At 43.3% G+C, this 288358-nt stretch overlaps 5 protein-coding genes, 1 long non-coding RNA gene and 1 pseudogene across 11 annotated transcripts; 2 read left to right on the top strand and 5 right to left on the bottom strand.

Annotated features, from left to right (window-relative positions):
- The first annotated feature begins 6994 nt into the window (after positions 1–6994).
- On the top strand, positions 6995–44059 carry NUB1 (negative regulator of ubiquitin like proteins 1). 3 transcript variants are annotated; one of them, XM_064275057.1, is made up of 16 exons: positions 9802–9946; positions 10909–11026; positions 13059–13226; positions 14846–14904; positions 15825–15895; positions 23483–23665; positions 23847–23938; positions 25289–25395; positions 30571–30757; positions 31377–31484; positions 32146–32298; positions 37570–37716; positions 40220–40315; positions 41012–41189; positions 41367–41562; positions 43623–44059. In XM_064275057.1, the coding sequence occupies exons 2-15, from the start codon at positions 10910–10912 to the stop codon at positions 41543–41545; spliced, it is 1845 nt and encodes a 614-aa protein (XP_064131127.1). In that variant the 5' UTR covers positions 9802–9946; position 10909; the 3' UTR covers positions 41546–41562; positions 43623–44059. The 3 variants fall into 3 exon arrangements, with proteins under 3 accessions (XP_064131128.1, XP_064131127.1, XP_064131126.1); XM_064275058.1 differs by lacking the exon at positions 9802–9946 and adding an exon at positions 6995–7096 and having other exon boundaries at positions 41367–44059; XM_064275056.1 differs by having other exon boundaries at positions 41367–44059.
- A 5360-nt stretch (positions 44060–49419) lies between these two features.
- Positions 49420–81073, bottom strand: WDR86 (WD repeat domain 86). The gene is made up of 6 exons (XM_023548080.2): positions 80911–81073; positions 65703–65844; positions 61744–62167; positions 52998–53133; positions 50053–50156; positions 49420–49645 (listed from the first exon to the last, which is right to left on the bottom strand). Exons 1-6 carry the CDS (start codon positions 81071–81073, stop codon positions 49469–49471), a joined length of 1146 nt encoding a protein of 381 aa, XP_023403848.2. The 3' UTR covers positions 49420–49468.
- A 28684-nt stretch (positions 81074–109757) lies between these two features.
- Positions 109758–127212, bottom strand: LOC100674324 (gamma-crystallin N). Of its 2 annotated transcripts, none has more exons than XM_023548050.2 (2): positions 126690–127212; positions 109758–110075 (listed from the first exon to the last, which is right to left on the bottom strand). In XM_023548050.2, exons 1-2 carry the CDS (start codon positions 126896–126898, stop codon positions 109940–109942), a joined length of 345 nt encoding a protein of 114 aa, XP_023403818.2. In that variant the 5' UTR covers positions 126899–127212; the 3' UTR covers positions 109758–109939. The 2 variants fall into 2 exon arrangements, 1 of the variants encoding a protein (XP_023403818.2); XR_010319072.1 differs by lacking the exon at positions 126690–127212 and adding an exon at positions 126082–126145 and having other exon boundaries at positions 110011–110075.
- On the top strand, positions 110499–125283 carry LOC104845899 (uncharacterized). Its single transcript, XR_010319071.1, has 4 exons — positions 110499–111914; positions 112024–112170; positions 112806–112883; positions 124555–125283. It is a non-coding gene; the product is annotated as an uncharacterized LOC104845899 (long non-coding RNA).
- LOC104845903 (large ribosomal subunit protein uL16-like) lies at positions 120536–123462 on the bottom strand (annotated as a pseudogene).
- A 1370-nt stretch (positions 127213–128582) lies between the features above and the next one.
- LOC135228455 (gamma-crystallin N-like) lies at positions 128583–129304 on the bottom strand. The gene has a single exon (XM_064274262.1). The coding sequence runs from the start codon at positions 129012–129014 to the stop codon at positions 128583–128585; it is 432 nt and encodes a 143-aa protein (XP_064130332.1). The 5' UTR covers positions 129015–129304.
- A 34523-nt stretch (positions 129305–163827) lies between these two features.
- Positions 163828–235342, bottom strand: RHEB (Ras homolog, mTORC1 binding). Of its 3 annotated transcripts, none has more exons than XM_010590084.2 (8): positions 235198–235342; positions 197835–197906; positions 182647–182714; positions 177395–177477; positions 173483–173539; positions 173320–173367; positions 172466–172547; positions 163828–164337 (listed from the first exon to the last, which is right to left on the bottom strand). In XM_010590084.2, the coding sequence occupies exons 1-8, from the start codon at positions 235247–235249 to the stop codon at positions 164245–164247; spliced, it is 555 nt and encodes a 184-aa protein (XP_010588386.1). In that variant the 5' UTR covers positions 235250–235342; the 3' UTR covers positions 163828–164244. The 3 variants fall into 3 exon arrangements, with proteins under 3 accessions (XP_010588386.1, XP_064131129.1, XP_023403819.1); XM_064275059.1 differs by lacking the exon at positions 235198–235342 and adding an exon at positions 222969–223017; XM_023548051.2 differs by lacking the exons at positions 197835–197906; positions 235198–235342 and adding an exon at positions 183391–189511.
- Between the last annotated feature and the right edge of the window lie 53016 nt (positions 235343–288358).

Here is a 288358-nt window from a genome sequence, read left to right on the forward strand (position 1 = left end):
ACATGTAATTAGCTTCGCAGTGGGGCAGAAACAGTATTTAAAGAGAAAATAGTCAAGAGTTTTCCAAAATGGATGAAAGACACCAAATCACAGATTAAAGCTCTATGACTTCTAAGTAGAATAAATATGTCTTAGTTATCTACTGCTTCTATAACAAAAATACTACAAGTGTATGGCTTCAACAAAGAGAAGTTTCTTCTTCACAGTCTAGGAGGCTAGAGGTCCAAATTCAGGATGCTGGCTCCAGGGGAGGGCTTTCTCTCTCCGTTGGCTCTGGGGGAAGGTCCTTGTAACCAATCTTCCCCTGGTCTAAGAGCTTCTCGGTGCAGGGACCCTTATCACGGATTGAATTGTGTCCCCCCAAAATATCTGTCAGCTTGTCTAGGTCATGATTTTGTCATCTTATGTGATTTCCCTGTGTTGTAAATCCTATCAGTATGATGTAACGACATGGATTAGTGGCAGTTATATTGATGAGATTTACAAGATTAAATAGTGTCTTAAGCCAATCTCTTTTGAGATATAAAAGACGGAAGTGAGCAGAGTGACACGGGAACCTCATGCCACCAAGAAGGCAGTGCCGGGAGCACAGCGTGTCCTTTGGACCTGAGGTTGCTGCGAGGAGAGGCTCCTAGGCCAAGGGAAGATTGATGAGAGGGACCTTCCTCCAAAGCCAACAGAGAAAGCCTTCCCCTGGAGCTGACGGCCTGAATTTGGACTCGTAGTCTACTAGACTGTGAGAGAATAAACTTCTTTTTGTTAAAGCCATCCACTTGTGGTATTTCTGTTACAGCAGCACTAAGTGACTAAGACAGACCCCAAGTCCCAAGACTGTGGGTCAGGATAGAGGCTTTTCCTGATTCACACAGCCACAAGGGCTGGCGAACCCAAGATCAGCAGGTCAGAGGGCAGGGCTGTTGCTCACAGGCTGCGAAGATCAATGAATCCTGAGATCGGCAGGCAGGACAGCAGGTAAGCTGCTAGCTCAAGTCCCAGGAACCAGAGGTCAGACGAACAGAGCTGCAGGACCCAGAGCGAGTAAAAGCCCTCGAGCCTTGACAGAATGTCCACTTATATTCGGTGCAGGCCACATATGCCCAAGGAAACTCCCTTTCAACTGACTGGTTACTCACAGCAGATCCCATCATGGGGGTGATCACATATCGAATCTCAACAGGGAAGTGATCACATTATACAACTGCGAGTTGACTCAGGATACAACCTAATTTTGTAGATTGAGTCTTGCCTCATTAACATAACTGCCGCTAATCCCACCTCATTAATATCACAGAGATAGGATTTAGAACACATAGGAAAATCACATCAGATGACAAATACTGGGAATCATGGTCTAGCCAAGTTGACAGATATTTTTGGGGGACACGATTCAATCCATGACAACATACAAAATCAACAACACTTAGCACATAACAGTAGGATTGCTGAAAGCCAAAGACAAGATAATATTTCATGTTAAAAATGGGTTAAACAATAAAACATGGATTTTCCTGAACTTAATTCAAAAGTACTAATACCATGGTTAATTTACTTCTATCATCTTTGTCCTTATTACTTTATCTTTTCAGTTAGTACATCTCTCACCCAACTACTGGAGACAGATGAACTGAGGTAACAGTTAAAAGTTTGGGACCAGTATATGTAAGAGATTCAAAACCAGGGCATGTAATTTGAGGACTAGATGTTTTCAGAACTATCCTGAGTCACAAATGAGCATGTTGAGCTCTTCCTGATAGTCACTATGGCAATGACAGCTCGTGCCCTTTCCTTGAGATTCAGTCTTCCACTCACATTTTCTGAGAATCAGAATAACCCCTTACCTAATCATTTCAAAACTTCTTTCTAATTCCTTCACCTGCTATTATTGGCAACGTGATGTGAAACAGAATAAAGTGACTATGTCTCCAAATAGGGTTATTAGTAAAACTAATTAGACTGAAAGTGTGAGTCATCATTCAAATTCCCCCCAAATTCCAGTTTATAACCACTCCCCAGAAATTCCCGTTTAAAAATAGGAAAGGAGAGAATGAACTTTTCTTTTTAAAATTCATTCCTCATCTATAAAAAATTAGCTTACCACACAACTTAACTCAATGTACTTATACTGCTCTAATTAAAGAAGCTATAAATAAAAGACTTGCCAAAGCCACCCGCTACTTTGACTTGGCTAGTAAGAATTGCTAAAGTTCAGCATTAAATTTCACTGTCATGCAGGGATGTTTAAGGATTTTCTGATTTTACTCTGGCACTGTTATGCAGAGCTTCCTCGATTCTTTCTAACCACAAAACCCATAGCAACAAAAACGCAAGCGCAAATTAGGGAGAATTCGTCACCTCAAGAAATTCAAAGAAGCCACTAAATTTCAGTGTTAGAGATAACAGAAAGGAGGCAGGTCAATGCAATAGGGTAACAATAAAATATAACAAGAGTAAAAAAAGTTGAATTATCGGGTGAAAGAGAATACGCATTGTAATTCTGCCAGATACTGCCACATTGTTCTCCTAGGAATTATACCAATTTAACACTCCGTAAAGGAACCCTGGTGGCATAGTGGTTAAGTACTATGGCTGCTAACCAAGAGGTCGGCAGTTAGAATCCGCCAGGTGCTTCTTGGAAACTCTATGGGGTGGTTCTACTCTGTCCTATAGGGTCGCTATGAGTCGGAATCGACTCGATGGCACTGGGTTTGGTTTTGGTTTTTTGAAGTAATGTATGAGAGTGCCTATTTCCTCACAGCTTTGCCATCACAGTGTATTACCAATTTTTCTACTATGATAGGTAAAAAGCAATATCTTGGTCTAGTTTCAATTTGTATTTATTTCATTATAAATGAGATTAGGCAATTTTTCATATATTCATGAACAATTTATATTTCTTTTCTAGTTAACCATATTTTTATAGTCTTTGACTATTTTTCTATTTTGGTCTTCCTTTTGAATTGTAAGAGCTCTTTTTATGTTAAAGAAATTTGACTTAAATGTGAATTGATAATATTTTCTCCCATTTTGCTGCTTGCTTTTTGCCTTTGCTTATGATTTAAAAAAAAAATTTGCTTATGATTTTTAAATGCAGATCTTAAAAAATGTAGTACAATTTATCTATTTTTAGTTTGCTTGTTTTATGGCTTCTGAATATTGTCTTAGCTGAGAAAGGCTTCCTTCTCTCTCACTTTTTTTCTGGAACTTTTCTGGTTTCATTTTCTATGTCATAATCTTTGATCCATTTAGAATTCACCGTGGTGTACTGTGTGAGGTATGGATCAAGCTTAATTTTTACTTCCAGGTAGTAATCCAGTGGTCCCAATGCTATTTATTGAACAGACTATCTTCTACATAGATTTGAGATGCCGTCCTTGTCGTATACTGAACATCTTGTGAGTATTAGAACCCCTTTCTGGACTTTGTTTTTCTCCATTGCTTTATTTATTCATGAGCCAGTAAAACATTCTTGAGTTAAATGTTAAGGGAATGTAATGAACTAAGTTTGTAATGAGCACATATAATTTAAGGGAGTTTATTCAACTTAGGTTAATTAAACTTTAATCAAGGAATGGTTACAAGAAATTATTTTTATACAAAAAGTCTAGATTTATAAATAGAATGTCAAAATTTGTAAGTTGAACTTACAGGCTTAAGAGAATCTATATTCAAAAAATTTCACCTATGATAAATTCAGTATTATTTAAAAACTTAGGTAACTACAGAGTCTCCCTATGCTTCCTCCACGAAGGTAGCCACTGCCATGTCCCCTTCCCTGGCTTGCTTGCACAGATGGTACCATGGTGGCCTTTAGCAAGTACCTGATGGTGCAAAACTCTTTGCTGATGGGGGTCTTGATCCTGCCGCACTGCCTGCCTCACCGCGGCCTGCAGGAATTAACTGTAAGAGTCACCGGATGCCCAAGTCAAACTTGATATCCTGACTCTACGATACCTAACATCCAAATTTTACCACTTAATTAAGTAATCTGTATGCTTACTTATTTTCCGTTCAGCTTAAAATAAAAAAACAGATATTCTATTAAAAAAACTGAAGTATTTTTAAAAAATAAAATCTTGTGTTAATTCAAAAGAAAACAATATTTGACTGCTCTGTGATTTAAGAAATAATCTACCAATTGGGGCAATGTTTATTTCGTACAAGAGGAAACCACTTCCAGAGAATGGAGAATTCATGGAGACTTCAATGATTTTTGTTTAATGAATACAAGTTTCCACGGTGATGAAGTACTTAATGGTTTACTCAGCACTAAAAAGTTAACTCCTAAAGATTTAGCCCTCCATCCACCTGTAGCCATGAAACAAAACAAAACAAACTCATTGCCTCAAGTTGATTCTGACTCATAGCCACCCTGGAGGGTAGAGCAGAACTGCCCCATACAGCTTCCAAGGGGCGCCTGGTAGATCTGAACTGCCGACCTCTTGGTTAGCAGATGTAGCTATTAACCACTACACCACCAGGTTTTCCCTGTAGCCAGTAGAACCCATTGCCATTGAGTGGATTCCGACTCATAGCGACCCTATATTAAAAAAATTAGACCTCTCCAAATTTAAAGAGGTCCCAAGTCTTTTTCATTGAATCACAAGGTAACAGTTTTATTACCGTTCTCTGCAAGCAGGAAAACAAACAAGTGTAGCCATGCTGCAAAGTTGATTAACAACTTTTGGTGGAGAAAAATAAAAAACAGGCCAGGGAAGCCTTAGGCAAGATCAATTTTGGGTCAGGAATATTCAGGTTTGTGGGTAAGAAAATCTTGAAATAAAATATCTAATTTAAAAAATTTTTATTTTGTTGTTAATTAAAAAAAAAAAACCCGCTGCCGTCGAGTTAATACACACAGCAAAACATACACCAATTCAACTGTTCCTACATGTCCAACTGGATGACGTTGGTTACGTTCTTCTGTGCCGCCTTTCTCACCCTCCTTTTCTGAGTTGTTCATCCCTCATTCACATAAACTGACTGCTCCCTAAGATTCCAATCTAATCTTTCAAGTTGCTGCTGTCACTTGATCCCATAGAGATAGCTCTTAAGAGAGCATAATGCTAAAGGCAGGCGTATTTTACTAGTTAAGGTAAACTTTTTTTATTACCTGGTTTTAAGAAGAGTTCAGTGAATACGTTTGGTTTAGAGTATCCCAGGGCGATAGTTTCAGGGGGTCATCTAGCCCTGTGGGGCTTCAAAAAGACTGGAGTCCATGAAAATTGGAAATTCCGTTCTGCATCTTTCCCCTTTTGATCAGGATTCATCTACAGACTCTTACCATCCAGTCCTTCTGGTCTCATGGCAAAGGAGGCAATCCTTCATGGAAGCAATTAGCCACACATTCCATATCCTCCTCCTATCCCTGACTCTCTTTCTTCCTCTGTTGCTCCAGGTGAATAGAAACCAATTGCTGTGACTTGGATGGATACTTGCAAGCTTTTAAGTCCCTGGGTACTATGCAACACGTAGGAGGTAGCACAGAAGCACTAAACACACTATTAGGCCCATTAACTGTAAAATACCTATTTTTAATTAAAAAAATTATTCCATACTATATAGAGTCCTTTACATGAACAAAATGATCCTCTTGTATATTAAAAAAATTTTACACAGACAAGATTAAAGTTAGAAACATAAAACATCAAACATCAAACTATAATTTTATAGAAACAAAATATAGAATATTAGTAGAAAGTACATGATAATGGAAATATAGGAGAATATTTTAATAATCCTGGGGTAGCATTTTTTTTTTTTTTTTTTTAGCATAGGCTTTTGTAACCAAAATGCAAAAACCAGAAGCCACAACGGAGAAGACTGGTAGTGTTCACTATGTAAACTCCAGCATGGTGAAACACATCAACAAAGGTAAATGATAGGAAACATGTAGCTGTGAGTAAAAGGAAAACGAATGCAAATAGCCAAAACAAAACAAACATGGAGAGATGGTCAGCTTCACTAATGATAAGGAAAAGGTAATTCAAATTAATGGAATGTCATTTTTCCTTCCCATCAGATAGGTAAAAATTTTGATAGTTCTTTGATTGGGAAAAAGTTCAATAATGTCCAGTTGTGATGAAGTTGTAGGGAGATGGGCTCTTTGTACACAGTGTATGGGTCGTAAATCCGTACAGCTTTTTGGGAAGCAATTTGGCAGTAGTTTTTCCATTTCTGGGAATCTATTCTGAGAAATACCTGTACTTGCAATGATACATGCGTATCTTTACAGCATTGTTTGTAATAGCTAATAATTACGAATAGACTGTTAATCAACAGAGACATAACTAAATACGTGTTATGCTATTCATTTATTAGAATCAGGAAAATCTATACGTAGTGACATACAAAGATGGAAAGCAGACTATGTAATTAAATGAGAAAAAAAGGTGGCGGAACAATGTGTATAAAATTCCACTTACGTACCAAGGCCAATGTGTGCTTTCTGATGGAGGGGACAGTGGGATGGTAGGGTCAGGGAGCAGTGTGGGTTTATGCTCCCATAGGGTAACTCTTCCCTCTGTGGGTCTCTTTTTAGGGTGAGAAGTGGCCTCATCAGTGGATGAATTCAGGGGCTTCCTGGCTCCAGTCAGTCTGCATTTGGGGTGCCAGATATTTACAGGAGCTGTCTGGGAAGATCAGCTGCCCAGCACCTGGGGTCTTGGGGCCTGTGGGAGAAACTGGGAGCTGTGGGTGCGGAGCGCTTTGGAAGCAGGCAGCTCTCAGCAGACACCGTCGCTAATCACGGCGATGGGTACGTAGGTAGGGCGTTTAGCCTGGCAAACGCTGGGGCGGCCAGTTGGGGGGAAGCTCTTAATCCCACCCTGAGGGCGCACGGGCCGTGGGGTCCCGGCCCCACTCCGGGGGAGACGGCTCTCCTTGCGGCGTACCCCGTTCTCTCCTAAAGCTGTTGGAGAGGCCAGGCCCGGCGGCCCAGGCGGCAGGCCCAGGCCCAGGCCCGAGCTCCGCCCCCCGCCTCGGCGGCCTTCCGGACGGCGCGCGGGCGGCGCGGCGGGGCCGGTCTCACCCGGAATGAAAACGAACGGCCGGGCCGCATCCGGGCACTCGGCGGGCGGCGGGCGCGGCGGTGGCGCAGGTGAGGGCGGCGGGCAGGCGGGCTCCCGGCCCCGCGTCCCCGAGCCTCGCCGGCTGTGGCGGCGGCGGCGGGCCGGCCGGGTCTGGGCGGGATGGGGCGGCGGCGGGGGCATTAAAACAAATTCAGTTGTGTTGCCTTTTGGAGAAAGAGAAATGAGTGTATTTGCGCGGCGTGTGTGCGTGTCGCGGGCGAAGGACGTGGCGGTCCGCTTCGTGAGGCTCGCAGCCTGGAAACCCTGCGGGGCAGCTCGGCTCTGGCCCTCGGGGACCTAGGACTCGGAGCCGACTCCGCCGCGACGGGTTTGGGGTTTTTTGGTTTTATGGAACGAGACAAGCAGAAAGCTTGAATCGTAGCGGTATTATTCCAGATATGACTTTTGGGATTTATTTGCAATCAAAGCCAGAGATTCTTGGCTGTTTAATGAATAAATAGTGAATTTTTTCAAACCTTGACCATCTGAGTCTGTATTTCTCCTTCCTTTTCTGTTCTTTTCCAGTACAATTATCTTTCAGGACTCCTCTTAAAAGGTAAGAAGAAAATTGGATACAATTGAAAAGCTTTGGATAAAGGTAGCCTCGATCAGTTCCTAGGAAAGTGGAAGAAACTTTCAAAGGAGTGGTTTAAACGTTTCACTTTCACTTCGGGGCAGTTAATGTGTCAGCTTTTTTGGTTGAATTTTGTACGCAGGCCTGAAACCGGCTTTCTCGGTTATCCACTTAACGTGGAAAACCGACCTATTAAATTGTGTTCCTTTTTCGTTTATTTACAATTTATGTCGTGGCTCTCTCTGTTATCTGTAACTGAGGTTTTGTAAGTTTCAGAGAGTGGAGTAATTTTTTTACAAAGGTCTCGCGCAGCGTAGACCCTGAGTTGTTGCTTTGCGCCGCGTGTGTGGACCAGCTGGGTTTGTGAAGCCCGTTTGCCCTCTGGCCAGGTGGTGGCCTGGATGGGGTCTGGGAGGGCTGTGCGTTCACCTTCACATGGCCTGGCTCCACGGAGAAGCCCATGAGGTTATTCCCCTCACTGGGGTTGCTGTGATATTTTATTCAGAATCTGAAGATTTAGGGGTCAGGAGTATAACTGTGTAGTGGTCGAGGGGTTTGCACTTGACAAGGCGAGGTGCCTAAGTACTGCTGGGCTTTTCTGTGCGAAAAGGTGTGTTAGTGCTTGAAAACCTGGGGTTCTTTCATGGGTCATACAGGATGCACACACCTTCCTTGGCTGTGTTTATTCCTTCTTCCCTTTGCGCCTGCCTATCCTGATGACCGTATTTCTCACCCCCAAACTGACATAAAATAGGTTTTGATTTTCTTAAAAAAAAATTTGTTTATTACATACGTTTAAGTTACTAGACCTGATTTAAAAATCAGGTGAATTGGGTTTTGAGGGTGTGGAATATAGTGACCTTCAATGGAAAAAAGAAAGTTACTTATAATTAAAGAAAAAAATCATTTTATTGTAATAACATAGATGACAAAAAGTTTCCCATTTTAACCATTCTTAAATGTCCATTTCGGTGACATTCATTACATTCACCATGTTGTGCAGCCATCATCAATGTATTTCCGAAATTTTTCATCGCCACAAACTGAAACTCAGTGCCCCTTAGGCAATAACCCCATTCTCTCTTCCTCTCAGCCAGGAGCTAGTAACTTTTCACTTTTCTTACTGCTTGTCTGATCTTGAAACCCGTTGCGTCAAGTCGATTGCAACTCATAGTGAATCTATAGGACAGGGTAGAACTGCCCCATGGGGTTTCCAAGGAGCAGCTGGTGGATTTGAACTGGCAACCTTTTGATCAGTAGCTGTATCTCTTAACCACTGTGCCACGGGACACGCTTGTCAGATGTCTCCTCATTAGCAGCCTCACCCACACCACTGAATGGCTGCTTTAGAGTGAGATGAATGGACACTTCCACTGTGGGCTGTGGCTTTTCAGGAGAGTGGCATTACCAACAGAGAACAGAAAAGCAGCAGGCGGTTGCCTTTCAAAATGCAGAGTCCAGTATCGTAGGCAGAGGTTCCAGAGCTGGTTATGACTCTGCCTAATGCTGTGACCTTGGCCAAGTCATTTTCCAAACCTAGGACCTCAGTTTTCTTGGCTGTAAAATGATGACCCAAAAAGTGTTGTAACTGAATAGCTTATGTGTTTAGTGTGCTGTTACCACAAAATATTATGAAAAATTTTGCTAGTGTTATAAAACTTTTTTAATTAAAAAATTCAGTATAGAGAATATTTACTGTTGGTAGTTCACGGTTCAAGATAGCTTTTCTTTAACTACCAGAGTGGTTGACCTATTGTTTTGTATTAAATTATAAAAGAATGTACAAGCTCTGTGTTGATTTGCTTATAAAAGTTCATTGTCACAAGTCATCGTATGATATAATGCTTAATAGTTAAGTTTCATTTTTCTCCTAGGAGAATAATATATTAAGAAATAGAAAAGTGTAGTAAACCTTGCTGCATATTAGTAATTTTGAAATAGTACATCTGTGTGTGTGTTTGTATTTTTTATAATTTTTATTGTGCTTTAAGTGAAAGTTTACAAATCAAGTCAGTCTCTCACATAAAAACGTATATACACCTTGCTACACCCTCGCAATTACTCTCCCCCTAATGAGACAGCCCGCTCTCTCCCTCCACTCTCTTTTCATGTCCATTTCTCTAGCTTCTAACCGCCTCCACCCTCTCATCTCCCCTCCAGGCAGGAGATGCCAACATAGTCTCAAGTGCCCACCTGATCCAAGAAGCTCACTCCTCACCAGCATCCCTCTCCAACCCATTGTCCAGTCCAATCCATGTCTGAAGAGTTGGCTTCGGGAATGGTTCCTGTCCTGGGCCAACAGAAGGTCTGGGGGCCATGACCACCGGGGTCCTTCTTGTCTCAGTCAGAGCATTAAGTCTGGTCTTTTTATGAGAATTTGGGGTCTGCATCCCACTGCTCTCCTGCTCCCTCAGGGGTTCTCTGTTGTGTTCTCTGTCAGGGCAGTCATCGGTTGTAGCTGGGCACCATCTAGTTCTTCTGGTCTCAGGCTGATGTAGTCTTTGGTTCATGTGGCCCTTTTTGTCTCTTGGGCTCGTAATTACCTTGCGTCCTTGGTGTTCTTCATTCTCCTTTGATCCAGGTGGGTTGAGACCAATTGATGCATCTTAGATGGCTGCTTGCTAGTGTTTAAGACTGCAGACGCCACTCTTTAAAGTGGGATGCAGAATGTTCTCTTAATAGATTTTATTATGCCAGTTGACTTAGATGTCCCCTGAATTCATGGTCCCCAAACCCCTGCCCCTGCTATACTGGCCTTCGAAGCATTCAGTTTATTCAGGAAATTTTTTGCTTTTGGTTTAGTCCAGTTGTGCTGACCTCCCCTGTATTGTGTGTTGTCTTTCCCTTCACCTAAAGTAGTTCTTATCTACCACATGTTTATATTTTTAAAGAGAAGTTTGGGGCTGGTTAAAACCTTAGTAATTTAGATTAAAGGAGGCCCTGGTGGTGCAGCAGCAAAGCGCTTGGCTGTTAACTGAAGAACTGAAAGTTCAAATCCGGCAGCTGCTCCAGGGGAGAAAGATGTGGCGGTCTGCTTCCATAAAGACTACAGCCTTGGAGACCCTATAGGGCAGTTGTATTCTGTTCTGCAGGGCCACTGTGAGTCAGAATTGACTCAATGGTACTGGGTAATTGAGTTTAAACTGCAGAGGGAGGAATGGGAAGGACGTCTGCTTGTCTTACAAAACACCTCAACATATTAGGTCGGTTATAAAACAGTTTGAAATGTGCTGTGGAATTTTATTGTTATATTGTTTTGCTTTCAAGGATGGCACAAAAGAAATATCTTCAAGCAAAATTAACCCAGTTTTTAAGGGAAGACCGAATCCAACTTTGGAAACCTCCGTATACAAATGAAAATAAAGAAGTTGGCTTGGCATTGAAGGTATTTTTCTTCTAAGACATAAATAACTACCAGTGGTATAAATCTCCTTGGTAAATCAGGTTCTGAAATCTCCGGAAATTGTCAGGCACAGCCATATAAACTTTTGGCATAACCAGAAGCATCAGTGACAAGCAAGTACCTACTTTGACTAGGAGTTTACAAGCTTATTTTTGTTTAATAAGATTTTGTTTAGATGACATTGTCATCTAATTTCTCAGGTGTGTTAATCTAGAAACTAATTTTGCCTGGACAGCTCAGCCGTTCCAGTGGAAGTTATTGGTTATGTTTTTAGGGTAATAGTATCTTGGTTGATTCTCAATTCTCCTTGCCGTCTTGGTCTGTAAAACGATTCTCCCCCCCTCACTTTTTTACACTATGGCTGTCAGTGTTCATTTTCCCAAAACATATTTTTCTAGAAGTTAGGCCTCAAATTTTCGATGGCGTCATCAGAGATGGCTTTATTTTACATGAGTGAAATTTCTAGAAGCTGACATTTGCCTGCTTTTCAAAGCAGGGAAGCAGTAATCATTTTTGATAGAACCCTGTTATATGAGAAAATCCTATCATGTACTCATCTGCTTTTTCAGTTGGAGAATCCTGAATATGAGGAGGGGGTTATCGTGAGGGCAGCAGAGTGGCCTGCACTGTGACACAGTGATGCACTCAGAAGATGACTTAGAGTTGTCTCTTCTGTCCCTGATAGGTCTCACTTTTAATTTTTGCAACCCACCGGTGACCTTGCTTCTGAATTTGCTTGTTATAATCTTGACTCAGAAACTAAGAAATTTAGATTTTCCAGAGAATTACAGGAAGTTAAAAAAAGTCTTAGGTGTTTTCTGGTGCTAAAAATAATATATACTCTTGGGTTTAAAAATGTATGTATATAATTAAAAATTTAAATAATACATTTAAAAAATAATTAAACATATCATCATTAGTGGTATATTGTTTCATGGTTTTCCTATGTGAATATTAAAATATATGTGTATTACAAAGGGGTTTATGTTATTTTTAAAATACAATACTCTCCTCCTGTTATGTAGCTTTATAGATATCACGAACATCCCTCCCTATCATAAGTCTTTGCTGCATAGTATCCTTATTAGAAATCTGGACAAAACCTGGGACTTGAGTGTCTTTCAGCTGTTACTGTTTTATGGAGTGTGATGCCTCTATGAGCCTTTAAACCCCAAATGCAAAGCTTCTTTGGGAGGGAACATAATGACTTCACTTTAAGTAATAACTGGTTCAGGTTCATTTTTGAGGCCCCTTAAATCTTCCAAATTCTTTTTCCCAAACCTAAAGTTCTCCCTGGCAAATGATTTCACAACCAGTACAAGTGACTCAGAATTTTAAGAGTGGTATTTAAATCTAACCGGACTTGTTCTCACTTTAGTTAGAACGTTTTCTCCATTTCTTCCCTTATTTTCCTTCAGTGGAGGTGAACAGTTAACTGTTTCTTTTTTTTTAAAAAAAAAATAATATTTTATTGTGTTTTCGGTGAAGGTTTACCCAGCAGTTTCGGTTTCCATTCAACAATTTCTATACACACTGTTCAGTGACTTTGATGACGTTCGTCACAACGTGTGAACATTCTCAGTATTTCTGTTCTCCTGGTTTCCCTGCTCCCTCACATTCTCATCTTTGTTTTAAAGTACTTGTTGATTGTTTGGAGTTCACTATTTCTTAAAAAAATTTTTTTTTTATATGTATATATTTGTAGTCATCTTTTTTTTTTTTTAAGTCTTAGCCTGCTCTTCTTTTCCCCGGAATAATCCCAGTATTATTTTCACTTTTCCTGTTGGGCCTGTTTTTTTTTAGCTTTTATTTGTTTTCATTTTTCCCTGGATCATCTCTAAATTCTCCACACCTTGCATGAGGTCAACCTAAAGACTGGGTTTCACTACAACAGGGGTGACTGCCCCTCAGCAGAGTTTATTGCCTTCGAGTTCTGCATGTGCTGGTCTGTGTTTGGCTTTTCTTTTTTTGAGTTGGTTCTCTACCGATCTGCATTTTCTGGTTTTTTTGATAGGACCTTGCTAAGAAATACTCTGACAAACTAGAATGTTGTGAAAATGAGGTAGAAAAAATAATAGAAGAAATACGGCAGAAAGCAATTGAACGTGGAACAGGAAATGAAAATTACAAAACAACAGGAATTGCTACAATCGAGGTATTTTTACCTCCAAGACTAAGAAAAGTAAGTAATTTCTCCAAATTTACGTATGTACGTCATTTAATGAAGTGATCGAATAAATCGTCATTTTTTAAAAAACTGCCATCCAAATTTATAATTCTTTTAAGTTATTTTACATGTTGAACATTGATTGACTTAAAAGTTACTTTTAGGAACTCTTAAACTAGGACGCTTACAAGGTAGATTTCTTCCTCTTGAGACCTCCACAGTTTCGTGAAGCTATATTCACGTTCTCATCTTTTCTATAGTTCAAGGAAAAGCTTAGAAATAATGGGGAGTAAGGTCCTTCAGTGTTCTAAAGCTCTCGTGGTATAACACATCACAAAGGCATTCATCCTTTTTTCTATTCGGATGGAGGTCACAGGGGTAAGCTTAGTGCTCCAGCAGGGTTGAGGTACTGGGCGGGGCCCCTTTACGGCAGCGCCAGGTCTTCAGTAGTTCATGTCCAGAAATGTTACTGAGTCTGGGCACCAGAGTGGCTGGCATTTCAGGACCGATCACTGCTAATTATTCTTAAAAGAAATAAAAGTCTGTATGTCTCAGGGTCACCGCAGGAGTAGCATTTCTGCTGCAAGAGAAAGGAAAACTGTGTCCACACAAAAAACTGAAACAGAGATGTTCATAGCAGCATTAGTCACAACAGCCAAAAAGTGGAAACAACCCAAATGTCCCATCAGCTGATGAGTGGATAAATAAAACGTTAGATGTCTATATAGTGGAAAACTGGTAAGCAGTGAAAAAGAATGAAGCTCGGATTCGTGCTGTAACATTATGTTAAGTGAAAAAAGCCGGTCACAAAAGACCACATATTTATGATTTTGTATGAAAATATTCTGAAATTGGATTATGGTGATAGTTGTATAACCGTGAATGTTTAGAAACTGTTGAATCACACACTTCAAACAGGTGAACTTATGGTATGTAAATTAATGTCTCAATAAGCAGTTAAAAAATTCTAGGGGAAATAAAGAGCTTTATGAGAAAAAGAAAAGAATGTATCTCAGCCTGCCACTTTATGAATTTAAAGGTGATAAACTTAGAACTCTCCTTCGCTAGTGTCAAGTATTCGGGAAACCAAACTACCAATCAGAAGGCTGAGTAGATTTGGTTAGCCTCATAGGTGTTGCTAGTGATTCTAGGTTTTCATTTTAAGCCTGGCCAGTGGAGAATGAAGAGGTCCCAAAAACATGGCTCCTTGCTCCCTCTTGTCATAACCTCACTGTACGGTGAGGTGAAGTGTCTTCTGCTCATCGAGGTGGCCTTGTTGTTGGAGGTGGCAGGCCAAGTCCTATATAGCTTAGGCCAGGTCCGTTGGTTGAGCTTGAATAAAGATGGCCATGGGACAGAATGTAACTTCCCACCAGAGACCGAATGCCCACTGGGTATTGTGTGGTTTTTCTGACGTTGCCACGTTGGTGCTCCCCTGAGGATGCTCTGGTCACCAGTTCAGGACAGCAAAGGAGTGACGTTCAGGAGGCTTCCTCCTCTAGGCACACATGGTTATGTTCCTTGACCTAAGTACTTACTCCTTTGGTATTAATCTTTCTGATTTCGTGGACACAGGCTCTGATAGCTAAAAGAAAGTCTGAAATCAGGTACATTTTATTTTGTCTTTTAAATAGGACAGGAAGAGCTTGCTGGAGACCCGATTGCACGTCACTGGCAGGGAACTGAGGTCCAAGTAAGTGCCAAGTGCTCTGGGCCGCAGGTCTTGACTATTTTCATGTTTACTCACCTGGTCCTCATGGCCACCCTAACAGAGAGGTCGGGAAGGTATTGTTATTTCCATCTGTTGGGAGGGAAAATGAGCGTTTGAGGTTCAGTTACTTAGTTAAGGAGCAGAGTGGCTGGGAACTCAAGACTTAGAAGATTCTTCTTTATTTCCTGATGTAACTTTAAATCTGGTCAGAACTCAGGGCCCACCCCGTAATAGATACTTGATCTTATTTAAATACTTGAGTGGGTGATTTAAAAAGGAGACAGCCTGGTATTGAATCGTAGTTGTTAATGCAGAGTGTTCTAGCTGATTTCAAACAGTTGGCCCATTTATAAAAAGAAAAAATAACAGCCCACTGTAGAGATCCTAACTTTGAAATCTGGTCACTTACTTCACCTACTTGTATATTTTTAAATGGTGAGTGTTTTGTCCACCTCCAAGGCTCACCAGTCAGTGTTTTCAGCTTAAGAAGCAGGCTCTAAGGAGCCTATAGAAGATACAGGGGATGGATTTATCCTTACATCACCCAGGGCCCTTCTGCTCACGTGGTCTCCACTTCATGAGGAAACACGTAGTAAGCAGATAGTTTAGAAATGTCATGGTCTCTTAACACTGCTTTTTTCTTTTTATCTGTACTTTAGATGAAGGTTTACAGGACAAACTAGTTTCTTATTAAACAATTAATACACATATTGTTTTGTGATATTAGTTGCCCTCTTACACTGTTTTGAGTAATCATCTACTAAGCTGGCTTCGTCATGAAGTTGTAAACTTGGGCGTTTCTGAATAAAATGTATAGAATAGTTATCATGATTAAAATCTGTTTAATGGATGATAAATACCAAGTTTGTTTCCCCATAGTTTTCACTGGTTTTATTTTACAGAATAGCTGAAACCTTTGGATTTCAAGAAAATTACATCAAAATTGTCATAAATAAGAAACAGCTTCAACTAGGTATGTCATGGCAAAGTATGCAGAATTTTTAAATCAAGTGAATGTAGAAATAATGACTTTGCATTCTTTTTTTTCATTGTTCCTCTATTCCAAAATTTCTAGTGACCTCGTTATGTGTATAATCCAAAACCAATTTTTTTAGAAGTTTACTAAAATAAAAATGTGAAGCAGATGTCTTGGTCATCCTAGTGTTTCTATAACAGAAATGCCACAAGTGGATGGCTTTGTCAAGCAGAAGTTTATTCTTTCACAGTCTAGTAGGCTAAAAGTCCAAATTCAGGGCATCAGCTCCAGGGGAAGGCTTTCCGTGTGAGCTCTGGAGGAAGGTCCGTGTCATTAATCTTCCCCTGCACTAGGAGCTTCTCCGGACAGGAACCTTGGGTCCAAAGAATGCGCTCCGTTCTTGGCGCAGCTTTCTTGGTGGTATGAGGTCCCCCTGTCTCTCTGTTTCTCTCTTTTTTTTTAATTTTTATTGTGCTTTAAGTGAAAGTTTACAAATCAGGTCAGTCTTTCATACAAAAATGTATATACACCTTGGTATACACTCCTAATTGCTCTCCCTCTAATGGGATAGCACTGTTCATCCCTCCACACTCTCTCCTCGTGTCCATTCCAGTAGCTTCTGGCCCCCTCTGCCCTCTCATCTCCCCTCCATTGGTTCTTTTTTATATCTCAAAAGAGATTGGCTTAAGACGGTATCTGATCTCGTAGAGTAGATCTCATCAGCATAACTGTGGCTAGTCCATCTCATTACATCATAGTGATAGGATTTACAACACGTAGGGAAATCACATCAGTTGACAAAATGGCAGACAATCATACAATACTGGGAATTATGACCTAGCCAAGTGGACAGATATTTTTCGGGGACACCGTTGAATCCATGACAGCAGAAAACAATTTTTCTGTTCTATGTCCTGGTGTAGTCTCGTTGGGGAGAAAGATGCTGAGGTCTGATTAAGTGTTATAAACTCCAAGCCTGGGGTCTGCTGAGAGTAAAATTGGTTTCAGGGAGATTCTCCCAAGGGAGAAGAGTTAAAGTGAATGTGGAGAGCAGGAATGGCCATAGTGGTGAGTGTTTCAGGCTGAGTGCCTCATCACAGCACCCTAATAGGAACTCCAGGAAGTGAAAAAAGTCCAGTGTGCTGTGTGAGAAAGGGAGAGGGGCGTAGCTCTAAGAACAGAGAGCCAGGCAGAGGCCACCTCGTGGAGGACTGGAGCGTTGGTTCTCCGGCAGGGGCAATTTGCCCCCCAGGGGACATTTGGTGGTGTTTGGAGACATTTTTGGTTGTCACAGCTGAAGCGGGGGTACTGCTGCATCAAATGGGTGGAGGCCAGGGATGCCCCTAAGCATCTTACAACAGAGAGTTACAATTCCTGCCGAAAATGTCAGTAGTGCTGCTGAGAAACCTAGGTGTATGAAGCTCCTTCAGTACTAGAGTATTTCAAGAGCAATGGAAAGCCATTTATGCTGGGGAGTGACAGACAGTCCTGTTTGTGTTTTAAAGATCACTTTAACTGCATGAGGGGAAGGGGTTTGGAGGGCGTGTGAGTGAGTCTGGGGAGACCAGTTAGTTAGTATGTTAGTTCAGGTAAGCACTAGTCTTAGGGGTTTCCGGTGGCTTCATGTGGCCTGCAGAATCAAGTTCAGATTTCTTAGCTTCACAACCTATCCCTGGCCCTCATTTCCTGCCTTGTCTCTAGCTGTGTCCCCGCAGAGCCTCAACGCGGAGCTGCACTTGACTGCCCACCGTTGTCACACGTTGTCTCTTTCACCTTTGCTGCACCTGAACTGCTTCCCCCATGCTCCCTCTCTTCTTTCCTCTCCATCCCACTGCAGACTCTGGAATGTAAGCCCGGCCGGCTCCCCGGCACCTCCTTTGGGATCGCTTTTCTACCATAGGGCACCTTTCTGAACCGGCCTCGTCCCAGCAGCACTGATTGGATCTAGGCTTGCATTTGTGATGTTGGTTTTATGCACTTAGTCTTTGTTTTGTGTGTCTGTTTCCTACCGTAGCCACTGAATAGCTGAAGAATATAATTATATCCTAAGGACCAGCACAGTGTGAAGGTGGTGCTTAGTAAGGTTTTAGCAGTTGGTTGGGTGGCTGGTTGAACTGGGGAGTTTTGAAAACCCACCGGGTCGTGGTGTCATTGGTTTGTGTAGCTTCTGTAGGTGCGCAGAGCTGAGTTAGTCACGGTCTTTTTTTCCTAGCACACCGCCACCATCCGGTTGTTCAGTGACCGCTCTTGTTTTATTTTTTTCTCCCTTGTTCCTGAGTCCACCCTCATTCCCCTCCCCGCAAATCACCACCCACTTCACTATGTTCGCTGCAGTGAAAACTGTGAGAGCCAGAACTCAGTGGGGCAGCTGTGGTTTTCCAGGGTGCAGTCTTACCACTTTTCTGTCGCTCGTTTTGGTAGACAATATTTGAGTTTTCCCTCTCTGATAGGTTTCTGCCTTACACAGCTTCCAGCTTTTGCAGGTTTTACTGTGCCTTTTTGAATATCTTTGTCTCCGTATAAAATACGTCATGTTGTTTTATGTTTTAATTTATAAAAATTGTGCTCTAGACCTCACTCTCATCTTCAACCCATTATATCCTCTGTCCCTGTTGCTGTGTGTACCCTGTCCCCATGTCCAGCTGCTGCACACACTCAGCACATACTGCCTCTCCATTCTCCTAGTGAGAGACAGCTGGCGGCTGCAGTCCTCCAAAGCAGGGCCACACGGTTGTCCTCAGACACGTGCTCTGTGCGGGGATGCTGGCCCTGTGCAGGCTCCTGGCAGTGTCTCACTGCATCAAACATACCAAAGTGGGTTCTTAGGTCCTTCTAGACCCCCAGGGCTGACCAGGCTCTCCAGATGGCTGTTGTGGTACACACCAGAGCGTGTGAGAATTCCCGTTTCCTGAGGCTGGCAAACACTTGTTTTTATCCAGCTTTCTAAATTTTGTCAGTTTGATGGGAGTGAAGTGGTACCTTGTTCTGGTTGCTTTTTCTTGGTTTTAGTGTGAGCATCTCTTCCCACACTTGGTATCCTTTTCCAAAGGATGCGCTCTGCTCCCGATGCTGCATTCTTGGTGGTATGAGGTCCCTAACTCTCTGCTTGCTTCCCTTTCTTTTATCTCTTGTGAGATAAAAGGTGGTGCAGACCACACCCCAGGGAAACTCTCTTTACATTGGATCAGGGATGTGACCTCAGTAAAGGTGTTACAGTCTCATCCTAACGCTCTTTAACATAAAATTGCAGTCACAAAATGGAGGACAACCACGCAATACTGGGAATCAGGACCCAGCTAAATTGATAAACACCTTTCTTTGGGGGACATAATTCAATCCATGACACCTGCTCCCTTACATTCTTATCTTTGTTTTAAAGTGCTTGTTGACTGTTTGGTCTCATATAGGTGATTTTTTGTAAAGGAGCACAGTACTTGTGGGTGATATTCATTATTTTGTGAGCCTATCTGTTACTTAGCTACAAGGTGACCTCAGGTTAGTTTTGATTCAAGATTTGAAGGCTGTCTCAGGACAATAGTCTCAAGGAGTCCTCCAGTCATAACCAATCCAGGAAGTTTGACTTTTTTGTTTGCTTAAGGAATTTGAGGTTCTGCTTCACATTTTTCTCCCATTGTATTAGGGTCTATCCATTGTGGCCCTGATTAGAATGGTTGGTAGTAGTAGCTGGGTACCATCTAATTCTTCTGTTCTCAAGGTAGATGAGGCCATAGTTTGTATAGACTGTCCAGTAGACTAGTTTCTTCTTTGAGTCTTTGGTTTTCCTTCTTTCCCTTTTGCTCCAGATGACTAGAGATCAATTGTGGGCTCTTAGATGGCCGCTCATAAGCTTTGAAGACCCCAGACACCACTCACCAAACTAGGAGGTAGAACATAACATTATAAACTACATTATGCCAGTTGAAGGAGATGTTCCATGAGTCTTTTGTCCTAATCCTTCAAACCTAGAAAAGCCATATGCACACCTATGTTCATTGCAGGATTATTCATAATAGCAAAAAAAAAAAAAAAAGGAAAGAAACAGCTTAAGTGCCCTTCATCGGGTGAATAAATAAGCAAAATGAAGTGCATACATACAATGGAATACTACGAGACCCTAAAACAGTGATGAGTCTGTGAAACATCACGTGGATGGATCTGGAGGATGTCATGCTAAGTAAAATAAGTCAATCACTTAAGGACAGATATCGTATGATCCCACTTTTGTAAGAAGACAGGAGTAGATAAATAGAGACCAATGTTCACTGATGTTTACCAGGGATGGGTAGGAGGAGAGGGAGAATCTCACCACTCTCTAGATGGTAGACACTCGGTATTTTTGGTGATGGGAAAAGTAGCACAGAATGAGGGTGTAATGAGCACAGCTTGACCAAAGTAAACAATGGCACTAAGAAGTGTGTAAGAGAAAAGGATGTTTGGGCTAAAAATTATGGCATACATAATTTGGTGACACAACAACAATAATCAAGAAATGCATGTATGGTTACATATGTATGTGTATGGGCATGTATTTGTACAGGTAGGTACCCTCCCAAAAACAAACAAATCAAAAAAAGCCAAACGTGTTGCCACTGAGTCGTTTCTGACTCATTGCAACTCTAGGACAGAATAGAGCTGCCCCATAGAGTTTCCAGGGAGCAGCTGGTGAATTTGAACTGCCAACCCTTTGGTTAGCAGCCTGAGCTTTTATCGCCGCAGCACCAAAGTTCTAGGGTAGGTGCAGGTATGTACATATGCATGCATGGATAGGAGTATCTATCTGTACGTGTACATATAGGTATGTGTGTGCACATGTATATACTCAGAGGACACAGTTCACATACTTCTCAGACATAACCAAATAAATACCTTGTGAGATTGGTTTCCTGGGTTTGAAGGCCTAGGACCTTAGTCTCATGGGACAACTTAGTCAACTGGCATAATATAGTTCACAAAATTCATGTTCTGTATCCTCGTGAGGTAAGTAGCGTCTGTCTTGCGTGTAGCCATTTAAGATAACGACTGTTGGTCTCTGCTTATCAAGGGCAAAAGAGAAGGAAGGAAACTAAAGTCTCAGAAAAGAAACTAGTCTGTAGTGTTAATAGCCCATACAAGCCACGGCCTCATCTCTCTAATACCAGAAGAACTAGATTGTGCCCGGCTGCTACCACTGACCATTCTGATCAGGGCCGCAATAGATGGACCTTGACAGAATGGGAGAAAAACACGAACACAACTCAAATTTTTAAAATGTCCACTCTTACTGGACCAGTTGAGACTAGAGAACTCCCCGAGTCTATCGCCCTGAGCTACTCTTTAAACCCTGAACCAAAACTATCCCCTGAGGGGATAATAAATAACATATTGGCACACAAAATAAAGGATATTACCCGTGACTACGGTACTTCATTAAAAAACCATCTATATGAGACCAAAAGGTCAACAATTACTTTAAAGCAAAAATGAGAAGATAAGGGATTGGGGACACTGGAGCGCTGGAGGCGAAACAACCAGAAAGGAAAGAGAACGTTGACACATTGTAAAAAATGTAACCTAATGTGATTGAACGATTTGTATAGGAATTGTCAAATGGAACCTAATTGCTGTGTAAACTTTCACCAAAAACACAGTATTATTTTAAAAAAACCCAGAAGACCAATCCCACGAGGTGTTCGGTTATGTTTAAGAAGTATCCGTAAGTGTACCCCCATGTTCTTCATGGTCTGTGTGAATATCTGTGCATACGGCCACAGAGATGGGTGTATGTATGCACACACCTATGACAGATTTTCTAACCTTAAGTTGTTCTTACATTTTTGGAATAAATGCTATTTTAACCATGCTGTACTTTTTTTTTTTTTTTAAATACACTGTAGTTATGTTTCACGTAGGATTTTCATATCTTTATTCATAAGTGAAACTGACCTGTAATTTTCTTTTCTGTACTTGTTTGGTTTTGTAGTCAAGGTTATGCTAGCTTCATAAAGTGAGTTAGGGAACGTTTTGTCTCTTTGCACTTTCTGGAACAGTTGTACAAGTTCCTTGAAGGTTTGGTAGAACTTGCCTATGAAAGCGTCTGAGCACGGGCCCTCATTTATTTATTGATTTATTTTTATGTGTATGTGTATTAGTTTCCTAGAACTGCTGTAATAAAGTCCCACAAGCTGAGTGGCTTAAAACAACACAAATGTGTTCTCTAATGGTTCTGGAGGCTAGAAGTCTGAAATCAAGGTGTCGGCAGGGCTGTGCTCTCTCTGAAAGCTCTAGGGGGGGAATCCTCCCTTGCCTCTTCTAGCTTCCGGTGACCCCAGGCGTTCCTTGGCTTGTAGCAGCTTAACTCCAATCCCTGCCCCTGTCTTCGCGTGGCCCTCTTTCCTCTGTCTCTCTGTGTATCTTTTCTCCTCCTTTCCTAAGCACCAGTCCTTGGATCAGGGCCCGCCCTACTCCAGTGTGACCTCATACACTTAACTAATTACATCTGCAAAGACCCTGGTTCCAAACCAGGTCACGTTCACAGGTCCCGGTGGTTAGGACTTGAACATTCTTTTTTGGGGGCCATAAATTAATCTATACCAGTGTGAATGGGGGAGAGTTCTTCCATTGCTACTTTAATTTTTATAATAGTTATTGTCCTATTAAAATACCGATTTCTTCTTATGCCAATTTTTGCATTTAATGTTTTTAAATTTGTATGCTTGTAATTCATAATGGGATTTTATTTTAAAATCTATTTGTACGTCTTTGTATTCGCTTTTTCATTTTGTATGTTAATTTTTTTTTATGTTTATTTGCATCTTTTATTTAATTTCTGTTAGGTTTATATGTTTGGTTAATCTTTTCAGAGCTTTTGGTTTTGTTAATATTCTCATTTTCTCTCTCATTCTGTTTCATTGATTTCTGGTCCTTTATGTACATTTTATGTATGAGGTAGTAGAAGCTAGAAGATAAGCGGTTTACTCAGGGCCACAGAGTTAAAAAGGCATGGGGCCGCCGTCTTCGCTTTTAACACTACTGTAAGTTGCCTCTCACAGTGCTCTCCGGCATTACAGCTGCTTGTCCGTGGCTGTGGGTTGGGTTTATTATTTCTCCCACCAGAGGGCAGGGAAATTCGTGTATTATACTTGCTCGTATTCCTTTATATTGCCTGGCCCAGTGCTTTCCTGTAGTAGATTCCCAAATATTTGTTACTTTGATCTGGTCTTATGACAAGAATAAAGACCATCAGAAAGCATGAAGTCACTTCTGTTTTACAGCTGCTTAACTGTCACTGTACCACACAACCACATGTAAGCACATTCTTCCCGCTGAGTAGCATAGTAGTTTGCAAATGTTAATCAGGTTTTAAAATTCCATTTGTCATAGAGAATGGGTTATGACCCAGTAATTTTAAAGGCTCTTTTTGTGCATTGGTTAAGAGCTACGACTGCTAACGAAAAAGTCGGCTGTTCAAATCCACCAGCCGCTCCTTGGAAACCCTGTGGGGCAGTTCTACCCTGTCTTCTAGGGTTGCTCCGAGTCAGAATTGACTCAACAGCAGTGGGTTTGTTTATACTTTTTGTTTGTAATATGCAGTTCTGATTTTTACAGGGAAAACACTGGAGGAGCAGGGAGTGACACACAATGTGAAGGCCCTGGTGCTTGAACTGAAGCAGTCTGAAGAGGATGCGAGAAAGAACTCCCAGGTAGAGGAAGAAGAACAAAATGAAGCTGAACTAAAAGAGAAAAGAATGCAGAGGACCAAGAGAGGACTGGAAATACTGGCCGAGAGAGGTACACAGACCTTTCGCTGAGTAGTTAAAGTGTGTAGTCAAAGGTGACGGTGAGTCATGAAGCTGTGAGGAGTTGTCATGTGTCTCTTTGATTTTTTTCCTAAACAGTCTGATGTTCTTAAGGTTGTCTCTTCCCTGCTCTTTAACATTGAATAGTGAACTTCATTTTGGTTTTGTTGCAGCTGAGATGGTGGTGGATCCAGAAACTACCCCTTACTTAGACATAGCCAACCAGACAGGCAGATCAATCAGGATTCCCCCCTCAGAGAGAAAAGTAAGTACTGTAAGAAGGTTATGGTTACTTCTTAGATTTGCCGTCAGAACTAAGGTCGTTTTCTAGTTATTTTATTGTGTAATGCCTTGAAGGATTAAGGAAGTTTTCTGTCCTGTAAGTCTTGTAAGCGGAGGCTGTGCCATATCATCAGCATTTGGACACGTGAGTCTCGCTGTGGTTCTCAGAGAGTAGTACCAAATGCTTTGTCTTGCTGTCCTCTGGCAGTGATGTTAAGCACACCCAGGGCGTGACCCACTGCCTTCAGGATAGCTGGCTTTCTTTCACAGCGGTTGGTTTGGTTGACTTATTTTACTAGAGGGCCGTGTCCCCTAGGGTTGTATCTGAATAGGGGGCAGTGGTGCTAGGTAGTTTGGGGAGACTCTGCCAGGTGATTCTGATTATGTCCCCCTTTCCCAGCTATTCTATAATTTTGGTAGGTAGAAGGTGGTTTCCTCTTTGAACATAACCAAAAGGTTCTATAGTTTTGGTAGGTAGAAGGTGGTTTCCTCTTTGAACATAACCAAAAGGGTCTTCATAACAGGGTTCTACAGCTTGGACCTTGAGACCAGTTTCTGAGCTGAGGTCCAGTAGCTTCTTCTAATGAAGAGCTCTAAGGACTGTGGGCCAAGTTAATTTCAGTAATGCTGTTTTTAAAGCACAGCTTTGAGTCAGCTTTGCTATGTGGATTATTCTGTTTAAAATTAAGGTTTAAAGTTAAGTTTTAATAAGAGAACTTTATAGCAGTAGCAATGGTGGATTGATGTTTATTTTTCTAAAAATGTTGATGATTCTTTGCCTGTTGCTATTTTATATTAAATAATGATATCCAGATCTTTTTGGAAAACCTTTACAAGATTGAATTATATAAAAATTCAAATCTAAAACAAATTAATGAAGTTAATTTTTTTTTTGATCAGCTTTTAAAAATTGTTTTGGAAATACTGTAATGGACAAATACTTCAGATCAAATTTGATAATTAAGAGTAGAGAGTGGAATGCACACTGTCTTTACAAAGGGTACAAGCATTACTGGCTGCTTTCTTGCAAGTCACGTCTGACAGAAGACTGGGAGGTGTAGAGTTAGCGGGTCCTGAAATCAGCTGATGGAGATGACGGGCAGGTGCTGGTCGTGTGACCACAGCAACTACGTTAAATTGAGTGTTTTGTTTCAATGTTTAAATAAAATAAAGACTTAATTTTTTTTCCTTAATTTTGGCTTTTAGATTTGGTTGTGATCTGCTTTATTTTGGTTTTTTTTACTTTGTTAGATTTTTAGAATTAATATGCTTTTAATATAATTTGGTTTCTTATAATTTAAAGTGATTTTTTTAAATCCGTATTTTCTCCTAGGCCCTTATGTTAGCTATGGGATATCATGAGAAGGGCAGAGCTTTCCTGAAAAGAAAAGAATATGGAATAGCATTGCCATGTCTGTTGGACGCTGACAAGTATTTCTGGTAGGAACTTTTGTATTTGCTGAGTACCAGTTTTACGGAAGATGGCCCAGAGTCTACACAGCACCTTCCCTCCCCCACTGTACACATCAGACTTCAGATTATCACCTGAGACAATGGTTCCTGTGAAATGGTGGTTATGGTGCAGACCAGTTTGGCAATTGTTTCTTCCCTTCGTATTTCTAATTGATCTGCCTTCCCTGTAAAGAAAGTTTTTTACAACAAGCATGTAGGATATCGCCTCTTTTGTGTGACATGTTGTTAGCTGAACTAGGCATTATAAAGTTTCCATCAGCTTTTCACCTAATGGTTTTGTGTGGACATTGATGATCATTCCCCAGGCCATTGTATTAGAGGCTACAGACGGGTGGTGTTTCATTCCTTCTGCATTTGCTAGCTGGGATTCTTCTATAAAGAAATATTTTTCCTCACCAGATATTTGGTTATGCTGAGGTACAGTTTGTGTAGGAAAAACAGGATGAAATGCTTGGTTCTTCCCCTTCATTTTCTTGTTTTCAGAATAAATGAATTGCTTCTCTTAACATCCTCCAAAGGTGACCAATGAGGTTTTTTTTTTTTCTGAAGTATCGGTGTGAACTCATAGATTTTAACACATGTGATGTGTTTCAAACCTCAGTGCTTAAATTGCCCATCTTTGGCAGGCAGGTGGCTCCTGCGTCGCCTTGACATGATCCTGATAATCTTTGTAGTCTCTGATCTCTGGTGGCCAAAGGTGTTCCAGACTCATCTTGGTGATTTCCTGTCGTCTCAGACTGGGAATCAGAAATTTCCCCGAGGATTCCTGGTTCCTCTCAATGGAAAATGGTATTTAGATACTATAATTCTGGCATACTAAACATTTGAAAAATAGACTTGATATTTGAAAATGGTTAAAAGTTAACTTTAGAATTTCATATTTTGGTGAATTCCCAAGGTTATTACACCGTATACTTTAAGAAGGTGAATACAAATGTTTGTAGTATGCCGGCAACATGGGCCAGGTCCTTTGGGTTTAAATGAACAAATCCCAACTTAAAACAACTTAAGCAAAAAGGGGATTTGTTATCTCATATTCGGGAAGAGAGGGGCAGAGGCAAAGCTGGGATGACTAGAGTCAAGGACTTGGTGCCTCTAGTGTTCTTGTACTGCAACTTTGGCTCTGCTATCTAGTGTTGTGTTCATTTTCTCCACTGCAAATGGTGCAGGTTGTGAGTTGTGTCCTTAAAATTCAGGTAGAATTTTCCATTCCCTTCCACAATCGTTTCTAGTTTTTTATCGTGGAAAAGTTCAAGCACATGTAAAAATGGAGCCTTCAGCAGTTATCAAGACATGGCTGATCTTGATTCATCTGTGTGAGCCTTTCTTAAGCTTTGTACGCTGGACAAGCCCTTGAAGTAACTTTAAGGTCTTCAGGAACCCCTGAATAAAAGTAACTTTCTCTTTAGCTCATGGTATAGTAATATGTTCCCTGAATGGTAGATACAATAATCCGATAGTAATGCTTTTTTGAGTAGAGAATTGTCTTTTTCCTGAGGATATGATTGGTCTGGCCAATTTACTGGCATACTTTTTGTGTGGTTTCCTCCCTTTCTATAAAGAATATCAACTCTAATGTAAGGCAGTAATGTAGGTGCAGGAAACTTCAGTTATTTCAGTTTCTTTCTTATTTGATTTTGCTTTCTGCCTTCTCCAAGTAGGCTAAAAGTCTCATCCCACTTTGTATTATATAGAATGCTAATAGCTTATTAGTGTCTGGAGGTATGGCATGTAGTATGAACAAGAATAGTTTTTTTCCCTATTTAAAACTAAAAATGCAACTTCCACTTTTGGCCAAGGTAGCGTAATGACTGGATTTCTCATCTCCTGAAACAAAACATTGGAAAAAACATGTGAAACAGTGGTTTTCAGGCAGTGCAGAGCAGTGATCCCTGAGATAGGGGAAACAGTGTGAGCCCTGGGATTGCTCCAGTTTACTGCCTAGAGAGAGCTCCCAGTCTGCAGTGCAAGGAGGGGAAACCCGGCCAGAGCCTCATGGTCTCTTGAGTTGAGGAGATGGAATTAGGAATCCAGGAGGCCTAGATGCCTAGTGTTTGCAGGACAGAGTACTTGAGAGGACTCAGAGCTGTCAGAAGGAGTACTTCAGAGATCTTCAGAGGTCCCCTTTGAGTTTTCTGCTCAGTAATGACCAGCATGTGTATGTGAGGAAACTACCCAAGGCTGAGAGAGACATCACCCAAAAGAAGCAGAAACTTTCTCAGAGCTCACAGAGGGCCAGGAACGGTTTGTCTTTCAAACTACAGTGGAAAACTTGGTAATTAAAGGGCATTGGTTAGAGTACCCAGAAGGGTATTGCCTCAGTAGTGGGGCTAAATTAGTCCTAGGCTAAAGGCTTTTCTGGTTCTATGTAACAAAAGTTAAAAGCTGGCTCAGAAAGAATCAAACTATTTTCAGGTAACTTCATCCTGGACAAAGTTCAATAATATTTATAGCAATATAAAAATACCCAGCTTCCAATGAAAAATTACCAGGCATGCAAAGAGGCAAGAAAATAAAAGCCATAATGAGGAGAAAAATCAACCAATAGAAACAGATCCAGAAATGACACAGAAGACAGGATTAGTAGACAAGGACATTAAAAACAGGTATTATAACTGTATTCTGTATGAGCATGTTAAATGGAAACATCAAAGGTACACAAAAGACCCATATTGGACTTTTAAGAAATGAAAACTATAGTGTCTGAGATGAAAAGTACATTGGATGAGATTAACAGCAAATTAAACACTGCAGAAGAGAAGATTAGTAAATTTGAAGACAGAAGTAGAAACTGTCCAAAATGAAACAGAGAAAAAAGATTGGAAAAAATGAACAGAACATCAGCTGTGGGACAACTTTAAGCGGCTTACTAAATGTGTAATTGGAGTCCCTGGAAGGGAAGAGAAGGGGAACAGAACGAAAATTTGAAGATACAGTGGTCAATATTTTTACCAGTTTGATGTGGACTATAAACCCACAGATTTAAGAACCTTAATGAACCTCAAGTACAAGAAACCTGAATAAAACTACATCAAGGCACACTATAATCCAATTCCTTAAAACCAGTAATAAAACTAAAAATGACTTTTTAGCCAGCCTTCCTTGAAAAAAGATTAGCTTAGCTTTCCTTTTCTTGAAAATAATACCTTTATTTTATACAAAATTCTAAACTTATAAGGCAGACATAATAAACTTCTTTTAAATAATTGGCTTAAGCCCAAATGGGATATTTCTAAAGGTAGGCTTGGTTGGTTTTATTTAAATTAAGATTTTAAATTTATTTTAATTAATGTTTTCAATGTGAAAATTCACTAACAATGTTGAATATTAAAGCTACTAGTCATAAGCCAAAGCAGCATTAATAAATGTGTGGTCTAAGACCAATTTTATACCAGGCTTTAAGAAAGCATTTTCCTGAGTGACATGATTAGACTCAAATATAGGTCTCATAGTTTTGAAATAATTAAACGGAAGTGTTGATTTCTTGGTCTCTTTTATAGGCCTATGTGTGCATATTTTTGACACCAAAAGAGTGAAATACACCTCCTTAAAGCAAGACCTGCACTCGTTTCTTTACCGTACAGTACTGTTCGGGTCGAGCTTGAGATAAACACGTTGATTTTATTTTCATCTGATAGAAGGTGATTTCCGTCCACGCTCTTGGTGCTCATTAAGCGAGAAAGAGCCTGCTGACGTGTGTAAGAAATTGAAAACTGGTAAAATGTCCATTGCTCTCCTGTAAATGATGGGAGAGTGTTCTGCCATAGAAGTCAGAGTGTGTCCAGAAGCAGATCAGTAAATGTCATCTGGAGTGTAAGATCAGACCATAGTCTTCTCTCAAAGTCAAGTTTTCAGACTGAGTAGAAGATTCAGAGAAAGTGCCCTCACCCAGTCGTGTGTGTGTGTGTAAATCATGGTGTATATATTATAGAACATTCATAAACAATAGAAATTTTAAAAGAAAGAGACAAATAAAAACTCTGCTGTATTTCTTTTGTGCCCCCGTGGATGGTCTTGTGTGTGCCCTGGAGTGCCCACTTCGGAAACCACTGCTGTGGAGGGCAAATGGCAAATCACATGCCTTTTGGTTTTTCTTTTTTTCAGAGCAGATTTTCATAGGCCAGTTGGGAAGCTTGAGGGCATGTGGACTTCGTAGTTTTATACAAGAGTAGCCTTATTTTTAGTAGAACGCTAGTGTATGTTAACGTATAATGTGTGGTAGCAAACGTTTCCCTTATTTGAGTGTTCAGACCTGAGATCCAGATTTGCATTTTGAATTTTCAATGTAATCACAATTTAAAATCAAAGTGAATAATCTTGATGTCCATCTTTGTCACCACTTCTTTCTGGACCAAACTGACTTCTGTTTATTGCCTTGTCTTTCCTCTCCCTCTCTCTGTACTTGGGTTCAACCTGCTTCCACAGCTGGAAAGTAGCATTTAGCCTCCACATGGGCCCTCAGAAATTAGCTAGGCATTGAAACCTGGTGTCTTCTGGATTTTTTCCCCCCAGCTTGAATGTCATTGAACGTGATTGCCAGGTCAGAGTCTTCATCAGTTGAGGCCTCTTGGTGAATAGTGAGTTTTGTGTGTGCCTTTTTCCAGCAGAGGTCCTTAACCTTGGCTGAACATTGGAATCACTTGGGAGATTCTAGAAATACAATTCAAGGCCCCACCCCCAGAGATTTTGGTTACAATTAGTCTAGTTGGGGCCCCAGCATGAATATCTCTCAAAAGAAAAAAAAAAAAGATTCCTCACGTCCAGGTAATTCTGATTTGCAGTCAGGGTTGGGACACTTGCTTTGAGGCAAAATCTGCCCATATTTGCTGAGCAGCTCTGACCTAGTGGCCCAGGTCTCCACTCCCTGCCAAGGCCTCTTTACCAGCATAGCAAGGGTGGGGGTGTTGTGTTTGTGTGCTAGGGTAGATGGTGTTAAGGTGCTGTTCCTGAGCCCCAACTTCTTTTTTCCCACTGAAGGGATGCAGATTATATAGTCCTGTCACTGACACTGGGGATTGTGTTTCTCTGTTTTAGATTAGTCTGTCCTTGAGAATACACCAGTGCCTAGAAAAGAATTCCAGTCATTCACAAAACGATCTATAATGCTGATTTTAATGGCGATCCTTCCTTTTTCCTTCACAGTGAGTGCTGCAGAGAACTGCTGGACACAGTGGATAACTATGCAGTGCTCCAGCTGGATATAGTGTGGTGCTACTTCCGCTTGGAGCAACTGGAATGCCTTGACGATGCAGAAAAAAAATTAAACTTGGCCCAGAAATGCTTTAAAAATTGCTATGGAGAAAATCATCAGAGACTGGTCCACATAAAAGTATGTTCCTGTAACTTGTTTTGTGTGTTGTTGAATTCATTTCTAGAATTGATGTTTATTCCTCTTAAAGGATTTAGACTACTGCCAAAAGGTGCTTTTATTTGACAATAGTGTATAAAGTGTGCTCTTTTAAAGCTATATTACATTTTAAAAGTGGTTGTTAAACGTCTTTTGTCCATGCAGTATTTAACCCAGAAGAACAGTTTTCTAGTCACAGGACCCCAGGGGTGGTCACCCTCAACCAAAGGGAAACCGGTGACCTGTCAGTGCCCTGTGGAGTCTAACGGAAGATTGAAGTGCAGGAAACAGACATTTGTCTAGTAGCAGTTTACACGGATGTGTCACAGCTCAAGAGCTGGGACTTGAATAAGGATTTTTCTGAGGTGCTGGCAACAAGTCACCAAATTCTGCCTGGAAATTGCAGGGCAGCATAAGATATCCCTGGTTTTGGTTTTTGCATACTTCCCTACTGACCAGAAGGTCGCTGACCTGGGTGTCTGGGGATTAGGAATACTACTTGGCCTCTGTGGAGACAAAGGGACCTACAGATGTGATTATTACATTTTTTTTTTTATAGTTCGAGGTAAAACAATTATCCTTTTCCCTTTTCTCATTTTAGGGAAATTGTGGTAAAGAGAAGGTATTGTTCTTAAGACTTTACTTGCTTCAAGGTATCCGAAACTATCACAGTGGAAATGGCGAAGAGGCTTGCGAGTATCTCAACAAGGTAACCAAATGAACACTCCAAAGTTGTTACCATTTTCTCCTGCTTTTTATTTCTGATACCCAGAAGTGTTTTATAAACATAATAGTTTGTGGTTTATGAGAAATGTGTCTCTCTCTCTCTCCCTCACATTATTATAAAGAAACCTCAAAACCCAGTGACTTTGATTAGGTAAAAGCTATTGCTCTCGCCTCTAATAGTAAAGGTGAGCCAGCCAGGCCGCAGAGCAGGAGAAGAGGGTCCAGGGCAGCCTCCTCAGAGAGATGACCAGGAGCTGGGCCACCACTTCCGCCCACATCCATGGGGCTGGACTTTACCACCCACCCACCTGCAAGGGTGTGAGGGCTGGACAGCCAGGTGCACAGCTCAAGTTCCAGGGGTTAATTACAGTATTGTAGAGGGTAATGGATACTAGTCCCTGCTATAACACCCAGCCTGTTTTCTCACTCTCTGTCATGTATGAGTTATGTGAGCACAGATAGTGTTGTTTCTCTCCATTTGTACTAGTTGATAACAGGTCATATTTAGAGATTTTCTCTAAAATCTGGCACACCCTAATTCATTTGGGTACAGTCTAAGTTCTTCCAGCTTTAGCTTTACATGGAGCCTAACATTCCTATAGTGATAATGACCCTTACCTTTTTCCCTTTTTTTTTTTTTTTAGGCACGTCAGCTCTTTAAGGAGCTATACATTGATCCATCAAAAGTTCATAATTTGTTGCAGCTGGGATTCACGGCACAGGAAGCCCGGCTGGGCCTGAGGGCATGTGATGGGAATGTGGACCATGCAGCCACCCATATCACCAACCGCAGAGAGGTACTGGGACCGGCCGGGCCCCACCTGCCTGAGGCTCCGCCTTGTTCTTTGAGTAGCTTGTGAAGCTTGAGGCAGGTAGATTTTATCTTCTGAGATGCCTTAGTTTTCTTGAGTATGCAAGAACAGAAAAAGATCATCCCACAGTAGGTATTAATACCAAGGAGTTTTTTTTGTTTTTCAAGTTTCTAAGTCAGATTTAATTTAATTTCAAAGAAATCTGATTTTCTGTACTTTACGAAGCTAATAACAAGGAACTCTGTCACTGCGATATGGGAAATAAGGAGAAACTTGTCTTTCTTAAATACATTGATTATTTGGCAGTCAGTCTGTTTAGTTTTATTCCCTTTTATGGTGGCAGGTAGCTCATTGGCATGGTTATGCACACAACTGTCTATCTCTTTTTTTTTTTTTAAATCATGGCATATTCCTGGAAACTATTGTGAAGACGACTGTTTTTCCATGAGAATGTTGTGATAATTTAGAAATGTGAGTCCAATCATAGGAACAGTTAGCATAATGTTAGGAAACCAAAGGCACAAAACTGTTGATCATTTAAAACATTCAGAAATAAGAACATTATAAAAGAGTTACGGAGAGAATTTTGGAGTTGGAGGGAGCCTTAGCAAACCCAGCGTGCCAGTTTTACAGTGAAGTAACTGAGGTCCGGAGAGAATGATGGGATTCTTAGTGGTAGAGCATTGTTTATATTAATACAAGAAGCTGGAAGTAGATTTTCCCACAGGTCCTTTCTAGCTGTAAACTCCAGCCATAGAAGTCTCTGGAATCTCCCCAATATGTATTCTCTCCTTTTTCCCTTTTTGCTCAGTACCAGGGTTAACCCTGAAGGAGAGCAGCAGCCTGAGGTGGTATTTGGAAGGGGCAGGAGAGCCCAGTGTGCTGGGTGGGAGTAGATTTCTGCACTGATTACGTGGTGGTCAGTCCAAAGGGTGTTCAGGTTCCTCTGGCTGTGTTAGTCATCCTTCTCCCAGTCTGCCCCAACTGGCTTCCTAAATCATGTTCCACTGGGTCTTGCTATAGAAGTCAGTGAGGAGGTAAAGGCACAGGCTATGAAAAACTAAATTCTGTGTGTTTGTATTTTACGTAGTCTAATTTAGTAACAGCATTGACAGGGAGACACCAGAAATTGAAGCTGGATTCAGGAGAGGCTGTGGAACAGGGATGTCGTTGCTGATGTCACATGGATCTTGGCTGAAAGCAGAGAATATCAGAAAGATGTTTCCCTGTGTGTTATTGACTGTGCAAAGGCATTCCAGTGTGTGGGTCATAACAAATCATGGATAACATTGCGAAGAACGGGAACTCCAGAACACCTGATTGTGCTCATGCGGAACCTGTACGTAGACCAAGAGGCAGTCATCTGAACAGAACAAGAGGATACTGTGTGGTTTAAAATTGGGAAAGGTGTGTGTCAGGGTTGTATCCTTTCACCATACTTAGTCAATCTGTATGCTGAGCAAATAATCTGAGAAGCTGGACTATGAAAAAAAACTCGGCATCAGGATTGGAGGAAGACTTGTTACCAAACTGCAATATGCAGACGACACAACCTTGTTTGCTGAAAGTGAAGAGGACTTGAATCACCTACGGGTGAAGATGAAAGACTGTAGTATGGGTTATACCTCAACATAAAGAAAAGAAAAATTCTCACAACTAGACCAATAAGCAACATCTTGATAAACGGAGAAAAGATGAAATTTGTCAGGATTTCATTTTACTTGTATCCACAATCAACACCCATGGAAGCAGCAGTCAAGAAATCAAATGACATATTATGGTGGGCAAATCTGCTGCAAAAGATCTCTTTTAAAGTGTTAAAAAGCAAAGATGTCACTTTGGGGGCTAAGGTGCGCCTGACACAAGCCATGGCATTTTCAATCACCTCATATGCATGCCAGAGCTGGACAATGAATAAGGAGGACCGGAGAAGAATTGATGCCTTTGAATTATGGTGTTGGCAGAGAGTATTGACTATACCAAGGACTGCCAGAAGAACAAATAAATCTGCTTTAGAGGAAGTACAGCCAGAATGCTCCTTAGAAGTGAGGATGACGAGACCTTGTCTCACGTACTTTGGACATATTAGTAGGAGGGACCAGTCCCTGGAGAAACCTGGAGGGTCAGAGAAAAAAAAGAAGACCTTCAATGAGATGGATCGACCACAGTGGCTACAATAGACTCAAACGTGGCAGTGGTTGTGAGGGTGGCGCAGGACCAGGCAGTGTTTCGTTCTGTTGCACGTAGGGTTGTTCTGTGTTGTAACTGACTCGATGGCACCTGACAACAACAGTTCAGTTCTAATAGACAAGCAAATATTGCTGCTATTGCATTTGTTACTTGACTATTATTTGATTATAAGATTTTATTAGCATTTGGAAAGCCAGTGTTTTAAAAAGAGATGGTTTGAAAAATAATTTTCAGTATAATTATTCCTTACATTTGTATAATACTTCCTAAAACATCCTCACAATCATGACATCACTCAGTTCTGCCTGTGAGCACCTATGAGGCCCCTGGGGCAGAAAATTCTCATTTTACAAATGAAGAAACTGTGGCTCAAAGACTGACTTTTCTGGGGTCAAAGCTGTAGTGAAAACTTCGCTTTTCTTGTACGCTTTCCCTGTCCTCTATGAGACGAAGATTTGATTTGTTGCTACAAAAGCTTCTGAAGAGCCAAGAGAGATAAAAAAAGTAGTAAAAGTTGCCACTTCACTTCTGTAACTTTGTAAGGAAAAGTCAGTATTTTAAAAATACAGTGGAGTCGTGTCATATAAAGATAATGCGTGTAGTATGGTTGACCCTGCTCACTCTTCTATTCAGTGGGTGTGTATTAGTTGGATACTTTTGGCTAAAAGCAACAAAATACCCAATTCAGACTGGTTTAAACCAAAAAAGAAATTTAAAGGCCAGAAGTGGAATAGATTTTAAGATTACTAGTTGATTCGGTGGCTTAACCGTGTCACTGAGGACATCGTTTCTGTCTCCGCCCTGCCTTCCCCTGTGTTACCAATGTCATGTGATCATACCAGGAGGGGATAGAGTGCCCAGAAGCATCAGTGAGCATCCTTGGCTTCTCACCATGAACCAGTCACCGGCCAGGGTAGTGCCACAATCTGATTGGCTTAGGCCTGTGGCAGGAGAGAAGGGATTACCCTCATTAGTACAGCCCATTAAGGGCCTACTTCTGGAGCTGGCCAGTCTCCCAAGCCTTAGAGAGGGGTGGGTGAACGCTGGGAAGACAAACACCGTGTCCCCTAGAAGGTAAACTTGGGTTGGAGCCCAAGATGCTAGCTCTAGGTGTGAGCATCATCTCACTGAGCCGAGTGTAATATATAATTCTTAAAATCATTTTTCATGCAGCATGGCCCTGAGTACAGGCCAATTTCTCACTTGTTGGAAGAAAGCGAGCCTGAAGAAATGGGGTCAACTATGGTGCTGACATACTGATGCTGTGAGAGTCGGAGAAGCAGCCTCCCCGGGAGGTTTTCATGGGTGACTGTGATCATCCACGGCCCTCAGCCCTGACCTAAGAGACTAGTTCGCATAGGAGATCTGACTTTACGTATCCATCAAATATTTCAGTACCGTACTCAGTCATTTGGTTTATTTTATTTCTCTAACTCTGTTATAAAGAGGAGCAATCAGAAAGTAATTTCCTCAGAATGTTTATCCACCTGATTAAAAGAAACCTGGCTTAGACAGCATTACTTTTGTGATTAAAGAAAAAATGTTCTTTGAGGCGCCGACTTTGTGTCAGCTTTGTGTTGGGTATGCCTGAGTCCTGTGTCTGCTTGAATGCTATGCATGTTTCTTAGCCTTTTGAAAAATGGAAGAAGCTGTGATTGAAACAGAGGATGGGGCAGGCTAAAGGCATCTTACCTGGGGTCTGTGTGTGAGTAGAGGCATGAAAGTCAAAATGAGCGATACTTTGGCTGGGACTACAGCAAAGAGTAATTTTGTAGCTGGATAAGGTCTGCTTAGAGGCGCTGGGGGTTGAAGAGTTGAGTGTCAGAATGTCAGGAGTAGGTGGGTGGGACGGCCAGTCCTGTGCTGTGCAGGAGGGTGGGTGGGAGAGACTGGCCCCTCAGAGACGGAGGACTCCTCCGGGCAGGCAGCGGGGGAGGCTCAGTTGGAGCCCAGGTGAGAAGGCAGTTCTGGCAGTGCTGTGGCTCACCCAGTTAGGTTCTCTGGAGTTTTAAACAGGAAATGACAAGCTGTTTTCAGCTGTCACTCGTCAGCCAGGTGCTTCTGCGGACCCTGTGCGAATTTTTGGTTCCTCGGTGATGTTTCCTTTCTTTCCCTAAGTGATGAAGTCACATTCTCACTGTGAGGAAGAAGGTAGAGGGCCACTTGCTTGGGCTGAGCCCCGAAGGCAGGAGACACAGAGGAGTAGATGCCTGAGAGGGAACGGTGTTTTCCTCCCAGCTCCTGCACTCAGGGTGGGGGCTCTTCTCCCCAGGAGTCCCTCCCGGGAAGGACCCGGCAGCCACCAGGGGGCGCAAGAGCCCCCCCCCCCCCCCCCCAGCTCCCTGGCCGTGCTCAGACCTTGGCAGGCGTCTTAACTTCTTGAAAGATTTCTGTTTCCTCATTTGCAAAATGATGAGGTTGGATTAACTTCATGGTTTTGAAACGTTTTCTTTTTAGCAGCAGTTTCATGCAGTGCCCCTGTTTAGAAAACAAATCCAGAGCTCTTCCGATTGGGGCCGGGTGGGTGGTGGGAAGAGGCTAGACCCCCCGCCGGCGTTCCTAGGCTCCTGCAGCACCAGGTATCTCCAGGAAACAGGGTTGAGAACCGTGGGTTCAGATTGTCTCTGATGCCAGCTCACTTTACGATTTGGTGGGCTTCACATGGAATGCTTGCCCCTAGGAGGCACCTGAGACCTTCCTACTGAGAGCGTCAGAGGGTCCGCAGCAGGCGCCAGGGCCCCGCCCGCAGAGTCCCATTGGAGCAAGAGCCCAGGGGGTGGGCGAGAGGCCGAGAGCCGACCCCCCAGTGCAGGGGCTTTTCTCCTCCCCTTGACTTGCACTGGCCGGCCCTCCGGAGACGCGCTCAGGTACCCAGTAGACCTCTCCTCACCCGCAGCACGCAGGCTGCTTGACTGGGGGAATAGGTAAAGAAGGCTCACCACTCTGCCTTCTGTTTTGCTTTTTGCTTTGTCTGGCAGCCCCAGGAGTCCTACAGAGCATAGAATTAGAAGGCTTTCTGTGACATTTCAGTCTCTAACTCAGTGTGACTTTGCTGTTTTCCTAAAGGAATTGGCCCAGATAAGGAAAGAGGAAAAAGAGAAGAGACGACAACGCCTGGAGAACATCAGCTCTTTGAAAGGAATGGGCTACTCCACACAGGCAGCCAAGCAGGCCCTTCGCCAGGCCAGTGGGGACCTGGATGGAGCCCTGAGGGTAACCCCTAGCCCCCGCCCACGCCACTTCTGTACCAAGCACCCTCCTGCTGCTTTTCTGTATAGGTAGCTCACCAGGGCCCTTCTTGGTTCATGGAGCGCATGACTGGGGGCTCTTAATTCCTCTTTTGAACCTAAGGGTCAGTGTTCTTCATTCTCTCACCTAGTTACAGAACCAGAGTGGCGGGCCCTGCTGGGAGCCTGGCCAGCCCTCCCTGGCTAGGGACACGCCACCCCTCCACAGTTCAGTGGAGCCCACCAGAGAAAAAAAAACTGCTGCCGAGTCTATTCTGACTCATAGGGACACCATAGGATTTCTAAGGCTGTAAATCTCTAAGGAAGCAGACTGCCGCATCTTGCTCCCGAGAAGCTGCTGCTGGTTTCAAACCACTGACCTTTTGGTTAGCAGTCAGGCCCTTTAACAACTGCGGCACCAGGATGGAGCCCATAAGAGCCCATAGGCAGGACTTTTTGTCAGATTTCGGTTTGTAGCAGAAATTTGAATAGTAAACAGGCAGGCGTAACGTCCACAGTGGAGGAAGAGGGCATTGTGTTATACTTAAGCTTCCACTGTTGGGAGAATGGTAATTAACATTTTAGTATTTTTTTAATATAATTTTTTTGAGTTAAAATTTTTATTGAATATCTAGCTTTATTTACTTATTTTGGAGCCCTGGCAGCACAGTGGTTAAGCTTGGCTGCTAAAGGTCGGCAGTTCAAATCCACCAGTGGCTCCTTGGAAACCCTATGAGGCAGTTCTCTGTCCTGTAGGGTTGCTACGAGTCAGAATTGACTTGACGGCAACGGGTTTGGTTTTTTGGTTTTGATAGTATATGGTGGCAAAGGAGCTTTTTAAAAAAATCAGCAGAAATGAAAAAACTAGTTGGGATCCAGATTACTAGTAATGTTACTTGGGTCTGTTTCCTTTCCAAGTTTTGTTCAACAAGCATATTAAATCCGTGATGGGGACAGGTGCTGTGCCGAGTGCCAGCCAGGTGATGTGGGGACAGTTTCTGCCCTCAGGGACCCAAAGGATAGTGGGCAGGGAGAAAACATGGTGAGACAGGGCTGCTAGGGTCGAGCGAGGGCGGGGTGGGGTGGGGGAAGGGTTTCAGGAGTAGGGGCCTGGGGTTGAGTAGCGAGGGTATTGGGAGTTGGCCAGTAACAGTGGGAGGAGAAGGCTTAAGGCAGCAACCAGCGGGAGGGGTTGGAGGTCTGAGAGGGCAGAGGTACCGGAGGAGCTGCTCAGAGTCCTTGGGGCTGAGAGTAGGTTAGGAGCATTCTGGGGGCCTGGCGGGGGCCAGAGATAGGGCCAGGCAGGTGGACAGGGCCAGGGTGGCAAGTGCCATCTTATTTGTCCTGCTCGGGAGTTCACATTTGACCCTGCAGGCAGCTAGGAGCCAATCCTACCTTTGTCCTTTATATGCTGCCCTTTATATGCCTGTTCCACGCCTCAGAAGGCTACATAAGTCAGGGTTGTTTTTTCTTTTTTTGGTTTTGTTTTAGTTAATAGACTTTATATTTTAGAACCATTTTATGAGGTTTACTAACAGAGCAGATAGTGCAGGGAGTCGTCCCCCCCCCACTGCCCCGTTTTTCCTGGTAACGTCCTTCCCTCTGTGGTGTGTTTGTTACTGTTGGTGAGCCCACACTGATGCCCTAGTATTAACTGAAGTCCGCGGTCTGCAGAAGGGCTCACTCTGTGCTGTACAGATGTGCGACGCCTTGTGGCCACCTTACACTGCAGGCAGAGTAGGTCACTGCCCTGAAGGTGCTCTGTGCCTCTGTTTTTTTAAATACATGTTTTTAATTAAATTTTTTAAAATTTGACTGTCTAGTTTTATTTATTGTGTTGGAGAAATATGAAAGAGGTAGGAAATTCTGAATATCTAGAGGGAGGGATGGGGCTCAAAACTCGTTTTTAGTTATATGAGTAGTGCGTAAATATCTGCTTATTGTAAAAGAGTCAGCCGGTGTGGAAGTGTTTAGTGTTATAAAGGAAGTTCCCCAAAAGGGTTCTTTAAAGTTAGGAGTAAGTGTTGTGTGGCAGAGACAGGAAGGTCAAATGAAGTGTGTATCCCCTGCCTGACATTTTCAGCCTATAGGACACGACGTCTTTGAAGGATAAGCGTACACTGGGCCGCCCTGACCTGCTTAAGAACCCTTCCTGTTCGTAGCTCCTATAACTTGTGGCCCCTGAGTCTGAACTCTGTTTTCTTGGGGCACTTCTCCCACCTGCTCTCTGCACCTTGTCCCTTCATGCTTCCTCAGTGCTGATGTTACCTTTTGCAGGAAGCCTCTTTGGACAGTGGCCTCCCTGGCCCCCTGCCTGGGTGAGGTGTCCCTTTTCTCTGCATCCATAGTACCCTTTGCAGAGCCCCTCACGATGACCTATAACCAACTGCTGGTCCTGCTAGTTGACTGAGGACGGGGATGTGCCTGAGTAGTGGGTCACAGGTGCTCAGTCTTCATGATCAGTAAAGGGTATTCCTGTGTGTTTCTAGATTCTTCTCAGTAATCCCCACATGTGGTGGTTAAATGATTCAGATCCTGAACCCAGCAGTCCTCAGGAAAGTCCTTCCCAGGAGAATATTAACCAAGTAAGTAAGCATGCACTGTGCCCTGTGGGCTTGCCAGCCTCACCTGTGGGTCTGCTGGGGTTGCAGGGCTGAGTGGGGGAGCTGAACTTGTGGTGTCGTAGCTCTGGGGGCTGCCCTGGAGGCCACCCAGGTGGGCGGGGAGGGGCAGGAGGTGCGTCCTGGTCCTTGGAGAGCAGGGACAATGAGAAGGCAGCTTTCTTCTTTCTTGAGGGTTTCTCCTCTCTCTTATGCACACCACTTTGTACATCAGCCGACTTTTCTCTTAGCCCCATTTCTCTGCCCGTGACCTTAAAGGAGGTCACAGTTTCTCTGAAACACTGTCCAGCTTTGTGCCTGGAGTGATAAATGGATGCTTTTGCTAGCCCACACCCACAAATGAGTATGCCTAGTCCATGTCATGGCTTAATTAACGGTAGTAGTAATTAGAGTTTCCAGACACTTTTCTCTCAGCCTCTGTGGTTGGATCCTGTTCCTGAGATGACTGGGCGCTGATCTGTTTGGCTCAAGTTTTCCTAGATCCTTTCCAGCGGCTTCAAACCCATATTGGTGCTAAAGAGTGATGTGTAGAGAAAGGGCAGCGATGTGCGTGGAGTGAGGCTGTCCTTACTTTCTGTGGGTGACGGGTGTTGTACTGGACCAGAGGTCAGGCCAGCACTGGAGGGCTGAGGTCGCTGCCACCCTCTGTGTCCCCCCCAGCTGGTATACATGGGCTTTGATGCCGTTGCTGCCGAAGCAGCGCTGAGAGTGTTCCGGGGAAATGTCCAGCTGGCAGCCCAGACCCTTGCGCACAATGGCGGGAATCTTCCTCCTGACCTGCAGCTCTCAGCAGAAGATTCTTCATCAACGCCATCCACATCCCCTTCCGGCTCTGCAGGTACGTCTGAAGTCTCTGAATTCCGCGTGGGGAGCGGTGTTCCCTGTGAAGTCAGAGCCTGACGTATCGAGAAGGCGACCCAGCAGGGCCAGTGTGACGGGGTGGTCCGTGCAGCCCTTCCGTGAGTTTTTCTTCTCTCCTTCTCAGTTAACTCACTGCTGCAGTGCTTTATTGTAGGTACTTCTAGTGGCTCGACAGATGAAGATATGGAGACAGAGGCGGTCAACGAAATACTGGAAGATATTCCAGAACATGAAGAAGATTATCTCGACTCAACCCTGGAAGATGAAGAAATTATCATTGCAGAGTACTTATCCTATGTGGAGAACGTAAAGTCTGCAGCAAAGAAAGACTAAACGATGGACAGAGATAGGTACTAAAAGTTTCTGCTTATAAATTCTATCATTGTGAACAGTCTAAGCAGATCTTGTTTTCTTCTTATTTTTCATCTGCTTTTGCCACAAGAGTAATTCCTACTTGGGTGTGGGGCAGGCGAGGAGCAGCGGTGAGGGGTCCTGGCCGGTAATGGGTGGTCGTGGGGAAACAGCTGCCTCCAGCCTGACTCTTGCTGTTTCTTCTGCCTTCGGGTTCTGTGCCCCTCACTCCACCCTCCCTGCTTGGCTTCTTCTCACCCAGAAATGGGACGGCGCTGGGGCCAGGTTGGTGCTGGAGAATGGGGTGGTCACTGCCGAAGGCCTTCAGGGGCAGGTTATGGAGGGAGTGTGTCCTGGGTCTGCTGCCTCCCCTTCGTCCTGTCCAGCCTTCCTGCCCGCTGGGGCCCGCGGTAGATTCTGCTCCTTGTTCCCATGGTGCAGCCTCTCCTTGTCAGCCCCACAGCTTCCTGCCCACCCTTACCACCTGCCCCTAAAACTGACCTTTCAGTCTTCAGTCACTCCAGGCACTTAAAACATTGCTTTATGCTCTTTGTTATAGTAAAATACGCACTTGAAATATAAGGTTGAAATTTTGAGTTTATTTAAAATTGCTCTTTACAAAAAAAATCTCATTAAATGGGAAAGTCACGAATGTGAACCAGAGCAACTACTGTTCTTGTTTGTTTGCTTTGGTTCAGACCTTCATTCTCTCAGGAGGTAGACATAATGGTTTCTTTTTTTTTCCAATATTTTACTGTGGTTTCGGTGAAGGTTTACACAGCAGGTTAGGTTCCTGTTGAACAATCTCTACACAGATTGTTCGGTGACATTGGTTAAATTCTTCAAACTTCTTAGAGTGAACAGTTTTAGATTCTAGTTGTCAAAATGAGCTCCTTGCTAGGTCAGATGCCTCTCAGGGATTCTGATACCTTTTCTCCAAGGCTTTGTAGGTTTTGGTATATGTATTACAGAAGACTGTTTCTAAGGGTGTTAAATTTTCAGGGCACAGGTCTGCAGTCTCACTGCACCACGCATTCCCTAGTAGATGGGAGTTAAGTGGAAATCAGCTCCAGCACCTAGGACACACTGGCAGCAACCAGGTGCTGAATGAATCAAGTGCAAGATTTATTACTGAGCCCACCTGCTCTCGCAAAAGCCACTGGAAGCCCCTATGGCTGAGGGCAGAATGTGCCAGACTGTTGCTGTCAAAGGGCTGAAGTAATTCAACTTTTTCAATTGAAAAAGTTTGGGTGGGTGGAAATCTTTCCCTTTTTTTATTTTTATAATGTGTTTTATTTTTGTTGTTGATAATATACAGAGCAAAAAATACACGAATTCAGCAGTTTCTACATGTACAATTCATTGACATTGGTTACATTCTTCGAGTCGTGCAACCATTCTCACCCTCCTTTTCAGAGTTGTTCCTCCCCTATTAACATAAATTCTCTGCCCCCAACGATTCCTCTGTAATCTTTCCAGTTGCCCTTGTCAATTTGATCCATATACCCAAAACCCATTGTCACTGAGTCGATTCCAACTCATAGCAACCCTATAGGACAGAGTAGAACTGCCCCATACAGTTTCCAAGAGTGGCTGGTGAATTCAAACTGCTGACCATTTGGTTAGCAGACAAGCTCTTAACCACTTTGCCACCAGAGCTCCTGATCCCAGATAGATAGATCTGAAAAGTGCATAATGCTCAAGGCAGACGTTCTTTACTAGTTAAGCCAAACTATTATATGATTTTAAGAAGACTTTAAGAGATATTTTCGGTTTAAGGTTTAAAGATTATCTCAGGGCAGTAGTTTCAGTTCCATCCAGCCTCCATGGCTCCAGAAAGCCTGGGGTCCATAAGAAATTGAAACTCTGTTCTGCATTTCCCCCTTTTGATCAGGATTCTTCTGTAGAATCTTTGATCAAAATGTTCAGTAATGGTAGCCGGGTACCATCCAGTTCATCTGATCTCATGGTGAAGGAGGCAGTTGTTCATGGGGGCAATTAGCCACACATCCATTTCCTCCTCCTATTCCTGACTCTGCTTCTTCCTCTGTTGCTCCAGGCGAATAGAGACCAATTGTGCCTTGGATGGCCCTTTGCAAGCTTTTAAAACCCAGGTACTACGCAACTAACTAGGAGGTAAACAGAAGCACTGAGCATGTTACTAGGCCAGTTAACTGGGATGGTCCAAGAAACCATGACTGCAAACCTCCAAACCAAGGAACGAAATCCCATGAGGCGTTTGGTTGTGTATAAGCAGCTTCAGCAGTTACTCTTTTTTTTTGTCGTTGTTGTAAATATATCTCACAACTTTGCCAGTTCAACTTTTCGCAGGTGTATAATGTACTGATAGCAATTACAGTAATCGGCTGTGCAACCCTACCCTTAATCATTGCAGTTTTTCCATCACCGTAACCAAAACTCAGTACTCCACAGGCCATAACCTCCCTTCCCTGTTCCCTCCCACCCCTGGTAACCACTAATAAACTGGTCTCTCTACATTTGCCTTTTCTTGTCTTTTTATACAAGGGAGGTCATGCAGTATCTGTCCTTTTATGAGTGACTTATTTCACTCAGCATAATGTTTTCCAGCTCCATCCATACTGTAGCATGTATCAAGACTTCGCTTCTATTGGCTGAGTAGTATTCCAATGTATGTAAGTACCACATTTTGTTTATCCATTCATCTGTCTGATGGGTATTTAGGTTGTTGCCACAGTTTGGCTATTGTGAACAGGCTGCAGTGAACATTGGTGTACAAGTCTCTCTTTGAGTCTCTGCTTTCAAGTCTTTTGGGTACATACCTAGTAGTGGAATTGCTGGGTCGTATGGTCCATTTTTAGTTTTTTAAGGAACCGCCACACTTTTCCATAACGGCTGTACTCTTTTGCTTTCTTGCCAGTAATGGGTAAGGATTCCAATTTCCCCACATCCTTGCCAACATTTTTTTTTTTTTTTATATTAGCTGTCCTAGTGGGAGTGAAATGGTATCTCTTTGTGGTTTTGATTTGCATCTCTGATGACTAATGACACTGAGCATCTTTTCATGTGTTTGGTGGCCATTTGAATGTCCTCTTTGGTGAAATGTCTATTCAAGTCCTTTGCCCCCCCCCAACTTTTTTAATTTGAAGATATTATCTTATTTTCTGACTTAAAAAAAATTATTTTGTTGTTGTTGTTGACAATATACACAGCAAAAACCAGGTCAACCATTTCTACATGTACAATTCAGTAACATTGACTACATTCTGTGAGTTATGCAGCCATTCTCATTCTCCTTTTCTGAGTTGTTCCTCCACCCTTCACATAAATTTGCTGCCCCCTAAGGTTTCTATCTAATCTTTCAAGTTGCCGTTGTCACTTTGATCCCATAGATAGCTCTTAAAAGAGCATAATGCTCAAAGCAGACAATTTTTTACTAGTTAAGGAGAACTATGGTTTTACGACTTCAGGGGATATTTTTGGTTTAAGGTTTAAAGATTATCTCAGGGCAATAGTTTTAGGGGTTCATCCAGGCCCCTTGGCTCCAGAAAGTCTAAAGTACATGAGAATTTGAAAATCTGTTCTGCATTTTTCCTCTTTTGATCAGGATTCTTCTACAGAATTTTTTATCAAAATGGTTAGTAATGGTAGCTGGACACCATCCAGTTCTTCAGGTCTCATGGCATTATGGATTGAATTCTGGCTGCCCAAAATAAGTGTTGTAAATCCTAACTAACCTCTGTGCCTTTGGTTATAACCCCATTTGGGAATGGGTTTTTGTTATGTTAATGAGGCAGGATTAGTGAGGTGTGTATCCTGAGTCAGTCTCTTTTGAGGTGTAAAAGAAATAAAACAAGGTATTGAAGCAGAGATGGCTGAAGAGAGATGCCAAGCCACATGCAGGAGCAGGAGTCAAAAAGATGACGACTTCCCTCCAGAGTTGATAGAAGGCCTTCCCCTAGAGCTGGCACCATAAATTTGGACTTCTAGCCTCCGAAACTGTGAGAAAATAAATTGCTATTTGTTAAAGCCACCCGTTTGTGATATTTTTGTTATAGCAGCACTACATAACTAAGACATATGACAAGGGAGACAGTTGTTCATGGAGGCAATTAGCCACACATTCCTTACCCTCCTCCTGTTTCTGACCTTCTTCTTCTGTTATTCCAGGCAAATAGAGACCAATTGTGAAGTCTTGGATGGCCTCTTGCATCTTTTCAGGTGTTTGCTGGCAATTTGAATGTTCTCCTTGGTGAAATATCTATTCAAGGCCTTTGCCCATTTCATGGTTGGTTTGTCTTTTTGTTGTTAAGTTGTTGAAGTTTTATATATATTTTGGTTATTAGATCCTTGTCAGGTATATGGTTTCTGAAGATATTCTCCCAGTCGGTAGCTTGTCTTTTCACTTTTTTGGTAATGTCTTTTGATGAACAAAAGTTTATAATTTTCATGAGGCCCCATTTATTTTTTCTATTGCTGTTTTGTTTTTAAGCAGAGGCACAGATGGAAATAAAAGGTGGAAAACGTATTAAAAAATTGTCAGCCTAACTTTGCGGTAAGTCGCTCAAATTTCTTAATTGTTTCAAGTGTTGGAAATGCTGCTTGAGCTAGTGGAGTGTGAGCTTTGTGAAGGAATCAAATGAGTGCCCCAAGAAGCAGCATGGGCCTCTGCTAGGGAAAGATCTGCCTAGAAAGCCAAGCTGGGAGTTGATGGTGGGGGCACAAGACTGCCGGGGAGGGGAGAGCTGCAGTGCGATCTGTCTGGGTCCCCGTCAGCCCTGGGAGCTGCAGGGGAGCCAAGGTGAGAGAAGGCTCTGGGCCTTGTTTGACTTGCGAGAACATCCAAGCTGGATTTCGTGCCTGAACTGAAGCTTGCAGCTAACAAATAACCATTCTGGGCTTGGGCCAAGCATAGCTTCTACCTTTCTGAATGATTTTCTTCACGGAGATGGAAAAGCTAGGGAGGCACAGCCACACCAGCAGGTCCCTGTCTTTGTTCCATGTTCTCTTGAGGAGATGGAAAGAGAATCCCCTTCCTGGAGTGACAGAATGGGCTCTGGTCTTCCCAGCAGGAGCTGCCCTCTGGAGGTAGTTCTGGACATATACTATGTGTGAGCAATGAGCAGAGCTCTACAGCCACCTGTCCACTTAAGTTGGGAGACTCAGGTTCTGGTCCTGGCTCCGCCTCTAACTAGTCATGTGAAACTGGCTAGGCAGCAACTGTTTGTCACTCCTTGCTCTGTAGGGCTACTGAAGAATCAAAGGACATTTGTGATGAAAATGTGGTTAAACTGGAGGGAGTGTGCTGAGGCTGAAAATAAGAGAAGCCACCACAGAGGAGATGGGCCTTGAAGAGGACCTCCTTGGAGAGTCAGGAGAGAAAGAACATTCCAGAACTGGGGCAAATGAGGAGATAACGGTGGTAGGGCATACTGAGTGTGACATATTCATGGGGTCACGGGGGTTGTTCTTGACCCCTCAGAGGGTGTGTGTTGGGAGCAGAGAAGACTGAGGTTGGCTGGGTTGTCGAATGCACTGCAGAGCATCCTGAAAGGCAGGTGGGAGTTCAGATTTGAGTGGCAGAGTGTCGGAGCCACTCGAGGGTTTTGAGTAGGACAACAAGATTGACAAGGCCAGCTATGAGGCTGTTGCAGTAACCGGCTGTACCTGACACTGATCACTTCTTGTAAACACTGTCTGTTCTTGGCTTTGGTGACACGCCATATGTTACTCTTATTTTCCCACCGTACTCCTAAATAGCTTCTTGTCCTTCTTCCCCTAGCCAACCAAATGTATCAAAGGCAAAAACCATGGCCATCTGATTTCTTTACAGCAAGGTGACTGATGTGGCTGGAGAGGTACCCAATTTAGGTTTAGAGGCTCTGACCATGCTGAATAGACTTCTCATGGGCTTGTGGCGATCTAGAGAGGTGATGAATATCTGGTCTTCTTTAAAGCCTCCTTGACATCAAGCAAAGGCCTCTGGGCTGCCGAAATAAAAAGTATCTCAAATTTATTATGCTTTGTAATTGCAAAATAGAGGTTTATGTTTCCTGCTCTTTCTCCAGGAGAGGCAGGGTGGACAGAACTGAATAGTTCTCGTAGACTGTGCATTCTCTGGTTATATAAGGGGTGTAAGGTGACGTCTGAGCAAGAGCTGTTGAGAAAGAGTGCAACATTGCCTTTAAAAGCAGAGGAGTCTCCAGGATGTGAGTGTGGGTTTAGGCCCAGGACTGGTTCCCCTCGAGAGTGTTCACAGGCAGGTGCTTAAGATGGTTCCGCCTGACCTTCCTGAAATGTCACCTCAGCTTTTTCTTAGGAAGCTCCCTTCCCGGAGGACCTCCTGCAGCCACAGCCACAGGCCTGTAGAAGAGCCACTGGCAGGCGGCAGGGCCTGGCAGCCCCACAGGTCGGTCCTGTGTGCTAAAGTCACACTCAGGTAACAGTGAACGTTTTGCAGGCTCTCTACATGGCCTTCCCTACAGCCCAGCTTCCCTGGAGGCTGCTCGGATGGTGGAGCAGTCCCAGGTGTGTGCCGCGGTCATACTGACCACGGTGCCCATACTGTACCTGTTCACCTGGGCTGGAGGGGCAGCCACCTCCCCTGGACCTTAGCACTCCTGGGCCTTCTGAGGAGCAGGTGAGACCTGTCCTGCCGCTTCTGCTTATCTTGCTGATGCGATGCTTTCTGCACCCCTGAGATAGTAAAGTGTACATTTCTCCACATGGAGAGCTGCGTAGGCCCCCCAGACTTGTCTTCTTAGCCATCCTGAGCTCTCGAGGATCTCTGGCAGCTTCTCTTCCTGCACCAGGAGGCAGCCCAGGCCTGGCACAGGGCGTTGTGGTTGCAGGAAAGGGGCACCAGCAAGGGTTTGATGAGCTGCCCCTCAAGTGATAGGAGGGGCTGCTGAGGGAGGCTGTGGGGGTAGAGCCTGTATCTCTAAGGCCTGAGCCCACTCCCCCAAGTCACTGCCATTGCATCTTGTGTAGGGTGTGTATCTCCATGCTAGCACAGAGCTGGCTACTGGATATGTGCTGACAGAGGTCCCTGGGACACCGCTGAGGTGAAGTGGCTACTACCCTGGTCTTCCTACACCAGATCCTACCAGAAGAGACCCACTCTTTGCTTCATGCCAGAAAATAATGGGAGCTCCCAAGCAGAGAGTGATAGAATTCCTGTTACTGTGGAAACAGGCCAGCCCAGGCAGGGTGTGGACTCCCCTGAGGCCCCCAGGGGAGCCAGAGGTGGGACCGGAGGCCAGGCCTCTACTGTGTTCCTGGAACCCCTCCTAAAGGAAGCAGAGATCCAGTTTTGTTGGGGGGGGGGGCGGGGAATACACCACATCAAAGAGCACTTTTAAGCAGGTGTATTTCAGCTCTCTATAAACGTCCTCCTGACAATTTGCCAAAATGAAAACATGAGTTTGGCTCAGTGGATTTTGTGAAAAATGTCCCCATCTCCTCTCAGCAGGAAAGAGGTGGCTTCATCGGAGTTCAGGAGCTTGGGTGTTGGTGGTTTCCACAACCACGATGCAGCTCTCTGGCTGGTGATCCTGCATTGGGAGCATCCTGGGTGTGACAGATGACAAGGCCTGAGGGCAGGAGCCTCTAGCAGAAGGGGGTGAGGAGGAAGAGAGGGAAGCCCTAGGAGGGAAAGGGACAGAGGGCCGAGGCAGTTTCCAGGGGAGTACAACCTATCGAGTCACTCTGGCTCCTTCCAAGAGGCCTTCCCATCAGGCGGGTGGCTGCAGCAGTTGAATACTGAGGGCTTCTGAAAAGTCCGTAATTACAAAGTGAAAACGGAAGCAAGGACACAACCAAAAAGTGCTAACGAAGTCCTATCCAGGCTCCAGGTGCCTCGTCCCTCCTTCCCAGCATCGGAAGCAGGAGACTGCCGGGCGGCGAGGAGCACCGGCAGGGCTGCGCTCACGTCGGGGCCGGCCCGTGCGCCGCGGCTGCTGCGCAGCCCACCCTGTTGTTGAAGCGCTGCGAGCGGCCGCGCTCGGGAACCGGGCGGCGGGGGCCGGGCTTGCGGAGCCCGCGCACGTCCCAGAGGCGCAGCGAGCCGTCGTGGGAGGCCGTGTAGAGCACCTGCTCGTGCACCTGCGTGGGGTGGAGGGCGTGAAGGGGTGCTGTTACCACACTCTGCCTGCTCTCCTTCCCCACCGCGGGCGGGAACCACACCTCTGTCCGCCCCAGCCCCGCCCGCGGGAAGCCTTGCAGCGGCTGCTGGCGCATAACCTAGGAGCCAGCGGTGCCAGTGGTCACAGCACCACGGCCATCTTTAGGCAGGGCTGGCTGACAGCATCTCGTAGGTGCTAAGACCTCGGGTAGAGGGCTCTGAGGCCTTGGGGGAAGGAGCCTAAGCTCGCCCCCTGGGCCGCCCTGCGGTGGAGTGATGAAGGGAAGGGCACTGGAGACTTGGGCCAGGACCAGCGCCTGCAGCCTCACTTCTGATGGTCAGTTGGGGCTCAGACCTGTTCTCCCCAGCAAGCCGCGGGGACTCCTACCTGGATGCAGTTGATGATGAAGGCATGGCCACGGAACACCCTCTGCAGCACTCCAGACTGGGTGTCGAAGGCGCGGGCACAGGCGTCCCCACTGCCGGTAAACACTGTGGACACAGAGCGCGCACACTGGGCCCTCCCTGCAGCTGAAACCCCTGTCCTCCGGACCCTCCCAGAGGGGAACTGGAACACCCGTGGGAAAGGGCAGGAAGGGTGGGATCTGAGGCCATCGCCAGGTCAGATGGTGAGCACTGCCTGCCTGCCCCACAGGGCTGTTAGGGGGTTCAAGTGGGAAAGATGCAGAAGCCCTTCAAAAAGAATGAGGTGCCACATAAAAGGTGGCCCATCCGCATCTCCCTAGTCCCTGGGAGCTCAGTGTGAACCTAAGGGTGGCCTGAGGCCTTCTCTGCAGCCCTGGGCTGCCTGCCTTCCTTGGGCTTCAGGTCAGCCTGTGCTGTTCTCCAGGTGTTTGTCCCTGCTGAAGGCCTCACCCAGGCTCCATTAGTCTCCCCTGGGGCTGAGGGCCCATCTCCAGGCCCTGGAAGCTCTCTGCTCCCTTCGTCTGCCTGGACATCCTGTTTCAGAGCAAGGACTAACCAGAAAGGCATTTCTCTGGAAGAGGCTGCCCTCCTCTGCAATGGACTTGGCCCCTGAAACAAAACCCAAATCCTCCTGAGTTCTCCAAGAGTTCTGCAGAACCACTCTAGATGGAGGAAACTGCTGGCTGGTCAGCTTTTCCCCTAGGCTTGTGCCTCTCCTTGGGGTTTGTTTCTGCATTCTAACTTAGTCCAACTGTCCTCAAACTTTAGTGTGCACAGAATCCCCTGGAGGGCTGGTAAACACAGATGGCTGGGCCCCACCCAGAGTCTCTGATCCAGTGGGCCTGGACATTGACACTTCTGGAAGTCTGGGGCCCTGCTGGGGCTGCTGGTCCGGGGGGGCACATGAGAGCCACTGGCCTAGAGGACTTGCTTGCTCACTATTGTTGTAGCCTGCAGTCTCCCAGGAGATACCCGGAGCTAGGGTCTGAGTGCAGGCAGCTCATTGGGCAAGGGATTCCAGGAAGCACCTGTGGGGGAGATGAACAGGGAAGGGAAGGATGCCAATACAGGTGTGTTAATGAGTGGGTGACTGCTGTGGGCACCTGGGGCACAGTCCTGCTGGAGACCCTGGGGAGACCAGACCTCAGAATTGTTGCACCTGAGGGAGAAGGCCATGGGGTCCCTTTAGTCATTTTTTGAGGGCTGCTCTTGTCCACTCCCAGCCCCTTTGGGTGGCACCTTGGCCTTCTCTGCCCCTCATAGGCAGAGGGCCCAGGTGGTGAAGGTGGAGTGTGGTGCCACAGCACCTGCTACACTTACTACCTTTCCTGCCTTCCCCTCCATCAACCCTGAGAATGTCCCGGGGCTGCTGGGCATTGAGGTGGGAAGGGCCGGGAGCTCATCCTACGGCCCATCCACACTCCCTGACAATGGGAAGTAGGGAGAGTCCATGGGATTTCTCTCAGTTGCAGGTGCTGCTGCCATGGGAAGGGGCGGTGGGTAGCGCCCGCAGTGGAAGCCTCCCCTGTACACTGTCGGCAGCAACCCTGTGAGGGGAGCACTCCTCTCTTCAAATGTCCTGGGCTCAGAAGCAGAGCCACAGTCACACCCAGAGGCTCTGACACATGAAGAAGGAAAAACCTTTTCAGCTGTCAGACACCTCAGTCTCGAGGGCACCTCAGGCTCTATTTTCAGAAATTCCCACTCTATCTTCATCTCACACCTTTGCTGTGAAATCAACGTTTAATTTTCCACTGTGACCCGTTCCCTCCCAGGACCTCCCTCCCCAGCCCTAGTGCTCGAAGACTACACTCAGGCTCAGCTCTGTCACAGGGTGGAGGCAATAGAGGGGGAGGGCGGGGCTGATGGCAAAATGTGAGGTTGGGGGAAAGCAGGGAAAGTTTTGGGAAGACTTTCAGGAACTTGAGAGTCCTGCCGCATGAGGTACAGTGAGGTTGGGGTTGCTTCCCCTGCACAGTCTCTGTTCTCCGGGTGTGTCTGGGGTAAACGTGACCACCCAGCAAGGGCAGATGTGTGACAATTTGAGACCTGTGGGACAGCTTGTCTCCCCAACAAGCCATTCTGCCTTTCTTTCCAAAATACTCATGGTCTTAATCCTGGCAGCAAAACCCTCAGATAAAAATCACTATTCAGTCTCTCTCGCAGGAAGAGTGATCAGAGAGATGCATACAGAAGTCTTTGGTGGGGCCTACTCAGCTGGAAGGGGCATTCTTTTCCCTTCCTTCCTCCTCCTCTTTCTGCCTGAAACATGACATGATGGCTGGAGCTCCAGCAGCTGTCTTGAACCATGAGGCCACCTCGATGACAGAATATATGGGCTAATGATGATGAAGCAAAATAATAGAAGTAATCTCGGCACCTGATGACATTATGGGTCACCTGTTTCAGCCTAGACTTCCAGCCTCTGAAATTCTTTTACCTGAGAGAAAAATAAAACCACTATCTCTTTTAAAGAGCCCTTATTTGGGTTTTCTCTTTAGTCAAACCTAATCCCAAGTGAACCAAAACCCATGTGGCCCTCAAGTCTGGCTAGATTAACTGGGTGCCACTGCCTTGCTTTGATAATTAGAATCTGTCCTTGAGAGGGGCTTTTTACCCTAGGAGCTGGGAACATTTGGGTCCTCGCCACGTTCTTGTAAAGGTGGGGGGAGCCCCAAATTCTAACTTGGATCTTCTCTCCGGAATAACCTGCGAGAACATGAGACAAGACTTGGAGATGGCCAGGCTGCAGCCGGGGCTCAGCGAGGGGATGATAGGGCAGGCTCGTGAGTCAGCACAGAGTGTGGGAAGAGGCCCAGGCAGGGAGTCTGGGTAGGTTCCAGGAGGTGGAGGCGCAGGGGGTGGGTGCCATGGGGCATGGGGAGTGCCGGCGGGCGGGTCACTTACAGGTGCCCGCGTGGTACTTGAGGGCGCTCACGCTGCGTCTGTGGGCCTTGAAGGTGCGCACACACTCGCCCGTGTCGGCCAGCCAGCACTTGACCGTCCTGTCAGCACTGCCCGAGTACACTTGCTGGTTCACGAGCTGGGGAGGAGAGGGGGTCAGCCCACCACCTGGCCACTAGCCGCCCAGCAGTCATGAGCCAAGAAGTGAGTCTGCCTGGGGTGACCCCGTCCACTCCCTCACTCCAGAGGGCAGGGCCATGTGGGCCACTGTGTATGGAGGTGAACCTCTGCCTGAACTGGAGCTAGGTGTCCAGGGCCACCATGGGGTGCTGGATACCCTGCCCACTGGCTGCCCAAAGATGGGGCTGGCCCTGACTGAAGAAAACAGTCTGAGCTGAGCTCATCCATGCCCACATTCCACCTGGGAGACATGGGGTGGGGACAGCTCCCATCCCTTCACAGGAGCCCCCCTCGCCAAGACAGATAAGTGGACTAGCCCAAGGGGGTTATGGTGACTACTGAAGCAATTCTGAAAGTTCCCCTAGACTAAACCCTACCCAGCCAAGAGAGCTCCCAGTTGCCAGCCCAGGTCAGCAGACAGAGACAGGGAGCCAAAGGCAGGGGCACTGCCTGCCGCAGCCACGTGGGGCAGAAGGCCCAGAGCCCCTCCAGCTTCCAGGGCATGAGAGACAGGGCTGGCTGCACACCCCCAGGACAGCCATTAGTGAGTGCAGCTGGATCCAGGAGCTCTGGGGGCATAGACACAGGTTAGGCACAGAAGGCCTGCCTGGAAGGAAGGTGGAGCCTCCCTCTGAGGCATCAGGTGACAGGCCCCAGTGCACACCCATCGCCAAGTCCCCACCACCTCCTGGGTCCACAGCTGGGTGAGCACTTGTCCCTCACGACACATTCTGGGCCACCTTTACACTTCAGTCCACAGCTGACCCAGCTTTCCCGTGTCCCCACACCTCTCAATTCAACTTCCAGAGGACAGGAATCTGACCAGCCAGCTCATCTTCTTGTGGACTTTGGGTTTGGCACTTTGCAGTAGGCCCTCCCCTCTCCTCTGGCCTGGCCTCTCAGGAGGAAACCTGTGAGGCTCCCGGCTCTACCCTACCTGGCCTCTGAGGCCCTCTGGGGTGTTCTGTAATGAACAGGGTAGGCAGAGGCCCCTCAGGCTTGGCTGATTTCTCAGGGCCTTGCCTCTCTGCTCTTGGAAGCTTCGGAGCTGGCCGTAGGCCTGCGAGAGGAAGGGGAGAGCAGCTCCCTGGCCCACACAGGGCCAACTGGTGTGGAGGCAAATGCCTGAGACTGGATAACTCTGAAGAGTTCCCGTCTTCCACCCCTGAGCTGTGGAAAGGTGGCCCACAAGTTAATCTCAACAAACCAAAGGAGCCTGGCCTATTCCCCCTTAGCAGTAGGAATACAGCCGCTCACCAAGCACAGCAGTATCTAAAGGCTCAGCTGGTATTCCAGTATATACCCCAACAGGAAACCGCAGACCAGCTCCCCCGGCTCTCAACCTCCAAGCACAGACTCTTCCTCTCCAGAGCAATTAGAGGCAGGCCACAACCGCAGGGCCCTGGATGCTCACGTGTCTCGCGGTGAAGGCCCCTTTTAAGTCCCTGCCCTGAGTCCATGTGTGTCAGCTGGATTTTACAGACAGGGTCAAAGACAGACAGGAAATGGATGTTAGCAAGAGGTTTGTCTCTTGGTGGAGAAAGCGAAGAGCAAGATGAGATTTCATAGACCCCGAGTGTCAGTGCTCCCAGCTCTATGGCTGTGCAGCTGGGGGAGATGCAAGCATGTCTGTACTTCACGCTACCACTCTTAGAATGGCAGTGACAAGTGTCCCCCTGCCTGCTCTTTGTGCTTCCCAGAGGGGAGGAGCTGCAGTGTGGTACCCTTTCAGTAAATGATTTGGTCTTGGGTCTGAGAGCAGGACCACACCTGAGGCTAATGAGTGGGGGCTGACCAGACCAAGAGGGGTCACTTGGGGGCCCAATGCTGACTAAGCCTCAGAAGGCTGGTGGTCAGGCCAATAAAAGAGCTTCCTGGGTTGGAAAGTGCAAACGTTGGGCTCCTGCGGGGAAGGGCAAGGCTGTCCTCTGGGAACACAGAAGCTCTGTGCTGAAGAATCCCAAGCCCCAACCTTGTCCCAGGGTAGAAACATCAGCTAGGAGGGGGCGCTTAAGAGATTGGAAATTTATCAAGAAATAAAGGACCAGCACCAGAAGCAACAGAAACCCTAGACCCTATAGAAGGCAGAAACAGCAGCAGAGCCCAGAATTAGCGGCAGAGCAGTCGGAGAGCAGTGGCTGCAATAGCACCAGAAGCAGGCGAGACCAGGAGCAGGCCTGGACAGCGGCAGAAACCCAGGTGGAAAGCTGAAACACTTGGTGGCGAGAGGCCCTGGGCAGTGCAAGGGGCTCAGAGGCAGGAGCAGCAGGCCCCGTGCAAGTGGGAGGCCCAGAGGTTTTGGGCAGTGCCCACTCCATCCTGAACAGCAAAGCTGCGGCAGCATGGGGCCTTCTCAGCCCACAGGGCTTGGTGGTGAGAGGCCCTGTGCAGGTGTCTGCCCACCGAGCCTGGGACCCCCTTTCAGGGTTCTCCCACAGAGTAGTTCTACCTCAAGAGTTGTGATGCCAGCCCAGAGCTGGGGCCGGCCCAGGGCTGTCCCAAGGCTGTCGGCTGAGATCTGGACCAATGATGACAGCAGAGCCAGCCAAGAGGAGCCACAGAGAGAGAGAGAGAGAACTCAGCCCCTGAACCACAGTGCACCTGCTGACACCTCAGCCATGACGTGCCCACCCAGTGGTTTTCGGGAAAGGTGAGCAAGTCCCCTTTGAGAAGGTCTTTCTATGGTGCAAAGTGGGGCATGTGTAGAGGAGTCTCCATTCCTGGTCAGCCTTCTGGGCCCAGGGAAGACTGGCTCACCACGGAACTGTTTGCTGTCTTTCTGTGAGTAATAAAACAACTTTCACTGTGCCAACACTGTGTCTCGTGTGTGACTGGATTGGACCAGATGGACGTAGCAATCATGGAAGGGTTACTGCCACTGGTTGGGGTCCTCATCTTAGCAGCCTTGTGGTTTCTTGGGATCTTACAACTGCCTTTGAGGCAACCTGCCTGTGCAACACAGGGGCAGGAGGGAAAGACCGCCTGCACTCTCGAAAGTCCTCAGGGTCCTTTGTGTGCTAACCGGGCCACTGTGTTACTGAATGCACACTCTACAGTCAGTCCCAGGAAACTGAAGGCCAGGCCAGGGGCAAGACAGCATATGCCTTAGGCTAGGTGGGGCATGGAGCTAGGTGAGGAGACCTCTCAGAGCGGCCCTGAATGGGTCTGAGTACAGAGCTACAGAGTAACAGCAGTGGCTTAGGAAGTGTGGCCAGCACTAAGCCACGGCATGGACTAGAAAGCCAGAGTCTGGAGGGAAGGATACTATGTGGTGGCCGGAGTCGGATGTGAGACGAAGAGCAATTCCCCTCGAGGCCCTTATGGACGCAGCTCGCCTTGTTAGAGCAGATCCACGGGCGCTGAGAGCCACTGGTCTGCTCCACGCCCGCCCAGCACACCAAAGACCCATCTATCTGTCTCAGGGGGTGGTGCTGCTCCACGCCCACCCAGCACACCAGAGACCCATCTGTCTGTCTCAGGGGGTGGTGCCGCTCCACACCTGCCCAGCACACAAGAAACCTGTGTCCATCTAAAGGGGTCAATCATTGGTCTCCCATTCTGGAGACTGGGAAAGCTGAGGCCCACAATCAGGTCCTGTCTACCTCACATGGCCAGACTGCACAACAGACTTGGACTTGCCATGACCAGGTGCCCAGTCTGAGCACACTGGACCCCACAGCGGTGTGAGGCTAGGGGAACTAGGGGGCTGCATGTGCCCACCACCCCGCCCCCACCGTTCCCTCATGCTGTAAGAGTCACCTCTTATCACAGGAGAGAACTTGGAGGTTGAGCCCTAAATCCTGTCTCTCCATGGTAACAACAGCTGAGCAGCTTCCCCTTCTCTGCCTCAGTGACCCTCTCTGAAAAAGGGGTGAAGTCTTAATCTTCCTCCCCTCATTCATGGAATGAGAACCCCCACCCGAGTGTCCATCTCCCAGGGCATAGGGCTCAGAACTCTTCTCCGAGCACAGGAACCACTGCTGACGGCAAGTGGACCTGTGGGATTGGCCGGCCTGTGCCCCCCGGACACATGTGGATGACCGGGTGGGGCCAAGCTGGCTCCTCTCCTCTGAGTGTGCTGGAAAGCAATCAGGGCAGTCGTGCTTGGTCTCTGGATAGAGAAACCGAGAAAGCAGGAGAGAGAAAAGAATGCAGTCAACCCACAGGGTAGTCTCACAGGCCTGTTGCCCTGCGTCCTGCTTCCCGGACCCACCCTGTGAGGCCGATCCCTGCCTTGCTCCTGTGAGCACATGCCCCTCAATCCTGTGTTTGAGCTTGAGAGAACCCCCATTACTATAAGCAAATGTGACTTTTAAGACTTCTAGCCTCCAGGAATCCCAGTTTTCTGAGAGGCGTTAAATGAAAGGTGTGCATGACAGTGAAGAGAAAAAAAAAAGTCCTCACTTGTATGGCTGATATGGTCCCAAGACTCGGCTGGACTCATAGAAAGGAGCCAGCTGGTGAGGCAAGAGGAAGCTTACTAAGTACCTCTTCTCCACTCGTGGGAACCTGCCTTGGCAGCGCGTGGAGCTCTCGGAGAGTGCCGGGCTGCCTGCAGGAGAGGGAGACAAGGGGCCTTCACCCTGTTATGGGAGACAGGGGGAATCTGAGACGGGCCAGGCCAGGACACCATTAGAAACACCTATATTTTATACACACATTTCCCAAGGGATTACAGTGAAGGTTGTTATATAATGAAAGTTATATTTATGAAGTGACATTATACACTGAGATTGGGAAAAACAATAGGAAACAAAAGAGAAACTCCCGTTTCTTTAGAAGCCAAACAAGAGGAATGCCTTCCCCCTCTTCCGCCCTTGCCCCTGGCCTGGCCTGGCCTGGCCCTCCTCGCCCACGGGTCTCATTCCCGACCTACTGGACAGCTCCCACACTGTCCCCCAGCCCAGCCCACAGGCCACAGACGCAGCTGAATTCCTGAAACTCCTGACTCGTTTTTAAAATCAGTAAAGGAAGATTCGACAGACCATTTGTGGTGGGTACTTTATTGAATTATGCTTCCCTAAAAAGTGGAAAATCTTCAGTTGCAGAGACAGGATACTGGAGGACTTTACTGAGCAGAGGTCTCATCCCCCCACCATCCTGGACAAGGGGGGCTTTTCCACCTCAAACCCACCCTGGAGGGAAGCAGGATGTAACTTTATAGCTAACTACCCACTTAACTAACCAACGAATGGACCAAATGACCGGATGTTTACTGAATTAAGAGCTAGCTGCTCTTTATAGCATTTGTCAGTTTGTCATTCTGTGGTGGCTTGCGTATTGCCGTGATGCTGGAGGTTATGCCATCGGTATTTCAAATACCAGCACGGTCACCCACAGTGGACAGGTTTCAGTGGAGCTTCCAGACTGAGACAGACCAGGAGGAAAGACCTGGCAATTTACCTCCAAATATTAGCCAGTGAAAACCCATGGATCACAATGGAACACTGTTGGATATAGTGCTGGAAGATGAGCTCCTAGGTTGGAAGGCATTTGAACTACACAGTAGCCACAACAATGGGCTTGAATATACCAACGGTCATGAAGATGGCACAGGACCGGGCAATGTTTCCTTCCATTGTATGCGGGGTTGCCATGCATCGGAGCCGACTCGACAGTGAGGGACAGCAACATCGAAGCACTTTATAGGAAAAGGGTGCTGCCTCACGTGGCAGTCCCTTCCTACACCATTTTAGGGAGCAGTGCTCAGCCAGCCGCAATGGAGTGTCTGTCTGCACTCACTCTTGACGTTCCAAGCTCTCTGCCTGGAGCCCTCTTCCTCACGTCTCCAAGGGACTCTCAGGGGCCTTGGCCACAACCCTGCTGTGGCCATTTCTTTGCCCTTCTTTTTCCTCTTTCTCCTGCCCACTGAAACCCCAAAGGTCCTTCAAGGCTGCTTTCCTGCCTAGTGTGTGTGATGTGTGTTGAGTGTGTGTGGCGGGTATGTATATGTGTGGTGTGTGTGTGGTGTGTATGTGGTATGTGTATGTGTGGTGTGTGGTGTGTGATTATGTGTGTGGTGTGTGGGTGTGGTGTGTGTGGCATGTATGTATGTATGGTGTGTGTGTAGTGTGTATGTGGCGTGTAGTGTGTGATGTGTGTAGTGTGCGTGTATGGTGTGTGTGGTGTATGTGTGATGTGTGTGTGTGGTATGTGCATGGCATGTATGTGTGATGTATGGTGTATGTGTAGTGCGTATGTGGTATGTGTATGTGTGGCATGTAGTGTGTCATTTGTGAAATGTGTATGTAGTGTGTATGTGGTATGTGTATGTGTGGCATGTAGTGTGTGATGTGTGTAGTGTGTGTGTATGGTGTGTGTGGCATGTATGTGTGATGTATGGTGTGTGTGTAGTGTGTGTGTATGGTGTGTGTGGTGTGTATGTGGTATGTAAGTGTGGTGTGTATGTGTGATGTGTGTAGTGTGTGTGTGTGGTGTGTGCATGGCATGCATGTGTGATGTGTGTAGTGCGTGTAGTGTGTATGTGGTATGTGTATGTGTGGTGTGTAGTGTGTGATGTGTGTAGTGTGTGTGTATAGTGTGCGTGTGTGCTGCGTGTGTCCCCTGACTTCTCTCTTTTAGACGGGATTTCAGGTGAGCCTTTCTGATGCCCTCTGCTGGAACACTCGAAGCTTCTCCGACTCTGCTGGGTGACCAGCACCCAGATCCCACAGGATAACCTTGTGCAGGGAACCCGGGGAGCCCCCTCAAGCCCCTGGGGTGGGAGGCAGGTCTGGGGCCTGAGGGAAGGGCTGCTGTTCCAGGATCCTCCCCTCCCCCATCCCGGCTGGCTCTTTTTCCTGCTCCTGTGCTCGGTTCCTGGGCTGGGGCTCCGCTCTGACTTCACCTGCTGGGCCCCTCACCAACACACACCTGCCCCGCCCCCTCCCCTTCCTACCTCCTGCTTTGGCTCACTCAGAGCACAAACATAAACGGAGCTGGGGCAGGGGCCTACCTGTGGAAAACAGCACCTATGGCAATTAGTTTCAAATTGCTGAACGATCTCTCAGAGCTGGCGATGGAAACTGCGATGGCCGGCAGAAACCGGTATTACCGCCCCTCCTCAAACAGCACAAAGGGAGCGTGCCCGCCTTGCCTGCTATGCCTTAGTTACACCTCTGGCTGGCGGGGGGCAGGGGGGGCCCTCTGCTGTACAAACATCACCACAAATGGCTGGACCACAAGATTCTTTTTAAAGGGAGTAAGATCCTTGGAGGTCCACAGCTTTGTATGTATAACGTTCTCAGGCCGCTTTCATATCTGCTGTTTCTGAGTCTCACGGTGCACCTGAGGGGTTAGGAGGGCTGTTTTTATTCCAGCACCTGAAAACTGTGGAAACTGAGGCTGGGTAGCCTACACAGCAGGTGGCAACTCACAGCTCGATGTTCCCCACTGGGCCACAACGCAGGGAAGCAGGGTCAGAGTTATAGAAATGTGATTTACACGAAATGATTGAGAAGCCAGGCAAACCCATCATGGGTGCCTGTGGCTCTCTGGGGTTCTGGGTGGCCTGGAGTGAGGGGCCAGAGGGTCCCTCCACTGGTCCTGGAGCCGCAAGTTACCTTCACCCCCAGAACCACAACCCGGTGGCCTGACCTGACCCCAGTGGGGACCAGCCAGGGAGGTGGCTTCCAGGAAGTCTCCCCCCACCCCCATGGCCATGGTTGCCAGGCGACCTATGGGGTAGGTTGCTCAGCTTCCTGCTGCCCTGAATGCCTCTCCTACCACCTCAGATGTGGCTCCCCAGGGAGCAGGGGCTGACCCACTCCCCTTCAGAAGAGAAGAGGCTGGCCAAGATCAGAGCCTGGCACCCCTGTGCTCCTAGACAACAGAGAGCAGGCGCACATCTAACTGGACCCACTGCCAAGCCCGGGATAGCACGTACGTGAGCTGCTTAGTGACAAAAACAATGACAATGACGTTACTGATCGCCAAGGGTTGTCGAGAACATACCACATACAGGCCCTGTTTAGGTACTCTGATGTCTTCTATTAATTCATTAAATCCTCACACAGCCCATGAGGTAGCTACAATCTCATGTCCACAGTTCTTTACCCACAAGCTTGGGGCCAGATGCATCTCGGGGCCTTTTGGATTTTACAAACACTAATGTTTCCAGGCAAAGGGATAAATAAAAACTGCATACAGCCTCACCTCTGCTCAGGTGAGTTGTGGTGCCACCTTAAGAAAAAGCTTTTTGTTTGTCAGAACTTTTTGGATCTAAGAATTCTGGACAAGGGGTTGCAGGCCTAGACAATCCTCATTTACAGATAAGGAAACCAGGGGCAGCGCGGTGAGCACGCATCTGAGGGCAGGCAGGTCGTAGGGCTGGGGTTCTAGATTGCTACAGGCCTAGGAATCCTCCGTGGCTGGTCGGAGAACAGGGGGCAGCTTTCCACAACTTGGGGCCCTGAGAACAGCCCCTGGGAGGTGCCTGGTCTGGGCCAGCAAGCTCCACTCTGGGGTCTTAGGCGGGGCCCTGGCACAGCCCAGCCACACAGACTCAGGAGCTAGGCCGGGTTAGCAGCCTTTGTGGGAGACGGGCTGCGGGCGGCCAAGGTCGTCTCACCTCCAGACAGATGACAGAGCCCTGGTGCTCTCGGAATACCCGCAGCTGCTCCCCACTCAGGATGTCCCAGGCGCGGACGGTGGCGTCAGTGCTGCCTGTGAAGGCTGTGTGGCCAGGCGTGTCCAGTGCCAGGCACAGCACGGCACCCGTGTGGCCCCGCAGTGTCCGGTGGCAGCAGCCACTGGCCACCTGCCACACCTTGGCCGTGCCGTCGGTGCTTCCTGTCACCAGCAGCCCCCCAGCCATGTCCTCGTCCCTCTCGCAGAGGGCACTGTGGAGGTCCCGGGGGGCAGAGTAGGCTAGAGGCAGGACGCAGTTGCGGTGGCCCCGGAACTCCCGGGACATCTGCTCCTTGTCTACACTCCAGCAGCGAGCCGTCCGGTCGTAGGAGCTGCTAAAGAGCTGCCTGTCGGCCACCAGTATCCTGATGGCAAGAGGGGAAGGGTTGAGGGTCAGATGGCCAGGCTGGCCACAGGGTTACACCCTATTTCCCAAGTCCCACTGCCAAGGGTCCCTTTGGCTGACATTCTAAATGTTCAAAAGTCCAGCTAATGGGGAAGGGCAAGACACTCCCGGCAGACAGGAGACATGGATCTGAGGAAAGCAGGGGGTAGGCTGTCCTGGGCTCCTGCATCAGGAGAGGACGGTGAGGAGCTCCAGCAGTAGGCTCGGCTGTGGGGCTCCCCACCACCCCCAGAACAAGACTCAGACTCAAGGCCTCCTCAGTCTGGCCCCAAGCATTCTCCCTTCTCTGCCCACCCCTGTGTGGACACCCTGCCCTTTGCCGGAATCCACACAGCCTCCTGCCCAGTCAGACTCGGCACAGCAGCCGGAGCAGCCTCTCCTTCTTTATCTGGCCAGACTTGCCTTCTGAGTTCTGCTTAGAGTCCCCTTCTCCAGGAAGCCTCCCTGATTTCACCCTCACTGTTGCCTCCCCCTTGGCTGAGCTCCTCTCCTGTGCTGAGTCCGTGTGTCCATCTGGACTTCACCCTCAGCCAGAATCAAGGCCCCAGGGAGCCTTGGAAATACCTCTTAGCAGTTACCCAAAAAATCATTATAGGAAGCAGGTAGAAAGGGAAGAAGGGAAAGAAGGAGGCAGGGAAGGGGATGGGTAGGGTGACCAACTGTCCCAGCCTGCCCAGACTGAAAGGTTTCTGGGGACACAGAGCTTCCAACTTTAAAATAGGAACACACTGGGATGAGTTGGTCACCCTGTACAAAGGTCAGGCTCAAGTGGCTGAGTGGTGGGTTTCAGACTGAGGGACCCAAGAGGAGGAAGGGAGGCCCTTGTGCTCATAGCTCGGGACACTGTGCCCCTTGTGTCCACCTGTGACTTCCTATAAAGGTGAGGGCCCAGGAGGGGGCACAGGTGAGCAGGACAGGGGGCTCTGGCAAGGGGTGCACGGTGTGAGGTGTGGGGCCCGTAACAAGGGTCTGCTGTCAGCTCAGACCAGCAGGACCTCATGAGGGCTGATGCCTGGTGTCAGACACCCAAGCTCCCCCGGTTCCATGTAGTAAATATTCATGACCCTTATTCTCTGATGAATGTGAAGAAGGCCCCCTCACCCCCATCCCAGGAAAACTCACAGGAAATGCACATGGAATCCTGCTTGTAGCTTCAGAGGTTGGCACCCTCCTTGTTGAGAACCCCAGTGGTCACAGCAGGTGGGGGAAGGGGGTCATGACAGGCTTTGAGGCCGCAGGTGCAGCTGGGTGGGGGTGCTGGGCTGGGCTGCCTCTACTGGGAGAGCCCTATGTGTGGGGTCGGAGGGGCCCACCAAGGGTCGGGATCCCACCTCCATCTCAGTATTGGAGGACAACCTGGCCTTCAGGCTCCTCTGTGAAAGGCCAGGAGGAGGTCTGGCCCGGCTGCAGGACTCTGGCACCCCAGGCCTGTTTCTCCTTAGAGTCCTCAGACAACCCTCATTTCCGCAAGGAACTTGATGCAACAGAACTGCACCAAAGTAAGAGTCATGCTTCTGACTGGCTTTTGCCTGGATTTTCTCGAGATGTGTATTTCTAAGTGGAGACTGACTGTTGCCACACAGCAGCGGCGGGTGGTGTTGTGGGGGGCTGCGTTGGTAGGGAGGCCTGGGGTGTGGCCTGGTGTCATGGAAGCTTCCAAGCCCCTGATGCTCACATGCCTGGGCTCTGAAACTTAAGAGGATGTGAATTCCACACCCTCATCTCAGACATCTGTCACATTTGTCACCAGGTTATTAATATGCAAAAGTTGACCTAGGGCTGTTGCTTTTTAACAGCTGAACATTCACAAACGGTGTGTGTGGGCATGGGGGAGCTAACAGTGACCACAGAGCACGCCTCCTAATGGGGGGCTAACAGTGACAGAGCCTGCTTCCTAACTTAATTGCCCAGATTTACTTCTGAGAAGCAGCTGGTGGTCCTCAGGTTAGCCAGCTGTGACCTGAGATCACGGTGGCCAACACGGGCCAGGGGGAAGTTCTCTCACCTGCCCCATCTGCCAGGCACCTTCAAGCCACTCACAGAGGGGACTCCTTGCACCCCTCCCCCTTTATGTTAATAACAAGCATCTTTCTCAAGAAAGGCAGCATGGCCAGAAGAGGCCAGCGTGAGCTGTAGAAGACCTGAGTTCTATTCTTGTGCCTTCAATGGCATGTCTGTCTTCTTACCCCTGGGCGGTCCTGAGCGCTCTGCGCCCCAGCTGCTGGCAGGCTGGCAGTGGCCAGGCTGGGCGCCCTGCTGGGGTTCCTTCCAGACAGACTTTTCCACTTTTATCATCCCAAGTCAGCACCATGAGGTCCTCTGGTTTACTGCTGCACTCTACTTAGGGGTGCCCCTAGCAGCCTGCCTTGTGGGAACTGCTCCCCGGCAGGCCCTGCTGATCTAGCTGCTGAGATCACGGGCCTGGCCCAGCTTCTCATCCACCACCCTGATGGTTAATCACCCGCCCACTAGAATACCCCTTCCTCTCTGCCCGCCCCAGCCCCAGCTGGCGGACCATCCTGTGGCAATGTTCCATGAATTCCTGAGTACCGGGCTGTACTCAGATGAACCTCTGGCCGAATGCGGCTCCTTCTCGGCCCAGAGGGCCTGCTGGCGGGGGCTCCAAGTCTCCCCCTTGTACGGGCATTCCCTCAGGACTCTGACAGGGCTGGTCAACCCACCTCAGCTAAATAAATAGTATCAAATTGATCTGATCAGCAAAGGAATTTCCATTGCTTAGCTCAGACCCAAATTTAATAAGGAAAGGAAAATTCAAACCTCCTTGAGAACGGAGGGGTGGGATATTTTCAACAACCACATGGAAAGAAGAGGTTTAAAAACATCCATGATTCCCTCTTCACAATTCCCATTTTTCCCCTTCTCCACCCCCCGGGTCTACCATCAGTTATCAATTAAGTGATTTCCTCTGGAATTCATGCCCATCAGTGGGAGCAGTAGGCACAACTGCCTCTCCTCACAGCCAGCAGCGGGCAGCAGTGCTGACAGGGCCCTCAAAGGTGCTATTGGACACAATTCAGGGTACTGGAGGTACCTGCCATGGAAGAGGAGCCCTGGTGGCACAATGGTTAAAAGCACTCGGCTGCCGACAAGTTGGGGGTTCAAACCTGCCAGCCACTCTTTGGAAGAAAGATGTGGCAGTCTGTTTCTGCAAAGATTTCAGCCTTGGAAACCCTATGGGCAGTTCTACTCTGTCCTATGGAGTCGCTGTGAGTCAGCAACTGGTTTGCCATGGAAGAGTGGGTGAGTCCCCTGCCCCTCGGCCTCCCAAACTCCCAGTGCACTGGAGTATTAGCACTGTGCCCTTCTGCTCCAGCCCCCACCACTGTGTGCTGCTGACCACCTCCCGTGTCCAGGCTTCCCAAGGGCAGGGCCCACGTCCTACACCTTTGTTCCATCTGCTCTGCCGGGTAGTGCCCCTGACTAAAGACCGAGGCCTCACTGACTGGCTGCCCAAGAGCCCCGGTCATACTGACCTGTTCACGATGGATGTGTGTCCTCGGTAAACGGCCAGACACTGGCCAGTCAGCACATCCCACTTCCTGACGGTGTGGTCGGCACTGCATGTGAAGGCAGCCTCGCTCTCCAGCTGGCAGAAGGTCACGTAGCTTTCGTGTCCTGCAAAGGAGGGGAGACGTGAGCACGGTGTGCTGCCTGCTGACAGTCTTCATCCGGGAAGGGTGTTTGAGAAGGGGAGGAAGGGAGGAAAGCAGGGGCAGGGAACGTTTCAAACAGATCCAGAGCTGACGAGCCTTTTAAAAGGACGATTTAAGTCTGGGAGACTCTCGAGATGCTCTGGACCCTTTTATCCCTCACTGCTGACACACGCCTATAGGAAGTAAAGCTACTTAGCCTCTCCGCACCTCGGTTTCCTCATCTGAAATGTGGGTGGTAACTTTAGCTACCTCATAGAGCTGCTGTGCAGACTGAGCTCCAGCGCTAGCCACACGGTACATGCTGTGTGTCTGCTGGTCTCCTTACATTTGGGTACAGGTACTGTGCTCGGCCGAGTACAGGCCCCCAGAGATACCAGGTCCCAATCCCTGGAACCTGGAAGTTTGACCTTATTTGGTCTTTGCAGCTGTGATTAAGTTAATGATCTTGACATGGTGAGATTGTCCTGGATTATCGTATCAGAGATAATATGGTTTTACACGTAGAAAACCCTAAAGAATCCATTAAAAAAAAAAAAAATAACCGTTAGGCTAATAAATAAATTTAGCGAAGTTGCAGGATACAAAAATCAACACATAAGAGTCAGTTTTATTTCTATACAATAGCAATGAATAATCTGAAAAGAAAATTAAGAAAACAGTTTCATTTATAATAACATAAAAAAAAGTAATTAATAAAGAAGGTGAAAGACTTGTATACTAAAAACTGTAAGCCACTGCTGAAAGAAATGAAAAACCTAAATAAAGGGAAGCCCCTGCATGGTGCAAACACTTAATGTGCTCGGCTGCTGACCAAAAGGTTGGAGGTTTGAGTCCACCCAGAGGCACCTCGGAAGAAAAGTCTGATGGTCTACTCCTGACAAATCAGCCACCGAAAACCCTACGGAGCACAGTTCTACTCTGACGCACATGCGGTTGCCATGAGTTGGAGTCAACTCACTAGCAACTGGGTTGTTTGTTTGTTTTGTTTTTCAAATAAATGGAAAGACATCCCGTGCTCACAGAGTGGAAGACTTAATATCGTTAAGATGTCAACACTCTGGAACCCTCATCCATTGCTGGTGGGAATGCAAAATAGTACAGCTGTTGTGGAAAACGTTCTGGTGGTTCCTCAAAAAACTACGAGTAGAGCTGTCACTAGTTCCACTCCTAGTTATATACCCTAGGGATCTAATAGAAGCGGCATGAATGGACATAGGAACACCTATGTTCATTGCCGATGGCACTGAAGAAAGAAGTCTAAGCTGCACTGAAGGCACTGGTAAAAAACAATGCCCTGGGAATTGACGGAATACCAACTGAGATGTTTCAACAAATGGATGCAGCACTGGAAGTGCTCACTCGTCTATGGCAAGAAATTTGGAAGACAGCTACCTGGCCAACTGGCTAGAAAAGATCCATATTTATGCCTATTCCCAAGAAAGGTGATCCAACCAAATGCAGAAATTATCAAACAATATCATTTATATCACATGCAAGCAAAATTTTGCTAAAGATCATTCAAAAGCGGCTGCAGCAGTGTACTGACGGGGAATTGCCAAAAATTCAAGCAGGATTTAGAAGAAGATGTGGAACCAGGGATATCATTGCTGATGTCAGATGGATCCTGGCTGAAAGCAAGAATACCAGAAAGATGTTTACCTGTGTTTTATTGGCTATGCTAAGACATTTGACTGTGTGGATCATAACAAATTATGGATAACATTGTGGAGAATGGCAGTTACGGAACACTTAATTGTGCTCATGAGGAATCTATATATGGATCAAGAGGCAGTCGTTTGAACAGAACGAGGGGATACTGCACGGTTTAAAGTCAGGAAAGGTGTGCATCAGCGTTGTATCCTTTCACCATACCTATTCAATCTGTATGCAGAGCAAATAATCCTAGAAGCTAGACTATATGACGAAAAACAGGGCATCAGGATTAGAGGAAGACTCATTAACTACCTGCATTATGCAGATGACACAACCTTGCTTGCTGAAAGTGAAGAAGACTTGAAGCACTTACTGATGAAGATCAAAGACCACAGCCTTCAGTATGGATTACATCTCAGCATAAAGAAAAGAAAAATCCTCACAACGGGAACAATAAGCAACATCATGATAAATGGAGAAAAGATTGAGGTTGTCAAGGATTTCGTTTTACTTGGATCCACAATCAACACCCATGGAAGCAGCAGTTAAGAAATCAAAAGATGCATTGCATTGGGCAAGTTGTCTGAAAGAGATCTCTGAAGTGTTGAAAAGCAAAGATGTCACCCTGAGGACTAAGGTGCACCTGACCCAAGCCACGGTGTTTTCAATCACCTCACATTCACGTGAAAGCTGGACAATGAATAAGGAAGACCGAAGAACTGATGCCTTTGAATTGTGGTGTTGGTGAAGAATATTGAATATACCATGGACTGCCAAAAGAATGAATAAATCTGTCTTAGAAGATGAATAAATAGAACGCTTCTTGAAAGCAAGGATGGTGAGACTGCTTCTCACATACTTTGGACATGTTGTCAGGAGGGATCAGTCCCTGGAGAAGGACATCATGCTTGGTAAAGTACAGGGTCAGCAAAAAAGGGAAGACCCTCAGGAGATGGACTGACACAGTGGCTGCAACAATGGGCTCGAGCATAGCAGCAACTGTGAGGATGGCATAGGACCAGGCAGTGTTTTGTTCTGTTGTGCACGGGGTTGCTATGTGTTGGAACCAACCTGACGGCACCTAACAGCAACAACAAATGTTCATTGCAGCACTATTCACAATTAGCAAAAAGATGGAAACAATCTAAGTGCTTGTCTTAGGCTGGGTTCTATACAGAAGCAACACCAGTGAATCATATATAAATATAATACATGTATACGCACATACATACATATATGTAAGCAAAAAACCAAACCCATTGCTGTCGAGTTGATTGTGACTCCTAGCGACACTACAGGACAGAGCAGAACTGCCCCATAGGGTTTCCAAGGAGCAGCTGGTAGATTTGAACTGCTGGCCTTTTGGTTAGCAGCCAGTCTCTTAAGCAGTGCGCCACCAGGGCTCCATAAATATATGTATATGTATATGTATATGTATATGTATATGTATATGTATATGTATATGTATATGTATATGTATATGTATATGTATACACACACACACACACACACACACACACAGATTTATCTCAAAGAAATAGCTCACACAGCTGTAGAGGCTGACAAGTCCCAAGTCCGTGGGGCAGGTGTCAGGCTAGAGGCTTCTCCTGACTCACATAGCTGCAGGGACTGACAAACCCAAGATCGGCAGGTCAGACAGCTGGCTGCTGGCTCACAGGCTGTGGGAGGCTGACAAATCCCAAGATTGGCAGGCAGTTTGGCAGGCTGCTGGCTCAAGTTCCAAGAACTGGAGGTCAGATGATGATGACTGAATGCAGGATCCAGCACAAGTGAGCAAGCCTTGCCAGAACATCCATATGTATATTGGATGCAGGCCACACCCCTGAGGAAACTCCCCTTACAACTGATTGGCTGATCACATCATGAAGGATGACCACATCATCACATAACTGCCAAATTACATCATTACATAACCACCAAACTACATCATTGCATAACTACCAATCTACAACATTATATAACTGTCAAACCACTGAGGATCATGGTCTAGCCAAGCTAACATACAGCCTTATCAATAGAGGAATGGATAAGCAAAATGTGATACATACATACAATGAAATACTACTCAGTGATAAAAACAAGTTCCCAAACATCTTGCAATGAGGATCAACCTGGAGGACATTATGTTGAGTGAAATAAGTCAATCACACACACACACAAACCAAATATCATATGTTCTCATTTTTATAAAATGACATGAATAGGTAAATATATGAAACTAATGTTCATTAGTGGTTACCAGGAGTGGGGGGCGGAGAGGGAGAAGTACTCCCTAGCCAGTAGTCCCATTTGCTTATAGTAATGGGAAAGGTGGCACCAAATGTGGGTGAAGTTTGCACAGCATGACCGATGCAATCAATGTTAATAGCTGTACATGGGGAAAAAGATGAATGGGCAGATGCTAGGTTGTGTAACAATAACAACAATCAAAAAAATAGGGGAGGCTACAGGTGCCGATACTAGTTAGACATAGCCAGTCACCTCATGGGATTAGTTCTCTTGGTTGGGGCCTTAGGGCTGTGGTCTTGTAGGACAATCCAGTCAATTGGCATAACAGAACTTTTAAAGTTTATGTTCTACCTCCCAAGTACGATGAGTAGTGTCTGGGATCTGGGGCCTCGGGTCTTAAAAGCTTACAAGCAGCCATCTAACATACAACTACTGGTCTTTATTCGTCTGGAACAAAAGAGAAAGAAGGAAACCCAAGAATCGGAGAAGGAACTGGACTACAGGACTAACTGCTTCTTCCACCTTGAGACTAGAAGAACTAGATAGTGCTCAGCTATCACTACCGAATGTTCTGATTAGGGGCACAATAGATGAAACCTGATAAAAAGGGAAAGAAATATGGAACAGAACTTCAAATTTTTAAAGAATCCAGACTTACCAGGCTTATTGAGGCTGGAGGAATCTCTGAGGCTACGGCCCTGAATTGCTCTTCGGACCTTGAATTGAAACTACCCGCTTAAGTCACCTTTAAACTCAGTAACAGTGTAGCCAAAAGAGTAAAGATTGTCACCCTTGAGTATTGCATTAAAAAAAAAAAAATCTAAATAAGACCAATGGGTCAACAGCTATTTTAAAGCATAAATAAGGTGGGGGGTGAGGCAGGGCAGAGAGTTCAAGTAAATGGAAATGAAACAACTAGAACAGAAATAACAAGAATGTTGACACAATGTGAAAAATGTAACCAATGTCACTGATCATTATGCCTAGGAACTATGAAATGGAAGTGGGTCTTGCTGTGCATATTTTCACCGAAAATAAAATTAAGTATTAAAAAAAAGATGTCAATACTACCCAAAGCAATCTACAGATTTAATGTAATCCCTATCAAAATCCTAATGGTATTTGTAGAAGAAAAACTCATCCTAAAATTCATATGGAACTTCAAGGGACCCCAAACAGTCAAAACAATCTTGAAAATGAACAAAGTTGGAGGAATCGCAATTCCTGATTTCAAAATTTACTACAAAGTTACTGTATCAAGGCTGTGTGGTAATGGCATAAGGATAGACACGTAGACTAACAGAACAGAATAGAGAGCCCAGAAATAAAACCTCACATCTATGGTCAATTGGTTGTGACAAGGGTGTCAAGGCCATTCAGTGGGGGAAAGGACAATCTTTTCAACAAATCATGCTGGAAAAAATTGGACTTCTACATACAAAAGAATGGAGTTGGACCCTTGCCTTACACCATAAGCAAAAATAAACTAAAAGTGAGTCAAAGACCTAAGGTTAAGAGATAAAATTAAAAAACTCTAGGAAGACAACACAGAGGGAAAGCTTCATTGACCTTGGATTTGGCAATGGTTTCTTAAATATGACACCAAAAACACAGGCAACAAAAGAAAAAATAAATTGGACTTCACCAAAATTAAAAACTTTTGTGCAGCAAAGGATACTCTCCAGAGAGGGAAAAGACAACCCGCAGAATGAGAAAATATTTGTTAATCATGTATTGGATAAGGGTTTAATATCCAGGATATATAAAGACTCCTACAACTCAACAAAAAGACAAACAATCCAATCACACAAAATGGGCAAAGGACAAGAACAAACATTTCACCAATGAAGATACACAAATGACCAAAAAGCACCCGAAAAAATGCTCAGCATCATTAGTCATTAGGGAAATGCAAATCAAAACCACAATGAGATATCACTGCACACCAATAGGATGGCTATTTTAGAAAAACAGAAAATAACAAGCGTTGGTGAGGATGTGAAGAAACTGGAATGCTTACGCATTGCTGGTGAGAATGTAAAATGGTGCAGCTGTTGTGGAAAACAAAAAATTAAATGTAGAATACCATATGACTCAATAATTCCACTTCCAAAGACTGGAAATCAGAGATTCATATAGATAGGTGTACACCAATGCTCAATGCAGTACTATTCACAAGAGCCAAAAGGTGGAAATAACTCAAGTGTCCAGCAAAAGGTGAATGGATAACAAAACGTGGTCGATACATAAAATGAAATATTACTCAGCCATAAAAAGGAATGAAGTTCTGATGTATACTGTTACGGATTGAATTGTTCCGCCAAAAAGATATGTTGAAGTCCTAAGCCCTGTACCTGTGAACTGTGAGACAATAAATTTCTGTTCTTCAAAGCCACACACCCACCTTTTGGTATTTGGTTACAGCAGCCTTAGGAGACTAAGACACATGCTGTGATGTGGATGAAATGTCAAAGAAGTTAGAGGTAAAGGGACAAATGTATGACTCCACTTATCTGAAATATCTAGAATAGGCAAATTCATTCAGACAGAAAGCAGATCAGATGTTACCAGAGACTGGGGTGGGAGAAATGGGGAGATTGCTTAAGGGGTATGGGGTTTCTGTTTGGGATGATAAAACCTTTTTTTTTTTTTAAATAGATAATGGTGATGATTACACAACATCGTGAATATAATTAATGTCACTGAATTGAACACTTAAAAATGGTTAAAATGGTAATGTTTATGATATGTATACTTTACCAGCCCAAATAAAGAAAGAAATGAGAGAGGGAGAAAGGCAGAGGCAGGTTTGACACATACAGAGGAGAAGACAATATGAAGACAGCAGAAAGCGATTCAAGATGCTGGCCTGGAAGATCAAGGATCACCTGGAACCACAGAAGGTGGAAGAGGCAAGGAACAGGCTGTCACTGGAGAGTCCAGAGGGGGTGTAGCCCTGCCAATACCTTGATTTTGGCCCAGTGATATTGGTTTGGATTCCTGGCGTCCAAAACTGCAAGAGAGTAAGCTTCTGTGGTATTAAACCACCAAATCTGGGGCCCTTTGTTAAGGCAGCCACTGGAAACTAATACAGATACCCAGCTGAGTAAGATGCCAGCACTGAGGGGCAGTGCCGAGACAGTGCACGGCCCTGGCGAGGGGACAGGATCAGCACTCACCCGGGCAGGGTGGAGTCCTGAAAAAGGAGGAAGGCCTGCGTGGCGTGAGGAGGGAGAAGAACATTCTGGGCAGAGGGACAGCACATGCCAAGCAGAAGTGGCCCTTTAGGGCAGGCTAGAGAGCTGAGTAGCCCCCTGAGGCTGCGAGCATGGTGAGGGTACAGATCTAGGACAGTCCAAAGGGTCACACAGGGTTCCAGGGTTGCGGCTGCATGCACCTGGGTGACCTGCTAGCTGGTATCCATGTCATTGGGTGATGTCCACTGGGGTTAGTGGGGACAGCCCTGGCAGCCTCTGATCACCGATCTTAGCAGGGCCTGTCCTTCCAGGCAGAGAAGTGTCCAGCCTGGAGAACAACTTTTTGACAGAAACTGAAGCTGAGTGTATCTGAAAGGAATGTAGGGATCAGAAAATCAAAAAGAAATGTTAGAACTAAAATCCATTTTGCAGATGAGGAAACTGATGAGTTAAATACCCACACATTTGGTGGGATGTATTTACCACGTTTAAGGATTTTGATGAAATTTGAAAATTTATATAGATGTCTGGTATCAAGTACATGGGGACTGAGAATCTCCTGGGTCATTTCAAGCTGATCGACACATGTTTTTTGTCTTGGGTTTACGCTTACTTATTCTTGGAAGAACTCAACTTCTTAGGTTCTAGGAAAAAAAATTTTAAAAAAACAATAAGAAAGAAAAGTTGTACAATCTTCTTGGAGAGCAGATACCAGGCCTCCAAGAATGCTTGTACGAATTAAGTAAACAGTTGAAACTACAGATTATGTTTCCCTTAAAATGCATGGGGGTTTAAAATTCAAGGGCAAAATGTGTTTGGCAAAACACAGTGCAGGATTTGCCCACCCTACAGGGTTTATAAAGTATTTCAGGATTGTCAGCACACTTTCCCTGCCACCCAGTTGCTCCCACCTCTGCCCCCTCCCCCCGCTGTCAGGAGGGCTCACCACACTGCTGAGGAGGAGCCACCTGGGCTTCCTCACCTGGCAGGCACCTCACCTACCTGCCTGGCAGGGAGCTTGCAGGAGGGACTGACCCGGGTGATGGGCAGGCGGGCCCCCTCTGGCCCTGGTCCTCTGAGGGGCCGCAGGCTTGCACTAAAGAAGGTTGACTCAAGTCTGCCTCCTCCCCAAGGACCCCGATTGTGTCCCACCACTAGGCATCTCAGCAGCAGGAAGGCTGAGTGCAAAGTAAAGCTGTGCATAAAGAAGCCAAGAAAAGCACTTAGGGACCAGCGTGGCCGGTAAACCAGGGCTCCTTGGCCTAGCGAGGCCACGGCCATGCAAACAGGTGGCTGAAGTTGGGAAACTGGGGCTGTTCTTACGACATGTTTAAGGAGGAGGAAAGGGGATTTATGCCCTGATTGCGACTCTATAAAGACACAGGCACATATAACAAAGACTTGAAGAAAACGTACAATTGGGACGTAAGTTGCTGATGTATGAACACCTTGTCTGCGAGCCTGAGTGCCCACGGCTCTCTTGGGGAGCTCTGGTGAGGCCCCTGTGGCCTATAAGCCTTTCTGGTGGGCGAGCCCCTTCCCCCAGGCAGGGTTGTTGTGTTTACAAAGCCACCCACCCTGCATCTGAAAACACGCTGGAGTGAGTCATGGCTCAGCATGGACAGCAGAGGGGCAGGGTCTGACCTGCAGGAGTCATGCCTGCCACCCAGGGGTGCTGGAATGCCGGGCCCTCCCTCCCACCCCGGATGTGGGTGCATGGAGGGCCTGGAGGGGCCCAGTCACCTCTCCAGGGACCCACAGGGCCTCAGCCATCCAGCTGTTGGAATTGTGCAGATCAGCAAAAAAGCCAAATGAAAAATAAATATTTTTGAAGGGATGGAGACTGCAGATAAGATGCAGTTATGTTGAAAAGAACATGCTGAGGCTACAGGGATTTCTGCCAGGACAGTTGGCCCTTCCCCTCCCTGCCCACACCCCCGGACTTGCTGCCCTTTCTGGAAACTTCCGGTCCAAGTGCTCCCTCCATAAACGCTGGAAGTGCGCTGAAATGCTCCGAGGCAGAAGGCAGACTGCAGGCAGGCTGGGGCCCGGGGCAGATGGCCAAATCGGATATGCCCTTTGACTCAGCTGAAAAGCAGTGCCCCTGTTCCCTCGAAAAATGTCCCAGTTTTGTACAGCAAAGCATGTGGCCTCCCTGGCAGACACATGACGCAGGCAAAACAAATCCTGTATCTTGGCACCATCCCAACCCTTGCAGCACAATAACTCCTCAAGTGGCATCTTTATCTAACGTCCCAGCTGGTGAGGCCATCCCTGAGTTGTGACTAAACTCTGCCTTCCAGATACCCCTGCCCTCTGCTTCTGCCCCATTTATAATGTGGGCTCTGTCCTCCCACCTCAGCTGGGGTCAGACAACAGGGAGTCCCAGCAAGAGACTTTAGGTCATGATATGCACCCTCAGTGTGCTCCCTGAGGGTCACCTCAGGCTGGTGTGTCCCTGGAACCAAGGTCATACTTTCCCCAGGAAGCCCCCTGCAGTCGTTCCTGGGCTGTAGCAACTGTGCTCAGCCCAGCTCCTTTAGGCGAGGAGAGGTGGCAGCCCTGCCGGTCCAGCTCCGGCACTGTGGTTCTCTATACTCTGCCCCTTTATTAAACTCTGTGAAGGGTGCCATTTTGTTTCCTGCCAGAGGTGACTGATAAATGGGTCTAGATTCTAGGATCTCTGACTAAGGGTCAAACAGGCTAGTCCACAGGGGCTCACACATACCTCCCATACCACAAGTTTCCAGTAAATAGGAACATGCTGTTTGTACCCACGGGATTAAAAACAAACATGCTGGAAGATGCAGTTAGAAGATGAGATGAGTCATAATTGGCCAAAACCTTCAAGTTGAGTCCCTTACTCAGTCTGAAAAGAACAGGACAGGAACTGCCATTTTGGGGACTTTTTTTTTTTTATTATCTTTAACCCATTGATCCAATGAAGTGCTCCTAAATAAGTAGATACCAATGGATAAAAGAGAAAAGAGTGGGATGGGGATAATTCCATTAAAAGCAATTCTTCTCATTACAGAATGGTTGGCAATTAAGCCCCCTTTTTCACTGTGAGCTCACCAACAGCATTGGAAAGCCAACTTCATTTATTAAAAAGTGAGTTTGTCCAATTAAAACATGGGCAAAAGACTTGAATAGACATTTCTCCAAAGACATACAAACGGCCAATAAAAACCAAAAAACCAAACCTGTTGCCGTTGAGTCGATCCTGACTCATAGAGACCCTATAGGGCAGAGTAGAACTGAACTGCCTCATATGGTTTCTAAGGAGCACCTGGTGGATTCGAACCTCCGACCTTTTGGTTAGCAGCTATAGCACTTAACCACTATGCCACCAGGGTTTCCAAATGGCCAATAAGTACACAAAAAAGTGCTCAACCTCATCAGCCATCAAGGAAATGCAAATCAAAACTACAGTGAGATAGCACTTCACACCCACTAAAACCAAAACCAAGCCAGCTACTGTGGAGTCCATTCAGACTCATGTCCACCCCGTAGGTTTCAGGGTGAACTGTGTTTCACAGGGTTTTCAATGGCTGTGATCTTTCGGAAGTAGATTGCCAGGCCTTTCTTCCAAGGTGCTTCTGGGGGGGTTTGAACCACCAATCGTTCAGTTAGAAGTCGAGTGCTTAACTGTTTGTATCACCCAAGGATGGCTATTATCAGAAAAAAAAAAAAACAAACAGAAAATAACAAGGGTTGGTGAGAATGTGGAGAAACTGGAGCCCTAGTGCATTGCTAGCGGGAATGTAAAATGATCACTGTGGAAAACAACCCGGCTGTTCCTCAAAAAGTTAAACGTGGAACTACCATAACCCATTGCCGTCATGTTGATTCCGACTCACAGCAACACTGCAGGACAGAGTAGAACTACCCCCAAAGGGTTTCCAAGGCTGTAAATCTTTATCGAAGCAGACGGCCACATCTTTCTCCTGCAGAGCAGCTGGTAGGTTCGAACTGCCAACCTTTCAGCTAGCAGCTGAGTGCCAAACCACTGCACCACCAGGGCTCCTCAGAGTTACCACATGACCCAGCAATTCCACTCCTAGGTATCTACCCAAAGCAGAGACTCAAACAGATAGATGGACACCAACGTTCGTGGCAGCACTATTCATAATAGCCAAAAGATGGAAACAACCTAAATGTCCATTAACAGATAAATGGATAAACAACACGTGGTTTATCCATACAGTGGACTATTTATTACTCAGCCATGAAGAGAAATGAAGTTCTTATACATGCTACCACATGGATGAACCTTGAAAACATACTGCTGAGTGAAATGAGGCAGACACAAAAGGACAAATACTCTACGCTCCCACTTACCTGACATATGGAGAAGATGCAAACACATACAGACCAACGTTTGTGAGTGGTCGCCAGGGGCTGAGGGGAGTGGGCAACGGGGAGTTACTGCTTCAGCGGTACTGAGTTTCTGTTTGGGGTGATGAAAAATATTTGGAAATGGATAGGGGTCATGGTTGCACAACATGCCGTGTGTAAGTGCTGTCAGTGAATCGTACAAGTAAAAATGCTTAAAATGGCAAATGTTTCGTTATACATGTTTTACCATAATTGAAAATAAAAGGTGTGTTCCCAGCCCCTCAGGGGAGTGCAGCTGGTGGGTGGAGGGAAGCCCACCCGCTCTCCACTCTGGTCATGAGCCTACTCTCCCAGGGCCTCAAAGAACAGCAACGTACCCACCAAGCATTCACCCCACAGGCAATCGCCCTCATTCACCTGCTCCATCCCACTCCTTGGTCCCAAACTTTCCTAAACAACCTTGCAAGATACACAGAAAAGCCCCCGGTCCCCCAATCGCCTCTGCTGCCTGAACTGAGCAAGCTCGTATTCAGATAAAAAAAGCATGACAGGGGCCAACCCCACCCCTCCGCCCAGGAGACCAGGGCTGACTGGCCCACAGGCAGTCACTGGGAGTGGCACATGGTCCTAACTCTCATTCCAATCTAGCAGCTTCCACAGTGGAGTGGAAAGAGCACTGGACTTGGAGTCAGGAGCTCTATAGCGTTAGCCTCCCATTGGTTAGCGTGTGGCCTGGGGCAAAGTCTGGCCTGTGCCGGAGCGGCCAACAGTGGCCTGGTGAACAGAGAAGTGACAGTGGGTTAGAGCCCCCACACCCCCCCCCAAATGGCCAGCTGGTGACCTCGGGCCAGTCCTATCACCTCACTGTGCTTGTTTCCCCACCCACGCAGGAGGATGACAACAGCACCTGCCTCACAGGGCTAATTCCTGTAAGACATGCAGAATGCCATGTGGTAAATTTGTCAGTCTTCCCTGCTCTCATCTGCAAGCGGGTAACAATCCTATACCCCAGAGCTGTGATGATTATGAACATAATAAGTACATAGCCCTGGTGGCTCAGCGAGTAAGGCACTTGTCTGCTAACCAAAAAGTTGGTTGTTCAGACCCATGAGCCGCTCCACGGGAGAAAGATGTGGCAGCCTGCTTCAGTAAAGATTTACAGCCTTGGAAACCCTATGGGGGGCAGTTCTACTCTGTATAGGGTCACTATGAGGTGGAACTGACTCAACAGCAGTGGGTTTTTAAGTACATAGATGTTTACTATAACATAATAGGGTACTCAACAAATGTTCTAAAAAAGCAAGCAAACCCATTGCCACTGAGTCAATTTCAGCTCATGGCAACCCCATCTGTTACAGAGTAGAACTGCTCCACAGAGTTTTCTTAGCTATAATCTTAACGGAAGCAGATTGCCAGGCCTTTCTCCCGTGGAGCCTCTGGGTGGGTTTGGACCACCAACCTTTTGGTAAGCAGCTGAATGCAAACCGTTTGCACCACCTAGGGACCTAAACAAATGTTTTGCGGATACAAAAAGCACAACTTGGACGGTGGCTGGCAAGGCCTTTCTCTCCTTGAGGGGCCACACAGAAGTACCATCACACACACAACAGACTTCTCTGCAAAATACATCGATTAGTGCAATCTCAGGATCAGGAAAGTTACCTTTTTTTTCCCCTCTGTCCTTGAAAACTCTTGAAGTACCTTACCCCTCTGATGGCAGACACAGTTCAGTAGGGGCATTTTCCTGCTAAGTGGGGTGGTCTCAGTCAGGGTGCTACAAGGCCTCGGTGGGAGGCTGGTTTGAGTGCCTTAATGGACAGTAGCTGAGAGGCCACCACAGGGGTGTGGAGGAAGGACAGAGCAGGGGAGGACCCAGGTACCAGGCATGCAGCTGGATGTGAGGGCAGGATAAGGTGGATAAGAGGGGCAGAGTCAGGTGCCCACAGGCTACAGCCAGCTTGGACAAACCTGGAGCTCAACTGGGGAGGAAGCCCTGTACAGGCTGGGCTCCCACATGGGCCCCAGACCAGCCATGCATCAGATCCTCCCACAAGCTCATTAGAAATCCCAGTTCTAGAGGCCTATCCCAAGGGATCACAGGAATGGAGCCTAAGAATCTGCATGTCAGAAAGTCCTCCGGATAAGCTCATGTTTGGGAAGCAATGCAAATTGGACTTAAAATTTCTAATAGATCTCCTAGTCTTAGCGGGGTGTGTTTGAGTGTGGGGGTGGTGGGGGAGATCATGTGCTAGTCTGTGGCTAGTTCTCCATTGTCCACACTAACTCCTAAGTTAACAGGTAATCCACCATGATCCCTATTGTGCTTTGACATTATTTTTATTTACAACCAGGAGGGTCAGGCTCAGCCAATATTGAAGCTAATTGGTACTCCCTGTGCCTACATAAGCTTCCAGGCCTGGGGGAGGCCACTCAGGATCTGCCATTTATTGTGGAAAAGCCAGCTCAGGACGTAGAAATGCACAGAATTCAGACGGCCTTGTGCCCCATCAGGGAACTGCTGGTGCTGAGGAGGGGTCCCCACAGATAGGCTAGTGCAGACTTTCTGATGGGCCCACAGTAAGAACACACTGACCTCCCAGTAAGTAAAAAAAAAAAAAAAAAAAATACACACGAGTGCAGGTCTGGAGCTGTTCCATGAAACAATATTACACCTACTACGTGTCATGCATCCTCATATACTTGTTTTCAAATACGCAAAACTGATTCAACAGCCCCCTCCGGAGAAACTGTGATCGATATAGTTCCTCTCCCTGCCCTTCATTTTACAGCTGACGGTACACAGGAGGCATCACAGAGAGCTGATGGGGAAGATGGCTGCTGGCGCCAGGGGACGTTCAAATTTCAACTCAACCTTTCACCTCCAGCTCCCATGTCTGTAAGAGTGGGGAACAGCAGTGTGCAGATGAGAACTTAGTCCTGCAATGCACAGCAGTCCCCTGTCTGGTGCAGACCAGTTACTCCCCCACACTCAGGGCAGCCCCCTGTGTATCAGTGTGGGACTCTGCTCCACAGGGTTTCCGGGGCTGGTTTTTTAGAAGCAAGTCGCCAGGACTTTCTTCATCCCCAAAGCTTTTCCCTAGGTAGTTGAGTGCGTTAACCATTTCCACCACCCAGGGGCTCAGGCAGGTAACAAGACCCTGACAAACACCAGCCCTTGTTACCAGAGTGGTCCCGGGAGAGAAAACGTCTGGCCAAAGGTCACAAGGTCAATGCCAGAAAGGTGAAGGTTTTGTTTAGCTGAGGGCTGTGGGCGAGATTTCTTTGTTAAAATTGTTTTAGTAATAACGACTTAATGCGGTTGGCTAACAAGCCATCCTAGCTCCCGGAGGACAGCTGCTCATCCGCGCACCCGACCCTGAATGCTCCCCATGTGCACCCACCTACACTAACGTGCCTGGGGGGCTGGGGGCTGGGCTGCGCGCACCCCATTCTGCACCCACCCACTCTCCCATGTGCGGTCCCGGCGTGGGCACCGGCTGGGCTCTTGGAGAGGGGCCTGCGGAGGAAAGGCAGGGCGACCCCCAGCACTCAGGTGGGGGGCGAGGGGAGCGGCGGCCGCGGGGCTCTACCTTGGAAGAGGGCGCAGCACTGGCCATCCGCGGTGCTCCACAGCCGGGCCGTGCCGTCCTCGCTGCCTGTCAACAGGCGCTGCCCGTCGGGGCTCAGGCTGAGCCAGTTGATGCCGCCCCGGTGGTCGGCGCAGACCCTCAGGGCCGACACACCGCCCCCCATGCCGCCGGCCGGCCCAGCTAGGGGGCGGCGCCCCGGCGTCCGGGCGGCGGGTCCCCGCGGCCACCCCGGGGGCCGGCGGCCATAGGTGGCCTGAGGCTGGGCGCGCGGCGCGGGCGGCGCGGGCGGCGCGGGCGCAGCCTCGTCCCGGGCCCCGCAGTGGCGGCCGGCGCCCACCTGAGCAGCCCTCCCCTCCGGCGCCCGCCGCCCGCTCCTCCTCCGAGCCCACCCCCCGCCGCCCCGCCCCTCTCCGGGCCGCGCCCCCCGCCGCCCCTTCCCCACGCGGGAGCGCAGGGCGGGTGGCGGAGCGGGGCGGGAGGTCTGGCCCTGGGCACGGCCCCCGGCTCTGGGGAGGAGAACGCCAGCCGGGAACCACTCGGGCCGGCGGAGCGCTGGTCCCGCCCGCGCCCAGCCCTAGGCGCCCAGCCGGAGGCGCTCGGGGGGCTCAGGGCGGCCCAAGGGCTTAGGAGAGCGCGGCCTGGTCATCCCGACCCGCCTCCAGCGGGAAATCTTGCGCACAGCCGGAGTGGTCAGGAAGTCCCACAGGGGCTGCTGGGCGGGGCGGGGGGCTAGGTCCGGGTGCAAGCCCGGCGAAGGGCAGCGCGCGCTGGTTTCCTGGGGCCAGCGCGCCCCTTCCGAAGAATCCCGTAGGTCCCCGCAGGAACCCACAGCCCGGGCTCCCGAGCCCTCGCTGGGGGCGTCGCTGGTTCCCGTTAGGGCAGTTCCAGCGCCTGGTAGCGGCCTGCGCCCCCCACCCCCCTCAGGTCCTGTAGGTAGCGGGATTCCCGAAACCCCCAGGGCTCTGCCAAGCATCTAGGAGGGCAGACGGCCGGTTGGATTTGTTGGGGGCTGAAGTGGTGGATTCGGAGACCCGGCTCTCATGATGACTTTCCTTCTCCCATTGGTCGGCCACGTCCAGATTGCAAAAGAAAACCCCATAATCGAGTCCACAGAGCTCTGGGCCGTTGCTCCTCACGTGGCCATCTAGGGAAACTCATTTTTTTATACGCAATCTTGTAAATCAGTTTGTGGGCTTTATTCTGCAGGCAGTGGGGCACCAGTGAGGGCTGTAAGTGGGATGTTGTGATGGGGTTTGGGATTGTTGCAAGACTGCTGGTGGCGATGTGGAGGTGGGTTGAAAGGAGGCAGGAGGCCTCTGTGGTGACCCAGTGGAAGAGGAGAGGAAGGCACAAGTGCTGGGGGACTCAGGAGGTGGACTTCAGAGAGTGGATGCGTGTGGTGAGGGAAGGGAGGACTGGGATGCCTCCATTGGGTGAGAGATGGGTAGATGGTAGAGGGTGACACCATTCAGGGAGAGGCTCCTGCAGGTCTACTCTGAGCTTGTTTTAGGATCTGTGGGCTTGAAGAGGCATTGGGACATCCAGGAGTGAGGACTGACAGGTGGCTGTGGGGTTTGGGTCATCATGTGCCCTGGAGCTGAAGCCCTTGAGAAGATGCAATGACTCTGAGCAGACCAAGACAGTGTTTACATGGAGGAAGAGCCAGAGGAGACTCAAGGTTGTGGGCAGAGGAATGGGAGGAGGCCAGGCATTTATTACCCAATGAACTAATTGTGGCGGGGGGGGGGGGGGGGGGGGGAGGGGACAGTGCAGAGACAGGCTCAAAGGGAGGCTGGGTGTGAACATGTTTAGGCTGCACACTCCAGGAGATTGCCTACTAGTTTGGGAGACAAGACAAGTGCAGGGAGAAGCGTGTAAGTAATTTTCAAAGGAGGGAGGCGGGCAGTGGTGGTTCGGTGGTAGAATTCCCACTTGCATGTGCGGCTACCACCCATGTGATTCCCAACTGATCATGGATGGCAAAGGACCGTGCAGAATTTGCGGCGTTTCCATCTGTTGTGCATGGGTGTCATGGATTGAATTATGTACCCCTCCCCCCAACCCCGCAAATGTGTGTATCGACTTGGTTAGGCTGGGATTCCAAGTATTGTGAGGTTGTCTTCCATTTCGTGATTGTAATTTTATGTTGAGAGGATTAGGGTGGGATTGTAACACTGCGCTTTCTTAGGTCACCTCTCTGATCCAAGGTAAAGGGAGTTTCCCTGGGGTGTGGCCTGACCACCTTTTATCTCTCAAGAGAGAAAAAGAAAGGGAAGCAAGCAGAGAGTTGGGGAGCTCATACCACCAAGAAAGCTGTACCAGGAGCAGTGCACGTCCTTTGGACACACGGTCCCTGTGCCTGAGAAGCTCCTCGACCAGGGAAAGATTGAGGACAAGGACCTTCCTCCAGAGCAGACAGAGAAAGACTTCCCCTGGAGCCGACGCCCTGAATTTGGACTTGTAACCTCGCAGACTGTGAGAAAATAACCTTCTTTGTTAAAGCCATCCACTGGTGGTATTTCTGTTATGGCAGCACTAGATGACTGAGACAATGGGGTTTCCATGAGTTGGGGGCTGACTCGTGGCAGCTAACAACACCACCACCACGATAACAAAGGGGTCACATGGGTTTAGTGAACCAGACGGGAACAGTTCCTTCTGGTTTCTACCTCCAGATGTCCACCTGTAAGCCTGCAGCTCACCTACTGCCTACTGCCCCACTTCCCCCCTTTCCTCCATCTCTCTCTCTCGTCACTTCAGTAATAAGAGGTGAGGGTGAGCCAGCCCAGCTCTGTTCCTAGGTGTATGTGTGATGGTAAGTTCTTCAGGATGCTTTCCAGAGCCAGGTCGCTTCCTCTTTCCCTTACAGGTTGTAGATTATACAACCTGCTCTAGAGAATTTTCCCCAAATACAACAGGAGTGCAAGGAGGTGGGATGTTGGGAAAACAACTCTAATTTCCCTGAAACCGGGACTCAAGAGAAGGAAGGCAAAGTCTTCCCCATCTTCTCCTTGAGATGACAGAGCTACAGAGATCCAGAAGCCAGGCTGGGCCTGACAATAACACTGTGAAGTCGGCAAAAACCCATCTCCCGTCCCCATTTTGTGCCCTTAACTCTATGTCAGAGCCCCTCTAAGGGCCTGGAATCCTATGGTGCCCACCTTTCTCCTGTATTTAATAATTTTATAAACTAAGTCACCATAAGAAGGGGGGACCTGGCAGATGGAAGAGGGAGTGGTTAGGTTTTAAGAAGATTCAGGAAAGGAGTCAAACCAAATCAAACCCACAGCCGACTCATGGAAGAAGATTGCCACATCTTTCTCCTGCAGAGTGGCTGGTGGATTCGAACCACCAACTCTTTGGTTAGCAGCCGACCTCTTTAACCACTGCACCTACCAGGGCTCCTTCAGGAGAGGGGTAATGTTTAACAAATGAAAAAGGGGGCACATTCCCAGCACCAATCGGGGGACCGTTTTGTGCCAGGGACTGGTCATACTCCGTGGGAACACACAGCCACAATTTCACCTACCGAAAGAGTAACCTTGCAGGGTCTCTCTGAGGAGCATCAGACATCCTCAAGGGGCCTCCTAGGCATAGCTTTGTCAGAATCCTTCTTCCTCACCTGGTACAACCCCACGCTGGAGGTGGGGGTAAGCAATGATTGGCATCACTGTCTCCAGCATTTGCTGAGGGCTTACTGTGTGCTGGGTACTGGGCCTAGGATTTTTCGAGAGGATGGAGACCTCCCTGTCCTTAAGTCATTTGCGGACTTGTAAACACCGCATTGCCAGCAAGAACAGGGTGTCAAGGAAACGCAAAGGGATGTTGCCTCAGGCTGGATGAGGGCAAGAACCAGGACAAGGTTTCCTGAGGAGGGGAGGATCGAGAAGTGGAGATTCTAAGCTGGGGGAGAATTGTGCACAAAGACTGGACATTCCTGCGGAACTTCCTGGCCAGCAGGAGGAATAAAGCCTGGCCTTCTGAGCAGCAGGATGGAGTACATATTGAGAGGTGTGGGGGTGGCAGGTGTGATGCCGACTGCAGGTGAGGCTGTAAATGTGGCACCAGTTGGGCAGGAAGAGGCTTCTATGCCAGGTTCAGGGGATGGGAAGCCCTGAAAGTTTTTTGGTGGTTGGGGGAGGACATGATCAAATATGTATTTTAGAAAGCCTGTACTGATGACAGCACAGAAGCCCGTTGGAGGAGCACAAGGAGGAACTCGAAGATAGTATAGGACTGAAGAAAGAACCTTTTTTAAGATGGAGAGGCCTGATTAAGTTTAAATATTGCTAAGAAAGAACTTGTAGAGGGAGAAGTTGAAGATACAGGTGAGAGAGAACAATAGAGGAAGTGAGGCCTCTGAAGAACAAGAGGAGGAGGGGGAACAGGGAGCAGGAGTGGAGATTAGGCTTAAATAAGAGGAGGGAGTACCTTCTCCTGTGATAGTTGGAGAGGAGGTAAAGATGGAGCCCACAGAGAACCTGTGAAACTCTCTCGCACAAATCTCCACCCACACCTAAAACTTCAATGATTAAAAGTCCAGTCAAAAGATTATGTGAAATCTTCGTGGTGGATACACGGGTTTTTGTTATATTATTCTTTGTACTCTATATTTGAAATATTTTATAATAAAAACTGATCAAAAGGCTTTATGAAGCCTCAATATTATTAGTAATGTTCAGAGACCCGATGGTGCAGTGGTTAAACCCTCAGCTGCTAACTGAAAGAATGGTCGTCCGAATCCACCAGCCGCTCTTTGGGAGAAAGATGAGGCAGCTTGTTTTCATGAAGATCACAGCCTTAGAAACTCTGTGGAACAGTTCCGTTCTGTCCTATAGGGGTGCTCTGAGTTGGAATTGACTCGATGGCAATGGGTTTATTATTAGTGTTTAGAGAAAATTATCTAAGGGAATTAAAACTATTAATGTATAAAGCCCTATATCCACCAGAATCCTGAATATATGTGTGTCCCAAATTGTAAGTGCTGCTGGGTCCAGAGCTCTCTAGGCTTCCTAGAGAGCTTCCCAGCCTCTCATCGAGGGTCCTCAGCCAGGCCATGAGCTGCCCTGCAAGGCCACCAGGGCAACTCCCCTCATTCACCCATTCCTAGGACAGCCCTCTCTCAACCTGGCTCTAAGGGATTACTGTCCATTCCAAACAGGTACCGAAATCAAAAGGAGACAGGTTTAGGGAACTAAATCTCCTGTTCACACCAGGAAAATCCTCTAGCTGCCTTTAGCCACTGGCTGCCTCATTCCCTGAAGTCAAGAGTCAGGCCCTTCGGAGCAATGGAGTTGCCCCTCAGAGACTGGCCCTGGGCCACAGAGGAAGGTCCGGAGACTGGGCACACATATGACTCATCCATCACCCCACATCTGGGGCTGGAATGTCGGGGCCTCTCCTGGGTTTTTACTCAGGGCTGCATTAGTAAGGACATGGCTGCTCTGGAGAATAAAAGCCAGCTGGCAAATATCCCATCCTCCAAAATTTTCACTTTATCTCCCCCCACAGACTCTTCTAGCAGCTTCAAAGAAATGTCACAGACAAACTAGACAAAGGGAATGCAGTTTTTGAACATCTTTCAAAATGCACTTTGATTTCCACTTCTAGCCAAATGAAATAACAGGGTCTGGATTGACTCTCCTTCCTGAAACTACCAACCAACCAACTAAGAAACAAACAAAATACATGAAACAATGGTTTTCAAGACACTGGACATCAGGCAGTGAAGGACAGAAATCTCTGAGAGACAGGAAAAACATTAGATGAGCCCTATAATTGTCCAGCTGACTATGTCGAGAGAGTTTCCTGACCACAGTGCAGGGAGAGGCAGCCCAGATGGGAACTACCCAAAAGGATCAGAGGTAACTGTCTGACACTTACGCTGGGCTGAAAATAGTGGCTGTTCCCACTAGCCAAACTGAAAGACCTAATGATTTACAGGGCATTCGATAGAGTACTTAGAAGAACCTTTCCTAAATAATAAGAAATAATTAGCCCTAGACTTAGCATTGCTTCATTCTCATCCAATAAATCTTAAAAGTAAGATTCAAAGGGATCAAAATTGTTCCTTAATGGTGTCTCATAATAAAGCTCAAGAATTTTATAGGAATATGAAATATCCAGCACTCAACTAGGTATTATCTCAATGAGTGGTATCCAGGCAAAAATTACCAGGCATGCAAAAAAGCTGGAAAATAGGATGCATAATGAAGAGAAAAATCTATCAATTGAAACTGATTCAGAACTGACAAAATGTCAGAATTAGCAGAAAAGGGTATTAAAACCATTATTATAACTGTATTATGTATGATCAGAAGGTTATGTAGAAATGTGGTCGATATAAAAAAAGGTCTCACATTGAATTTCTAGAGATGAAAACAATGTTGAAATAATAATAATTAAAAAAAAAAGGTGGCATTAACAGCAGATTAGACATTACCAAAGAAAAGATTAGTAAACTTGAAGACATAGCAATAGAAACTATTCAAAATGAAACAGAGAAAAAAAGTTTTTAAAATGAAAAGGGCATCACTGAGCTGTGGGACAACTTCAAGCACCCTAATGTATAATTGGAGTCCTTGAATAAGAGGAGAGAAAAGAGGGGACAAAGCAAATATTTGAAGAAATAATGGTTGAAAAGCTCCCAAATTTGATGGAAATTATAAACCCATAGTTCCAAGACACTCGACAAACTCCAAGTACAAGGAAAATTAAGAAAATGACATCAGGGTCAAATTGTACAGAATCAGTGAAACAGAGAAAATCCTAACAGCAGTTGCAGGGGGTGGTGCATATTATAGATAGAGGAACAAAGATAAGGATGACAGCAGATTTTTCATGAAAAACAATGCAGAAAGAAGACAGCGGAGCAACATTTAAAGTATTTAAAGAAAAAAAAACCTGTCAACCTAGAATTCTATACCCTGAAAAAATATTTTTTCAAAAACAAAGGTCCAATCAATGAATATGAATGACTACATCATGCCCCCTCCCTTCCTGAGTCCTGTTGGGTGGGGGCTGTTGCCAGGGTGGGGCCTGTGTATACCGGTCTTATAAGGTCGCTATGAGTCGGAAACGACTCAACGGCAACAGGTGGACGGGCAAGTATTGTCTGGGTATTTTAGAAAACAAAGAACACCTTAATTGCTCAGGCTATTTTCAGGAACCAGAGACAAAGGCCAAACCAAGTTCTTTGACCCACGTGGTGTGTATCTGTGTCTATTCTGCTCTTTATATAACCCAGAGGTGATTAGGTTTAGGATTTGCCCTACTCTAGTATGATGTTATTAACATAACAAAAGAAAAACCCTAATTCCAAACAGGGTCATATTTATTGGTAGAGAGATTAGGATTTCAACACATATTTTGGGGGGACACGATCCAATCCATCGCGATAAGCAAAAATTTCAAAATGATCTTGGGTTTGTATCCCAAACCATATATGAAAATTGGCTCAAAATTAATCATAGTCCTAAAAGTAAAATCTAAAAACTTTTGAAGGAAAACATAGGAGAAAATTATTGTGACCTTCAGTTAGGCAAAATTTTCTTAGATACGACACCAAAAGCGCAATCCATAAAAGAAAAAGTTGTTAAGCTGAACCTCGTCAAAGTTAAAAATGTCTACTCTTCAAAGACACTGTAACAACTGAAAATATACGCTTTTCTAAAGACACCTTTAAGAGAAGGAAAAGACGCAGCATAGACTGAGATAATGTTCTTAGAAAAGGAGCCCTGGTGAGGCAACAGTTAAGCACTTAGCTGTTAACCCAAAAGTTGGCTGTTTGAATCCGTTCAGTAGCTCCATGGGAGAAAGACCTGGTGATCTGCTTCCATAAAGATTAGAGCCAAGAAAATCCTATGGGACAGTTCTATTCTGTCATGTGGGGTTACTATGAGTCGGTATTGACTCAATGGCACCAAACAACAGCATATCTTATAAAGCCACAAAAAACCAAACCCAGTGCCGTTGAGTTGATTCCGACTCATAGCGGCCCTATAGGACAGAGTAGAACTGCCCCGTAGAGTTTCCAAGGAGCACCTGGTGGATTCAAACTGCTGACCTTTTGATCAGCAGCCATAGCACTTAACCCCTGCTCCACCAAGGTTTTTCATATCTTATAAAAATCTTATAAGGAACACTCAAAAGTCAGTAGTAAGAAATCAAACTATCCAATAAAAAATAAGCAAAATATTTGAACAGATACTTCACCAAAGAAGACATATAGATGGCAAATAAGCACATGAAAATACCCAACATCATATATTTATTAGGGAAATACAAATTAAAACCACAATGAGATACCACCACACATTATTAGTGCGGCTAAAAAGTCAGACAGCACTATGTGTTGGCAAGAATATGGAGCAACTCGAACTTTCATACGCTTCTAGTGAGAATATAAAATGGTACAACCACTTGGAAAACAGTTTGGCAGTGTCTTAGTGTTAAACTTACACCTACTATGTGGCCCAGCCATCCCACTTTACCCAAGACATGTGAAACCGAAAAAACCAAACCCATTGCCGTTGAGTGGATTCTGACTCTTAGCAACACTATAAGACAAAGTAGAACTGCCCCATAACGTTTCCAAGGAGCGCCTGGTGGATTCGAACTGCTGACCTTTTGGTTAGCAGCTGTAACACTTAACCACTGTGACACCACATGTCTAAATGACGACTTGTACATGCATTTTCATAGCAACTTTATTTCTAATAGCCCAGAACAACTCAAATGTCCATCAGCAGGTGAATGGCTAAGCAAACTGTGGTACATCTGTACAATGGAATGCTACTCGGCAATGAATAGGAATTAACTACCGATATACACGACAATATGGGTCTATCTCAAAGTCATTACGCTGAGTGAAAGAAACCAAGCGGGAAATGAAGCTATAGTGACACAGAGCATATCAGTGGTTGCTTAGGCAAGGGGCAGAGAGTGGCAGGTGGGAGGGAGTACCAAGGAGCACCAGGAAACATTGGGGGGTGATGGTGGCTGCCGTAGTGGTTAAAAGGTATGTCTGCTAACCAAAAGGTAGGCAGTTTGAATCCACCAGGTGCTCTTTGGAAACCCAATGAGGCAGTTCTACTCTGTCCTCTAGGGTTACTATGAATTGGAATTGATTTGACCGCAATGGGTTTGGTTCGTGTGTGTGCGTGTGTGTGTGTGTGTGTGTTCCTGATCTTGACTGTGGTGATGGCTTCACAATGTCCCTCAAGATGCAAATTCTACACTTTAAATATGCGTGACTTGTTTTATGTAAATTATACCTCAACAAAGTTGCTAAAAACAAAAATGCTTTGGCTTCACCCCTTTCCCTTCCCTCTGGATAGTTCTCAAACTCCTAGTGGGTAAAGACTGGTAGCCTGCCATGACTGGTGGGACTTCTTTACAGCCTCAGTCCTGGGAGATGCCGAATTCTAAGAAGAAAATCCAAAGAAAGAGTAAGAAGTCCCTTCCTTAGGCTGCTGCTCTGGGGATGCCCAGCCTCTCCTTCCTTCGTGGTCCTGGTCTGAGCCCTTTATTCCCCCATCCTCACCCTTCCAGCATATGTTCCCTCCATCACTGGCCAGCTCTGTCTGGAAATACCAAGCATTCTTCTTGAAGGGCAAATACTAAACTTACATGGGCTGTTGAGGAAAAAACAGCTTTGCCCCTATTAAAGGATTTCAGTCTTTGCTAGGCAGTGGGAGGAATATTTAAGCTCAGAGGAAGCTTCCCAAGCCTTGGGAGTTTACACCATGCAGGCAGCAGTGGTCATCTCTGCTAATTCGTCTCGCAAGTAATTACCTGAAACTCGTTGGCCCAGTCACGCTTTTCCCAGCCGATTTGTCTGAAACTGATTACAAAGAGGTAAAAACCAGGTCTTTGTCTTCTCCATCACAGGCCAATGGAAAAGTGACACTGTACGAGGCTGGTAGACATCTTTACTATGTATTTTATCTCCCAAACACTAAACACACAAAATCCCTAGGCATGAAGTGACAATTACAACGCAGGATCTATGTTCAGCACATTATGTAATAACCTTTAACCTCCACAACAACTTCTCTTGTAAATAATATTTTATTGTGTTTTGGGTGAAAGTTTACACAGCAAATTAGGTTTCCATTTAACAACTTTTATACAAATTGTTCCACGCCATTTGTTACGATTTTTACAATTGTCAGCATTCTCATTATTTCACTTCTGTTTGTTCTGTTTCCATTGATCTAGTTTCCCTTCCCCTCCTTACGTTCTCATCTTTGCTTTCAGGTAAATGTTGACCATTTGGTCTCATATAGTTAATTGTTTAAGGGAGCACATTACTCACGGGTGCTGTTTGTTTTATAAGCCAGTCTATTATTAGGCTCCCCACCCCATACTGTGATGGCTTGTGTGTTGTTGTGCCACCCGTATTTCAAATGCCAGCAGGGTCACTCATGGTGGACAGGTTTCTGCAGAGCTTCCAGGCAGACTAGCAAGAAGGACCTGGTGGTCTACTTCTGAAATATTGGTGAGTGAAAACCTTACGAATAGCAATGGAACATTGTCTGATATAGTGCTGGAAGGTGAGCCCCTCAGGTTGGAAGGCACTCAAAGTATGACTGGGGAAGAGCTGCCTACTGAAAGTAGAGTCGACCTTAAAGATGTGGATGGAGCCAAGCTTCATTTGCTGATGGGGCATGACTAAAAATGAGAAGAAAGAGCTACAAACATCCATTAATAATTGGAACGTGGGATATATGAAGTATGAATCTAGGAAAACTGAAAGTTGTCAAAAATGAAATGGAATCATAAACTTGGATATCTAGGCATTAGTGAGCTGAAATGGACTGGTATTGGCCATTTCGAATCAGACAATCATAAGTTCTACTTTGCCGGGAATGACAAATTGAAGAGGAACGACATTGTCAAAAAGAACATTTCAACATCTATCCTGAAGTACAATGCTGTCACTGATAGGATAATATCCCTATGCCTACAAGGAAGACCAGTGAATATGACTATTATTCAAATTTACATACCAGCCACTAATGCCAAAGATGAAGAAATTGAAGATTTTTATGAACTTCTGCATTCTGAAATTGACTGAACACACAATCAAGACGCATTGATGATTACTGGTGACTGGAATGTGGAAGTTGGAAATAAAGAAGAAAGATATGTAGCTGGAAGATATGGCCTTGATGATAGAAATGACGCTGGAGATCACATGATAGAATTTTGCAAGATCAAAGATTTATTCATTGCAAATACCTTTTTTCAACAACGTAAACAGTGGCTTTACACGTGGACCTCACCAGATGGAAAACACAGGAGTCAAAATAACTATATCTGTGGAAACAGATGATGGAAAAACTCAATATCATCAGTCAGAACAAGGCCGGGGCCGACTGCAGAACAGACTATCACTTGCTCATATGCAAAGTTCAAGTTGAAGCTGAAGAGAATTAAAACAAGTCCATAAGAACCAAAATACGACCTAAACTACATCCCACCTGAATTTGGAGACCATCTCATGAATAGATTTGATGCAATGAATACTAAAGACCAAAGAGCATACAATTTGTGGGATGGCATCGAAGACCTCACACATGAAGGAAGCAAAAGGTCATTAAAAAGACATGAAAGAAAGAAAACACTAAAATGGATGTGAGAAGACACTCTGAAACTTACTCTTGAATGTCGAGTAGCTAAAGCAAAAGGAAGAAATGAAGAAGTAAAAAAACTGAACAGAAGATTTCAAAGGGTGGCTTGAGAAGACAAAGTAAAGTGTTATAATGACATGTGCAAAGAGCTGGAGATAAAAAACCAAAATGGAAGAACACACTCAGCATTTCTCAAGCTGAAAGAACTGAAGAAAAAATTCAAACCTCTAGTTGCAATAGTGAAGGATTCCATGGGGAAAACATTAAATGACACAGGAAGCATCAAAAGAAGATGGAAGGAATACACAGAGTCATTATACCAGAAAGAATTGGTTGATGTTCAACCATGTCAAAAGGTAGCATATGATCAGGAACCAAGGGTACTGAAGGAAGAAGTCCAAGCTGCACTGAAGGCATTGGCAAAAAACAAGGCTCGAGGAATTGAAGAAGTACCGATTGAGATGTTTCAACAAACAAACGCAGTTCTGGAAGTGCTCACTCGTCTATGTGAAGAAATTTGGGAGACAGCTATCTGGCCAACCAGCTGGAAGTGATCCATATTTGTGCCCATTCCAAAGAAAGGTGATCCAACAGAATGTGGAAATTATCGAACAATATCATTAATATCTCACCCAAGTAAAATTTTGCTGAAGATAATTAAAAAATGATTGCAGCAGTATATTGCCTGGAAACTACCAGAAATTCTAGACAGATTCAGAAGATGTGGAACAAGGGATATCATTGCTGATGTCAGATGGATCTTGGCTAAAAACAGAGAATACCAGAAAGATACTTACCTGTGTTTCATTGACTATGCAAAGGCATTCCACTGTGTGGATCATAAAAAATTCTGGATAACATTGCAAAGAATGGGAATTCCAGAACACTTAATTATGCTCATGCAGAACCTGTACATAGACCAAGAGGCAGTTGTTCGAACAGAACAAGGGGATGCTGAACGGTTTAAAATCAGGAAAGGTAGTGCCAGTGTTGTGTCTTTTCACCATTCTTGTTCAATGTGCGTGCTGAGCAAATAATCAGAAAAGCTGGACTGTATGAAGAAGAATGCAGCATCAAAGGATTGGAAGAAGACTCATTAACAACCTGCCATATGCAGATGGCACAACCTTGTTTGCTAAAGCAAAGAAGACTTGAAGCACTTACTGATGAAGATAAAAGACTACACGCTTCAGTATGGGTTACACCTCAACATAAAGCACACGAAAATTCTCACAGCTGGACCAATAAGCAATATTATGATAAATGGAGAAAAGATTTAATTTGTCAGGATTTCACTTTACTTGGATCCACAATCAACGCTCATGGAAGCAGCAGTCAAGAAATCAGACGACGTATTATGTTGGGCAAATCCGCTGCCAATGACCTCTTTTAAGTGTTGAAAAGCATAGATGTCACTTTGAGGACTAAAGTACACTTGATTCAAGCCATGGCATTCTCATTTGCCTCATATGCATGCTGAAGCTGACAATGAATAAGGAAGACCGAAGAAGAATTGATGCCTTTGAATTACGGTGTTGGCAAAGAATATTGAATATACCATGGACTGCCACAAGAATGAACAAATCTGTCTTGGAAGAAGTACAGCCAGCATCCTCCTTAGAAGTGAGGATGATGAGACTTTGTCTCACATACTTTGGACATGTTTTCAGGAGGGACCAGTCCCTAGAGAAGGACATCATGCTTGGTAAAGTAGAAGGTCAGTGAAAAAAAGGAAGACCCTCAATGAGATGGACTGACACAGTGGCTGCAACAGTGGGCTGAAACATAGCAACGATTGTGGGGATGGTGTAGCACCGGGTAGTGTTTTCGTTCTGTTGTATGTAGGGTCACTATGAGTTGAAATGGACTCAACAGTAACTAATAACAACAACAATTATTTGGCTGAAAGGTGACTTGCAGAAATAGCTTCAAATCCAAGTTCAAAGATTATCTTAGGGCGATGGTCTTGGGGGTTCCTCCAGTCTAGTAGAGAAACAGTAGGTTTGGCCTTTTTTAGGAATTTGAGTTTTGTTCTACATTTTTCTCCCATTCTATCCAGAATCTTCTATTGTGTCCCTGATCAGAACGGTCAGTAATGGTAGCTGGGTACCGTCTAGTTCTAGTTTCAGGTTAGGGGAATCTGTGGTTCGTGTGGTCCATGACAACTTCTTACGGTAAATGTTATCACCCCATTTCACTGATGAGGAAATTGAGGTAGAGAGGTTAAGAAGACAGAGTCACTCACATAGTAAGCGGAAGATAAATGGTCTACCAAATGATAGTGAATCAGTAGAGAAAAGAACAATCCATTCCTCTGTGCATGAGACATAGAAGGCTTGTGGTATTCCCTCTTTCTCCAGTCCTATATAATTTTCCTGAGTGCCTTTCCTTGTGGGGAAAATCCATTCCCTGAGTATTCAGATGAAGAATTCTGTGCACTGCCCCGACGGCATCCCCTCAGGGTGGAGGGAAGCAGGTAACACCCAGGCTCTTGGCCCCTGTCACACCTCTCCCTCCTGGCTCAGAGCACAAACATTCTGCACATAGGCATCTCTTGTCTTGTGAAGGGCTTTCATCCTCATCTGACACAGTAAGGCATCCCGGTTAGGGTCCGTGTGTGTACGTGTGTGGTGTGTGTATGTGAGTGTGGTGTGTTTGGTTTGTGTGTGTCAAGTGGGAACAGTGAGGGAGCCCGGTCATGCATTCCTGAAGATTGGGAGCTGCCCACAGAAATGATGCATTTGCTTGTTCTCTGTGTGGATTCTGATGCCAAGCTTAATTAGTACTGGGATTGTTTGTCCTACACACGGTATTTTACATTTGTTCAGTGTCCTTCCTAATGGAAACCAGGGCCAGTTCAGCTACTAATTCTACACCCGCTTTTATTTTGCTGGGAACAGAAGGGGAAGAGAGTGTGTATCAGTCAGGATTCTTTGGTTGCAGGAAAAAGAAACTGAGTTTAATGTGCGTAAGCAAGAAAGGAGGTTTGTTAGAAGATCAAGTGAAAGAAGAGAGGACTTTCCAGATAAGGAAGGACAGGGACTGGGGAGGTGCCAGGGACCTTGCTGCCGAAACTTTGCCATTTGTCTCCAGGATGCCAGCATGAGTTGACTTGGCTCCAGCCATTTTCTTTCCCAGGGTGACTTTGCACCAGGTTCAGTTTCCAAGGAGAGGGAATTTGACTGTCCTTGTCTTGAGTGTAGTTTGTTTGGAAGCAGGGTCCCGTGACTGGCCTCATTACAGCTGTTGTGGAGAAGGATCAGTAAATCATTCACTACATTCTACCCCTTCACTCTTCTTTCCATGGTCACCATCCCAAAAGTACTTTACAATATAACTACCCCATGTAAATCACAGAGGTACTTCCCTGCTCCCAGTGGGTGGCAATCCAGTCTCAACCAGCTGAACGTGCCCCAAAGTGATGTGATAGGTCACTGGTCTCTAAGCCCAAGAGCTCTGGGTAAGGTTCATTTCATATCTAGATACCATCTTAATATTCTATGACCTATGGGCTAAATCATAAAGTCAACCACAAAAAGCATCCATGACCTATGAAGAGAAGAATATTTTAAAAATACATATGACACAGCCAGAGAAGAGGTACAAGCAGAGGTTACAGTTACAGTTCCCATTTCTGCAACTGGCACATATGGCTTTTTGTCACCATTTCCTGCTCATGTTCCTCTAGCTTCTGGGTCCCAACTCTGCCAGGTCAAGTTCTTGGCCAACTGGAGTGACCCAAACCTTTGTTCCTGAGAGGCCTGAGCCCTTGGTGGTCCTTCATGTATAGGGTTGCTTTATTATATTCCATTAACCTTTACTGCTAGGTATGATAATAATGAGAATAGTAATATTTACTGAACATTCATGATATGCTAGACCTTCTAAGTGCTTTATATGTCTTCATTCATTTTCACAATAACCTGAGGACAAGGTACTATTAATATTCCCATTTTATTAATAAGGAAACTGAGACACAGAGGGATTAAGTAACTCTCCTAGGTTCACACAATTAGTAGAGGTTGGATTTTCACCTAGCCAGTCTTCCCTGGTTACATGTGTACATCCTGGCTACCTCTGTGTAGAGCAAGAGTATTCTACTAAAGTCAGGGTAGATCACCCCAGGCACTACGCGTTAGCCCGTCCCACCCTGTTTAGCTGGTCACCCTCATAAAGGTTCACTCTTCCTGGTAGACCACATGGTATTCTAGATCCCTTAAAAGTGCCCCACCCATTGTCATTGCTGAGCCGATTCCAACTCATAGAAACCCTGTAGCAACCCCATAGGGCTTCTTTGGCTGTAATCTTTATGGAAGCAGACTGCCACATCTTTCTTCCATGGAGCAGCCCGTGGGTTCGAACCACTGACCTTTTGGTTAGCAGTCCAGCACTTAACAACTGCGCCACCAGGGCTCCTTCTTAAAATGAAAGTATGTATATGTTCCCAGTCCATCTTCAATGACTGAAGGTCTAATTTCAGGAAAGTCCTGGAAGAAGCCACGGAATGCGTATGTGACATTACGGCAGGCACCTTCCTAAAGGGCACCTGGTCTTCCCCTTCAGAGAGTTTGAGGTCTGTGAATTGGCTCAGGTCTGGGAATTGTGTGATGGCCGTGACTCTCCAGCATGATAGCTTCACCTTCCAAACTCTACTGGTTAAGGAGGACATTCATGGGCTCCTGGAGATTTCTGGAGATATCCATTAATCAACCACCATGGAGATCTTTTTTTTGGCAGGTAAGAGCCCTCCCTGAGATTGAGCAGCACTCCTGCCCTGTTGCCTATTTTAGTGCAAATCTAGTGGCTAAAGCTTGCAGGTCCGAGGGCTCCTCCTGCCTCTCCAAGACCAGGGAACATATTTGAATCACAGCCTCTCTTACCAGCATTTCACGTCAGCCAGCGAAACACTTTTTCTTTATTGTGTTGAAAATATACATAACAAAACATATGCCAATTCAACAATTTCTACATGTATAATTCAGTGACATTGATTACATGCTTCAAGTTATACAACCATTCTCACCCTCCTTTTCCACACCATCCTACCATCGTTAACATAAACTCAATGCCCCCAAAGCAAAAACTCCCCCTTTCCTCCTCCCTCCCACCCCTGGTAACCAATAATACTCTTTGATTTCTATGTATTTGCCTATTTCATATAAGTGCGATTATACAGTATTTGTCCTTTTACGACTGACTTATTTCACTCAGCATGTTATATTCAAGGTTCACCCATGTTGTGGCATGCATCTGGACCTTATTTCACTTTACGGGTGAGTAATATTGCATTGTATGTATGTATCACATTTCGTTTATCCATTCATCTGTTAATGGACATTTAGGTTGTTTCCACATTTTGGTTATTGTAAAAACCACTGCAGTGAACACTGGTATACAGGTTTCTGTTTGTATTGCTGTTTTCACTTCTATGTATATATTCTGGAGCTGGGATTGCTGGGTTACATGGCAGTTCTATGTTTAAATTTTGACAAACCAATAAACTTTTTCCACAGTGGATGCACTATTTTACATTCCCACCAGCAACGGATGAGGATTCTAATTTCTCTACAACCTTGCCGATACCTATTGTTTTCCGTTTGTTTTTTAATTGTCATTCTAATGGGAGTGAAGTGGTATCTTATTGTGGTTTTGATTTGCTTCTCCCTAATGGCTGATGAAGGAGCCCTGGTGGTGCAATGGTTAAAGCAGTTGGCTGCTAACCGAGAGGTTGGCAGTTAGAACTCACCAGCCGCTCCGCAGGAGAAAGATGTGCCCGTCTGCTTCCATAAAGGTTACAGCCTTGGAAACCCAGTGAGGCAGTTCTACTCTGTACTACAGGGTTGCTATGAGTCGAAATCTACTTGACGGCAGTGGGTTTGATTTTGGGTTTGGGAATGGCTAATGACTTTAAGCATCTTTTCTGTGTTTGTTGGCCATCTGAATATCCTTTTTGGTGAAGCAAAGCACTTTTTAAAGACAAGGATAAGGAGGGAGTCCCTCAGGGACATCCCAAGGGGATGGTTGGGTGGGTACTCACGAATGGATCCAATTCAGCATTCAGCCCCTCACAGTCTTAGAATAAATTCCTCTATATCATGCCAAAGGTTTCTACACTTTCCATGTAGTCTCAGTGCCATCAAGTTTGCCTCCACCAGCCCAGCAAACTGATGGAAAAGGACAGCTGTACTCAAGCCAGCACATGCGCGCAGGGTGTCAATGTTGATGGAAGCCTTCTCATCAGCACTGTCAGTCCCATCTAAAATTGCCTTCCTCCCTCTTTGGTCAAGCACCCTCAAAATTCATCCCTACAGATATTCCCCAGAGTTTTGATGACATAGTGAGTGAACCCCTGCAATTTTTCTGGGTGTCTCTCTCCTTACTCTGTTTCTGCATTTCTCCCTGTAGTCTAGGCCACAAGAGCTGAAATTCTGTTACTGGGCAAGTAACACTGAGGGGTGAGGCATGAGAGAATTGTTCCCTTTCTCCTGCAAGGGAAGAGCACCGTTCTTAGGCAACAGTACCATAGTAGAGAGTTTTTAAAAGGACTCTATGGGACTTCCCGATCTCAAGACGTACTATACAACCACGGTAATCAAAACAAGCTGGTACTGGTTCGATGAGAAACACTTTAACCAGTGGAATAGAATCGAGAACCCAGAAATAAATACATCTATCTATGGGTGACCGATTTCAACAAGGGTTCAAAATCCATTCAATGTAGAAGAAACAGTGTCTTGAATAAATGGGGCTAGCAAAATTGGATATTCACATGCATAAAAATGAAACAGGAGACATATATCACACCATACAAAAAACTGACTTGAAATGGACCAAAGACTGAAATATTAAATCTAAAACTACAAAATTCTTGGAATAAAGCATAGGGACAAAACTATGGGACCTAATTTTTAAATTTTTCTAAAGCAACATGTAAAAAACATTGGCATAGTGGCGCTACGAAAATATCTCATGAGGTGAGGGTGAGGTTGGCAAACAAACGTAAAAGGCTCACATTATTTGCTTAAAAATAACTGTAAACCTAGATGTATCTATATGAAGGTGCGTATATATGTAAGTGCATGTATCCATATGTGTTCAAATATACAATAAAGTAGGTAGAGGGCACAAACACAGACACTTACTAAACACCTCATGGGATTTGTTTATGAGGTCTGAAGACTTAGGACCATTGTCTCGTGGGGCAACACTGGCAATTGGCATGTAAAATCTATGTTCTACATCCTAGCTTAGGGAGCAGTGTCTGGGGTCTTAAAAGTTGTGAGTGGCCACCTAAGACAGAACTGTTGGTCTCTACTAGTTCAGAGTAAAATAGAAAGAAGGTAACAAAAGACTCAGAGAAGAAACCAGTCCACAGGACTAATAATCTACACAAACCATGACCTCATTTACCCTGAGACCTAGATGGTGCCTGGCTACCACTGGTTATCACTCTGATCAGGGCCACAATAGTGGATCCTGATAGAACGGGAACAAAATGTGGGACAGAACTCAAATTCTTAAAAAGTCCACACTTACTGGACCAGTTGAGGCTGGAGGACTCCCCAAGACTATTGTCCTAAGATACTTTTTAAACCTTGATGAAAACTATTCTGCGAGGTCACTTTCCAGCTAAATAACAGACTGGCTCATAAAACAAACAATATCACCCATGAGTACTGTGCTCCTTTAAAAAATCATCTATATGAGACCAAACAGTCAACTACTCTAAAGCAAAGATAAGAAAGCATGGGGGCAGGGAAACTAGGTTGCTGGAAACGGAACAACCAGAAAGGAAATGAGAAAGTTGACACACTGTAAAAATGTAACCGGTGTCACTGAACAAATTGGGTAGAAATTTTAAATGGGAACCTAATTTGCTAGGTAAACTTTCACTAAAAATACAATTATATATATATATATGTTTTTTTTTTTTTTTTAAAAAGAACTCTATGGATTTGAGGGTTCTCCAGGTCCTTCAAACCTTTCCAAATGTCCCCATTCCAATGGTCAGGGGGTTATTATTTCTTTATTAGTATTTTTTTTTTCCTTCTAAAAAGGACTCTATGGATTTGAGGGTTCTCCAAGTCCTCCAAACCTTCCCAAATGTCCCCATTCCAATGGTCAGGGAGTCATTATTTCTTTATTAGTATTTTTTTTTTTTTCTTTTTAAAGAGGACTCTATGAATTTGAGGGTTCTCCAAGTCCTCCAAACCTTTCCAAATGTCCCCATTCCAGTGGTCAGGGAGTCATTATTTCTTTATTAGTGCTTTAAATTTTACATAAAAGCTCTAGTAATTTTGTGACTATAACTGCTATTTTCATTTAGCAACCTACAGAATCAATACCCAAACTTTGTTTGCAATGAAATATTAGCCTGGTCACAGACAGGCCTTGAGTTCCGCCAGGCACTCTGAGATGAACTTTTTAAGACTTAATCTTGAGGTGTATCCATATATCCAGTGTTGTCAGAAGCAACCACCCACCATGGCACCTGCATTCTGCATCTTTTTAAAATTGTCCTACAGCACCAACTGCAGAGGCCTCCAAAGCTTTGCCTCAGAAGGCGCTGGGTTCCAGCTGGCCACTGATAAGAACTTGACTCGTTGTTTTACCACTGTCTACCACTGGCAGCTTTTTCCGTCCCAGAACATAAGCAGGGATTTAACCACTTTTTGCCCACCTCTCTCCTGATAATCGATTCCAAATATCCTACATTTCTCTGAAGGCCTGTTGCCTTCATTCTCCTGCCTAGTACAAGTTTCTGTGTCAGTTAGGGTTTTTGGTGTACAGGTAACAGGAAAGGACTGTAACCAGCTTCAGCTGCTAAGGCGAATTTACTGGGATGACATCGAGTAGTCACAATATCAAAGGAATTGCTCATATCTGGGCTTGGAAAGAGCAGGACTCAGAACAACCCTAAGTACCCATCTCAAGGACTGTGGGTTCTCTCTAGGCTGCTCCTTCTGAGGACTTGGCTCCTGCCTCCAACCATCTGTGGTCCTTTCATGTCTCTGTTGAAGATTCAGATTCCCAGGAGGATGTCTGATTGGCCCAGCTTGTGGCAGAAGTTAGGGGTAGGGCACACCAGCACCACACAGAAGGGGATTCTGAGTGACCAAAGAAATTTTAGCTGTTGAATGAGGGCTGAGCTGCACACCTGAGACCTGATTCTGGTTCCAGCTTGTCTCTGCTAGTGGTATGAGCATGAGCAAACCCTTAATCTCTCTGGGCCTCAATTTCATTAATTATCAAATAGGAACAATAGTGCTGACAGGTAAGCATCAAATGTCACTAAAGACATGAATGTGCTGGAAATTAACACAAAGACTCACTATTATAGATACCAGACACCTGCCACTTTTCCTTTCTGATCTAAATAACCACGGCTCTGTATTTTCCAACTTGAATTCTTTTGCCTTCCCTTCTGGAAACTTCAAATTTTTCTTCCTAAAGGACTCACACTGAGTACAATATTCTAGTACAGTGGTTGCCAACCCCTAACGCCTACATCCCCCAAAAACTCCTGCCCAAAGTGTTTGGGCTTGTGCTATGACAGAAGCAAACACAAGTTGTTTTCCTGAGAATAACATGGATATGTGTTCAGGTACCCATGGTAATATTTATCTCTGACAGGGAGTTTTAAGGACCCAATGAACTACAGTGAAGTTGTTGGAAGCATATTTGTTGCTGCGAAGGGTAGGCTGGGGTGGAGGACTCAGGAGCAACCCGCAACGGTAGGACAGGTGTGCTGGTGAGCATCTGATTCGACTCTTCCTCCTAAATTACCTCAGGGTGCCGAGCACCTCTGCTCAGGAGAAGGGAGCTCACCAAACCGTGAAGAGATCATGGGCAAATGTTAAAGCAAATATTGTCTCTCCTTTGTGGACAGATACTACACTATCAGCCCACTTCCCATGGGGGAAAAGATGCTACTGAAGAGGTCTAGTGCTTCTGTAGTGCAATCTACCTCATACGTCACTCACTTGACGAACTGCAAAAAGGAAGCCTAGACTGAATAGATGAACTGTTTGACAATAGGTTGTTGATTTAAAATAAAAAATCAGTTTTAGTTCTTCCAAGTGAAGTTCCTAATAGTTCACAATGAAGCACATGACTGGGTACACAGTGTTGTTGTTGTTAGGTGCCATCAAGTCGGTTCCCATTCATGGTGACACTATGTACAACAGAATGAAACACTGCCCGGTCCTGTGTCATCCTCACAATCATTGTTATGCTTGAGCCCATTGGTTCAGCCACTGTGTCAGTCCATCTCCTTGAGGGTCTTCCTCTTTTTTGGCTCACCCTCTACTTTAGCAAGCATGATGTCCTTCTCTAGGGACTGGTCCTTCCTGATAACATGATGAAGTCTCACCTTCCTCCCTTCTAAGGAGCATCTGGCTGTACTTCTTCCAAGACAGATTTGTTCATTCTTCTGGCAGTCCATGGTATATTCACTGTTCTTCGCCAACACCATAATTCAAAGGCATCAACTCTTCTTCTGTTGTCTTTATCCGTTATCCAACTTCTGCAAGCATATGAGGCGATTGAAAAAGCCATGGCTTGAGTCAGGTGCATCTTAGTCCTTAAAGTGACATCTTTGTTTTTAAACACTTTTAAGAGGTCTGTTGCAGCAGATTTGCCCAATGCAATAAGTCAGTTGATTTCCTGACTGCTGCTTTCGCAGGTGTTGATTGCGGGTTCAAATAAAACGAAATTCTTGACAATTTCAATATTTTCTCCATTTATCATGATGCTGCTTATTGGTCCAGTTGTTATGATTTTTGTTCTATTTGTGTTGAGGTGTAATCCATACTGAAGGCCGTAGGAACTAATAACTACATTATCAGTTAGGAATGCTTCCAGCTGTAAGTAATGAAAAGCCTGACTAAGAGTGGCAAGCCAGCGAGAGGTTTATTTCTCCAGTATAACAAGAGTAGGTGGCCGTTGATGGGGTAGCAGCTCAGGAAGGGTGGTGCCAGAGTCTCTGATTCACCTTGCTTTTCTCTCATGATTGCAAGGAGGCTGCATCACGCCTTCATTCCTTGCAGGAAGCCAGGGGCAGGGGCTTTTTAAAAAAAGTTATTGTGGTAAAAATATATATAACTAAACATTTGCCAATTCAACAGTTCCTACATGTATAATTCAGCAACACTGATTACATTCTTCGTGTTGTGTAGCTATTATTGCCATCCTTTTCCAAATCATTCCACCACCTTTAACGTAAGTCAAGGACCCCTTAGCAAATACTTCCCCTTCCTCTCTCCCTCCCACTTCTTGGAACCACTAATAATTTTTGGCTTCTATATATTTACTTATTTCATATAAGTGAGATCATACAGTATTTGTCCTTTTATGTCTGACTTATTTCCCTCAGCATAATGTCTTCAAGGTTCATCCCTGTGGTAGCATGTATCAGGAATTCATTTCTTTATGGCTGAGTAATATATGATTGCATGCATGTACCGTATTTTGTTTATCCATTCATTTGTTGATGGAGACTTCAGTTGTTTCCACCTTCTGGCTATTGTGAAGAGTGCTGCAGTGAACGATGATGTGTGTACAGGTTTCTGTTTGCATTCCTGCTTTCACTTCTTCTGGGTATATGCCCAGGATTGGGATTGCTGCATCGTATGGTAGTTCTATGTTCAACTTTTCAAGGAACTGATAAACTGTTTTCCACATGGTTGTGCCTTTTTACATTCCCACCAGCAATGGATGAAGGTTCCATTTCTCTACAATCTTGACAATATCTATTGTTTTCCTTTTTTTTTTTTTTTGTCAGAGTGGGGATGAGGTAGTATCTCAGTGTGGTTTGATTTGCATTTCAGGGATAAGGGCTTTTTATCAAAAAAGAAAAAGCTTGTTTAGAAGTCCTTCTAACAACCTAGTCATACATCTGATTGGCTAGATTGGTCATGTGGCCCAGCTGCAAGGGAGGCTGGGAAGAGAGGAGCTGGCTTTTCCAGCCCCTCTGGTGGAGGTAGGCGAGGGAGGGAGCTGGGATTGGATGAGCTAATCCACAATGTCCAACACATCTTGTGAATTCTTTGCTTGTTACAAGGCAAGGCAGTGTAGAGTAGTGGTTTTCAAACTGGAGAATTGTAAACCACTAGAGAGTTGAAGTCAAGTTAATGCCTATAATCAGCATTGTTTTAAAATGAAATAGAACAAAAACATCAAAGTTTATCTCGAAAGTAAGAGTAAGAATTGTTGTGTGGCACAGCTGTTTCCATTTGCGGTATACTAGACCACATAGGATCTCAGTCCAAAAGATCTGAAAGTCACTGGTGTAGGTTTCATGTGTGTGGGGGTAGGGGTTAGGTGAGGGCCTGGGGTACTTTGCCACTCTTGACACGTGACTTTGAGCAAGTTACAATAATCTTTTAAGTCTAGGTCTTCAATTGTGCTGTTGTGGTTGCCATTGAGTCAATTCCATAGTGTTTTCAAGGCTGTGAACTTTAGGAAGCATATCACCAGGCCTGTCTCCGGAGGTGGCTTTGGGTGGGTTTGAACTGCTAATCTTTCAGCCAGTAGTCATTTGTGCCACCCAGGGACACCATGTCTTCAACTGTAAAAGGGTGAAAATAATATCCCAACCTCACAGATTTCTTGAGAGAATTGAATAAGAGTATATGTAACAATGGTTTAGCACAGTTTTGGACAAAGTAATTGCTCAAATACATGTTACTTGTATACTTGGTATTCTTGTTTACTGATAGCCACATGCTGTCGGGTCCTGATTTAATAACCTGATTAGATTTGCTTAAAATTAGCTAAATGTTCATATGTACCCATGTGATGTTAAAATCTCCCCAACAAAAAGTCCACTTTGGCATAATGCCATTGGCCTGCCCTGTGGAATGTTATTAGCCAAAAGCCTAAGAACTTGTTATTTTATTTGCAGGAGGGAGAATGTCGAGGATACAGCTCATGAGTCACCAGCATCTTCCTCCTGAGGACCCGTGGGAGAAATTTCTCTCTGGCCTCAGGCCCAGGAATGGCTGTGCTTCTCCTGGGAAACTGGCTTCTTTTCATCTTTTGGACTCTGTGAATTATAGAACTGATTCTGCCTCCCTGCTTGCTTTGGCCCAATTTGTAGCCATCCCGAGCAAAGAATAGGACTTTGTGCTATGTGTAATTATGGATGCTAACCTTACCCTGGCTTCACCTTTTTTCTACTGCCTTTTCAAAAATCCCCCACAAAAGATTTTTTCACATACTTTGGATATCTTATAATTTTTTTTTTTTAGGTTTTCTTTTTTTTTTTATTATTGTACTTTAAATGAAGGTTTACAGAACAAACTAGTTTCTCATTAAATAGTGCACATATTGCTTTATGACATTGGTTAACAACCCCAAGACATGTCAGCACTCTCCCTTCTCAGCCATGGGTTCCCTATTACCAGCTTTCCTGTCCTCTCCTGCCTTCTAGTCCTTACCCTAGGGATGTGTGCCCCTTTAGTCTTTTTTTGTTTAATGGGCCTGTCTACTCTTTGGCTGAAGGGGGAACTTCAGGAGTGACTTCATTACTGATATCTTAGTTTTGGAATGAGAAGGGCACCTCCTTTGGTCTTGGAGCCCCCAGCCCCCACAACTATGTAAAGTGGTACCTGAGCCTCGGCCCTCTTTGAAGGTTGGTGCCTGTTCATGAGGCTGCACTGGCTGTAGAAGGCAACCCTCCGCTGCCTGGGGAACAGCGCTACTTGATAGCCCCGTTTGGTGGGTAGTGCCCACTCCCCCTGCCCTGTGAATGTGGTTCAGGAATCCTGGGCCCAGGGCTCAGCTGTGAGGCAGGCACTCGGCCCTGCTCCCTGCTCCTGGTACCAGGGTCAGCCTCCCAGTCCTCAGGGGACTGTATGGACAGGGACCCTAGAGCCGGCCCTGGATCTTGGAGGTGGTAGGGTGAATGGGAGAAAGACTTAATTTCAGCCTTCCGGTCCCTGGCCTTGACCTGCTTTGAGCCCCCAACCTGAATGATCCTATACGACTGCTAGACCTTCGTTTCGGAAATGGGTCCTCTCACCCAATCCACCTTCAGGCTGATTCCACCCCCTACCCCCCCCCCACCCCCCATCATCCACTGTGGGCAGTCCTGGGAGGGATAAACCAGGACTGGAGTTATCACCACCCACTGCCCGCCCCCTCCAGCCTCACCTTCTTCAGGTCTGCAGGCCAGCTCCAAGGATGCACCCCTGCAAACTTACCCCCCGCATCCCCCCCCCCACAAACGCACAGCAGAGGCCAAGGAAAAGCTTCAGCTGGGCTTTTCAGGATTGTTTTAAATCACTGTTTTCCAAAGAGGGGTTTAACCACAAGCAGCAGGGAGGCCAAGAACCAGTTTTCAAAAACATTCACGTTCCAGCCCCGGTATTTGCAAGCAGCAAAAGAAATCAGGCCTCCCTGTGTCCCTGAGCTGCCCCAGACGGGGTGTGTGGCTAAGCCGGGCTGAGTCAGGAAGTCTGGGCCAAGCCCGGGCCTCACCCCTGGCTCTCTGAATGGCCCTGCTCAAGGACTGTCACCCCTGAGCATTTGCAACTTCTTCATTGGCACTGCGCAGGATTCTTCGAGCAATCAAGCAAGGCAAGCCAGGAGGCGGTCGTGTGCAGGCAGGGATTCTACAGGTAAGGGCAGAGCAGGGTCACTGAGCAGGTGAAGCCCAGGAGGTCCTCCAGGACCCAGACAGGGTCTTCAATATCCAAACCACCGCCCTACAGCCCTCCAGCAACAGGAGCTGAACTTTAAACTTGTCATACAATAGGTTTGTTATTGAAAATCTGTCCCGGTTTCTTAAGGAGAACAAAGAAATGTAGGAACAGCCCCTGCCCTGAAGGGATTCTGCTAGTGGGTGCCAAGGCCAGGAGACTAGAAACCTTTAGCAAGCCACAAATGAGGTGAGACAAGGCAGCAGGGGCACCTGGGCTCACCTGGGGTGGGGGAGGTGCCCCAGAAGTGGAATGGGGGCAGAACCTTCTTTGAGCCAGCCCCTCTGCTGGCCACTTGTTGCTGGGGGAGGAGACTGGCCTTCTGTGGTGGCCCAGTCAGCACACTCAGGCGGGGGAGGGGGAGGGGCACGGACACGAGGGTGTCAGTCCCTGTCTTCTAGACCGCAGAGCAGATAGAGAAGTATGTGAAGGGTCTGCAGGCCCCCACTGCTATGGGAAGGCGCCTGCTTGCCGCCCTCGGCATGCTGACTCCCTGGACTAACTTCACAGAAACGTCCAGCCTGCCCACAAGCACTCGGTGGGAATCTTGTTTTTCTTCTTTCAGCAGATTTGCTGACAGATTAGGGAACAGGGGGCAGGGGTGATGGGGAGGTCACCAGGGAGCACAAAGCCTATTGGTGAAGCATAAATGACCCTTAATGAGGCCCTGCTGCTTCTCAGAGCTGGGGGAGAGAAGAACTTTCTGGAAGGACTCTGGGCCTGGCTGCCTGGAGGTTTCCCATTGATTCTCACAGTCACTCTTGCGGGGGGGTGGGGCGGAATACCGCTGTCACCCACTGCACAGAGAGTAAGCTGAGGCTCAGAGGAGAGCCTGGCCAAGGTCACATCCCCGGAGGTAATGGCTCAGAACCCAGCCCTGGCAGCTCCTCCCTGAGGAGCCAGGAGTGAGCAGCTGTGTTACTGGTTTGATTTTTACAGCTTTGTGAAGTTGGTCAAGTACTTTCCCAGGGGGCTAGTAGAGAAAGGGGTGCTCCCTCCATGTACTAGAAAAGGCAAGGTGTGTGATGAGGGTGGGCTAAGAGGCTAGGTGGGTAACCAGGAGGCTGCGGTGTGTTGGGACAGGGATCCTGGGGCCACAGTGCAGAGCGTGGAGTTTTAGAAGTGGGACAATCAGCTTGAGTCTTCCAGAAATCAGGTGAGGCAAGCAAGAAGGTGGTTTTGTGCAGGCAGGGATTCTACAGGTAAGGGTGGTGGTCAGGACTCTTGTAGGTGATGGGACACATTCATGCTGTTCCAACCCCCTGACCCTAGTCCAGCTGGGCCCTGGGTCTGGGGACAGTGGGAAGCCAGCGTCTTTGGGGATCCATCTCCGTGAACCTCCCAGAGTCAGCTGAGGTCTCTCAGAATGGACACATTCCCAGAGTCTGCTGTCTGCATGGTGGTACTTGTCCATCTGGGGGCTTTGACTCTGATTTGGGTGGACACGGTAGTGAGGGTAGAGTCACCTGGGGCTTCTCCCCTGCCCAGCACATCACCTTGTAGAGACTGGGCCGTCAGCCTTTCTTCTCTCACTGGGGAGGAGACCCTCCTATTCGCAGCAATCTCACTGCGTAGATGGGATATCTCCCCAGATAGCACCTGTGTCCCTGGGGGCTTGGGCCCCCAGCTGCTGGAGTCCTGCTCACCCCACCAGGGCCCGCTGAGTGTTCCCAGGACCAGCACGCGGTACTCTGCACGTAGAACCTGTGGGTCCAGGGTTCAGTTTCCCATCTGTGAGGTGAGTGTTGCAGTGGCTGCTCTGACTCCCTTTTCAGCCGAGAGCTCCTTCCAGGTCCCCTTCCTCAGGACGACTTACCTTCTCGCACTCTCCTTTCCTCTGTTCCTAGGGAATTGCCACCTCTGACACACCCTCCTCCCTATTATTGTCCAAGACTTCCCCTGGTTTTTCCATCTCTTTCCTTGTGGGGCACTCTTAGAGCTCCAGTTCCTCAGGCGACAGGTGGATGGAAGAGGGTCTGTCCATTCTTTCTGAGGGGCCTTCCCTGTAAGCCCATAAGCCAAAGGGAGAAATCAAAAGCCTAAAACACAAAGGGCCCCCAGCCAGGCCTCTGGTCAGGAGCAGGTCATGTGACTGCTGCCGAGCTGCTTGTTCAGGGAGGCAGATGAGACCCAGAAGCCCCAGCCTCCCTCCTGGTTCCCCTCCCTTTCCCCCTATCCGAACTGGCCCTAGAGGCGGGAGCCTGGGCCACATCCTGGCTCCAACAGGAGCTTGCTCTGGGACCTGAACCACACTAGGCATGGGCCTCCCATCTATGAAGTGAAAGGATTGGACTAGATGGCCTATCCGGTTCCTTGCAGCCCAGATATTCCAAAACGGGGTACCTCAAAGTACATTCCCTTACTTGCCCTAGTCCCTCCCCTTGTGGGGAGGAATGTGGGTGGATGTGGAAATTTGGATGTCTGGGTGGGTGAAGGAAGGATGCACCTCTCTCAGCCCAGGAGGGAGTCCTGGAGCCTCCTGCTCTGTGCAGGACCTGGGGTGCCCTGCCCCACTGCCTGGGGAGTCAGGAAGGACAAGATAAATCACTGAAGGCCTGCTAAGACTCCTGCTTTTATGATTTTTATTCCTGCCTGTCCCAAGCCCTGGTAGGGCCAAAAGGACCCACTTGTCCCCCTGGGCCTCTCCTGGTCCCGGGGTCAGCCTGGCCAGAGGCATGTGGACAAGCCAGGCTAGAAGAAGTTGACGATTCTTCGAAGGGACTGGATGCGGGTACTCTGGGCCTCCCAGTCAGAGCAGCTTCGGAAGTCACCCCTCTCTACCACATACATACGGCCGTGGTAGTTGGGCTCCTCGTACAGGACCCACCTGGAACAGAGGAGAAGGCCGGGTGGGTGAGGGACAGGGCAGGATGACTGCCTGGAATGCCAAGCAGAGTGGGCCTGTGCTGGGCAGAATCCTTGAACTCTGGTGGCCTCCTACTCCATCTGGTGTCCCCTCCCAGCCACCAAGGCAATCGTGTTCCATCTGGGGACACAGCTGGTTCCTGGCCCTGTCCTGGCTGACTTCCTTCCCTATGGCCCACCTGTGGACATGTCAGGCCTGGGCGGTGGTGCTCAGGAACCGTGGCATTCTAAATTGACCAGTCCAGAGTGGTCATCACAGGGCCAGGAATGATTCTGGGTACACTTCTACCCTCATCCCTCTACTACTCCACTCCATCCTGGGTAGCTGCCAACATTCAGAGAGGAAGAGCCAGTAAACAGGTGTTTACTGAGCACCTTGGAGCCCTGTGCTAGGGGTGGGGGTGGGCCAGGAAGCCATAGGGCTGCAGGTGAAGGGCAGTGGGCTCAGGTAATCAGGGATGGCTCCCCTCTAGAGAAGGTGTGGTGGGCAGGATAAGTGGAGGGCCTGAAGAGCATCTCTGCCTGGGGAAAGGGGATGTGGTCCAAGGAAGAGACCTCCAGGCGGCAGTTGGAGGCACAGATGCCTCCTAACTCTGCCTGCCTCTGGGCATGGAGCTGTGTGGAGTGGGCACGAAAAGGCTCTGTTCTGAATCACTGTCCACTCAGGGGCAAGGTCTGGAGGCTGTCCCGAGTAGAGGTTGAAGTTATGTGTGTGTGTATCGGGGTCGGGGTGGGGGGTTAGGTGGACTCGGTCCACTGCAGGAGCACTAACAGCTAACTTGGTCTCTCCGTCTCGGATTCTCTGGCCCCTCTCATTCATTTTCATCAGATGAGAAACGGTGTTCTCTTTACGGAGGGGGCTGATGCTGATGGCCTTGGGCAGCATGCAGGTTCAAGCCTGGCCTCCTACTGGGGCTGTGTACACGTCTGACCTTGGAGCTCTCTGGCCAGGTCACAGGGTTATACCCTGGCCTACCAACCCCAAAGCACTTTTCTCTCCCCAAAAGACATGGACTCAGAATTTTTGAGCCCCTCTGGCCCAATGCTCTTGTTTCTGATGAGGCCTCGTGAAGGGAAGTGACCACTAAGGCTACGTGGCTGCTGAGTCAGCGAGTCAACTGCCAATTATCCCACTCCCCTGCCACCCGCAGCCCACCTCCTTCCTTCCCAACCTCACACTTGCTGGCACAGTCTGCTGAGGGTTGGGTAGGCAATTCAGAGAGAAGAGAGGGAGGTGTGAGCCAGCAGGAGCCCTGCTAGGGACTCAAATTTTCTAGGGCAGCCTGCCTCCAGCTAACCCACCCTACCCCTCAAGGAATGCTCCTCTGTAACTGGGACCAGCCTGGAGCTTTCCCCAAGTGAAGAGGAGGGAGCAGGCTGGTCCCTCAGGAAGCCCCCCTCCTCCCCAAATGTCAGAGCTCCTCCCCTGCAGAAAGAGGGAGGGAGTTGGATGGGTGTAGCCTCTTAATCAGCATGGGGGCCATGTCCCTCCTGGACAGCGGTGGGGTGAGGGCAGGGTGGGGGCAGCATGAGCTGCAGGGACAGATTGTTCTGAACTTACTGTTCCCCCCACACCTCCCCAACACACACACTTCCCGGACTGCAGGAAAGGCCTTACAGAAGCATCACCTCCAGGCAGCTTCTCTTTGCCAAGGGCTTCCATCTGTTTGTAACAGTTAAAGTCACAAGTGTCAAAATAAGTGCACGCCCCAGTATAACCTCATTCAGAGCCCTGGCTTCCAGGTGGAGTCTGCCACATGCAACCTCCAACTGATTTCTTCAAGTCTCTGCTTCCTCACAGGTAAGACGGGGAAGAAAGGTGTAAAAGTTCTAAATTTTGGGATTCTCGATGGTGAGGACTGCTAGCCCAGACTTGGGCTCAGTAACTTGCTTTCTTTGTTAACTTGCAGTCTTTGTACAGGCTTAATCATGCAGCTGAGGAAATGTTTTTCTCTGAAGCTAAATACAGAATGAAAAAAGTACATCATGCTAAAAAAGGAGAAGGAAGGATATCAAAATCCTTTGTGTAAGATGTCCTCAAGAGAACTTTCCCTTAAGTAAGTTAATCTTTACCCTCTGTTCCCATACAGTAATCATCTTGTGACCGCCTCATGACCCCCTTGGAAGTGTGCATAATCAACAAAGCACACATATACTCTGTAAACCAATCATAGCAACAGCCTGCTTTGAGATGTCCCGCCTTCCACCACCTTACCTTACCAAGCACCAATCAGAATATTGTTAGCTAGTTCCCAAAGAGACTTAAAACAAACAACTTGTCTGCATCTTGTTCCCAAGGAGCTTGTTCCCAAGGAACCTTGAAACAAGCAGGTTAACTGTAATCCACCAATCCAGAATGCCCACATACCCTGATAAACCAATCTCTTTCAAGCCCCCATTTCTAATGATCCCACCCTACGCTGATCTAAGTTTGGAATTTCCAATCAAAATAATGTACCTTAAGCTGTTGGTTCTCATCCCATAATATCTCTCTGCAGCTTCACTATTTTGGAGCTCTGATTTCACTTCGTGGGAGGCAGTGTTTCCCTGGCTCGAGCTGCCTGTACTTTCAATAATTCTCTCTTGATTTTATTTTAAACAGAGTACATGTTGTTACCTTATGACATATCTTGGTATAGTCTGGCAGAATTTGAAGGTGCCTTATTTTTTTATCTTTTGCATTCCTGAGAAGCTGCAGACTGATGCTCCAGTACCAAGCGAAAGCCCCTTGCCGTCACTTGTTTACTTGGACTCCTGGAAATTGGCTAAGGTAAGCCCTGTTGAATTGAGCTTCTGTTTATTTTGAAGACAGCTCTTTGAGAGATTTATCGTCAGTCCTCTTGTCTTGCTTTTGTTTTCTGCTCTCCTCTTGAGTATCATACTGAGTTCACTGCCAAATTAAGTTTGGTGAAACTGACATCTAGTGGCCAGCCTCTGTCTGAGCTCCCTTTTCTCTTTGGTGCATCGTAAGGTTTTGCACATATTCAGGAATTAATACTTGCAAGTTTCTCATTAAGTTGGGGATTGAGACATCCAAAACTGATGCAAGACCCCCTTCAGGGAATCCTGCAGCTTATATAACCAAGCATTATGACTCTGGTTCAGTTTTGTTTACTGATTGCTGGCATGCACTTACTAAAGGAAATCTAAACAACCAGTGGCTATTGTGGCATTTGATTTAAATAAGCTAACTTTTCTGTCCATTAAGTTAGAAGCTAGAGACTCCCAAATAAAACAAATACAATGGAATGCCTTTTTAAACTGACATCTGGAAGCTTCCAGGAGGCATCAAGACAGCAAATTTGCCTCCCTGCAAGGCACCATTTCAAAACAGGCTAAATGAATCAAAGAATTACAATGCCAGAGCTCTGTAGCACCTTTTGTCATTATTTCAGTGCCCATCTCTCTTTTCTGTCTGCTCCTCTGCCAGTCACTCCTCTTTACCCTTCTTTATTCTCTTATCCCTCTGAAAAATACCTTGTCTGAACTCCCTTATCTAAGGAATCTTTAAAAGGAGTTAAACCTAAACCTGTTCCTGAAATGCCCTTTAAGACCCACACTGCACCCCCAGGTGTAGGCACTAGAGAAAACCCTATAGAAACTAGCATGTCCATTGCTCCTTGGACTCACACTGAATTATATAGCGATGTTAAGGATTTTCCAGATTTGTGGAAGCATCCCTATAAATTTGCTAAAGAATTTAAAATTCTCACTGAAGCTCACCAACCTGGGCTTCCTGGTTTACACCAATTATTGCATATGCTAGTGAGCCCAGGGCATGCTCAAATTTGTTTAAAACATGATGACTGGAAAGATGCTCAAGCTAGTCTCGTTTTAGATACCAGCAAGACTGCTGAGGACATACTTCAAGAAGATCATAAAAAAGGAAAAGACTTACGGGATGATCTTAGGAAAGCTTTCTTTCCATTGCGGATTGGACAAAAATTCATTCCTGTATACAACATAAGGATGAAACCATTTATGATTATCAAAATAGACTACATAAAAATTTTGTTGAACATTCCTGTTTAGAACTGATGGCCACAGAAGCTTTGCGGACTTTTAATGCAGCGTTTATATTGGGCCTTAATCCTGAACTTTCAGCTTTAGTCAAGAGTTATTGGTTACATTGGAAAATAGCCCCAATTGCCAAACTGACTGGTTTAGCTCATGAACTAGCTCAAACTATAGAGACTAAAGAAACTGCTAAACCAAATAAATCGATGGCCTTACAATTGCAGCAGCTATGACCCAGCCAAAGGAGAAATTCCAATTTCAGAAAAGAGGGCCTAGAAATAGCAATGAGCCTGGGACTAATGTTTGCTTTTATTGCAAGAAACCTGGACATTTAAAAAGGTTTGTTTTAAATTAAAAAACAAAGCTAATAATACGCCAACCAACCAGATATCTTCTAAACTAGCATGAAGGGGATCTGGGGAATATGGTAGCACTAAATTCTCATGGAGAAGCTACTATTTAAATAAATGGGGTATCATGTATATTTTTAATTGACACAGGTATTACCGTATCTGCTTTGAACCCCACAAGTTTACAAAAGCCCTTGTTTTGGAGTAATAAAATCTCAAAAATAGTGGGGCTTACTAATAAAGAACAAGTTTTAACTCATTCTCAACCTGTTACTGTCTCTTTAGGACCTACTGAAGATATGCACCCTTTTACTCAGTTTAGACACATCAGTAAATTTATTAGGAAGGGATTTTTTTTTTTTTTTTATCCAAATGGAATTACCAAATAAAATTTTCAGGAACAGGAGAGATGTTATCAGATCTGCCTGAAACCAATCAATAGATAGACTCCATAATACAGAATACTGTAAATGAAGAAGCCCATTACTATCTGCAGGCATTTAACTTTTAGCCACAAGAAAATCACTCCTCTACCTCACCCAATTTTGCAGAAGACCTTTTAACCATACCTGAAAGTTTATGGGCCACAACATCTACAGTGACTAAGTATTATCAGCAGAACCAATTAAAATTCAAGTAGATACCTCTAAGCCCTTGCCTAAAATTTCCCACTACCCCTTAAAATGAAAAGCTAAAAAAGGACTTGCTCCTATTATTCAAGATCTTCTTGCTGAAGATTTTCTTGCTCCTTGAACAATGCACGCAGCACTCCAGTCTTCCCTGTTAAAAATCCTGGCAATCGACAAAAGCTGGTTCTTTGAAAAAATTAACAAAATTGATAAACCATTGGCCAGACTGACTAAAGAAATACAGGAAAGGAAACAAATAACCCAAATAAGAAACGAGATGGGCCACATCACAACAGACCCAACTGAAATTAAAAGAATCATATCAGATTATTACAAACTCTAACAAATTTGCAAACCTTGAAGAAATGGATGAATTCCTAGAAAAACACTACCTACCTAAACCAGAGATTGAAACGGTAATCAAAAAACTCCCAACAAAAAAAAAAAAGCCCTGGCCCGGACAGCTTTACTGCAGAGTTCTACCAAACTTTCAGAGAAGAGTTAACACCACTACTACTAAAGGTATTTCAAAGCATAGAAAATGACTGAATACTACCTAACTCATTCTATGAAGCCACCAAATCCCTGATACCAAAACCAGGTAAAGACATCACAAAAAAAGAAAATTACAGACCTATATCCCTCATGAACACAGATGCAAAAATCCTCAACAAAATTCTAGCCAATAGAATTCAACAACATATCAAAAAAATAATCCACCACAACCAAGTGGGATTTATACCAGATATGCAAGGCTGGTTTAGTATTAGAAAAACCATTAATGTAATCCATCACATAAATAAAACAGAAGACAAAAACCACATGATCTTATCAATTGATGCAGAAAAGGCATTTGACAAAGTCCAACACCCATTTATGATAAAAACTCTCACCAAAATAGGAATTGAAGGAAAATTCCTCAACATAATAAAGGGCATCTATACAAAGCCAACAGCCAACATCACTCTAAATGGAGAGAGCCTGAAAGCATTTCCCTTGAGAACGGGAACCAGACAAAGATGTCCTTTATCACCGCTCTTATTCAACATTGTGCTAGAGGTCCTAGCCAGAGCAATTAGGCTAGACAAAGAAATAAAGGGCATCCGGATTGGCAAGGAGGAAGTAAAATTATCTCTATTTGCAGATGACATGATCTTATACACAGAAAACCCTAAGGAATCCTCCAGAAAACTACTGAAACTAATAGAAGAGTTTGGCAGAGTCTCGGGTTATAAGATAAACATACAAAAATCACTTGGATTCCTCTACATCAACAAAAAGAACATCAAAGAGGAAATCACCAAATCCATACCATTCACAGTAACCCCCAAGAAGATAAAATACTTAGGAATAAATCTTACCAAAGATGTAAAAGACCTATACAAACAAAACTACAAAGTCCTAGTGCAAGAAACTAAAAAGGACCTGCTTAAGTGGAAAAACATACCTTGCTCATGGATAGGAAGACTTAACATGGTAAAAATGTCTATTCTACCAAAAGCCATCTATACATACAATGCACTTCCGATCCAAATTCCAATGACATTTTTTAATGTGATGGAGAAACAAATCACCAACTTCATATGGAAGGGAAAGAAGCCTCGGATAAGTAAAGCATTACTGAAAAAGAAGAATAAAGTGGGAGGCCTCACTCTACCTGATTTTAGAACCTATTATACAGCCACAGTAGTCAAAACAGCCTGGTACTGGTACAACAGGCACATAGACCAATGGAACAGAATTGAGAACCCAGATATAAATCCATCCACATATGAACAGCTGATATTTGACAAAGGCCCAGTGTCAGTTAATTGGGGAAAAGATAGTCTTTTTAACAAATGGTGCTGGCATAACTGGATATCCATTTGCAAAAAAATGAAACAGGACCCATACCTCACACTATGCACAAAAACTAACTCCAAGTGGATCAAAGACCTAAACATAAAGACTAAAACGATAAAGATCACAGAAAAAAAAATAGAGACAACGTTAGAAGCCCTAATTCAAGGCATAAACAGAATACAAAATATTACCAGAAATGACGAAGAGAAACCAGATAACTGGGAGCTCCTAAAAATCAAACACCTATGCTCATCTAAAGACTTCATCAAAAGAGTAAAAAGACCACCTACAGATTGGGAAAGAATTTTCAGTTATGACATCTCCGGCCAGTGCCTGATCTCTAAAATCTATATGATTCTGTCAAAACTCAACCACAAAAAGACAAACAACCCAATCAAGAAGTGGGCAAAGGATATGAACACACACTTCACTAAAGAAGATATTCAGGCAGCTAACAGATACATGAGAAAATGCTCTCGATCATTAGCCATTAGAGAAATGCAGATTAAAAGTATGATGAGATTCCATCTCACTCCAACAAGGCTGGCATTAATCCAAAAAACACAAAATAATAGATGTTGGAGAGTCTGTGGAGAGATTGGAACTCTTATACACTGCTGGTGGGAATGTAAAATGGTACAACCACTTGGAAATCTATCTGGCATTTTCTTAAAAAGTTAAAAAAATGGAACTACCTTACAACCCAGAAATCCCACTCCTCGGAATATACCCTAGAGAAATAAGAGTCTTCACACGAACAGATATATGCACACCCATGTTTATTGCAGCTCTGTTTACAATAGCAAAAAGCTGGAAGCAACCAAGGTGTCCATCAACGGATGAATGGTTAAATAAATTGTGGTATATTCACACAATGGAATACTGCGCATCGATAAAGAACAGTGACGAATCTGTAATTTCATAACGTGGAGGAACCTGGAAGGCATTATGCTGAGTGAAATTAGTCAGAGGCAAAAGGACAAATATTGTATAAGACCACTATTATAAGATCTTGAGAAATAGTATAAACTGAGAAGAACACATACTTTTGTGGTTACGACGTGGGGAGGGAGGGGTGGGAGAGGGTTATTTACTGATTAGTTAGTAAAAAAAAAAGAACTATTTTAGGTGAAGGGAAGGACAATACTCAATACACGGAAGGTCAGCTCAAATGGACTGGACCAAAAGCAAAGAAGTTTCCTGGATAAACTGAATGCTTCAAAGGTCAGTGGAGCAAGGTGGGCGTTTGGCGACTATGGCTTAAGGGAACTTCTAAGTCAATTGGCAAAATAATACTATTATGAAAACATTCTGCATCCCACTTTGAAATGTGGTGTCTGGGGTCTTAAAGGCTAACGAGCGGCCATCTAGATGCATCAATTGGTCTCAACCCACCTGGATCACAGGAGAATGAAGAACAAGAACACCAAGGTCACACGACATCTATGAGCCCAAGAGACAGAAAGAGCCACATGAACCAGAGTCTTACATCATCCTGAGACTAGAAGAACTAGATGGTGCCCGGCCACAACTGATGACTGCCCTGACAGTGAGCACAATAGAGAACCCCTGAGGGAGCAGGAGATCAGTGGGATGCAGACCCCAAATTCTCATGAAAAGACCAGACTTAATGGTCTGATTGAGACTAGAAGGACCCCAGTGGTCATGGTCCCCAAACCTTCTGTTGGCCCAGGACAGGAACCATTCCCGAAGACAACTCATCAGACATGGAAGGGACTGGACAATGGGTTGGAGAGAGATGCTGATGAAGAGTGAGCTACTTGTATCAGGTGGACACTTGAGACTCTGTTGACATCTCCTGTCTGGAGGGGAGATAGGAGGGTAGAGAGGGTTAGAAACTGGCAAAATTATCACGAAAGGATAGACTGGAAGGGCTGACTCATTAGGGGGAGAGTAAGTGGGAGTATGGAGTAAGGTGTATATAAGCTTACATGTGACAGACTGACTTGATTTGTAAATGTTCACTTAAAGCTCAATAAAAATTATTAAAAAAAAAAAATCCTGGCAATCGAGGATGGAGACTTGTATAGGATTTACGTACCATTAACCATACGGTAATTCCTAGATTTCCCTTAGTCCCCAATCCTCACTTGCTTCTTTCTAATGTACCCCCTGAAGCATCCCACTTCACTGTCATTGATTTATGCTGTGCTTTTTTTAGCAACACTGTGCATCCAGACGGAAACCCTGGTGGTGTAGTGGTTAAGTGCTATGGCTGCTAACCAAGAGGTCGGTAGTTCGAATCTACCAGGTGCTCCCTGGAAACTCTATGGTGCAGTTCTACTCTGTCCTATAGGGTTGCTATGAGTCAGAATTGACTCAACAGCATTGGATTTTTTTTTAAATTATTATTTGGTGCATCCAGTTTGTATTTATTTGCTTTCACCTGGGGGGACCAAAAATAAACCTGGACCATGATGCCTCAGGGTTTCACTGAATCTCCCATCTATTTTTTTCCCCAGATTTTACATGCTGATTTACAACTCTTACAGTTTACCCAGGGATACACTTCATTACAATATGTGGATGACTTACTGGTCTGTTCTAATTCTCTATAAGCATGTCTTCGTAATAAACCCATTGCTGTTGAGTTGATTCTGACTCATAGTAACCCTATAAGACAGAGTAGAACTGCCCCATAGGGTTTTCAGGGAGTGGCTGGTAGATTCGAACGCATGACCTTTTGGTTAATAGCTGCAGCACTTAACCACTGTGCCATCAGGGCTCAAGTCTTACCAATAGAATCCTGTTATCACAACATTTAGTCAGAGGAGGGCACAAAGCCTCCAAAGAAGATTTACAATTAGCCCAACCTTCTGTCAATATTTAGGACATATAATTTCAGCAAAGAAAATCACTATAGACTCCAAAAGAAAAGAAACTATTCTAGATTATCTTGTCCCTGTCACAAACAAACAATTGAGAGGATTTTTAGGACTCTGTGATTACTGCAGAAGAACCTATGTACAAAATATTTCTTCACTAGCTCAACCTCTTTACCATTATCTGAAAGGTTCAGAATTCTATCCATTTCAACTTTCTGAATATGGCCAAAAGGCTGTCACACAACTAAAAGATGCATTAATACTCCTGCTCTAAGATTTCCTAACTTGTACTTTTCACTTTTCACCCATGAGACTTCTGGAAATACTTTAGAAGACCTCACTCAAAAACATGGCGGACAACAGAGACCCACTGGTTATTATAGTATCCAACTAGACCCTTTTACTTGAGGCTACCTCCCTTGCCTCTGAGCAGTTGCTGCAACTGCTAGGCTGGTGTGGACCACAGCAGATATAATTTTTGGAAATTTTCTTGAAGTTTATGTTCCTCATGTAGTGTCCTCCATTCTAAATTCAACATTAACTCAACATCTCTCAGTCAGCAGCTGACTTCTTATGAAGTTCTTTTTTTAGCGGCTTCTAATATTCAGTTACATACTGTAACCTCCTTAAACCCAGCCACACTGTGACCTCCACCTAATGATGATAATCATCCATCCCATTATTGCTTAAATTTTACTGAAAAACTTTTGTCTCCTAGACAAGATTTACAAGAAATGTCATTACCAAATCCTGATTTAGCTTTATTGGTTGACAGGTCATATTAAGACCTGAACCTACCAACTCTCATTACCAGGGAGGCTATGCTGTGACCATATTTACTGAGATCCTTGAAAGTGGCATCCTTTCTTAAGTCACTTCTGTTCAACAAGCTGAACTGATTGTGTTCACGAGGGCTTGCAAATTGGCTTCTGGATGGTCAGTAAATGTTTTTGGCAGACCTCTTAGAAGCCCTTTTGCTCCCCTCCAAGATTGCTATAATTAAAATTCAGGCTCATCAACCTAAAGCAGTTCCACAAACAGAAGAAATTAAAGAGAATGACCTAACCAGTAGAATGGCTAAGCAGACTGCTTTCCAGTTGCCCCGTAAGAATAGTACCTTCATTCATGATTGCTATGTCTTATTTACAACCATGTTGGAATGGAGGTAATAAATGTTAAGAACAGTTAGAGCACCTGTAAGTGGCTGCTTACCAAAATTTGACCCAAAACAAATTTCAAAACCACCTTTTTTTTGTTTGAGACAAGAAGTTCAATTTATTGGTGGGCAACATAGAGACAGGAAGGTCAATTTATTGGTGAGCATAGGTCAGGTGGGGCAGTGCTACCAAGGACCTCATGAATGCAGGGCCCACCACTTGTCCAAGGGGCCATGAGTGGGGGTGTATTTAACTCCACCACCATCTCGGATGAGGTGTTTTTCAGCCATCATGTCTTCAAATTCATCAGCATTAAACTTGGTAAGGCTCCACTTCTTCGAGATATGAATCTTCTGGTGCCTATTCATATGATACTCGTTTTGAAGTTTGGTGAGGATGGACATGGTGACTTGGCCAAATGTGGTCCCTGGCCACTGTACCCTGGGTTTTCCAGTGGGACCTTGCATACCTGTCTGGAGCCTGTCAGCCCAAGCACAGGACATCTTGTTGATGTGGATGACAGGTAAGGGATGGAACCTCACTCAGATGTGAAAACTATCTTTGCCACAACTCTTCACCATGTACTTATTGGCACAAATATGGGCAGCCTCCAGGGCTTCAGAGGAGAGCTGCTCATATTCATCCAACACCATGTGGCCACAGAGTGGCAACTCATCTGCTTTTGCCTTCTTCCGACCCAGGTCAAAGATGCAGATCTTGACATCAGGGACACCTTGGCAGAATGGGTCTTTGGGTAGGGCTTGTTCTTTAACACTGGTAACACTGGGTGAGGCAGTGGCCCGTGGTGACACCAGGATCTTTGCAGTGCACCGAAGGAAAAGAGCTCAAAATCACTTTTTAAACACTAACAAATAACCTCAAAAGAGGAAGCTGGAGAATGCAAACAGGCTGGCTGCCACCAAAATCCACTTACCGGCTTATGGACTAGGCCAGATAACAACCTATTTTACCACAGTTCTTGCATGTTCCCATGGCTCAAAGTTTTTTTAAATGATTATCCAAGAATAAAACCAGATGAATTAACCCAAGCTTTAGAAAAACATTGGTGGGGAGATTTGAAATTATGAACATGTATTTGTTCATAGTTTTGAAGACTGCACTCTTGTTAGTTCTTCACCCAAGCTTTTAACAAACAGGCACCCATTTTTACTGGACAAATAATCAAAGAAGTATGCAAAATTTTCCCCATCTCTCAGAGACTTCATTGTCCTTATCATTCCCAACCATCTTGTCTAGTAGAAAGAATTAATGGTATAATAAAAACTCAACTAGCCAAACTTTCCAAATCTTTACAATTGCCTTGGACTAAGGTGTTGCCTCTAGTTCTTTTAAATTTGAGGACTGTTCCATTTGGACTTTACAAATTGACTCCTCATGAAATTACTACTGGGCAGTCAATGGCCCTCCCATATTGGGCAACTTGCCCTGAAACAAATTTGACTTAGTTTGACTTGTTCCAATATTTTAACTCTTTAATTCAATATTCTAAGGAATACTTTTCACAAGTTAAAGAAACTTTTGATAACCAAAAGCAAGTAGAGTCTAAATTACCTACTATTCAACCGGGAGATTATGTTTATTGGAAAAGGCACCAATTAAATGATTCTCTTGAACCTCAATGGAAGGGACCTTATCTGGTCCTTCTCACTAATCCTTGTGCAGCTAAATTACAGGGAGTTAAAACTTGGATTCATCTCTCCCAACTAAAGAGGACCATGACCCCTACCTGGACTGTCTAACTGACCGAAGGACTCAAACTGAAATTCAAATATTTAGGCGGCCAGAGGCAGACAACTGTGCCTAAAATGGACAGCTTCTCCAAGGATCACAGAACAAGGCTTCATGAAAATCAAAGTTGAAGACATCTTTGGACTGTGTTTTCTGGTTTGAGGTTTCCTTGTAGCGATGGATGCACTACATAAAGTAGGTTTTATTATCTGGTAATGCAAACTATTGAAATTGTTGCCTATTGTTTAATAATCATAGCCTCTGGAACTACTTTATAAGTTAGGCCTTACTGATTGATAATAATTACACCCACCCCTGTTGTTTTAGAGCCTCCATGACACATTCTTAGAAGTACCTATATATTTGTTTGCCATTAGTATTGGAACTATTCTTAGCCTTTTCCTTCTTTCAAATATTGTATCCTCATATATGTCAATAACCAAAGGAACCTATTTCATAATGACTGCTATGTATGCTTTTAGCTCTTACACATTTGGGGGCAATTTTCCTTCACTGACAAGCTTTTCTCACAATATCCTTTTTTCATAATCTTTATCTCCATTGAGGCTTGACATGAAAATACCTTTATTAAATTTGCCAATCAGTGGTAAGCAGCAGTAACCTAACTGAATGCTGGATCTAGCACCCTTCTCCAAAAACTGTACATGATGATTCTGATCCATTAGTGTTACCCATTTTCAACTACAACCTCATACCTGCTGCCACTATCGATGTCAGTACCATTGCCACACGAGCCATCCGCATCAGGTATGGTATCCCTCTAATTCCTCTGTTTATCCCTCAGTACCTGGTGTCATTTATGGTGCTGGATGTCCTATCCCTTTTGTCACCAATAACAGGTACATTGCTTTAGTAGATTTTTACAATTATCAGGATTCAGGGGCCCCAGTCTGCACCTGTCTTAAAGAAAACTCAGAATTAGGAAGTTTGTCTATTTGTAATGACTCTGTTACTGAAAAATGGCTTGAAGAAGAAAACCAGGCTATTCCTTTTCCCTTTATTCAAACTGGAATGGGAGTAATAAGTGTCCCTTATGGGTACATGTTCCCATACGGAGGATCAAACTATCTAGAGAAAAATTCTGATGTTAGACTTTTTACTTGGACCTCACATTGTTTAGATGGAGTATGAATGGCAAATGCACATTAGGAACCTTCAGAGTCCAACTGACCCTCCATTCTTACAATGAAAATATACATTGGACACATAATTTGAAGCTCTTCTTCTGATCCCATAGGGAAATTATTGGGTCTGATAAAAAATCCTACAATAGAAAAATCAGGAGATGGATGGGTGCTCCTCCGGGGTATCCTACCAGTTTATGGTATCCCTGAGCTTGGAAAGTCTATTTGTAACACATCAGCTACCATGAAAAAGATAACCAATGACGTTGTTAATGGAACGGCAGCCCAACAAGTCTTTAAACTCCTTGGCCAAAGTTGTGCTAGATAACAGAATAGCTCCTGGTTTTATCCTGGCCCAGCAAGGAGGAGTCTGCATCATTGCTAACACCTCCTGCTGCGCATGGATAAACACATCAGGAGAGGCAGAAAAGGGCATTATACAGATACACCATAAGGCTACTTGGCTCCATGTGCCTCCTATGCCTGATTCTCCCTTTCTTGATATCTTCAGTTAGCTACCTAAAGGAGAGTGATCTTGAATTTGCTCTGTTTTATTCACTGGTTTGTTGGTACTTATCACAGTTGTTGTTATTCTAGGAATAATTAAATGTTGTAGGAAATGCTTTACAAATGTTATAACTCAAAAATCTAATGCTATGAGTATAAGAAGAATTATGTATATAGATCAAACTTTTTTTTTTTTCAGATGACACTGAATTCAAGCCTTAAGCTGGCACCCTCGACCATCAAGCAATTCTCCTAATGTGGCTATTCTCTCACACTAAACTCCACGAATGATCACCAAGCAGAACATCTAGCCATGGCATCGTGAAGAACCAGATGGTGGCCAACTCCCCCATAGCAGCATCTGGAGTCTTTACACCTCAGAATATTGTGAAGAACCACAGTGCTCACCTACCCAATAATAACTTCCAGAGACTTAATAGCTCAGAAGATTGAGCAACCATTTGAGGACTAGCAGTCCACACAGAAGAAACATTCTTGAAAAGAGTGATCAAAGAATTTCTATCAAAACAGTTGATCAAAAGGAAGGAATGTGAAAGTTCTAAATTTTGGGATGCTTGTTGGTGAAGAATGCTAGCCCAGACTTGAGATCAATAACTTACTGCTTTTGTTAACTTGCAGTCTTTGTACAGACCTAATCATGCACCCAAGGAAATGTTTTTCTCTGTAGCTAAATACAGAATGACAAAAGTACATCATGCTAAGCCAGGAGAAGGAAGTATTTCAAAACCCTTTGTGTAAGATGTTCTCAAAAGAACTTTCCCCTAAGCAACTTAGTCTTTACCCTCTGTTCCCACAGAATCCATCATGTAATCACCTTGTGACTGCCTCGTGACCCCTTGGAAGTGCACATATTACCAGGTAGTAACTAATCAATAAAGCACACATATTTATATATTCTGTAAACCAATCATAGCGAAACCCTGCTTTGAGATGTCCCACCTTCCACCGCCTTACCTCACCAAGCACCAATCAGAATATTGTTAGCTAGTTCGCAAAGAGCCTTAAAATAAACAGTTCATCTGCAGCTTGTTCCCAAGGAGCTTATTCCCAAGGAAACTTGAAACAAGAAATAATCCACCAATCCAGAATGCCCACATACCCTGATAAACCAATCTCTTTTGAGGCCCCACTTCTAATGATCCCACCTTAGGCTGATCTAAGTTTGCAGTTTCCAATCAAAATAATATACCTTACGCTCTTTGTTCATATCCCATAATATCTCTTGGCAATTTCACCATTTTGTAGCTCTGATTTTCACTTTGTGGAAGTCCGTGTTTCCCTGGCTTGAGCTGTCTCTACTTTCAATAATTCTTTCTTGATTTTATTTTAAACAGAGTATGCGTCATTACTACGACAAAGGAGATCATGTATGTCCCCCTCCCAAATGTTAGTTCCTACCACCTTCTTTCTACACAAGTCCTGGAAATCTTCTGGGGGTGGGCATGAAGGGTTCCTTCTTGAGTCTCAGAACTCCTTACAAGCAAAGGAATGACTTTGGCCTCATGAGACACAATCCAGCCAGCATTTTTACAGGGCAAATTACTCTTTTGGAATTCTACCCATGGAACTCCCATGCACCATCAATTTAGGGCAAATATGGAATTTCACAGAGGCAGAGAAAGGGACAGGAGAAAGGCAGAGGTGAGAAAGACAGCCCTGGAGAAAATTAGAAGGATGGAGAAAAAGCAGGAAATGCTGAACATACCCCATGGGGCCAGGCTGCCTGGGGAAGGTGGGCTGTCACAATTCTCCCATTCAGTCATCGTCTTCCTTAAGTCCCCTCTCACAGCTCCTCACTTGCAGCCTTTCAGCAGTCCCCTAATCCTGTGCTACAGGAATACAGAGGCCGGGCTCTGGGAGAGGCGATACGGAGGTGGAGGGGGGTGCCCAATCAGGCAGCTCTCCTGTAGTAAGGGTGGGGGTGGGACCTAGGGAGAGATACCACTCTAAAACTCTAGGACTGGACAATCCTGAAGTCAAAAACCTGGCTGCAATCCTGCTGTGCCGCCGACTATCACAAGGGTTCTTTAACCTTTCTGCATCTCAGCTTCCTCCTCAGCAAAGCAGAGGTGATAAGGAGCGTGCTGGCCCCCAAAGCACAGCACTTACTGCACTGGTTCTATTGGACACACCTCGTGTGCAGGAGTGGGTGGGGGTCACACAGCCAGCTGCTCTTGTATGACTCGGGCAGGGAGCCTGGGGTGAGGCAGCGGAGGGTAGGAAAGGGCCTCTGGCATGGGGGCATGCTGCCCGCTTGTGGGGGTCTGATTCCTGACCCAGGCAGAGGGCACGGCCCCATGCAGCATTACTCACGCTCCGTCCCCATACACCTTGAGGGCGCTGACACAGTTCTTGGCCCAGCCCTGACTCTGGAGGAAGGGGCTGTCCTCTGTGAACTCCAGGCACTGACCCGTGAAGTTGCAGCCCTCAAAGATTTCCAGGCGGAAATGCTCCCCGTGCTCCAGGATCCGAGGAGGGGAGGAAGGAAAGAAAGAAAAGTGCTCCTGAGTTGACCTCCCCATAAAAAGAAGACCAGAGCAGGGAGGAGCTGAGAATTGCCCAGGGCACTGAGCTCAGCTTTCCAGGACCACTCTAGGCTGGGCTGGCCTGGGGCTGCGCTCAGTGTGGGACAGGTGAACACTCCCTCCACCCACACTTCTGATTGTTCTTCCACAGGTGATTTGGTTTGGTGAATGGATTCTATTACTTCAAAAAGTTTCAACCCACCTGCATCAGTCCAATCTTTTTTTACACAGAGAGTTCAAGGGCCAGAGAGGGCCAGGGCCAGTCATCAGCCAGTCAAGGGACTCCCCCTCGTGCCCTGGCCATACCAACATGGTCCTTTAGCCTTTACCTCTCCCTCCGGGCCACATGCCATGGACAGTGATAATATCATGATAGTATTTAAAAACTGCAGTAGAACTTCTGATTAAAACATGAAGCTAAAACTCTCAAACAAATCGCAGAGTCTGTCTAGCTAAAATCCTGCTGGACCCTACAGCGTGGTTCACGTGGGTCAGGACCTGTGTCTCCCTATGGGATTCCCCTGCCATGTCTCCAGAAGACAAAGGAGGACTTCAGCACGATTGCTGGACACCCCTGGGCCGGCATCTGCAGCAAGGCTGGCCCCAGGAAGGCTCTCAGGAAAACAGCATTCACTACATACCTAGTATATTTTTCATATAAAAAGCATTATGCAGGACCCAGGAAAAACAACTTTAATTTCTTTTTCCAAATGGCCATGGCCTGGTGGAAATATAAAGAAACCATTCTTAAATTTGAGGTGCCAAAGCCCTACTGGTTTTGCAACCAATATCGAAAAGAGATGGGAGCATATACAAACAGGCCCCTTCCAGGGACCCTGCAGATGTTCACCAGAACTGCCTGGCTGTGGGGGAGCCTCCTGCACACAGTCGACATGCTGCTTACCCCTTGTCTCAGGATCTAGCCGCTTCCCTCTGCAAACGCCAGGAACTCCTGGCAGCTTAGTACTTGCAACTTGGGGAAATTCAAGGAGCCCATTGCTCATATTCCACCATAGGGCAACCAAGCACAAATAGTCCTCAGCCTTTGCGGGTGGGGGACACTGCATCTGCTCCCCCCATACACATGAGGCCAAACCTACAAAGGCAGCCCTAGTGTGGCTCCTCCAGGGCCTGCCCCCAGAGTTTTCCCTTGTTGGCCTTCCCTATTTGAGCTTCCCCCCAGGATTCACTCCAAGGTGAGAGCACAGAGGACTCCTGAAAACTGCTACAAAATTACCAGGCCAAAATCAGCCTTACTTTAGTATTTGCTTTACTTTTTTTTTTCCCTCACCCAGTTGCAAATACAAACTTACATCAGAACATTTTCAATGGGAAATTTAGCAAGCCTTTTGGGTCAGAAATTTAAAGCAATTTCCTGATGTGTGCGTGAAAACTTGATCGTAAAGTTGGCTGATCAGGTGAGTATTGGTCACTTGGCAGGACCCTGAGGAATGGATGCCTCTTGAAGGGGTGACGTGTTCTAGAAAGTGTGGCCAAGGGCTCAGGAAGACAGCCCACCTAAGGCTAAGTGTGGAAGTCCCAGAAACAGGCTCATAAGCAGGAAGGTCCCCTCCAAAGGCTCTCCAGAGGGGTCCCCAGCATTTTGTCCCCATACCATCTCCAACCCAGGACGTGGTCGTCTCTTAAAGACCTTATATCCGAGAGGGCCACGCTCCTGTGGTTATTTGTCCCCATGTCTAACCAGGCCTGACCACCCCACCCCCGTCACTTCGGCAGGAAGTCCCCCCAAGGTGAATGGACCACTCACCATTCCTACAGGCCGACAGGAGCTCATGTGGTCATTGTGGCCATTCCAACGGAAGAAGTCGGGGTAGTCGCCATGCTCCAGGATGAACTGCTGGCCCCGGAAATCAGGGTGCTCAAAGCAAACCCAGGCCCCGCTCTCCACTCGGATGGAATTCACCCGATTCATAAAGCCTCGGTCCTGGAAGTTGTCGCAGCCCCCAAAAACCTCTAGCTTCCACCCTGTGAAGTGCTTACCCTCGTAGAGGGTGATCTGGAAGGCCGGGTTAGAGGGTACAGGGTCAGGCGCTTTCTCTTTCATTTGGGGAAACTCCAGTTCCAAGGACACTAATACCCAGCCCTGTTGCATACAGTAGGACTCAACCAAGATTTGCTAATTGGGTTAAAGAGCAAATGAATGGACTTTTCCCTTCTTTGTATGGTAGGTTGATTTAGACCCAGCAGCCCTGGCCCTTCCCACTCCCAGCAGCCCTCAACCGAGCAGCAAAAGGTCAGTAAATATTGGAAGACAGAGATTTCCCTTTGTCTAGGGTCATTTGAAAACCTATCCTTTTAAAATTTTCACTGCATTAAAAAAATTTTGTTTATTTTTAAAACATAACATCCATATGCCATTAAAGGAAACATTTCCCAAAGAAAACACTTCACCCACCATCATTACCCCATATTTATTTTCCAGAAGGCAAGTTCCTGGGATTCAGCCTCCTGAATTGACTCCATCCCAGGCCCTGGCATGGGATTTATGTTTTCAAAAGGGGCCTCTTTAATGGAATCCTGTTCCTTTGGGTCCCAGAGATATGTCACATCTGGAACTCTGTTCAGCCATAGTGCCCCAGGGCTATGTAGCATGGACAGGTTCTCCTTGTCACCAAGCCAAACAGCGTGGAGCAACAACAGCCCCCAAACTCACTTTCTGCTATGGCACCTGGAATTCTTACCATTAAGTTCTCTTTAGGTTTCAAGACTTGCGCTCCTAGAAGGAAGGGGCTGTTAAAGTACTGATAATGTTACCTAGAAGCCTGGAACACACCCTAGTCATTTGTGGTATCACCGATATTTCCAGTTCTCCCCCAGGAGGAGGTGGCAGAATTGTATTTCCAGGCCGCTTGGAGCCAGGCACCACCATGATCCTGGCCACAGGAACATTAGTAGCAGTGGAAATCTGAAGAGCTGATGCATGGTTCCCTCTGCCCTGCAGCTCTGCAGACCTCGGTGCAGAGGGAGCTTGGCAGGGATTCAGCTGGCGGCCCACTGGGGATGCAAGTGGTTACTGGAGCATGACCCAGCCTGTCCAGACTGACAGGCCCCTTGAATGTGGCTTCTCAGATGAGCAAGGTAGGGAAGCTAGAGAAGTGGGAGGCCACCCTCCCAGCTCAAACACCCTCAGAGCAGGGTCTCTGAGAGCATGGAGACCTGGGCACCAAAATTAGAAGGTACCTCCAGTCTCAACATTCGCAGAGAGCCAGCCCACATTTAGACCACCTTCAGGCAAAGAAGGCAGAGTGGGGCCTCAGCCCATCAAATCCCCAGTGTCCGACCACCATCCCTGCTCCAAACTTGAGCCTGGCCCAGAGTTAGGAAAGGGAGTCAGTTAGGAAAGGGAAGGGGGTCGCACTACCCACCCCCCTACCTTCCCTACTGCCGGGTCAGCAGCCGAGTGACCCCAATTCATCAAGAAATTTTGCTAACTTTGCAGATGACAAGACCATAGACTAGCGAGCGCAAGCGGACCGTTTGTCCCTCTCAAGTCCCCACGTAAAAGTGGAGATAGGGGCGGGGGAGGCTTGAGCGGTCTCCCAGGGCCCCCGCCCGAGTTTCAATTCGGTTCCGGCGGGGCCTCCGGAGCCCCGCCGGGCGCACTCACCTTCCCCGAGCGCTGCGCCATTGGTGCGCCCGCCCGCGGGTCAGCTCCCACATATACGGGCCTGGCCCTGCTGACGCTGCCTTTGAGTCGCCGAAACAAAAGATCTGCTGGCAGAGCCCCGCCACGTTAGCGCGGTCGGGCATGCTAAGCCCCCGGGCGCCTCTCCACACGTTCACGGGGAACGCCCGCGGTGCTGCGCGCCGGGAAGAGGGAGCCACAGAGCCTCTAGCCAGCCCCCAAGGCCTCCTCTCCTTGACCCCACTTTTCCACCCTCCCTCCTTCCTCACCAAGCCTTCCCTGATCTCCCCGGGCCCACCTCTTCTCTCACCTAGCTGTATATAGCCTCATTTTGTTACTGATTGTTTCACTGGGCAAAGAGGTGGCGTCCAGGGTTCCCATGGCACAGAAGACAGCCCTGGGCCCAACCCTGCCTCTCCAACACCACTGACCTCCTTGAGGCCCTACACCACTCTGAGCCAGGTCACTCCCCCTCCCCTTCCCTATTCCACTTCCCCTGGAAGCTCTCAGCCCTTGAAGAACCTGCTCAGGGCCACTCCCTTGGCAGGTACCTCCCTGGCTGGTGGAAGGGCTGGTGCATCATAACGTTCTGTCCTTTGCTTCTCCACAGCTGTGTGGACACCCCTGGACTACAGGGCTGTGTACAGACACATCACCCCTGGAGCAGGAGAGTTTCTGAGGGCACAGTAAAGCTCCAAGACTGTGGGAAGAATGGAAAATAGAATAAGCACAGGGATGGGTGGGGGTGGGGTGGGGGGTAGGTTACAAGGTCACAGGAGAGAGAGCTCTTAAGCTGGCTGAACTGAAGTGGCTTCCCAGGGACCAGTGGATGGAAAGAGGAAGGAATAGTTAGACTAGTCTTCTACTTTCAGGAATGTAGAGCCTATTTTCGTCACTGTTTCCCAGATGAGGCACTAAAGGCCCAGAAAGAGGAGGTCCTTCTTGGGGCAGGGGTGACCCAAAATGTGATTCTTGCCCTTGCCCTGCCCTGGGAACATGGACTGAAATCAGCGTGCCATCCTAGCACCCAAGGAGCAACCACAAATCACATACCTTGGAGTGAGGTCCTTCCAGGCTGCCTCAGGTTACAGCTTCATGCCTCTAGAACCGGCCACCCCACGGCTCCCACCAGGATCTGCACCCCCAGTTTGCACATTCCAGTATGTGGCTGTGGATATAGGAGCCAGACCCAGAGCCTTCGTTGCCAGGCAACGAAGTGAGCAGAATTCAAGACAAAAGCAGCAATTTGGGGGTGTTTTCTGAAACGTCTGCATGAAAATTGACCAGCCTTTTCCTCTGAGTGAAAATCAGTAAAAGAGTCTCAAAATACCAGAGTCAAACTTTTGTAACTTTAACCTCCATTCCACATTTCCAATCCAGCGTCTCAATTCTCATCCAGGATTTTCATTAGCAGGGTTGTCTGCCAAGATTCATATCATTTGAGTGGTGCTTAAGAGGAACCCCTACCCCAAATAGCTACACACACTTGCAAACATCAGGTTCCCCAAGCCCTACGCTGGAGATTCGCGTCTTTGTGAAGTAGTACTCACTTAAAATGTACCCTGCCATACATAAGATCTTAAGCCACCTATGACAGCTAGTTCAGACCAAATGCCGGGGGAATAGAATCCAGATAAAATCTTCCATCTATTTTATTTAGTAATTTCATATTAGGAAAGTTCAGTGCTTATTAAAACCATGCAAAAATGCTATGTGTTTATAGGTGAAACCATGCGACAATTCTTCACTGTGCAGTGCCATCCTGCATTTTGCAGGGTATCAAAAACCCCTGAGCTCTGCTGACTACAGGGCTGCCCCTCTCCTATCACTGTGACAAAGGGGAACACCCTGCCAATCTCCAAATACTCCCCCAGGGGGCGACAGTGCCCCCTTTGAGGTCCATTAGTTGTGGGTGAACACCTAGGAGTGAAATTGCTGGGTCAAATTGTGAGCTCATGTTCAGCATCACTGGATGCAGCCCTGGCTCTCCAAAGCGGTTCTCCTGACTCACAGACCCACCCAGCGCTCACCATCTTACATACATACACGTCTATTTGCTTTTTTTCTTCTGTAAGCTGCTTGTTCATATCCTTTGCCTGTTTTCTGTGAGTCTTTGGTGTGTGTGTGTGTGTGTGTGCGCGCGCGTGTGTGTGTGCGCGTGCGTATGTGTTTTAGCCTGTTATCTACTCCTTTGCTGTTTGGGTACATTGTGGAGATCCTTTCCCAGTTTGCAACCTGGATCATTGGCCTGGGATCCATTTTTGTTAGTTTCTTGGATTGGGAGTTTCCGGAGCATTTGAAGAATATAAATTCAAACTCCAAACCTCCATTGATTCAATAGAAAATCACTTGAGTGAGTTAAATGCAGTCTTTATCAGGGAACTCTAGACGTGGATGTCAAGCTTGGGAAGAGGCCCTTTCCTGGTGGTCCTACACCTCGAGTGCCATCCTGGTGCTCTTGGGGGAGCCAGAAAAGGTCTAGGGGTGTGGGAGTGGCCATTGTTTTTAGAAGTAAAAAAAAAAAAAAATTTTTTTTTTTTTTTTTCTTGGCTAAACTGAGGCTGGCTATTTCTGGCTTCTGAAAACTTGGAGTTTCCAAGTACCCTCTTCCTGGAGTGCAGCCTACTGGCCAAACATGGAGTGACACTGAAATCCTGGCCCAGCTCACATGTGTCTGTTTATCAAGCAACAAATTTTGATGGACAATAGAAGGTACTGTGGAAGTGGCCAAGATTCCTACCCTAGGGAACTGACCATCTAGCTGTGAGAACAGTTGGGAAATAATGCAAGGCCATATAGGATGAGGGTTAAGATGGAAGGTACAAGCAATAAATGCTACCCCAAATCAGACAACAGGCCTGTTTGTGAAGGCCGGACCCCTCTGAAAAGGAGATGTTTGAGCTGTAGTCTGGTGCAAGGTCAGAATTTGGGTTAGGTGTGTCAGAGGAGGAGGCAGTCACCAGAGCAGGAGGTGGGGACATGGGAAGGTGTCACTGAGTACAGAAGGCCCTTTCATGAAGTCCTGGCAGCTTGTGGTCACTCCCACACTCTTAAAATCCCTAACTTCCACAACATCGCACTCTTGCCTTTCCTCAACCCCCCTGGCTGTTCTGTTCAGTCTTGGTCTCTTCCTCAGGCTCCTCTTTTTTGTTCATGCCATCAATGTTGAAGCTCCTAGACTTTGCCCTCTGCCCTCTCCCCACATCCTATCCACCCCATGGCTTCAGGTACCATCTGTGTGCTTGTGACACCCATGTGTCCCTCCTGACCTGCAGACTCACACAGCCCACAACACAGGCACCTCCATCTCCAACCCAACAGCTCTGAAAGGGAACTTTCCATCCTTTCCTCAAGTCTGCTCTCCCTCCTGGTCACCATCATCCTTCTCTGGCTACCTGGCTACCATCTTTGCCCACAGCCCCACCATGCAGTCACCAAGTCCTCAGTTTCCCCAGTCCTCATATTCACCCCCACCTTGAGTTCCAGCCACCATCAGCTCTCACCTGGACTGTGGCAGTGGCTACTGGCAGGTTCCCCACCAGCCCACTCTCCACTCAAAGGCCAGAGTGATCTCTCTCTCTCTCTCCATTATGAGTTATTTCAGGCATACAAAAGTCAAGACCTATAAATCTACATCCCAGCTTAAGAAAGAAAACTTTACCAACAGTTGGGGCTTCTGGGTGGACTCCCTAATCATAATAATCTTTTCAATCTGATCCTGCTGCCTTCCTCCCTAAAATCCCTCAGGGGCGTCCCATGCCCTTAGGCTAAAGTAGTGCTGGCCTTGCACCCCCAGATGGAGGCCTCTGCCTCCTCACATTTTGCACCCTAAGCACCCGTTCACCTCACTGCATCATCCTGGTCCTGCAGGGTTCTCCCTCTTGCGGGGCTGCCTCTTCTCTCACCACGGTCCTCTGCGGTGGCGAGGGTCTCCAGTCCAGCCTGGAATACTCCACCGTCAGCTGCCCACCACCGCAGGCCTGCAGCCCATGTATTCCCCTGGCCTCAGCGTAGGTGCCACTCCTCCGGCCACCTGGGGTCCCGCCAGTCCTTTGCACGTCTGGTCCTGTACCCAGGCTCCAAGGGCAGGGGGCATCAGCCGCTCAGCACCCAGCAGGGTGGAGCTGCTGGCTCCTAGGAGGTACTCGATGAAGTTTCAAGTGAACATGAAGGTGGAAACAGTTTGTGTACAAAAGGCCAAAGGTGGGAGCAGGCCTGACATAGGGCTGGACAGGACCTCTCCCCCTGCCCCCACCCGGCTGTTGCAGGGGTCGCTAGTTTTGCCTGATCTGTGAGTTAACTGAGGTTCTGCAGAAAAGCATGATGTGAGCACCTTTTGCTCAATGTACTGTTAGTAGCACAGAAAACTCGTGCTCTCCCAGCCCACCTTCACTCCTTAGGGAAGACCACCCAGCTCGCTCAGAGCCAAACTTTGTGCCCTCCCTGCGGCGATCAAACAGGGAAAACGCTTAGAGGTTATGCGCTTCCGCACTGGACTGGGCTCTTCCCAGGAAGGACCCACTTCCTTGTCTCAATCTGGTAGGGACTGTCTCGGCCAGCACTGGAAGGGAACTTGCTGAATGAATGAAGGCTAGCACATAAAAGGCTTCACGTTGGCCACATGCTCTTCCCTGGCGTGCAGCATCCAGGAGGCTCACTGGACCCTTGAGACAGAGCCCAAGCCCTCTGTGAGCCCTTGCCACTGGGGGACAGAGAGGAAGGGGCTACAGAAAGAGCCTCTCTGGCCAGAATCTGCAAGCTTCTAAGGAGCCAGTGTCAGTCCCCACTCTGAATCAGTCCTCTTTCACGCCTGTTGTTAGGAGGTAAGAATGTGTCTCCCTCCCTACAAGAGGAATCTGAGGTCTCCAAGGGAGAAATCAGATTAGGGTGAGGAAGGAAAGAGTGGGAGGCAAAGGCTGGATGTCTGGTCCCCAGCTCCCACCCTCAAATAAGTGTCAAACCAGAACAATAACAACAAGCCAGCTGGGGTCAAGTCAATTCTGACTTATGGCAACCCCATGTGTGTCAGAGTAGAACTGTGTTCCAAATGGCTTCCAATGGCTGATTTTTCAGAAGCAGATCGCCAGTCCTTTCTTCTGAGGAAACCACCAAGCTTATGGTGTGTAGCAGAGTGCTTAACTGTTTGTGCCACCCCGAAAACCAAACCGCCTGCGACTGAGTGTGTTCCAACACGTAGTTGAGTGAAACTCTGCTAACAACCATATAGGATAGAGTAGAACTGCCCCACAGGGTTTCCAAGGCTGTACATCTTTACAGAAGGAGACTGCCACTACAGAGCAGTGGTGAATTTTCAAACCACAGATCTTTTGGTTAGCAGCCAAGCTCTTTAACCACTGCACCACCAGGGCCCCTTTGTGCCACCCAGAGAGCTTCAAATACAGAACAGTTTGGGTAAATCAAGGGTGCTAAGTCTGTCCCCTAGTGGTGGTTGCAATGACTGTACCTCTTGCCGCCTGCTGGGAGGACTCAGAGAGGACTTAGAATTATATTAACTCAATAACGGGGACAATAATAATAACAACCTGGACACGGAAGCTCCATAGACACATCCAAACTCCCTGAGGTACCGCACTGCTGGGCTGAGGGCTGTGTGGACCATGGTCCTGGGGAACATCTAGCTCAACTGATGTAACAGAGTTTATAAAGAAAATATTCTATATTCTACTTGGTGAGTGGCGCCTGGGGACTTAAAAGCCTGTGAGTGGCCATCTAGGATACTCCACTGGTCTCACCCCTTCGGGAGGAAGGAAGAATGAAGAAAACTAAAGATACAAGGGAAAGATTAGTCCAAAAAAATAATGGGCTATATCTACCTCAGCCTCCATCAGACTGAGTCCAGCACAACTAGATGGTGCCCGGCTACCACCACTGACTGCTCTGACAGGGATCACAATAGAGGGTCCTGGGCAGAGCTGGAGAAAAATGTAGAACAAAATTCTAACTCAAAAGGAAAGAAATCTCTGGCCTGCCAGAGACTGGAGAAACCCTGAGAGTATGGCCCCCGGACACCCTTTCAGCTCAGTAATGAAGTCACTCCTGAGGTTCACCTTTCAGCCAAAGCTTGGACAGGCCCATAAAATAAAACGAGACTAAAGGGGCACACCAACCCAGGGCAAGGACTAGAAAGCAGAAGGGGACAGGAAAGCTGGTAATAAGGAACTCAAGGTTGAGAAGGGAGAGTGTTGACCTGTTGCTGGGTTGTTAACCAATGTCATAAAACAATATGTGTACTAACTGTTTAACGAGAACCTAGTTTGTTCCGTAAACCTTCATCTAAAGTACAATTAAAAAAAACAAAAAACTAATGCCCTGGAGTCCCTTGGTGGCACAAAATGTTAAGTGATTCTACACAAAAGTGCCTCAGAAAACAGGCCTGACAATCTGCTTCTGAAAGGTAAAGGCCTTGAAAACCCTGTGGAGCAGTTCTATTTTGCACACATGGGGTTGTCATGAGTTGGAATCAACTGGATGGTTACCAACAACAACAATAATAAGGGCACTCATATAGCATTTTCTATGGCCAGGTACCATAGTAAGACAACAAATACAAAGTCATTTAATTCTCTAAACCAATCTTATGAGGTAGGTACTTTTATTATCCTCATTTTAGAGATATGGAAAGTGAGGCACAGAGTGACTAAGTAACTTGCCCAAGATCACATTGCAAGTAAGCAGATGAGCTGGGGTTAACTCTTTAACACTGCAGTTCTAAGCTTGTCTGTTTGCATTCTTGTTTTGGACTGTGTCCATCAGTTCCCCCTCTGTCACCTAAGTCTTCAACATATCCTGACCTAATGACTCAAACTCTGAAAATACATCCGTACTTTAAAAATTCCTCAAGATGCAACTTAAAAGCACAAGGAGCCATCACCACAAATCCATCAGAATGGCAAAAATGAGAAAGACTGACAATAACAAGTGCTGGTGAGGATGTGGAGCAACTGGAAATCTCAGGCACTGCTGGTGGGAACGTAAAATGGTACAGCCACTTCAGGCAACAGCTTTTTTTTATATAGTTAAAATACACTTACTATGTCGTTGTTGTTGTGTGACGCTGAGTGGATTCAGACTCATAGCGACCTTACAGGACAGAGTAGGACTGTCCCATAGGCTTTCCTAGGCTGTAAACCTTTATGGGAGAAGATCACCAGGTCTTTTCTCTTGCAGAGCTGCTGGTGAGTTCTAACCATGGATCTTTCAGTTAGCAGCTGAGCGCTATTGTGCCACCAGGGCTCCTCACCATACAATCTGGCAGTTCTACTCCTAGTTATTCAACCAAGAGAAATAAAAACATACACCCAAATAAAGACTTCTACATGAGGCTCATAGCAGCTGTATTCGTAATAACCCCAAACTGGAAACAGCCCAGGTGCCCATCAACAGTTGAATGAGCAGTAAATTGTAGCTGATCCACGCTATTCCAGCAGTAAAAAGGAACAACCTACTACCGTACACAACGACATAGATGAATCTCAAAAACATGACACGAGCAAAAGAAGCCAGACACAAAAGACTACTTATTGGATGACTCTACTTCTGTGAAACTCTAGAAAAGACATAATAAATCGTTAGTGAGAGAAAGCAGATCCATGGTGGCCTGAGTTCAAGGTGGAGCTGGCAGTGATGCGGACTGTGTAAGAAGTAGCACCAGGGAACTTTGTGGGGTAATAAAAATGTTCTATATTTTTTATTGTGATAGTGGATACATTGGTGTATAAGCTTGTCAAAAGTTATCAAAATTTACACTTAAAATGGGTTCATTTTATTGTGTGTAAATTAACCTAAAAAAATGACAACAACAATATTTTTAAGGCTCCCCTCCAGGTCAACCCTGTGACGCCTTCTGGTCATCACTCTGCTTCTTGCTTGCTTTCCCCTCATGAAGGAATTGCCATTGTTAGGTACTGATTTTCGACTCATCCCGACCTCATGTAACACAGTAGAACTGCTCCATAGGGGTTCCTAGGCTGTAATCTTTATGGAAGCAGATCGCAGAGCTGCCGGGTAGGTTCAAACTGCCAGACTTTCAGTTAGCCGCCGAACGCTTAACCTTTGTGCAGCCAGGGCTCTGTGGAGGAGTGCTCTTTTTATATGTATTTTTCATATTTTCATTCCTCAACTGCCACATTAACAGTCCACTCCCTTTATCCTCAGTAATGCCTATGCCAAGGACACTGTCCTTTCCAAGGACACACCCCCGAGAGGCAGGTCCTCAACTTTCCCCTCTCCTTGCCTCGAGGGACACTGCTGACCCCATCTGCCTCTCACTGTCCTCCCTTTTCACAACCAAGTCCTTTCGGGCCCCTCTCCAGCCTCCTCTTGGCCCACCCTCAGATGTGGATGGGGCCCAGTTATCTCCTCCCTCTACAGCCTCTCCTACACAGGACAGCTGGGGCTCCGTGGCCCCCAGACGGTGGTCTGCAGTCCAGATCACTGCCTCCTGCCCCCCTCTCCACCCAGGCGGCCGTTGGCCCCTCGAAGTCAGCATGTCCAAAACGCCACCCACCTTCTCCCCTCTGAAAGCTGCTCTCCACAGCAGGGTACTTTAGTAGCACCATGCCCCACCTGTGTTCCCAGTCACCCCAACTTCCCTTCTTCCCCATCAGCCTCACTCACTCACTGAGACCTATTGATCCTGCCTCCTCAAGGTCCCTGGTTATCCCTCCTTTCTCTGATCCCATGGTCACTGCCGTGACAGACCTTCAGCCTCCTACCCTGCTGGCCTCCCTCCTCTCCAAGCACTCCCCACGCTGGCCAGAATGAGCTGCACTGGCTCCTCCTGGCCTTGCAGGTGAATCCCAGGCTATTCTAGAGCCCGGCATAGAGCAGAGGTCTGATAAGCCTAAGCTGAAAGGAACAGCCTCCCTCGGTCTGTTCTCTTGACCACAAAATGGGGCAACAGTAAAACAGGCCTCTCAAAAACGTGACGATGAAGTAAGGTCAAGTGTGTCCAGGGCTGTGAGTCCACAGTGGGAGAAGGGAGGGGCATGAATGTGGCGGCACGGACTCCAAATCCAACCCATGACATCCCCTGAGCTGATACAAGGACAAGAAAGGAAACAAGGCGCCTAGGATGTGGGGTTTTTTGCAAAGTGCTTTATCATCATATGTTCTCCTTAGCCCTCAGATTCCTGCATGGCAATTACATCATTTAGCCTCTCACTTCCACTTCCAGTAGCCATGTGAATTGGTTATTATTTTCATTGTAGAAATGAAGAAATGAGTTCAGAGAGGTTATGTGGCTTGATCACTCATTGCACTACCAGCAAATGGTAAAATTGTTGTCACTATCTTTCACTCTTTGGTATTAAAACACATTTTTTTCTACCCCAAGGGCAGAACTCATAACGGATGTATTGACAGATTAGACTACACAAAAATGCCAGGAAGAACATTTTAAAGGCAAACAATAAACTAAGAAAAATATCTGCGTCATGTAGGTAGTCAAACAGAGCCCTGGTGGTGCAGTGGTTAAGCGCTTGACTGCTAACTGAAAGGTTGGCAGTTAAAAGCCACCCAGTGGCTCCATGGGAGAAAAGACTTGGTGATCTGCTCCTGTAAAGATCAGAGCCTAGGAAACTCTAGGGGGCAGCTCTACTCTGCCATATAGGGTTGCTATGAGTTGGAATGAACTCAACGGCACACAACAACAGGGTAGCCAAATGTCAGAGACTTACTATATAAGAGACTTATTATATATAAAGAGAAGCCCTGGTGGCACAGTGGTTAAGAGCTAGGCTGCTAACCAAAAGGCCGGCAGTTTGAATCCACCAGCTGCTCCTTGGAAACCCTATGGGGCAGTTCTACTCTGTCCTGTAGGGTCTCTATGAGTTGGAATCAACTCGACAGTAATGGGTTAATATATAGTTTTTTCAAATAAATATTTCAAAAGATGAATATGACATGGGGAAAAATGATTTAGAGACATGACTACATAATCCACAAAATAAATAGTCAAAAACAGGAAAAAATGTTTAACTTCACCAAACAAATGCAAGCTAAAATAATGAATTATCAGTTTTCACCTGTCAAATTGGTGATTAAAAAAAAACTCATTCATTGCTAGTGAGCACGTGCATTGCGATCTTTCTGGCTGCGTCCTCCCAAACCATCTTCTTTGCCTAATTATGCCTGCATGCATACACTTAAAAAAAACAAAACCAGGATCCCATTAGTCATACTGCTATATAATCCCCTTTTGCATCTAACAATATATTATGAACATCTCAACACACTAATAAATAAATGCAGCTCCATTGCCTCCCCTTTTAATGGTGCACCGCAGTTAACGTAATTGCTCCCCTACTGACAGGCATTTCGCTCCAGCACAGCAGTGAAGACCACAGCCATCAAACGCTGCCCAAATTGGTAGCAAATTCTTTCACACAGCCTATGCTCTCAATGTGTCCTTTTAGTATAAATTTGCAGGAGTGGATTTTGTAGTCAATCCGCAGGCACATTTTTAAGTCTATTGAGGTTTATCAACTTTATTGATCTTTTGGTTTCATTGGTTTTCTCCGTTTCCTGTCTTCGATTTCATTGATTTTTCTCCAATTTTTATTGTTTCTTTTCTTCTGTTTGTTTCAGGCTTATGTTGCCCTTCTTTCTCTAATTCCCTAAGATAGAAGCTTAGATTATTGGTTTTAGATTTTTCTTCATTTTTAATACATGAATTAAATGCTATAAATTTCTCCCTGAGGACTGCTTTGCTGCATCCCACAAAATTTGGTAAATTGTATTTTCGTTTCATTCAAAATATTAAAAAATTTCTCTTGAGACTCCTTCTTTGACTCATATGTTATTTAGAAATGTGTTGTTTAATACCCATATATTTTTGGATTTTCCAGCTACCTTTCTAGTTGAATTCCGTAGTGGTCTGTAAGCATGCTTTGTAAAATTTCTACTTTTAAAAATTTTTTATGGGTTTTATGGCCCAGAATGTGGTGTGTCTTGGTGAATGTTCCATGTGTGCTTGAGAAAAATGTGTATTCTGCTGTTGTTGGATGAACTATTCTATAAATGTCAATTAGATACAGTTGATTGACGGTTATGTTCAGTGCAATTATATCTGTACTGATTTTCTGCCTGCTGGGTGTGCTCATTACTGATAGAGGTGTGTTGAAGTCTTCAAGTCTGATAGTGGATTTGTCCCTTTCTCCTTGTAGTTCTATCTATTTTTGCCTTACATATTTTGATATATTGTTAGATGGAAACACAGTGTGGCTTCTTGGAGAAGTGATCCCTTTATCATTATATAATGCTCCTTTTCCTTGTTCTGAAGTCGGCTTTGTCTAAAATTAATATAACTACTCCAGCTTTCAATTGAGTAGGGTTAGTACGGTATATCTTTCTCCATTCCTTTACTTTTAATTTATCTGTATCTTTATATTTAAAGTGAATTTCTTGTAGTCAATGTGTAGTTGGCTCTTGTTCTTCTATCTACTCTGAGAGTCTCTGTCTCTTGGTTGATAAATTTAGAGCATTAATATTTAGAGTTATTACTTTTTATGATATTTTATTGTGTTTTTGGTGAAAGTTTACACAGCAAATTATGTTCCCGTTTGACAATTTCTATACATACTGTTGAGTGACATTGGTTACATTTTTCACAGTGTGTCAACATTCTCAATATTTCTGTTGTGGTTGTTCTGTTTCCATTAATCTAGTTTCCCTGCCTCCCCTTATCTTCTTATCTTTGCTTTAGGGTAACTGTTGACTGTTTGGTCTCACAGAGATGATTTTTTTTTTTTTAAGAAACACTATACTCATGGGTAATATTGTTTATTTTATGAGCCAGTCTGTTATTTAGCTGAAAGATGACCACTGGGAGTGGTTTCAGTTCGAAGTTTAAAGGGTATCTCAGAGCAATAGTCTCAATTTCCAGAAAGTCTGACCTTTTGAAGAATTTGAGTTTTTTTCTACATTTTTCTCCTATTCTATCTGGGACCATCTATTGTGTCCCTGATCAGAGTGGTAGGTAGTGGTAGCAAGGCATCATCTAGTTCTTCTGATCTCAGGGTAGAAGAGGTTGTGTTGAGTGACTATTTGTTGTACACCCACTCCTCACTTATCGACATGGTTGGGTTTCAAAAGCCAGGTTGTCATGTAAAAATTGTGGTTATAGGAGCGGGGCCAAGATGGCGGACTAGGTGGACGCTACCGCGGATCCCTCTTGCAACAAAGACTCGGAAAAACAAGGGAATCGATCACATATACAACAATCTATGAACTCTGAACAACAAGCACAGACTTAGAGACGGAAAACGAACAAATACGGGCAGACAGCGACCGTTTTCAGAACCAGGAGCCAGCGTACCAGCTGACTACCTGGAAAATCTAGTTTCCCAGTGATGGCTCGGAGACAGCAGTCCATATCAAACCACATAAAGAAACAGACCATGACAACTTCTCCAATCCCCCAAACAAAAGAACCAAAATCTTCCCCAAATGAAGATACAATCCTGGAATTATCAGATACAGAATATAAAAAACTAATTTACAGAATGCTTAAAGATATCACAAATGAAATTAGGATAACTGCAGAAAAAGCCAAGGAACACACTTATAAAACTGTTGAAGAACTCAAAAAGATTATTCAAGAACATACTGGAAAAATTAACAAGTTGCAAGAATCCATAGAGAGACAGCATGTAGAAATCCAAAAGATTAACAACAAAATTACAGAATTTGACAACGCAATAGAAAGTCAGAGGAGCAGACTCGAGCAATTAGAAAGTAGACTGGGACTTCTGGAGGACCAGGGAAACAACACCAACATAGCTGAAAAAAAATCAGATAAAAGAATTTAAAAAAATGAAGAAACCCTAAGAATCAGGTGGGACTCTATCAAGAAGGATAACTTGCGAGTGATTGGAGTCCCAGAACAGGGAGGGGGGATAGAAAACACAGAGAAAATAGTTGAAGAAATCCTGACACAAAACTTCCCTGACATCATGAAAGACGAAAGGATATCTATCCAAGATGCTCATCGAACCCCATTTAAGATTGATCCAAAAAGAAAAACACCAAGACATATTATCATCAAACTTGCCAAAACCAAAGACAAACAGAAAATTTTAAAAGCAGCCAGGGAGAAAAGAAAGGTTTCCTTCAAGGGAGAATCAATAAGAATAAGTTCAGACTACTCAGCAGAAACCATGCAGGCAAGAAGGGAATGGGACGACGTATACAGAGCACTGAAGGAGAAAAACTGCCAACCAAGGATCATATATCCAGCAAAACTCTCTCTGAAATATGAAGGAGAAATTAAGATATTTACAGATAAACACAAGTTTAGAGAATTTGCAAAAACTAAACCAAGACTGCAAGAAATGCTAAAGGAGATTGTTTGGCCGGATGACCAATAATATCAGGTACCAGCACAATACAAGGTCACAAAACAGAACGTCCTGATATCAACGCAACTCAAATAGGGAAAGCACAAAAACAAACAAATTAAGACTAATTCTAAAAAATAAATAAATAAACAAAATAATACACATAACAGGAAATCATGGAAATCAATAGATAAATGATCACAATAATCAAAAAGAGGGACTAAATATAGGAGGCATTGAACTGTCAGATGGAGAGTAATACAAGGCGATACAGAAGGATACAAGTTAGGTTTTTACTTAGAAAAATAGGGGTAAATAAAAAGGTAACCACAAAAAGGAATATCAATTCCATAACTCAAGAAAAAAGCCAAGAAAAACGTAACGACTCAATAAACACAAAGTTAAACATTATGAAAATGAGGATCTCACAAGCTACTAAGAAAAACGACTCAGCACAAAAAAGCATGTGGAAAAATGAAATGGACAACAACACACATGAAAAGGCATCAAAATGACAGCACTAAAAACTTACTTATCTATAATTACGCTGAATGTAAATGGACTAAATGCACCAATAAAGAGACAGAGAGTCACAGACTGGATAAAGAAACACGATCCATCTATATGCTGCCTACAAGAGACACACCTTAGACTTAGAGACACAAAGAAACTAAAACTCAAAGGATGGAAAAAAATATATCAAGCAAATAATAAGCAAAAAAGAAGAGGAGTAGCAATATTAATTTCTGACAAAATAGACTTTAGACTTAAATCCACCACAAAGGATAAAGAAGGACACTATATAATGATAAAAGGGACAATTGATCAGGAAGACATAACCATATTAAATATTTACGCACCCAATGACAGGGCTGCAAGATACATAAATCAAATTTTAACAGAATTGAAAAGTGAGATAGACACCTCCGCATTTATAGTAGGAGACTTCAACACACCACTTTCGGAGAAGGACAGGACATCCTGTAAGAAGCTCAACAGAGACACGGAAGACCTACTTAAAACAATCAACCAACTTGACCTCATTGACTTATACAGAACTCTCCACCCAACTGCTGCAAAATATACTTTTTTTTCTAGTGCACATGGAACATTCTCTAGAATAGACCACATATTAGGACATAAAACAAATCTTTCCAGAATCCAAAACATCGAAATATTACAAAGCATCTTCTCAGACCACAAGGCAATGAAGCTAGAAATCCATAACAGAAAAACTAGGGAAAAGAAATCAAATACTTGGAAAATGAACAATACCCTCCTGAAAAAAGACTGGGTTATAGAAGACATCAAGGAGGGAATAAGGAAATTCTTAGAAAGCAACGAGAATGAAAATACTTCCTTTCAAAACCTCTGGGACACAGCAAAAGCAGTGCTCAAAGGCCAATTTATATCGATTAATGCACACATACAAAAAGAAGAAAGAGCCAAAATCAGAGAACTGTCCCGAGAACTTGAACAAATAGAAAGTGAGCAACAAAAGAACCCATCAGGCACCAGAAGAAAACAAATAATAAAAATTAGAGCTGAACTAAATGAATTAGACAACAGAAAAACAATTGAAAGAATTAACAAAGCCAAAAGCTGGTTCTTTGAAAAAATTAACAAAATTGATAAACCATTGGCTAGACTGACTAAAGAAAAACAGGAAAGGAAACAAATAACCCGAATAAGAAACGAGAAGGACCACATCACAACAGAACCAAATGAAATCAAAAGAATCATATCAGATTACTACGTAAAATTGTACTCTAACAAATTTGAAAACCTAGAAGAAATGGATAAATTCTTGGAACAATACTACCTACCTAAACTAACACATTCAGAAGTAGAACAACTAAACAGACCCATAACAAAAAAAGAGATTGAAACGGTAATCAAAAAACTTCCAACAAAAAAAAGTCCTGGCCCAGATGGCTTCACTGCAGAGTTCTACCAAACCTTCAGAGAAGACTTAACACCATTACTATTGAAGGTATTTCAAAGCATAGAAAAAGACGGAATACTACCCAACTCATTCTATGAAGCTACCATCTCCCTGGTACCAAAACCAGGTAAAGACATTACAAAAAAAGAAAATTTTAGACCTATATCCCTCATGAACATAGATGCAAAAATCCTCAACAAAATTCTAGCCAATAGAATCCAACAACACATCTAAAAAATAATACACCCTGATCAAGTGGGATTTATACCAGGTATGCAAGGCTGGTTTAATATCAGAAAAACCATTAATGTAATCCATCACATAAATAAAACAAAAGATAAAAACCACATGATCTTAACAATTGATGCAGAAAAGGCATTTGACAAAGTTCAACACCCATTTATGATAAAAACTCTAACCAAAATAGGAATTGAACGAAAATTCCTCAACATAATAAAGGGCATCTATGCAAAGCCAACAGCCAATATCACTCTAAATGGAGAGAACCTGAAAGCATTTCCCTTGAGAACGGGAACCAGACAAGGATGCCCTTTATCACCGCTCTTATTCAACATCGTACTTGAAGTCCTAGCCAGGGCAATTAGGCTAGACAAAGAAATAAAGGGTATCCAGATTGGTAAGGAGGAAGTAAAGCTATCACTATTTGCAGATGACATGATCGTATACATGGAAGACCCTAAGGAATCCTCCAGAAAACTACTGAAACTAATAGAAGAGTTTGGAAGAGTCTCAGGATATAAAATAAACATACAACAATCACTTGGATTCCTCTACATCAACAAAAAGAACACCGAAGAGGAAATAACCAAATCAATACCATTCACAGTAGCCCCCAAGAAGATAAAATACTTAGGAATAAATCTTACCAAGGATGTAAAAGACCTATACAAAGAAAACTATAAAACTCTGCTACAAGAAATTCAAAAGGACATACTTAAGTGGAAAAACATACCCTGCTCATGGATAGGAAGACTTAACATAGTAAAAATGTCTATTCTACCAAAAGCCATTTATACATATAACGCACTTCCAATCCAAATACCAATGTCATACTTTAAGGGGATAGAGAAACAAATCACTAATTTCATATGGAAAGGAAAGAACCCCCGGATAAGCAAAACATTACTGAAAAAGAAGAAGAAAGTGGGAGGCCTCACCCTACCTGATTTCAGAACCTATTATATAGCTACAGTAGTCAAAACAGCCTGGTACTGGTACAACAACAGGCACATAGACCAATGGAACAGAATTGAGAACCCAGATATAAATCCATCCACGTATGAGCAGCTGATATTTGACAAAGGACCAGTGTCAGTCAATTGGGGAAATAATAGTCTTTTTAACAAATGGTGCTGGCATACCTGGATATCCATTTGCAAAAGAATGAAACAGGACCCATACCTCACACCATGCACAAAAACTAACTCCAAGTGGATCAAAGACCTAAACATAAAGACTAAAACGATAAAGATCATGGAAGAAAAAATAGGATCTACCCCAGGAGCCCTAATACAGGGCATAAACAGAATACAAAACATTACCAAAAATGATGAAGAGAAACCAGATAACTGGGAGCTCCTAAAAATCAAACACCTATGCTCATCTAAAGACTTCACCAAAAGAGTAAAAAGACCACCTACAGATTGGGAAAGAATATTCAGCTATGACATCTCAGACCAGCGCCTGATCTCTAAAATCTACATGATTCTGTCAAAACTCAACCACAAAAAGACAAACAACCCAATCAAGAAGTGGGCAAAGGATATGAACACACATTTCACTAAAGAAGATATTCAGGCAGCCAACAGATACATGAGAAAATGCTCTCGATCATTAGCCATTAGAGAAATGCAAATTAAAACTACGATGAGATTGAATCTCACACCAACTAGACTGGCATTAATCCAAAAAACACAAAATAATAAATGTTGGAGAGGCTGCGGAGAGATTGGAACTCTCATACACTGCTGGTGGGATTGTAAAATGGTACAACCACTTTGGAAATCCATCTGGCGTTATCTTAAACAGTTAGAAATAGAACTACTATACAACCCAGAAATCCCACTCCTCGGAATATACCCTAAAGATACAAGAGCCTTCACACAAACAGATATAATGCACACCCATGTTAATTGCAGCTCTGTTTACAATAGCAAAAAGCTGGAAGCAACCAAGATGTCCGTCAACGGATGAATGGGTAAATAAATTGTGGTATATTCACACAATGGAATACTACGCATCGATAAAGAACAGTGACGAATCTCTGAAACATTTCATAACATGGAGGAATCTGGAAGGCATTATGCTGAGCGAAGTGAGTCAGTTGCAAAAGGACAAATATTGTATAAGACCACTATTATAAGATCTTGAGAAATACAAAAAACGGAGAAGAACACATACTTATGTGGTTACAAAGGGGGGAGGGAGGGAGGGAGGGAGAGGGCTTTTTATTGATCAATCTGTAGATAAGAACTGCTTTGGGTGAAGGGAAAGACAACACTCAATACAAGGAAGGTCAGCCTAATTGGACTGGATTAAAAGCAAAGAGGTTTCCGGGATAAAATGAAAGCTTCAAAGGTCAGCGGAGCAGGGGCTGGGGTCTGGGGAACTTGGTTTGAGGGGACTTCTAAGTCAATGGGCAAAATAATTCTATTATGAAAACACTTTGCATCCCACTTTGAATTGTGGCGCCTGGGGTCCTAAATGCCAACAAGCGGCCATCTAAGATACATCAATTGGTCTCAACCCACCTGGAGCAAAGGCAAAGGAAGAACACCAAGGTCACACGACAATTAAGAACCCAAGAGACAGAAAGGGCCACATGAACCAGAGACCTACATTATCCTGAGACCAGAAGAACTAGTTGGTGCCCGGCCACAATCGATGTCTGCCCTGTCAGGGAGCACAACAGACAACTCCTGAGGGAGCAGGAGACCAATGGGATACAGACCCCAAATTCTCATTAAAAGACCACACCTAATGGTATGATTGCGACGAGAGGAATCCCAGAGACAATGCTCCCCAGAACTTCTGATGGCACAGGACAGGAACCATCCCCGAAGACAAATCATCAGGCATGAAAAGGACTGGTCAGTGGGGGGGGAGAGAGATGCTGATGAAGAGTGAGCTAATTAAATCAGCTGGACACGGGAGAGTGTGTTGGCAACTCTTAACTGGAGGGGGGATGGGAAGATAGAGAGGGAAGATGGCAAAATTGGCATGAAACGAGAGACTGTGGGGGCTGACTCAATAGGGGGAGAGCAAGTGGGAGAAGGGAGTAAGATGTATGTAAACCTACATGTGACAGAATGATTGGAATGGTAAATGCTCACTTGAAGCTTAATAAAAATTAAAAAAAAAAAAATTGTGGTTATACAAAAATGGAGGATGATTACATCATTACATAAGTGCCAAATTATCCCATTACATGACTGCCAAACCATTGAGAATCATGGCCCAGCCAAGTTGACACATAACCTTAACCATCACAGCCAGCATTACTCTTGCCTTACACCTTAATGTTTGTTACTGCCAGATGCACATCGTTAATACACAAGATAGCCAGTAGATTTTTTACTATTGTCGTAAATGTGAAATGTCAGATAGTTGATAAGCGAGAAGTAGGTGCTGTTAAACAGTTTGTAACTGTTTTCTACTCATTGCACTTTTTTTTTGTTTTAGTTTTTATCTTTGCTCTTTTGTTCTGCCTTCTCTGGTTTCAATGGAGCGTTTTGTATAATTCCATTTTCTCTCCTCTGTTAGCATTTGCTTCTTTAAAAAAATATTTAGTGGTTACCCCAGAGTTTGCAATATGCATTTACAACTAATGTAAGTCTACTTTCAAGTAACTATACCCCTTCATGGGTAGTGCAGTTACCTTATGAAAGAGTATCTTCAATTCCTTGCTATTGTTCCTTATAATATTGCTGTCATTCATTTTACTTATCCATAAGCTATAAACCGAAAAAAACAAACCCATTGCTGTTGAGTCGATTTCGACTCATAGCGACCCTATAGGACAGAGTAGAACTGCCCATAGAGTTTCCAAGGAGCGCCTGGTAGATTTAAACTGCAGACTTTTTGGTTAGCAGCTGAAGCACTTAACCACTATACCACCATTTTGAACAGTTATCTATTAGATCAATTAATAATAAGAAAAATAAAAGATTTTATTTTACCTTCATTTTATTGCTTCCCTGATCTTTTTATTTCTTTATGCAGATCCAAGTTTCTGACCTGTATCATTTGCCTTTTCCGAAGAACTTTTTTTCTTTTTTTTTCAGTATTTCTTGCAAGGCAGATCTACTGGCAATAAATTCTTTCATTTTTCGTCTGTCTGACCTTCACGTTTGAAGGATAATTTCACTGGGTACATAACTCTAGGTTGATGGAGTTTTTTCTTTCAACACTTTAAATACTTCACCAAAGACAAGTCCAATGAATTCTTATTACCCCTGCATGCATGGATTTTTTAAATGTAACTTGATATGTTGCTGCTAGGCACCTCCAGGGTGAGTATCAGGGCCTTCCATAACCCAGGACATGATGGGAATTTCAGGGTGCATTAATACTTCTGAGCCCTGAGTGAGGCACTCTCTCTCCAACACCCAAATCAACAGCTGCCTCTCAAAAAGAGTGTATCTGGTAGCTGCACATGGCAGCCTTTTTGTCCAGAAGCTTAGTGGTCACCAGATTCCTGCTGATGCCTCCAATTGCCACAAAGTCCAGTCAGCATAAGTCCTGGTAGCAGATGCCTGTAACTCAAAAGGAGATTGTGGCTCCAAAGACCCTGTCTTGGTCATCCAGTGTTGCTACAACAGAAATACCACAAGTGGATGGCTTTAACAAGGAGGTATTTATTCTCTCACAGTCTAGTAGGCTAAAAGTCCAAACTCAGGGCATCAGTTCCAGGGGAAGTCTTTCTGTCTCTGGCAGGTCTGGAGGAAGGTCCTTGTAATCAATCTTCCCCTGGTCGGGGAGCTTCTCCGTGTAGGGACCTCGGGTCCAAAGGACACTCTCTGCTCCTCACACTGCTTTCTTGGTGGTATAAGGTCCCCCCTCTCTCTACTCGCACTATCTCATCTTGTAGATCTCATCAATACAATTGCCACCAATCCATCTCATTACATCATAGTGATAGGATTGACAACACACAGGGAAATCACATCAGATGACAAAACGGTAGACAACTATACAATACTGGGAATCATGACCCAGCCAAGCTGACAGATATTTTGGAAGGACACAATTCAATCCATGACAGGCCCCAAGAGGTGGACCATGGAGACTGCCTCCTTTACTTCCTGGAGAGCCTGTTCTTGTCCTGGCCCCCATTGGACTGTCCTGCTTTCCTGGTGAACTGGTATAAAGGGGCCAGTAGGATACCTAAATCGAGTATGCGCTGCCACCAGTAGGCAAAAAGTCCAATAAGTTGCTGTGTCTCCTTTTTGTGGTAGAAGGCTTCAGGACTAGCAGCTTTTCCCTGACCAGTTGAGAAATTTGTAGCTGTGACTCTGCCCAGGTGCTTCCTAGGAAAGTTACTTGCTGGGTGGGGCCTTGAACTTTATCTTCACTTATGGCCCACACTGCACCATTTAGGACAGCAAAGGTGTTCTGAAGTGCTGCCAGTCCCGCTCTCTGTCTTTCCCACTATCATGATGTCATCGGGATAGTGGAAGTAGTGTACTCCCTCTGGCCAGGTGATAGCAGCCAAATCCCATCCAACCCACCGATGGCACACAGTGGGGGAATTTAAGAGCCGTTTTTTTTTTTTAGAGAGAGTACAATAAATGTATATTCAAGGTCTCCCCACGTGAAGGCAGAATAATTTTCATCCCTCTAAAAAAAAAAAAAAATTTTTTTTTTTTTTTTTCAGAGCGGTATGGAGAAAACTGCCTCAGCCAAGTCAATCACCTCACACTACTCCCCTTCAGAAGTCATTGTGTTTTCAGTCAGTCACAGTTTCAGGAATCAAATCTGATCAGGAGGGCACAGCTTTCTGTCCTCCGGGTGTTCAATATTGCTTCTGTTGGACAGTTCCCTGGGGCTTAGGTAGCTCAGTGGGCATCTGTTCCAGACTCACTCTACCACAATCTCCAGAATGTTTCCAGCATGAAGAGAGTAACCCTGTAGTTGCTGATGCTCCCCAAAGGTGCACTGGTGCAACGGGTCTAAGTCCACATGCACTCAGCAAAAGGAAACATGGCTACTAGTGCACGGGGCCCGACGGTCCTACCCACGAGTGAGCAGTTACCGCCTCCCCCACATCTCCTGGCTTAAAGCCACACTTTGGAACCCTCCTCCCTCTCTCATCTAAATTACCTGGAAGAACAGCAACTTGAGTCCCAGTGTTTAACAAAGCCAAAAAGCTCTGTGCGGCTCCCCCATATTCCACCCTTAAAGGTGTGTAATGGGAGGACTTGGACCCACCCCATGCCTGTTTAAGCTTGGACAGATATGGGTACAGGGATGGGAGACATCAGCATCAGAGTCCCCAGAACCCCACACAGGGGCTGAGGGGTGGACCAGCAGGCAAGGCTCCTCCTCACCCTCCATCAGCATGCAAGTATGTCTCAGACTGGTCTGGGAGGTGACACACGTTCCCAGTAACAGCGTGCTTCCCTCTCACCCACCTCCCAAACCTGCACATTTACCCACCATGTCAGCTCCGTGGGGTTAATGCAGATTGTTTCTGCAATGTCACTATATTCACAAGTTCTTAGTGAAGGATCATTTTGAGCAGAACACAGACCAGACCCTCGTAATGGCGTGATCAAATGGCGTTTATTATTCACAGAACAAACAGGACAGGGATGAATGGGACAGCACACCGTCATCATCAGCTGAGGTCCCCTGAAGTCAGGCTCCCATCCACAGGGTTAGATGGCATCCCAGCACACCCCAGTTAAAGTCTTGGGAGGAAAACGCCTATATTCCTCACTCCTGGGATTAAATACAGCGGTTAAGGCTGCTAACCAAAAGCTCAGATCCACCAGCCACTCCTTGGAAACCCTATGGGGCAGTTCTACTCTGTCCCACAGGGTCTCTATGGCAACTTTTTTTTTTTTTTGGAACTAGAAAAGCAAATTTCCAGAAAATTTGAAGCCACGGGGTAAAGTATATTGGCATTTACTATCTCTTCTTTCCAAATACAGATGGGAGGGGATGTGGGCTGGGGGTGGGGGGATGAAAATGGTGCTAACAATTTCTGACACCGTCTGCGCCGGGACCCCACCGGCTGGGGTGGAAACTGGCCCTGGCTTTCACCAACTGGCTACGTGCAGGAAGGTGGGAACCTTGGCTCTGCCCCTAGTGATTGGATTTCTTGATAGAATTACTATGTTTGGTTTGTTAAACAAAAAACGGTTTATTTAAACAATTACACATTTGTTCACTGAGTGTGCTTTTACATATTTTTTGTTTTTATTTCAAGTGTGGTTACAAGTTGAAGTTTAAGAAATCCAGGAGCTCAGCTTTTGCCCGTTTAGGAGCAACAGGCAGACACGTTAGAGCAGCAGGAACCATGATCGCCCCAGTGAAACCAAGAAGCCATTGCGCCTGACCTCAGCAGCCGCTGGCACGTGGGGCACGGAGAGCGCGCTCACCACGCGCAGAGGAACCACCCACCCGGGGCCGAGGACCGCAGTGTAACCGCCTCAGTTCTGGCGGCACCAGCGATGGCTTCCTGCCTTGCGTGTTGGACTCCCCCAAGCGGAAAGAAAACTAAGACCGCTGCCATGAGGAGTACTGTTCTCGGTACTGTTTCTTCTTTATTAGGTAGATGTCACTGCGTTTCACGAAGTGCAGCCTAGAGGTTGGATGGCCTGCCCCAGGCCACGCAGATGGATCCCAGGCGGGTGGAGCAGGGAGCCTGCTGGCCTCGCCCCAGATGCGTGGTCCCCTGCATGGCTGGGGCTGTGCATTTCTCCAGCCCCAGTCCCTGGTGGAGGAGACGCTTTGTCTTACTTTCAAACACTGCTTATTTGGGACTGGATGGCCCGTTTTCAAACACAGTCTGCTCACAGGCTGCAAACAGTGAAAAGGTTAACTCCGACTGCTCAGCCACCCAGTGATGCAGGAGGAAGGCGCTGCCTGCCCGTGGATGCCTGCTGCCTGGGTGGCTTTGCAGCTTCCCTTCGGAGCCCCGGGGCGAGGCTCGCCCTCCAGGACACCTTGGTGAGCTCTGCCACCAATGCCCCCTCCACTCCCAGGCCTGTAATTTTGCGTAGGCTGCATGGTTAAATGAGCTGCACTCGCAAACCTTCCAACCAAAAGGTTGGAGGTTCGAAACCACCCAGAGGCGCCTTACAAGAAAAGTCCTGGGGATCTACTTCTGAAAAACCAGCCATTGCACCTCATGCATAGCCACTGCTCATCTGCCAGTGGAAGCTTGTGTGTTGCTGTTATGCTGAACAGGTCTCAGTGGAGCTTCCAGACCAAGACTGACTAGGAAGAAAGGCCTGGCAATCTACTTCTAAAAATCAACCAGTGAAAACCATGTGGATCACAAAGGTCTGATCCACAATCAATCATGAGGATGGTGCAGGACTGGGCAGCATTTTATTGTATTGTGCATGGGGTCACCATGAGTTGGGGCCTACTTGATGGCAGCTAACAACAACAACAAAGTCTGGGGTGGGGCCCAGGCATGTAGAAGTATCTTTTTTCAGGGGTGAAAGGATCTATCCCACCAGCACTCAGGGTTGGGCTCCTCAGTGAGTGAGCTTCAGGAGTGAGCTCCTCAGTAAGGAAGCCTTGGGACCCTAGCCTCAGACTCATGTTTGTAACCACCTCATCTGTCCATACTGGCAGCCTTTGTGTTTCTCAAGGCTGTTCCCAAATCCCACCTTCCTTCAAGGCCAGATTTCCACCCCCCCACCCCCATCCCAGTAACTGAGTTCCGTGAGCCCAGCTTAATGGGCTTCTGGGAACCTGAAAACCCTAGTGCCCGACATTCCACCCCACACCCAGGTGCTTGGTGAAGCCAAGTATGGGGCAAATATGTCAGGGAGGTGGACACTAGGCCCTGGAAACAGGGCCGAGCAGGAGACACAGGATGAGCTGGAGCCGGAGTGTTCTCTTTAAACGGAGGGGTGTGAGCCCACTGGCCAGGTGCTAACACCTCAGGAAGAAACATGGGGAGCTGCTGGTGGCCAGTCTCCCATCTGGGCTGGGGCTGGAGAGAAGGCTCTGAAGGGGCTTGGAAGGCATAGGGCTAGCTGCAGAGCAGTGCACTGACTGCCTGAGGGCCCCACTCAGCCTGGGCTCTGTGGAAACAGAAGGCAACGCATGGCATCAGGGCTCCAATCTCGGGTGGGGCTCCATTTCCAGGAGCCATGGGCCATGCTTGGATGCGGCCGCAGACCTCTGGTTGGCTGGGCGGCCTTAGCTGTCGTCTTGTCTTCTGTCCTACCTCCCCTGTGGTGTGGGGTAACACAACATTCCTTACGGAGAGCATCAGACTGAGCAGCAACCCCATGTCAGGTTCTCTTACCTTTTCTTGGAGGCCCTGTGCCTTCAGATCTGTCTTTACCCTGAAACTGAAGAACCTGGGGAGGAAGCTAGGAAGGTGAGGGGAGAGGGAAAACCAGGTAAAACCCTTTAACAGTATAAGGAATGCAAATGGCAGCAACAGCCAGCAACTAGTGAGTGGCCTCTGAGGGCTACTACGCCATCAGGCCTGCAGCTTCAGGTGCACCGACCAGGCGGAGAATGGGCGTCAGGAACCGACGTGGCCAATGGAAGCTGTAGGCAGTCAAGAAATGACAAAACAGAAATCGGCAGATACTTATGCCTTTCTCCGACTCTAGGTGGCGACAGAGAAACCCCAGACCAGTCAAAGTGGCAATGCCTTGCAACTCTTATCCCAGTTGTGGAGCAATCGCCATGCTCCTTGCAGAACAACACAAAACACTGATATAGCACTTAAAATGAGCACATCATTTTGGGTTAAGTCAGAGTGACAAGGGGCTGCAAGTGCTACCTGTCCTGGTCTTAAAATGCAAAGTCCCACATCCTCCTTCCCCTCAGGGTGAACAGGGCAGATGGTCAGCCTACTACATTCTGAAGTTCTGCAGTCATATAAAGCCCACCTGTGCTTCCTCCGTTAATTCTTAGGTGTCACTGCCCAGGGGGTTCTCCAAGTGTGGTCCTTGAACCAGCAGCATCGGCATCCCTGGAACCTGCTAGAAATGCAAACTTGTTGAGACCTAAGGAATCAGAACACTGGGGGTAGGACCTGCCAGTCGGTTTAAAGGAGTCCTTTTTCCAGGAGCCTACTTTGCATGCCAAAGCAGGAGACCCACTGGGCAGAGGCAGCACCCTTCGGGGCCTCCTGGGGAACCCTGGAGCTGCAGCAGGACTTAAAACTGTCACGATGACCTGTTAACCTCACTAATGATGCCACATCTAAAAACCAGAGCTTACTGTGTTGATTTACTTGAATTCTTTGCTAATCTGATAAGGATGGGGGCAGGAGGTGGGAATAAAATGAAGCAAAACACTAGGAAGTCAGTGACGGATCCCTGCTGCGCGAGGCAAGCCACGCTGGGCTACGGTCTTCAACAAATCATGCAGCACAACAGCTGTCTGCGCCTTTCTTGGGCAGCAAGAACTGGGTGAAAGGTCTTGATAACTGAAGTCATATGATTTCCAGAATCCCGTGCCACTTCTTGTGAAACCACATACCTTAACAGATAAAACAAAGACTGTTTCCTACCTGGGATGGAATGTTGGGGCTGGAGCAAGCTCCGGAGCCAGGCTCTCATCCAGCACTGCACTTAGCTGTTTCGTGAGGTCACACAACCCAGGCAAGAACTTCCCCACCCAGTGCACACTCCACGGTGTGGCAGTAGAGGTTCACTGCGCAGGTGGGACCGAGCTTTTAGGATGCAGGCAGTGACTCAGGACAACAAACCCTCAGTCTATCAGATGCGCCCTCAACAGTAGACCTGCTCTGCCTTTACCAGCCTGACAGTAGAGGGTATTTTTCTTGATGTATTGGCCAGGCAGTAATGAAATATTTTATTTCCAGGTTTGGGAAACTTGCTTGTAGAGGTAATTTGTGATTCTCCCAATTGCCTATTTGGACGTGTAGCCTGGGAGTAACAGTCAACCGCCCTACAGCTGCTACTGGAGATACACATGCGTGGTACCTCAGGAAGCTTCAGAGTAAAAGACACCCTAATGAGACAGAGTCCCCACAGTGCTGTATTCTTTACCTGGCTTCCTCCCCTACAGTGTTGCATTGAAAAATCATTTCCTTTGCTGGGCTCCCCACACTCCAGCTTTGCATTTGAATCCTGCTTTTGCTTGGAGGTTATCTGGAAACCCCATTGTGCCTGTAGCATGATTAAGAATGTTGCTAATGTAACTTGTATAAACTCCCTACTTGTAAACCCCTTTAAAGATAACTTGCCTGCCTGCCCTTGGCAAGCAGTCTTGGTAGCGCAGCTCCAACCAACTCCACTTCCTTGTACAAGGAAATACAGGTGCCCTTCCTGCTCTCCCACCTCGGTCTCTCATTTATTGGCCACTAAGTCATGCTGAGAAAGAACCTGGGGTTTCCACCTGGTAACACTAACATCCTGGGAAAAGACCCAAAGGTGTTGTCTGTGGTCAACCTAGGTTATCCTCAGGACTATGACTTTGTATTTAAGGCTTTGTAAACACACAAGGTTTTCATACTTCTGGCCATCACAACCATCGCTGGCAAAGGGAGGTTTTATAAATGAGACCAGAGGGTATAAGGGATTTACCAAAGATACACATATTTTTTGAGCACTTCCATACCATGGACTAGTATGTCCTGAGTCTCAGCCCAGTGCTCTGTTTAACTGGGGTTCCCAAAACAGTTCTGTGTGTACCAAGGGCGTCAGGCTCAGATCTCCTTGCGTTCAAATGTTGTACAGCAGAAAGAACAATGGACTAAGAGTTGGGAGGCACAGATGCTAGTTGCCACTTGACCCCTCTGGGCTTCAGTTCTCCCCTTTGAAAACAGGATGATATATTAGATCTCGGATTCTTTCCAGTTAGGAAAGATAATCAGGATGGGTTACACAAAATTTTGCTTAATATAAACTTTTTTTCTTAAATTTTATTGTGCTTTAAGTGAAAGTTTATATATCAAGCCAGTCTCTAATACAAAACCTTATATATACCTTGCTATATAATCCTAGTTGCTGTCCCCCTAGTGAGACAGCACATTCCTTCTCTCCACCCTGTGTTCCCGCGTCCACTCAGCCAACATCTGTCCCCTCGGCCCTCACATCTTTCCCCCTCCCCCAGACAGGAGCTGCACACATAGTCTCATGTGTCTGCTTGATCAAAGAAGCCCACTCCTCACCAGTATCATTTTCTGTCTTGTAGTACAGTCCAATCCCTGTCTGATGAGTTGGCTTTGAGAATGATTCCTGTCTTGGGTCCCTCTGGTCTCAGTTAGACCATTAAGTCCGGTATTTCTACTAAAATTTGGGGTCTGCATCTCACTGATCTGCTCCTTCAGGGATACTCTGTTGTGCTCCCTGTCATGGCGGTCATTGGTTGTAGCCGGGCAGCATCTAGTTCTTCTAGTCTCAGGCAGATGTAGTCTTTGATTTACGTGGCCCACTTTTGTTTGCTTTTTATAAACTTTTTTGTTTTTGTTTTTTAACTTAATATAAAACTTCTACCTCTTGGGGGGAGGGGAAAGGAAACAAAACGGTTGAATTTTTCTGAGAAATGCTTCAGCAGACAGCCTGGTTTCCGGGCTGGTACCAGCCTGCTGTTGCTGGTCCTTCCAGAGGTCGCACCCGTTCAGTATGCACAACAGTCCGGTCAGCGGGAGTAAGCATGGCAGCTCAGGCTGTGTCTCGGGCTGTGCTGGAGGCTCTGGGCATCGGGGCAACGCAGCTGAGCACACACTTGTCAGACTTGGGGCTGCAGCACTCTCGCACCACAGCTTCTTGGAAGTCCAGTCCCCTACAAGAATTTTAAGACTGTTCCCATTTTGATGATAATTTAAAAATAAGCATATTCTGGGTCATCTAAAAATGACTTCCTGAAAACTGAGTTCCAGCATGTCTGCATTCACAATTGTAGAGGACTCCACTGTAGCGCTTCTTCCTTGTTATAAGCCAATAAGAGAAGGCCCAAGAGGCAAAAGGCCACAACTGCACCCAGAGCACTGTACACAGGGTGGGGATTTCATCACATAGCAACAGACACAAACCAAATGCAAAAGAACCTGTTTAGAAGGCAGTGCCATAGGAAGGTTCAGTCAACAGATGAATATTAAGTGTCAGGCCCTAGGCGCTAGAATGATGCCATCCCGGACAGAGTAGTAGGGACCTCTTAAGATTCCCTCTTCCAAAACCTAATGAGAATACTGGCAACAATGTCAAAACCAACTATGCCACAACACGAAATGAAAGCTTACAACAATCTGGGAAACATTTAAGAAAACTGGCTGAATCTTGGTAAGAACAGCAAGCTTTGCAGTGTTTTAACTTGTCCTATTCCCATCCGTTGCCTCAAAACCAACAGCCTAGCAGTCACTGGAGCAGGCAGAACAGGGCAGGAGCTCCTTCAAAGTCTACGTCCCCGAGAACTGCCCTTGTCTGACCTGACTCAGAGCCCACTCACTGTGTGCAGCCTCTCCCCGCAGGCCGTCTGCCAAAAACAACGAGCAGCAGTTGTTTAACACTGCACCTGCCTGAGGCAGTGGGGCAAACAAGATAACCAAAAACTTAAAAAGCTGGGGAATAAGACATCCACAGGGAACTCTGAAAACTCCCACAGATTCCTAGGAATTCAGCACACCCAGGGCTGTGTGTCGGCTCATGAAAAATCTGGGAAGCCCTGAGTTCTCACCGCTCACTGACCTTGATGCATCGTCTGGAGAGCTGTGAACTGCCTAGCTGACTGTTGAAGGCATGCCTCAATATGTACAGCACAGAGCCCCTGGGCAGACTGGTGGACTCAGTGGTTCGAACCACTTCATGAAATCACTAACTGACCAATCCTTAACTGACCACTACGCTAAGTGAGGAGGGACTTCAGTCACCACACATGGAATGATTTCTGGAAAGTCACTGAACAAAAACAACAAACAGCAACAAACAACCAAGGAGAAGCCGTGGAGAGGGGTGAGAACGTGATTTCCAGAGTTGCCACAGAGTTTAAAACGTCCAGTTTTCAGCAAAAAAAATTACACGATATGTAAAAACTGGCTCACACACAGGAGAAAAAAGTCAATAAAAACTGACTCTAAGAAACCCCAGACACTGGACTTACTAGACAAAGATCTTACATCAGCTATTTTAAATATGCTCAAAGAACTAAAGTATAAGAACAATGTCTCACCAAATATAGAATATCAATGAGAAGGAAATTACAAGAACAATATAGAAAACCAACCTACCATAACGGAAGTCCTAGAGAAGGAGAGGAAAAGGGCAGAAGAGTATTTGATGAAAGGATGGCCAAAAAACTTCTTAAATTTGATGAAAAACATCAATCTACACCTAGCCATATCATAATAAAATCAATGAAAGACAAAGACAGGGATTCTGGAAAGCAGCAAGAGAAAGGTAACTCATTATGTACAAAGGATCCCTAGTAAGATTAACAGCTGATTTCTCATCAGAGACCATGGAAGCCAAAAGGCAGTGGAATGACATATTCAAAGCTCTGAAAGAAAAAAAAATGTCAAAAAAGAACTCTATCCCGCAAAACTGTTCTTCAAAATTGGAGTAATCGAGATATTCCCAGATAAAGAAACTGAGAGAATCTGTTGCCAGTAGATCTGCATTACGAGAAATGCTGAAAGGAGTCCTCTGGGTTGAAACAAAAGAACACTAGGCAGTAATTTATATCTACATGAAGAAATAAAGATCACTGATAACAACTACAAAGGTAAATACAAAAGGCAGTGCAAATGCATTTTTTGTTTGTAATCTTTTTTCTATTCGAAAGACAACTACATAAAGCAGTAATTATAAATCTGTATTGATGAGCGTACACTGTATAAAGATGTAATTTGTATGACAATAACAGCACAAAGAAGAGGGTAGGGAATGGAGCTATGTAAGAACAAAGTTTGTATAAACTCTTGAAATTAGGTTGGTATTAATCCGAATTAGGATTGTTACAAATTAAGTGCAACCACTAAGAAAATAACATTAAAAGAACTGACAAAGAAATTAAAATAGTATACTAAAAAACATGTACAACAGGCCCTGTGCTAGGAGGAGCTGCGGAATCAAAAGTGTCTAGAATGCTGTCTCAGATCTTGTCAAATTTAGTTTAGTAATATACAATATAATCCCATTGCCAGGGAGTCGACTCCAACTCATACTGGCTCTAATATACATGATAGAAGGAAAAATGATAAATTATGACATTTGCTGACTATGTGAGAAAACATGAGGGCTCTGACCAGACAGAGGACACTCCAGGTGATCTTAGAATGCCCTTGTGAGATGTGTAACTGAGGCCTGCAGGCTGAGAAGTCATGGGAAGAGATATTCTAGGCAGAGGGAAGAGCAATCACAGAGGGGTCAAGGAAGGAGAAGGCTTATTGGTTCTAGGAAAAGAGTGACTGGAGAATAATCAGGGCAGCAGATGAGGTTAAGTACTGCGAGATCATGCCAGGCCTTTAGGGTAGAAGCCTGGATTTTGGTATGACTGCTATTGAAGGATTTTAAGGAAGGGAGTGACATGATACACATTATGTCTTAAAAAAGTTTACTCTGGCTGCAGTGTAAATGGTTTGGAGGGCACATTATCGTAGTGGTCCAACAGGCACTGTGGGTGGAGCTAAGTGGGTAAGATACAGATACATACCCAAAGGCAGGGCCCTTAGAGTTTGCTGATGGATTGGATGAGGGATACGAAGGGAAGAGCTAAGGATAGCTCTCAAATTTTTAGCTTTAGTATCTAGTGTATAATGGTGTCATTTCCTAAAACAGGAAGTCTAGAGGAGAGCCAGGTTTTTGAAGAAAATCAAGAATGCAGTTTCTGACATAATTAACACTGGAGATGCCTGAGACATCCAAGTAGGGATGCCTGTCAACTATAAGCCTGGAGGCTGGAGGTCAAAGCGGGAGGCAGAAATTTTGGACTCTTGGAAACTTGGTAGTTAAACCCACGTGACCAGATAAAATCAAGGACAACGGCACAGACAGGAAAAAGGGCTGAGAGGTCTGGCAGAGGAGCCACAGAAGGAGTCTGATGCATCCACAGTGAGCAGGGAGGAAAACCAGAAGGATGTGGCGCTATGGGAAGAGAGGGGACTTGCAGAGCGATGGTCAACGCCCTGATGCTGAGAGGCTGAGTAAGAAGCCAGGAAATGGCTGTTGGATCTGGTGATGCAGAGCTGCAGGCAGTTTAGATAGGAACATTTTCAGTGAAAAGACGGTGAGACGTCAGGTGACAGTGAGTTGAGTAGATGGGCCATTAGTGCCAGGAAAATATCCACCACATTCATTTCAATCTGTAATGTAACGGCTTCCTCAGACAATCAGCTAGCACGCCTAACACTGTTTCTGCAAGTGTAAAATAGGGTACACCCATTTCACATGGTAAGTGTGAAGCAAACCAGAACACTAGCAGGGAACAGATACCGTTTACTGGCCACCTAGTATCATCATCAGGAGGTTAACGGACTCGCCAGTCACTGAAAGTCTCGAGCCTTAACAAGATGTCTGGAATGTAACAGATGTTTAACCCATCAAATAAATTAATCAAATGGCTTGTAGATGGGGTCACTGCACTGGGAAGCAGGAGTGGACTGACCCTGTGGTGTTGCTAAGGTTAACTGTGTGATGGACGTTCTACAAGGGTAGAGATTTCTCTATTGTGTCCACTGCTGTGCCCTTAGAACAGCGTCTGGTACATAGTAGATGCTCAGTTACTATTTGCATGACTGGATGAACCACAACACGCAAAGGAATGACACAATCTTACCTCCAATCAGGAGAAGTCTATGTCATCCAGTCCCTAAAGGGCCACCTGATGATGATCAGAGTTTCACCTGCATTTCTAGTATAAATATGCTGTCGAAAGTTCCTCTTTAACAGAAATAACTTTTCAGATGAAAAGGTTGACTGAATGAACTGGGCACAGACTTAATGTTGTCTGATACATTTTTAGGCCTAAGAATAAACCCTATTAACAAGTAACAATACTGTGTTCTCAAATTTCATTGAACATACTTTTTCATTAAAAATCAGTTGCAAAAGCAAAATTATATTTTATTAATAAAGCCAATGATAACATGTGCTTAAATGTTAGAAATGGACCTGTGAAATTTCAACTGGAAAGGATAGGAAAGGGTACTACTTAGAAAATACTGTTCAACTCAAAGTCTGACCTACAGATAAGGTGGTGAACAACATACAAATCAAATCCGCTCTCCCTCAATGCTGTGTGTAGTCTGTCTTATGAAGCCCCAACACTGAACACTTATTGGTAACATCCCCCCTCCTTTAAACACCTGGAGGTTATCGGAAAGTAACAGGCAACTCACAGAAAGCGCCTCTTACCATTTTCTTCAGATAGCATGACAGACAAGCAAACAAATAAAAAGGATACTGTGCTCAGCAAACCACCATAGCCCTGCCTGTTGCTAAATATGCTAATCAAATTTAGGGATATGTAGGGTGAAAGGAAAGAATACAGTAATTGCTGGGCTAGTAAGCTTTAGTCCACTTGAATCCATCCCAATTCTGACACTTTTTACAAATTCTCTACTCGCCGCCGAAGTCCAGCTCCTTGCCTGTTGTCCGTTGGGGCTTACCAAGCAGCTGCGCAGCTCTTCCATCAGCAGGCGCCTATGAGGGTTTCGCAAGCCACGTTCTTCGGTCACACCCTCCACCAGTTCCTGGAGTCCAATTAGGGCCTTCCTAAAGGCCAAGGGAACTCTCAGGAGAATAAGGATTTTCATCTGTACACAAGCCATATTAAGTAGCACAAAGGATCAAGGTTTGCGGCTATTTTATTTACAAGTATACATTTAACACAATGAAATAAAACACTGATGTATCAAGCTTAGTTCAGAGTAGTGTAACAATAGGTATTTTTGATGATTACATTATTTTAAACAACAAACTACACTGAAAAATTAATGCCGGTAAAATTCTTGGTCATAATATTATTAAGAAATACAATATATAAATTGAAAATATGATTGCTTAAAATTTGAAAATGGAAGTGAAGTCATTTGGACAGAGTCAGAGTTTGACATAATCTGAAGGTGGGGGGGGGAGCTCTGACCCAAATGATATCTCTCAGGTTAACAGAAGAAAAATGAAACATAGTTTATCTTAGAGGAAAATGGACAGTCTGCTTCTTCAGGTAGAGTATATTCCCAGTGTCCTCAGGTTTTGCAGTAGAATTACATCACTGAGCATGAAGACTTTCCTTGTGAAGCTGCCCCGTCAATTTTTTCTGCCTCCAAAATTATCCTTCTAAAAACATCCACAGCAGTCTAAAAAGAGAAAACCAATCACAGTGTTTATCAGTTTTAAAGTGTTCTTGTTGGGTGCCGTCCAGTAAATTCCGACTCCTGGTAGCCCTATGTGTGCAGAGTAGAACTACTCCATAGGGTTTTCCAATCTGGGACCTTTTGGACACAGATCGCCAGGCCTTTATTCTGAGGTCCTCTGGGCAGGTTCGAATTGCCGGCATTTAGGTTAGTAGTCAACTGCTTATCTGTTTGTGCCACCCAGGGATTCCAAAGTAGACCCTGATAACTACTACTCCCACCAGAGGAAATGAAGAAGGCTTGCGGCTGCCCAGTCCTACAAGTGCAGGTGTGGAGGCTGAGGAGGTCACCTGGGCTCAGCAGGCTTCAGGTTAGCCCCAGGAGCCTCAGACTCACCACTCCCTCATCAGCATCTGACTTGAAACCACTAGCATTAACCTCACAGCATGCTTCTGATTCGTTTCCATCGGTCACAAGAAGCCCAAGATTCCTCATCCCCAGATTCTAACCACCACCTAACTACCTACACCCTTTCTTCCCCACTACTCCCTTCCAGACACAGCCAGCCACACAGCCTACTCACACCTCCAGAACCAGAGAACAGTGCTCTCAGCAAAAGCTAAGTACTTGCACATATTTTACTGCCCCTCGCCCCCCCAACCCCAAGCCAGCTTCAGTGGCTATTGATTTCTCTGGGCCTGAGATAGGCCCTGTTGAGCGCCTAGAGCCATCCTCCTGGCACTGGAGAAGGAATAAACTCGCAACTGGGAGAAAAGATAATTTGCCAGCTCCACTAACCTGAGGAGCTCAGGAGAGAAGTGGCTCCTGTCCAGGTGGAAATGGTCCATGGACTTTGAATACCTTTCCCTCTGCATGGACCTGTGTGGGCCTATTTCAGGAGAATAGGCCCTTGTTGGCAGACTACAACTGTTTCAGCTGTGTGGTAGAGAGGTGGATGTTTGATGTTTTGACACCGCTTTGCCTATTAAACAAGGCCCTCACCTACCCACATCAGAGACCTAAGGACTGGTAGCTCCACTCAGGTCACCCAGCCACCCACGACAGGTGTCCAAGGCTAACTGGCATCTCCCAGTCCTTACAACCAAAAACACTGGGTGCCCATGGTCTGTCTGCAGAACCCACCCACCTGTATGCTCTAGGGAAGAAGGACATGCTTTCCTCAGAGACACTTGTGGGACGATTCTCAGCTCCCTACCTTGTTCAGAGCGTGATCCCCTGCTGCAACTGGATACTGGTACCTACCAATCACCAATCACCCCTGCCCCTCTAAGACTGTAGGACAGAGCCTGTACCACACACTTGATGATCAGATACCTGGACACCTGAGCTGAATTCATACAAGAAAAGTGAATGGACTCCTAGACTGATATACCTGATAACAGCTCTAGCCATTTGGGGACAGGATGTCAGAGCTCCAAAGGCAAAAATAATCAACCTAGCTCACTGAAGTAACCCATTTGGGCATATCAAAACAAAGCAAAGCAAGAAGCTACAATACAGTTAGCAAGCATAAACTAATACAATAACTTATAGATGGCTCGGAGACAACAGTCAATATCAAGTCACATAAAGAAACAGACCATGATTGCCTCAACCAACTCTCAAAACAAAGAATCAAGGGATCTTCTAGACAAAAGTGCCTTCCTGGAATTACCAGAGGCAGAATACAAAAGATGAATATACAGAACCCTTCAAGACATCAGGAAGGAAATGTGGCAATACAAAGAACAAGCCAAGGAACACACAGATAAACCAGTTGAAGAAATTAAAAAGGTTATTCAGGAACATAATGAAAAATTAAATAAGCTGGAAAAATCCATAGACAGACAGCAATCAGAAATTCATAAGATTAACAGTAAAATTACAGAAGTAGACAACTCAATAGAAAGTCAGGGGAGCAGAACCGAGCAAGTGGAAGGCAGAATTTCTGAACCTGAAGATAAAAGACTTGGCACCAACAATATTTGAAGAAAAATCAGATAAAAGAATTTTAAAAAATGAAGAAACCTTAAGAATCATGTAGGACTCTATCAAGAGAAACAATTTACGAGTGATTGGAGTACCAGAACAAGGAGGGATTAACAGAAAACACAGAGAGAATTGTTGAAGATTTGTTGGCAGAAAACTTCCCTGACACCATGAAAGATGAGAAAATATCTATCCAACATGCTCGTCGAACTCTACATAAGGTAGATTTTAAAAGAAAGTCACAAGGACATAATCAAATTTGCCAAAACCAAAGATAAAGAGAATTTTAAGAGCAGCTAGGGATAAACAAAAAGTCACCTACAAAGGAGAGTCAGTAAGAATAAGCCTGGACTACTCGGCAAAAACCATGCAGGCAAGAAGGCAACGGGATGACTTATATAAAGCATTGATGGAAAAAAATTGCCAGCCTAGCATCATATATCCAGCAAAACTGTCTCTCAAATATGAAGGTGAAATTAGGACATTTCCAGATAAACAGAACTTTAGGGAATTTGTAAAAACCAAACCCACTGTTCCCTTCCACTGTGTCCTCTGAAATTTCAAGGCTAAGGATCAAGAAAATCCTTCTTCACTGTTTTGCTCTAATGTCCCCTGAAGACACTGCTTTCCCTACAGCCCATTCAAGAGGGAACTATTTCCTTTCTTTTATTCCTGATATTATAAGACCCAAGGTATGGTCGGGGCTCTCCCTCTGACCCCTTCCAACCTCCTCCCTAAAACTCAGCTTGAATCTTATGCCAGGAGACCACATAGCTCACCCCTAGCCCTCCTCATTAGAGGCACATGCAAACTTGGGCTGCTTCCCCTCATTCCTCCTAGCGATCCATCAGGTCTCTACCATCACTCCAGGGGTACTTCTTGGTAATTGTAATCCACAAACCATCCTTCCGATATCCTGGCCTCTCAGATGTTTGACCTCTTCTCCGAAGATCTGTCTCTGACTCTCACAGTCAAGCCCTACTAGTCCTTCACAACAAGGAGCTGTTGTCATCTGGGGCAGGAAATCCTCTCTGACACTGAAGTACGTTTAGTATTGTCAGTCTCTGCCCTTTAAATGCCAAAATCACCTGCAGTCATTGTGAGCATAAAAAAAAAAATCCTCATTTGCAAAATCCCCATGGAGAAGGCAGGCAGTGCCTAGGTATCGTCACTACCAATACCCACACCTCCTCCATTATCTAAGGCTCGAGTACTCTACCGTACCTACGTTCCTCCTCCATCATCTAAACCTCGAGTGTTCTACTGTACCTACCTTCTTCCTCCATCATCTAAACCTCGAGTGTTCTACCGTACCTAACTTCTTCCTCCATCACCTAAACCTCGAGTGTTCTACCGTACCTACCTTCTTCCTCCATCACCTAAACCTCGAGTACTCTACCGTACCTACCTTCCTCCTCTGTCATCTAAACCTCGAGTACTCTACCGTACCTACCTTCCTCCTCCATCATCTAAACCTCAAGTACTCTACTGTACCTACCTTACTTTCTCCGGATATCCTGAACTCAACAATTCTCAATCCCACAGGGACCTACCGTCCGTTGATCCTCCTACATTTTCCCTGTTCCTAAACCACTTCCTGTTCACCTTGGCCCGCTTAGATTCCACAGTCCACCATTAGAGTCATTGTACTTCAACTCCCTTCTCAGCCGACTGTCTGTTACACGGTGCCCACAACCTTATGGCAAACACAGCTGAGGAAAACTCACAATGCCAATTCTCTCCCTTTTTAAATCCCTGACCATGCATCTAAAGGGGGCCCCCTGCGCTGCCAACAAGGAAACGGGCACACTTCCCTAGTCTATTCACTCTCCAAGATGAATATTTCATGCCTTCTCCTTTCTCCTCAAGTTTCTAGCCCCCTCCCCATCATTCTCACACTCGGCTGATAACCCTGTTTTCCACCTCACTGGGAAAACAGAAGCGGCATTCTTTAGAGAACTCCACCTACTCCCTTCACCCAGCCACTCAGCCCGGGCTCAAATACTCAGGCTTCTTTCCTGTGGGATGAATGAGGTGCCTGTCTCCCTAATTAATCTAGAGCTACCCCCAAGTCCCATTCTCTCTTGCCTATCAATGTCACTGGCTTCGGCAATTCTCTCTCCTCCTTTCTGCATTATCAATTTCCTCCCTCTTTTCCACAATTATACAAACAAGTTATTTATTCTATTCTAAAAAAATGCACAGAAAAGTGCTTGGATACACAGCAAACTCTTACCAAAAAAAAAAAAATAAAGTATCCCTGGTATCTGATTCTTCTATATAAATCTTAGAACTAGCCTTGATTATCTGTTATCTCACTCTGTCAAATATATTCGCTTTCATCAAACTGCTCAAAGAAAACTAAAGGCTTTCCACCAGTAAATAAAGCAGAACTGAAAATACACCCCGAGTTCACTGATAGGCAAAGAGCAGGATTCTCATCAACTTCTTGACAATTCTGACTACTGTGTATTTCGTTATCAATAAAGCTGACTGAATTCTGCTTAAGATGGTTTATTTTAAAATACTGTGTTTTTGGTTAAGTAATACAAACTATAAACAGGCTACACCTGACACCTTTTTTCAATTAAAAAAGAATTGAGAATTCCAAACAAACTGATATAATCACAGGATGACGCATACATATATTTTTGTGTATCTCCCTATTAAAATGATCACTAATTTGTCTACTTAATAACTAAGGTGAATGTGATAGGCTAAAAATTAAGGGATTACAATCACTTATGTCTCTTAGGTAAGGGGTACTTATGTAAGGGATCAGAATCGCTTGACGGGGAGAAAAATTCCCTAGGATTAGGATCACCCAATTATTGACAGTACTTTCAAAGACAAAGCGAGAAGGAGTACAAGAGACAGTAACAGGTATCTGAGAAATATCCAGACAGGCCCTTCAGGTGTTTGATCAGAACATTCCAAGGATATCACCCAATGACACCACTGTATTTCTCTAATTTGGGTACAAGACTCTTTTTGCCTTAAAGAATCCATTTCATGTCTAATAAGGTACTTATTGGTATGGTAATAATGCTAGAGCAAATAAATAGCATTTGTTTGGCTTAAGATGTTGGAGGCTGCCATACAGGATTCCTGCTTTCTTTGCTAAATCTATGAATCATAGGATCTAAGCTGGCTAAAAAGAAAGTGAGAACAAAAAGTGCTTTTGCTAATAAATCTGCTACATCTATCAAAACCTAAAAGAATGATGAGATTTTTTTCATTTGAACTTTTAAAGTGTTCAGCACAATCCATCTTTTATCTGGGTATTCAAAAAGCAGTATACTATCTTCTAATAAAATCAAAAGATCAAAGAGTCAACCTACCTAGAGCCATATTAAAAACTGTTAAGTTACAGTGAAGTACAACATAATCTAAACAGAGAAATGGCCTGCACTCAGAGATCAAATATTTTAATAACATATTTTAAACAAACCACCACATCTCAGAAAGATTAAGTTTACCCAAGGCAATATGCCTCATTAAAAAATTCTTCTTAATTACACTGGGTAGAGCCCATACAGTACCTGTGCCTTTGAGACTGCTGGGAGGGATAATAGCTGCCAGGCAAGGACAGCAGCTCACACATTTTCTCTCTCTGACACACACACATGCACACACACGAGTTACATGAAATCTACATGATTAGTGAAACATTACTGATGATGACTATTTCGTCACGTCATCAAACAGAATAATTTGTTTTAGGACTCTCAGATTTTCATCAAAGAGAAACAAACAGGGTGAAGTTAGCAAAACAGAATCCAAAGATAGTAAGATAGTTAGAGACCACTCAACCACACTCTTCTATCCCAATTTTTTATTATGAAAATTTTCAAGAATACAGAAATATGGAAAGAACTGAACAATAAGCACATACACCCTGTAGCTGGACTCAACAACTATTAACATCTTTGCCATGCTTGTTCACCCTGTCTATCTATCATCTACCCATCTCTTTATCTATGAATTTACTATCCATCTACCCCATTTGAAAAGTAAACTGCAGAGATTTTGAGACCTGGCTCCTAAATACTTTGGTTTGTACTAAGAGTAAGGATAAACCAAAAACCATACCCGTTGCCATCAAGTTGATTCCGACGCACAGCTATTCTCTTTGTAATTCCAATACCACCAGTGCACCTAAGAAAATTAATACTATTTTTCCCTAGCATATCCAGAACATATTCACAATTGTTCAAAAATATCTTTTACGCTAGTATTTTTAGAACCAGGTTCCAATTAAAGTTCACACATAGCATCTGCTATGTTTCACAGACTTTAATCCTGCAGCCTCTATCTCCTACATAGCTCCTGTTGCCCCTAAGAACAAACATTTTAGTCTCTATTACACTTCGGTTGTGCACAGGGCCCCCTTTCTCCATCAATCAGAAAAGCATGGTGTAGAGGAAAGAAAACTAGATTTGGGCTACACTTAAAGCTGAGTTCTAAAATCCTAGTTCTTATTACCATCCAAGTATAAAGTGATCTCAGAAAAGTCATTTAACCTCCTTGGGTCTTACCTTCCTCACCTCTAAAATAAGACAGTTTGACTAGATGATCTTAAGGACAGAGTACGGACCCAATAAATGTTTTATTTAATTCAATTAAAAATTATAGATATCTCTTATTTACTATATCTGAACTCTTGTTATCTGAATTCTCATTATCTACACTCAGGAACTGAACTGGTTCAGATAAATCCTTCAGCTATCTGAAACTTGAGAACCAGTTACACAGATTTAATATTCCTCACTATCTGAACAGAGGAACCCAACAGGTATGAGTTAACAAGGGCTACTTGCGTTGTTGGAGAACCTATTAAGATGTTTTTGGAAATATAAAGGTAAATGATACGACCCTCGATCTCAGAATGAATTAAGGGGCATAAGTGAAGAAACTATTCTTAATTTTAGCTGATGAATCAAGAAGTCAACGAGAAGGTGACATCTTAGCTGAACCTTGAGAGCTACTGATTTCGGTAATGGGAAGAGTGGGCGAGCATAAAGAGAAGAGTACTAGGCCAACTGTTTGCTAACTCTCTGTACCGAGAATAAGGCAGTTACCTTCACTGAACTGCAGTGTCTTCACAGAAATGGGAACCAGCTCATCTTACTTAAGGATCAAACAAGATAAACATGTTGAAAACACTCTAAAAACTATAAAGCGGTGTATCAATGTAACTAGTTGATTGGAGAAAGGATTTTCATTTAGGCCAGAGAAGAGCAAGAGTAAAGGTGAGGCACTTTGAAAGTACCCACGGTGTATGCGGAAGTGGCTCCGTGTGACTGAGAAGTACAGCGGTGGCGTAAGAGAAAAAATGAGTGAAGTATAAATTATATCCTGCCCTCGATATCATGCTAAGGGTTTGGGGCCTGGTTGTACAGACAGTGGGAAAGTCACTAATAGTTTTTGATTAGAGGATGACAATCTGGTAGCTTTAGACAGCTAAGAGAAGGGTTTACTGGTGAAACAATGGAGGCAAGAGACAAGCTTGGATAATATAAGGTCTGGGTGAGAGAACACAAGTCTACATTAAAGCAATGGGAGGAAAAGGAAAACGAGCCCTGCAAACTCTTCTGAAACAGAATTTACGTCCTTTCCAAGACACGTCTCTTAAGGAGCATCTACGGGGCTTAAACTGGTAATAAATGCCTGCAGGATCATTCTAAATACTTTCTACGTTAAAAACACTACACAAAACTCAGTTTTATCCTACAGAAAGGGGGGAAGAGGTGTGATTACAAAATGATTGCCAAATGATTTGAGATAATTATTTCCTATGTCTGTAGTTGTGTATCAGCCATTACTATAAAATGAAAGTAATAAAATATGTTTACGAAAAGCAGTATTTCCTCTCCATTTACTTTCTGTGTGTTCTACACATCCTATTACTTTCTGCGTGTTCTACACATAAGTAGGATCCTGGCAGAATTTATAAAAATACAAAGAATTTATAAAAAATAAAAATACCTTGCCAAAGGAACCCCTACAATTGGTATTACAATTGGTGGAAGGTTAGAAACGAACCAGGGGAGAGAGAGAGGGAGGTGAGACGCTGGGTGAGAGGAACACGTGATTGCGGCCGCCAGGAATGCAGTGGTAAGTTCATTTTAAAAATACACACCTGATTTTCTTTAGCAGAAGATTCCAAAAAAGCAGCATTCCAAGATTCTGCTAAAGCTTTCCCTTCTTCATAACTGATCACCCTAGAAGAAAGGAAAGTCTAATTAAAGTAACTCGTCCTTCATTATATAAAACAGGATGAAACAGGCAACACTTTTATCATTTTTTTCTTACGAAGCAGACAAGTTCTCAATATTATCATCAAATATGTAACAGAGAGGAACGTTTTAATTACGCTAGAGTAGAGGAACAGAACAGACACTGTCTTATACGGTTAACCAAGCTCCAGCAAGCACTTAGAATTCAGAGAACATGACTTTATTTTCCAATACTCCAGTATTTGTAACAATCCACTATTTTATAGCTAGGCTTTAAACACCTGGGGCCAGGGGAAATTCTGAAAGGGCTCACAGCTCAATTCTGCTGTATGAAGATGGCAGGGAATTCAGCCAGCAAATGTCTCTTCCTCTCTAGACATTAAGCTCCATGGGGATGGGGCCCTTGCCCTCCTTCATCTCAGGGACCCTAACCCCTGCTACTAAAAAAACTGGCTGAAAAAATTAATGCTACCTTTGTCTTTTCAGATTTTGCTTTATGCAAAATGGAAGAATAACCTAAAGACAATTGTTTATAAAGTCCGCTTCTTTTCTAGAGGAAACACTTTCAAGGCATGTGAGATTTACACCGTAGCTGCACTTCTGCTACGCAAAATCGCAGCCACACCTCACACGGACAGAAACAGGTATGCTAGAACCAAAGATATCCCTGCCCTTAGAACTAAAAACAGAACTTCAGTGACTAAATCATTTGACACACTTAATTTCAAAAATCACTAAGTATTTAAAAACTACATACCTTTCCATATGTAGGTCTTTCTTATTTCCCACCAACATAATAGGTATTCTGTTAATATAACGGAAAAAAAGCCAGAGTACACTAGTCAGTACCCGATTGTACTATTCAGAAGATACTACTACAGTGAGTTTATCTAACAAAACAGATGAAGACGACTACTTACTGAACTTTCCCCACCATATCCAACAATTTGCCGTGGATAACTTTAATCACTTCAAAACTATAAAACAAAAAGTATGAAATCAGACATCCATTTTAGTCTTCAAGCACTCATGAAAATTTTTTACAAGTATACGTTATGCAGTGTTTATAGTGAGAAAATATAAAACATCGCACTCACCATTTTAATGTAAAATAAACTGAACACAAGGAACTCCTTTACTTCTCTCCTACCGATCTCTCGCTCGCCCCCCCGCCACACACATACATAGGATACTGAGTAACCCTCATTAAGGTAGTTCCTGGGTGGCGCAAACAGTTAAGTCGCTCGCTTGGCTTCTAACAGAAAGGCTGGAGGTTAGAGTCTACCCAGAGGTGCCCAGGAAGAAAGGCCTAGAGATCTACATCCAAAAAACTCAGCCACTGAAAACCCTACATAGCACAGTTCTACTCTGACTCATACGGGGTTACCGTGAGCAAGGCCAACTTGACGGTAACTTTTTTCCCCTCCTATATTTTTTTATATCAACATATCTAATTTATAACAGGTAAAACTGAAGCACTGCTAAGTGACGTGACTTGTCCGGAATTGTAAATTGTTAGTACGGATGAACAAGAACCCGAACCATCTCTCAAATCTGAGTTCTTTTTCCATTTCTAGAAATTATGAAATTGGATGTAACTTTTGTTTTGTTTAGTCAGAAGGAACAACTCTACAGGGGCTTTATGATACAAAGGAATAATCCGAGACTTCTTTTTTTTTTTTTTCTGTTTAATTTCACAAAACAATGAACAATGGTTATAATTCAACCAAAGAGCGTACACAGTTTTGATCAACAAGTTAACTTAATCAGAAAGTTTCACGAACATACAGGCAGTCGCAGGATTATGAATGAGATCCGTTCCTGTGTCTGTAAGTCGAACTTGTAGGTGAGCTGGTACAGGTGCATACGGTTCTTTATTAGCCTTACTTTAGTGCAAAAAAGGGGCCCTGGTGGCGCAGTGGTTAAGAACTCAGGCTGCTAACCAGCAGGTTGGCAGTCTGAATCCACCAGCCATCCTTGGAAAACCTATGCGGCAGTTCTATCCTGTCCTCTGAGTCGGAACTGACTACACAGCAACTTTTTTTTTTTTTTTAGTGTACCAACTGAAGGTGATTGTCACGAAGGATGTCATGGATTGGTTCCACGGTTTCCAACTAATTCTACTCGCTGCCACTGAGGGCAAATTTACATAACATTAAAGGGCAAGCTGGAGTCGTCTGTAAGTCGAAAGTTAGCAGCCTGGCGACTGCCTGGATTTCTTGGTTACTCATAAATATGTGCTCAACATGTCCGTTGCTAACAAAACACCATTCTTTCCTTATTCCCTCATGTTCAAGATTTACTGAGAATGCTTGCTAAACTATGAGTGAAAGGCATCCTTAAAAAAAAAAAAACAACACACTGTTTTAGTAAGGACAGACAGACAGGCTCAGAGACTGCCTGAGGTACCACACTGAGATGACACAGTAAACTGTCTCTCTGCTGTGCCACTAGGCAACAGCTTCTCAAACACGTGAAGTACTTGGTAAGCAGGTTTTCATTTAAAAATATCTTAATATATTTTACAATTTCCCCAGTGACAAACACTATCTTTTCAACTTGATTCTTGAATGTCATCATCAAGTTTGTGTGCACCAAAAAAGGGAGATGAAAAGCAATCAATGGATGCATTAAGAAAATTTTCTACCAACTATTTTAATTCCTCAGACTAACAATTTATAAAATAACCAATATTAATAATTTTCTAAAAATCACAGAATAAAATATACAATGAAACTACCTCTGAATAAGCTGTTTGTCAAGTAAATTAGTGAAATAGTGCGAATATCATAAACTCATCTGACACTGCAGTATTCACCAGATTACTGGTATATTAAATTGGTCTGAACAAGGCATTACATGGCAGGCACTTAAATAGAAAAGCATGTAATTTAGTGAGCAAGTGAGGGTTAAACATGAATTATGTTGCGATAAATAAAATTTAAAAATAATCAAAATTAAGAAAATATTTGTAACTGACAAGAAGGACTAATAGTTGTACAACTTTAAGGTGTTCTTGTCATGAAGAAAACTACCAAGTCCCAAAAAAATAAACAGGCAGTGGTTTTATGCATAAAATTCAAGTATTATTTTTAGTGATAAAATAGAAACACATTAGATAGGCATCCTTCTATTCTTGAACATAGAATATTAATACATCCAACTTATTGCTTTCAAAGAGTAGGTAATATAAAAAATGTATTTATATGGTAAATAAAAACAGAAAACAGCATTCTGAGAGAAAATTTAAATATGTTAAAACAATTCATGCAAAATTAAAAAGGAGACTAGAAAGAACACACCAAGATATTAACACTCATGAGACTGAGGGTGATTTCTCCTTTCTTTTCTATTTTTTACCATTCAGGTGTAAGCATTCTCAGGGGCTGGCAGTACAGTGTTTATTTGAAGACTGGCCAACAGTACTTAAACATTTTATAAAAAAAAAAAAACATTTTATATCAAGGCTTTAAAACTGAAAAGTATGCTTCCCTGTCCTGGGGAAAAAGATTAAAGAAAACATTAACGGTGAGCGCACAGCAATTTTCACTTGCGGCACAGCCCACAGTGGAGAGCAGTACGCTGTCCAGGGTGGCAGCCGCTGGCCACAATGGCTAATGAGCACCTGAAATGTGGCCAGTGTGACCAAGGAATGGAATTTTAAATTTTATTTAACTGACATTAGCTTAACCTTAAACAGCCACGTGTGGCTTGTAGCCGCCATATTGTGACTGCTCACACAGAACACTTTCATCATCTCAGTTAAGTTCTGCTCAATCGCGCTGGCTTTGGCCGACATCAGAGGCCTGGATATAAATCTCAGCACTGCTGCATACTATCTATACAGCCGGACAAGTTACTGAACCCTGTGTCCCGCAGTTCCTTTCTATGTTAAGTAGGAAACAAGAATATCTCTGGCAAAGGACTGCTTAAGTTAATGATTAGATGAAATAACATATTTTATTAAAATGTAAGTAAACTGGGAAGTCCTTCGGAGCCCTGGTGGCGCAATGGTTAAGAGCTTGGCTGCTAACCAAAAGGTCGGCAGTTCAAATCCGCCAGGCTCTCCTTGGAAATCCTATGTGGGCAGTTCTACTCTGTCCTATAGGGTTGCTATGAGTTGGAATTGACTTGATGGCACCTAACAACACGACTGCAATGTAAGTAAAGAGCATAGTAAACCCGCTGACATGTCACAAACACTCAATAGAAGGTAGATATCCACAAAACTCCCTTCCATTGGCACTGAATTTTCACGAATTCTTCCAAGATAATAAGTGTTTGCTCAGCGCTCAGAGCTCCGCTACTGCACGTGGACGGCTCTGCTGAGCCCCAGTCAGGGGCTGCGCTCTCAACTCCTCCTTGTTACAACACATGCCACGCTCTGAGAACAGCGTGAAAAGTGTGTAGTCAGAGGAACCAAAACCTATCATTACTAAAAAAACAGTAGCCCCATTTTTATGTAGTTAAGTGAGGCTGTTACCAAGGTCTTATTTCATAAATTCGAAGCATAAAATATTCAACTAACCCAAATCCCAAAATTGTATTATACAGTAAAAACACACAAAAACTAAAAGCAATTTATATACTTACCATTTCAGTTAGAAAAGTTTAAGTCAATGCAGATTTTTATTCTATCCATACACCAGAATGTCTACCCAGACAATATTTTTTTCTTAACTCACTTGCTCTACAAGACAATCACTAAAAAGTATTCGGCCTAATAAATTAAGTTCAATTGTCACTACTACATGCAGTGTAATCCCTTAAAAGAATTAACGCTGTCTCTGCGTAACAAATAAACTCAAGCAAACATGAGGAGTAATGATTACCTTTTGATTGATGTAACAGAGTACACAAGGATATAACCATTAATATCTATAGAGTATGTCTGAGGGAAGATGGAATATTCATCCTGTGGAAGAAAAAAGAATTATATTTAGCAAACACGATATAAATATACTTAGTAAATATAGCATAAAAAGCAATCTCTACCCCAGCTTCTTCACGTATTATCTGACCAAAGAAGTCAAAGTAAACATGAAGTAGACTGCAGGCAGTTCCTGACACGCGTTGTACTGGGCTTGACAAGCCACACTCAGGACTGCCTGTTTTCTGTGTGCACCTTAGCATTAACAGGTACTACATACAACGCTGCAGCATGTAATCTGCTGCTGTTATCATTCTTAGACGTTCATTCACAGATGTTCAATGTTAGGATTCACTGTTCAAAACCTGCCCTATTAAAAAAAAAAAAAACCCCGCTACTGTAGAGTTGATTTCGACTCATAGTGATCCTATAGGACAGAGTAGAACTGCCCGACAGGGTTTCCAAGAAGCAGCTGGTGGATTCGAACTGCTGACCTCATGGCTGGCAGCCATAGCTCTCTTAACCACTATGCTACCGGTGCTCCAATTCTTCTGCACCGCTGGAATAAATTTTTATGATTTCTTTATTTTTGTACGTATGTATGTCGCAAAAAAATCTGTAAGTTTATATGTAATATTTCCAACCCCCAAAGACAAATAAAGATCAAATTTATAAAGATACTGATAATACAAGGCAGTAATAATGAAAACTTAAAAAAAAAAAAAGTCTTTCGACTTACGTCAGAACCGACATAAGACAGAGGTGTCAGAACAGAACCCCCGCTGTAAGCCAGGGGCTACCTACACAATATTACTTCAGAAACACAGCAAACACTGAAGATTTTTTTAAGACAAGTTTTGGGTGATAATGTGCTTTTAAGCCAATATTCAGAAGTGACTCTAGCTGACCCAGGACTTCAGTAGGAGGTAACTTTTATAATTCCTAGAAGAAAAGAAGTCAAGGAAGGAAAAGATGACTGGGTCAGTGATCTTATATCAAGGGGAAAACATTATTAGTATGTTTCTTTCACGGATGAGAAGTTCAGAATTCCCTACATCTTGCAGAAAATTTCCAAGTTCCACTGGTTTATTCCATAAATCTGTATTTTCATGTTTGAAACTGTCATATCATCACTTAACCTACTTTACAAGCTGCACCATTTCTGTGCGTGTTAGTTCCCCCGGCCTGAGTACACGTGCCTACAATAGTGCTGGGTGCAAGCCATACATGAGAGAGGAAGAGGAGGAGAGGGGAGAATCAGAGCACTAGACTAAATCAGTGTACTCGGACTTCTGAAATTTATGTAAAATTCCAGAACATTTTGGGGATCAAAAAATTATTTACTGAGCTACTTTAGAAATTAAAAAGAAAGATACACACCACGCAACTGTATTATTGGTCCCCAGTTTTATAAAGCAGCTTTAAGAAGGTTTGCTTTAGAGAATTATTAAAGCATGTCGAAAGGTTCTGGTGTCAATGGAATTTCCATTAGTGTGTGCCACTGTCTAAATACAAACATTTCATTTGCAGGTGAAACAAAACTGTAAGCGTATCACATTTCCCAAACACCACTACAGAAAAATCAAGCCAAGCCTGACTTTGCAATTCCATAGTATGGTTACAACTAATGTTCATAAAGATCATGAATTATTGTAATATGGTAAATTCTCTTTTAAAAAGGAAAATTAAAAACAAAATTAGGCTTTGCTAACAATTATTTGATATCCTAAATAAACCCCACTGCCACTGAGTTAATTCCAACTCATAGTGACCCTGAAGGACAGAGCAGAACTGCCCCATAGGGTTTTCAAGGAGCGCCTGGTGGATTCAAACTGCTGACCTTTTGGTCAGCAGCCATGGCTCTTAATCACTACACCACCAGCGTTTCCCATATCCTGAATAGCAGCCATTAATAAGAAAACAACATTTCTACATCAGAGAGCTTACTACACATGCAAAACTTTCTTTGCCTTTATTAGTAGCACAACTTTCATTAAGTTGAATTCATTTTAGTGTTGACTTTCAAAAACAAATATTTGGAAATTCAATGAGACAGATTAAAACCAAAATCCCAAATGATTATAGTCACCAGCACAGCCAGAGTAGGTCCAAAGCCCAAATGATCTTTTCCCTGAAGGCAAGGTATGGAAATAAAACGGGAATCACATCTAAGAAGCAGTGTGCCAACAATCAGCTAGGAGGTACAGTAGAGGTGAGGCGGAGAAGAAGACCCCCAGCTACAACTGCAGCCAAGAGAGAAAACTGCTAGGAATAAAATTAAGAAAATAAAAGCATATGATCCAGATGAAGAAAATCTTAAACCATTTCCAAGAGTAAAGAAGATGTAAATAAATGGAACTGTGTGCGGTAATCTTCAGTAAGAGTATAGAGAATCATTAGAATATTCTTTGAGTAATCCTCAATTAATACACAAATGTAACATGATCCTCGTAGAAGTATTCTTCCCAGGAAAGATCAGCGTTGCTCTTCTACAGCGATTTCTAGGCTATATCATCACCTAAATGAAGGCTTCTATTGGTCCTCTTCAATCTTTTGAAGACTGAATAAAGACCGAAGTTGTCAGGGTTTCATTTTACTTGGATCCACAATCAACACCCATGGAAGCAGCAGTCAAGAAATCAAATGACGCACTGCATTGGGCAAATTTGCTGCAAAAGATCTCTTTAAAGTGTTAAAAAGCAAAGATGTCACCTTGAAGACTAAGGTACACCTGACCCAAGCCATTGTGTTTTCAATCGTCTCATATGCATTCGAAAGCTGGACAATGAATACAGAAGACTGAAGAATTATTGACGCCTATGAATTATGGTGTTGGCAAAGAATACTGAACATACCACAGACTGCCACAAGAATGAAAAAATCTGTCTTGGAAGAAGTACAGCCAGAATGCTCCTTAGAAGCAAGAATGGTAAGACTACGTCTCACATACTTTGTACGTTTTATCAGGGGGCATCAGTCCCTGGAGAAGGATATCACGCTTGGTCAGCGAAAAAAGAGGAAGACCCTGAACGAGATGGACTGACACAGTGGCTACAACAACGGGCTTAAGCATAACGACGTGAGCATGGCACTGCACTAGGCGGTGTTTCATTCTATTGTAGACAGAGTCACTATGAGTCGGAACCAGTTCAACGGCACCTAACAACAACAATTGCTCCCCTTCCTCCAAAAAGCCTAAAGTTCATATCGCCAAAGACACAGGTAAGCTTCAGAGTGAAGAGTCTAGAATTGCTCTGCTCTAACAAATAGGCCAAGGTGCCTGATGACTAACGGTATCACGTCCACGCCGGGCAGAAGTGTGTACGATGAACGAGGACCCCGCTACACAAGCCCAGAGAGTTTAACGTCCCTCAAAGCTTCCAGAACTGAAACTTCGGGGCTCTGGAATGTCTTCTCCAGTGTTGATGCCACTCATACAGCCATTTTCTTGCCACATTGGGGCTTACACTTTCTTCCCACATTCACCTCAAAACATAAATTTCAGGAAACTCGTTCCAAACCAGTAAGACAGGTTACATTACTCTAGGTCTACCCCAACCTCCTCAGGTTTCAGGAAAAAAATCTCCATTTAACATGCCAGACCAGATTATACCACACTCAGCCTCCTGCTAGTCTGGCCCTTGGCTAGTTTGAAGATGCAAGGGCAGGAAGACTTCAGGTGAGGAGTTGGAAAAACAATTCCCAGCTTCTCTGCATCCCCCATGCCCTGACGCCCCACTGAACAGCAGTGCGTTCAGTCTAACGGAATGGCTTCCAGTAACAGCTACGATTGGGTATCATGTCGTCACGGATTGAACTGTGTCCTCCCAAAACGTGTGATAACCTGGCTAGGCCATGATTCCAGTATTGTGTGGCTGTCCTCCATTTTGTGATCCAAGTAATTTTCCTTTGTGTTGTAAATCCTAATCTTTGCCTGTGGTTAATGAGACAAGATTAGATTATGTTCAAGATCATTAGGGTGGAATGTAACACCCTTACTCAGGTCACATCCCTGGGGTGTGACCTGCATCACCTTTTATCTTACAAGAGATAAAAGGAAAGAGAAGTGAGCAGAGAAGGGGGGACCTCATACCACCAAGAAACAAGTGCTAGGAGAATAACGCGTCCTTTGGACCCGGGGTCCCTGCACTGAGAAGCTCCTTGACTGGGGAAGATTGATGACAAGGACCTTTCCCCAGAGCTGACTGACAGAGAAAGACTTCCCCTGGAGCTGGCACCCTGAATTTGGACTTCTAGCCTCCTAGGCTGTGAGAAAATAAATTTCTCTTTGTGAAAGCCATCCACTTGTGGTATTTCTGTTACAGCAGCACTAGGTAACTAAGACAATGGTAGTAGGGAAACAAAACTGTCAAAAAAGGTTTTCTTTATTACCTTCGAGTACTCTTAATTTCTTGCATCTATGCTTCCAACCAATTCTTCTGATAATCCATTCCACACATAATTTTTATAATAACCTATGACCCTATTTTGTGTCACTTCTAAACCAGCTGCTGTCAAGTCAATGCCTACTCATGGTGACTCCATGGGTTACAGGACAGAACTGTGCTCCACAGGGTTTTCAATGGCTGATTATTTGGAAGCTTTCTTCCAATTCATCTGCGGGTGGATTCGAACCTCCAAGCTTTTGGTCTGCAGCCAAGAATCTGCAGCAATTATCTGGCATCTAGCAAATCAAAGAGACACTTCTTGATCACTATCAATTTTGTCCATCACCTAATCCAATCATATACACTAAAGGCTGGATCTTCTACTCCAATCAGACTGATCTTTTTATGGCTCAAGCTCTACAAGATAAAACCAGCTCATTTTTGCCCTGTACCTTTGCTCGTGCTGTTTCCCTAGCAAAGACTTTTGCACTTCATGGAGGAAAGTATGCGTCACAAAGGGAGGAAGGCACTCTAACATGATTTTCTAACAGAAATCCAGAAGTTTACAAAATAGGAAACCACCATTCTGTAATAAACACTCACAAAGTTGTAAATATATTTAAAGCAATTCTAAAAAAGTAGAAAAACAAGTATTTAAAAAACTGCCACAAAAACATCTTAGAAAAGACAAAGTGGACAACATTTTAATATTCAACTAAACACGAGGGTTTCTGGCGTAGCTGCTGGATTTAACAGTCAATGCTCAGCTGATGTCAGGACTATCAGATTCAGTGTACAAGGTTTTGAGATGCTACAGATCACTTACCTGCCCAGCTGTGTCTACAAGTTGAAGATGATATTCTTGTCCATTTACTGTGATCAACTTTGTAAAAGCTACGGAGAAAAAGAAAATTAAGTATTAGTTAAAAACAAAAACATCTAGATTCCTTAAAGCTTGAACAAAGATAACAAATTAGGCTGAAGTCCTAATAATCTCATAAAAAGATCCCACAGAACAAAAAAGAACCACCTTTGAGTTGTTCAGATTCTCCCCTACTTCCGTTATATAATGAAGAAACACTCTGGTGAACTAATTAAAAACAAGCTTGGGTAAATCTTGAAACTTTTTAAAAGAAACTGAAATGAGGGATCAATTCATATCCTAAACAAGTACCTGGATGCACTATCTGTGGACAGTCCTTCTTGTGGAAAAAGTGAAACACATCACAAGGTTTGAGATCTAGAATGAATCAAAGCACAAACCCTCGCGTTTCATTTATAGAAGGTCTGGCGTCAGAGCACAAAGAACTAACATTAACTAAAGTGCTAAGAACTTTCAGTAAGTTAAAAAATTAACAAATTTATTGAAAGATAAAATGGCAATGGAACAGATGGTCTGTGTTAAAGCAATCATGCCCACTCAGCTTATAGGTTCTACCAACTTGCCACAATTTCTTTTCTCTATCAAAACCCAAACTCATCGCCGTTGAGTCGATTCCAACTCACCGCTGCCCACAACCCTGGACTTGGAGCCAGGGACAAGCAGAATGACTTGGAAGTCATTTCTTACCTCTAGCCTGACGAGCAGGTGTCTGACAGACAGCCATGGGCCTAGCCCATTGGCATCAAGTCGATTGCCAACTCATAGCGACCCTATAGGATAGAGCAGAAGCGCTCCACAGGGTTTCCCAGGAGAGGCTAGTGGATTTGAACTCTTGTCGATCTTTTGGTTAGCAGCTGTAGCTCTTAACCACTGCGCCAGCAGGGCTTTCTCTGTTGGGGCGGGTGAGGGAGCAGGCTCAAATAACTTCCGGAAAAGTCCATTTAGAATTCTAAGGAGACAGACTTCAAACAAACAGGCTTAAGAGTAGAGACTATTAACAGCAACGGAATACCAAAAAGTGACCATCTGAGGTCTGACAGCTAAAGGGAACACGCGGCTTCTGTACCATCATCACTCACGAAGAATCTTCAAACCTCCTGGCTGCCCGTTCCCCTTGACGACAGCCCAGCAGGAGAATCTACCCTTGTACAGTGTGAGAGAACTCTCTTTTGCCCACTTTATCCCACAGTCAAAAAGCAAAGCACAAACAGAGACATGGAAATTATGCTAAGAGAAAGAGGACAAATAGATCTCATTTGAATTACACGAGTTCTACAGGGACAGAAAGAATGAGAGAAAAGCAATAATCAAACAGAATCAAATTAACATCATACTTTTCTGATCCAAGTAGGGGTGCTCTAAGTCAACTGAGTGAAGGTTACAGACCAGTCTACTTAAATAAAAGGAGTTGTTGTTAGGTGCTGATTCAGTGACCCTCCGCACAAAACAACCCACACCACATCATCCTGAACCATGCTCGTAATCATTGCTATGTTTGAGCCCAATGTTGCAGCCACAGTGTCAACCCATTTTGTCGAGGGGGTCTTCCTCTTTTTCTCTGACCCTCTACCTTATCAAAAGCATGATGTCCTTCTCCAGGGACTGGTTGCTCCTAATAACACGTCCAAAGTACAAGAGATGAAGTCTCACCATCCTTGCTTCCAAGGAGCACTCTGGCTATACTTCTAAGACAGACTTGTTTGTTCTTCTGGCAGTATTTGTCATGGATTGAACTGTGTTCCCCCCAAAAATATGGGTCAACTTCGTTAGACCATAATTCCCAGTATTGTGTGGTTGTCCTCCATTTTCTGACTATAATTTTATACTAAGAGGATTAGGGTGAGATTGTAACACCACCCTTACTCAGGTTACCTCCCTGGTCCAGTGTAAAGGGAGTTTCCCTGGGGTGTGGCCTGTGCCACCTTTTATCTCTCAAGAGAAGCAGGCAGAGTTGGGAACCTCTTACCACCAAGAAAGCAGCACTGGGAGCAGAGCGCGTCCTTTGGACCCGGGGTCCCTGAGCCTGAGGAACTCTTCGACCATGGCAAGATTGAGGATAAGGACCTCCTCCAGAGCCAACACAGAGAGAAAGCTTTCCTCTGGAGCTGACGCCTTGAATTTGGACTTTCAGCCTACTGTGAGGAAATAAATTTCTCTTTTGTTAAAGCCATCCACTTGTGGTATTTCTGTTACAGCAGCACTAGATAACTAAGACAGTATTCTTCACCAAAATCATAATTCGAAGGCGTCAACTCTTCTTCCATCTTCCTTATTCACTGTCCAGCTTTCATGTGCACATGAGATGACCGAAAATACCATGGCTTGGGCCAGGCGTACCTTAGTCCTCAGGTGACACGTTTGCTTTTCAGCACTTTGAGGTCTTTTGCAGATTTCCCCAATACCATACATTGTCTGATTTCCTGATTGCTGCTTCTGAGGGTGTTGATTGTGGATCCAAGTAAAATGAAATCCTTGACAGCTTCAATGTTTTCTTTGTTTATCATGATGTTGCTTATTAGTTCAACTTGTTGAGTGGTAATCCACACCGAAGGCTGCAGTCTTTGATTTTCATTATTAAGTGCTTCAAGTCCTCTCCTCTTTCAGTAAGCAAGGTTGTATTATCTGCATAACGCAGGTTGTTAATGAGTCTTCCTCCAGTCCTAATGCTGAGTTCTTCTTCATACAGTCCAGCTTCTTGGATTATTTGCTCAGCATGCAGACTAAGTATGGTGAAAGGATACAACCCTGATGAACACCTTTCCTGATTTAAACCACACATTATCCCCTTGTTCTGTTCCAATGACTGCTTCTTGGTCTATGTACAGGTTTTACATGAGCACAATTAAGTGTTCTGGAATTCCCATTCTTCGCAATATTTTCCATAATTTGCTACGTTTCACATAGTCCAATGCCTTTGCACAGTCAAAAAAACACAGGCAAACATCTTTATGGTATTCTCTGCTTTCAGCCAAGATACATCTGACACCAGAAATGGTACCTCTCATTCCACATCCTCTTCTGAATCCAGCTTGAATTTCTAGCAGTTCCCTGTCTATGAACTGTTGCAATCTTTTTTTAATTATCTTCAGCAAAATTTTACTTGCATGCAATATTAATGATATTGTTCCATAATTTCGACATTCTCCTGGATTACCTTTCTTTGGGATGGGCACAAATACAGATCTCTTCCAGTCAGCTGGCTAGGTAGGTAGTTGTATTCCAAACTTCTTAGCATAGATGAGTGAACACTTCCAGCACTGTATCCGTTTGTTTTAATATCTCAACTGGTATTCCGTCGATTCCTGAAGGCTTGTTTCTCACCGTCTTCAGTGCAGCTTGGACTTGTTCCTTCAATAATTCTTGATGATATGCTACCTCCCGAAATGTTTCAACGGCGACCAATTCCTCTTGGTACAGTGACTCTGTATTCCTGTCATCTTCTTTTCATGCTTCCTGTGTTGTTCAATATTTTGCCCACAGAATCCTTCAAAATTGCAACTCGAGGCTTGAATTTTTTCCTCAGTTCTTTTAGCTTGAGAAATGCCAAGCACGTTCTTCCTTTTGGTGTTCTAACTCCACGTCTTTGCACACTTCATTATAATACTTTGTCTTCTCGCGCTGCCCTTTGAAATCTTCTGTGCAGCTCTTTTACTTCATCATTTCTTCCATTCACTTTAGCCACTCTCTGTTCAAGTGCAAGTTTCAGAATCTCTTCTGACATCCATTCTGGTCTTTTCTCTCTTTCCTATCTTTTTAATGACCTTTTGCTTTCTCTATGTATGCTGTCCTCCTCACAGTTTGGTCTTCAGTCATTAGTGTCCACTGTGTTACATCTGTTCTCGAGAAGGTCTCCAAATTCAGGTGGGATATATCCAAGGTCATATTTTGGTTCTCATGGATTTGTTTTAGTTTTCTTCACCATGAACTTGAACTTGCAAATGAGCAATTGATGGTCTGTTCCACAGTCAGCCCCTAGCCTTGTTCTGACTGATGATATTGAGCTTTCCCACAATGCAGTCAATTTGGTTCCTGTGTTCTCCATCCGGTGAGGTCCACATGTATAGTCACTATTTACGCTATTGAAAAAAGGTATTTGCAGTGAATACGTTATTGGTCTTACAAAATTCTATCAGGCAATCTCCTGTGTTGTTTCTATCACCAAGGCCATATTTTCCTACTGATCATGGTTGCACAGTGGTTAAGAGCTACGGCTGCTAACCAATAGGTTGGCAGTTTGAATGCACCAGGCACTTCTTGGACACCCTAGGAGGCAGCTCAACTTTTGCATTCCAATCACCAGTAATTATCAATGCATCTTGACTGCAGGGTGGATCAATTTCAGACCACAGAAGCTGGTAAAAACCCTCAATATCTTCCTCTTTGGCATTTGTGGTGAGTGAGTAAATTTGACCAACAGTCGTATTAACTGGTCTTCCTTGTAGGGGTGTGGATATTACCCTATCAATGACAATGTTGCACCTCAGGATAGATCTTTAAGTGTTCTTTTTGACAATGACTGTGACGCCATTCCCCTTTGGTTTGTTATTGCCAGTATAGTAAACCATATGATTGTCTGATTCAAAATGGCCAACACCAGTCCATTTCAGCTCACTAATGCCTAAGAGATCAACTTTTACACGTTCCATTTCATTTTTGACGACTTCCAATTTTCGTAGATTCATACTTCGTATATTCCATGTTCCAATTATTAAAGGATGTTTGCAGCTGTTTCTTATTTTCAGTTGTGCCATATCAGCAAATGAAGGTCCTGGAAGCTTTATTCCACTTATGTCATTAAGGCCAACTCTACTTTGAGAAGGCGGCTCTTCATATTTTGAGTGCCTTCCAACCTGAGGGGCTCATCTTCCAGCACTACATCAGATAATGTTCTGTGGCTGTTTATAAGGTTTTCACGGGCTCACTTTTTCAGATGTAGACCACCAGGTTCTTCTTCCCAGTCTGTTTAGTCTGGAAGCTCTGCTGAAACCTGTCCACCATGGGAGACCCTGCTGGTATTTGAAACACCAGCAGCATAGATTCCAGCGTCACAGCAACACGCAAGCCCTCACAGTACGACAAACTGACAGCTGTGTTGTGGCGCAAAAGGTATGCGATCCTAGAATTGTGTATACTACCCAAGTTTTTTTTTTTTTTTTTTTTTTAACATTTTTGTTCCCTTTCTAGAAATTATTACTTTAAGGAAATAGTTAAACCAGTTGAAAAGAGAATGAGAGTCCAAGGAAGGTGCTGGGGGTATAGATTTGTGAGTCGCTAGCAAACTAATGATATTTCAAGTCAGAGGAGTGGAAGGGATGATAATGACAGAGGAGCAAATGTAGAGAAAAGTCCTGAGACTTGCAGTCTTGGGGCATCCTATATTGACAGGTCAGAAAAAAGAAGAGGATCCAGTAAAGCAGATGTGAAGTACTAGGCAGTGAGGTAAAAAAAGGTAGGAGATATAACTGTACATAACATCTAAAGGAAATAAAATATTAAGAGACCTTTTAGCATATCTTTGTTCATAAAAATAAGATGCGAATCTTTCTACATAAAGCAGTTTAACGAAACAGCAGAATTTCCATCTGTCATAGGAAAGCTGCCCCTTCTTGTTACTACAGAAAAAATGAAATGCAGTAAGAGATAGCTATATAAAATCCTCAATTCTATAGACCAGGAACAAATTCTGCTATGTCCTCTACTTTCCACCTTGTGTATAAATGGAAAACTGAGTTTATCCTGATATCAGTATTATTTTCCTTGAAATCCTCTCACTCTTTTTTTCAATGCCTGGAGAAATTAATCCACTTCCAATCTAAAACTCTGAAACTCCCCTAAGTAGACTTGAGCTACTTAATAGTAAAATCTACTAAGCAAGTTAATAGAGGTTTCTAAACTTTGTTATTCACAGACTAAGGTTTGTGTTACTAAAGTTTGTTAAGGACTCTAAATCCAGTATCTACCCACATGCAATGTTTGATAATGGTGTAAAGCTCCTAATTAGAATTCCACAATTTTCTGAGAGTAGCTTTATCAATTAATCAACTGTATTACATTAAGATGGCATGAGTTTTAAACTGCTGCTATTCTTGCTTTTAAATTATAAACCATTAGTTTAATTTCGTCGTATCACTTTAGTTTATACTGAGTAGTTAAATTAACACCACAGTAGACGATAAACCACATTTGCATATGGGGTATTTTTTGATATGAAGAGGTTCCCCAAATTAGAAAATACGTACTTGTATTGATGTTATTCTCCTATACCCCTAAGGTTAAAGATGATACAGTCCCAGAATTTTTTTTTACAATGATGCTTCATGGAAATTATTGCCAGTGAATGTTTGCTAGAAACAATCTGTTCTACATTATAAAGGTAAATGGAAAAAAATTACAGGACTGTATGTCTTTTAAAACCATAAAGCCATCTGTTCATTTGCATTTTTAGCAACTAGTTTATGATAACCTTTACTCATTTCTGCTCTTGCCTAAAAATTTTAATAGACATAATTCGAATTCATTTTGGAGATAACAAAAATCTTTATGAAAATGTTATTTTAAAATTAAGTTAGATTACTTTCATAATCAATGCATTTTATAACTTCCTGGTTTCACAGGGATATATGGGACAATATCAACATACCAGCAGCCTTCAAGGTATTCAGTCAAAGGAAAAATGATAACACAGAAAAAAACTACAAATGAGCTGTCTTAACCATTAACTACTTATATCCAGGATATTTTCCTTACCTATTAATTAAAAACACAGCCACAAAATATTTGCCTTGATATAAGTAACTGACATGAGTCGTACTTGTTTTTTTCAGCTAAAGTTTAAAAAAAAAAAAAAAAAAATTTTTTTTTTTGGCTCTATTTATTCTTTTGTGAACAAACAGCACTCTGTAATATTGCCCTGAGGGTAGAACTGGGAGGATATTCACTTCTCATTGGAGGCTGCTGATGTTGTTAGATGCCACTGAGTCGCTTCCGACTCATAGCGACCCTACGTACGACACAACGGAACACTGTTTGGTCCTGCACCATCCTCACAATCGTTGCTACGTTTGAGCCCATTGCTGCAGTCACTGTGCCAATTCATCTCATTGAGGTCTTCCTCTTTTTCACTGACCCTCTACTTTACCAAGCATGGTGTCCTTCTCTAGGGACTGATCCCTCCTGATAACATGTCACCGTCCTTGCTTCTAAGGTGCATTCTGGCTGTACTTCTTCCAAGACAAATTTTTTTCGTTCTTCTGGCAGCCCACGGTATGCTCAGCATTTGTCAACACCATAATTCAAAGGTTATTAATTCTTCTTTGGTCTTCCTGATTCATCGGCCAGCTTCTCCATGCACATGGGGTGACTGAAAATACCATGGCTTGAGTCAGGCTCACTTTAGTCCTCAAAGTGACATGTTCGTTTTTTAACACTTTAAATTGGTCTTCTGCAGTGGATTTGCCCAAAGCAATATATGTCGTTTGATTTCCTGACTGCTGCTTCCATGGGTGCTGATTGTGGATCCAAATAAAATGAAATCCTTGACAACTGCGATCTTTTCTCTGTTTATCATCATGGTGCTTATTTGTCCAGTTGTGAGGATTTCGTTTCCCTTATGCTGAGGTGTAATCCATACTGAAGGCCGCAGTTTTTGATCTCACTGCTCTTTGCTTTCAGTAAGCAAGGTTGTGGAGGCTCTATGGAAAGGAATGAAGCACACTGAGCTTGTCTCAGGAGAATCACAATCAGAGGAGTTCCAGTGCCCTCGAGCTGCTCATGATGAGCCCACTCTGATTGGGCTGAGGCAGCTGGACAGGCCCTGTCAGCAGATGAGGCTAAAGCATATAATGCCTTGCTTTAAAAACAAAACAAAACTTCCGACTGCCCCTCCTGTGAGGTAAGGGACCTAGCTTTACCCTAAGTAAGGTGGCCTTTGTCCTTGACTCCAGAGAAAAATTCCTTGGAGTAATCTGGGTATCTTGGTCTGGGACTTCCAGGCCACACCTGAGAAACTATACTGGCAAGAAGGGGCTGCCAGACCAGAAAAGACTCACCTGGAAGGCCAATATCAACTAGTGTCAGGAGGCATGGTTTAGCCTATCACGCAGGACTGGGCAACAAACAGCCCTGACACTCAGGTAGCTTCCTGGCTGATGAGAACATCTGCTCTTGGGAGGGCAGAGCATTCCCTGGGACATGGAAGCTCTGTGTTGGGAACTCTCCCAAACCTCGCCCATGGCATCTCTTCGATTGTATCCTTTTTAGTTATAATAAATCTGTACTTTAAAGTCTGGTATATTGAGTTCTACGAGCTGCTCCAACAAATCATCAAGCCCAAAGAGGCAAAGGGAGGCAGTAGGTCAGAAACTAAGGGTGTCTCGTGGACTCCCGAGCTTGTGGCTGACATCCTGAAGAGGCAGTGGAAAACCAGGCCCTACTTGTGTCCAGCAGGTCAGAAGGTTGGGGTGTCATGTGGACTCCCCAAACTAGTGGCTGGCATCTGCCTATCTGGCAGTCTGAAGGACAGTGTCATTTTAACTTGTGAGCTCTGACCTAGATCCAGGAGGCTAGGGTCAGAGAGTGCCGCAGGGGGTGGTTGGTCACATGGATGGAGAGGTGGGAATGTGATGACTGGACCAATTTCCACTTCTTGAGAATGGATTCATGCTGATCTATACCACGTACTTACTCCCTGAACCCCACACCCCCCAGTAACCACTATCTTTTTTTAAGGTAAAAGCTTACAGCTCAAGTTAATTTCTCACACAAAAATTTACACACATATTATTTTGTGACATTAGTTGCAATCTCCACAATGTGACAGCACACCCCCGCCTTTCCACCCTGGGTTCCCTGTGTCCATTCGATCAGTTCCTGTCCCTTCCTGCCTTCTCATCCTGTTTTTTTTTTTTTTTTTTAATTATTGTACTTTACATGAAGGTTTCCTGAGCAAACTAGCTTCTCGTTAAATAACACACGTTATTGTTTTCTGACACTGGCTGCCAACCCCACAACGTGTCAACACAATCCCCTTCTTGACCTTAGGTTCCCCACTGCCAGCTTTCCTGTCCCCTCCTGTCTTCTCGTCCTTGCCCCTGGGCTGGTGTGCCCATTTAGTCTCGCTCTGTTTTATGGGCCTGTCTAATCTTTGCCTGAAGGGGGAACCGCGGAGTGACTACATTATGAGCTAAACGGGTGCCTGGGGACCATACTCTTGGGGTAATCTTCTGTCTTGACAGATTTGTCTATTCTATATATTTCATCTAAGTTGGACCATACAATATTTGCCCTTTTGCGACTGACTTTTTTCACTTAGCACAGTGTTTTCATGGTTTGTCCATTTTGTAGCATGTATCAGAACTTTATTTTTCCTTATGGTTAAGTAATATTCCATTGTATGGATATATCACATTTTGTTTATCCATTTATCTGCTGATAGACACTTGCGTTGTTTCTACCTTTTGGATGTAGGAATTCTGCAGTGACCACTGGTGTGCACATATCTGAGTTGCTGCTGTCAAGTCTTTTTGGTATACACCTAGGAGTGGAATTGCTGGGGATCATACCCTAGCTATGTTTAGCTTTTTGAGGAACCGCCAAACTGCATAGCTGTACCATCTTACATTCCCACCAGTAATGTAAGAGTGTTGATGTTTCTCCTCATCAACATTTATTTTCTTTGGTAAGAGCCATCCTAGCAAGTGCAAAGTGGTATTTCATTCTGGTTTTGATTTGTACTTCCCTCATGACTAGTGGTGCAAGTCTCTGGGTGATGCTAACGGTTAACACCTCAACTATTAAATGAAAGGCTAGATGTTCAAGTCTACTCAGAGGTGCCTTGGAAGAAAGGCCTGGCAACCCTTTCTGGTAAACCCTACAGAGCACAGTCCTCTGACGTGTACGGGGTCATCCTGAGTTGGAGGACACGTGACAGCAACTGGTTTGAATGACTAGTGACACTGAGCGTTTTTTCCCATGTGCTTACTGGGCATTTATGTATCTTCTCTGGAGAAATGTCTATTCACTTCCTTTGTCCATTTTTTAATTGGGCTGTTTGTCTTTTTGTTGCTGAGTTTTTGGAGTTCTTTATTTAACCCTTGTCTGATAGTTTCCAAAAACTGTTACCACATAGTTTCTCATTCTGTAGGCTGTCTTCATTTTCTTGATAATGTCTCGTGATGCAGTTTTTTAATTTTGATGAAATCTAGTTTTTTTTTCTCTTGTTGCTCACGCTTTTGGCGTCATATCTAAGAATCCATTGCCTAAGAAAAGGTCCTGAAGCTTCACTCGTATGTTTTCTTCTAATAATTTAATGGTTTTAGTGCTTATATTTAGTTCATTGATCCATCTGGAATTAATTTTTGTATGTGGTGTGAGGTGTGAGTCCAACTTCATTCTTTCACATGTGGAGATCCAGCTGTCTCAGCACCATTTGTTGAAGATGGATGGACTTATTTCTGGTTTCTCAATTCCATTCCATTGGTCTGTATGTCTATCCTTACACCAGCACTACAGTTTTGATTAGTAGCCTTGTAACACATGTTAAAATCAGGAAGTGAGTCATTCTACTTTGTTCTTTTTTTTTTCTCTCAAGATTGTTTTGGCTATTTGAGACCCTCTGCAATTCCATATGAATTTGAGGATCACCTTTCCCATTTTTTACAAAAAGGCTGTTGGAGTTTTAATAGGAATTGCACTGTATCTATACACTGCTTTGAGTAGAACTGACATAATACTACTAAGTCTTCCAATTGATGAACATAAGACGTCTTTCCCATTTACTTACATCTTTAATTTCTTTCAATAGTGTTTTATAGTTTTCAAGGTAAAGTTCTGATAAAAAAAAAAAAGTTCTGATACACGCTACAAAATGGACGAACCATGAAAACATTGTGCTAAGTGAAAAAAGTCAGTCACAAAAGGGCAAATACTGTATGGCCCAACTTAGATGAAATATATAGAATAGATAGATCCATCAAGACAGAAGATTACCCCAAGAGTATGGCCCCCAGACACCTCTTTGTTTAAATTTACTCTCAGGTATTCAACTTTTTTAGATATTATTGTAAATGAAATGCTTTTCTTAATTTCCTTTTCAGATTATTCATTGCTGATGTACAGAAACAGAACTGATTTCTGTGTGCTGACTTTGTGGCCTGCAACTTTGCTGAATTTATTTACTAGCTATAGTAGCTGCCTGTAGATTCTTTGGGATTTTCCAAATATAGCATATCATCATCTGTGAATATAGTTTTACTTCTTTTCCAATTCAGATGCCTTTTATTTCTTTTTCTTGCCTACACTGCCCCGGCTAGGGCTTCCAGTACTATGTTGAATAGAAGTGTTTAAAGTGGGCATCCTTGTCTTGTTCCTGATCTTAAAGGGAAAGCTTTCAGTCTTTCTCCATTGAGTACGAGGTTTTGCTGTGGGTTTTTCATGTTGTTGTTGTTAGGTGCCACTGAGTCAGTTTTGACTCATAGGGACCCTACGTACTAAAGAATGAAACACTGCCAAGTCCTGCGCCATCCTCAATATCGTTATGCTTAAGCCCATTGTTGCAGCCACTGTGTCAATCCATCTTATTTAGGATCGTCCTCTTTTTTGCTGACCCTGTACTTTGCCAAGCATGATGTCCTTCTCCAGGGACTCATCCCTCCTGACAACATGTCCAAAGTATGTGAGACTTAGAAGCTATCCTTGCTTCTAAGGAGCACTGTGGTTGTACTTCTTCCAAGACAAGGTTTTTCATAGACATCCTTAATCATATTGAGGAACTTCCCTTCTATTCCTCCTAGTGTGGGGTTTAGTCAAAGGCCTTTTCTGCATCAGCTGAGATGATCACATGGGTTTTTTCCTTTGTTCTATTAATGTAATCTATTACTTTGACTCATTTTTTTATGTCGACGCGCTTTTGTACTCTTGGGATAAATCCCACTTGATCATGATGCTAATGAACTTGGATAGCTAGCATTTTGTTGAGAATTTTTATATCTACATTCATAAGGAATATCAGTCTGTAGTTTTCTCTTCTTGTGGTACCGTTATCAGATTTTGGTATTAGGGTAATGCTGGGCTCATAGAATGAGAAAGGAAGTGTTCCTTTTTTTTTTTTGAGGATTATGGGAAGAATTGGTACTAATTATTTAAATGTTTGGCAGAATTCATCAGTGAAGACATCAGGTCCTGGACTTTTCTCTGTTGGGAGGTTTTTAATTACTGTTTCAATCTCCTAACTTGTTATAAGTCTGAATTTTTTTTTCTTGAGCCAATTTAAGTAGTGCGAAAGGGTAGTGGCAGCATCAGAACTTGTCTAGCTTCAAGGGGGACAATGAGAATCAGCATCAGCCGAAAGCTAATTCCTATGAGGTGCAGGTCAGACATATCACCATTCTCCAACTTTTTTAACCAATTCTGACACCGTCTGTCCGTCCCTCCCATGGCACTCTCTACTTCTCTTCCGGGTGCGATAATCTGTTGCAATGGCCACAGAGAGCTCACAGATCAAACGTACAGTTAAGTGGTTTATTAAGGAAGCAACAAGGTACAACTCAGGATCAGGATCAAGAAGCATGCAGGCAAGTCTGGAAGGGTCCCCCGAAGAAGAGAGCATATCCCTTCCTTCTTCAGTGCAGGATAGCTTTCTCAGCTCCTTTCAGCTGTGCAAGCAAGTTAGCTCTTCTCTTTGTGTGCACGCCCCCGCTCAGCCATGCAGACCTCCTCTTGGCCCCTGGAGACAGGCCTCTGCATTCGGTATCCAAGCTGTCACCACCAACTGCTGCAGGGCCCCTTCTGGGCCTGTCGCTGCTGGCTCTGCAGCAGGTACCCTTTCAGGCCTCTTGCTGTCTTCAATGTTACAGCCGTTGACCTGTGTTACACTTTTAGATGGTTCCTCCCCTCTTATCTCTGCTTCTCTCTTTTTGCCTTTTCTCCTTTCTGCTTCTTTCTTTTTTCTGTCTACTAACCTCTGTGGGGTTGGCTAAATACATATAAGCAAACTCCTTGTTAATTTCAAGGCATGGCCCTCCCATGAGGGCCATGAACTGACCGATCCCTCCTCAGCAGGCCACAGACACTTCATTTGCATAGAAGGCTACAGTTACTTCATTTGTATAAACCCGTTACCGTGGAGTCAATTCCGACTCGTAGTGACCCTACAGGACAGAGCAGAACTGCCTTATCAGGTGGGTGTCCAAGGCTGTAATCTTCACAGGAGCAGACTGCCACATCTATCTTCTGCAGAGCGGCTCGTACATCCAGACCACTGACCTTTCAGTTAGCAGCTGACCATTTAACCGCTGCACCACCACCGCTCCTTCATTTGCACAGTGTATTGACCAACCCCTGCAACACGCACACCAATCACAGGGCAGGCTACAGCCCAGCGCCAAACAGAAAGTATCAAACCATCAGGCTGTTTACAACTTACCCAGGAAATGTCAAATCAACCTGGCCAGGAAGTAACAGACCCGCTGCGGTTAAAAATCAGGGCAAAGGTAATTCTCAGGGCTTAGGGAAAAATCTCCCACGCCGTTTTTTCAAAGAACTAAGGCAAAAAGGCAACATGAAGGAACTCATTTCACCACAGTTAGTTTTTATGTTTCTAGGAATTTATCTATCTCGTCTACGTTATCTAGTTGGTTGGCGTAGTCTGTTCATAGTACTCTCATACTGCTCCTTCCTTAATTTCTTTAAGGCCATGAGCAGTATTTTTTTCTTTTTTAAATAAGAGTGGAGACAGAATGGTACTTTTGAATACTAAGTACTTGTATTAGATTATAAAAAATTAAAACATGATTAAAGATGATACTGACAATCTTAAAGAAGCAGGGTTACATCATTCTGAGAGAATATCAAGCCACATAAATTGGACTTTCTTCTGATTCATTAACTCATAGCGACCCCTCTGATCCATTATTCACCTACAAAGAAAATTTATATGCAACATTCTGACTTTCCTTCCAGCTCAATTTCAAATTGCACAAGGACATGCAATTACAAAAACCATTTTTATGAGAAAAGGTTACCATAAAAACTATCCTCTATTGTTCTAGGGGAAACCCTGGTGGCACAGTGGTTAAGTGCTACGGCTGCTAACCAAAACGTCGGGAGTTCAAGTCCACCAGGGGCTGCTTGGAAACTCTACGGGGCAGTTCTACTCTGTCCTATAGGGTCGCTATGAATCGGAATCAACTCGACGGCAGTAGGTGTTTTGGTTTATTGTTCTAGGATTAAAATTCCCATATGAGCCTTATCTCTTTAAAAACAAAATCCTAACTCCTACGTATAGCAAATATTAAGACCAAGATCATGGTCAGATAATTCAGCTTGTTCACACAGCTTTCAAATTAAACTGCTCTTCACGCTGGCATACTATTCTATAAATGACTAGCTAAACAAATCAACACAGGATGTAGTCAAGAACTCCTCCTTAATATTGGAGATGTTACTTTCAAACAGGGGCATCTTCCCAGAGTTAGATTAGCAGGCAAAGGTTTCTTTCCTAGCCACCAGCATATAGGAATATAAAGGACAGCTGAATATTTTAAATCAAGGGTTGGCAAACTTTCCTGTAAATGGCTTGTTGTTAGGTGCCATCATGTTGATTTCATCTCATAGCAATCCCATGTGACACAGTAGAACTGCCCCATAGAGTTTTCTAGGCTATAATCTTTGTAGAAGCAGGTCAGGTCTTTCTCCCACAGAGCTGCTGGGTGAGTCTGAACTACCAATCTTTCTGTTAGTAGCAGAGCACTTAACTGTTGCGCCACCAGGACTCCTCTATAAAGGGCTAGGGAATAAATATTTCAAGTTTTGTGGGCTACATGGTCTTTGTTGCTGCTATTCAACTTTGCCATTGCAGCTCGAAAGCAACCACAGTCAATATGTAAACAAATAAGCATGGCTGTGTTCTAACGAAAGTGTGTATTTATGGATGCAGAAATCCGAATTTCATATCACAAAGATTATTCTTTCTTTTGAAGTTTTTCAAATATTAAAAAATTTAAAAACCATTCTCAGCTCATAAACGGTAGAAAAATGACTATTTCCTCCAATCAAAGCCTCCATAAACACACAATGGCTATTTATATGCAAAAGGAAAAGCTTCTGTTTATAAACAACTTGACAACAGTACTTACTGTTTTCTATGGTTGGATCGTAGGAATCAACAAATTGGCCTTCAACAAATTGAATTGTCAATGAGGATTTCCCTACAAAAGAGAACAACAGCTCAGTATGTACTGGTATGTTTAGGTAAAAAATCATAATTCTACTGTTCTACAGTAAGCCACTCAATCGGATGAAAAAACTGAAGGTTTTAAGATCAGAAAAATGTTCCTTAATTAATATGTGAGCAATGTCAATAAAGAAAGTAAATTGCACTAATTTGCTTTACATGGAAGGAATATAAGCAGCTAGGCTGCTATGCGGTACACACTTCTGTGACATTAACAAATATCAATGACCAACAAGCACATCGGATATTCTGTCAGAGGTAAACAAACTTTTAAATAAGACCTAAACTAAGATAATTTCCTCTGGTGCTCTTGAAATCTGCCTAATTTTAACATGGAAATTAGTCACAATGATTACTTTCACTTTTTCATATACGGTTATTGTAAGTATTAATAGGTACAACTTTTAAAGAAGATAACCTGAAAATATATAACAAAAGCTTAAAAAAAAACTCCTTTAAGGTAGAAATCTCATCTCAATCGTTCAGGATTAAATGTCTAGTTGTGCCTGGTATATCCAGTTGCCACTGAGCTGACTTTGACTCATGGTGACCCCACATGTGTCAAAGTAGAACGTGCTCCATAGGGTTTTCAATGGTGGATTTTTTGGAGGTAGATCACCAGGCTGTTCTTCTGAGGCACCTTTGGGTGAGCTCAAACCTACAACCTTTCAGTTAGCAGAAAACCAACAAAACCCATTGCTATCGAGTCGATTCCGACTCACAGCAACCCTATAGGGCAGAGCAGAACTGCCCCATAGGGTTTCCGGGGAACTGCTGGTAGATCTGAACTGCTGGCCTTATGGTTAGCAGCCGTGGCTCTTAACAATTACGCCACCAAGGGACCCCGCGTGGTATACAGAAGGCATACATGTTTTGAAATTCACAAAATCATCAGTAGTAACTGAGGCTGTACATAAACAAATCAATTAAGTTCTCAACCCTATTATTGTTACCTAAAATTTCTACTAGACTTTAGAACAGGACTGATACCCTGTAAAGGAACAGTACAAGAGCACAGTCCAGATTATTTTATCACCAAAATAGCAAGTAGTTCCTCCCTAATTTTATCTCCAAACCCTTCCTTCTCTCTTACATCCTCCCAGCATTATTAAACACACTCTATGCTGACTGTATGTCGCTTCACTTCTATCTCAAAAGCATCTACAATGAGGGTAAAGGCGAGAAGTGTGGTCTTAGAGCCCCAAGCCCACTTTACGTTGTGCTTTCCCCTCCTCCACACCATGGGCAGGCACAGTTCACAATGTTTTCACACCCGAAGACGTTCCACATATATGAAGAAACAAATAAAAACCTAACCTAAAAATAGAAGACTCTGGGGGACAAGGAGGAAGCCCAGAAGTTGGCGAGCCTATTGGTAATACTCCTCATCAACCTACTTCCGAAAAACCAGCCGCTGAAGGCACAGCCACGGAGCGCAATTCTGCTGACACGTAACGGGACCGCCATGAGTCAGGTTGGCTTGACGACTTATTTTTTAATAAGTTAACAAAAGTGAAAAATTAAAAAGAAGATTCTTATTTACATTGAATGCTATTGCCTGAAGCAAAAACAAGTTTAGAGAGACAGAAGCTTCTTCAGGGCTTTTGAGGGGTACTTCTAGGCACCTGGGTGGAATTTTGACACAATTTTTTGTAGGGTATTTTTTCCTTGAGAGTGGTAAGGTGCCCATGGCATGCTTATCATACCGGATAGTTTTTTTTTTTTTTTTTGGCGGAGGGGGGGGATAGTGGTCTTACAAATGAAAAAGAAGGAAGAAAGAAGGAGATATATCTTTTTCCCCTAAAGATGAATGCATAAGAGTCAGAAAGAAAAAAGGGAAGAAGAGGATTAAAAACACAAATATTCTTGAAGTAGAACTAGATTAGAAATAGTGAAAGAGGTTAATATGACATATGTGAGAAGCTCCCCCAAAGAGGAGAAAAACTAGTAGGAAACATCGGATTAGGCCATTTCTGTATTGGCATCCAGGTGAATCTAGAAGAACAGTACTTGTAGGGGTGGGGAAGGGGAAGAGCAGCCTGGAAAGTTACTATATAAAACTCAGGAAGTTACAATCAAACAGAAAAGAAAGTTATACATATTAAACAAGATAGTACGAGACAAAGTATAAAAATGGAGTGATAGATAATAAGTGGATTGTAATTTTAAAATACAATTTTTGTTACATATCCATAGGGTTGTTTCCATTTGTATTGTACAGGATGTTTGACACGCTACAGTTAACATTAACTTGAAAATATAAGTTAATCATTCTCGTAAAAAGAGACAATGTAGTCTAACCAAATCACAATGCAGGCTGACAGCACATTGTTCTCTTCGTGAGTAAACTGGAATACCAGAATAAAGAACCATAATCCTTAGAGGAAGCTAGCTTTCTCCATCAGACTGGTCCCTGGGGAAAAGGTAACAGTCATTAGCAAAAGTGGCACTGAAAAAAAGCTGGGTCTCCCTTGAGTCTCTCGTCCCTTGCCACTCCCCTAAAGGGGATCATTAAATACTGAAATTAAGCGGAAGACTACATTTGCTGACTTGACAGCTGTCTTCTGCTGTTTCCATTAAAAGGTAAAATTATTAGACAACTAGTGTTTATGTCTTTAGAAGTCAGCATGAAATGATAATCTCAGTCAATAAATCCCACTGCTCATTTAGAAGTATTCTAAGCTCTGGTTGGAAACCCTGGTGGTGTAGTGGTTAAGTGCTATGGCTGCTAACCAAAAGGTCAGCAGTTCAAATCTGCCAGGCGCTCCTTGGAAACTCTATGGGGCAGTTCTACTCTGTCCTATAGGGTCGCTATGAGTCAGAATCGACTTGACGGCACTGGGTTTGGTTTGATTTTAACCTCTGGTTATAGAAACGTCTGACTTTAAGAGATGTCCTTTAAAGAAGCAGTTCAGCTCTTTCGGTCAAGTTTTGCTTACAGTTGCTTGCAGCTACAAAAAAGTACTGTTTGACTACAGCCAATTATGTCCTTTACCCACTCACTTTTTATATTTTTCCCTCCTAATAACTTCATACTTTACTATGGTTTTTATCCTTATCAAATTTCAGGTTCTGAAACAGTGCACGGTTATTTCCTGAAAATATTTCAGCCACGACCATGCTCTCAGAAGGCTTATAAATCTGTACAACCTCAGGAGAATTTCAAACTCTAGACCAACTCTGAACAAACATGATAAGGAGTGATCTGAAAGAAACTAAAAAGCAGCACACACACAGACCTGTGTTTAGCAACGTACAAAGAGATGTCAACAGCCTGTTTTATGACGTAACACATTATTTTAAAACGTTTGAAAATATCCCAATACCCTACAACTAACTTCCAAATACTCTTCATCTAAACAAAAAACCACCTTACTTTTTATAAAAGTATAAAAATTATTACCAAAAGGTTCTAAACTTTAAAAGGTACCATTCTTTTTCAACAATAAAATGGCACTATCGGCGCCCCGCCCCCATACTTCTACTACAGAAAACACACTCTCAAGGCTGCTGACCGTGGTACGAACTAGTGCCTGAATCTCACACTTTGTGATTATTACAAAGCAGACAGTTTACACAACATATTTCCAAAGTTTACAGATTCTGAAGTTGCTTTCATGCATTTTCTCCTACAAAAACCCTACTAAACGTATATGTCCCTCCCCCCAAACAGCATTCTCTAGAACAGTTTACATGTTACTTGATCACTGGGACATGACGGGGAGGAGTACGTTTTCAGTTTACCAACTAGCCTATCAAGTGATTCAGCAGAAAGGGGGGTCCATGAGAACCCTTATAACATACTTTGGACACATCAGCAGGAAAGCGCAATCACTAGGAAAGAACATCACGTTTGGGAAGGCTGAGAGTCAGCGAAGATGCGGGAAACCCTCAGTGAGATGGACTGACACAAGAACTACAACGAGCTCAAACATATCAAATATCACGACGACCGTGCAGGACAAGGCAACGTTTTGTTCTGTCACACACGGGGCATCATGAGTCAGAGCAACTCAGGAGCACCTAACAGCAAATCCAGGACACAACCCATTCTGAGCACTGCTTTGAATTTCACTTCAAATTCTTCACATCACTTTGGTGACTCTGACATCCACGTGTTTAAGTTGTTTAACAGCTTAACCTCAAAGCTCTTGTCACCAATAATCTTCATCTCCACACCACTGCAGTGACCACACAGCGAATGGATAATTACCACCCATAGCTGCTCCATCTCCAAGATCTTTATCCCCAACATTTTCTAGTTGCCCTCTAGTTGATTCTGGCTTATGGGAACCCCATGTGTTATGAGCAGAACTGTGCTCCACGGGGTTTTCAAGACTGTGACCTTTCAGAAGCCGACTGCCAGGCCTTTCTTCCCAGGCACCTCTGGGAGGGCTCAAACTGCCAACCCTTCAGTAGCCAAGTGCTTAACCGCTTGTGCCACCCAGGGACTCATCCTCAATACAGACGACCACGCGCTCTCTCACTTCTGGACTCCCACGACCTAATTCAGACTATCTCCAGAGCAATGTTTTTCAAAATAGGGGTTGTGACCCAGTAAGTCATGGCCAGTTTTTTAATACAAATACCAGAGTGGACTGCAAATAACAATAATAAACTCTTTTTTGTGAAACTTTTTTAGTCACACATTTATGACTGGGTCACAATGTAAAATGTATTTTTTATTATGGACCAAAGTAAAATAAAATTAGAAATATACTACTTTAGACTATTACCTTGAATCTCTCACCAATCCATCAGGTTTCACTTTCTTCTCTATTCAGCTTAAATCCCAAGAGAAAGGACTTTCCACTACTCTTTTGTTAGTACCCCAATTTCTTTTCTCTTGGGTCCTCTGATAAACCCTATAATCTTATCATTTGCCTTTTGTGAACCTGTTGGGTTCAGCTGCAGAAAAATTTCACAACCACATGGGCTAGAGACCATGACCAAGCTGTGGTCTTTCCTGGGCTCCTTTACCTCCTATAGCAGTAGTTCTCAAAGTACATCATCAGCATCACAAAGTACCTTGCAACAAATGCAAATTCTTGAGCCCCAGCCCAAATCTACCGAACAGGGAAACTCAGGGGTGGGACCCTGCAACCCATGCTTTAACAAGCCCTCCAGGTGAGGGCACACTCAAGGCAAAGTAAGCACACTCAAGCTTAAGAACCATTGCCCTAAGGCAATATTTTCAAACTTGAACAACTGTCCTTAAATCATCTATCTCATCCATTCTCTAGTGTTCCCAATCTTCCTGTTTGCTCCAGCAGTTCAAGTCATAAGCACTTAAGGAACATCTACTATGGGCCATATGAATCACCATGAGTTGGAACCCACTCAGATGGCAGCTGATTACTATGGGCCAGGCACTAGGGATACAACAGTGAGTAAGATACGGCACCTAACTTCAGAGTTGAGAGCAGGTGACATCAGAGCTATCAGGTAGGCAAGACCTCCTCTATTCTCCACTCACCCAGGGTCATGCTTCTGTGCATGTAAGAATGGAACCCTAGAGTTGAGCAGTCCTGTCTGCCTGGACCCATCTTTGCATTATTACCACTATCTCAAAGGAAGAGGTTACCACACCCTCTTTCCATAGAAAGCTGTTCTGTCTCCTTGTGCCCTAGATCCCATTCCCCTCTGATCTGCTCTAAAGCTTCCTCCTCCTGAAACACAGTTATATATGCTTTTCTCCTACTCCATTCCATGTAAGGCTTGTTGTAATGGGTCTCTGAAATGTTTAAATATATTTTAAAATCCAAGGCAGCACATTGATACATGTACCCATTTTGCTCTCAGTGCTATATAGAAAGAACTGGTTGGCTGCTGCAGCCGTTGGGTGCTACACGCTTGACTATGAAGGGGAACACACCATACAACCCATGATCTTAGCCACTGAAACCACCTCTCCAAGTGAAATACACCTGTGGGTAAGCAATACCTGACAAAAGGTGTAGGCTCTGGCTTGACAAAGCAGCAAGGAAAAGGTCAGGTAAATATAGAGGCTAAAGCCATGTAGGCAATCAAGGAAGAGGAGCCTAAAGGACAGAACAATGGAAATCAACTATTGGCCAGGGGCATGCAGCAACTTCAGGATGTCCATCTCCAGAGGGACTGTGCTCTGACATCCCCACAAAGCAGCTCCTTCGTTTCTTCTCCCCTCCGATTCTTCTGGAGCTAAGTGGGTTACACGTTCACTGAAACCACTATGGGGTTCATCAATTATAGACAGAACCTCTTGACTAGTCACTTTGTAAAATAAAATTAGGTGCCCAACTTGTCCCTCCAGCTCTCTTCCTCCCAGTTCTACCTCCTCACAGCTAGCTATGTTTTTACAGTTTCAAGCTTGGTAACATTTTACTCCATTCAGAATCAGAGTCTTCACAACTTTGACTATGGATTAATTCATTTACTCAAATTATTACTAAGTGCCTATTATGTGCTGACACAGTTCTAGGCACTGGGATACATCAGTGAACAAAAAAAGACAAAAACCTCTTCCTTGGTGCATAAATTCTAATGGGGAGAATCATAAAACATAAATCTGAGAAAATCTTGAGTGTGTATCTATTATACCTTATAACCAAAAGAACATGACTTAATTAATGTGCCATAATTTAACTAATAAACTAATGGATTTAAGACTATTAACATCACAAAAAAGAAAGTCAGTATTCTAAAGCACTGCTTCTCTAATATTCATCTGGGGATTTTGTTAAAAGTACAGACTTTGAACCCATTAGATCTGGGACGGGGCTTGAGATTGCCCACTTCTAACAAACTCCCTGGTAGTACTGATCTCCAGACCACACTCTGAGTAGCGCAAAGCTATGAAGTTTAGAACACGGGTTCTCAAACTTTGCTGCACCCCAGAATCACCCAGTGAGTTAAAAAAAAAAAAAAAACTAATGCCTGGATCTCACCCCCAGTGATTCTTATTTAATTGGTACAGTTTACAGCCTGGCATCAGGATTTTTTTTTTTTTTAATTAAAATATTTTATTGTGTTTTTGGTGAAAGTTAACACAGCAAGTTACCATTTAACACTTTCTACACAATTTTGTTCAGTGACATTGGTTACATTTTGCACCTAAAGTATGTCAACTTTCTCATTTTTTCCAGTTTGGTTGTTCTGTTTCCAGTAATCTAGGTTCCCTACCCTCTTGCCTTCTCATCTTTGCTTTAGGGTAAATGTTTGGTCTGACACAGACAAATTTTTTAAAGAAGCACAGTACATACAGATGATATTGTTTATTTCATGAGCTAACCTGTTATTTAGCTACGATGGCCTCATGGACTAGTTTTGGCCAAGGTTTAAGGAGTATCTCAGGGTGATAGTCTCCAGTCTCAACCAGTCCAATAGGTCTGGACTTGTCAGGAATTTGAGTTCTGCTCCACATTTTGCTTCTATTCTATCAGGATCCATCTGTTAAGTTCCTGATCAGAATGGTCAGTAGTGGCAGCTGGAAACCACCCTGTTCTTCTGGCCTCAAGGTACATGAGGTCGTGGTTTGTGCAGACGATTAGTCCTGTGGACTGGTTTCTTCTGAGTCTTTGGTTCCCTTCTTTCTCTTTTACTCTGAATGCATAGAAACCAACTGTTGTATCTTAGATGGCCACTCAAAAGCTATTAAGATGCAGAAGCTAATCACCAAGCTAGGATATAGAACATAAACATTACATACTATACTATGCCAATTGACTGAGTTGTCCCACAAGACTATGGTCCTTAGCCTTCAGACCCTGTAAACCAAACCCGCAAGGTGTTTGATTAAGTCTAAGAAGTATCTGTGTTTGTGCTCCCTATGTGCTTTATTGCATATATGAATACATACAGGTATATCAACTTATATATACAAAAAACAGCATATAGACACATCAATAGATGCCCACGTATATACATACATATATACCTATATGCTTGTATGCATACATACATACACATGAAACAACACTATTTTTTAGTCGTTATTACACAGTTGTATGTCACAGCATTTACCAAAAACATCCTTTTTCCTTGCATACCTCTTAGTGACATCGTTTACCTTGGTCAAGCTGTGTACATTCCATCCACATGTGGTGTTATATTTCCCACCACCAGAAACAGCAAGTGTCTACTATCTAGAGCAATCTCCTTCCTTCCCCACCTGTCCCTGGTAACCACCAGTGATTGCTGGTTTCAATAGGTACAACTATTATTGCTTGTCACTTTGTCGTACTGTTGTGGCTTGCATGCTGCTGTGATGCTAGAAGCTATGCCACTGGTATTTCAAATACCAGCAGGGCCACCCATGGTGGACGAGTTTCAGCAGAGCTTCCACACTAAGGGAGACTAGGAAGAAGGAAGCAGCAATCTACTTTATGAAAAAAACTGGCCAGTGAAAACCTTATGAACGGCAGCAGAATGTTGTCTGATACAGGGCTGGAAGATAAGCCCCTCAGGTTGGGAATCACTCAAAACATGACTGGGGAAGACCTGTCTTCTTAAGGTAGAGTCAGCCTTAATGATGAGCATGGAGTAAAGCTTTCAGGACCTTCATTTGCTGATGTGGCACAGCTCAAAATGAGAAGAAACACCTGCAAACATCCACTAGTAATGAGAACATGGAATGTATGAAGTATGAATCTGGGAAAACTGGAAGTTGTCAAAAATGAAATGGAACACTTAAGTGATCTGAAATGAACTGTTACTGGCCATCCTGAATCAGACAATCATATGATCTACTATGTCAGGAATGGCAAATTGAAGGGGAATGGCACCACATTCATGGTCAAAAAGAACACTGCAAGATCCATCCTCAAGTACAACACTATCAATGATAGGATAATACCCCTACGCCTACAAGGAAGACCAGCTAATACTATTATTCAAATTTATACACCAACCACTAATGCCAAAGGTCAGGAAATGGAAGATTTTTATGAACTTCTGCAGTCTGAAATTGATCAAACATGCAATCAACATGCACTAATAATTACTGTTGATTGGAATGTGAAAGTTGGAAACAAAGAAGAAGGATCCGTAGTTGGAAAACATGGCCTTGGTGACAGAAAGGACCCTTGAGATCGCACGATAGAATTTTGCAAGACCAACGACCTATTCAACGGAAACACCTTTTTTCAAAAACATAAATGGCGACCATCAAATTGACTATATCTGTGGAAAGAGACAACGGAAAAGCTCGATATCATCGTCAAAACATAACCAGGGGCCGTTGTGGAATAGACCATTAACTGCTCATACGCAAGTTTAAGATAAAGCTGAAGAAAATTAAAACAAGTCCAGGAGAGCCAAAATACAACCTTAAGTATATCCCACCTGAATCTGGAGATAATCTCAGGAACAGATTTGACACACTGAACACTAATGACCAAAGACCAGACGAGTTGTTGGATGACATCAACAAAATACATGAAGCAAAAGGACATTAAAAAAGACCAAAAGGGGTGTCAGAAGAGACTGAAACTTGCTCTTAAATGTACAGTAGCTAAAGTGAAAGAAACGATAAAGTAAAAGAACTAAACAGAAGATTGCAAAGGGCAGCTCAAGAAGACAAAGTATTATACGGGAATGTGCAAAGACCTGGAGTCAGAACACCAAAAGGGAAGAACATTTTCGGCACTTCTCAAGACGAAAGAACTGGGAAAAAAAAAAAAATTCAAGCCCCGAATTGCAATACTGAAGGATTCTACAGACAAAATATTAATGACACTGGAAGCATCTAAAGAAGACAGAAGGTATACACATAGACACTGTACCAAAAAGAACAGATCAACATTCAACCACTTCGGAAGTAGCGTATGATCAAGAACTGATGGTACTGAAGGAAGAAGTCCAAGCTGCACTGAAGTCATTGGTGAAAAACAAGGCTCCAGAAATCGACAGAATACCAATTGAGTTGTTTCAACAAATGGATTCAGCGCTGGAGGTGCTCACTCGTCCACACCAAGAAATCTGGACGTCAGCTACCTGGTCAATCGACTAGAAGAGACCCGTATTTGCGCCATTCCAAATAAAGTGGAAAGTATCAAACAATATCATTAATATCACATGCAAGTAAAATTTTGCTGAAGATAAACTCAAAAATGGTTGCAGCAGACGTCGACAGGAAACTGCCAGAAATTCAAGGCGGGTTCAGAAAAGGACATGGAACAAGGGACTTCATTGCTGATGTCACGCTGATCTTGGCTGAAAGCAGAGAATACCAGAAAGACGTTTACCTGTGTTTTACTGACTATGCAAAGGCATTTGACCGTGTGGATCATAACAAATTATGGATAGTGTTACAAGGAATGGGAATACCAGAACACTTTTATTGTGCTCATGTAGAACCTGTACATAGACCAAAACAATGGAATACTGCATGGCTTAAAATCAGGAAAGGTGTGCGTCATGACTGTATCCTTTCACCATACTTATTCAAACTCTGCACATCCGATTGGAAACCCTGGTGGTGTAGTGGTTAAGTGCTATGGCTGCTAACTAAAGGGTCAGCAGTTCGAGTCCACTAGGCACTCCTTGGAAATTCTACGGGCCTGTTCTACTCTGCTATGAGTTGTAATCGACTCGACGGCAACGCTTTTTTTCTTTTTGGTTATCCAAGAAGCTGGACTATATGAAGAACACAGCCATCAGGATTGGTGGAAGACTCATTTACAACCTGCAATATGTAGATTATACAACCTTGCTTGCTGAAAGTCAAGAGGACTTGAAGCACTTACTGAGGAGGATCAAAGATGACAGCCTTCAGTATGGATTACACCTCAACATAAAACAAAATCCTCACAACTGGACCAATAAGCAACATCACGATAAACGGAGAAAATAGTGAAGTTGTCAAGGATATCACTGTACTTGGACCCACAATCAATGCCCATGCAAGCAGCAGTCAAAAAAAAAATCAGACGACGTATTACATTGGGCAATTCTACTGCAAAAGACCTCTTTTAAAGTGTTCAAAAGCAAAGATGTCACTTTGAGGGCTAAGGTGTGCCTGACCCAAGCCAAGGCATTTTCAGTTGTCTCATATGAATGCGAAACCTGGACAATGAATGAGGAAGATACAGAGTCGATGCCTTTCAATTCTAGTGCTGGCGAAGAATATTGCATATACCACTGACTGTCAGAAGAAGTAACAAGTCTGTCTTGAAAGAAGTACAGCCAGGATATTACTTAGAAGGGAGAATGGCAAGACTTCATTTAGGTACTCTGGATATGTTAACAGGAAGGACGAATCCCTAGAGAAGGACATCATGCTTGGGAAAGTAGAGGGTCAGAGAAAAACAAGAAGACCCTCAAGGAGATGGACTGACACAGTGGCTGCAACAATTTGGTCAAACATAGCAAGGATTATAAGAATGGTGCAGGACTCAACAGTGCTTCATTCTGTCATACACAGGGTCGCTATGAGTCAGAATCATCTCAACAGCACCGAACAATTTTTTTTTTAAATTATTATTATAACAGTAAGATCCGACATTATTTGTCTTTTTGTGACTGACTTATTTCAATCTGCATAATATCCAGTTATGTTGGGATTTTTAAAAGCCCCCCCCAGGTGACTCTAATGTACCCAACGTTTGAAAAGCTTGCCTTAAACCAATGTCAAGGATGACAGAATAGAGAGATGGAAACAACCTGGGTCCTTGAGTTGGCCAAGTACCCAGTCAATCTCTAGTTTTCCATTATATAAGTTAGTAAGGCCTTACTGTTTAACCCAGTATAACCTGCTGCTGTGGAGTCGATTCCGATTCATAACAGCCCCGTGTGGCAGAATAGAACTGCCCCCACAGGGCTTCCAAGGCTGTAATCTTTATGGAAGCTGGCTGCCACGTTTTTCCCATGGAGGGCTGGCAGGTTCAAACTGCAGACATTTCGGTGAGCTGCTGAGCGCTTTAATCACTGTGCCACCAGGGCTCCTTTAAGCCAGTATAAAGTTAATATGCAGTCAAAAACATCCTAATTGATTACAATATTATTAATTGCATTATTATAATAAAGATATAACTGCCAACAGGCTGACTCCAGCTCATGGCAATCTTATGTACAAGTGAACACAAATTGCCTGTTCCTACACCTTCCTTGTGATGGTCTGCATGTTGGAGTCCATCGTTGCAGCAATTGAAACAATCTCACCAAAGGTCTCCCTTGCCCTCACTGGCACTCTACTTCACCAAACATGATGTTTTCCTTCAGCAATTGATCCATTCTGATGCCGAGTCCAAAGCAATTAAGTCAGACAATGCTCTGTCGTGATCCTTAAGGTTTTCACTCGCTAATTTTCTCAAGTAGATAGCTAGGCTTTTCTTCCTCGTCTGTTTCAGTCTGGAAGCACTACTGAAACCTGTACACCATGGGTGACGCTGCTGGTATTTGAAATAAATAACTGGTGGCATAGCATCCATCGTCACAGCAACACTTAAGTCACCACAGTACAACAGACAGATGGCTGCTAGATTACCATAACAGATAACCATTAAAAGTCATGATCTTCTTATGCGGATCACTCAGGTGAGTTCCTAGAAGGCATCTCTGATGCTTATTCCTTTTACGAAGACCTATGTTTTTGAGGAGCTCTTAGTGGTGCAGTGGTTAAGAGCTCAGCTGCTAACCAAAACGCCGGCAGTTCAAATCCACCAGCCACTCATTGGAAACCCTATGGGGCAGTCCTACTCTGCTCCGTAAGGTCGCTAAGAGTCAGAATCTATTTCAAAAGCAATGTTTTTTTTTTTAATTGATTTACAGGATTTTCCAACCAATTGGCAGAGATCCATATTCCTGCCCATTCCAAAGAAAGGCAATCAAATGGAACGCAGAAATTATCAAACAATATCATTAATATCACATACTAGCAAAATTCTGAAGATAATTTACAAACAACTGCAGCCATACATCAACAAGAACTGTGAAGAATTCAGGCTGGATTCAGAGGAGGACACAGAACAAGGGCTATCACTACTGACGTCAGATGTATCTTGGCTGAAAGGAGAAAATACCAGAAAGATGTTTACCTGAGTTTTACTGACTGCGAAAAGCATTTGACTGTGTAGATCATGACAAATTACGGATAACACTGCAAAGAACGGGAATTTCACAACACTTAATTGTGCTCATGTGGAATCTGTACATGCATCAAAAGGGAATCATTCGAACAGAACAAGGGGATACTGCATGGTTCAAAATTGGAAAAGGTGTGCGACAGAGTTGTATTCCTACTTATTCAATCTGTATGCTAAACAAATAATCTGAGAAGCCGGACTATACGAAGAATGCAGCGTCAGGGATGGAGGAAGACTCATTAACAATCTGCAATATGCAGATGATACGACCTTGCCTGCTGACAATGAAGACAACTTGAAACACTACTGATGAAGTTCAAAGACCTTCAGTATGAATTAAACCTAAATGTGAAGAAAACAAAAATCCTCCCAAGTGGACCAAAAAGCAGCATGCTAAATGGAGAGGAAATTGAAGTTGTCAGCGCTTTCATTCTACTTGGATCAAGAATCTACAGCCATGGAAACAGCAGTCAAGAAATCAAATGGCTGACTGCACCGGGCAAATCTACTGCAAAGATCTCTTTACAGTTTTGTTAAAAAGCAAAGTTGTCACACTATGATGACTAAGGTACATCTGCCCTAAGCCATGATCTTTTCAATTGCCCCACATGCATGCAAAAGTTAGATAATGAAAGAATAACTGATGCATTCAAACTGTGGTGCTGGCAAAGAAAGATGAATATATTGGGGACCACCAAAATAACAAACAAAACAGTCTTAAAAGAAATATAACCAGACTGTTCCTTAGAAGCAATGACTGGGAGATTTCGACTTGCTTACTTTGGACTCATCATCAGGACAGAATTGTTCTATACCCTGTTTGTGATTGTGATTATACAGCTCCATGTGTTTGTTAAAAGTCATTGAGAAAGATGGGGTCAAAAAGGCAGAGTAGTCAGATGCTTCCTGAAGTCCCTCTTACAACAAAGACCCGAAAAAACAAGCGGATCAATTATATATGACAAGCAAGGAGCCCTGAACATCATAACGTAAAGTTGAGAAATCTGACTGAGCAGCAAGGGGTGGTAGAAACGGTTCAGAAGCAGCGAGGAGTTGCCAGACCTGACCTGGCGGGAACCAGCACCCCGCAAGCCAATTCAGCTGACGCGAGTGCCTTCAGCCAAGCAGTGGCAATCTGGAGACATTTTCCACATTAGGAGAGAACGAGCAGCAGAGAGTCTACTCAACCCTCCAGAACAAGTGAGCAGCAGCCCTCAATCAGCAAACAGGTAAGTACCTGCATTTAACCTACCTCGCGGATCCAAAAATACACCTTCAGAAAAAACCTCTCTCCCACTTACCTACTACCTTCCCACTCTGCACTGAGTCCCAGCTGGCTGCATCGCCTCGCCCAGAAGAAGGGCCCTGCACTCGCCCTGAGCCATTCCCTGGCCTTGGGGTGGGAACAAATTAACAAATGGGGAAAAAATAATCTGCCAGCTCCACTAAGCTGGGAACTCAGGGCACAAACAGCTCCTTCGCCTAGGCACAGGCATAAGGGGTTCATAAACTCTGAATGCCTTTCACCCCTGCATAGACCTGTGTGGGCCCATTTCAACAGTGTAGACCCTCATTAGCACAGTACAGCAGGGTATATACCTGAAGTCTAACTTCAACTGTTTCAGCTACATGGTGGAGAGGCAGGTTCGTGATATTTGACACCGCTCTGCCTATTAAGCAGGGTTCTCACCTACCCACAACAGAGGCCTGAGGACTGGTGGCTCCACCCACGATACCTACCCATCCACGACAGGTCCAAGAATAAGTGGTGCCTCCCAGTCCTTACAGCCAACAGTACTGGGTGCCCATAGCCCAGCTGCAAAACCCATCCACCTATGCACTCTAGGGAACAGGGACACACTTTCCTCACACACTCTCAGGGGTGGTTGTAAGCCCTGCTCGGTGCGTGATACCCTACTGCACCCTGATACCTGTGCCTACACCAATCACCCTTGCTCATCTAGGACTGTATGTGACAATCTGCACCACACAATTGGTGACTGACTACCTGGACCCCTTACCTGAATCCATACAAGAAAAGTGAATGAACTCCTGTGCTCACATACAGGGTGAACAGATCTAGCTACTTGGGAACAGGATGTTAGAGCTTCAAAGGTGCCAATAATCAAACTAGCTCACTCAGGCAGCCTATTTGGGCACATCAAAACAAGAAGCTAGGACACAGTAAGCAAACATAAATATAATCATGGCTCAGAGACAAGACTCAATATCAAATCACATAAAGAGGCAGACCACGATAGCTTCAGCTAGCTCCTAAAACAAAAAAAATCAAGAAATCTTCCAGAGGAAGAGAACTTCCTGGATTACTGGAGGTAGAATACAAAAGATTAATAAATAGAACTCTTCAGGAGATCAGGTAAAATGCAGGACAAGCCAAGCAGCACACAGACAAAGCATGAGAGAAACTTATGCAGATTAGACAAGAGCAGTATGACAAATAGGCTACAAGAATCCATACAGGGACAGCAAACAGAAATTCAGAAGATGAACAAAAAATTTCAGATTTAGACAACTGAATAGAAAGTCCTAAGAGCAGAACTGAGGCAAAGGAAGTCAGAATTAGTGAGACTGAAGATAAAGAACTTGGCACCAACACATTTGAGGAAAAATCAGATAAAAGAATTAAAAAAAATGAAGAAACCCTAAGAATTATGTGGGACTCTATCAAGAAGAATAACCTAGGAGTGACTGGAGTACTAGAACAAGCGGGGAGGATAACAGAAAATACTGCGAGAACTGTTGAAGTTTAGTTGGCAGGAAACTTCCCTAGTATCGTGAAAGATGAGAAGATATCTATCCAAGATGCTCGTCGAATCCTACACAAGGTAGATCCCAAAAGAAGGTCACCAAGATATATTATAATCACAGTTGCCAAAACCAAAGATAAACAGAGAATTTTAAGGGAAAAAAAAAAAAAAAGGGATAAACAAAAAGTTACCTAAAAAGGACAGTCAATAAAACTAAGTTTGGACTACTCAGCAGAAACCAAGCAAGCAAGAAGACAATGGGATGACATACATAAAACCCTGAAGGAAAAAAACTGCCAGCCAAGAATGGTATTTCCAACAAACCTGTCTCTGGAATATGATGGCGAAATTAGGACATTTCCAGACAAACAGAAGTTTAGGGACTTTGCAAAAACCAAACCAAAATTACAAGAAATACTAAAGGAAGTCTTCTGGTTAGAAAATCACAGACCCAAACTTAAAAGCTAACAGCCAAAAACTAGAACACAAGACTGAGCAACCAGATATCAATCTAAATATGGAAATCACAAAAATGAATTAAAGCTAAAACGCTCAGAACAGGGAAACAGAGACATCATTAGATGACAACATTAAAACAAGAAAGCGGGACTAAAAAATGTAGTCATAGACCTTTCACATGGAGAGAAAGTCAAGGCGATATAAAGAAAAAAGATTGGATTAAACTTAGAAAAATAGCGGTAAATATTAAGGTAACCACAAAGGAAATTAACAATTCTGCACATCAAAACAAAAGCAAGGAAAACATAAAGACTCAGTAAATACAAAATCAACAACAATGAAAAAGAGGAAAAGAAAACACGTGAAGAAAAACAACTCAGCACAGAAAATTAAATGGAACAAACTGTCAACACACAAAAAAAGTCATCAAAATGACAGCACCAAACTCATACCCACCCATAATTACGTTGAATGTAAATGAACTAAATGCACCAATAAAGAGGCAGAGAGTGGCGGAATGGATTAAAAAACATGATCCATCTACATGATGCCTACAAGAGACATACCTTAAAGACACAAACTAAAACTCAAAAGGATGGAAAAATATGTACCAAGCAAACAACAATCAAAAAACAGCAGGAGTGGCAATATTAATTTCTGACAAAATAGACTTTAGTCTTTACACATCCAACGACAGAGCTTCAAAATACATAAAACAAACTCTAACAGCACTGAAAAGAGAAAAAGACAGCTCCACAACGATAGTAGGAGACTTGAACACACCACTTTCTGTGAAGGATGGGACATCCAGAAAGAAGCTCAATAAAGACACAGAAGATTTAAATGCCACAATCAAACAACTTAACCTCACAGATATACACAGATCATTCCACCCAACAGCAGCCACATATACTTTATTTTCCAACACATGGAACATTCTCCAAAGAGACTATATATTAGGCCATAAAGCAAGCCTTAACAGGATCCAAAACATCAAAATACTACAAAGCATCTTTTCTGACCATAAAGCCATAAAAGTAGAAACCAATAACAGAAAAAGGAAGGAAAAAGAATCAAACACATGGAGACTGAACAACACCTTGCTAAAAAACTATTGGGTTATGGAAGAAATTAAGAATGGAATAAAGAAATTTATAGAATCAAATCAGAATGAAAATGCATCCTACCAGAACCTTTGGGACACAGCAAAAACAGCGCTCAGAGGTCCATTTATAGCAATAAAAGCACTCATTCAAAAGGAAGAAAGGGCCAATATCAAAGAATTAACTCTACAACTTGAATAAATAGAAAGAGAACAGCAAAAGAAGCCCTCGGGCACCAGAAGAAAGGAAATAATAAAAATTAGAGGAGAATTAAATGAAGTAGAGAATAGAAAAACAACTGAAAGAGTTAACAAGACCAAAGGCTAGTCCTTTTAAAAGATCAGTAAAATCGGTAAGCCACTGCCCAAACTAACAAAAACAGGTGAGGAGGCAAATAACTCAAATAAGAAATAAGATGGGCAGTATTACAACAGACTAAACTGAAATTAAAAGAACTGTAACAGAATACTGTGGAAAACTGTACTCTAACAAATTTGAAAACTTAGAGGAATAGACAACTTTCTAGAAACACACTACCTACCTAAATACAAAAGTAGAACAACTAAATAAACCCATAATAAATGAAGAAATTGAAAAGATAATTTAAAAACTCCCGGAAAAAAAAAAAGCCCTGGCCTTGACGACTTCCCTGGAGAATTCCACCAAACTTGCAAAGAAGAGGTAACACCACCACTACTAAAGGTATTTCAGAGCAAAGAAAAGGATGGAATACTCCCAAACTCATTCTATGAAGCCAGCATAACCCTAACACCAAAACCAGGTAAAGATACCCCAAAAGAAAATTGAAGACCAACATCCCTTATGAGCTTAGACACAATCCTCAACAAAATTCTAGTCAACAGAATTCAACAACATATAAAAAAAAAAAAAATTCATCATGACCAAGTGGGATTCATACCAGGTATGCTGGGATGGTTTGACATTGGAAAAACAATCAATGTAACCCACCACATAAACAAAACGAAAGACAAGAACCACATGATCTTATCAATTGATGCAGAAAAGGCATCTGACAAAGTCCAACACCCATTCATGATAAAAGCTCTCAGCAAACTAGGAATAGAAGGGAACTTGCGCAGCATAATAAAGGGTATTTACACAAAGCCAACAGCCAACATCATCCTAAATGGAGTCTGAAAGCCTTCCCCTTGAGAACAGGAACCAGACAAGGATGCCCTTTATAATCAATCACTCTTATTCGACACTGTGCTTCAGATCATAGCCAGAGCAATTAGGCTACAAAAAGAAATAAAAGGCGTCCAAATTCGTATGGAAAAAGTAGAAGTGTCTCTACTTGCAGATGATATGATCTTATATACAGAAAATCCCAAAGAATCCACAAGAAAACTACTGGAACTAATAGAAGGTTTAAGCAAAGCATCAAACTACGATAAACACACAAAAATCAGTTGGATTCCTCTACAACAACAAAGAGAACATTGAAGAGGAAATCACCAAATCAATACCATTTACAACAGCACCCAAGAAAATAAAATACTTAGGAGTAAATCTAACCAGAGACTTAAGAGAAGTATACAAAGAAAACTACAAGACGCTACTGCAAGAAACCAAGAGAGACCTACAAAAGTGAAAAACACACCTTGTTCATGGATACGAAGACTCAACATTGTGAAAAAGTCTATTCTACCCAAAGCGATCTACACATACGATGAGATCCTGATCTAAACTCCAATGGCATTCTTTAATGAGATGGAGAAACAAATCACCAACTTCATATGGAAGGGAAAGAGGCTCTGGATAAATAAAGCATTACTGGAAAAAAAAAAAAAAAAAAACAACAAAGTAGGAGGCCTCACACTACCTGATTTTAAAACCTATTATACCGCCACAGTAGTGAAAACAGTCTGGTACTGGTACAACAACAGATATATAGACCAATGGAACAGAATTGAGAATCCAGACATAAATCCATTCACATATGAGCAGCTGATATTTGACAAAGGCCCTAAGTCCATTAAATGGGAAAAACACAGTCTCTTTAAACAAATGGTGCTGGTATAGCTGGATATCCCTCTGCAAAGAAATGAAACAAGACCCACAGCTCACACGATGCACAAAAACTAACTCAAAATGGATCAAAGACCTAAATATAAAATCTAAAACAATAAAGATCATGGAAGAGAAAACAGGGACAATGCTAGGAGCCCTAATACATAGCATAAACAGTATACAAAACATTACTAAAAATGCACAAACACCAGAAGAGAAACTAAATAAACAGAAGCGCCTAAAAATGAAACACCTATGCTCATCCAAAGACTTCACTAGAAGTGTAAAAAGAGGACGTACAGATTGGGAAAAATTTTTTGGCTACAACAAATCCTATCAATGTCTAATCTCTAAAATCTACAAGATACTGCAAAACCTCAACAACATGAAGACAAAATAACCCAATTAAAAAATGGGTAAAGGATATGAATAGGCACTTCATCAAAGAATACATTCAGAGGGCTACCAGATTCATGAGGAAATGCTCGTGATTATTAACCATTAGAGAAATGCAAATCAAAACCACAATGAGATACCATCTCACCCCAATAAGGCTGGCACTAATCCAAAAAACACAAAATCATAAATGTTGGAAAGGTTGTGGAGAGACTGGAACACTTACACACTGCTGGTAGGAATATAAAATGGTACAACCACTTTGGAGATCAATTTGGCACTCCTTAGAAAGCTAAAAATGGAACTACCATACAATTCAGCAATCCCACTCCTTGGAATATATCTAGAGAAATAAGAACCTTCACACACAGATATATGTACACCCACGTTCACTGCAGCACTGTTTACAACAGCAGAAAGATGGAAACAACCCAGGTGCCCATCAACAGAAGAATGGATAAACAAATTATGGTATATTCACACAATGGAATACCACATAACGATGAATCCCTGAAAGATCTCATAACAGAGGAATCTGAAAGTTATTATGCTGAGCGAAATTAGTTACAAAAGCACAAATATTGGTATGAGACTACTATTATAAAAACTCAAAAGGTTTAAACACAGAAGAAAACATTCTCTGATGGTTATGAGGGTGGGGAGGAAGGGAGAGGGGGGTATTCACTAATTAGATAGTGTACAACAATTATTTTAGGAGAAGGAAGGACAACACACAATACAGAGGAAGTCAGCATAACTGCACCAATCCAAAAGCTAGTAAGTTTCCTGAATGCAACCAAATACTTTGAGGGACAGAGTAGGAGGGGCGGGGGCCTGGGGACCATGGTTTCAGGGGACATCTAAGCCAACTGACATAATAAAATCTATTAAGAAAACTTTCTGCATCCCGCTATGGTGACTGGCGTCTGGAGTCTTAAAAGCTACCAAGCAGCCATCTAAGATGCATCATCAATTGGTCTCAACCCACCTGGAGCGAAGGAGAATGAAGAATACCAAGGACACAAGGAAATTATGAGCCCAAGAAAAAGAAAGGACCACATAAACCAGAGACTTCATCAGCCTGAGGCTAGAACTAGATGGTGCCTGGCTACCATCAATGACTGCCCTGACAGGGAACACTACAGAGAATCCCTGATGGTGCAGGAGAAAAGTGGGATGCAGACTTCAAATTCTAGTTAAAAGTCTAGACTCAATGGTCTGACTGAACCTGGAGGGACCCCAGAAGTCATGGGCACCCAGAATCTCTGTTAGCCCAAAACTAAAACCACTCCCAAAGCCAACTCTTCAGACAAAGATTACACTGCACTATAAGACATAAAATGATACTGGTGAGGAGTGTGCTTCTTAGCTCAAGTAGACACATGTCTGGAGGCGAAATGAGAAGGCCGAGGAGGACAGGTGCAGGTTGAATGGACATGGGAAATACAGGGTGGAGAGAAAGAGTGTGCTGTCACATTCTAGGGAGAGCAACTAGGATCGTATTACAATGTGTGTAAGTTTTTGTATGAGAAACTGACTTGAATTGTAAACTTTCACTTAAGGCATAATAAAAAATAAAAACTCGTTGAACTGTACACCAAAAGGGATAAATCTTAATATACGTAAATTGTATCTCAAGATTTGAAAAAATAACTCCTAATCCTTACCTCACACCACAAGCAAAAATGAGCTAAAAATGGATCACAGACCCAAACTTAAAAGCTAAAGCTATAAAACCTCTAGGAGCATATGAGGAAATCATGATCGTTACGTGGGCAAAGGTTTCTTACATATGATACAAAATATACAAACTATACACACAAAAAAATGATAAGATGAGTGTCGTGGACTGAATTTTGTCCCCTCAAAGTATGTGCTGGAATACTAACCCCTATATATGTTGCTATAATCCCATTTTGGAACACAGTTTTGTTATGTTAACGAGACGGTATCAGTGTCAGGTGTCTTAAAGCAATCACTTTTGAGGTACAAAAGGAAATTAGGCACAGCATCGAGCAAGCACAGAAGGGGTAAGACAGATCCCATCCCACATGAAGATTGCCAAGGAACCTAGGAACTGAAGCTGAAAAGAGACAAAGACTTCCCCCCAGAGCCGACAGAAAGCCTTCCCCTAGAGCTGGCACCCTGAATTCTGACTTCTAGTTTCCTGTACTGTGAGAAAATAAGTTTGTTTGTCTCAAAGCCACCTACTTGTGGTATTTCTGTTATAGCAGCACTAAGAAACTAAGACACTGGGTTTCACCAAAATTACAAATTTCTGTTCTTGGAAATACACTGTCAGGAAAATGAAAATGGAAGCCACAGACTAGGAGAAAATATTCACAACATATATATCTGAGAAAGGACTTATATTCAGAATATATAAACTCAATTAAAAAAACACAGTAACAGGCAACGGACACCAACAATTCATAAGAGAAGATATATGAATACCCAACAGATTCGTGAAAAGATAATCAAAACATAACCCAAAACCAAAGCCAAACCTGATTCACAGAAACCCTATCGGACAGCGTAGAACTGCCCCCATAGAGTTTCCAAGGAGCACCTGTTGGATTCGAACCACCGACCTCTTGATTAGCAGCTGTAGCTCTTAACTACTGCACTACCAGGGTTTCCCAACAACATAAGTCACTGGGAAAATTCCAACAAAACCATGAGATACCACATCAGAATGGCTAAAGATAAAAACGTGTAAAATGATAAATACTTTGGAAAAGTCTGGTAGTTCTTTAAAAAAAAAAAAAAAAATACACTTACCATATATGGGACCCACCAATTGCATTCCTTGACCGTATGTCCATAAAGACATACACAGAAGTTCGTAACAGCTTTACTCATAGTAAACAACCCAAATGTCCACCAACAGGTGAACGGATAAACAAACTATGGTATGGTACAGCCATACGATGGAATGCTCATCGGCAATTTAAAAAATTACTTACACATGCAACGACATAGATGAATCACAAAAATATTATGATTATTGAAAGAAGCCACACAAAAAGAGTACATAATTATAATTCAATTTATGTGACATTTTAGAACAGGAAAAACTAATCCACAGTGACAGAAAGCAGATCAGTGGTTGCCTGGCAGTTTGGGATGGGAGGGATGGACTTAAAAAGGGCACAAAGGAAATCTTTGGGATGATGAAAATGTTTACTTTCACTGGGGTTACACAGTTGAGTAATTTGTCAAAACTCATCTAACTCTATACTTAAAATGGATACATAAAGTTATATCCCAAAAAACCTGATTTTAACAAAAAGACAAAGTATTAAAAAAAACCATAGAAGGGAAAAAAGGCATTTACTATTTTTTACTAAGCAGTACAGCACAGTGATTACTAGTCATGCGACGTTCAGCAGTTTTCTTGATCGTTTCCTCATTTGTAAAATGGGGGTAACAGTAGTAAACTACCTTACAAAATGGCTGTGAGGATTAAATGAAAACACATACATAATACCTGATATGTAGTAAATGCTCAATAAATACCATTATTGGTAGTACTACTGTTAGTAACCACTCTTTAGAAATAATACGCTCGGGAAAAGAAAAGCATTTTCATAATTATATATAACAAATTGATCTGAAATTTAAGAGGACGGCATACAATAACTACTTCAGCTAAAGCCTCAGTAACATAAAAATATCAGTAGATACAAGCACACATGCGCACACACCTCCAAAACACACAAAAAACTAGTTTCCAATGTCAAAGAGAAAAATTAGTAACAGACATCTTACTTTGATTTTAGGGTTTTTCTTACCCACAAAACCAAATACTAACCATAAAAATTTCTGACCAAATCCTGTCAGCAGCTTTTTTTTTCACCCAAAGTTGCTTATCTTTTTGTTTCCTGTTTGAAGCAAAAAAAAAACCTGTTGCTGTCAGGTCAATTCTGACTCATAGTGACCCTAAAGGACACGGGAGAACTGCCCCATAGGGTTCCAAGGAGCAGCTGGTGGATTCGACCTTTTGTTTAACGGCCAAACACCAGGGCCCCTCCGTTTGAAGCCAGGCTTACTTAATTTAAATTTCAAACTGTATCAGGACTGCAGGTGGGTGGAGGGCCAAGGCCATCTTGTGACTGGGTATCAGCTGATAGCAGTAAAAGACAGAGGCCAGGGTTCAATCAATTAAGATTAGCCAATGGTTGACCTTACTCCTATTCTCCCTCTTCTCTTTATAAGCCTCATTATAACCAGTCTACTTTGAACCATCTGCTTTTTGGGGGAATTAGAATGGTCTCCCATATGCATACAGAATAACTGCTCAGAGTAAACCTTATGTTTCAACTTCTTTGAGTTTTCATTACCTTTTAACATCAATTATCCATCGACACGTAACAAACTACCAGAACACTTGGTGGCTTAAATCAACAACCATTTTATTTGTTCATGAATCAGGGCTGGGCTCAGCTCGGCTGGCCTGGATTGTAGTCACTCCTTATGCTGCCTTTAGCTGGTGGGTTGTCTAGGTGCTACACTCATCTGGGAAGGCCGGGCCTTCTCCCCTCCATGAGTCCTCTCCATAAGGTCTCATATCCATTTAAGTAAAAATGTATAGTTCACCTTGCGTCACCTTTTAGCCAAGCAACAGATTTGCCTATAAAATAAACAATAACATCTGTGAGGAATGTGCTCCTTTAAACAATCAACTACAAGGGAACAAATGGTCTACATTTACCCAAAAGCAAAGATGAGAAGGCAAGGAGGGAGGAGTAGGGAAACTGAATGGATGGGAATGGTGCAGGTGGGTGGAAATGGTTGATTTTCCTGACACACTGCAGGGACTGTAACCAATGTCACATAACCATCTGTGTATGAATTCTTGAATGGGAATCTAATTTGCTATGTAAACTTTCACCTAAAACATAGTATTTTTGAAAAGTGTAGTTCAGTCAGTGGTAGGATTAGTTGCTGTTGCCCTGGGGGGGGGGATCTTTTTTTGGGGGGAAGGAAAAGCTTACTTTACCATTCTCACTTTAAAAGGGGATATATGAATAATTTCAAATACAGGAATCAGAATTAAGTCAACTCCTATGGGGCAGAGGTCAAATATATCCAAAATCTCCAAGATGCTTTACCACATCATCTCCAACACCGGCCACTTCCCCTCCCTCGGCACTCCTCCCCGGTTTAGGTTTGGCAACTCCCTACAAATCTCACAGGACTCACAAACCATACTTACAGTTAAGTGGTTTATTCATGAAGTAACAGGGCATACGGCATCAGGATCGGCAGGCTACACAGGATCAGGACGCATGTAGGCAAAGTCTGAAAGGTTCCCCTGAAGCAAAGAGCACACCTCTGGCTTCTGCAGTGCAGGACGGACAGCTCTCTCAGCTCTTCTCGGCAGCACAAGCCAAGCCAGCAGGCACTTCTTCCTGCCATGCATGCCCCCACTTGGCCCTTCAGGTTTCCCTTCAGCCACCCCAGGACAGGCCGCCTCTTGGCTTTGCACGCCCCCTCTCAGTCATGCAGGCCTCTAGGCCTTTGGCCTCCCTGCCATTAGCCTCTCTGCTGCTTAATGACCCAGCTCAAAGCCAGTGGAGCAGCTCTGTTCATTTCTCTACGTTGCACTCCTAGGAGCAGGTTTCTGCCTTTACCACTGACACTCCCACAGGGTCCCTTGAGGGCCTGTCACAGCTGGCTCTGCCGCAGGGCCTCTTCCAGGTCTGTCTTCAGCATGACAGCCTTTGATCTGTGTTACAACTCTTTTAGGAGTTTCCCGCCTCTGTTGCTTCTCACCGCTCTTGCCTGTTCTTCTTTTTGTACTCTGAAACCTCTCTGGGGTTGGCTGCATTATAAGAGCAAACTCCTTGTTAATTTCAAGGCATGACCCACCCATTGGAGCCATGAACTGACCAATCCCCTCAGTTGACCACAGTCACTTCATTTGCATAGTCTATAGTATATTGACCAATCCCTGTAAGGTGCATAAAATAGACCAATCACAGAGCAGGCTGGCCCTGGGTTAGAGAAAAAGTATCAAACCATCAAGCTGTTCACAGCTTAACTGGGAAATGTCAAAAAGCAAAATGGACAGAAGTTAACAAATCCTCTGGGGTAGAAAACTAAGGCAAAGGTTAACTCCTTAGGACTTGGGGGGGAAAACCTGTCAAGCTGTTTTCCAAAGAACCCAGGCAAAAGACCACATAAAGGAACTCATTTCATCACAGAGGGGTATACAAGGAGTTCATGTGTGTTTTGGAAAAGCACTCACTCTGATTCTAATATGCATAAATCGTCCTCACATCCCTATCACATATTGGGTCAGATGAGGACATGGACGCAGATAATCTAAGTTTTTTTTACCAGAACTTATAAGAGACACTGTTTTACTTTACAAAATTTTCACATGCATTATCTCACTTGCTCCTTTGAGTTAAGCAGAATTGACATCATCTTATTCTTTCTCACACTCCCTCCCTAATTTTTAAAAATAGATACTGGGAGAGAAAATAAGAGGGGAAAAATTAAGGTGCAATTATTATTAAATGACAAAGACAAAATGGAGAATAAGTAAAATTGGTTCATAAAATTTCTCCTCCGTTCAAATACTTATTGAGCGGCTACAATTACCAAGCACTGTGTTACCAGATATATTCCACTGAGGAAAATAAAAGTGTAACACGAAGATTCAAGTCTATGAGCAAAAAATACTTTTTGTATCTTTGAAGAGTTGAAAAAAATCAAGACTATTTCGTGACACGTGTAAATCATATGGAATTCAAATCTTAATGTCTATAAATAAACTTTTATCAAAACACAGCCACACTCATTCTTTTATGTATTGTCTATGGCTGCTTTCATGCTACAAAAGCAGAACTGAGTGGTCACAAGAGAATGTACTGGCTTCGAAGTCTAAAATATTTTAAAATATTCTCTTTAAATTTCAGACATGATCCAGGTTTCAAAATATCAGCCAGATGTACTTATATCTAAGACATACATAGAGTCTTCTAAGTGTTTTCATTTCATAAAACTACGTTAACTTAAAAAGCCAGTATTTTCATCCCATGTCACAAATTATTTACCATAAAGACACGTAGCTAACATTCAATTTTTAATCTTGCAAAAAGCAGGAACATAAATCTTGTTAAAATGTCAATTTCTGTTTGTAGGAAGACTGAGGGGTCTTTTTGCAAACAAGTAAGAACAAAGAAAAAGGAATGGGAGCATAAGGAGAAAGGTCTGGGGGAAACCAATTATATTATGGTTAAGCTTGACAACAAAAAAGACACAAATCCAGGAAGCAGAATATCTGGGAGTTAATTCTGTCAGTATCCTTAAATCACCCTGCTTTAAACTGCCTTGGAGCTCAACAAAATGCTTCTAGCACTTCCTGTTCTAACATAACACAAATTTAGATTTCAAATTTCAATATGCTACATGAAACTTTTTTTTTTATATTTTTAATCACAAGCCCAACACACACTTAAGAATACTGAAATACTAAAACAATCATTTCAGGGCCTTTGTGTTTGAGATACTGTTATTATTTCTAAATCAATCAATTCATGTTAAGGTATCCAGTGGTTTGTATTCTGACAGTTAACAGTTTGATTTTAAGGTAGACGGTAAGTACTATAACCGTTGATTGTTAAGAATTCAGTACTTCATAATGAACTGGAACTAAATATAAAGGTTCTTACAAATTGTGATCACTAGATTTCATAATGCTTTTTACCTTGCACAATCATGTACACATCAAAACCAAAAACCAAACCCTCTGCCGTTGAGTCGATTCTGACTCATAGCGACCCTATAGGACGGAGGAGAACTGCCTCCTACAGTTTCCAAGGAGCGCCTGGAGGATTCGAACTGCCAATCCTTTGGTTAGCAGCCGTAGCACTTAACCACTATGCCACCAGGGTTTCCACGTACACATCAAGTTCTGATTTATTCAAAAATAACTAAGTACCACCCACTCACAGACAATCTTCATGTTATGTACTCCTTATTCTAAACCCTACACTAAGACAAGGGTTGTACACTTAGATTTACATAATCACAGGTAAAGGCAGCTATTTCTCATTTTGTGATAAACTGCCATTTTTTACTTATGTAATCCCTCCCTCTGCTTTTCATCCTGGTACTTATATTCTAAAACTACATTATTAGTACATGGGTCCAGGTAAGCTGCCATCCTTGGGAGTCTATTAATCTTTGGGACCCTCATCGTCACCTAGTCAAAAGCTGATTCACCCAAAACTGCACCACAATCAGAGGCCAAGTCAACAGGCAATTAGATGTTACACCTATCTCAATCCTTCAGTAACTCACTGCTTACTACCAGAATGAGTGATTTCCTTACGTTCCTGCAAGGAACTGCATAAGCCAGCTCTTGACTACTTTTCCAACTTCATTTCCTTCTCCCACCTCATGTTCTCGTCATTCCACTTCTTTCAGTTCTCAACCATGCCAAGTTCTTTCCTGCCCCATCCTCCTTGTCTCTTACAATGTTACATGGCCTCTCCTGGAAGGCCCTTTTAAGACTGCAGTAAACACATCTCCTCGGATAGTACCTAGGAGGCAGCCACCCTGGATTCAATTCTGCACACCAGTAAGAAGCAGTATAGCAAGATTCTGCACACTATAGTTTAACGGTTCTCGAAGGGTCATCTATAGGCCAGAGGGTTCGTGAGGTCAAAACTATTTTCATAATGATACTAGGATATCAGTCTTTTTCATTATGTTCACATTTGCACTAATGTGAGTAAAACTGCCAGCACCCTTAGCATGAATCAAGAGAGTGGTTACAATCTGTACTGGTTAGTCCTTGTATTTTTCACTGCCACGGACTCAACAGTAAAAACAGACAATTCCATTTTCACTTAACAATGTCCTTGAGGACGCAGTAAAAATCATCAATTTTATTAAATGATCCAGAGTACGTGTCTTTTGAAAGCTCTTGCTTGACAAAATGGGAAGTACATGCAAAGCACTTCTTTCTCCAAGAAAAGCAGGTACCCAGCTGTCATAGGGGTGATCTCAACTAGTCACTGACACACCATTTTTACATGTAAGAATGACTGATAAACTACCATCATGTCAAATGCGGGTATCGGCTGACAATCTCTTGGACATGAAAGAAACAAGACTGTCACTGCAAATAAAACCGATAGTATGTAGCCAGTGATAAAATCCTAGCTCTTAAGAGGAAATCAGAACTTTGGAAAACTTGTACCACTCATGCTGAGTTTAACAACTTCTCAGTACTTAAGACTTTTCTGAGGAGACTGGTGGTAACATTAACAACTGTGTTTTTAAAATATCTGTATACTGAAATAGGTTAACATGCGAAGATCTGCATAACAGTGATCCAGTATTTCCCAAATGACCAATGCGTGATGTTACAAAATCGGGCATGGGTGAAAGATCCATTCAAAGTGCAAAGCAGGCTAATGGAATTTAATGTAACAGAGTAGGAAAAATTCATTGAGATGATTTCCGATTCCATGTGGCAACTAACCTTTAAGATACCACCCTTGGGAGTTTTTGTGAGTTATCATAGAACAACATCCACAATTATCTGGAAAAAAAAAACCAACTATTAAGATTCTTCTCCTTTTCCAACAATACATCTGTTAAGGATGGATTTTCTTCATACAGTTCATCTAAAAGTCTTCTGATGGCTGAATTCAGAAGCAGATATGAGAATTAAGCTGTTTTGAACACCAGGCACTTAAAGAGACGCAAAATTGTAAAACATCCTATCAAAATTCCAGCTGTTTTTTTCTCTCCCCCTTTGGCAGAAGTTGACAAGCTAATCCTAAAATTCACATGGAGAGGCAAGGAACCCAGAATAACCAAAACAATCATGAAAAAATAAAGTTGAAGGGCTCACACTTCTGATTTCAAAACTTGATACAAAGCTACAGTAATCAAGATAATGTGCTACTGATATAAGGCTAGACACACAGATCAACAGAACTGATCAGGAAGTCCAGAAATAAACCCATACATTTAAGGTCACTTGATGTCAACAAGGGTGCCAAGAGAATTCAATGAGGAAAAAATAGTCTTTTAAGCAAATGGCGCTAGGACAACTTGATATTCAAATGCAAAAGAATGAAGTTGTATCACTACCTAACTCCATAAACAAAAATTATAAAGTACATAAATACTATAGATCACAAACCAAAACCACGGCTGTCGAGTCGATTCCGACTCATAGTGACTGTACAAAAAAAAAAAAAGATCCTATAGGACAGAGTGAAACTGCCCCATAGAGTTTCCAAGGAGCACCTGACAGATTCAAAATGCCAACCTTTTGGTTAGCAGTCGTAGCAGTTAACCACTATGCTACCAGGGTTTCCATGGACCACAGACCTAAATATAAAAGCTAAAAGTATAAAGTACTTAGGGAAAAAAGAAAAACAAAAACATAGGACTAAATCTACACGACCTTGGATGGTTTCTTAGCTGTAACACTCAAAGCACAAGTGACAAAAGAAAAAAAATAAGACTTTATCAAAACTAAAAAGAACACTATTGGGAAAATAAAAAGAAAAACCCCAATGAATGGGAGAACACGCCTGCAAATCATACATCTGATAAGAGTCAAGTATCAGAATAAAGAATCCCGACAACTCAATAAAAAAATAAACTACCCAATTAAAAATGGGCAAAGGAACACCAAAAGCAAGAGTAACAGAGAATTGATGAATTGGATTCCATCAAAACATTTTTTGTGCATCAAAGGACTCTATCAAGAAAATGAAGACATAACCTACAGAATGGCAGAAAATATTCAGAAACTATGTATCTGATAAAGGTTTAATATCTAGAATACATAAAGAACTCCTACAACTCAACAACAAAAAGACAACCCAACTACAAAATGCACAAAGAGCTTGAACGAGACATTTTTCCAAAGATGCCCACATGCCCAATAAAGCGTATGAAAAAATGTTCAACATACTCAGTCATTAAACCAAAAACAAACAAACCAACCCATTGTTGTTGAGTCGATCTGACTCATGGCGAAAGAAATGCAAATAAAAACCACAAGGAGATAAATCCCACCTCACATCCACTAGAATGGTTATGATCAGAAAAACAGTGACTTCAAAGTGTTGCCAAGGGTGCAGAGAAAACTGGAACCCTCCCGCACTGCTGCTGGAAACGTACAAGGGTGCGGGGGCTGTGGAGAACAATTTGACGGTTTATCGAAAAGTTAAACACAGAATTACCATTTAAAGACCAAAACCAGCTGCTGTCAAGTTGGTTCTGACTCGTGGTGACCCCGTGTGTGTCAGAATAGAACTGTGCTCCACGGGGTTTTCTTTTTTTTATTTATTGTGGTGAAAATATATACAATAAACATGAGCCAACTCAACAATTTCTACATGTATAATTCAGTGACACAGATTACACTCTTCATGTTGTACAACTATTATCAATACCCTTTTCCAAATCATTACACCACCATTAACATAACCTCGACGCCCCCACAAGCAAAAGCTTCCTCTTTCCCCCTCCCACCCGACGCTGCTAACCACTAATAATCTTTGGTTTGTATGTACCTGCTTATTTCACGTAAGTGAGATCATAAAGTATTTGTCCGTTTGCAAAAGGATTACCTTGCTCAGCATAATGCATACAAGGCTCATCCGTGTTGTGACTTGTATCAGGACAGCACCTAACAACACCATCACACTGTCTGTACACGCTACATTTTGTTTATCCGTTCATCTGTTCATGGACGTTTCAGTTGTTTCTACCTTTTGGCTACTGTGAAGAGTGCTGCAACGAACCATGACAGACAGGTTTCTGTTTTCATTCCTGCCTTCACTTCTTCTGGGTATACACCTAGGACTGGGATTGCCGGGTCATATGACAGTCCCAAGATCAACTTTTTGAGGAGCTGACAAACTATTTTCTACAGTGGCAGTACCATTTTACATTCCCACCAGTAATAGCAATTTTTTTGTTATATGTTTTAAAGTAAAATTTTTAAAAACGTGGAAAAATGGGCAAAGGAAATAAGTAGGCATTTCTTAAAAAAAGATACAATGCACATGAGAAGATGCTCAGTATCATTAGTCATCAAGGAATGTAAATTAAAACCACAATGGGGTACCACCTCACACCTACAGGCATGGTGGGAATAAAAAAGACAAGTGTTGGTGAGGATGTAAGAAACTGCAGCTCTCACCCACTGCTGGTAAACGTAAAATGGTGCAGCCAGTCTGGAAAACAGCTTGGCAGTTCCTTTAAACGTTAAACATAGAGTTACCATATGACCCAGAAGCCAGGGATATACCCAAAAGGACTGAAAATATGTCTACACAAAATCTTGCACATAAATGTTCATGGCAGCATTATTCACAATACCCAAAACCAAAACCAAACCCAGTGCCGGCGAGTCGATTCCAACTCAGCGACCCTATAGGACAGAGCAGAACTGCCCCACAGAGTTTCCAAGGAGCGCTTGGCAGATTCAAACTGCCAACCCTTTGGTTAGCAGCCACAGCACTTAATCACTATGCCACCAGGGTTTTCCTTATTCACAATAGCCCCCCTAAAGCACAAACAAAACCCCCAAATATCCATCAACTGATACATATATAAGTAAATGTATTTACAAACTGGGATATTATTGAGCAAAGAAAACAAAAGGGAGGAGCTACTGATACACACTACATGAATGAACCTGGAAAACATCACTCCAAGTGAAAGATGCCAGGACCCCAAAGGCCACATGCTATATGATTCATCTGCAGGAAATGTTCAGAACAGGCAAATCCATAGCAACAGAAAGTAGACTAGTGGTTACCAGAGACTAGGGGAAGAAGAGCATGGGAAGTGGCTGCTAATGGGTGTGGGTTTCTTTTTGAGCGGGAGAAGGTAAATATGTATAGCTATAACTATGTGGACATCAAAATAACATTCAGCACCGGTGAGTCACCATTACGAATGCAACCTATGACTGTTCCCTTGTACTGAACAATGAATGAGACCGATAAAACCGAGTAACTTCGTGCTCTGATTCAAAGTGACCGCCACAGGATATCCCCACAGGCACACATCAAAACGTTATTAAGCATCTGAACACACAATTTCACTTCCTGGTAGATTTTTATACATGGCAAATGGTATTTTCACCTTTCAATTTTTCAATGAAATGTGTTCAAAAAAGATAGGACAATCAAAAATCAAATCAAAACATGATTTGATTGTGTCCCATTGGGAACAACCAAATATTTAATGACATCTTTTCCAATGAAGTCTCTGAATCAAAGAATGTAGCCTCCTTACTAAAATATTTCGACAAGGTTAATAATTTGAGTCACTGCTGCTGAAATGCATTTTACCAAAAGATCTGCACGGTTGTTTTTTCTTCTGACATTTCACATTCCTTACAGGGTTGCTACGAGTTGGAATCGACCTAATAACGGCAAAGGGTTTTTTTTTTTTTTTTTTTTTTAATGATCCCTTCCCTCTTGCTAACCTCAGAGGCTTATGTACGGCAAACAAGCTTTTGATTATAGTCTAACGGTATACTAGACCAGCAAAGTTCTCTGTACTAAGATCCCAGGAAAAGATGTACGAGATTTTATTTGAAGATAGCCACCTGACACTACAGCTTTAACTTAAGTTCAGTTACCTCCTACCACGGGACTACTTCGTTGTACTAGAAACAATGGAACGTTTGGAGGAGAGTTCATTCGGCAACCACCAAAACAATTAATACAAAGCACTCCCTGAAAAGCCAGATGGAGTTACAGGTGACGCGTCCTTAAAAGATTTTAACACTATAAATACCATGAAAAGTACTTAAGAAAAAAAAGAGTTGTATAAATTATCTGGGAATCATGTATATATGTGTACACACGTACATACATATATACTTACATACATATACATACATATGGAAACCCTGTGGCATAGTGGTTAAGAGTTCAGCTGCTAACCCAAAGGTCAGCAGTTCGAATGCACCAGGCGCTCCCTGGAAACCCTACGGGGCAGTTCTACTCTGTCCTATAGGGTCACTACGGGTCAGAATTATGCTCAGAAAAGTACTAAACCCATCACAGAATTTGTTATCTGAAAGTAAACTTTTAAAATAAATTTGACATGACAAAGTCACGATGACGAGTATTCTACTAGGCAAAGTTGTACATGATATTTAACTAAAACAAAGGTATGGTTTCTAGCTGAGCCATTTTCTGACCCTTTACCCACAGTCAAGCTGACTCAACAGCTTAGGATCACAAAATATCACAGCCTAGAAAAACAAGCACTCAAAATTTCTCAAGTATATCATCATTTGCAAGCAAACACGTCAGTGAGCTTCCAGAAGTCTGCACACTGAATCTCTGAAGAATGGCTAGTGCATGGTATCAAGGAATTACCTCCTTTTTTGAAGCTGGTAAAAAAAAAAAAAAAAAAAAGTCCACAAATTATAACATTTCCTGGTTCATAATAAAGGTAAGTAATTTAAAAACAGAATGCAAAGATCAGGAATAATTTAACCTCTTCAAAGTATTATTTACTTTAATCATCACTACACTTAAAAATAGAGAAAATGGAGTAGGATCTAGAAAGATGAGGTACCGAGGGCATAGGAAACAGACTAAAACTTACTCTATCCCTCTTGAGATAAATTTAACACAGTCCTGTAACAAACGAGTTTAAATATGTGTGAAAAGGCTGAGAGGTGACCTGTTACATCTGGGTCTTTAAGAGGACGCAGATTAAGAGAAAGATAAAGCAGAATGGATTTCAATCAGACATAAACTTATTTACTTGACTAGGCTCACTATCCCAAAAATTTCAAGTGGTAAATAAGCAGGGATCTTCAGGCCATTCTCTTAGGTAGTTTGAATTCAGGTAGTCTAGGTAGGTGTTACCTGTAACTTGATTATCTGGGGGCAGTGGTGGTTCAGTGACAGAATTCCCACCTTCCAAGCAGGAGACTAGGTTTGATTCTCAGCCAATGCCCCTCATGTGTAGCAACCATCCATCTGTCAGTGGAGGCTTTCCTGTTGCTATGATGCTAAATAGGTTTCAGTGGAGCTTCCAGACTAAGACCGACTAGGAAGAAAGGTCTGGAAATCTACATCTGAAAATCAGCCAGTGAAAACCCTATGGATGGCAAAGATCTGATCTGCAACCTGTTGGGTATGGTTTAGGACCGGGTATTGTTCTGTTGCGCCTAGGGTCTCCATGAGTGGAAGGCTGATTTGCCGACAGCTAACAACTACCTGAATTAGTTGGTATTACATTTTTTACATAGGTAGTGTTTCGTTCTGTTGTACAGAAGGTCACTACGAGTCAGAACTAACTCGAGGGCACCTAACAACGACAACATAGGATGGGAGTCCCTGGTGGAGAAGTGGTTAAGCACTCTGCTGCTAACCGAAAAGTGGGCAGTTTGAACCCGCCAGCTGCTGGAGAAAGCTATGGCACTCTGCCTTCATAAAGATTAACATTTACAGGCTTAGAAACCCTATGGGGAAATTCTACCCTATCCTATTGGGTCACTATGAGTTGAAATCAACTTGATGGCATCAGATTTTGTTTTGGATTGGGTGGTGAAACGGTTAAGTGCACAACTACTAGCAGAAATACTGGTGGTTCCAACCCACCCAGAGTCACCCTGGAAGACAGGACTGGAGATCTGCCCTGGAAAGGTCACAGCCTTGAAAACCCTTGAAAGCTCTATTTCCCACACATGACATGTGGTCGCCATGAGCTGGAATCAACTCGACAGCAACTAACATAGGATATGACACAGACCCACCCCTCAAAAGGCACAGAAGGAAATAAAGAGAACAGAGAGAAAGAAGCAAGAGCTGTGGGGTTCAGGCTTCCAAAAAAGGTTGCATCCCTCTTTCCATATGGGCATTTGGGGTGTGGACTATTTGGTGACTTGAAAAGCCTCAATCTGATGCCTTTAAATTCAAACTGATAATCAATTTGACACCTGTCATGGCTGTCACCTTATGTTCTCTTGTCCATAAGGTCTCTCTGAGTGGGAGCCTATTCGGCAGCACACAACAAGGCTGTCACCTATCTTTCCCCCATACGTACTTATGACTTGGCGCTGCATCACACAAGAGGCACCCATATCTCTACACAAGCTTCTTTCAGCCTCTGATTCTTCTCCCATTCTTGTGATCCCGCCCCCCAAACACTCTGACGTAGAGGGATGATAAAAGGATGAGTAAGCATGTCATGTTGTAGCTGATCTTGGTCAAAGAGCACAGACACTGGCAGTGGCGGTGGAAAACGGAGGCGAGGAAGCAGAACAGAAAGCGTGGCTAGCGAGTTCACCCAATGAGCGCGCAGTTACAAGCTTTACTATCGCAGTTGTTACCTCTTTCTGCAATCGCTACAGACTTCAAGCTCTCCCTTTTCTTCTACAGAAACACGAAAAGATAAACGTAATTTCTCCATGTTTCTGGTTGTCAAAAACAATACTCAATCTGATGCATGGTTAATTTCAACCATTGTTTTCTCATAACGACAGGAACCTATTCGTTTTCTGACACCCTGTCTACTCCCCACCCAACCACAGACCACCTCTATTCAGCAAAAAGGCAACTGCCAGGAACTATTTCAAATGTATGTCAGTCTTTGAAAAAAACTTTTTAATCACTTCAACAACCTGGTTATAAGTACCTGACCTTATTTTTTCCCGAAGAAATATAGGACACCAAAAGAGCAGCAATCTCTTTTTCTTTACCTCCCTATTTTGGCCGCTGACAGTATCTAGAGGGCTTCCGAAGCACTACCTATGACAGCTCTTCCAGGTTTCTTCAGTAGGAAACTGGCCCTCTGTAGCCAAACGTCCTTAAATCCCTAGCTTTCTCTAAAAGGTTTATGTTCAGCACAGATAGAACCCAAGGTGCTGTTTCCTTTGTTAACATTCCTCACTCTTTTTTATTTTTCTTAAAGACTACCAGCAATGACCAAAAGAGCTTGCAGCTAAAAGGTTCAGAGAGACAGGTGTGACTCCTTCCTTGTGGAAGCGCCCTGCAACACGGTCCGGCAGAGCAGCCAATGAACGCCCATCTCGGCCTCAGACTCGCACCAGGAAAGCCTCCCTCTCCTTCCCGCCCAGCACCCCTCCGAACCTCTCCCGCACGCCCCGCGCCCTGCACGCCCCTCCTGCTCCATGTCACCCGCTGCCCCTTCTGCCGCCCAGGCCGCCACCTGTCCGCCGCGCCCAGGCGGCGCCGCCCCGCAGCCGCCTGGCTCCCGAGCCCCCGCGGCCAGCGACGCCCGTGTCCCCGGAGGCGCCGCCGGCCGCTACCTCCGCTCAAAATGGTGGGCGCCGCGGGCCGCCTGGTTGTGAAACGCGCGGCGCGGCCCGCCCGCCCGCCCGCCCGCACATGGCGGCGCCGGCCCCAACTTGGCAGGCCCCACAGGCCCGAGGAGGCGCCCCGCCCGGCGGCACTCACCCACAGACCGGTAGCCCAGGATGGCGATCTTCCGGGACTTGGACTGCGGCATCTTCTCTGCCTCCCAGCCCGGCCCGAACCTCACCACCCGCGGCGGCGGCTCGTGCAGCTGCTGCTCTGGGCGGCGGCGGCGGCGGCTGGGAGCCACATACAGGGCGCGGCGGCGGCGGCGGCTCTCGCGCTCTCTCCCGCCGGGCCCTCACTCCAACCGCCCGGAACCGACCGCGCGCCCCGCCCCGCCGCGCGCACACGTGACCACCCGCTGGCCCCGGCGGCTGCCGTCACGGCGCCGCTTGTCGCCCCGCCCGCCTCCTCCGGAAAAGTCAGGCGGCTGCGTGCGGGGTGCGCTTTACTTTAAAGGGAGAAAAGGGACGCCGAATTTCCCCCGGAAAAGTCACGACTTAAACTCGCTGCGTCATTACCCACCCACCGTCTTCCGCCGCTTACTAATTACGCCAGCTCTCCCCAAGCGCTGATTGGACAGCTCCGACCCCTGGACGGTGACGCGACGGAAACTCCTGCTCCTATTGGGAGCGGCGGGGAGGAGGAGCCAAAGGCAAGGCTGCGGTTTGGCCGGGAAGCCTCCCGCCTAGGAGCTAAAAATAAATGCGGGCTGCGAACGCGCTGCTGGAAGCCAGCGAGGTTGGAAGGCGTTGAAGATGAGAGATGTAGCTCCGCGGTGATTGGCCGGGAGCAGCGCGGAGGCGGGGCCTAGGGGGGCGGAGCGGCGGGAACGCCGGCAGTTGGCCAACGAGCGCGGAGAACCCATTGAGGCGCGACGCGTGGGCCCCTACCGCACGGCCTTGTGGGTTGGGAGGTGGTCCCTCTCGCTGTTTTTTCTTTCCTCTTCGGTCAACATTAGTTTGAGGACGTAGGTGACTAAGCATCATCCAGCGTTGAAGAACCAGGAGGAATGGGATCAACGTTAGTTCAGAATGCCACGAACTTCTTTGAAAAAGTGTGTACCTCAGTCAACGATGCTGACCTCAACCCAACTGACGTTAGGGAGTCATCACTCCTTCCAGGAAATGGTAGTCCAGACTGAAAAGTCAACACAACATTTGAAGACGTGTGTGTAATACAGTGGATATATTGAAGATTGGTCATTCTGAGGCATGGAGATGCGGATCACTCCCAGAAGAGGGAAAGTGGAGCGGGCGGGCCTTAAGGCCCTGGAGGTTGGCCCCATGTGAGAAAGGAAGTGGGCTCAGCGAGGAACTCTGGACTGGCCTCCAGTCTTGGGCTGTGCAGTGGTTGTAAATTGTTCTCAACTGTTACCGGTCCTTCAGGTCTTACTCAGTGCAACAGTGAGAAATGGGTTGGGTGAAAGTGAAAGAAGAAGACTATTTGGTTGGCCAAGCGAAGGAGCACATGGGAACATGCGTTACCAAGATGGCTCCCTGATCAGCGGGCACAGGGGTTTATATGGGGAGGAAAACAGAGCGGGGGCTCTTCTTCAGGGCTTGTTCAGAAACTTGGTCCATCATGGTTGGTGGACCACTTGTATGATAATGTCATCATCTGCTGAACACAGTTACACTGGGATTCAGTGTTTTCAAGATGGCCACAGCAAAGGGAAAATGGTGACTAAGCGCCTCCCAGGCCCCCCACCTCATCAGCGACATCTCTGTAATATGTTGTCAGGAGGACAAGTTGAGGCTGTCTGCATGCGTGGGTTGTTCTGCACCTGCACAAGCGCCTCAGACTGGTTCCGTCCAGCATTCGCCCCAGCCCCTTATTTTTCACTCTCTAGGTTTTAGCTTAGCCCTACCCAGCTTCTGCCCAGCAGCTGCTGCTTCCAGCTACCTGGCTGCTGTCCAGCAGCTGCCCACTTTGGCTACCTGACCACTGTCCAGCGGCTGCCCGTCTCACAACTGTCTTTGGGTCGCCAGTAAAGTTTCATTAAAAGTTAGAATCCGGTTTCTAGGCTGTGGATTTTAAGTGATGAAGTTAGCCTTCTGTCCCACCCTTAAGGCCAGCAATTCTTATGAAGGTCACTGGTAGCAGTCACCAGGGAAAATGACTGGAGAAGAACATGTGGGACTCTTTTCTAAGAGCTGTGCGACTGCTCCTGGGGGAAGCCCAAGAAAAGCTAGGGGGCAAATGTATTGGCAGTAAAACAGGTGATGGCTTGTGCTAGTATAATCTGTGTTATATATGTTCTTCAAATGTGCCTTAGATGTGGGATTTAGGTGCAGTGGTCATAGGCCACTGACAGGTATAATTAACAGTTCAAGGCTGTAAAAATGGCTTAGCAGAGGAGTCTGACCTCCTCTAACTTCAGGAGTGGGAGGAGAGAGAATCAAGATCAACATTAACCCAAAGCTGATTCCTGTGAAGCGGAGGTCAGACATGCCTCCTCTCTCCAATTTTTTTTTTCTTTTACCAATTCTAATGCTAGCTGTGCCTCTCATGGCACTGTCTACTTTGCTGGGTTCAATAATTCATTACAATGGCCACATGGAACTCACAGAAAGTATTCATGATTCTGGGATTTATTAGGGAAGTAGCAGGTTACAATTCAGGATCAGAAACGACTCCGGATATGATTCTTTGATCAGGACAGGCTCTTCTCGGCTATGCATTCAGGCAGACCTCTGTCTGACCCTCGGCTCCTCAGCCCCTCAGCCCACCCTCTGCCCTGCTTGGGCAGGTGTTACAAATCCCTTTAGCTCTGCCAATAAGTGCCCAGAGGCACCCCACCCCACCAAAAGCCTCCTGCCCGAAGGCACTCAGCTTTCTTGCCCTAGGGGCTGGAAAGCCCACCGTGCCATCTCCTGCCAGTTTCCTGGTTCTGCTGCCTCTTTCACCATTTCTGTGCTTCTCATTGTCTCTTACTGTCTCTGGTGTTACAGCTTTCTCTTTCTGTGTCCTGGGTCTAGAAGGTTCTCAGCACAGTGACTCCTAGATCTTTCTTCTTGGTTAAAGGGCAGTCCTTTCCTCTCTGCTTGCTTCTCTCTCTTTTTATCTCTTGTAAGATAAAGTGGGTAAGGCAGTGACTCAAGATATCCTAATCCTGCGTTTTTAACATAATGGGCAACTCACACCCAAATGGGACCATAACCACATCACAAAATGGAGGATAATTACATCAGATCACAAAAATAGAGGATGACTATATGGTTACATAACTGCCAAACTACTGAAAATCATGACCCAGCCAAGTTGACACATATCATTAAACATCACAGGTTCCATACACCTTATTTGCATAGTCCCGCCCAATCATTCTGTGGGAGTCACAAAGACTGGCTAGAAGGGCCATATTAAGTAATCCACCGCACCTCAAGGGCATATTCACTATTAGTTCATTCTCTTATGTGAATAGTTGTCCCCCAGCACATTGTTCTCCAAGAAGTTTCTTCCACTGGTGCTCAGAGAAAAAAAAAAAATCTAATTTTAATCTTTTTTGTTTCAAAAACAAAATAATTGTGCTTTGCTAATATGCAATATATGGATTGACCATGGTGCCTACACTTGGTCTGAATGACAGATGGCTGCATGTCATGAGTGGTCCATGAGGTGCTTCCCTCACTATTGAGCAATCCAAATATTATGAGAAATTACAGAATATATTACCTAGTTTTTACTAAAGTAGTTACAAAACTAAACTAAAACTCATAAAATGGTCATTGGCCTTCAAAGATTTACTTCAAAGAAATATAAACATGTACAACAAAACAAACACTGCCTGGTCCTGTGCCATCCCCACAATCCTTGTTATGCTTGAGCCCATTCTTGCAGCCACCGTGTCAATCCATCTCATAGAGGGACCTCATCTTTTTCTCTGGTCCGCTACCAAGCATGATGTCCTTCTCCAGGGACTGGTCCCTCCTGATAACATGTCTAAAGTATGTGAGATAAAGTCTCACCATCCTTGCTTCTAATGAGCATCCTGGCTATACTTCTTTCAAGGCAGATTGGTTCATTCTTCTGGCAGCCCATGGTATATTCGATATTCTTCACCAACACCAGAATTATATAAACATACAATAAGAAAAATGGCAGAGCTGACACTTCTTACTTGTGTGGATGAGTTCTTTGCTGGCTACGTTAAAGGTGAACATGATAATCCAATCATACCTGACATACGGTGACCAAAAAAATAAAAATTGGCAAGAGGAGTATTTAAAATATGAATTTATCATTAATAATAGATAATGATAGATTATTATTAATGATGCCTAGGTGTAAATTACCCCTTGAGATATTGGCTAATGGTATGAGTACCCCATACAAATACCAAGATGTTGAAAAACTGCCATGCAGTGAATTACTTAATATGGCCCTTCAAGCCATAGTCTTTGTGACTCCCACAAAATGATTGGGTGGGACTATGCAAATAATGTGTTTGTAGCCCACCAAGGGGCTTGAACAGCCTGCTAAGAATGCAAATAAGGTGCATGGAACCCCTGTGGGGATGGGACCATGCAAATAAGGTGTATGGGGTCCCAATGAGGGAATAGAATTGGTCGGCTTTGCCATCCTGCTAGGCTTAAAATGAGCCATCCCAGAGGCAGGAAGGGAAGAGCTGGGAGTGGAGCAGATCCTTTGGACCCAGAGTCCCAGTGCTAAGAAGCTCCTAGACCCAGAAGACAGAGACCTCCTAGGCCCTGTGTCTTAGTTATCTAGTCCTGCTATAACAGAAATTCTGCAAGTGGATGGCTTTAAAAAAGAGAAATGTATTCTCTCACTGTCTAGTAGGCTACAAGCCCACATTCAGGGTTTCAGCTCCAAGAGAAGGCTTTCTTTCTCTGTTGGCTCTGGAGGAAGGTCCTTGTCATCAGTCTTCCCTTGGTGCGGAGCATCTCAGCACAGGAACCTCAGGTCCAAAGGATGCGCTTTGCTTCCGGTGCCACTTTCTTGGTGATACGAGGTTCCCATATCTCTCTGCTTGCTCCTCTTTTTTATATCTCAAAAGAGATTGGTTTAAGACACTACCTACTCTTGTAGACCTCATCAATATATCTGCCGCTAATCCCATCTTATTACATCACAGCGGTAGGATTTACAACATATAGGGAAATCACATTAAAAGACAAAATGGTAGACAATCATACAAGAGAATCATGACCTAGCCAAGTTTACAGATATTTTGGGGGGAAAACAAGTCAATCCATGACAATAGTGCAGAAAGTTTCCAAGTACCTCTGCACCTAGTCTTCACTATTGTTAATATCGTTAATATGGTACATTTTTCACAATTAACGAACCAATATCAATACATTATTAGTAACTAAAGTTCGTACTTTATTCAGACATCCTCAGTTATTCTCTTATGTCCTTTCTGTGTTCCAAGATCCCATCCAGAATACCACATTTAAAAAAAAATCCAAACCACTTGCCCTCAAGTCAATTCTGACTCACGGTGACACCATGTGTGTCAGAGTAGAACTGTGTTCCAAAGGGTTTTTAATGGCTGATTTTTCGGAAGTCTATCACTAGACCTTTCTTCTGAGGTGTCTCTGGGTGGACTAGTACCTCCAACCCTTCAACTGGTAGCTGAGCAGTTAACCGTTTCTGTTAAAGCATTTACCCATTCTTTTTAGGCTCCTCTGGACTGTGAGAGTTTCTCAGACTCTTTGTCTTTGATAAGCTTGACAGTGTTGAGGAGTACTGGTTGATATTTTGTGGAAAGTTCCTCAATTGGGATTTTTCTGATGTTTTCCTTATGATTAGACTTGGAATATAGACATTTGAGAGGAAGACCAGAGAGGTAAAGTGCCATTTTCATCACATCATACCAAAGGTGTGTACTAGCAACATGACTTAGGACTGTTGATGCTGACCTTGATCGCCTGGCTGAGGTAGTCCTTGTCAGGTTTCTCCACTGTGAAGTTACTCTTTCCCTACCCTCACCCCTTCCATACCGTATTATTTAGAGTGAAGTCACTATGGGCAGCCCTCACTTAAGGAGTGAGGGTTTATGTTTCACCTCCATAAGGACGTCGTATCTCCATAAATTATTTGGAATTCTTCTGCATGGGAAATTTGTCTCCTCAATCCCGTTTATTTATTTATTCAATCATTTCATTTTAAATTTTTGGTTATAATCCAATACTACTTTATTTCGTTGTTCAAATTGTTCCAGTTTAATTTCTTTTTGTTGGCTCCTGTGTTCCTTTGACATCCTTGTCGTTGTAGGTTGGTTTGTTTGAGCACTTCCTCATGCTCCAGGCTCATCTTGTATATTCCCTGCTGCAGTGCTAGAATCAGCCATTTCTCCAGGGAGCCCTGTTTTTTTTTTCCATTTCAGAATGTCTTAAGTCCTTTTTAATTTATAGGTTTCCACTCCCTCTCTGTCTTTTTTTTTTTTTTCCCCTTGCAATTTACTTGTTGAAGAACCCAGGTCAGTTCCATAGAGCCTGGAAATTGCCTATTGCATCACTGGGGTGCCCTTTAGTGCGTGTTTCTGTAATTAATAATGTCACCTAGCGCCTTGATTAGATTTAATTTTGATATTTAAAAAACTTCAGGCTATTTTATAGATGGTATTTTGAATTTTGAATTATGGTGTTGGTGAAGAATATTGAATATACCACAGACTGCCAGAAGAACAAACAAATCTGTCTTGGAAGAAGTACAACCAGAAGTCTCCTTAGAAGTGAGGACGATGAAACTTCATCCCGTGCTTTGGACGCGTTGTCAGGAGGCATCAGTCCCTAGATGAGGACATCATGCGTGGTAAAGTAGAGGGTCAGCAAAAACAAGGAGGGCCTTCAACAAGATGGGCTGACACAGTGGCTGCAACAAGGGGCTCAAACCTAGCAACAATTGTGAGCATGGTGCAGGACCAGATAGTGTTTCATTCTGTTGTACGTGGGGTTGCTATGAGTTGGAAATGACTTGACAACACTTAACCACATTTTGTACTTCTATCACAAGGCACATATGTCTGATTGTCTCTATTTTTGTGATGTTAGCAGCCGTGGATGATCATTGATTTCTTTACGGATTGCAACATGGTTATACTCTTACACTCTTCATTTTTTACCTGAAATATTTCCATAACAATTTTTTTCACCTCATCAACTATTTAGTTACTTTGAGGTATAATTTATACTGGAAAAACAGGATAAATACCTGGTTCTTTTATGAATCATTTTCAAAAGGGAGAATTGGTTCCTCATCATCTAAAGGTGGAGCTTTTTTATTTTAGCAATTCAGTATGAACTATTGCATTCAAATACATTTTATGTTTCAATCCATTGTAGTTATTATTGTAATTGAATTTTTTTGTCATCAGAGAACATACTCTGTGTGAGTTCCCCCTGCCCACTGCCATCAAGTCGATTCTGACTCATAGTGACCCCACAAGGTTTCCAAGGCTGTAAATCTCTAAGGAAGCAGACAGCCACATTATTCTCCTGCAGAGCCTCTGGTGGTTTCGAGCCTCTGATCTTTCGGTTAGAGGTCGATCGCTTTAACCACTGCACCATCAGGGCTCCTCTGTGTGAGTTTAGCCCTTTGAAATTTACTGAAACTTTAAAAAAAATTTTTTCATTGTAGTCAAGTATATGTAACAAAACTTTTGCCATTTTAAGCATTTTTAAGTGTACAATTCAGTGACATTAATTATATTTACAAAGTTGTGCAATATCACCACTATTTCTAGAAGTTTTTCATCACCTCAAACAGAAACTCAGCACCCCTTACGCAATAACTCCCCATTCCCTTCTCTCCCCAGCCCCTGATAACCACTAAGGTACTTCTGTCTCTATGTACTGGCCTATTCTAGATATTTCATATAAGTGAGATCATACAGTATTTGTAGATTTGTGTCTGACTTAATTTCAGTAGCATAATGGTTTCAAGGTTCATCCATGTCATAGCATGTATCAGAACTTCAGTTCTCATAACCGCTAAGTAATAGTATATTATATGGCTATATCTCATTTTTTTAAATTCATTCATCTGTTGATGGACACTTGGGTTATTTCTACCTTTTGGCTATCGTGAATAATGCTGCTATGAACTTCAGTGAATAGGTAGCTTGAGTCGCTGCTTTGCAGTCTTTTGGGTATATATCTAAGAGTGATATTGCTGAGTTATATGGTAATTCTGTTTAACTTTTTGAGGAACTGCCAAACTGCTTTCCACAATGGCTGCGTTGTTCTAAATTCCCACCAGCAATAAACAAGGATTCCAATTTTTCCGCATCCTCACCAACACTTGTCATTTTCTGTTTTTCTAGCCATCCTAGTGGGTGTGAAGTGGTATCTCATCGTTGTTTTGATTTGCGTTTCCATAACAACTATTGATGTTGAACATATTTTCATGTGCTTATTGAGCATTTGTGTGTCATCTTTAGAGACATGTCTATTTGAGCCCTTTGCCCATTTTTTAATTGGGTTGTTTGTCTTTTTGTTGTTGAGTTGTAGAAGTTCTTTATATAGTCTGGATATTAAGTCCTTATCAGATATATGACTACCAAATATTTTCTCCCATTCTATGGTTTGTTTCTTCACTTTCTTGATACAGTCCTCTGATGCACAAAAGTTTTTAATTTTGGTGAATCCTAATTTACCTATTTTGCCTTTTGTTGCTTGTGCTTTTGGTGCCGTATCTAAGAATCCATTGTCAAAAACTGGGTCCTGAAGCTTTACCTGTATGTTTTCTTCTAAGAGTTTTCTGGTTTTAGTTCTTATGTTTAGGTCATTAATTCATTTGAGTTATTTTTATGTGAGGTATGGGTCTGACTTTATTCTTTTGCATTTGAAAATCCAGTTGTCTCAACACCATTTGTTGGTTATATCTTCTTGATGAAGAAGTCTTTATTTAGTAAGTCTTGTAACAGATTTTGATTTATAATCTATTTTGTTTAATATTAACATAGCCGACTCAGCTCTCTTTTGGGTTACTGTTTCTATAGAATATTTTCTTCCATCCTTCTCTTTCAACGTATTTGTGTCTCTTTCAACCTAAGTGGGTCTCTTGTAGACAGCATATGGTTGGAAAATGTTTTCTTATCCTTTATGTCAATCTCTGCCTTTTGATTGGAGAATTAATCCATTTACATTTAAAGTACTTTCTGATAAGGAAGAACTTATACCTGCCATTTTGCTGTTTGTTTTCTTATGTGTGTCTTATACCTTTTTTTCCCCCTTGTTTCCTTCAATACTGCTTTCTTCTGTGTCTAGTTGATTTTTTTTAGTGAACCATTTGATTCCCTTCCCATTTCCTTTTGTGTGTATTTTTTTTAGATATTTTCTTTGTGATTACCATGGGGATTGCGTTTGACATCCTAAGTTTATAACAACCTAGTTTAAATTAATACTAATTTAACTTCAATAACATACAAAAAATCTGTTTCTATACTGCTCCTCTTCCTCTCTATATTGTTATTGTCACAAATTACATCTTTACACATTGTGTGGCCAATAGCATAAATTTATAATTTTTATGCATTTGTCATTTTAAATTATATAGGACATAAAAAATAGAGCTACAAACCAAAAAGACCGTAAAACTGGCATTTATAGTTACAGGTGAAACTACCTTTACTGGAGTTCTTTTCTTCATCATCCACCTTCGAATTACTGTCTACTGTCTTTTTCTTTCAATCTGAAGGACTCCCTTTATCATTTCTTGTAGGACAGGTCTTGTGGTAACAAACTCCCGCAGCTTTTGTTTATATGAGAATATATTAATTTCACCATCATTTTTGAAAGACAGTTTTGCCAGATATAGAATTCTTGGTGGACAGTACTTTTCTCTCAGCACTTTAAATATGTCACCACTTCTGCTATCCATGGTTTGTGAGGAGAAATCAGTATTTACTCTTAATTAGGATCTCTTGTATGTGCCAAATTGCTTTTTCACTCTTTACCTCTGGTTTTGATAATTTGATTATAGTGTGGCTTTGTGTGGGTAAACCCCCTTTGAGTTTGTTGTAGATTCTAGACTTTTGTCAAATTGGAGAAGTTTTTGTTTGCTATTTTCAAATATTCTTTTTGTCCCTTTCTCTGTCTCACTTCTTCTGCGACTCTCGTAATGTGCATATTGGCCTGCTTCGTGGTGTCACAGAATTCCCTTAGGTTCTGTTCACTTTCTTCATTCTTTTTGTTCTTCAGACTCGATAATTTCGATTGTCTTAGCTTCAAATTTACTGATTCTTTTTTCTATGAGCTGAAATTTGCCATTGAACTCCTACAGTGAAATTTTCATTTCAGTTATTGTACTTTTCAGCTCCAGTATTTATGTTTGTTTCCTTTTCATAATTTGTATCTCTTTATTGATATTCTTGTTTTATCATTTTATCACTTTCCTGATTTCCTTTAATTCTGCTTCTGTGTTTCTTTGGGCATATTTGTTAATTTATTAATAAATATTTATTAATTCAAAGTTTTGCTTAGTAAGTCCATTATCTGGGCTTCCACAATGTCTTCATTTGCCAATTCTGCTATAACAGAAATACAACAAGTAGGTAGCTTTAATGAACAGAAATTTATTTTCTCACAGTTTAGGAGGCTGGACATCTGAATTCAGGGTGCTGGCTTTAGGAGAAGGTTCTCTGTCTTCTCTGGAGGAAAATCCTTGACTCAGCTTCTTTAATGTCCTTCTTTGCGTTCCTTGGAGATCTTCCCATAGCATCTATCTTTCCTCCATTTATACTTGTTTCTCTGGGACTAATCTGCAACTTTTATATCTTAAAAGTGAGTGAGACAAATGGATTAAACCAAAAGCAAAGAATTTTCCTGAATAAACTGAACGCTTCCAAGGCCAGGATAGCAGAGGCAGGGGTTTGAGGACCATGGTTTCAGGGGACATCTAAGTCAATTTGCATAATAAAATCTTTTAAGAAAACATTCTGCATCCCACTTTAGAGAGTGGCATCTGGGGTCTTAAAGGCTAGCAAGCGGCCATCTAAGATGCATCAATTGGTCTCAACCCACCTGGAGCAAGGAAAAATGAAGAACACCAAAGACACAAGGTAATTATGAGCCTAAGAGACAGAAAGGACCACATAAACCAGAGACTACAACAGCCTGAGACCAGAAGAGCTAGATGGTACCTGGTCACAACTGATGACTGCCCTGACAGGAAACTCAGCAGAGAAACCCTGACAGAACAGGAGAGCAGTGGGATGCAGACCTCAAATTCTCTTAAAAAGACCAGACTTAATGGTCAGACTGGGGCTGGAGGGACCCCAGAGACCATGGTCCCCAGACCTTCTGTTAGCCCAAGACAGGTACCATTCCCAATGCTAACTCTTCAGACAGGGATTGGAGTGGAATAGGGGATGGGAAATGATACTGGTGAAGAATGAGCTTCTTGGATCAAGTTGACACGAGGCTATGTTGGCATCTCCTGTCTGGAGGGGGGATGAGAGGACAGAGGGGACGAGAAGCTACCCAAATGGACATGAAGAGAGAGAATGGAGGGAAGAACTGTGCTATCTCATTAGAGGGAGAGCAGTTAGGAGAGTATGGCAAGGTGTATGTAAATTTTTGTATGAGAGACTGACCTGATTTGTAAACTTTCACTTAAAGCACAATAAAAATTAATTAAAAAAATAAAAGTGAGACCTACACTGATATGGCCTCATTAACATAACAAAGAAAATTTATTCTCAGGTGGGATTGCGTGCACAGGTATAGGAGTTAGGATTTCTACACATGTTTTGGAGGAACACAATTTAATCCATAACACATGGTGACAGTCTCTGACACTTTATTTTCTTCTTTCAAATGGGTCAATTTGTTCTGTTGCTTTATATGTCTTCTGATTTTTTTGTTGAAACTAGGACATGTAAGTATTACATTGTGGTGGTGCAATGGTTAAGTGTTTAGCTGCTAACTAAATGTTTGGTGCTTCAAACCCATTCAGAGGCCCCACAGGAGAAAGACCTGGCAATCTGCTTCCATAAAGATTACAGCCTAGGAAATCCTGTGGGGTGGTTCTACTCTGTCATATGGGGTTGCTATGAGTTGGAATAGACTTGATGGCACCTAACCACAACAGCTCCGGAAATCTGATTTTTTCTTCTTCCCCGTAGTTTTTTAAAAAATTGTTTAAGGCTGTAGTCATCTATTTAGTGACTTTCCTTAACTATTTTTGCAAAGACTGCCTTCCTGGATTGATGTAGACACTAAAGTCTCTATTCCTTAGCTTATGTTCAGCTAGTATTTTGACAGAGATTTTCTTGAATGCCAGGTTGGGTGGCAGGTGGGTGGTGGGATCTTCCATTGTGTGTAAGTTGGCTCTGTGCCACGGTCCTCTTACAACACTTAACGAGGCTTGTGCTGAACCTAGGGATTAACCCCAGGTGAAAGCATAGGGTCTTTTGAGTTAATTTCAGAGCATGTGTCTTGCCCTGGGCATGTGTGTGGCTTTCTAAATTTCCCCCTATATGAAGTGCTTTTGAAAGCTTTAATTCTGAAAAAACTCTCTTCCCAGCTTCTCCTTCCAGTATTTAGGGGCTTATTGTATGCCTTTATTACACTCTTTAACCCCACATGGTTACAGGCATATGCATTGCTCAGTGCTCTTCCTTGCATGAGCTCCAAGATAGGCCAGACTGAGAAGAGCATCTTGCTTCATTCGTTCAGGCAACTTCCAGACAGGTTAGAACTGATATACTTAATAATTGGTGAATAAAGTCAGCTTTGCTCCATCTACAGCCAGACACCATGTTCCTTCTCTGCAATATATAGTAGTTTTCAGTGTACAGGCTATATATATGTTTTGTCAGATTTATCTCTAAGTTATTTAAGATTAAAAAAGAAATTTATTGTATTTTAAATAAAAGTTTACAGAGCAAGTCAGTTTCCCATTCAAAAAATTGTATACAAAGTGTTCCATGACATTGGTTGCAATCCCCACACTGTCAACACTCTCCCCATTTCTGCACTGTGTTCCCCATTTCCTATTGTCTGATTTTCTTAACCCTTCCTGCATTCTCATTTATCCTTTTGGGCAAATGTTGCCTTTTTGTCTGGTACAATTGTTTGTTCAAGGGAGCGTGTTCTTTTTAGGTGTTATTATTCATTTTGTAGGCATGTCTATTGCTTGGCTGGAAGGTGGTCTCCAGGAATGGCTGTAGTTCCAAGTTAGAGACGGGTCATAGGGCCATAGTCTCAGGGGTTCCTCCAGTCTGTATCAGGACAGTAAGTCTGATCCTTTTTTTATGAATTTGAGTTTTTGTTCTACATTTTTCTCCCTCTCTGCCCAAGACCCTCTATTGTGATCCCAGTCAGAGTGGTCTTTAGTGGTAGCTTGCACCATCTAATTCTGGTCTCTAGATTGTGTAGGCTGTAGTGCATGTGGTCCGTTAGTCCTTTGGACTAATTGTACCCTTGAGTCTTTGGTTTTCTTCACTCTCCTTTACTCTGGATGGGAAGAGACCACTAGTTCTGTCTTAAATGGCCACTCGGAAGCTTTTAAGACTCCAAATGCTACTCACCAAAGCAGGATGTAGAACATTGTTTTTATGCACTTTGTTATGCCAATTGATGTAGATGTCCCCCAAGTCTATGGTCCTTAGCCTTCAAGCCTAGCATCTTCATTCCAGGAGGTGTTTGATTGTTCATAAGAAGTTTCTATGACTGTGCCCCTTGTGTGTTCTATTATTTATATAGTATACATGCAACATCCACAAATATGTATGTAGGGTTATCCACAACCTAACCTATATCTGCAGGTGGTTGTGCTCCCCTACATTCTGCCATGTCTCTTTACCATACCTATCTACTTGTGTATTCCTTTGTAAATTATTGTTTGCTAATACCATTGTTGCAGGGTTGTTTATGTTATAGTAATTGCCATAGTTGCCCTTTGTTCTTGTGTTCCTCTCAGTGTTTTCCTTTGCCTTTATCGTGTTGTGCTGACTTCCCCCATAAAGTGTATTTCCTTTCCCTTCACCAATATTACCATGTGTCTTCTATTTAGTAATTTATCCTCCCTCCCCTGGTAACCTTTAAATAATTTTTTTCTTCTGTGTGTAAACGTTTTCTTGTTTTTTTATAACAGTGTCTCATACAATATTTGTCCTTTTGTGATGGCTTATTTCATTCAGCATAACATCCTACAAATTCATCCATGTTGTAAGTTGTCTCACAGATTCATTGTTATTCTTTATCATTGTATAGTATTCCACTGTATGTTTGTACCACAGTTTGTTTATCCATTCATCCATTGATGGGCACTTAGATTGTTTCCATCTTTTTACTATTGTGAATAATGCTGCGATTAACATGGGTGTACATATGTCTACTCATTTCACACCCCTTATTTTTCAAGGGTATATGCCTAGGAGTGGGATTGCTGGATCATTTGGTGTTTCTATTTCTAGCTTTTAAGGAAGCACCATATCATTTTCCATAGTGGTTGTACCATTTTACATTCCTGCCCGCAGTGTATAGGAGTTTCAGTCTCCTCACAACCTCACTAGCATTTGTTGTTTTCTGTTTTTTTTTTTTTTAATTAGTGCCATTGATGTCAGGGTGGGATGGTATCTCATTGTAGTTTTGATTTGCATCTCTCTGATGGCTAATGATTGAGAGCACTTGTTCATGTGTTTGTTAGCCACCTGAATATTTTCTTTGGAGAAGTGTCTGTTCATGTCCTTTGCCCATTTTTCGATTGGACTGTTTATCTTTTTGTTGTGAGGTGTTGAAGTTTTCTATAAATTTTAGAGACTAACTTCTTGTTGGATATGTCATAGTAGAGAATTTTTTCCCAATTTCTATGTTCCCTTTTTCCTCTTTTGGAGATGTCTTTTTATGAGCATAAGTGTTTAATTTTTAGGAGGTTCCATTCATCTAGTTTATCTTCTGCTGTTTGTGCATTTTTAGCTTTGGTTGGTACACTATTTATGCCATGTATTAGGGCCCCTAGGGCTGTGCCTATTTTTTCTTCCATGATCTTTAGAGTTGCAGGTTTTATATTTAGGTCTTTGATACATTTTGAGTTTGAGTTTGTGTATTGTGTAAGGTATAGGTCCTGTTTCATATTTCTACTGATAGATATTCAGTTTTGCCAGCACCATTCTTTAAAGAGACTATCTCATCCCCATTTAATGGACTTTGGCTCTTTGTTGCAGATCAGCTGTCCGTAGGTGGATAGTTTACTTCTAGGTTCTCAGCTCTGTTCCATTGATCCGTGTGTCTGTCTTTGCACCAGTACCAGACTGTTTAGACTAATGTGCATTTAAGACTTTTTATAGTATTATAATAGAAATTAAATTTTTTAAATTATCTTATTGCTTTATGCTAGTATATAGACACACTATTGGCTTTTGGTTGTTGGTCTCTTATTCTGCAACTTTGCTAAACTCACTTATTGGTTTTAGTAGTTTTTTTTTTTTTTTGTAGATTCCATTGGATTTTCCACTTATATAATCATGTAGTTTTTTACTTCTTACTTTTAATCCTGGATGCCTTTATAGTTTTCTTGCCTATTGCACTCTGGTGCTGAAAAGAAGTGGTGAGAGCAGACATCCTTATCTTGTCCTTGATTTCACCTTTAAGTATTATATTAGCTGTAGGTTTTTCATAGGTGTCCTTTATCAGTTTAAGGATGTTTTATTTTTAGATTAGGAATGGATGTTAGATTTTGTTAAAAGTTTTTTGGACTCTATTGGGACGATTATATGGATTTTTTGTTTTAGTTTGTTAAAATGGTAAATTACATGGATTGATTTTCAAGATGATAAACAAATCTTGCATTCATTCCTGTATTCCTTTATGATTCCACTTGGTTATGTTCTATTACCCTTTCTTATATACTGTTAGATTAGATTTACTAAAAATTAGTTTCAACTTTTTTATATCTATGATCATGGGGGATAATTGTCTGTCATTTTCTTTTCTTGTAATGCCTTTGAGTGGTTTTGGCATCAGGATAGTCCTGGACTTATAGAATAAGTTGGGAAATGTTTCCTCCTCTTCAATTTACAGAAGTTTGTGTAGAATTATCATTAATTCTTCCTTAAATGTTTGGTAAAATTCCTCAGTGATGCCATGTAGGCCTGGAGTTTACGTAGAGGGGAGTTTTTTTGGTCTTTTGTTGTACTTTAGATGAAGTTTTACAGAGCAAATTAATTTCCCATTAAACAATTAATACACATATTGTTTTGTGACATTGGTTGCCAACCCCATGACTTATCAACACTCTCCCCTTCTTGACCTTGCATTCCGCATTACCAGCTTTTCTGTCCTCTCCTGTCTTTTTGTCCTTGCCCCTGGGCTGGTGTGCACATTTAGTCTCGTTTTGTTTTATAGGTCTGTCTAATCTTTGCCTGAAGAGGGAACCTCAGGAGTGACTTCAGTACAGAATTAAAGGGGTGTCCAGGAACCATACTCTCAGGGTTTCTCCAGTCTCTGTCACAGCATTAAGTCTGGTGTTTTTTTTTTTTTTTTTTGAGAGAGCTTGAATTTTGTTCTACACTGTTCTCCAGCTCTGTTGGGGACCCTCTATTGTGATCCCTGTCAGAGCAGTTGGTGGTGGTAGCCAGGCACCATTTAGTTGTGCTGGACTCAGTCTGGTGGAGGCTGTGGTAGTTGTGGTCCATTAGTCCTTTGGACTAGTCTTTCCCTTGTGTCTTTGATTTCTTCATTCTAGATGTGGTGAGACCAGTGGAGATGGCCATTCACAAGCTTTTAAGACCTCAGATGCTACTCACCAAAGTAAGATGTAGAACATTTTCTTTATGATCTACGTTATGCCAATTGAGCTATATGTACCCCAAGACCATGGTCCCCAGCCCTTTAAGGGAAGATTTTTATCTAGAAGTTTAATGTCTTTAATAGATAAATGGCTATTCGGGTTACCTATTTCTTCTTGATTGAGCTTTGGTAGTTTGAGTCTTTCATGGAATTTGTCCATTTCATCTCAGTTGTCAAATTTATCAGCATAAAATTATTCATAACGTTCCCTTATTATCCTTTTAATATCCATACAATCTGTAGTGATGTCATCTCTCTCATCATGATATTGGTAATTTGTGTCTTTCTTTTTTCTTTCCTGAATAGACTGACTAAACTTTTATCAATCTTATCGATCTTTTCAAATATTCAGCTTTTGATTTTATTTATTTTTTCTGTTTTCTATTTCATTGGCTTCTGTTCTATTCTTTCATTACTTCTTTTCTTCTGCTTACTTTGTTGTTGTCGTTGTTAGGTGCTGTTTAGATGATTCTGACTCATAGCGACCCCATGTATAACAGAATGAAACATTGCCCAGTGCTGCACCATCCTCACAATTGTTGCTATATTTGAACCCATCGCTGCAGCTGCTGTGTCAATCCATCTCAATGAGGGCCTTCCTCTTTTTCACTGATCCCCTATTTTATCAAGCATGGTGTCCTCCTCCAAGGATTGGTTCCTCCCGATAACATATCCAAGTAAGGGAGTTGAAGTCTTGCCATTCTCACTTCGAAGGTGCTTTCTGGCTGTACCATTCAAAGACAGATTTGTTAGTTCTTCTGGCAGTGCATGGTATATTCAATATTCTTCACCAACACTATAATTCGAATGTGTCGATTCTTCTTTAGTCTTCCTTTTTCATTGTCCAACTTTTACATGCATATGAGGTGATTGAAAATCCCATGGCTTGGGTCAAGTGCGCCCTAGTCATCAAAAAGGTCTTTTGCAGCAGGTTTGTCCAATGCAACATGTTGTTGGATTTCTTGACTGCTGTTTCCATGGCTTTTGATTATTGAGCCAAGTAAAATGAAATCCTTGACAGCTTCAATATTTTCTCCATTTATCATGATGTTGCTTACTGGTTCAGTTGTGAGAATTTTGTTTTCTTTATGTTGAGGTGTAATCCATACTGAAGGCCTTTGGTCTTCATCAATATGTGCATCAAGTCCTTTTCACTTTCAGCAAGCAAGGTTGTGTCATCTGTTTATCACAGTTCGTTAATCTTCCACCAGTTCTGATGTTGTGTTCTTCTTCATATAGTCCAGGTACTTAGATTATTGCTCAGCATACAGACTGAATAAATATGGCAAAAGGATACAACCCTGACACACGCCTTTTCTGATTTGAAATCACCCAGTGCCCTTTGTTCTGTTCAAACGACTGCCTCTTGGTTTACATACAGATTTCTCATGAGCACAATCAAGTGTTCCAGAATTCCGATTCTTCATAATGTTATCCATAATTTGTCACAATCCACACAGTTGAATGACCTCGTATAGTCAATAAACATCTTTTTGCTATCCTCTGCTCTCAGCCAAGATTCATCTGACATCAGCACTGATATTCCTCATTCCACGTCCTCTTCAGAATCCAGCTTGAGTTTTAGGTTTAGTTTGCTCTCCTTTTTCTATTTTCTGTCTTTTTCTTTTTTTTATTGCTCTTTAGATGAAGGTTTACAGAACAAACTAGTTTCTCATTAAACAGTTAGTGCCCATATTGTTTTGTGACATTGGTTAACAACCCCACGACATGTCAACACTCTCCCTTCTCAACCTTGGGTTCCATATTACCAGCTTTCCTGTCCTCTCCTGCCTTCTAGTCCTTGCCCCAGGGCTGGTGTGCCCCTTTAGTCTTGTTTTGTTTTATAGGTCAGTCTGATCTTTGGCTGAAAGGTGAACCTCAAGAGTGACTTCATTACTCAGCTAAAAAGTTGTCTGGGGGACATGCTTTCGAGGCTTCTCCAGTCTCTGTCAGATCAGTAAGTCTGGACTTTTTTGTGTGTGTGTGAGTCTGAATTTTGTTCTACATTTCTCTCCAGCTCTGTCAGGAACCCTCTATTGTGGTCCCTGTCAGAGCATTCAGTGGTGGTATCCGGGCACCATCTAACTGTACTGGACTTAGTCTGGTGAAGGCCATTGTAGATGTGGTCCATTAGTCTTTTGGACAAATCTTTCCCTTGTATCTTTAGTTTTCTTCATTCTTCCTTGCTCCTGAAGGGGTGAGACCTGTGGAGTATCTTAGATGGCTGCTCACAGGATTTTAAGATCAGAGACACTACTCACCAAAGTAGAATGTAGAACATTTTCTTTATAAACTATGTTATGCCAATTGAGCTAGATGTTCCCCAAGACCATGGTCCCCACAACCCTCAGCCCAGCAATTCAGTACCTCAGGGAGTTTGGATGTGTCTATGGAGCTTCCATGACCTTGCCTTGTACAGATTGTGCTGGCTTCCCCAGTGTTGCGTACTATCTTACCCTTCACCAAAGTTACCACTTATCTATCGTCTATTTAGTGTTTTTCCATCCTCACCTCTCCCCACCTCATAACCATCAAAAATTGTTTCTTTTTGTATGTAAACCTTTTCATGAGTTTTTACAGTACTGGTCTCATACAATGTTTGTCCTTTTGTGATTGACTTATTTCTCTCAGTATAATGCCCTCCAGATTCATGCATCCATGTTAAGGGATGCTTCACAGATTCAGCATTGTTCTTTATCATTGAGTAGTACTCCACTGTTTGCATGTACCATAGTTTATCTATTCATCTGTTGATGGGCATCTAAGTTGTTTCCATCTTTTTGGTATTGTGAACAATGCTGCAGCGAACGTGGGTGTGCATATGTCTGTTCATGTGACTACTCTTATTTCTCTGGGATATATTCCTAGAAGCGGGATTGCTGGATCATATGGTATTTCTATTTCTAGTTTTCTAAGGAAGAACCATATCATTTTCCAAAATGGTTGTATCATTCTGCATTTCTACCAGCAGTGCATAAGAGTTTCAATCTCCCCGCAGCCTCTCCAACATTTGTTATTTTGCCCCTTATTAATTGGATTATTTGTCTTTTTCTTGTAGAGGTATTGGATTTTCCTGTAGATTCAGAGCTTAGACCTTTGCCTGATTTGTAATAGCCAAAAAATTTTTCCCAGTCTGTAGGTTCTCTTTTTACTCTTTTTGTGAAATGTTTCGATGAGCATAAGTGTTTAATTTTTTGAAGATCCCCATCATTTAGCTTATCATCTGGAGTTTGTGTGTTTTCAGTTATGGCTTGTAGCCTGTTAATGCCATGCATTAGGGCCTCTAGCACTGATACTATTTTTTCTTCTATGATCTTTGTACTTTTGGGCTTTATCTTTAGGTCTTTGATCCATTTTGTATTAGTTTTTGTATATAGTGTGAGGTTTTGTTTTTTTTTTAATGGGTCCTGTTACATTTTTTTCCAGATGGACACCCAGTTTTGACATCACTGTTTGTTAAAAAGACTGTCTTTTCCCCATCTGATAGACTTTGGGCCCTTGTCGAAGATCAGGTCACAGTAGGTTGATGGATTTACATCTGGGTTCTCAATTCTGTTCCATTGGTCAATGTATCTGCTGTTGTATCGGTACCAGCTTTTTTTTTTCACTACCATAGCTGTATAGTAGGTTCTGAGGTCAGGTAGTGCGAGTCCTCCTATTTTATTCTTCTTCAATAGTGTTTTACTTATCCAGGGCCTCTTCCTTTTCCATATAAAGTTAATGATAAGTTTTTCCATCTCTTTAAAGAATGTTGTTGGTATTTGGATCAGGATTGCATTGTATTTGTAAATTGCTTTGGATAGAATTGTCATTTTCACAATGTTGAGCCTACCTATCCATGAGCATGGTATGTTTTTCTATTTATGTAGATCTCTTTTGGTTTCTTGCAGTAGTGTTTTGTAGTTGTCTTTGTATAGGTCATTTACATCCCTGGTTGGATTTATTCCTAAGTATTTTATTTTTTAGGGCTCTTATAAATGGTGTTGTTTTCCTGATTTCCTTTTCATCATTTTCTTTATTGGTGTTGAGGAATACAACTGGTTTTTGTATGTTTATCTTGTATCTTGCTCCTCTGGTGAGTTTTTCTATTAGTTTCAGTAGTTTTCTCTTGGAGTCTTTTGGATTTTCTATGTATAGTATCATATCATTTGCAAATAGGGACAGTTTTACTTCTTCATTACCAGTTTGGATGCCCTTTATTTCTTTTTCTTGCCTTATTGCTCTAGCCAGGACATCCAGCACAATGTTAAATAGCAGTGGTGATAAAGGGCACCCTTGTCTTTTTCCTGTTCTCAAGGGGAATGTTTTCAGCTTCTCTGCATTGAGAATAATGTTGGCTGTCGGTTGTGTATAACCAAAAAAGAAAATCCAAACCCGTTGCCATCGAGTCAATTCCGACGCATAACAACAGAATATTACGACCCAATAGGGTTTCCAAGGAGCTCCTGGTGGATTTGATTGATGGTTGTGTATAGATGCCATTTACTATGTTGAGGAATTTCCCGTCTATACTTATTTTATTGACAGTTTTTATCAGGAATGGGTGTTGGACTTTGTCAAATGCCCTTTCTTCATCGATTTAGATGATCATGTGATTCTTTTATTTATGTGGTGGATTACACTGATTGATTTTCTAAAGTTGAACCACCCTTGCATTCCTGGTATAATTCTACTTGGTCATAATGTATTATGTTTTTGGTGTGATACTGAATTCTATTGGCTAGAATTTTGTTGAGAATTTTTGTATCTATATTCACAAGAGATATTAGTTTGAAATTTTCTTTTCTTGTGGTTTCTTTACCTAGTTTTGGTATCAGGGTTATGGTGGCTTCATAGAATGAATTTGGAAGTACCCCTTTCTTTTCTGTGTTCTGAAATAGTTTGTGTGGTACTGGTGTAAGTTCTTCTCTGAATTTTTGGTAGCATTCTCTAGTGAAACCATCTGGGCCAGGGCTTTTTTTTTTTTCTTTTTTTGTAATTAGGAGTTTTTTTAAATTACCTTTTCAATCTCTTCTCTTGTCATGGGTTTGTTCAGATTTTCAACATCATTTTATGTTAGTTTGCATAGGTAGTGTGTTTCTAGAAATTTGTCCATTTCCTCCAGATTTCCAAATTTGTTGAAGTATAGTTTTTATTATACTCTGTTTTGGTCCTTTTTATTTCATTTGGGTCTGTTATAATGTCCCCTATTTCATTTCTTATTTAGGTTATCTGTGTCCTCTCCTGCTTTTCTTTTGTCAATTTGACCAGTGGTTCATCAATTTTGTTGATCCTTTCACAGAACCAACTTTTGGTTTTGTTGATTCTTTCTATTGTTTTTCTATTCTCTATTTCATTTATTTCTGCGCTGATCTTTATTATTTCCTTTCTTCTGGTAGCTGTGGGTTTGTTTTTTTTTTTGCTCTTCTCTTTCTATTTGTTTGAGTTGTGTAACTAATGCTTTGATTTTGTCCCTTTCTTCTTTTTTGATGTATGCATTTATTGCTATAAACTGACCTCTGAAGACTGCCTTTGCTGTGTCCCGAAGGTTTTGGTATGATATGTTTTCATTCTCATTTGAAGCTAGGAATTTTTTTATTCCATCTCTGATTTCTTCTATTACCCAGTGGTTTTCAACCAGGGTGTTATTCAGTTTCCATGTAATTGGTTTTTTTTTCCTTACTCTTCCTGTTGTTAATTTCTACCTTGATGGTATTTTGTTCAGAGAAGATACTCTGTATTATCCCAATGTTTTGAATTTTGTTAAGGGGTGTTCTGTAGCCTAAGATGTGGTCTATTGTGGAGAATGTTCCATGTGCATTGAACAAGAATGTGTACTTTGTAGCTGTTGGGTGGAGTGTTCTGTATATGTCTGTGAGGTCCAGTTGGTTGATTATGTCCTTTAGATCTTCTGTTTCTTTGCTGAGTTTCTTTCTAGATGTTCTGTCCTTTACTGAGAGTGGTGTGTAGGAGTACCATTATTGTGGAACTGTCAATTTCTCTTTTCAGTGCTCTTAGAGTTTGTTTCATGTATTTTGTAGCCCTGTCATTGAGCACATAGATGTTTATTTTGGTTATGTCTTTATGATGGATTGTCTCTTTAATCATTACATAGTGCCCCTCCTGGTCTTTTATTTTAAAGTTTATTTTATCTGAGATTAATATTGCCACTTCTGCTCTCTTTTGGTAGCTGTTTGTTTGGTATATTTTTTTTTTCTCATGCTTTGATTTTTAATAAATTTATGTCTTTGTTTCTAAGGTGTGTCTCTTGTAGACAGCATATTGATGGATTCTTTTTCTTTTTTTAATCTATTCTGTCATTCTTTGTTTCTTTATGGGTACATTTAGGCCTTTCGCATTTAGTGGAATTATTGATAGGTGTGAGTTTATTGCTATCATTTTGTAGTGCTTTTTTTGTGGTGCTGACTTTTTCTTTGTTCCTCTTACTCTCCTGTGCTGAATTCCTCTTGTGTTTTTTTTTTCCATTTCTTTTGTTTTTGTGTTTACTGAGACTTTATGTTTTTCTTCTTTATTTTGATGAGTAGGTTTGTTAACTTTCTTTGTGGTTACCTTGAAATCTTCCTAGATTTGAACCAGTCTAAAAAAAAAAGAAATTTTTTTTTATTGTTATTTGGTAATTCCCTTGCCTTCCTCTCCATTAGAAAGCTCTATACCTATACCATTTATTCCTTCTTTTATTGTTCTGACATTGTTGTTATTTACAGATTAACCTCTCTGGTTCCCTGCTGTAAGTCTTTTGGTTTTGCGTAGTCCTTGAGAGTTCATTTCCTAGGTTTTTATCTGGCTGGTGCAATCTTGCATTCTAGATTCAGGCTGTGGTCTGATGTTGTTTGTTCTCAGACCAAAGGACTCCCTTTAGTAATTCTTTTAAGTTTGGCTTAGTTTTTACATATTCCCTTAATTTCTCTTTATTGGGAAATGTCCTAATTTCTCTGTCATATTTGAACGAGAGTTTTGCAGGATATACTATTCTCGGTTGGCAATTTTTTTCTTTCAAGGTTTTGTTTATGTCATCCCATTGCCTTCTTGCCTGCAAGGTTTCTCCCAAATAATCAGAGCTTAGTCTTATTGTTTCCCCTCTGTGTGTTACTTTTTGTTTTTCTTGCACTGCTCTCAGAATTCTTTCTTTACCTTGGTTTTAGCAAGTGTGATTACGGTATGCCTTGGTGATTTTCTTTTGGTGAGTATCCTATATGGGGTTTGTTGAGCTTCTTGGGTGGTCAGCTCTTCATCTTTCATGATACTAAGGAAGTTTTTTGTCAGCAATTCTTCAGTGATCCTCTCCATGTTTTCCATTTTCTCCCCCTGTTCTGGAACTCTGATCACTCAAAAATTTTTTATTTTGATTGTATCCAACATAATTCTCAGGGTTTCTTCATGTCTCTTCTGCATTTTTTATGATTTTTCTTCAAACAAAGTTTTATCCAAGTGTTTGTCTTCAATTTCACTGGTCCGGTCCTCGATTGTTTCAAACCTGCTTCCTCAGACCTCCTATGACACTGTCCATTTCTCAAATGTTGTTTACCTTTTGGATTTCTAATTGTTGTTGTTGTATGATTTCTAGTTTTGAATTTGTTTTGGCATTTTGTTCCTGTATTATTTTCCCGAATTCTTCCATTTTTTTGTCTGTATTTTCCATGACTTTGTCTGCCTTTTACATGATTTAGTCTACTTTTTCCTCACTTTTGTCTGCTTTTGCTTCAACTCTTGAATAGCTCTGAATATTAGAGATTTGAATTCCCTACGAGGTAGTTCTAGTGCCTTTTCTTCTACTGGAAAGTCACCTGGTGTTTTATTTTGGACACATACTAGAACCATCTTGTCCTTCTTTTTATATGTTTTGATATTGTCTGCTGTCTTTGGGATACTCAATAGTTATTTTCTTTGTTTATTGATTGTAGATTTGTTTGTTTCATCCTGCTTTTTTGTTTTATTTGGTTATGTCTGAGCAGGTGGGCTGTGCTTTCTTTGTTGTTTGCTTGATTGTAGACATGATACTTTTGTCCAATGGGCAGGGCCAGTTGCTCAGCTATGGTGCAGTGGGGCAGGTCCAGGTGAAGGAGAGAGGCTGGGATGGGTTGTTTTTGGCACGTTTGTAGGGCCGACAAAGCAGGTCAGGAATCAGTGCTGGGCAGGTTCCGGTAGACTGTGCCTGTGTTGCTCAGTGGTGCAAAGTTTAGCGCAGGTGCAGGTAGGCAGGAAGGGGGGGAGATTGTGATGCATGGAGCTCAGATGGCTATGGGAAAGAAAACATAGAGGAGAGAGAAACAAGAGCCAAGAACAAAAACAAATCAAAAAAGGAAACAAACAAACAAAGAAAAGGAGTGCTAAGGGAGCTTGCCATTGCAGCGGAGAGATGAGAAACTGAGGAATGGAATAAAACAAAAAGAAAAAGAAAAAAATAATAAAATAAATAAAAATTAGAATAAAAGCCAAAAAAAGAAAAGAAAAGCTCCAGGGATCCCACGGGTGCAGCCAAGAATACCGGGGAAGTGGTTCCCAAGCCACGCAGTACGGCCTGGCTAGAAGGGGCTCCCAAGCCACAAAAAGAAAAGGAAAACAAACAAAACAAAAAAGTCCCAGGAATCCCACCAGCATGGCAGTGTGGTCCGGGGAAGCAGTTCCCCAGCCAAGCGGTGCTTCACAGCCTTTCAAGAAGAAGAAAAACTGGCACATGGAGCCAGGTGTTTGAGAGAAGGGAGGGTGAGGTGGTGAGAGGCAGACAGGAAACCAATAAAGAGCAACACTAGCAAGAAATGGCACTGAAGGAGCTGCCAAACTTGAGTGGGGCGAATCCAAGCCTCTGCCAAGAGACTGCGGCCTGCAGGAAGTGGCAGAAGTAGAGCGGGGGGAGAAAGATGGGATTGGAAAGCATATATTGCTGGTTACTGGGTGTTATATCTCCTGCTAGGAGCTCCGTGAAGCTTCTTTCCTGTACTCCCTGTCTCCCAATCTCTGATGTGGGCAGGGTGAATCCAAGTGGCACAGACCTTGCACTTCTCTGCCAGCTGAGTTACCACAGCCAGCTAGGAAGCTGCAGAGGCTGAGCAGAGCAGAGATGGATGGTGAGTGGGAAAATGTATCCCACTGGTTACTGGGTGCTCTGTCTCCTGCTGGGAGCTCCGTGAAGCTGGTTTCCTGTACTCCTCATCTGCCGATCTCTCACAGGAGTCCAAGATGGCAAATCCATGCTGCTTTACCTGACAGGGTACCTCCGCAGGTAACTCTCCTTGCTTTCTATTCTCTTGTCACATTCTTAATCCATTCGGTGCTTGGCTGAGTTCTTTATCTCTTCATTTGACACTTAAGGTTCCAGGATTGATATTTGTCTCTATTTTACTCAGTTGTTTGGCTCTTTGCTGTGGAGGGATGGTGTGGTGTTTCTGTCTGTTTCACCATGTTGGCTCTGCCTTCTTTTTCTATTTTCTTAGGGCGGAAGCAGAGGTCATTGATTTGAGACCTTTCTTCTTTTTAATATCTGCATTTAATGGAATAAATTTCCCCTTAACTATTGCTTTGGCAGCATGTCACAGATTTTTATATGCTGTGTTTTCATTTTCATTTAATTCAGAATACTTTTGAGTTTCTTCTTTGACCTGTGGGTTATTTTGAAGTATATGTTGATTTTCCATTTCAGTCCTCTACATTTATGAGCTATCTTTTTTAAAATTATGCAGCCATTGAAACTAAATCCTGAAATAAACTAAACTCAGGGTAAACAGCAGAAGCAACAGGGGTTTCATTGGTGACAAGGTGGAAGAAAATATCGGGTGTTAGTTTTTGGTTATGGTATGTTTGAGATTCCCATTTGAAATCCAAGTACAGATGCCAAATAGGCAGCCAGATATGAGTCTAGAGTTCAGGAGAGCGATCTGGCTAGAAAACTAAATTTGGGAATTGTCACCAATTGGAATGGTATATAAAATCATGAGACTGGATAAGATCATCCTGGGAGTAAGTATAGATGGTGATGAGAAGAGTCGCAAGGACTAAACCTCTGCTTTCTCCCTTGCTTGTTTCACCCTTTTGTATCTTAAAAAGATCTTGACTTAAGACACACCCTACACTAATACTACCTCATTCAAAGAAAGAAAAACCATTCTCAAATGGGATTATAACTACCAGATACAGGGGTTAGGATATAAAACAAATATTTTTGGGGTACCCAATTCAGTCCATAACAGAGAGTGATCATAGGTGTCAAAGGTCATTGATAGGTCAGAAAAAGTGAGACTGAGACATGGTCAATGGATTTAGCAACACAGAGGTCATGATGACTTGGCAGAGCTCTTTTGCTGGAGTAGGGGAGGCAAACACCTGATTAGGTTGAGGTTCTAGAGGGAATGGATGGGAAGAAATTGTAGACAACATGTATAGGTATCCGTTATAGGAGTTTTTTTTTTTTGTAAAGACGAGAACTAAAATGGGCAGGTGGCTGGAGTGAAATGTGAGGTCAAGGGAAGATTTTTTTTTTTTTTTTTAACACAGGAAGTATTATAGCACATATGCAGTTGGACATTTTGAGAGGAATATTTTTGGAAACTGAATAATATAGTTATAAGTTATCCATGGGTGAAATATTTTATATTTTTAGACCACGAAATAAATTTCAGTACAGGTTTGTGTTATTTGAAATGTTCTGCTATCTTGGGGTTGACAGTCATGCCTAGAATTTGGCTAATCATGGTTTTGTAATTTTTGTCTTTTTTTTTCTTAATGAAGCCCATATTCTCCTTGTCTGTCTAGCAAGACTGTTTTCCATTTGAGGGCAGAAGCTATATATCTTACACTCTTATCGTCTATAGAGCAATACCGTTGACCTCACAAGCTTTCTGTATCTATATATTTGACTTGTAGAAGATTAAAGCTGATAGCTCCTGTTGAGTTGCCTCCAACTTATGATGACCTTATGTACAACAGAACAAAATGTTACTTGGTCCTGTGCCACTTTGTGATTGCTGGTATGTTTGGGTCCATTGTTGCAGCTACTGTGTAGTACCTTCTAACATAGTTAGCTCATCTTCCAGCATTATATTGGGCAATATTCCATTGTGATCTGTAGATTTTCATTGTCTTAATTTCAGAAGTAGATCACTGGCTTTTCTTCTTGGTCTGTCTTAGTCCACTGACAGTTTATCAGTTTGTAATACTGTGGTGGTTTACTTGTTGCTATGATGCTGGAAGCTATGCCACTGATACTTGAAATACCAGCAGGATCAGCAATGGTGGACAGGATTCAGTGGATCTTTCAGACTAAGACAGATTAAGACCAAAGGTGATTAAAAAACAAACAAAAAGACTTGTAGTCAATCCAGACTCATGGTGACCCCATGCATGTCAAAGTAGAACTGCACTCCATAGCGTTTTCTATGGCTGTGGTTTTTCTGAAATAGATTACCAGGTCTTTCTTCCAAGGAGCCTCTGGGTGGGTTTGAAATGCCAACCTTTTGGATAGTAGTTGAGCCCTTAACTATTTGCACCACTTGGGGTCATATTAGGATTCCATACCCATTGTTGTCGACTTGATTCCAACTCATAGCAACCCTATAGGACATAGTGGAACTGCCCCACAGAATTATCAAGGGTGTAAACTTTATGAAAACAGACAGCCACATCTTTCTCTTGAGGGGCAGCTGGTGGCTTCAAACCACCTACTTTTGGTTTGCAGCTGAGTGCTTAACAACTGTGCCACCAAGGCTCCTTAATTAGGATTAGGAGGAGGTAACTACAATTCTTAATATCAATGTTAATTTATTACATTTGATTCTTGCTTTGTGTTTTACAAAGAACTTCAACATATATTACCTTCTTAAGAATATCTTGATCAACCCAGATAGGGAAATCACAAAAATAAGTCAAAGTTAAAAAACTCAAAACAGGGAAACAGAGATGTCATTATGTAAAATATGATAACATTAAATTTTAAAAAAGGGGCTAAAAAATGTAGTCAGAGATCTTTCATATGGAAAGGAAGTCAAGAAATAAAAGTTTGGTTTAAATTTAGAAAAATAGGGGTAAATATTAAGGTAACCACACACACACAAAAAAAACTAACTATCCTACACATCAAAATAAAAAACATGAAAAAGATAAAGACTCAGCAAATACAAAAGCAACAACAATGAAAAAGAGGAAAAGACTATATATATATATATATATATATATAGTATAAATCTACTTAGCACAGAAAATTAAATGGAAAAAAGAAACTGTCAAACACACACACAAAGACATCAAAATGACAGCACTAAACTCATAACTATCCATAATTATGCTGTATGTAAATGGACTAAATGCACCAATAAACGGAGAGTGGAAGAATGGATTAAAAAAACACAATCATTTATATGCTGTCTACAAGAGACACACCTTAGGCTTAAAACTCAAAGAGTGGAAAAATATATATCAAGCAAACAACAATCAAAAAAGAGCAGGAGTGGCAATATTAATTTCTGACAAAATATACTTCAAGGTAAAATCCACCACAAAGGATAAGGAAGGACACTATGTAATGATTAAAGGGTCAATGCACCAGGAGGATATAACCATAATATTTATGCACCAAACAGCAGGGCTCCAAAATACATAAAACAAACTAACAGCACTGAAAAGAGACATAGACAGCTCCACAATAATAGTAAGAGACTTCAACACACCACTTTTGGTGAAGGACAGAGGATCCAGAAAGAAGCTCAATACACACACCAAAGATTTAAATGCCACAATCAGCCAACTTGACCTCACAGACATATACAGAACACTCAACAGCAGCCAAGTATATTTTCTTTTCCAACGCACATGGAACATTCTCCAGAATAGACTACATATTAGGTCATAAAGCAAGATTTAACAAAATCTAAAACATCAAAACATTACAAAGCATCTTTTCTGACCATAAAGCCATAAAAGTAGAAATCAATGTCAGAAAAAGCAAGGAAAAAAAAATCGAACACCTGGAAACTGAACAACACCTTGCTAAAAAACTATTGGATTATAGAAGAAATTAAGGATGGAATAAAGAAATTCACAGAATCAAATGAGAATGAAAACACTTCCTAGTAGAACCTTTGGGACACAGCAAAAGCAGCACTCAGAGGTCAATTTATAGCAATAAAAGCACACATCCAAAAAGAAGACAGGGCCAAAATCAAAGAATTATCCCTACAATTTGAACAAATAGAAAGAGAGAAGCAAAAGAAGCTCTCGGGCACCAGAAGAAAGCACATAATGAAAATTAGAGCAGAATTAAATGAAATAGAGAACAGAAAAACAATTGAAAGAGTTAACAAGACCAAAGGCTTGTTCTTTAAAAAGATCAATATAATTGATAAACCATTGGCCAAACTGACAAAAGAAAAACAGGAGAGGAAGCAAATAACCCAAATAAGAAATAAGATGGGTGATATCACAACAGACCCAACTGAAATTAAAAGAGTCATAATGGAATACTATGAAAAATGTACTGTAACAAATTTGAAAACCTAGAGGAATGGACAAATTTCTGCAAACACACTGTCTACCTAAACTAACACAAACAGAGATAGAACAACCAAATAAACTATAACAAAAGAAGAGACCGAAAAGGTAATTTAAAAAATCCCAACAACAACAACAAAAAGGCTCTGAAGGCTTCACTGGAGAATTCTACCAAACTTTCAGACAAGAGTTAACACCACTACTACTAAAGGTATTTCAGAGCACAGAAAAGGATGGGATACTCACAAACTCATTCTATGAAGCCAGCATAACCCTGATATGAAAACCAGGTAACAATAAAAAAAAGAAAATTAAAGACCTATATGCCTCATGAACTTAGATGCAAAAATCCTCAACAAAATTCTAGCCAATAGAATTCAACAACATATCAAAAAAATAATTCACCATGACCACATAAGATTCATACCAGGTATGCAGGGATGGTTTGATATCAGAAAAACAATCAATGTAATCCATCACATAAATAAAACAAAAGACAAGAACCACGTGATCTTATCAATTGACGCAGAAGAGGCATTTGACAAAGTCCAACATCAATTCATGATAAAAACTCTCAGCAAAATAGGAATAAAAGGGAACTTCCTCAGCATAATAAACAGCATTTGTACAAAGCCAACAGCCAACATCATCCTAAATGGAGAGAGTCTGAAAGCATTCCCTTGAGAACAGGAACCAGACAAGGATGCCCTTTATCACCACTCTTATTCAACTGTGTGCTGGAGGTCCTAGCCAGAGCAATTGGGCTAGAAAAAGAAATAAAGAGCATCCAAATTGGTAAGGAAAAAGTAAAAGCATCTCTAGTTGCAGATGATCTGATCTTATACACAGAAAACCCCAAAGAGTCCACAAGAAAACTACTGGAACTGATAGAAGAGTTCAGCAAAGTATCAGGATAGGAGGCAAATGCACAAAAATCAGTTGGATTCCTCTACACCAAGAAAGAGAAAGTCAAAGAGGAAATCACCAAATCAATGCCATTTACAATAGCCCCCAAGAAGATAAAATACTTAGGAATAAATCTAACCAGAGACATAAAAGACCTATACAAAGCAAATGACAAGACACTACTGCAAGAAACCAAAAGAGACCTACATAAGTGGAAAAATATACCTTGCTCATGGATAGGAAGACTCAACATTGTGAAAATATCTATTCTACCCAAAGCGATTTACAGATACAATGCAAACCTGATCCAAATTCCAGTGGCATTTTTTTAATGAGATGGAGAATCAAATCATCAACTTCATATGGAAAGGGAAGAGTCCCCGGATAAGTAAAGCATTACGGAAGAAAAAGAACAAAGTAGGAGACCTCACACTACTGCCACAGTAGTCAAAGCAGCCTGGTACTGGTAGAGAATTGAGAATCCAGAGGTAAACTCATCCACCTATGAGCAGCTGATATTTGACAAAGGCCCAAAGTTCGTTACATGGTATTCACTAATTAGATAGTAGACAAGAACTATTTTAGGTGAAGGGAAGGACAACACACAACACAAGGGAAGTCAGAACAACTGGACTAAACCAAAAGCTAAGAAATTTCCTAAATACAACCAAACAGTTCAAGGGACAGAGTAATAGGAGTGGGGGTCTGGTGACCTTGGTTTCAGGGGACATCTAGGCCAACTGGTGCATAACTAAGTGTATTAAGAAAATGTTCTGCATCCCACTTTGGTGAGCAGTGTCTGGGGCCTTAAAAGCTAGGAAGCAGTCATCTAAGATACATCAGCTTGTCTCAACCCACCTAGAGCAAAGGAGAATGAAGAACACCAAATGACACAAGGAAATTATGAGCACAAGAGACAAAAAGAGTCACATAAACCAGAGACTCCATCAGCCTGAGACCAGAAGAACTAGATGGTGCCCGGCTACCATCCATGACTGCCCTGACAGGGAACACAACATAGAATGCCTGACGGAGCAGGAGAAAAGTGGGATGCAGACCTCAAATTCTGGTAAAAAGACCAGACCTAATGGTCTGAATGAGACTGGAGGGATCCCTGAGGTCATTGCCCCTAGAATCTCTGTTATCCCAAAGTTAAAACTATTCCCAAAGCAAACTCTTCAGACAAAGATTAGACTGGACTATATGACATAAAATGATACTGTGAAGAGTGTGCTTCTTAGCTCAAGTAGACACGTGAGCAGCTCCTGTCTGCAGGTGAGATGAAAAGGCCGAGGGGCATAGAAGCAGGTTGAATGGACATGAGAAATATGGAGTGGAGAGAAGGAGTGTGCTGTCACATTGTAGGGAGAGCAACTAGGCTCACATAACGAGGTGAATATAAGTTTTTGCATGAGAAACTGACCTGAATTGTAAACTTTCACTTAAAGCGCAATTGAAAAAAAAAAAGAACGCAAATTCCTAAGACAGTGACCGTGTTTACGCATAAACAATGCCCAATAAAGTTAGGTGAATAGATGACCATCTAATGAAAGAGTCTGTATTATGTCAAATTTCAATAAAGTTCTGACAGATGCTTCCCGCTGTTCTATTTTTTGCAATCAAGTACCTTATTCCAAAATAATCTTAAATAAAATCCAAAAAAACCCCAAAAAGAATATCTTGAATACTTGAAAAAATTGCTTAAACTTAAATTTCCAAGAAACTGAAAGATAATGACCTATTAAACTAATAACCAACACCAAAAAATAGCCTGGGTAATTCTGTCAAAAGAAATACCAAACATTAACTTCCTTCTTTGAAAAAGTAGCTGACTTCATAGACGGAAGTAACATAGTAGATCAGGCAGACTTTAATATTCAGGGTACTTATGTTCATTAGGGAAAGGTGGTGGCGTAGTGGTTAAGAGCTACGGCTGCTAACCAAAAGGTCGGCAGTTTGAATCCACCAGGAGCTCCTTGGAAACTCTATGGGGCAGTTCTACTCTGTCCTATGGATCGCTATGAGGGGGAATTGACTCTACTGCAGTGGGTTTGGTTTGGGTTCTGGTTTTACGTCCATTAGAAATGAAAACGATTTCATCTTAAATATGAACTTTTGTTTCTTTGCCAAAGTGGGCTTTTCACAGTAGGAGGAGGTGGCGCTACTGAAGTGTTTCCTCAATAACAAGGTGGGGTTTATGTAGGTTATTCCCACTTTCACCCAGGGCTCGCTGGGATCCTGACGCACAGCACATTTGACAAGTAGGTGACCGTCTCCCTGGGGAAAACTGCAGTAGGAGCAAACTAGCCTGAAGACCAGCTGAGAAAACATGGTAGAAAGAGGAGTAACATCCCTTCTGAACCCAATATTTTCATAAAAGGTTTTGTTACACATTATCGTTGTTGCTAGGTGACATCAAGTTGATTTTGACTCACAGTGACCCCATGTGACAGAGTAGAACTGCCCCCACAGGGTTTTCTTGGCTGTAATATTTAGGGGAACAGATCCAGGTCTTCCACCCTTGGAGCCACTGGATGAGTTCGGATTGCCAAGCGCTTAACCTTGTGCCACCAGCGCTCCTTTGTTATACATTAGAAGCTAGATTTGTGAATTTGACGATTTACTCAATCTCACATTGCCCTAATTTGGGTTTGGAGGGAGTTATTTATTTGTCACAGGGTAAGATACAATTGGCTCAGACTCTCAGCATTCAGCAAGAGATATTCGTATCTTAAATCATTATGAAAAAAGAAAAGTGGACTCACGTAAAAATGATGTGGTGGAGGTGTCTGATCTTATCTAACTTCACGAGGAGGAAGGAGAATCAAGCTCGACAGCCCAAGGCTGATTCCTGTGAGGCAGAGGTCAAATGTACCTCCACCCTTTTTACCGGTTCTAACATCAGCCATCACTCCCATGGCATTCTCTACTTCTCTGCAGGTTTTGATAATTCATTGCAATGGCCACACAGAACTCACAGACAATACCCATAATTACAGGGTTTATTAGGGAAGTAACAGGTTACATAAAATCCAGGATGAGAAATGACTCAGGATGCAGTTCAATGATCAGGACAGCTTCTTCCCAGCCATGCCTGCAGGCAGCCCTCTCCTTCGCCTTTCAGCTCTCTGCTCCTTGGCCCTTGGGTCTCTTGGACCTCTTGGGCCAGGGGATGGCTAATTTTAAGCTTGGCAGTATGACAAAACTGGCCAATCGCCTTGTTAGGATTCTATACACCTTATTTGCATGGTCCCACGCCCACAAGATATTATTAGCAAGCTGTCCAATCTCCTTGGTGGGACACAAGCACCTTATTTGCAAAGTCCCACCTAGTCATTTGGTGGGAGTTGCAAGACCATGGGGAGAAAGGCCACATAAAACCATCCATTGCACCACAACACGTACGCCACTTTTATTCCAGAAATAGCTTATTACCAATGCAATGTGTTCATTTTAAATTTAGTCCCCTGGTTCCAGTTCCTGCTCTTCTCCCTAAAATCTGTACAACTTTGGGCAAGTCACTTCACTTTTCTGTATTTCTTTTCTGATAATATCTCACAGGATTGCTGAGGTAGCCTAAGAGGAAATGTTTAGCGTGCTGTCCTGTCCCTTTCCCTCGCCTTCCCTCTTTTCTCTTCTGCGGTTGAATTAAATGTTTGATTTTGTCCTCAGTGTGACATATAGTATATGACATGAAGCTTCCTCTCAATCTTCTATTCAGCATTTTCTATCATATTTTCTTTTCCCTGAATTCTTTCGTAACAGTAGTTCATTTCTTGTTACTTGTCTTTAATGTGGTGTTTGTGAAAGGGTTCGTTTCTAAGTAAAGAGCAGCCTTCCTTTAATTTTCATGAAGGAAAGATTAGTTACACAAATCTTTTAAAATTAAACCAAACCAAGCAAAACACAAACAGGAAAAGAATATCAATTGCTTCCCTGAATTAAAAGGGTTCCAATTCCTCTACCTCTGAAGTTGGGAGGCATCCTGCTATTTGACCTTAGAGGAGGTCACCCAGAAGAAAAGAGAACTAACTATAGTAGTTAAGAGAAGAGAGAGGAACAGCCAGCTGGAGAGGAACCACTGAAAAGCTGCAGAGGCGGCTCTTGGCTGGAGTGAGAACGCAGCCTGATCTCAGCGTGCTGTATGGAAGTCTTCCACTGCACTGTGTAGGTCCAGGCCTGGTGTATAAGTCTCCATTGTTAGTCAACACAACCAAGGTCAGGGTCAAACAGGGAATTTACAAAACAAGTTGGATAAAAGAAAAATGGTGATGTGCCCAGATAAACTAAAAGGAAAAAAAAGCCAGTTTTAATTTATTGTGTGTAAGACATTTTGGCTATTAATTTCTATAAGGAATATAATTTTTAAGATCAACACAAACATGAAATTAGCCAACTGTCTACAGTTCAAGAAAATCTGTCATTTAGCATTCCATATACCAAACAGTAAAAATATTCCAACAGGAGCATTTTGGTCATAAGTTCTGTGCCCCAGTTGAGCAATGGATTAGAGAGCTTAGTTTAGCAATACCTAAGTTCTGAACTGACACCCAGTCCTCATTTGGAGCATCACTTTTTCTTGGTGTTTGCTGAGACCCCCCAAAAAGCTCAGACCAGCTGCTGTTGAATCTGACTCACTGCCACCCCATGTGTACAGAGTAGAACTGTGCGCCACATGGTTTTCAAGGCTGTGACCTTTTGGAAGCAGATAGTCGGGCCTTTTTTCTGAAGTGCCTCTGGGTGAGTTTGAACCGCCAAACTTTTGGTTCATAATTGAGCACCATCCGGACCCAGAAGTTCATCAATAACCTGCCAGATATCAGATGAAGGCCATAACATGAGTGTCTTGTGTCTGTGTGGACAGTTTTATCTCAAACTATACTGAGCAGACCAACCAAGGTGCTGGCTGGTTAGTGATAGATATGCTTCTGTGGGAGATCTTAGAAGGCTTCTCATGCCCACGGTGCCCTTCTGGGGGTTGCTTTCTGCATGGGCTGTCATGCTGTGTACGATGTGACGCTGCGATTCTGGCCGAGTGTTACTTGGTACCTGATCCAAGGACAGTCAATCTGTAAGTGGACCTGTGGCCCCCGGGGGTCACAAAAACTGCTTTGCTCAGAAAGGTGACCTATACCCTATGGTGATTGACTCAATCGATCAGGTCTCTCGGTGCGTTTGAATGTTCGACACACAGAATCAGCAGTTAGAAGCAGGGTAGAAGCTTAAAGACATGCAGGGAGACAGGAACCAGGAGCCACAGAAGACAGGGCGTAGAGAGGAGAGCAGGGAGATGGGAGCAGCAGGTGCCAAAGAAGCAGACAGAACAGTCCTCATTGCAGAGGAGTGGGGAGCAGATACTTGCTGCCACTGTTGGGCTGATGGCACAACCAGGTCAGAAGAACAACCTGGTCCTGAACAGCCTTCCCTTTTCTAAATGGTGTGCTGTGTTTGTGAGGCCAGCTGGGTGGTGGCTGAGCTCATCCTTCTTTCCTTGCCCTGCGTTGTTCCACCATAACCCTGTCACTAAGGTAACCAACCCATAGCTTTTTCACAGACTCCAGGATACTAACAAAAGCCTTCACTTGTTTAACTGCCTGGTCATCATGAGTGGCTCTCCATATTACTGAGTGATCCTGGTAAATCGCTGATCTTTGCCATTGTCGGTATTGAGACAGAAAACAAATATACAAGTGGGGAGAGGGAGAGCAGGGTTGGTCAGCCAGTAACACAACCAAGAAAAATAGTAGGGGGAGGTAGTATATTTAAGTTCCATAAAATTGGAGGATATGTCTTAGAATTTATGATAATACATTATTATTTTTTTTTGATAATACATTATTTTTTAAATTTCAGATTGTGTAATTAAATTTCCATTGAACAAGAATTATTGATTGTGACAATTGCCAAAATTTTGTAATTTTGATTGTGTAAGTCTATCACTCAAGAATTCTCCCTCCCCCATGTAAGTAATTTGGCTATATGTAGGGTAAAGTGTTACCAGAGGCGGTGAATATTAAAAAGATTTATGTGAGTAGAGCTATACAAAGGTTTACCACAGATTCAGGATTTTTTATTTTCATTTTTTTATTGTGGTGAAAATACGCAAAGCAAAACATAGGCCATCTCAACAATTTATACATGTGCAATTCAGTGACGCAGATTACACTCGTCAAGTTGTGCACCCATTCTCGCTGTCCTTTTCCAAATCATTCCACTGCTGTTAACGGCAAAAACTCTAGAGTCTCTGAGTGGTGCACACGGTTAAACGCCGGACTACTAATCAAAACCTTGGTGATTTGAATCCATCCAGCCGCACTTTAGAAGAAAAGCCTGGTGATCTGCTGCTGCCTTTTTTTTTTTTTTTTTTTTTTACTTGTGCTTTAGGTGAAAGTTTACAGCTCAAGTTAATTTCTCATACAAAAATTTGTGCACATATCGTTAAGTGACACTAGTTGCAATCTATATAATGTGACAGCACACTCCTCCTTTCCACCCCGGGATTACCGTGTCCATCCAACCAGCTCCTGTCCCTTTCTGCCTTCTCATCCCGCCACCAGGCAGGAGCCACCCATTAGTCTCGAGTATTTGCTTGAACTAAGGATTACACACTTCATGAGTATTATTTTCTGTTTTATGGTCCAGTCCAATCTTTGTTTGAAGAGTTAGCTTCAAGAATGGTTTTAGTTCTGTATTAACAGAGTGTCTGGGGGCCATGTCTTTGAGGGGTCAGGATTTTTTTTTAGGGCACTGATTAGTAAAATGTGTTTTTTAAAAAAATCATTATTTCTTATGCATACATAATAAAAATATACCAAAAAAAAAAAACCCCAAATCCGTTGCCGTTGAGTCGATTCCAACTTGTAGCAACCCTACAGAAATATAGATAAGAAATAATACAAAATATCTCTTGAAATTCCATTATCCAGAAGTAACCACTATGAGTACTTTTTGGTCAACATTCAACCATTTCAGGAGGCAGCATACGATCAAGGACCAATGATACAGAAGGAAGAAGTTCAAGCTGCACTGAAGGCGTTGGTGAAATACAAGGCTCCCGGAGTTGGTGGATACCAACTGAGATGCTTCAACAAACAAATACAACTCTGGAAGTGCTCACTCATCTATGTCTAAGAAATTTGAATGTCAGGTACCTGGCTAACCAACTGGAGGAGATCCATGTTTGTGCCATTCCAAAGAAAGATGGTCAAATGGAACGTGGAAATTATTGAACAATATTATAAATATCACATGCTAGAAAACTTTGCTGAAGATAATTCAAAAACAGCTGCAGCCATACATTGATAGGGAACTTCCAAAAGTTCAAGCTGGGTTCAGAAGAGGATGTGGCAAAAGGGATATCATTGCTGATGTCAGATGGATCTTGGCCAAAAGCAGAGAATACCAGAAAGATGTTTACCTGTGTTTGTTTTATTAATTATGCGAAGGCGTTAGACTGTGTAGGTTATAACAAATTATGGATAACATTATAAAAATGGGAATCACAGGACACTTAATTTTGCTAACGTGGAATCTGTGTGTGGATTAAGAGACAGTTGTTCTAACAGAAAACGGGGATACTTCATGGTTCAAAACTGAAAAAAGTGTGTGTCAGGAGGGCATCCCACTATATTTATTCAATCTATATGCTGAACAAATAATTTGAGAATCCAGATTACATGAAGAAGTACGTGGCATCATGATTGAAGGAAGACTCTTTCGCAGCCTGTGATGTGCAGATAACACAACCTTTATTATTTTTATTAATAAAAATAATAAAGGTTGTGTTATCTGCACATCACAGGCTGTGAATATTGAAAATGAAGATGATTTGAAGAACTTACTGATGAAGGTCAAAGACTACAGCCTTCAAAATGGAAGAACATAAAGGAAATGAAAATCCTCACAACTAGGCCAATAAACAACATCATGACAAATGAAGAAGAAATTGAAGTTGTCAAAGATTTCATTCTAGTTGAATCAAAAATCAATGCCCATGGAAGAAATAATGAAATCAAACAACTTATTGCATTTGGCAAGTCTGCTACCAAAGACTCCTCTAAAATCTTAAAAAGCAAAGGTGTTACTTTAATGACTACGGTGCACCTGACTCAAGACCTGGTCTATTCAATCACCTCGTGTATATGTGAAAGCTGGACAGTGAAAAAAGACAGAAGAAGGATGATGCATTTGAGTTGTGTTGGCAAAGACTATTGAAGATACCAAGGACTACTGGAAAAACAAACAAATCAGTCTTCAACCAATTGCCTTTGAGTCAATTTTGACTCATAGTGACCCTAAAGGACCCCACAGTCTTAGAAGAAATAAAAGCAGAATGGCCTTTAAAAGCAAGGCTGGTGTAACGTTGTTTTTCTTACTTTGGACATGTTATCCCTACAAAAGGACCTTAATTTTGGTAAAGCAGCAGGTCAACAAAAATGAGGGAAACCCTCAATGAGATAGATTAACACAAAAGTCATGATAATGGACTCAAATATATCAAAGATCACGAAGATGGTGCAGGATTGGACAATATATCTTTTTTTTTTTTATACGTAAGGTCGCCATGAATTAGAGCTGGATCGACGACAACTAACAACGACAACAAATAATATATTTTTAGAGCTTTTCTAACCATATCTTTTTATATTTGTAGCCCACAAAAATTAGATCATACTGTCTATACCATTTTGCACCATCTTACTTGGCAAATATATGCATCCATCTACAGCATAATTTTGATTATCTGCATAGTATAAATTTTCATAATTTATTCAAATAAAAATAGGAATTTATGGAGATTTTACTTAGTTTTAAGTAGTTTATACAAAAGAACGAACAAATCTGTCTTGGAAGATGTACAACCAGAATGCTCCTTAGAAGCAAGGGTGGCTAGACTATGTCTCACATACTTTGGACGTGATATCAGGAGGGATCAGTCCCCAGAGAAAGACACCATGCTTGGTAAAGTACAAGGTCAGCGAAAAAGAGAAAACCCTCAAGGGGATGGATTGACACAGTGGCTGCAACAAAGAGCTCCAGCATGACAAGAATTGTGAAGATGGTGCAGGACGGGTCAGTGTTTAATTCTGTTGTACATAGCATTGCTTCCTTTTCTGTGTTCTGAAAGAATTTGAGTAGTACTGGCGTAAGCTCTTTTCTGAATGTTTGGTAGAATTCTCCAGTGAAACCATCTGTGGCAGGGCTTTTTTTTTTCTCTTGGGAGTTTTTTTATTACCTTTCAATCCCTTCTGTTGTTATGGGTCTGTTCAGATTTTCAATATCATTTCGTGTTAATTGGGATAGGTAATGTGTTTCTAGAAATTTGTCCATTTCCTCCAGGTTTTCGAATTTGTTGGAGTATAGTTTTTCATAATACCCTGTTATGATTCTTTTTATTTCAGTTGGGTCTGTTATAATGTCCCCCATTTTATTTCTTATTTGGGTTATTTGCATTCTCTCCTGTTTTTCTTTTGTCAATTTGGTCAGTGGTGTGTTGATTTTGTTGATCCTTTCAAAGGACCAACTTCTGGTTTTGTTGATTCTATTGTTTTTCTATTTCATTTATTTCTGCTCTGATCTTTATTATCTCCTTTCTTCTGGTGGCTGTGGGCTTCTTTTGCTGTTCTCTATTTGCTCAAGTTGTATAGCTAATTTTTTATTTTGTCCCTTTCTTCTTTTTTGATGTGTGCATCTATTGCTATAAATTGACCTCTAAGGGCTGCCTTGGCTGTGTCCCAAAGGTTTTGGTATGATGTGTTGTCATTCTTGTTTCATTCTAGGAATTTTTTGATTCCATCTCTGATTTCTTCTATTACCTAGTGGTTTTTAAGCAGGGTGTTATTCAGTTTCCATGTAATTGATTTTTTTCCTTGCTCTTCCTGTTTTTAATTTCTACCTTGGTGGCATTATGTTCAAAGAAGATACTTTGTATTATCTCAATATTTTGGATTTTGTTGAGGGTTGCTCTGTGGCCTAAGATGTGGTCTATTCTGGAGAACGTTCTACGTGCGTTGCAAAAAAATATGTACTTTACAGCTGTTGGGTGGCGTATTCTGTCTACGTTTATGAGGTCAAGTTGGCCGATTGTGTCCTATAGATCTTCTGTATCTTTGTTGAGTTTCTTTCTAGATGTTCTGCCCTTTACTAAGAGTGGTGTGTTGAATTCTCCTACCATTATTGTGGAACTGTCCATTTCTCTTTTCAGTGCTGTTAGAGTTTGTTTTATGTATTTTGGAGCCCTGTCATTGGATGCGTAGGTATTTATTATGTCTTCGTGATGAATCATCCCTTTAATCATGATATAGTGCCCTTCTTTGTCTTTTATGTGGATTGTTTTAAAGTGTATTTTATCTGAGATTAGTATTGCTACTCCTGCTCTTTACTGGTAGCTGCTTACTTGATATATTTTTTTCTATCCTTTGATTTTTAATAAATTTATGTCTTTGTTTCTAAGGTATGTCTCTTGTAGAGAGCATATTGATGGATCCTGCTTTTTATTCATTCTGTCATTCTCTGTCTTTATGGGTGCATTTAGGCCATTTGCATTTAGTGTAATTATTGATAAGTATTTTTTTTTTTTTATGAGTTTATTGCTGTCATTTTGTAGTTTTTTTTTTTTTGTGGTGCAGATGTTTTCTTTGTTCCTCTTACTCTCCTGTGCTGAATTCCTTTTGTTTGTGTTTTTTTCCCATTTCTTTTGTTTTTGTAAATTTTGTGTTTACTGGAACTTTATGTTTTCTTCTTTATTTTGATGAGTAGGTTCGTTAACTTTCTTTGTGGTTACCTTGACATTTACCCTCATCTTCCTAGGTTTGAACCAGTCTATTATTACTTGCTATTGCCTGGCCTTCCTCTCCACTATAAAGTTCTATACCTACACCATTTATTCCCTCTTTTATTATTCTGACGTTGTTGTCATTTGCAGATTAACCTCTCTGGTTTTCTGTCATAAAGCTTTTGGTTTTGAATAGTCCTTTAGAGCTCATTTCCTAGGTTGGTATCTGGCTGCTGCTATCTTGAGTCCTAGAGTCAGACTGTGGTCTGATGTTGTTTGTTCTCAAACTGAGGGACTCCCTTTAATAATTCCTGTAAGTTTGGTTTGATGTTTACGTATTCCTTAATTTATGTTTATCTGGAAATATCCTAATTTCACCATCATGTTTGAACAAGGATTTTGCAGGATATATTATTATTGGTTGGCGGTTTTTTTCTTTCAAGGTTTTATGTATGACATCCCATTGCCTTCTTGCCTGCATGGTTTCTGCCAAATAATCAGAGCTTAGACTTATTAATTTCCCTCTGTATGTGATTTTTTATTTTTCTCAAGCTGCTCTCAGGATTCTTTCTTTTTTAGTGAGTGTGATTATGATATGCCCTGGTGATTTTCTTTTGATGTTTATCTTATATGAGGTTCATTGAGCTTCTTAGATAATCAGCTTTTCATCTTTCTTGATCTTAGGGAAGTTTTCTGTTGACAATTCTTCAATGAGCCTCTCTGTGTTTTCCATTTGTCCCCCTGTTCTGGAACTCTGATCACTCAAAAATTTTTGCTTTTGATTGTATCCCACATAATTCTCAGGGCTTATCATTTTTCTTTGTTCTTTTTTCTGATTTTTCCTCAAAGTTGTATCCAAGTTTTTGTCCTCAATTTCACTGATCCGATCTTGCATTGTTTCAAACCTGCTTCTCAGACCTTCTATGATGTCCATTTCTGAAATCTTGTTGTTTATTGTTTGGATTTCTAATTGTTGTTTTTGTATGATTTCTAGTTGTGAATTTATTTTGACATTTTGTTCTTGTATTATTTTCATCAATTCTTCCATTTTTTGGTCTGTCTTTTCCATTAATTTGTCTGCCTTTTCCATGATTTTGTCTATTTTGTCCTCATTTTTGTCAGCTTTTTGCTTCAACTCTTGGATAGCTGTGAATATTAGAGATTTGAATTCCCTACTAGGTAATTCTAGTGCCTTTCCTTCTACTGCAAAGCCATCTGGTGTTTTATTGTGGACACCTACTGGAACCATCCTGTCCTTTTTTTTAATGTTTTGATATTGCCTGCTATCTTGGGGGCATTCAGTAGTTATTTTCTTCATTTATTGATTTTAGAATTGTTTGTTTCATCCTGCTTTTTGTTTTATTTGGTTATATCTGAGCAGGTGGGCTGTGCATTCTTTGTAGTTTGCTTGATTGTGGGCATGATACTTTTCACCTCCTTGCCCAATGGGCCAGGCCAGTTGCTCAGCTATGGTGCAGCAGAGCAGGTTCAGCTGAAGTGTAGGGGCTGGGATGGATTATTTGTGGAACGAACTGGGGCCAACACAGCAGGCCACATGTCAGTGCACGGCAGGTTATGGTAGGCCATGCCTGTGCTGCTGAGGGGTGTGATGTTCAGTGCATGGTGCAGGTAGGCAGGAAGGAGGGGGAAGATTGTCAGCTGTGGAGCTTAGATGGGTATGGGAAAGATGAGAGAAAGGAGAGAGAAACAGGAGCCTAAAAACAAACAAAAGAGTACTGAGGGAGCTTGCTGTTGGAGTGGAGAGATGAGAAACCAAGGAATGGAGAAAAAGAAATCAATAAAAATTAAAAAAATAAAGAAATAGAGAAATGCCCCCAGAGATCCCACCAGCAACTGGGGAAGTGGCTTCTAGGCCTCAGAACACAGCCTGCCTAGATGAGGTGGAGATGGCACACATTACCACGTATTCAGGAGATAGGAAGGGCCAGAAAGGAGAGAGAGAGGAGAAACTGAGAAATGAAAGAAAACAAAAAAGAAAAGAGAAAAGAAATAAATAATAAATTTAAAAAAGAAGGCCCCCCAGGGATCCCACTGGTGTGGCTGCACAGCCCAGGGAAGTGGCTTCCAAGACAAGCAGTACAACCCTGCTAGAAGGGGCAGAGATGGCCCGCAGCACCAGGTATTCAGGAGACGGGAAAGAAGGTAAGTATAAAGAGATGAGAAACTGAGAAATGAAGAAAGACAAAAAAAAAAAAAAAAACCAATGCCCCCAGGGGTCCCATCAGCATGGCTGTGCAGACCAGGAAATTGGCCCCAAGCCTCACAGTACAGCCCAGCTGGAAGAGGCTCCCAAGCCATGAAAAGAAAAAGAAAACAAGCAAACAAAACAAAACAAACAAAGGCCCCACCAGGGATCCCACCAACGTGGCGGCTGAGATGGGGGAAGCAGTTCCCCAGCTGAGTGGCACTTCACAGCCTGTCAAGAAGAAGCAAAGATGGCACACAAAGACAGGTGTTTGAGAGAAAGGAGGGGGAGGAGGTGAGAGGCAGGGAAGAAACCAAAAGAAGTGGAAAAAAGCAACATCAGCAACAAAGAAATGGCACTGAGGGAGCCGGCTGCGGGGCAAATTCAAGAGAGACTGCAGCTGACTGGGAAGCAGTAGAGGCTGATCAGGGAGAGAAAGGGTAGGAGGTATGAAAGCATATATTGCTGGTTACCAGATGCTTTGTCTCCTCCTTGGAGCTCTTGTGAAGCTGCATTCCTGTACTCCCTGTCTGCTGATCTCCTCTGTGGGTTGGGCGAATCTGAGCAGCACAGAGCCGGCACTTACCAGCTGGCCCAGCGACCGCAGCCAGCTAGGAAGCTGCGGAGGCTGAGCAGGGGGAAGAAGGGTGGGGAGTGAGAAAGCATATATCACTGGTTACTGAGTGCTCCATCTCCTGCTGGGAACTCTATGAAGCTGCTTCCCCATACTCCCTGTCCTCTGATAGCTGACAGGAGTCCAAGATGGTGAATCCGTGCTGCATTAGCTGATAAGGGACATCTGCTTGTATCTTTCATTGCTCTCTGTTCTCTGTCGGTTTCTTATTCCATTAGGTGCTTGGCTGAGTTCTCTATCTCTTCATTTGATGCTTAGGGTTCCAGGAGTGACATTTGTCTCTGTTTTACTTAGTTTTTTGGGTCTTTGCTGTGGAGGGACAGTGTGGTGCTTCTGTCTATAACACCATGTTCCCAGGTGGCATTCTTAACTTCCAGTTCAATGGAATCACTGTTGAGTCTCCTGGTGGAAGCATTCCTCCCCTTAGAACTAAGACCTCTAGACCTGCAAAGCTTCGGGTCATGGGGACATGCAGCAAAAATTTTGCAAGTGGGTCACTAAGGGTATTAGTGAGTGTGCCACCCCCATTCCCATTCCTTGATTCCTGGACTCATAAATCCTGGCTGAAAGAAACAGCACCATATACTGAATGCTGGTTTGGGCATATACAGCCTTCTTGAGAACATTGCCCCAACCCCGCAAGGTATTGCCACCTAGCTGATGCTGTAATTGTGTCCTTAGAGGGTCATTCCATTGTTCTATCAAGCCAGCTGCTTCAGGATGATGGGGAACATAGTGAGACCAGTGAATTCCATGAGCACGGGCCCGTTGCCACACTTCATTTGCTGTGAAGTGAGTCCTTTAATCCAAGGCAATGCTGTATGGGATACCATGATGGTGGATAAAGCATTCTGTAAGTCCATGGATGGTAGTTTTGGCAGAAGCATTGCCTACAGGGAAGAAGAATCCATATCCAGAGTAAGTGCCTATTCCAGTAAGAAGAAAACAATGACCTTTCATGATGGAAGTGTCCCAATGAAATTAATCTGCTGCAAAGTTGCTGGCTGATCCCCTCACATGATGATGCCATATGGGGGACTCAGTGTTGGTCTCTGCTGCTGGCAGATTGGGCACATAGAAGTAGCCAACTCAGCTTTGGTGAGTGGCAGTCCATGTTGCTGAGTCCATGCATAACCTCCATCCATCCATACCAAGATGGCCACTCTGTTCATGAACCCTTGGGACAATTATGGGAGTAGCAGGTGAAATAGGATGAGTGATTTCCACAGAACACATCATCCTATTCACTTGATTGTTAAAATCCTCCTCTGCCGAGGTCACCCTTTGGTAAGAATTCACATGAGACACAAATATCTTCACTTCTTTGTCTCATTCAGAGAGGTCTATCCACATGTCTTTCCCATATCTCCTTGTTTCCAATTTTCCAATCATTCCTTCCAAATATCTCACCATCCAGCCAAACCATTGGCCACAGCCCATGAATCAGCGTGTAATTGCACAACCGGCCATTCCTCCTTCCAAGCAAAGTGAACAACCAGGTGCACTGTTATAAGTTCTGCCTATTGGGAGGATTTTCCTTCACTACTGTCCTTCAGGGAGTTCCCAGAAAGGGGCTGTAGTATTGCCACTATCCACTTTTAAGTGACATCTGCATATTGTGCAGAACCATCTGTAAACCAGGCATGAGTTTTCTCTTCCTCATTCACCTAATCATAAGGTACTCCTCATGAGGCCATAGGTGCAGACTGTGACATAGAAGGTAATGTGACAGGAGTGAGAGCAGGGGCATTTGGGTCGCTTCTTCATTCCACTTATTTGTGCCTTCAGGTCCTGCTCATGCCCAATCCCACACATACCACTTCCATTTAATGATGGAGTATTGCTATGCACATCTGACTTTATTGCTCTGTGTGTCAGACAACACTCAGTTCATGATGGGCAGCTCAGGCTACAAGGTGACTTGGTGGTCCATGGTTAAGAGTTACGTCTCTTCTAAGGCCCAGTAACAAGCCAAAAGCTCTTTCTCAAAAAGAGGATAATTATCTTCAGAGGATGTCAGGGCTTTAGTCTAAAATCCTAATGGTCTGCACTGTGGTTCACGAATAGGGGCCTGCCAAAGACTCCATACAGTACCTCTATACGCCACTGACACTTCAAGCACCATTGGATCAGCTGGATCATATGGACCAAGTGGCTTGTGTGGCAGCATGAACCTGTTGCAGAGTCTTCTCTTGTTCTGGGTTCTACTCAAAACTAGCAAGTTTTTTAGTCATTTGATATAAATAGGCTGCAGTAGCACACCCAAATGAGTGATATGTTGCCTCCAAAATCCAAAGAGGCCCACCAGATGTTGTGTCTCTTTTTAGTTGTGGAAAGGGGCAGATGCAATAACTTATTCTTCACTTTCTAGGGGATTACATCACTGATCCCCTAGAAATTTCACTGAGGTGGAAGACACCTGGATTTTTGCCAAATTAATTATTCATCCTCTAGCACACAACTGTTTTATCAGTAAGTTCAGAGTCATTGACAATTCCTTCTCACTATGTCCAATCAGCATGATGTCATCAATGTAATGAACCAGTGTGACGTCTTGTGGAAAGGAAAAGAGATCCAGGTCCTGGTGGATTAAATTATGACACAGGACTGGAGAGTTGATATATCACTGGGCTAGGACAGTGCAGGTGTATTGCTGGCCTTGCCAGCTGAAGGCAAACTGCTTCTCGTGCTCCTTAGAAACCAGAATTGAGAAAAAGACATTGGCCAGCTCAAGCTGCATACCAGGAGATGTATTAATTTGCTCCGCTGTGAAAGCACATCTGGAACAGCAGCTACAGTGGGATCACCACTTGGTTAAGTTTATGATAATTGACTGTCATTCTCCAAGATCCATCTGTTTTTTGCAAAAGCCAAATAGGCAATTTGGATGGGGATGTGGTGGGAATCACCAGTGCTGCACCCTTCAAGTCCTTGATGAAATCTCTGCAATCTTTTTAGGAATGTGGTATTGCTTTTGGTTTACTATTTTCCCAGGAACGGGAAGTTCTAATGGCTTCCACTTGGCTTCTCCTATCGTAAGAGCCCTTACTCCAGTTGTCAGATATCTAGTGAGGGGGTTTTGCCAGTTGCTGAGTATATCTATTCCAATTACACATCTAGAACTGGGGAAAACACTACAGGATGGGTTCTGGGGCCCACTGGACTCACTGTGAAATGAAACTGAGCTAAGATGCCATTAATAACTTGACCTCCATAGGACCCTACTATGACTAGTGGGTCACAGTGACATTTTGGGTATCCTAGAATTAGTTTCAGTTCACATCCAGTATCCAGTAATCCCTGAAAAGTCCGATTATTTCCTTTTCTCCAATGAACAATCTCATTAAAAAGGCCGTAGATCCCTTTGAGGAAGGGTGGGAGAAAGGTTCACAGTATAAATATTTGGCAGCACAGTGGAGTCCTTCCTCAAAGGGACCTGGATTTCTCTTTATTCAAGGGGCTCTGGGTCTGTAAACTGACGACAGTCTGGGAATTGATTGAGGTGCTGTGACTCTCCATTTTGGCGATTCAAGTTAGACTGCTGTTCACTTGACCTGGAGTTCTTCCACTTGTACAAATCAAATAACTAGTAGATTCCCCATTTATTTCATTCCTAGGGACACCATGACTAAGTAGCCAACACCGTAAGTCTGTCTGAGTCAGACTATTCTGATTGATTCTTTGGCTCTGCTGTCCATTACAATAACCACACCTACTTTGTCTTCCTCGATTTAGTGCTGCCACTTGGCCCCTACTACCACAGGTCCAATCAACCCTATCATAGTTAGGTGTCTTAATTTAGTTAGGGTAGTTCCCACTGTCAAATCTGACTTACATGAAATAGCAATCATAGCAGTCTTCAAGGATGCTAGGACTCCCTACACAAATTTGTTCCTCACTGTTGTGGTAAAAGGTGTGTCCCTACACAAATTTGTTCCTCACTGTTGTGGTAAAAGGTGTCTCCCTACACAAATTTGTTCCTCACTGTTGTGGTAAAAGGTGTGTCTGTGGGTCCAACCTGATAAATTTCCTTTAATATGCCAATTTTCCTAAGCCTTTGAATATCTTCATCTACAGTATGACAAGGCAGGTCTGGCGCTAAACTTAATTTAGTGTAGACCACCGCTTAACCCATGCTTCCGTGAGGCAATCAAATAAAGCGTTAGATTCTTCCATAGGTTCTCAAGAAGAAATGTTTAATGAAGAATCTGTGCTTATTGGGCCCATATCAATAAACTCAGACTGATTCGAGATTATGTTCCTTGCACCATTATCCCACACCCTTAATAGCCATTCCCATTCATATTCCCCAGGCTTCTGGTTGTATATACTAGAAAAGTCAAGCAGTTTTTTTGGAGTATGGCATACTGAGTCATTCTTTGTATTTCACCTTTTGGGGTTTTCTGTGTCTTAAGTCTAGTTATAGGTCTAGAAGCAAAAATTGGTGGTGGGAATGTGTTCTGAGAACATTCAGCAAAGTCTTATAGGGTATCTGCCTCAGATGCTGCCCCAGGGGATGACTCAGACAAAGGCTCTTCAGAAACATCTGGGTTAGTCTCATCAGATGTGGGCGGAGGGCCTAATGGATTTAATGGGGAGGGTGGCCGAGCAGACAAAGATGGAGTAATCTCTTCAGATGGGAACGAGAGCTGATTCTGTTGGCAGGAGCGATCCAAAGGAATTTAAGGTCTCAGTATCCCCAGTTTCTTGATTATCTGACCATTTGTCCTCACACAAAGTTTCAGAAACCCATTTCTTCCCAATCAATGCCCTCACTTTAACTTCAGACACTGTCCAAGGTTGGGTATTCAATTGGCATTGTAATTCAGCCACTCTTATGATAAGACTCTCCATGTGGTTTTCGGCAATGTCAGTACTGTTTCAGGGCACAGGTGACAAATTTCAGGTCTTTTATGCAGCACTTCAGCTGTGACTCTGAAGCCCTGAGCTCATCTCTTTCTCTCACCACTTTGTCTAGTGAAAGTAGGACCAATCAACCCACTTCCTTATACTTCTCCTGATAAAATTTTAGAAAATTCTCAAACATGCAATCACTCAGAGTCTTGCCTCTCACCAATATATGATCTATTGGTGGTGATATTTTGCATTTTTTAAACGACACTTCCCACCTGAGCTCATCTCTTTCTCTCACCACTTAGCAATGCCCTCTTTACTACTGTAAGCAGAGTCATTGACATCTTCAAGACTAACCAGACTTTAGAACCAATTTAGAAAACTCATCTCTGCAATTTTGTTTCCCTAGAACCACTCTTGGTGCCAAATGTCTTAGGCTGGGTTCTCTAGAAAAGCAAGACCAGTGAAGCATATATATACATATATGTATATTATACAGATATATTTATATATTTTTTTATACATATGTTATTATTGGGTGCTGTCGAGTCAGTTCCGACTCATAGTGACCCTATGCACAAGAGAACTGCCCTGTCCCGCACCATCCTTACAATCGTTATGCTTGTGCCCATTGTTGCAGCCACTGTGTCAATCAACCTTGCTGAGGGCCTTCCTATTTTCCACTGACCCTGTACTTTACCAAGCATGATGCCCTTCTCCAGGGACTGATCCCTCCTGATGACATGTCAAAAGTATGTGAGATGTAGTCTTGCCATCCTTGCTTCTAAGGAGCATTCCGGTGGACTTCCTCCAAGACAGATTTGTTCATTCTTTGGCAGTCCATGGTATATTCAATATTCGTCACCAACACCACAATTCAAAGGCATCAATTCTTCTTTGGTCTTCCTTATTCATTGTCCAGGTTTCTTATGCATAGATGCGTTGAAAATACCATGGCTTGGCTCAGATGCACCTTAGTCTTCAAGGTGACATCTTTGCTTTTCAACACTTTAAAGAGGTCTTTTGCAGTAGATTTTCCCAATGCAATGCATCTTTAGATTTCTTCACTGCTGCTTCCGTGGCTGTTGATTGTGGACCCAAGTAAAATGAAATCCTTGACAACTTTAATCTTTTCTCTGTTTATCACGATGTTGCTTATTGGCCCAGTTGTGAGGACTTTTGTTTTCTCTATGTTGAGGTGCAATCCATACTGAAGGCTGTGGCCTTTGATCTTCATTAGTAAGTGCTTCAAGTCCTCTTCACTTTCAGCAAGCAAGGTTGTGTCATCTGCATAACGCGGGTTGTTAATGAGTCTTCCTCCAATCCTGATGCCCTGTTCTTCTTCATATAGTCCAGCTTCTTGTATTATTTGCTCAGCATACAGATTGAATAGGTATGGTGAAAGGATACAACCCTGATGCTCACCTTTCCTGACTTTAAACCAATCAGTATCCCCTTGTTCTGTCCGAACAACTGCCTCTTGATCTATGTACAGGTTCCTCATGAGCACAATTCAGTGTTCTGGAATTCTCATTCTTCACAATGTTATCCATAATTTGTTATGATCCACACAGTCAAATGCCTTTGCTTAGTCAATAAAACACAGGTAAACATCCTTCTGGTATTCTCTGCTTTCAGCCAGGGTCCGTCTGACATCAGTAATGATATCCCTGGTTCCACGTCCTCTTCTGAATTCTGCCTGAATTTCTGGCTGTTCCCTGTCAATATACTGCTGCGGCCACTTTTGAATGATCGTCAGCAAAATTTTGCTTGCGTGTGATATTAATAATATTGTTCTGTAATTTCCACATTCGGTTGGATCACCTTTCTTGGGAATAGGCATAAATATGGATTTCTTCCAGTTGGTTGACCAGGAAGCTGTCTTCCATATTTCTTGGCATAGATGAGTGGGTACTTCCAGCGCTGCATCCGTTCGTTGAAACTTCTCAATTAATAGTCTGTCAATTCCTGAAGCCTTGTTTTTCACCAATGCCTTCAGTGTAGCTTGGATTTCTTCCTTCAGTACCATTGGTTCCTGATCATATGCTACCTCTTGAAATGGTTGAATGTTGACTAATTCTTTTTGGTGTAATAACTCTGTGTATTCCTTCCATCTGCTTTTGATGCATCCTGCATCGTTTAATATTTTCCCCATAGAATCCTTCACTATTGCAACTCGAGGCTTGAATTTTTTCTTCAGTTCTTTCAGCTTGAGAAATGCTAAGCGTGTTCTTCCCTTTTGGTTTTCCATCTCCATTTCTTTGCACATGTCATTCTAATACTTTACTTTGTCTCCTGAAGATGCCCTTTGAAATCTTCTGTTCAGTTCTTTTACTTCATCAATTCTTCCTTTTGCTGTAGCTGCTCGACTTCCAAGAGCAAGTTTCAGAGACTCTCTGACATCCATCTTGGTCTTTTCTTTCTTTCCTGTCTTTTCAACGACCTCTTGCTGTCTTCATGTATGATGTCCTTGATGTCATTCCACAACTCTTCTGGTCTTCGGTCATTAATGTTCAACGCGTCAAATTTATTCTTGAGATGGTCTCTAAATTCAGGTGGGATATACTCAAGGTCGTATTTTGGCTCTTGTGGACTTGCTTTGATTTTCTTCAGTTTCAGCTTGAACTTGCATATGAGCAATTGATGGTCTGTTCCATAGTCGGCCCCTGGCCTTGTTCTGACTGATGATATTGAGCTTTTCCATCATCTCTTCCCACAGATGTAGTTGATGTGATTCCTGTGTGTTCCTCCCGTGAGGTCCACCTGTATAGTTGCCATTTAGGTTGGTGAAAAAAGGTATTTGCAATGAAGAAGTCGTTGGCTTTGCAAAATTCTATCATTCGATTTCCGGCATTGTTTCTATCATCAAGGCCATATTTTCCAACCACCTGATCCTTCTTCTTTGTTTCCAACTTCCACATTCCAATCACCAGTAATTATCAATGCATCCTGATTGCATGTTCAATCAATTTCAGACTGCAGAAGCTGATAAAAATCTTCAATTTCTTCATTTTTGACCCTAGAGGTTGGTGTGTAAATTTGAATAATAGTCATATTAACTGGTCTTCCTTGTTGGTATATGGATATTATCCTATCACTAACAGCGTTGTACTTCAGGATAGATCTTGAAATGCTCTTTTTGATAATGAATGCAATACCATTCCTCTTCAAGTTGTCATTCCTGGCATAGTAGACCATATGATTGTCTGATTTGAAATGGCCAATACCAGTCTATTTCGTCTCAGTAATGCCTAGGATATTGATGTTTATGCATTCCATTTCATTTTTGGTGATTTCCACTTTCCTAGATTCACACTTTGTAGATACCAGATTCCGATTTTTAATGGATATTTGCAGCTGTTTCTTCTCATTTTGAGTAGTGCCACATCAGCAGATGAAGGTCCTAAAAGCTTGACTCCATCCATGTCATTAAAGTTGACTCCACTTTGAGGAGGCAGCTCTTCCCCAATTGTCTTCTGAGCGCCTTTCAACCTGGGGGGCTCATCTTCTGGCACTATATCAGACAATGTTCTGCTGCTATTCATAAGGTTTTCACTGGCTAAATCTTTTCAGAAGTAGACTGCTGGGTCCTTCTTCCTAGTCTGTCTTAGTCTGGAAGTTCAGCTGAAACCTGTCCTCCATGG

The sequence above is a fragment of the Loxodonta africana genome, chromosome 22, assembly GCF_030014295.1.
Source record: "Loxodonta africana isolate mLoxAfr1 chromosome 22, mLoxAfr1.hap2, whole genome shotgun sequence".
NCBI lineage: Eukaryota > Metazoa > Chordata > Mammalia > Proboscidea > Elephantidae > Loxodonta > Loxodonta africana.

What these genes read in the sequence shown, in the direction of transcription:
- LOC100674324 (XM_023548050.2), bottom strand. Translation starts at nt 126,898, where the DNA reads ATGGGGAGGTCAACTCAGGAGCACTTTTCTTTCTTTCCTTCCTCCCCT. An exon ending in AAGGTGTATGGGGACGGAGC is followed by an intron (nt 110,076 to 126,689) that starts GTGAGTAATGCT and finishes CCTCTGTTCCAG; the next exon opens with GTGGGTCCTGTACGAGGAGC.
- LOC135228455 (XM_064274262.1), bottom strand. Translation starts at nt 129,014, where the DNA reads ATGCAACAGGGCTGGGTATTAGTGTCCTTGGAACTGGAGTTTCCCCAA.
- NUB1 (XM_064275058.1), top strand. Translation starts at nt 10,910, where the DNA reads ATGGCACAAAAGAAATATCTTCAAGCAAAATTAACCCAGTTTTTAAGG. An exon ending in GACGCTGACAAGTATTTCTG is followed by an intron (nt 25,396 to 30,570) that starts GTAGGAACTTTT and finishes TTTCCTTCACAG; the next exon opens with TGAGTGCTGCAGAGAACTGC. An exon ending in ATATCACCAACCGCAGAGAG is followed by an intron (nt 32,299 to 37,569) that starts GTACTGGGACCG and finishes GTTTTCCTAAAG; the next exon opens with GAATTGGCCCAGATAAGGAA.
- RHEB (XM_010590084.2), bottom strand. Translation starts at nt 235,249, where the DNA reads ATGCCGCAGTCCAAGTCCCGGAAGATCGCCATCCTGGGCTACCGGTCT. An exon ending in CCTGGGCTACCGGTCTGTGG is followed by an intron (nt 197,907 to 235,197) that starts GTGAGTGCCGCC and finishes TCTCTTTTGTAG; the next exon opens with GGAAATCCTCATTGACAATT. An exon ending in CGATCCAACCATAGAAAACA is followed by an intron (nt 182,715 to 197,834) that starts GTAAGTACTGTT and finishes TTTTCTCCGTAG; the next exon opens with CTTTTACAAAGTTGATCACA.
- WDR86 (XM_023548080.2), bottom strand. Translation starts at nt 81,073, where the DNA reads ATGGGGGGCGGTGTGTCGGCCCTGAGGGTCTGCGCCGACCACCGGGGC. An exon ending in GTGCTGCGCCCTCTTCCAAG is followed by an intron (nt 65,845 to 80,910) that starts GTAGAGCCCCGC and finishes CCTCCTTTGCAG; the next exon opens with GACACGAAAGCTACGTGACC. An exon ending in GCTCTGTCATCTGTCTGGAG is followed by an intron (nt 53,134 to 61,743) that starts GTGAGACGACCT and finishes TCTCCTCCCCAG; the next exon opens with CTCGTGAACCAGCAAGTGTA.